Source organism: Papio anubis, chromosome 14, assembly GCF_008728515.1.
Source record: "Papio anubis isolate 15944 chromosome 14, Panubis1.0, whole genome shotgun sequence".
NCBI lineage: Eukaryota > Metazoa > Chordata > Mammalia > Primates > Cercopithecidae > Papio > Papio anubis.
This window is the reverse complement of record NC_044989.1, coordinates 75,216,704-75,505,061: the sequence shown is the minus strand read 5'-3', so window position 1 is coordinate 75,505,061 and position 288,358 is coordinate 75,216,704. Positions and strand designations below refer to the sequence as shown.

Sequence of the window (288,358 nt, the reverse complement as noted above, 5' to 3'; positions counted from 1 at the left end):
TTTTTATTATACTTTAAGTTTTGGGATACGTGTGCAGAACATGCAGATTTGTTATATAGGCATACACATGCCATGGTGGTTTGCTGGACCCATCAACCCATCATCTACATCAGGTATTTCTCCTAATGCTAATTCTCCCCTAGGCCCCCACCCCCTGACAGGCCCCACTGTGTGATGTTCCCCTCCCTGTGTCCATGTGTTCTCATTGTTCAACTCCCACTTATGAGCAAGAACATGCAGTGTTTCGTTTCCTGGTCCTGTGTCAGTTTGCTGAGAATGATGGTTTCCAGCTTAATCCATGTCATTGCAAAGGACATGAACTCACCCTTTTTTTCTGACTGCATAATATTCCATGGTGTACATGTGCCACATTTTCTTTATCCAGTCTATCATTGATGGGCATTTTGGTTGGTTTCAAGTCTTTGCTATTGTGAATAGTGCTGCAATAAACATACATGTGCATGTGTCTGTATAGCAGAATGGTTTATAATCCTTTGGGTGTATACCCAGTAATGAGATTGCTGGGTCAAATGGTATTTCTGTGGTACTTCCTTGAGGAAGCACCACACTGTCTTCCACAATGATTGAACTAATTTACAATCCCACCAACACTGTAAAAGTGTTTCTATTTCTCCACATCTTCTCCAGCATCTGTTGTTTCCTGACGTTTTAACGATCACCATTCTAACTGGCATGAGATGGTATCTCATTGTGCTTTTGATTTGCATTTCTCTAATGACCAGTGATGACGAGCTTTTTTTCATATGTTTGTTGGCCACATAAATGTCTTCTTTTAAGAAGTGTATGTTCATATCCTTTGCCCAAGTTTTGATGGGGTTGTTTGTTTTTTCTTGTAAATATGATTAAGTTCCTTGTAGATTCTGGATAGTAGCCCTTTGTCAGATAGAGAGATTGCAAAAATTTTCTCCCATTCTGTAGGTTGCTTCTTCACTCTGATGATAGTTTGTTTTGCTGTGCAGAAACTCTTTAGTTTAATTAGATCCCATTTGTCAATTTTGGCTTTTGTTGCCATTGCTTTTGGTGTTTTAGTCATGAAGTCTTTGCCCAAGCCTATATTCTGAATGGTATTGCCTAGGTTTTCTTCTATGGTTTTTATGGTTTTAGGTCTTAGGTTTAAGTCTTTAATCCATCTTAAGTTAATTTTTTTATAAGGTGTAAGGAAGAGGTTCAGTTTCAGTTTTCTGCTATAGCTAGCCAGTCTTCCCAATACCATGGCTTGTTTTTGTCAGGTTTATCAAAGATCAGATGGTTGTAGATGTGTGGTGTTATTACTGAGGCCTCTGTTCTGTTTCTTTGGTCTATGGGTCTGTTTTGCTACTAATGTCATGCTGTTTTGGTTACTGTAGCCTTGTAGTATACTTTCAAGTCAGGTAGCGTGATGCCTCCGGCTTTATTCTTTTTGCTTAGGGTCGTCTTAGCTATATGAGCTCTTTTTTGGTTCCATATGAAATTATTTTTTTTTTCTAATTCTGTGAAGAAAATCAATGGTATCTTGGTGGGGATAGCATTGAAACTATAAATTACTTTGGGCAGTATGGTCATTTTCATGATATTAATTCTTCCTATCCATGAGCATGGATTGTTTTTACATTTGTTTGTGTCCTCTTTTATTTCCTTGAGAAGTGGTTGTAGTTCTCCTTGAAGAAGTCCTTCACATCCCTGGTAAGTTTTATTCCTAGGTATTTTATTCTCTTTGTAGCAGTTGTGAATGAGAGTTCACACATGAATTGGCCCTCTGTTTGTCTATTATTGCTGTATAAGAATGCTTGTGACTTTTGTGCATTGATTTTTGTATCCTGAGGTTTTGCTGAAGTTGCTTATCAGCTTAAGGAGACATGGGGCTGAGACGATGGGGTTTTCTGAATATACAATCATGTCATTTGCAAACAGAGACAATTTGGCTTCCTCTCTTCCTATTTGAATACCCTTTATTTCTTTCTCTTGCCTGATTTCCCTGGCCAGAGCTTCCAATACTATGTTGAACAGGAGTGGTGAGAGAGGATATCTTTGTCTTGTGCCAGTTTTCAAAGGGAATGCTTCCAGCTTTGGCCATTCAGCATGATATTGGCTGTGGGTTTTTCATAAGTAGGTCTTATTATTTTGAGGTACATTCCACCAATACCTAGTTTATTGAGAGTTTTTAGCATGAAGGGTGTTGAATTTTATCAAAGGCCTTTTGGGCATCTATTGAGATAATCATGTGGTTTTTGTCATTGGTTCTGTTTATGTGATGGATTACCTTTACTGATTTGCTAATGTTGAACCAGCCTTGCATCCCAGGGATGAAGGCCACTTGATCATGGTCGATAAGCTTTTTGATGTGCTGCTGGATTTGGTTTGCCAGTATTTTATTGAGGACTTTTGCATTGAAATTCATTGAGGATATTGGCCCCAAATTTTCTTTTTTCTTGTGTCTCTGCCAGGTTTTGGTATCAGGATAATGCTGACTTTATAAAATGAGTTAGGGAGGAGTCCCTCTTTTTTTTCTTGTTTGGAATAGTCACCAGCTTCTCTTTGTACCTTTGGTAGAATTTGGCTGTGAATCCAACTGGTCATGGGCTTTTTTGGGTTATTAGGCTATTAATTACTGCCTCAATTTCATAACTTGTTATTGGTCTATTCAGGGATTCATCTGCTTTCTGGTTTAGTCTTGGGAAGGTGTACCTGTCCAGGAATTTATCCATTTCTTCTAGATTTTCTAACTTATTTGCATGGAAGTGTTTATAGTATTCTCTGACGATAATGTATTTCTGTGGGGTCTGTGGTGATATCCTCTTTATTAATTTTTATTGTGTCCATTTGATTCTTCTATCTTTTCTTCTTTATTATTCTGGCTAGTGGTCTATCTGTTTTCTTAATCTTTTCAAAAAATCAGCTCCTGGATTCATTTATTTTTTGAAGAGCTTTTTGTGTCTCTGTCTCCTTCAGTTGTGTTCTGATCTTAGTTATTTCTTGTCTTCTGCTAGCTTTTAAATTCGTTTGCTCTTGCTTCTCTAGCTCTTTTAATTGTGACGTTGGGATGTCGATTTTAGATCTTTCCCCTTTCTCTTGTGGGCATTTAGTGCTGTAAATGTTCCTCTACACACTGCATTAGCTGTGTCCCAGAGATTCTGGTAAGTTGTGTCTTTGTTATCATTGGTTTCAAAGAACTTATTTATTTCTGCCTCAATTTTGTAATTTAGCCAGTTGTCATTCAGGAGCAGGTTGGTCACTTTCCATGTCGTTGTGCGGTTTTGAGTGAGTTTCTTAATCCTGACTTCTAATTTGATTGCACTGTGGTCTGAGAGACTGTTACGATTTTTGTTCTTTTGCATTTTCTGAGGAGTGCTTTACTTCAGTTATGTGGTCAATTTTAGAATAAGTGCAATGTGGTGCTAAGAAGAATGTATATTCTGTTGACTTGGGTTGGAGAGTTCTGTAGATGTCTTTTAGGTCTGCTTGGTCCAGAGCTGGGTTCAAGTCCTGAATATCTTTGTTGATTTTCTGTCTCATTGATCTAATATTGATAGTGGGGTGTTAAAGTTTCCCACTATTACTGTGTGGGAGTCTAAGTCTCTTAGTAGGTCTCTAAGAACTTGCTTTATGAATCTGGGTGCTTCTGTTTTGGGTGCATATATATTTAGGATAGTTAGCTCTTCTTGTTGCATTGTTCCCTTTACCATTATGTAATGCCCTTCTTTGTCTTTTTTGATCTTTGTTGATTTAAAGTCCGTTTTACCAGAGACTAGGACTGAAACCTCTGCTTTGTTTTGCTTTCCATTTGCTTGGTAAACATTCCTCCATCCCTTTATTCTGAGCCTATATATGTCTTTGCATCTGAGATGGGTCCCCCGAATATGGCACACTGATGGGTCTTCACTCTTGATCCAATTTGACAGTCTGTGTCTTTTAATGGGGTATTCAGCACATTTACGTTTAAGGTTAATGTTGTTATTTGTGGATTTAATCCTGTCATTATGATGCTAGCTGGTTATTTTGCCCTTTAGTTGATGCAGTTTCTTCATAGTGTCAATGGTCTTTACAATTTGGTATGTTTTTGCAGTGGCTGGTACTGGTTTTTCCTTTCCATATTTAGTGCTTCCTTCAGGAGCTCTTACAAGGCAGGCCTGGGGGTGACAAAATCCCTCAGCATTTGTGTGTTTGTAAAGGATTTCATTTCTCCTTTGCTTATGAAGTTTAGTTTGGCTGGATATAAAATTCTGGGTTGAAAATTCTTTTTTTTAAGAATGTTGAATATTGCCCCTCACTCTCTTCTGGCTTACAGGGTTTCTGCAGAGAGATCCACTGTTAGTTTGATGGGCTGCCCTTTGTGGGTAACCTGACCTTTCTCTCTGGCTGCCCTTAACATTTTTTCCTTCATTTCAATCTTGGTGAATCTGACGATTATGTGTCTTGGGGTTGCTCTTTTCAAGGAGTATCTTTGTGGTGTTCTCGGTATTTCCTGAATTTGAATGTTGGCCTATCTTGCTGGGTTAGAGAAATTCTCCTGGATAATATTTTGAAGGGTGTTTTCCAACTTGTTTCCATTCTCCCTGTTATTTTCAGGCACACCAATGAAACGTAGATTTGGTCTTTTTACATAGTCCCATATTTCTTGGAGGCTTTGTTCATTCCTTTTCATTCCTTTTTCTCTAATCTTGTCTTCACACTTTATTTCATTAATTTGATCTTCAATCTCTGATATCCTTTCTTCCACTTGATCGATTTGGTTATTGATACTTGTTTATGCTTCACCAAGTTCTCATGCTGTGTTTTTCAGCTCCATCAGGTTATTTATATTCTTCTCTAAACTGGTTATTCTAGTTAGCAATTCCTCTAACCTTTTTTCAAGGTTCTTAGCTTCCTTGCATTGTGTTAGAACATGCTCCTTCAGCTAAGAGGAGTTTGTTATTACTCACCTTCTGAAGCCTACTTCTATGAATTCTTCAAACTCATTCTTCATTCAGTTTTGTTTCCTTGCTGGCGAGGAGTTGTGATCCTTTGAACAAGAAGAGGAGTTTTGGTTTTTGGAATTTTCAGGCTTTGTGCACTGATCTTTCCTCATCTTCGTGCATTTATCTACCTTTGGTCTTTTATGTTGGTGACCTTCAGATGGAGTTTTTGTGTGGATGTCCTTTTTGTTGATGTTGATGTTATTCCTTTCTGTTTGTTAGTTTCCTTCTAACAGTCAAGCCTCTCTGCTGTGGGTCTACTGGAGTTTGCTGGAGGTCTACTCTAGACCCTGTTGGCCTGGGTATCACCAGTGGAGTCTGCAGACTAGCAAAGATTGCTGCCTGTTCCTTCCTCTGGAAGCTTCATCCCAGAGGGGCACCCACCAGATGTCAGCCATAGCTCTCCTGTATGAGGTGTCTGTCAACCCGTGCTGGGAGGTGTCTCCCAGTCAGGAGGCATGGGCATAAGGGACCCACTTGAGGAGGCAGTCTGTCCCTTAGCAGAGCTCAAGTGCTATGCTGGGATATCTGCTGCTCTCTTCAGAGCTGGCAGCCAGGAACATTTAAGTCTGCTGAAGCTGTGCCCACAGCCACTCCTTCCCCCAAGTTCTCCATCACAGGGAGATGGGAGTTTTATCTACAAGTCCCTGATTGTGGCTGCTGCCTTTCTTTCAGAGATGCTCTGCCCAGAGAGGAGAAATCTAGAGAGGCAACCTGGCTACTGCAGCTTTGCCAAGCTGTAGTGGGCTCTGCTCAGTTTGAACTTCCCTGAGGCTTTGTTTATACCGTGAGAGCAAAACCGCCTACTCAAGCCTCAATAATGGCAGACACCCCTCCCCCCACCAAGCTCAAGCATATCAAGTTGACTTCAGACTGCTGTGCTGGCAGTGAGAATATTAAGCCGATGGGTCTTACCATGCTGGCCTCCATGGGGGTGAGATCCACTTAGCTAGACCACTTGGTTCCCTGGCTTCAGCCCCCTTTCCAGGAGAGTGGACAATTCTGTCTCACTGGTGTTCCAGGCACCACCGGGGTATGAAAATAAACTCCTGCAGCTAGATCAGTGTCTGCTGAAGTGGCCACCCAGTTTTGTGCTTGAAACTCAGGGCCCTGGTGGTGAAGGCACCCAAAGAAATCTCCTGGTCTGCAGGTTGTGAAGACCATGGGAAAAGCATAGTGTCTGGGCTGGAATGCACTATTTCTCACAGCACAGTCCCTCACAGGTTCCCTTGGCTAGGGGAGGGAGTTTCCTGACCCCTTGCACTTCCCAGGTGAGATGACACCCCACCCTGCTTTGGCTCACCCTCCATGGGCTGCACCTACTGTTTAACCAGTCACAATGAGATGAGCTGAGTACCTCAGTTGGAAATGCAGAAATCGCCTGCCTTCTGCAATGATCTTGCTGGGAGCTGCAGACTGGAGCTGTTCCTGTTCAGCCATCTTGCCTAAGAACCACTTATTTTCATTAATTTCAATTCTTTTTATTTCTTCCTTAATTTTATTGTTCATCCAGGAATTACTCAGGAGAAAGTTGTTTAAAGTTCATGTATTTGTGTTGTTTTGAGAGATCTTCTTGATACCGATTTCTGTTTTAATTCCACTGTGCTCTGAGAAGATACTTGGTATGGTATTAATATTTTGAATTTACTAATTTACTTGCTTTATGACTGAGCATGCAATCCATCTTAGAGTATGTTCCTTGTGCAGATAAGAAGACTGTATAGTCTGTGGTTGTTTGGTTGTGTATTCTGTAGATACCTTTTAGGCCCAGTTGGTTGAGTGTCAAACTGAAGTCCAGAATTTATTTATTAGTGTTCTGCCTCAATGTCTAATGCTATCAGTCTGGCATTGAAGTAGCACATTATTTTTTTGGCTGTCTAAGTCTCTTTGCAGGTCAATAAGAACTTCTTTTATGAATCTGGGTGCTCCAATGTTGGATGCATATATAGTTATAATAGTTAAGTCTTCTTGTTAAATTGAACCTCTTATCATTATGTAATGCCCTTCTTTATGCTTCTTAATTATTGCTGGCTTAAAGTCTGTTTTATCTGATATAAGAATAGTAACTGCTGCTCTTTTTTGTTTTACATTTGCATGATAGATCTTTCTGTATCCCTTTACTTTGAGCCTGTGGGTATCATTACATTGAGATGGGTATCTTAAAGATAGCAAACTTGCCACTTAAAGATAGCAGCTTGCCACTCTGTCTTTTAAGAGGGCCATTGAGACTATTTTTATTCATTGTTCATATTGATATGTGAGATTTTGATCCTGCCATCTGTTGTTAACTGGTTATTTTGCAAATGTGGTTGTTTCGTTGCTTTAACTGTGTTTTGTGGTAGCAGTTGTCTTTCTTTTGTTTTCATATTTAGCTCTTCCTTAAGTACTTTTTTTTTCAGACAGACTCTCGCTTTGTCACCCAGGCTGGAGTGCAGTGGGGCAATCTCGGTTCACTACAACCTCCACCTCCTGGGTTCAAGGGATCCTCCTGCCTCAGCCTCTCGAGTACCTGGGACTACAAGTGCGTGCCACCACACCCAGCTAATTTTTTGTATTTTCTTTTTTTAGTAGAGATGGGGTTTCATCATGTTAGCCAGGATGGTCTCAATCTCCTAACCTTGTGGTCTGCCTGCCTCACCCTCTCAAAATGCTGGGTTTACTGGCATGAGCCACCATATCTGGCTGTAAGTAAAGCTGGTCTAGTTGTAATGAGTTTCCTCAGTGCTTGCTTGTCTGAGAAGGATTTTATTTTTTGTTTGCTTATGAAGCTTAGTATGGCAGGGTATTGAATTCTTGGTTGGAATTTATTTTTCTTTAAGGGTGCTGAAAATAGGCTCTCAATCTCTCCTGACTTATAAGGTTTTTGCTGATATGTCTGCTGCTGGCCTGATACATAAGCTGACTCTTCTCTCCAGCTGCCTTTTAGATTATTTCATGTTCACCTCAGTGAATCTGACAAATGTGCCTTGATGATGGTGTTTTGAATGATACCTAGCAGGAGATCTCTGTATTTCTTGAATTTAGGAAAATTTTCATGGACTATGTCTTTAAATATATTTTCCAAGTTGCTTACTCTCTCTCCTTCTCTCAGGAATTCCAATGAGTAGTAAGTTTGATCTCTTTACATAATCCCATATTTTTCCGAAGTTTTATTCATTTTTAAATCCTTTTTTTCTTACTTTTGTCTGACTGACTTGATTTAAAGAACTTTTCTTCAAGCTCTGAGACTCCTCAGCTTGATCCCATGCTGTTTCTCAGCTGCATGACACTGGTGTTGTGTCTGCATTTCTTTTTTTAGGTATTCTGCTGGTAATACTTCCAATTGTGTTATGAAATTCTTATAATGAATTTTTTGGCTCCAGAAGTTCAGTTTTGTTCTTTCTTAAAATTGCTATTTTATCTTTCAGCTTTTTGACTATTTTGTTGGATTCCTTGGATTAGGTTTCAACTTTCTCCCAAATCTTGATGAGTTTCCTTGACATCCAGATTCTGAATTCTATGTCTGTCATTTCAGTCATTTTAGTCTCGTTAAGAATCATTGCTTGGGAGCTAGTGGGTTTGTTTGGAGTTAAGGGGACATTCCAGCTTTTTGAATTGTCAGAATCCTTGTGCTGATTCTTTTCATCTGGGAGGGCATATGTTCCTTTAACTTTTGTGTAAATTGAATACAGTCATTTGGCTTCATTTCTGGATGCTTTCAGAGGGCCAAAGATCTGTATAGTTTCTTTATTTGTGACTGGATTCTTGACCTTGGTTTCACAATGACAGAATATTTTTGGAGCTGTAGTTTGGGTTGTGTTTCAGTAGACGGCACTAAAGAATTATGGCCAGAAGATAAGTGCTTATCTGCAGGACTTTATTGTATTTCTTCACGTTTGCAGCTGTCCTCTGTGGTGGAGGAGGGGGAGGTGACTCCCTCACCAGGTCCATTTCTAGGCCTTGGGGGAGACCCCTCTGATCACTGGTGTTCTGTCTGCATTTCCTTTATTAGGTGTTCTCCATGAGACTCCCTCAGGCAGAGGCTATGGCAGGGCGATAGGCAGTTCTTTGCAAACTGGCCCTGTGGAGGGAGGCACACCCTGCTCCCACTCCAACCCATGAACCCATATGTCTCACCCCTTTCAGTGCTCTGAGCATGGGGACTCCTCCCCAGCTCCAGTACCAGCCACAGATCTCAGCTCAACACTCTCGAGCTCTGTGCCACAGCCCCAGGGTGCAGGGACCAGTCAGCAGTTTCATCCCCTGGACCCTTGAGTTAGGTTCCAGCTGTACTGGGGGATCTGATGTGCTCCCAAGCCACTGGGAAACTACTCGGGTGGAGCAAAGGATCCAGGCTAAGCAGCAGAGGCTGTGCCATGTGCATACTCCTGCAGGATGGCCAGGCAGGGGTCCTGGGAAGGGCTGGTAGGCAGGTGGGCCTGCAGAAAAGATGCACCCCAGTCTCATGGGGAAGCACCAGCCCTGTTCTTTTCTGGTCTGGTGGTCAGCTGGGGTTAGAGTTACTTGGAAGAAGATAGGGAGCCCTATGGGTTCCTATGGCTATACTCCACTGCAGCTGCCCCAGGCACAAAAGCCCCTAGGCTCTGCTCCACTTGAAGCCCTATCTCTGCCTACTCTCTGGGAAGATCCCACTGCCAATTCAAACATCCAGGGAGCATGTGGGGTCCACTGTAGGTAAGATCCCAGAGGGCCATGGTGAAAGTAAGCTGTCCCTCCGTTTCTTTACTCACTCCTTCCCCATGATCCATTCAGGGCCATGCACTAGCCCTACCATTCATGTATCCTGCAAAGGGTTCCTAGCTTTCTCCCTCTTCACTCTCAGGGTCTGTATCATCTTTCCAATAACTTTTGGTGTTTTCTCTCTGAAGGTCTGCTCAAAGTATGTGCAATACTTTGGTCTCTCTCAGTGGAAGCAGTGCTTCCTGGATGCATCTAGTGAGCCATCTTGTCCCCTCTGAAGACAACTGCCAATCTCTGCAGCATGAACTGCTTCATGCCTAGGGGCTCAAAGGTGCCACTGACCACAAGGGCTACAGCCATGCAGAGCATGAGCGTGCAGGCCTGGGTGTCGAGGGTGGGGAATAGGGCTCTGGCTTCTTCAAACAGTAGGCACAAGCATGCTGTCCCCACCGTCAGCTCAGGCACTGGCAGGAGGAAGGTGCCACTCAGGAGTCTGTGAGAGAAGGATCAACAATTTTTTTTTTAAACAGGGTCTCGCTCTGTTGCCCAGGCTGGAATACAGTGGCACTATCTCAGCTCACTGCAACCTCCGCCTCCTGGGTTCAAGCAATTCTTCTGTCTCAGCCTCCCAAGTAACTGTGACTACAAGCACCCACCACCACGCCTGGCTCATTTTTGTATTTTTAGTAGACACAAGGTTTCACCATACTGGTCAGGCTGGCCTCGAGTTCCTGACCTTAGGTGATCTCTCTCCTCGGCCTCCCAAAGTGCTGGGATTACAGGTGTTAGTCACCACACCCGGCCAACAATTATATTCTTGAAGGGAGAAGGAGGTAGTATTATAAACATGATAATTTTTCCAAATGAGTATTGTATTTAACATAATTTTAATCAAACCTCCATGGGAGGTGGAATTTGAAAAAATTAGTCTGAAATTTACCTAAAGAGAGAGAATAGTAAAGAATTTTTAACAGTAAGAATAATAAGGGTGGAAGAGCACGCTCTGACACATAATAAAACTGATTTTAAAAACTATAATACTCAAGACAGTATACTTTTGGCAACACTAAAATAAAATAAAATACAGATGTCTGAATTAAACAGAATAGAAACTTCGAAAATGACCATGCAAGCCAATACCATGCAAAACAATTTTAATAATCAATAGGAAAATTATAATCCTTCATAAATGTCTTAAAAATTATCCTGTGGTTAGTTACAAGTGCATAGAAAAATGGAAAAAAATGGAAAAACTAATGTTTATTTAGCACGTCGGAATTTTAGAAACGTTGATAATTAAAGTGCTATATTTATCTGTAAAAAACTCACCAAGAGTCGTTTTAACATTGCTCACCTTCTTCTTATGGTATATCTTATGATAGGAAGCAAGCTTCTTTTCTGTATCTTGGCAATTTGTCATATTCCTACTTAAGTTTGGATTCGTTTACATTATTTTACCCTTTGCACTTTTGATACTATAAAATGTCTCTGAGAATTTTTTTAATGCTGAGTTTATTCCTGGCAGCACTTCCTCAAGGACATCTTCATTCTTTTTGTCAGAACCACTTTCCTTATTTACACTATTAAGTAGACTTTTACTAAGTTCCTTCTGGCTTCTTATCTAGAATCTCTCCAACGACAGCAGTGTCAACATTTTTATGGTCATTTTTGCTGGCAGATTTCCTCTTTTTATTATTCATCTTTTGTAAAACATCACATGTTTATCATTGTGAGACAAGGGGCACTATAACTTCTCACTTTTCTGTGTGTGCATAGACTGATAACAGATGCACAGTGACTAGTGATAGACAGACTTTAAAAGAATGTGGCTGGTCATGGATGATGATGCACATCTTTTTTTTATGCAGTAATTTGTGGGCTTAAACTTATACCTCACACAATCACTCACAATATACCATGATAACTGAAATTTAATTCTGTTGTTAGGAGACTGGTGTCATTTAATCAAACCATAGTAACTAAAATCCATGCATATCAGAACCATGTCAAGTAAGGAGTTCGTGTGTGTGTGTGTGTGTGTGTGTGCAAGAGACTACTATAATTCAGGGTCAAAAGAAAGGGAAGAATAATTCAGGGTCAAAAGAAAGGGAAGAATATTGTATAAGAGATGCTGGGATAGTTGATGTTATTTGAAATATGACAATGTTTATATCTGTCACACTATAGAATAAAGTCAAGGTTTCTCATGTTAAAAATAAAATCATTAAGCAGTAAGAAAATTATGTGAGACTTAAAAACAGTTTGCTGATAATATAAACCGGGGTCTATAAAGCTCAGAACAGTGTGTGGTGGTTGAGCTCCTAAAGTTTAATAAAGTAAACTTTATTGAAAGGTACTTTTAAATATATTATATCATTCTATCCTTTCAACAATCTTGAAAAATACCTAATAATGATAGCTCATGTGTAAGAATGGCTTCGTTCTTATGAGATACAGGTTGAAGTATTTCGATATGAACTGTTTTGATGTCTGCACTCAACTTTCCAACAATTTGGCCAAAAATATGTATATCTCTAGATAGATGACATAGGTAAATAAGTAATGGTGACAAAATATTAACAACCAATACGTGTAAGTTAAAAATATGTAGGCGTTCATTACACTATTCTTTCACAGTTTCTGTAGTTTTAAAAGTTTTTAAAATGCAAAATTTAGAAAAATAAAGCATCTTCAGTGTATTTTTAAAGGATGCTTAAACAAAACTTTCTTCATAAATTCTGGATTTATTATTTTCTTTAATGAGAGTCAGAAGAAAAATTTATTAATTTGAATATTTGTCCATTTTGTGCTTTTAGTATTAAATATTTACTACAGTTCTGCTGTCTTTTAGAGACACAGATAATTTTAAGGATTCATGTTGACAGCTTTTTCTTAGTTAAAAGCTAATCAAAATAGATTTGGTCCTGAGAATGAGGGTATGTAATGAGGCACTTCTGGTAGGGCTGAGTGAAAGATAAAGCATTGTTTCAAGTTTATGCTTTTATAAACCAAAAAGTCTAATTGTGTCCCTATTGTCTCACATAACTTTTTTCAACTAGCTTATAATTGACCATCATTGGCAATTGATCTTCTTGACTATCCAGGACACAAGATATGGATGTGACAGTTGACTCTACAGGCCTCTCCAAAAGTAGGAAGTGCGAGGGCACATGTGGAGCTGCCTAAAGATTGCACAGAGATGTTGCTCCAGAAACGGAAACCACACAGAATTCCGCAGGCATCTAAGCCTGGAGCAGCCTCAGCTGGGTGCCATTCTGAGCCCAGAAACCAGGGATTTACAGATATGGCTGCAGCCACTGCACTGCTCCAAGGAGGGAGAAAGGAGAATGGGTGCACTCATGCACGCTCAGGCAGGGACTTGCTTCCCTGCTACAATCATCTGTTGAGACTGAGACTCAAGTGGACCACACTTCCCACAGCTTCTTGCTCATGCTGCCAGCCTGGGTGGTCCCTGGCTCTCTCTGGTCCCAAGCCCAAGGCTCCATTTTGAGAGTTTAACTCTGGACTGTCCCCCATCTTCAGCCTGAGCTCAGGTTGATGCAGCTGCAACCACTGCCTGGCTAAGGAGGGACAGGGAGACCAGGTCATCCTACTCATATCTAGGACAATACTCACTGCTCTGCAACAGGCTGCTGTGAAACTGACTAAGATGTGAGTGAACCACACTCCCCACAGCTTCTTGCCCACACTGCTTGCTGGAGCATTGCCTCACTCTCCCTGGATGTAAGCCCAAGGCATCCTTTTGAGAGTTTAATTCTGAGCTGCACCTCACCATTGCCGTGAGAAAACTATGCATCGGACCAAGGACTAATATCTGGAATCTATAAAGAATGTAAAGAAATCATGAAGAAACTCCCATTGAAAAGTGGGCAAAGTTCATGAACAGACACTTCTCAAAAGAAGACTTACAATCAGCTAAAAAACATATGAAAAAATGCTCAACATCACTAATCATCAGAAAGATGCCAATCAAAATCACAATGAGATTACTGCTTCACACAAGTCAGAATGGCTACTAAAAAGTCAAAAACTAATAGATGTTGGTGGGGCTTTGGAGAAAGGAAATGCTTATGACTGTTAGTGAAAATGCAGATTAGTTTAGCCCTGTGGGAAAAAGTTTGGTAATTTATCAAAAAAACTAAAAATATAATTACCATTCGACTCAGCAATCCCATTACTTGGTATATATACCCAACAGAAGTGAATAATTCTACCAGAAAAATACATGCACTTGTATGTTTATTGCAGCACCCTTCACAGTAGCAATGACATGGAATCAACCCAGGTGTCCATCGACAGTGGATTGGATGAATAAAATATAGTATATATAACCATGGAATACTACACAGCCATAAAAAAGAACGAAATCATGTCCTTCACAGCAACATGAATGCACCTGGGGGCTGTTATCCTAAGCAAATTAATACAGTAACAATGAACCAAACACTGCTTATTCCCACTTAAAAGTGGGAGGTAAACATTGGGTACACATGAACGCAAAGATAGGAACAATAGACACTGGGAACTTCTAAAAAGGGGAGGGGTGGGTATGAGTTTAAAAACTACCTATTGTGTACTATGTTCACTACTTGGGCGATAGGATCATTAGAAACCCATGGTATATTGCATCATGCAATATACCATGTAACACACTTGCACATGTACACCCTGAATCTAAAAGAAAAAGCGAAATAAAAATAGCATATAAATAAATAACATGAATAAATAAATGGTGCCACCATTGGTCAAGGTTTCCAATTTAAAGTCCTGGAGGTAAGTCATCTTTGACTTCGCTTTCTACCTCTCCCTTTATCTTAGGGGTTCGGTTGATTTCGCAAGGATGACTAATCACTCCCGTTTGCCAGGCACTGAAAGGTTCCCAGGATTTTGGACTTTCAGTGCTAAAGAAAAGGAAGATCTAAGACAAACTGGGACAAACTGCTTACCCTAATTCCACCCTTAAGTATTTCTCAAAACCCTCCACTTCCCACCATCCCCACTGCTTTAACTCAGACAACCACAGTCTCAAGTTAGAAATCCTCCAGTGGCTCTTGCTCTAGTCTCCCCACTCCTAATCTTACCCTTTCCCATACATTCTCCATATTATTGATAAGATGCTCTTTCAGAGACGTAAATCTGATTAGCCTCAAATTAAGTCATCCATTGGCTCCTACTGTCTCAAGGATAACTTCTAACTGTTTAACACAATCCACTGCAAATCCTCCCAAATGTGGCTCTTGCCTGCCAGTTCCATTCCTTAATTCCCTTCCCTTTTTCACAGACATGCATGCTCCAGTCATATGGAATGACTCGTAATTCCTCAAATATGCCATGGGATTAGATGCTTCTGGGTCTTCCCAACAAAATCTACCTATATTGCTCTCCTTAGTTTCTTTACCTGGTAACCACCTACTTTTTACTGAAAATTCAGGTTCAGAGTCACCTCCTCAGGAAACTTGTGTCTGATTCCCCTTCTCTACTCCAGCTTGAATTAAGTGTCACCTTTGCATGCATCAAGGTGCTCCCTGTCCTGGGAGCTATCATGGCACTTATTGTGTTGTGTTAACTGATGTATCAATCTCTCCATTAGACTATGGAATTATTGAAGGGAGGTGATGTGATTTCTTCTTGTTAATTCTACTGCTTTGGATATGCCCAGAATAAGAAAAAGCAAGGAACTGGGAGTTTGAAGGTTTGAGAAACAGTCCTGGCTCTCCCCTTAAAAAGTCACTTATTTTTCCTGGGCTGTAGCTTCCTGTCTTCCCTTTGCTTGGCTGCCACTTCTCATTCTTCAGGTCTTAGCTCATATATCACTGGCTCTGAGAAACCTTCCCTGAACCCCCAAGACAAGGTTTGGTGAAATCCTATAGCACGCTATGTTGCCCCCACCTGTTGTCTATACATCTCATTAGTGGAGGAATTATTTCTATCTTGTTTATCTCTGTCCCCAACATCTAGCATATTACCTGGCACATGGTAGAAAGTCAATAAATAATGGTTGGATTAATAAACTTTAAACTACAGGGCATCAAACAGAAGAAGATGATCTCTAAGATTCCTTTAGACTTTAACCTTCCAAGCAGAGATAAAGCCCTATATTTCCACAGTGATCAAGAAGCATTAAATTATGATCGCCACCTTTGGAAACTGCTCTAAATGCCATTGCGTCATCCATTGTTCAGGCAAACACACATTCAGTCGAGTTTCTGCCAAAAGTAGGGGCATCATGAGATAGAAATTTGAGTAAAAAGAAAGGGTTATCTAAAAGCAATGCTAGAGAAAGAAGGAGCATGAAAGGCAAACTATTGGTTCCTCATGAGTGCAGGAAATGATGCATCCTCACGAGAGGACCTGACGCCAACCCACAGCAGGCCACATAGAACCTTCTAGCATCTCAGTTTGGAAAGGCCATGGATGCTCTGGTACCTTGTCCATTCTACCTACTCCCACCACAAGGGACAGGGAGAACCCTTAGGTCAGCCCTGGGACAGAGAAAGCCTTCAGGCCTTGCTCTTGCTGTTGCTAACCTGAAGAACCATAACTGTCCGACTACACAGGCACACCCAGCCTGAACCAAGCCTCCCTAGCTGTCTAAACTGCAATTTCTTCACCTCCCACTATCCAGAAATCCCTGTAGCTCATGCCTGTCCAGCCTACTTTCCTTCTGACAACATTCTCTGTTTTGGCAAATGGAGGGAACTCAATTAGAATCACTGGCAGTGACGTCTTGTTGTTGCTATTCCTACATAATTATATTCTTCCTCAGAGAGTCACTTTCTATGTCTGCTGATTACCACCATGGCTTCCCGCCCTTTATCTCCACAGTACAGCTCTGTGTTAACTTTAAATCTAAAGAGAACATGGATCATTCATTAAGCCTTTTTCCAGTCAATTTCTTAAATTATCTGCCAAACATTCTCCTCAAGCCAGAACTGAAAACTTTCAAATGGCCAGACAAGATTAACATACTGCTGTTAGGAGGATTACTTGGATCCTAGAGATTTCTCTACTTCTTCCTATTATTGTCATAGTCTTTCAATTTCCTCTCCTCGTGAAGAAACGGCTTAACGTAGAAAAAGCTTTAAAGTAAAATACGAGTCTCATGTCCAAAGGGCTGATTCTAGAACTTATGGGAGTTGGTGAATGATGAGAAAGAATAAGGCTATGAGAAAGAATAGAAATTAACTTCTGTGGCGACTCCTGTGTGAGTCCTGAGGAGAAAGTGGCTGCAGACAGAAATGGAAGGCACTATTTTACTGAAAGACTCAGTCACTGGGATGCAAAGAGGGTCACACAAGAGGAAGATGGATAATGCCCCCAATTTCTTCTTACTCTTATGGTCAGAGAGTCTTGAGGGTGGCAGCTCATTGGTGGGCAGCTGGGACAGCGAACTTCATAGGCCTCATTAAAAAAGACTAGAGAAGGGTAAAGGAAATAGCAAGTGCTATGTGGTGGCTGGAAGGATTTGTTAATAAGCACTGATGAGAGAGTCTCTGGAAATAACTGGGAGTTTTCAGGGTCTAGAGGTCCTTTTAAAAGAGGATGGGGGCCGGGCGCAGTGGCTCAGCCTGTAATCCCAGCACTTTGGGAGGCCGAGGCAGGCGGATCACAGGGTCAGGAGATCAAGACCATGGTGAAACCCCGTCTCTACTAAAAATACAAAAAATTAGCCGGACGCGGTAGCGGGCGCCTGTAGTCCCAGCTACTCAGGAGGCTGAGGCAGGAGAATGGGGAGAACCCGGGAGGCGGAGCTTGCAGTGAGCCGAGATCGCGCCACTGCACTCCAGCCTGGGCGAAAGAGGGATCTCCGTCTCAAAAAAAAAAAAAAAAAGAGGATGGGGCCAGGAACCAGTGTATTCAGATTATTGTAGTTAATATGACCCTAAAATAAAGTGTGGTCTCTGTGAACAGAGGTTATACATTGGATGTTCTAACCCAAGGTTTTTGATGAATTCTGATATAGTGCCCATTTGCATAATAAAACACTATTCATAGAATAAAACCAGGAGGGCATCTGCATCATGGCTGCCCGACCACTGGCAGAGTCATGTCTTGAAATATGTGCCAATGTTCAAAGATTAGGCTGGTCCCACTTCCTTTTATCCCCAAGGTAGGGAAAAAAAATGAAGCTAGTCAACTTCCTGGGGGATAACACTGATTGGACTTGATATGGCAGACACAGAGTTGGACCTTCACAAATTCGTGAATAGCTTTAAGTGGGAAAATTGTTAAATGAAGAGAAGTACTAGAAGCCAGTATCAAAAGAAACCAAATTTATGAAATTATTTTTAATGGGGTCTTTCCCGTAGCTGGAAGAAAAGTCTTATGATAGAAAGTAAGTTTGGATCAGTTCAAACGCCCTTTGAATCCCCTGGGATGAGCTTCTGCAATAGGCAAGAGGGAAAGCAGTCAGGCCTGGAGAAGAAGCAAATGATACACCAGATGTACATGTTTGGAGACTTGGTGACTCCCAGTTCATGCAGAAGAAGATTTTGAAATTGGGTTAGAATGCACTGCTGAGGTGGTGCCTGCCATGGTCTGAATGTTTGTGTACGCCCAGAATTCATATGATGAAACCTAATTACCAATATTAGAAGGTGGGGCCTTTGGGAGGTGATTAGGTCATGAGGGCAGAACTCTCATGAATGGCATTTAGTGCTTTTATAAAAGAGGTCCCAGAAAGCTGCCTTATTTCTTCCACTATGCAAGGACACAGCAAGAGGTTGCCATCTATGAACCAGGAAGCAGGCCCTCGCCAGATATCGAGTCAGCTGTTGCCTTGATTTGGACTTCTCAGCCTCCAGAACTTGGAGAGACAAGCTTCTGTTTGTGGGCTGCCCAGATTATGGTATTCTTCAGTGGCATCCCAAACAGACTAAGACAGTGCCATAATGGCAGGTCCCTGAGGCAAGGAAGAGAACAAAAATCACAAAGTCAGTGTTTCTTCCATTAGAGGTCATTGGAGCCTTGAAGTGACTGACTGCTAAAAAGCAGGTGGAGATTTAACACTGCCTCACAGTCCAGGCAAACTACCCCCAGCTGGACCTATATCAAAAGTAATCATTACAAAAAATAGTGAAGAAGGGTCAGTAGATTTGAAGACTGGCTAATGCAGGCCTATTCAGAACCTGTGACAACAGATGCTATAAACAGTGACATGCTACTGTGGATACTCAAACTGCTTTAAAGTCTCCAGGCCTCTTTAGATTTTCACTGTCACAGTTAATCAGGAAAAGGAAATGAACAGAAGAAAAAGCACAAGACACAGAAACCCTGCTTCAGGCTTTAGTGGTAGAAGTCAAAGCAAATATGGCCCAGCAATTTGAGATCACGTTAAGGTCATTAATGCTTTCAGGGGGTAGACAAGACAAGGTCTTATCTCTATTAGCAGAGAACCACCCCCAACACACACACACACACACACACACACACATTATTCTGCAGGGAAGAGGATGGGAATAATTTATCAGCTCCAATGGTTGGGATAAACCATCCTCTGACTGAAAAAAAATTAGAGGGAATATCAGAAAAGTATATTTCTTTTTTACATTATGAAAAAAAACACCTAAAGTACCTTAAATATAAATGAACAATATATTGGATAAGTATAAGTGAAGACTCACATAACCACTACACAGGACAAGAAATAGAACATTGCAGCACCTAGAAATCTCCTATATGTTCCTTTTCAAAATACTGCCTAGAATTTTTTATTAATTGCTTACTTTTTTCTTTAAATTATTACTACTTAAATATGCATCCTTAAAATTATAATTTACTTTTTCATGTTATTTAATTTATATAGAGAAAATTTATTGTGTATGTTCTTCTATAGCTTGCTTTCTTTCCATTCAGCATTATGTTCATAAGATTCATTCATGTTTTTGTGTGTTACTCTAGTTCATGCATTCTCATTGCTGTATATTATTCATTGTATGGCCATAGTACAATGTGTCTATATATATATTACTGCTGATAGACATTTGTGAAGTTATTGGGACAGCTATGAACAATGTTGCTGTTAACATTTTTGTCTGTGCATCTGATATTCACCTTCTCCACTTTCTCCATGGTACATACCCAAAGGTGGAATTACTAGGTTGTATAGTTAGCATATGTATTAGACCAAGTTATTCAGAAAAATAGAACTGATAGGATGTGTGTCTATATAGTAAGAAAAATATTTGTTTTAAGACACTGGCTTTTGTAATTATGGAGGCTGGCAAGTTCAAAATCTACAGGATGTGCCAGCAAGCTGGATACTCAGGAAAGAGCCAAGCGTACAGTTCAGGTCCAAAGACCATCAGCTGCAATTTCCACCTATTTAAATGTTAATCTCATCCAAAACACCCTCACAGAAATATCCAGAATAATGCTTGACCATGTATTTGAACAGTATGGTCCAGCCAAGCTGAGACACAAAATTAATTATCATAGTATATGTTCAACTTTTGTAAGTGAGACTATTTTCCAAAGTGACTATACTAACATAGAGTCATTATGGATGGGGATCTTCAACTTCTCATTAGGATATGGTTGACATTGATAAGCACCCTATTTTATTCCTATAGAATGAGTAGCCTCCTAAAACTCCCAGAGAAGTGGGGATTTTGAAAGAAGGCCTTGACTCCTGATGCTCAGTGGCTAATGTAATTGTCAAGTCTTTCTGTCATCAACAACAGGCCAGCTTTCTACTATAAAAACTAACAGGATGGGGTGCCTGGGTCTTAGTGCTTTCACTTCTGCCTGTGTTTTCCATCAGTGAATGATGTCACAATCCACCGAATAGTGCAATCAGAAACTCGGGTCTCGTCTCTGACTCTACCACCTGTTTATAGCTAATAACTCATCAGTTTCTGTTGACTCTGCCTCCTATGACTCTGTCAGACTCATCCATGTCACTCTATCCTCTCTAAAACTACTGAAGTTCAGGTTGCAAGAATCTCCCAACTGGATCCCTGCCTCCTGTCTTGCCCACTCCAATCCATTCTGGACTCTAAGAAGCCAGAGCAATTTTTCTAATACATATTTGTGAAGTTACCACTCTCCTGCTTAAAATGCCCACTTTCACATTGAATGAATTCCTTTCTCCCTAAAATGAATTAACAAAACTCAGCACAATGAGCGCCCCTATCTGGCTTTTCTTTACTGTCTTCTCTTAATTCCTTCTCCCAATATCGCCCTCACAGCATTTCAGCCACAGAACACTTCTGTCAATTCCTTCAATGATCCACATTCTTTTTAGTCTCCAGGCTTTCACATACGTAATCCTCTCTGTCTGGAATACTCTTTCTCCCTTTCCATTCCTTTTATCTCATTAACTCCTTACAACTCTTTAGGTTTTTGGCTAAGAGGAGACAATATTTTATGTTTATAAAATGCAGTTTAATATTTCCCTTTCTTGGGCACATGGAAAAGTACACTTCTCAGCCCTTGTGATATTAGGGGAAGCTATTTCACTAGCTTTTACCAATGAAATGTGATCAGAAGTGATGTGTGTCATTTCCAGCCTGCGGCAGTGAAAGCTTCTGCCTGATTCTCATGTCTTGCTTCACCTGCTATTGCAAACTCAGAGGTCTCAAGTTGAGAAGGCAGAGCCTTAAGCCTGAAGCGGCAGCATCTCTTGAGTGACTACAGAAAAAAGAGTCAGAGTCACCCAAGCCGACAGCAGGCTTTGTGTGAGCAAAAAACAAGAGGTTTTGTTCTTCTTGTTGTTGTTAACCCATTAAGCTTTGGAAATGTTCCTGACCATAGCATGGCCTGGTATTTTCCGACTGATACAGAAAATGGTGTCAGGAGTTGGATATTACCACAGCAAAAACTAATATATGTGGCATTGGCATAGCAGATGGGTAGCAAAGGTAAGAAAATAGATATTCAAGGCTGGGAAAACATTAATCCATGTTATAAAGTTGTAAAATATTTAGTAAAATTGTTTTCTGTGAATACTTGGAAACGACTTCCCTAGTGAAGTTGTTCAGCTCTAATGGAAGACACTGGAAAGAAGAAATGTAATAATCTGTGTTATTTGTCATTTGGCTGCATTTGGCGGGGAATTACAAAAAGAGTTGGAATGAGGAAATGAATTAAGCAGAAATGAAGAACAGACAGCTCAGAAATTGATAACTTTGAAGGACCAGAAAAGCCAATTTCTTTTGTTCCTCAAACAGGAAGAGATAACAATGTTAAAAAAAAAAAAAAAAAAGAAAGAAAGAAGAAAGAAAAAAAAAATGAGTGGTGGCAAAAGCCTGCTAAAATTCAGTCTTGGGTCAGAGATGAGGCTAAATGTGAAGCCTTTCAATAAACACTCCAGACCTCCACTAAGACAGCTTGGGGGATGATAAAGCAAAAAAAGAGAACACGTATGAGAAGCGTGTTGTGATGGTTAATATTAAGAGTCAATTTGATTGGATTGAAGGATGCAAAGTATTGTTCCTGGATGTGTCTGTGAGGGTGTTGCCAAAGGAGATTAACATTTGAGTCAGTGAACTGTGAGATGTAGACCTACCCTCAATCTACAAAGCAGGCAGAAGAAGGTGGGAGAGACCTACTTGCTGAGTCTTCCAGCCTTCATCTTTCTCCCATGATGGGTGCTTCCTGCCTTCAAATATCAGACTCCAAGTTCTTCAGTTTTTGGACTCTTGGACTTACACCAGTGGTTTGTCAGTGGCTTTCGGGCCTTCGGTGACAGACTGAAGGCCGCACTGTCAGCTTCCCTACTTTTGAGGTTTTGGGACTCAGACTGGCTTCCTACTCTTCAGCTTGCAAATGCCCTCTTTTAGGACTTCACTTTGTGATTGTGTGAGTCAATACTCCTTAATAAACTCCCCTTCATATATACATCTATCCAACTAGTTCTGTCCCTCTAGGGAACCCTGACTAATACACATGTCTTATAAAGAACTTTGGGGATGAGTACAGACACAAGACACTGAGAAGAATTAAATAGACATGTTTTTGAAACAGTTAAGCTATCAAAGAAACCAAGAATCAGGAAAAAAAAAAACAAAGTTGTGACTATTCAAGACTTTTAAATGACACTTGGGTCCCTCATTTTACAGAGGTAACATCTGTGTTGCACTCAAGGAGAAATATTCCTCAATACTCCATTTAGATGTGACCATGAAGAAAAATGGGGGGGAAAGGACAAGGCTCCAAAAAGTAAGAACTAAGACCCAAAGCCATAGTGGATGAAGACACAAGATCAGGGTCTACTCCAGGAATCCTTCTTATCCCAAGCTCAGGGTTCTCAGCCTTGGCATTATTGAACTTTTGGACTCAGTAATTTTTTTGTTAAGGGATGGGGGCTGTCCTGTGCATTGCAGGATGTTTAGCAGCATCCCTTACTTCTACCCACTAGATGCCAGTAGATTCTTTTCCCCAGCTGTGACAAAAAGAAATGTCTGGAGACATTTGTCAAATTTCCCCTAGGGGACAGAATTGTCCCTGGCTGGGAACAACTGCTTCAGGTGAAAGGTATCCCGTAAAGACTGCCCAGGATGATTTCAGAATTATCATGGACTAGTGACTGCTATGTATTTTCTATCCTTCTCCCTTCTAAATGAGAATGTTTATTGTGATTTCACCCATCTTATTTTACAATCGCATATTTGGTGTAGGGTGGAAGCACAGATACTTGTCTATTTTTAGTTCATATGAGACTCTGTCAATACATTCATACCTAGAAACATTTAAATATGCATGCTGTACCATATTCTTAATCATCTAATTTATCCAGAAATCCTGGACTTCGAATTTGATACTGTAACTGGCTGAGATACTGAATTGACTGTATTCTATGTGTGGAAGAGAGAATAAAATGGGTATCTGGTAGCCAGAAAGATGGATTGTGGCAGAGACAATGCCATTCAAAATTCTGTTTCACAGTCCTCCTTTCTGAGTTCATGACAATCACCCTTCCTGAGCTCCGGGGGAGCTCAGGGGGACCATGTGATTAGTTGTGACCAAGGAACTGTAATTAGAATGTTTCCTACAGAAGCAAGAAATAAACCTCCATTAGTTAAGCCACTGGGATGTGGGGGCTGTTTGTTACCACAGCATGGCATAGGCAGCTCAGATGTCACCCCATTGTGAAGCCTGCCCTGACTCTCCAGCTCAGGGCCAGGTTCCCTTTATGTGCTCCATGTTTCCCCTAATATTACATTTATCATGCTATATTGTACTTGCCTTTTTACATGTTTCTCTTGTTCGGAACAGAAATCATACTTATTTACTGTATGTGTAGCACAGAATTTGGCACTTGAATATTTGTTGAATGAACAGATAATGATTACTATCTTATATTGTTGAGATTGAAATTCACTGAACAGATTATAGAAAGGTAGAGACAGCTGTTGTGACTGTTGATATCCCATGGAAATAGTAGGAGGGAAAAACCCTTGAGTGGGCAACACTACCCCATTAAAGGTTGTGGCTGATAACAAATATTTAATTATGTTCTCCATTAATTGTGCCAGACTTCCAACCAGAACGTGGAGAAAAGTAGAAAACAAAATAACTCACAAACCATATTCGTCCCCAGCACTGTTCTAGAAAATTCCGTAAGCTGAGTTCAGACAGATTTAACTTTGATGACTTTTCAGTTTCTGAGACATGAAGGAGAGACTGAAAGAAAGTGCAGGGGGAGCAACACAGTTTTCTCCATGGAATATGATATGGGGTGTGTCAAAGCAACCTGAGCATCCTGAAGCTAAATGACTCAAGAGCATTCAAGGAAAGATCTATTGACAATTAATGACATGAAGAATTATATTAAAGAACTGACGTTTAACTGGACCATTACCAAGATCCATAGTCCATATGCTTTTCCCATTGTGGTTATGAGAAAAATGTCTGGAAACATTTGAATATGTGTGGTGTATCATACTCTTAATTATCTGATTAATATTGATGATTACACAGCACCCCAAGTAAAAGACATGTTGGATTACTTGATAGGAAGTCGAAGGTTCACTGCTTTACCATTTCAGAGTAGATATACCATATGCCAATGGCTCCTGAAGAGATAAAGAAAAACAGCCTTTATCTGCCTGGAAAGCTTTTATCCATTTTGAAAGGTGCCTCAAAAGGTTTCCAGAGCCCTTCTTAATTTTAATGCTTAAATAGAGAAGGTTGCAGATGAAAAAACTACTTGAAGATGCTCACATACATAAAAAGGCATTAGAGAGGCAAAAGTCCTAAATCACCTGGTTGAATCTTCTTTGAAATTATCCCTGGCCAATGCCAGCCTTATTGAAACTTTACAAAATAAATTAGGTGTATAGTATTGTAGGTGAGAATGAGCAGTGGCTCAGAAAAGATTTCTGCTATTACCTTCTTGATCATGTCACAACATCTATTGAGATTTAAAGAACTATGCAAAGTTCTGTGGAAGAATTAAAGAACTTCGTAGAATTTTAACTCTAAGAAAATTTGTAAAACAACATTTTAACATCATACATTTTTTTAAAATCTGACACCAGAGTATCAAGTCCGAGCTGGGGCAATGGTTAAAAAATAAAGTCAGGGATATTTTCTCTTTGGAGGTTGGTAGGAAGATGAATATGAGAAGGCTTTCAAAGCTTCACTGGTCTGCTTGGTTCAGACTCTAGTGAAGGCATTAGCTGACCCTCACAAGCTTTCTCTTGTTGTTTTGAGGTTTTGTTTTGTTCTGTTTTTTTTTTTAACTATTGCTGGTTAAACTCTATTAGGAAGATGAAAGGAGTAAAAAGCTCATGATTTTGCCAGAAAACACCTGTCAAATAACATGATTGGACACTTTGTCTATAAAGATAGAATTTTGGCTCTGAAATGGGTAATCAATTTCCTTCATAGATATTTGCTGACAAAATATCCTGTACCTGTGTGCTTACTAATGCCAGCTTGTCACCTCAGAGAGCCAGGTAGAAGCCAAGGTGATCAGAATGGGAGAAGATCAAGACCACAAACATTAAGCTTCTCTGGGCTCATCTTCCACTAGAAGTGGACACTGGCATTAAATCAGAGCATTATTCAGCTGGTGCACATTGTAATAGGGGAATCTGGGGGCAGTGGAGGAGGTATGGAGGAACTTCTATATTTTCTGCTCACTTTTTCTATAAACCTAAAACTGCTCTTAAAAAGTAGTCTATTCATTAAAAATATATTGAAACAATTCCATACTTGTCAATAAATAAGTGCAGCCCACATCCCTTAGCTGTGTCTCACCCCGGCCTAATCACTGGCCCCTCTCCCCTTCAGGCTTTGCCTTTTCTTAAGGGCTTAGTAAAAGACTAAGAAACTGAGTAGACATTTCAATAGTCTCATTGGGCTGAAAATACCCAAAAAATGGAGTTTGGTGATCATGAGGAAGAAAGGATCCTGATCAATGTCCAGGTTTGTCACCTGGGGCTCCCAAAGAACATTACCCTAGGAGTAATGGTGAGCTGAAAATAGACCAGGCCTCGTAAGTACTAACTTTTTTCCATACCTTGATTGGATTAAAGTCATCCTAACCATATGCCAGGAGCAAAAATAACTCCTCTCTGAGGAAATAAAACATCATCCTGCGCCTCAAATTATCCTATAATTTTTCAGACACCTTTTCTGTCATAAGATGAAAATAAATTAAGCATGCACAAAGACAATGATGGACAAAAACCAGGAGAAAAATAGATAATAGAAACAAACCCATAAGATACTCAGATATTGGGCTGGGCACAGTGGCTCAGGCCTGTAATCCCAGCACTTTGGGAGGCCAAAGCAGGTAGATCACCTGAGGTCAGGAGTTCAAAACCAGCCTGACCAACATGGTGAAACTCCATCTCTACGAAAAACACAAAAATTAGCCGATTATTGTGGTTGGTGCCTGTAATCCCAGCTACCCAGGAGGCTGAGGCAGGAGAATCGCTTGAAGCTGGGAGGCGAAAGTTGCAGTGAGCTGAGATAGCACCACTGCACTCCAGCCTGGGCAACAAGAGTGAAACTCCATCTTAAAAAAAAAAAACTCAGATACTGGAATTATCAAGCATGGACATTAACGAAAATATAATTAATGTGGTTAAGAAAATAAGTAACAAGATAAAAAAATTTCCGCACAGAACTGGAAACTTTGTAAGAAATAAATGAAGATTCTAGAACTAAAACATAAAATATGCACTGCAAATACTAACCAAAAAAAGGTAGAGTAGCAATAGCAACATCAGAAAAAGTAGTTTTGAAAGCAGGAGATACAACTGGAGATGAAGAGGTACATTTTATAATGATAAAAGGATGAATTCAACTGATATATACATAAAATCTGTATAAACATAACCATGTCCAAATTTACAAAGCAAAACCTAACAGAATTAAAATTAAAATGTCTTTATTCCCTTCAACAATTATATACATGGAAATTCCAGAAGGAACCTAAAACTAAGTCATGAAAATTAAAAAGTGAATTTACCAAAGTCTCAAATATAGGGTCAAACTACAAAGATCAATTATATATCCATATATAACAACACTTAGAAAGTAAAATTTGAAAAATTGCCACTTACAACAAAATTATAAAACATCTAGTAATGTATGTAATGAAAGATGTTCAAGACCTCCATACTGAAAACTACAAAACTTAATTGAGAAACATCAAGAAAACCTAAATACGTAGAGATATGCAAACTATAGATTCAAACCAATCCCAATTTAATTTGCAGCAGAGTTTTGTTGGTTTTGGTTTGGTTTGGTCCTTTTTAAAATAACAATTGATGAGTTAATTGTAAAGTGTGTGTGGAAATGCAGAAGGATAAGAAAAGCCAAGGCAATCTTGAAAAAAAAAATAAGGATTTATATTGCTAGATTATAAAACAGGTTATTATAGAGCTAAAGTGGTATTGAGGCAAGAATATACAAGTAGGTCAATGGAACAGAACAGATAATCCAAAAGTAGAGCTTCTCACACAGAGATACCTGATTTATGCAAGAGGTTGCACTGAAGACACTAGAAAAAGACATTTTTCTAAGTAAATTGTCCTAGGACAATTAAATACCTATGAGGATGAAGATGACTCTTAACTCCCAACTTCATACTATTCATATTTATCAATTTCAAGTAGATTATAGATCTGGAAGTAAAGTTAAAATAATCAAGTTAATGGAAGATAACATGAGAACATCTTTATATCCTTGGGGCAGCAAAGATTTCTCAAACAAAGTACAACCAAAAAAAAAAATTGGGATTTATTAAAATAAGAAATTTCAGACCGTTGAGAGACGTAGGCAAACCAGAGTACAGAAAGATTTGCAATACACATAACTGACAAAGAATCCATTTTATTATATATAACAAACTCTTACAAATCAATAAAAGAGACCAACCAATTTTAAAAATTGGACAAATAACTGGAACTAATATAATATGAAAAGATGCTCAACTGCATGTTCTCATTCATCAGAGAAATGCAAATTAAAGGCACAGTAGGATCTATTATAGTTATCTCAACTACCAGAGCGGCATGAATTTAAAAGACTGACAATACCACTCATTGATAAGGAAGTGAACAGTCATAAAATGCATGTGCTGCTGTGGGAGTGTAATTGGCACAAGCAATTACATGTTGGTAAGTATCTACTAAAACTGAGCATATGCAAATCCTGTGACCTGGCAATTGTTCCCCCAGGCATATATCCAACAAAAACACATAAACTTGTTAAAAAGACAGAGTAACATTATTCTGATTGCCCAAAAAAAAAAAAAAATCAAGTGTCCATCAATAAATGAATAAAGGAGTATTTTCAAAAAATGGAATGCTACATGGCAACAAAAGCAAACACACTCTTGTTACAACAACATAAATGAATCTCACATTTGTACCGTAGGGTGAAAGAGGCCAGAGAGGTATGATTCCATTAATTTAAAGTTCAAACTGAATCTATAGTTTTAGAAGCTAAGACACGGTTAACATTACACCTCAGCAACAATGAACATGTCTAGCACCCTGATTTTGGCTCTTCAGTACAATTTTCTACTAAAAAGAATGATAATTTCCTTCAGAGATAATCTTCAATAATCCACTCACTTAAATTGACTTTCCTTCTTTCCCTGTTTTCCTCTTGCCAGACTCTGCTTTTTGGAATCACTTCCCATCATAAATTATCTGCAAGCAAGGTCCTCTCTCTAGGCTTTGGAGGAAATCTAGGCTAAAACAACCGCATTTTACAACTACCACAGTAAGAGTTGATTCAGGCAAAGATCATCAGTGGATGCTAAATGGTTCAGGTGTAAGATTGTTGGAAAACAAGATATTCACATGTTCTCAAAATGTCAACAACAGATTACTTATTAATTACCAAGAAAATCTTTTCACAATGGAGAGATTCTGAGGACATTGCCTTAACATGATTAACCAAAATTGAAAGCAACTGATATTAAGCACCTGCTGATACAATGCAATGGAATATATGCAGAATCCCCTTCATAATGTTCTGGATAAAACATTTCTTAATGCAATCATGATGTAACAATCAGACACTTCTGGATTGTAAAACATTCTACAAAAGTATTGGTATGGACTTTTCTTTTCTTATTTCTTTTGGTTTTTTTGTTTTGTTTTGTTTGTTTGTTGTGTTTGTTTGTTTGTTTTTGAGACAGAGTCTCACTCTGCTGCCCAGGCTGGTGTGCAGTGATGCTATTTCAGCTCACTGCAACCTCTACCTCCCGGGTTTAAACAATTCTCATGCCTCAGCTGAGATTACAGGCATGCCACCACGCCCAGCTAATTTTCATATTTTTAGTAGAGGCAGGGTTTTGCCATGTTGGCCAGGCTGGTTTCGAACTCCCGGCCTCAAGCAATCCACCCACCTCAGCCTCCCAAAGAGCTGGGATTACGTGAGCTACCACGCCTGGCAACTTTTCAAAAAAAATGTTTGAAAATACAAGTTAGACTTTTCAAAAAATACCAAGTTAGTATTTGTATTTTAATTAGTATTTTCAAAAAATAATAACTTGGTTTTTTGAAAACACCAATCTCAAAAAATACTAACTTGGTATTTTTTGAAAAGTCCATGCCAGTAGTCTTATAGAATGTCTTACAGTCTGGAAGTGTCTGATTGTTACACCCTGATTGCATTAAGAAACATTTTATCAAGTGTGGCTCACACCTATAATCGCACTTTGGGGGACTAAGGCAGGAGAATCCCTTGAGCCCAGGAGTTTGAAACCAGCCTGGGAAACATAGTGAGACCTTGTCTCTACAAAAAAAATTTTAAAAATAGCTGAATGTGGTGAAATGCACCAGTAGTCCCAGCTACTTGGGAGGCTGAGGTGGGAGTATCTCTTAAGCCTGGGAAGTCAAGGCTACAGTGAGCTGTGATTGCCCCACTGCACTCCAGCCTCGGCGACAGAGCAAGACCTGTCTCAAAGAAACAAACAAAAAAATACCAAATTCACTGAAAGATTTTTTTCAAATAATAATACATAGAGAAGTATTCAAGATTAGAGAAAATAAAGTAACATGACAATCAAATGAATACAGCATATGGTCCATGATTTGATCTGCATCAGAAAAAAAAAAGCTAAGAAAGACATTTTAGGATGATTAGAAAATTAAAAATATACCATCAATTAGATAATAGATAATAGATTATTGTATTAGTGTTAAATACATGACAATATGACAATGTTATTTTCATTGTATAAGAGAATGTCTTTGACTTTAGGATGATGGGTCTCAAACATTTTTTGATTTTTAGAGCCAGAGTCTCACTTCATTCCCCCAGACTGGAGTGCAGTGTTGCAATCATAGCTCGCTGCAGCCTCGACCTCCTGGGTACAAGTGATCCTCCCACCTCAGCCTTCTGAGTAGCTGGAGCTACAGGTATTTGCCACCACACCCCAAACTGGATCTTAAACTTAAGAATACGTCACAATCATCTGAAGGGTTTATTAAAACACAAATTGTGTCCCTTCCCTATACTAGCACCTTCTCCTTCAACTCTGTTTCTGATTCAGTAGATCTGGTCTGGGGCTCCAGAATTTGCATGAGCTGGATCAGGTGTCCTCCCATTCGGGTAGAGGAGTGTGTGGAGTGATGCAAAGAGGAATCCCTCAGCCAGCAACTGGCTGGAGGGCCATCCAAAGGCAGCGCTGTTGGCAGGGTGATTATTTTTCCTTTTATTGCCCTTTTCCATATGCAATTTAAAAAATTATTACAAATTACTTTGATAATAAATAAAATGGATACAATTTTCAGATTAAAATTTTTCCAGTTCATGTTATGGAGCAGCATCTGAACCAGGCAGACTTAATTACCATCCTTCCAAGTCAAAAACTGGTGCCCAGCATGAATAGATGTATAGCAGAGCCTCGTTCACAGTTGTTCTGGAGTGGGAACCGCTGCTATCTGACAGGTTTCAATGTCTTCCCAGATCCTAGTATGGTGCCTCCAGTGCTGAGGGATGAATGAGTTTAACAGCAATGCCCTATAAATAGCTGCATTTGCAAAACTTGAGAAGATGGCAAAGCCCCAAAACGTGCAGCCATCCTAAAGAGTCTATAACCAGGATCTGAGACATCACTCCAACTGGATATGGCTCAGAAGATGGCTTCATGAGACAAGGTTAACCACTTCCCCAAGCCACTGGTTGCCTGAAACTCAATTTGCCCAGAGACCTCAAAAGGCATGATGCTCAGGCCTGCCACATGTCACATCCAGGAGCCAAAACAAAGGAACAAGCAAACAATTATCAAGAGCGAAACCAGTTTCGTACAGAGGGATTTTGCAACAGGATAATTTTGCCATTTGCCAGAAGATAGTTTCATGAGTTAAGGGAATCACTTCAGTCACGTTGATTATTATAGTACAGGTCACCAGAATGTACCCCTGATTTTCTTTAATAATTTTAGAGAATGTCACTTTAAAAATTTTACTTTTTTAATATTAAAAATACTAATCATAAAAGATTTGGGAAATACTGAAAAGTAGAGAAAAGAACATTTTAATTGTCTCTATGGTACCCTGCTAATTTTTAGTGGGTCTCTTTTCAGTCTTTTCTCTCATAAGTAATATATGTACTTATTTTTACAGAATATGATCAAATTACAGACACCATTTGGTATCCTGCCACTCTCAAACATCTTTGCCACATCATTAAGTTTGAAAATATGATTTTTAATGGATGGATAACATTTCATTATAAGGATATGCCATGAATTAACGAACCCCAATCTTCTATTATTGAACATTTAATTTATTTTTATTATTTGCTGTTACACATAAAGCTGCAGTCAGCCTTCCTAAACAAAAATCCCTGGTTTTTATTGATAATAAAAACCTAGAAATAAAGTCACTGGATCAAAGGGATAAGTATTGTTTTAAGGCTTGTAATACCTAATGTCATACTGTCCTCCAGAGAGTTTATGTCAATTTATACCTTTGCCAGCCAACGATTTGATGCCAAAGCCCTAGTAATAATGTCCATCCGCCTAGGGTCCCATATATACATCTGGCCTTCAGTAACATGGGATCCAATAGGTGATTGGTTCAGGATTTGAGGATATTGGTTTCCAGCCATTAATTTCTTTGTACCAAGTGTTTAAAATTTATCAGCGTAAGCTGTTGTACTTGGTATTATGCAGTTTTCTCTTATTTTTTAAATCTCTCTTACTGTTTATATACATAGTTTTTTGTTTATTTGAATTTTGCATTTCTTAAATTTTTAATCTGAAGTTTTATTTCAAAAATTTTAATTCTTTATATAATAAATTATATTTTGAAACAGAATCATCCTTAGAGTAAATTTAAATTTTTTATGGTTTTGGAAGAGAAGAATAATTATTGAGTTAATTTTGTTTCTAAAAGAACTCTAATTGAGCCAATTTATTTATTTAACACTGTATTTTAGAAGGGATGACAGCATATGAAAATATTGGTTGATACTGAGTTCTCTCTGTCAAATGTAATATATGTGAAACAGAGACACATTTAAATATGTACGTTCATAGCCCTAATCTAAGGAAAACATCACCGTAGCTATAAATCCTGGGAAATACAAGTGAAAACAAAACTATAATTAATATATTTATTAATGTTTCATCTACCGTGTATTCATTAGCTAGAATCTTAGTCTTTAAGAGGCATGTCTTTGTTTTAAATTTTATTCCTCCTTTCTCTTCCACTTTGCAAAGAAACATTCAGACTCTTATGCTCACTCTGCATCTTCCTCAAATTTTTGTATATACTCTTCTTTGTCAGATAGAGACACTAAAATGCTATTATCCTCCACTCATGCTGATATCAGTTTCCAGCCCAGAAACTCACAGTACCCACAACCCAATACAGATGTCAGTGGACCTAGAGCATCTGCTCACTCTTGTGCTCCACCCCCGCCCCCATCCTAATAACAGCTTCTTTTCTTCCAATTGTCACTTAAATGGCAACTCTCAATCAGTTCAGCTAAAATAAAATAATTTGTTTAAGGCTGTTGGTGGCAACTTTCTTCTCTAAAACTAACGCACACATCCCTAGGTCATTTACTCCCTAAAGGCGTGCTGATGCCACTCTAGCCCTCTAATAAACAAAGCCTTTGTGAAGGAGCTCTTCGGACAGATCATAGCCTCTGTCCCTACTCTGACTGAGCAGACCACACTGCCGTCCACACCACCTCCAGTAGAGAGGGGTCTCACTACTCAGTACATAAACATCTGTGTGGAAAATGGCTGGAGTGAGATCAACGTTGCTTAGTGAGAGGAATAACATTCGCATACAGTTATAATCTCAGTCAGTACTCATGTTATAAGTTAGAAGTGCTGACGAAAGTTCAAACAAGATGCCTGCACATAAAGCAGGCAGAGCAGTTCTGGCATACATAGACACTTTGTAAGTGCCAGCTGCCCTTCTCTTCTTCCCCTGGCTTCTTGTTATTACCATTAATTTTTATTACTGTTTTGTGTTGGGATGATTTACAGTTTGATGATTTCTTTTCTGTTGCTGCCATCCCACCTCATACTACCTTCCTAAAACCAACTATTTTTATGCAAGTCAATCCAGTTTAATACGTACGTATTGCTCATCCACTTGAGTAAAGCACTGTATGGAAAGAGGTGCTAGAAAATGAATAGTAGAATAACATGGTTCCTGTTCTCAGGCAGCTACAATCTAATTTGAAAGAGACATAATGCACACCAGACAGTTTACCTCATGAAAGGATGGCTAAGGAAGGGAGCCAGTGACTAACAGTAACTCATCGACTGCAGACGAAAGAAGGGAATGCCTCCATATCCAGCTTATGAGGACCTGAACATAGTTGCCATCACTCTCCCTGCCAATATTGTCTTTCATCAGCCAAGTGGCTTCAGAACTTCAGGGCAGCTGGACGTAAGTGGGCCTTGAGAGCTCTGTTGGAGGGTTGGGCTGAGAGAATGACAGAACTGGGCAGGGCTTCCTCTGGCAGGCTGGGCATTGATGGGAGATCAGGAAAGAGACCCAGAGGGAGGACCAAGACAGAGGAGCCTGGGTAGGATGTGGCACTCAAAATGTCTCATGTACCCCATACATATATACACCTACTATGTACCCACAAACATTTAAAAAATAACAAATAAATAAAATAACATTGAGGGAAAATTTTAAAAACATCTGAGAATCGGAGTGGCCATCTGCCCCATGTTGGACCAGGGTGATTCCTTACTATCCAAAAGGCCTAGAGGGAGAAGGAAGAATGAGGTAGGTCTCTCTGGCCCTGAGACAACAAAATGAAAGACAAGGAGGCTTTCTGGAGGTATCCCAGCAGAACTCTGATAACCTGCCAGCTTCTTGATTAAGTAAGTGAAAGGAGGAGAAGGAACTAACCCTAACACTAATCCCCCTACTTTTTTAATGACGTGGGGGATCCCTTAATGCCCACTGTTTAGGGTACACCAACCACCAGACGTGAACCCTGGTGACCCAATAAGGAAAATAGCTACCATATCTTAATTATGCATAATGCTGCAATAAACATGGAAATACAGCTATCTCTTCAACATACTGAATTCATTTTTTTGGATAAATATCCAGAGATGGAATTGCTGGATCATATGCTAGCTCTATTTTTAATTTTGTGAGAAACCTTCATACTGTTTTTCATAAACACTGTACTATTTATATTCTCACCAACGGTGAACAAGGATTCCCTCTTATTCACAGTTGTCAAGATATGGAATCAACCTAATTGTCCATCACTGAATGAATGAAGAAAATTATAGATATATAATTTTATATAATTATATAATTATATATAATTTGTATAAAATTATATATAATTTTATATAATATAATATAATCTTATAATTATATAATATAATATAACTATGTACATAATCCCATTCCATTCTGTGTGTACATGTGTATGTATGTATGTGTGTACATACACAAAATGGAATGGAATATTTTTCCGCTTTTAAAAAGAAAGAAATCCTGTCACTTGCAATGACATGGATGTTGGAGGACATTGTGTTAAGTGAAATAAGCCAAGCACAGAAAGAAAACTATCACATTGTATTAGTCCATTTTCATGCTGCTGATAAAGACATACCTGAGACTGGGCAATTTGCAAAACAAAGAGATATAATCGGACTTACAGTTCCACGTGGCTGGGGAAGCCTCACAATCATGACAGAAAGCAATGAGGAGCAAGTTCCATTTTACATGGATGGCAGCAGGCAAAGGAAGAATGAGGAAGACACAAAAGTGGAAACCCCTGTTAAACCATCAAATCTTGTGGGACTTATTCCCTACCATGAGAACAGTATGGGGGAAACTGCTCCCATGATTCAATTATCTCCCACTGGGTCCCTCCCACAACACGTGGGAATTATGGGAATACAATTCAAGATGAGATATGGGTGAGGACACAGAGCCAAACCATATCACACATGATCTCACTTATATGTAGAATCTAAAAAAAAATTGAATTCACAGAAATAGAGAGTAGAATGGTGGTTACCAGGGGCTGGAGGGAAGAGAGCATGGAGAGATGTTGGTCAAAGGCTACAAAGTTTCAGTTAGATAAGAGTCATAAGTTCTGAAGATCTATTGCACAACATGGTAACTATAGTTAATAATAATGTACTATACACTTGAAAATTGCTAAGACAGGAAACCTTAAATGTTCTCACCATGAAAAAAAAATGATAAATATGTGAGGCAATTAATATGTTAATTAGTTCAGTTTAATTACTGCACAATGTATGCATGTATCAAAACATCATCGCATTGTACCCCATAAATATATACAATAAAAAATAAAATAAAATAAAAAGGAAAGAAAATAGCAACCTAAGCAAGGGTACCTCCTAAGAGAGAGCTCCTGAAAGAGCTCAAAGAACACCTGAGTAAAACATAGCAATAATGATGTGTCCTTAAGGAGATTCAAGTGCAGTAAAAGTAAAACATTATTTTCAGAAGCTAAACAATAACTTTTGGCTAAAATATTCAGTAGCTGTATTGAAAGACCCGAAGGAATGACTTAGAAGATCAAATGCGATAAATATCTTTGAGCACAAAGCAGAAACATAAAAAAAGATAGAAACCACGAGAAAATTGTTGACACTTACAGAATTGCTTTCAATATTTTTTATGGCAACCTATGTTTCAAAAAATAGAGTTTACATTGAAACCCTGTACACAGAGGGAAGTAATGAAAATCAAAGATTCACAAAACAGTAATTACCCTTACTATATCTATTATGCATTCTGATATTTTCTAGTCTGTGCTATTTTATTTTTTTAAGTGCTAATCACCACCAAGAGGTCAGGAATAGTTTTTAAAACATTCAGAGAATGAATGCAGGAGACATAGCATGCCAGCAATAAAATTACCAAAAGAGAAAAAAAGGACCGATGAAGAAGAGGTAATAATTTCGAAAAATACTAAAGGAATATTTCTTTGAGATGAAGAAAGGACTCACCTAGTTTCATGCTGGGTTTAAAATAAAAGACTTACATATTTTCAAAACTTGCTTGAAGATAAGACTTATTCAGAGGACTTGTTAAAAACAGATTGCTGAACTCCAGCCCAGACCTACAGAATCAGAATTTTCAAGGGAACATAATAATGTTTACTTAATAATCACCTCAAGAGCTTCATATCATCTGATAATTTGGAAAACACTGAACCTATTTTAAGTTCCTCAAACCTTAATGTGCATATAAATCAATAAAATGCAGATTCTGGTTGAGTAGTCCTGGATCTGTTCAAGAATTTGCAACTAATTCCTGGTAATGCCAGTGCTGTTAATTCAGGGACTAGGACTGAAATTATTTCTGGCTATAGTTAAAGATGAGATTCTTCTAACTTCATTTTTTTTATTAAAAAAACACTAATTCTAAAATCTGATCAAGAAAGAAAACTAAAGAAAAAAATCTATACACCAATCTCACATAGAGAAATATATGCAAAAATTCAAAATAAAGCATTAGCAAGTTGAATCTAGCAATATATCAAAGGAAGGACACAGCCTCTGACCAAGCAGAACTTATGCCAGGAATGCAAAGGCGGGTCAGTATGAGGGTCAGCATTGGGAAGTATATCCACTTAATCCATTATGTCAACAAGTTAGTGAAAAAACTTACACAATCATCAACAGATTCTGAAAAAGGCATTTAAAAATAAAAGAAATAACAAGCCATTTCTATTAACACTTCAAAGTAAAAAATAAAGTAGAAAGAAAGTATATAAACATAAAGATTATTAACAAGAAATTTAACAAGATTTTTTAAATTTAACAAGAAATATTATTCTAAATGGTGAAAAAAAGAAACTAAAGCAACATTAATTTAAATTTGGAACCTCTACAGAAATACCTGATATCTCTTTTTTTTTTTTTTTTTTTTTTTTGAGATGGAGTTTCACTCTTGTTTTATGTTTGTAGAGACAGGGTTTCACCATTTTGGCCAGGCTGGTCTTGAACCCCTTACCTCAGGTGATCTGCCTGCCTCGGCCTCCCAAAGTGCTGAGACTACAGGCATGAGACACCATGCGCAGCCCTTGGTATCATTTGGAATTTAACATTGTCTTGGTAGGTAAAGGAAATTCAGTGAGACAAGAAAATGCTAACTATGTGCTTGAAAACTAAGGAAACTCAAAAAACACTAGAATAAATTTAAAAATAAAATGGATAGGATATACAGCATACATATGCATACATAAACACACACAGAAGTCAATAGGTTTGATCTAACAAAGAAAGGGAAAAATGTATATCATTTACAATAGAAACAACCCACAAAATACGTGGAAATGAAGTTAATCAAAAGACTAGAATTATTTTAGACAACATTATAAAATCATTTTTGAAAGATATAAAATAAGACCTAAAGAAATAGAAAGGCATATCATGTTCCTGGATGAAAAATTTTAATATCAAAAATATAAATATTGTCAAAATTAACAAGTAAATTTCAGACAGTTTCAATTAGAATACTAATACTAATGCAGTTTAGTCTCCTAAAGTCTTCCAGAAATGAAACCAGTCAACTGGCTTGGGGTTTTTAATTGAATAAAAAATATTCAAGTTTAAATGTGGTTCCCAGAAATAGATAAGAAAAGCATGTGATGAGCACTTAGGTGAACTTGTCTTACCAAATATCAGAATCTTTATTCCTGTAATAGTCAGGATGAGTTATTGCATGGCGAGGAACAAATTAATCCAAAGCTCTGGTGCCTTAACACAACAAAAATTTATTTCTTGATCATGCTACATGTCCATAATGATTTGACAGGGGTCTGTGCTACACAGTCACTTGGCAATTCAAGGTAATAGAGACCTTCCACCTTGTAGCTGGATTATCTGGAACAAGGGGACTTGGTAGTGGAAAGAGAATACATGAAGTAGTCTCTCTGTCTTTCTTTCTTTGTCTCTCTCTCTCTCTCTCTCTCACACACACACACACACACACACACACACACTTTTATGCTTCAGACTAGAAGTGACATACGCCATTTCCAGTCACAACATACTGGACTGAATTAGTCACATGGTCTGCCTGATTGCAAGGGATAGAAAAAGTAGGAAATTATGTGGTATATATAGCAATGCCATAGGAATAAACAAATGGATCAGTAAGATGATTGGAGAATATAAATATTAAATCACATGTTTGAAAACTTAATCTTTGACAATAATAATGGTTTAATTCACTAAAAAAACTAATGCAGCTGTCAAAACCAGCTAACCACATGAAAGAAAATAAAAGTAAATGTTTTTACTTCCTTTAATCATATACAATAACAAAACTCCAGGTGAATTAAAGACCTATATGCAAAAATAAAAAAAACAAGAAACCACCAAGAAAATCTAGCACACTATGTTAAAAAAGCCATACTGGAAAAGCTAAATACTATTAAAGCAAATACGACTACACAAAAATTGTGTAAGTTTTTGTGACAAACACATCAATTCAAGAGAGAAATAATAGCATTAGAAATAAATATTTGAAATATTTATGAAAAGAAAAGTGTTTATATCCGTAAATATACAAAGAACACTTAGAAAAAAAAATGTCTAGAAAGCAATTCAACAGAAAAGAGGCAAGAGATGTGAATAAACAATCTATAGATAGGAAAATCCAAATAACCGAAAACAGAACAAAACAAAAAAAAACGTAAAGAAGTCCAAATTCTGTAGTAGTCAGGAAAATGTACACTCTATCATAACAATGTCATAATGTTTTATAGCCAACAGACTGATAAAACTAACAAGGTCAGTAACTGGAGTAGATGTGGGGAAAAGATAATCCAATTGCTAGTAAAATATACAGATTGCTTTTTTGAAAGGTAATCTGGCAACCTTTAAATACAAATAGAGTCCTGCCACACTGCCACTGCCACTGGCATGAGCACACACAGGAACACCACAACCCCACTCCCCCTGGTATCCCACCCCAGCCTATACACATGTACCCTGCTACACTGCTGTGGCTGCAGACACATGCAAGTAAGCGTGGATCCCACTGCGATCTCCCCTGTGAAGCACTTTAGCCAGCACCACTCATCAGAGTGTTGTAGCCAACGGACTGAGAACACCTCTGCCTCTCCAGTGCAGAAGGTTCTTAACCTTAAGTGACCAGAGAACAAAGCCAGAAGACTGCTACCAGCCATGCAGAATTAGAGAATGCAGCCCAGGAGTGCTGAGCTGAGCCTTAGTTTCCTAAAATTGTCCAGAAACTAATCCAGTAGACTGAACCCATGTTACACCAAAATCAAACCTCCAAGGGCATTAGAGAAGAGAAAAGCAAAATAACTCATCCAAAGAACAGCAGCTTCAAAGACTGAAGAAACATCAGCTCACACAGATGAGAAAAAACCAGCACAAGAACTCTGACAAATCAAAAAGTCAGACTGTCTTCTTACTTCCAAACAATGGTGGCACTAGTTTCCCAGAAATTGTTCTTAACCAGACTGAAATGACAGAAATATAATTCAGAATATGGATAGGAACCTAGATCATGGAGATTCAGGAGAAAATTGAAACCCAATCCAATGATTCTAAGGAATACAATAAGACAACGTGAAAGATTAAATGGCCATTTTAACAAAGAACCAAACTGATCTGATAGAACTGAAAAGCTCACTGCAAGAATTTCACAGAACAATCACAAGTATTAACAGCAGAATTGACCATGCCGAGGAAAAAACTTCAGAGCGTGAAGACTGATTCTCCAAAATAACTCAGTCAGACAAAAATAAAGAAAAAAGAATATGAAAGAATTGACAAAACCCCCAAGAAATACGGTATTATGTAAAGAGACCAAATCTACAATTTATTGGCATCCTCAAAAGAGAGAGAGAAAGTAAGCAACTTGGAAAACATATTTGAGGATATTGTTCATAAAAATTTCCTCGACCTTGCCAGAGAGGCCAGCATTCAAATTCAGAGAATGCAGAGAACCCCTGTGAGATACTATACAAGGTTACCGTCACTAAGATACATAGTCATCAGATTCTACAGGGTTGAGGAAACTGGCAGATAGGTGGCAGGACTAACATGCAACTCCCTCTTGGATGGACACAGCAGTGGAGACTCACACAATTAACTTTTGCTCCAAGAACTGCTGCAGAAACACACCAGGAAAGGCAAGAGAATCCACAGACCTCTTTGAAAGAGGCAGTTTACCACTGCAGTCCCCATGAGACAGCTGAAAAACTGTGAGTGTCCGAAGTGTGTAAGGGAAAACATCCATCCCCAAACATACATCCTCACTGGGAAAACTGAAAGTCCAGATCACAGCAGGAGTATTTGACCTTACCTGGGGCTGAAGCAGAATTAGAAAGCTAAGCAAAAAATGCAGGGAGAGGAAGCAGTGGGAAGAGCCCTGTGGGCACTCTCGGTCCCCAGGGAAGCCGTTTCTGACTTTGTCTCCCAGAGGTCTTTAGGAAGGACTGCCAGTATAATTGGGGAAACACCACAGAGAGAAGGAAACTTCTAGGTGAACTTTGTAATAATTTTGACTGAACATGAAGTTTCCTGGACGGAATCTGGAAAACGGGGTAAACGCAGAATGCAGATACAAGCACAGAAGCCGCAGCAGGTGGGGAGGTGCAAAACCTGAAAGCCCTGTTTGCTTTTTCAGTGGGAAAGCTTGTGGCCTGGGGCAACAGCTCAGTCCTGCTTCTGACTGCCCAGAAATAAACTTTGTGCTGTTGCAGGGGCATGATGGGAGTGAGACTGGCCTTGCAGGCTGTGCGGGAATTGTGTGAGACCTGTTACTTGTCTGATTGCCCTGGCCGGAACTTCCAATACTATGTTGAATAGAAACCCATCCCTTGCTCATAGGTGGGTAGAATCAATTGTGAAAATGACCATACTGCCAAAAGCAACCTTCAGATTCAATGCAATTCTCATCAAAATATCACCATAATTCTTCACAGAACTAGAAAAAACAATCCTCAAATTCATATGAAACCAAAAAAGAACCTGCATTGCTAAAGCAAGACGAAATAAAAAGAACAAATCTGGAGGCATCACATTACCAGACTTCAAAGTATACTATTAAGGCCACAGTCATCAAAACAGTATTGTACTTGTAATAAAAATAGGCACATAGACCAATGGAACAGAATAAAGAACCCAGAAGTAAACCCAAATACTTAGAGCCAACTGATATTTGACAAAACAAACAAAAACATACAGTAGGGAAAGGATACCCTGTTCAACAAATGATGCTGGGATCACTGGCAAGTCATATGTAGAAGAATGAAACTGGATTCTAATCTCTCACCTTATACAAAAATCAACTCAAGATTGATCAAAGACTTGGGAGGCCGAGACGGGCGAATCACGAGGTCAGGAGATCGAGACCACCCTGGCTAACATGGTGGAACCCCGTCTCTACTAAAAAATACAAAAAACTAGCCGGGCGTGGTGGCAGGCGCCTGTAATCCCAGCTACTCGGGAGGCTGAGGCAGGAGAATGGCGTGAACCCGGGAGGCGGAGCTTGCAGTGAGCTGAGATCCGGCCACTGCACTCCAGCCTGGGCGGCAGAGCGAGACTCCATCTCAAAAAAAAAAAAAAAAAAAGATTGATCAAAGACTTAAATCTAAGAGTTAAAACCATAAAAATTCTAGAAGATATCATTGGAAAAACTGTTCTAGACATTGGCTTAGGCAAAGACTTCACGACCAAGAACCCAAAAGCAAATGCAACGAAAACAAAGATAAATAGGGGGACTTAATTTGACTAAAAAGTTTCTACACAGGGAAAGAAATAATCAGCAGAGTAAACAGACAACCCATAGAGTGAGAGAAAATCTTCGCAAACTTTGCATCAAACAAAGGACTAATATCCAGAATCTACAAGTAACTCAAACAAATCAGCAAGAAAAAAATAATAATAATCCCATCAAAAAGTGAGTTAAGGACATGAATAGACAGTTCTCAATAGAAGATATACAAATGGCCAACAAACATGAAAAAATGCTCAGCATCACTAAGGGAAATGCAAATCAAAACCACAATGTAATATCACCTTACTCCCGCAAGAATGTCCATAATCAAAAAATAATAGATGGGCCAGGTGCAGTGGCTCACACCTGTAATCCCAACACTTTGGGAGCCCAAGGCAGGCAGATCACCTGAGGTCAGGAGTTCGAGACCAGCCTGGCCACATGGTGAAATCCTCTTTCTTCTAAAAATACAAAAATTACCCAGGTGTGGTGGCATGTATCTGTAGTCCCAGCTACTTGGGAGGCTGAGGCAGGAGAATTGCTTGAACTCAGGAGGCGGAGGTTGCAGTGAGCTAAGATCATGCCACTGCACTCCAGCCTGGGCAACAGAGCAAGACTCTGTCTCCAAAAATAATAATAATAGATGTTGGCATGGATGGGGCAGAAAGGGAACACTTTTACACTGCTGGTGGGAATGTAAATCACTGTGGAAAACGGTGTGGGTATTCCTTAAAGAACTAAAAGTAGATTTACCATGTGATCCAGCAATCCCATTACTGGGTATCTACCCAGAGGAAAAGAAGTCAATATATGAAAAAATTTTGCAATTGAAAAAAATATGAAACCAGAACAAATGCCCATCTGTCAACGAGTGGATAAAGAAACTGTGGTATATATATATGTGAGATGGAATACTACTCAGCCATAAAAAGGAATGAATTAATGGCATTCACAGTAACCTGGATCAGATTGGAGACCATTATTCTAAGTGAAGTAACTCAGGAATGGAAAACCAACATCTACCAGAGGCCCATCTCACATGCAATGACACCCATAGGCTCAAAGTAAAGGGATGGAGAAAAATCTACCACGTAAAGGAAAACAGAAAAAAAGCAAAGATTGCTATCCTAATTTCAGACAAAATTAAAGCAACAACAATCAAAAAAGACAAAGAAAGGCATAAAATAATGGTAAAGGGAGTTCAATTGAACAAGAAGACCTAACTATCCTATATATAGATATAGATACATATCTCACCTTATATGTCATATATAAATAATCTCTTTAAATATAAATATATAGGATAGTTAGATCTTCTTGTTCATATATATATATATAAACACCCAGATTCATAAATCAAGTTCTTAGAAACCTATGAAAGATTTAGACAGTCACATAATAATGGTGGGAGACTTCAACACCCCACTGTCAGTATTAGACAGAACATCAAGGATGAAAACTAACAAAGATATTCGGGACCTGAACTCAAAACTTGATCAATAGGAATGAATAGAACTCTCTGTCCCAAAACAACCTAATTTACATTCTTCTTAACTGTACATGGCACGTACTCTAAAACTGATCACACAATCAGCAATAAAACAACCCTCAGCAAATTAAAAAACAAAAACAAAATTATGCCAACCACATTCTTGGACCACAGCTCAATAAAAATAGAAATCAATACTTTAAAAATTGCTCAAAACCATACAATTACATGGAAATTAAACAACCTGCTTCTGAATGACTTTGGGTACAATGAAAATGACAATGTACAATTGTCATTTGGCACAATGACAATGAAATTAAGGCAGCAATCAAGAAACTCTTTAAGAATAAATACATTCTCAGAAAGAATAAAGATACAACATACCAGAATCTCTGGGCACAGCTAACGCATGTTAAAAGGGCAGTTTATATCACTAAACACTCACATGAAAAAGTTAGAAAGATCTCAAATTACCAACCTAACATCACACCTAGAGAAACTAGCAAAGCAACCTCCAAACTAGCAGAAGACAAGAAATAGCCAAAACCAGAGATGAACTGAAGGAAATTGAGATGTGAAAAAATCATACAAAAGATTGAGTCCAGGAGTTGGTTCTTTGAAAGAATAAGTAACATGGGTAGAATACTATCTAGACAAAGAAAAAGGGAGAGAAGATCCAAAAATTTTTTTAAAACCCACACAATCAGAAATGACAAAGGAGATGTTACCACTAACCCTACAGAAATAAAAATTTTAAAAAACCTTTATAGACTACTATGAACATCTCTATGTATACAAGCTTGAAAACCTAGACAAAATGAATAAATTCCTAGAAACACACAGCCTTCCAAGATTGAACCAGGAAGAAATTGAATCACTAAACAGACCAATGAGTTCTGAAATTGAATCAGCAATAAAAAGCCTATCAATCAGAAAAAGCCTAGGACCAGATGGATTCACAGCCAAATTCTACCACAAGTATAAAGAAGAACTGGTACCGTTCCTTCTGAAACTATTCTCAAAAATTGAGGAAGAGGGACTTCCTAATTCATTCCTTGAGGCCAGCATCATTCAGATACTAAAACTTGGCAGAGACACAACAAAGAAGAAAACTTCAGACTAATATCCTTGATGAACATTGATGCAAAAATCCTCAGCAAAATACCAGCAAACCCAATCCAGCAGCAAAACTAATCCACCATGATCAAGTAGGCTTTATCCTTGGGATGTAAGGTTGGTTCAACTATGCAAATCAATAAATGCAATTCATCACATAAAGAAAACTAAAAACAAAAACCACATGATCATCTCAATAGATGAAGAAAAGGCTTTTGATAAAATTCTACATCGCTTCATGTTAAAACCCCTCAGCAAACTAGGTATTGAAGGAACATACCTCAAAACAGTAAGAGGCATCTATGACAAACCCACAGCCAGTATCATTCTGAATGGGGAAAAACTGGAAGCATCCCCTTAGAGAACTGGAACAAGGCAAAGATGCCCCATGTTACCACTCCTATTCAACAACAGCACTGAATGTCCTAGCCAGAGCTATCAGGCAAGAGAAATAAATAGAAGACATTCAAATAGGAAAAGAGGAAGTCAAACTATCTCTGCTTGCAGATGATACCTACAAAACCCCACGGTCTCTGCCCAAAAGCACATAGATCTGATAAATTCAGCAAAGTATTGGGATACAAAATCAATGTACAAAATCAGTTGCATTTCTGTATAGCAACCACATCAAAGCTGAGAGCCAAATCAAGAATTCAATCTCATCAAGAATGCCAAAAAATGAATAAAATACCTAGGAATACAACCAACAAGTGAAGTGAAAGATCTCTACAACAAGAATCTCTACAACAAAACACTGCTCAAAGAAATCAGAAATGACACAAACAAATGAAATAGCATTCCATGCTCTTAGATACAAAGAATCAGTATTGCTAAAATGGCCAAACTACCCAAAGCAATTTACAGATTCAATGTTATTCCTATCAAACAACCAATGACATTCTTCATAAAATTAGAAAAACAATTTTAAAATTCCTGTGCAACCAAAAAAGAGCCTTAATAGCCAAGGTAATTCTAAACAAAATGAACAAACCTGGAGACATCATATCTGACTTCAAACTATACTACAAGGTTACAGTAATCAAAACAGCATACTACTGGTACAAAAACAGACACATGGACCATTAGAACAGAATAGAGAGTTCAGAAATAGTGTCATACACCTATAATTATCTGATCTTTGACAAAGCCAACAAAAGCAAGCAATGGAGAAAGAACTTCCTATTAAATAAATTATGCTGGGATAACTAGCTAACCATATGCAGAATGCTGAAACTGAACCACTTCCTTATACCATATCCAAAAATTAACTCAAGACATATTAAAGACTTAAATGTAAAACTATAAAAACCCTGGAAGATAACCTAGGATATATCATTCTGCACCTAGGGCCTGGCAAAGATTTCATGATAAGATGCCAAAAGCAATTGCAACACAAACAAAAATTGACAAATGGGACCTAATTAAACTAAAGAGCTTCTGCACAGCAAAAGAAATTATCAACAGAGCAAATGGACAACTTACAGAATGGGAAAAAATACTTGCAAACTATGCATTTAACAAAGGTCTAATACCCAGAATCTGTAAAGAACTTAAATTAACAGGCAAAAAATAAACCTCATTAAAAAGTAAGCAAAGGACATGAACACTTTTCAAAAGAAGACATACCCATGGCCAACAAGCATGTGAAAAATTGCTCACTATCACTAATTATTAGAGAAATGCGTATCAAAACTTCAATGAGATACCATCCCATATCAGTCAGAATGGCTATTATTAAAAAGTCAAAAAGTAACAGATGCTGGTAAGGTTTCAGAGAAAAGGGAACACTTGTATACTGCTGGTGGGAATGTAAATTAGTTCAGCCATGGTAGAAAGCAGTGCAGCAATTTCTCAAAGAACTTAAAACAGAATTACCATTTCACCCAGCAATCTCATTATAGGGTATATACCCAAAGGGATGTAAATTGTTCTACCACAAAGACACATGCCCTGATATGTTTATTGCAGCAACTATTCACAATAGAAAAGACATGGAATCAACCTAAATGCCCATGAATGGTACATTGCATAAAGAAAATGTGGCACGTATTTGTGTATGTACCACATATATAAATGTGGTAATATATACATGTAAATGGAATACTACACGGCCATAAAAAAGAAGAAGATCATGTCCTTTGCAGCAACATGGAGGCCATTATTCTAAGCAAACTGAAGCAGGAACAGAAAACAAAATACTGCATATTCTCACTTAGAAGTGAGAGCTAAACGCTGAGTACATATGGACACATAGAAAGGACAACAGACACTAGGGCCTACTTGTGGATGGAGGGCGGGAGGAGGGTGAGGATCAAAAAACTACCCATCAGGTACTATGCTTATTACCCGGGTGACAGAATAACCTGTCCACCAAACCCCTGTGACCCACAGTTTATCTATATAACAAACCTACACATGTTACTCCTGAACCCAAAATAAAAGTCTTTTAAAAACCATGCTGGTATCTGTGTATGTGCAAATATATGGGCAAATTGCAAATAATTCATGTTTTTGCTTTAAAAAGTAATATATGAAGTCAGTATAGACTCTTAGTTATTTGTACAAAATATAGTAAATAATTCAAAGAAACAAAACTTTAAAACTTTTAAAAAATAAACAAACATAAATAGAAACTCACAACATATATACATATATGCATAGGAATATAAATATAATCTACTTCCCAGCAATTCCACTTTGAATCTACCCCCATAGAAAGAAAACACCAAGATGCAGAGAATGTTTATTGTTACATTGCCTTTAGTGACAAAAACTGGAAACAAAGTTAATTTTCATGAATAGGGAATTGAATATATAAATTATGGTGTATCCATAACATAGAAGTAATATTTAGCCACTGAAAAATGAGTTAAATCTGTACCTGTTGACTCCGAAACAGTTGGGCAAAGTTTAGAGTGGAAAAAACAAAATACAGACAACAATGAAAGCCCTATATTTGCATTTACATGTGTGAATATTATGTATGTTTGTATTTCCATCTAGATAGTATTAAAGAGTCTGGAATAAGGAAGGATTTACACTACACTGTTAAGAGGGTTTACTTTAAGATGGTTTACTTTAAGACGGATGATCCTGTGTTGAGTGTCAAGGAAGATGTTCAGTGAAAAGAGGAACCAAGGGGGGAAAAGGATAAGAAAACAAGAATATCGGCTCTTGGAGGGAAATAGCATGTGTAGAATTTTGTCTATACATTTGTGCAAAGTTGTAGGGGGAAAATTCATTACTTTATAGATGGGTGACGCTAGATAAGGTGTCTCCTCATATCATGGGTATGAACCAAAAACAACTTCTGCTACTGTATAGCTGAGGCTTTTTTTCCTTCAATTGTGAACCCATCATGAATATGCATTTTTTTTTTTTTTTTAGAAGAGAAACTAACTTTAGCAGTCATATGGATTCCTAAGATGGCTACCAGCCATGAAAATCCCAGAGTAGAAAGAAAAGCAACTCCAAGCCAGACTCATCAACACACCAGAGTTGAAGGCCAGGGCAAGGAATGTAGGTGTCCCAGTGCCTGGCACCAGTTCCACCATTCGAGGTGGCCTTGGACAGGCATACGTAGCCTCAAAGTTAGCCAACGGCTAGGCAGGATGGAGGCAGGGAGAGAAGGCGGGCTGACCTGCGTTGCAGTCCCTATGCAAACCTGGAAGGTGAGCAGGGAGAAGAACCCCTGATGCCACCCCGTGCCGGCAGGCTGACAGGCGGGCAGTCATTGTGGGACTTTAAGCAGAGTGACGAGGTTTGATTTATAAAACTTCTGCCTGAAATATTCGCCTTTTTTCCACCCTCAACCTCTTCCCATCCTAACTCATTCTTCACGCTTCTTCATGGATGAAATTTTCTTCCATCTGTACGGATACCCCTCATTGTTTAGGTTAGGTGGCCTCCCTCTTCTCTTCTCACTCAGGGCTTAATACCTTTGGTTATCACAATACCGCCCGTTTTGTATAGTTAATTGCTTCTCCTTTCTCCTTCACCATCCTGTAAGTGCTCGTTCATCCCCAGCCCCAGTGCCCAGCACAGTACCTGCTTCAAAATATCAACTTGCTGTACTAATGGAGGATAAATGGATTAATGTTTACTTTTTAGCTATTTCATATTCATTTTATATTTAGCTCTTATTACATACTACATATTTAGATTTTATTCAATTAGCTTTCTTGTTCTCCCCTAACCACTGAGTAAAGTTCCTTTTGAAAACGTCAGCCTGGCTCTGTTGGACAGGGAGAAAGAAGAAAAGATAATTTTAAACAGTTTAGAAGGAAAATTAAAGATAGAGAAGCTTTCCCCTCCCCCCTGCCAACCTCTCTCTCCCCCCGCATCCCCTTCCCTCTCTCCCTTCTCCTCCCTCTCTCTGTCAGCTCTTTGAGACGGTGGAAGCCTCAAGGAGAGATCCAAGGTGGAGGAGGCATTCCCTTCCACAAAGCCCTCCTGCGCAGCCGCTCTAAATAAAGGGACGCTGCTCTCTTCAAGGCATCTCTGGAGTTTTCTATGCAGTGTTTACGGGTGCGTGGGAGAACCTGGCAAAGCAATGTGCGGTTCCTATATACGCTAAAATCCCAGGCTCCGAAAAAAACAGAGTGAACCAGCAGATTCCCCTCCCCGGCGTGGGATCCAATTTTTGCCCAGCATAAGGGTGCGGTACATTTCCCAGCCTTAAAGCGCTTCCCAAGAGATGGTTTGAGCGCTAGCGGTACGGATGCGTAAACGCCGCTCCTGGGCGGGCGCGGGCCGGAGCCAACTCCAACCTGCGACAAGTGTTTACTGCCGGTCCGCGCTCGCGTCCCACAGCTGCGAGTCCCCGCAGTGAAAGGAGGGGGCAGGGCACAGGGGTAGATGGCGCCCTGAGGACTCCCGGGGTTCAGTTTTCTGCGGAACTCGAAAGGCCTGCAACAGTCTGGCGGGAACACGCTGCGGAGCTCATTCCATCTTGGCTTCTCCAAAAGGGTTCATACGGACTGGCGAGTCTTTCCCCTGCCTCCTCCAAGTGTCTGGCCCCAGTTCTACCGTTTGAAATGGTCTTGGACTGGGATACGAGGCCTCAAAGTCACGAGAGGGCAGGGCAGGATGGAGGTGGGGAGAGAAGGCGGGCTGACCCGTCCTCCAGCCCCTATGCAAACCTGGAAGGGGAACAGGGAGAAGGACCACCGAAGCCACCTCGGGCCCGGCCCTGGCCTGCAGGCTTGGCAGGCGCGGAGGCGGAGGCTGCCAGGTCCCCGGGAGGCAAACGCAGCGCCGCAGTGGGTGCTGGCGGAGAGCCCAGAGCCGCGCGTCTGAGCGACAAGCTGCCTATGAGTGTGGCTTCTGCACTCAACAAGCTTCGCAGGGAGCTCAGCCCTGTCCCCAGTGCTTGAGCAGAGGCTCATCCAGAGGGGTCAGGTGGAGGGCTCCAATGGAGCTTCTCCTGGAACGAGGGGCCCAGTCAACAGGGGGGCTGAGGAAAGTGTCCTCAAAGCTTAGAGTCTGTCACTTCCCAGGTGAATCAGCTCGCCAGGAAATGGAGCTAGATATTTCGTGGGGGTGTTTCCTAAACACAGTCTCAGGAAAGTTGTTTTCGGGACACCTGGACCAGGGAGTCGCCTCGGGTTTCTCGGTAGCTGGAGCGCGGCCCGGCGCGCGGCGCTGGCACATCGCCCCCACACTTGCCCGTTTCCCATTGCCACAGGCAGGCCGCCTCTGCAGAGCTGTCGCAGGGCTCTGGGCTTCCCTCCCTGGAAGCTGATTGTCCTGCACTCCAGCTGTTTCCCAAATCTTTCCTTCCTCCCAGCACCCCTAGTGAAACGACGATTCCAGCTGCGGACCACATCTGTCTCAGTTACTTCCAAGCCACCTACTGCCCCCTCGCGGAGTGCGTGGGGCTCCCGGCTCGCAGACTCCCACGGCAAGTAGCAAGCAGCAAAAGGCGTGGTAGCTGCGGCGGTGGAATGAGACAGTTGTCAACAGCTGGCGCAGCTGCCGCGCTGCGCACCGGGACTGGCGAGTACGCAGCCCAGGTACTGCCCCTTCCCAGTGACGTCTCTGCAGCGGGTTATAAAAGCCTCGTGCGCAGCTAACTGCCGAGCTGAGCAACCCGAACCGAGAGGTGCCCGCGAAACTGCAGGCGGCGGCAGCGGCAGCAAAAGCGAAGGAAAAATCTCCAACTGGACACGGAGCTCCAGAATCCTGACCATAGGCTCAGAACTTTTACAGGTCGCGCTGCAATGGGCCCCCACTTCGCTCCTAAGTCCTCACGTAGCACAGGGCTTTGCCTTTCCCGGCGGAGGAAGGGGAAATAGGAGTTGCAGGGAGCAGCAGGTGCATAAATCATAAAGGCAGGGATCTCTTGCTTCTTAGAACCATGACCGGTGGAATTTCTTTCCCTTTTTCAGTTTAACGCAAGAGAGATGCTGTCTCCAGACTTCTGAACTCAAATGGCTCCTGCAGCTTGAAAGTGGAGGAATTCAGAGCCACCGCGGGCAGGCAGGCAGCGCATCCAGAAGCGTTTATATTCTGAGCGCCAGTTCAGCTTTCAAAAAGAGTGCTGCCCAGAAAGAGCCTCCCACCCTCCTGTCCGACTTCAGCAGGACCCTGAGCCCCAGGTGCCAGCCACAGGACTCTGCTACAGAGGGGGGTTGCGTACAGATAGTAAGGTTTTACCGCCTAGCTTCGAAATGGATAACGTCCTCCCGGTGGACTCAGACCTCTCCCCAAACATCTCCACTAACACCTCGGAACCCAATCAGTTCGTGCAACCAGCCTGGCAAATTGTCCTTTGGGCAGCTGCCTATACGGTCATTGTGGTGACCTCTGTGGTGGGCAACGTGGTAGTGATGTGGATCATCTTAGCCCACAAAAGAATGAGGACAGTGACCAATTATTTTCTGGTGAACCTGGCCTTCGCGGAGGCCTCCATGGCTGCATTCAATACAGTGGTGAACTTCACCTATGCTGTCCACAACGAATGGTACTACGGCCTGTTCTACTGCAAGTTCCACAACTTCTTCCCCATCGCTGCTGTCTTCGCCAGTATCTACTCCATGACGGCTGTGGCCTTTGATAGGTGAGATTAGCCTTTGTGAAAAGGCGAGAAAGTGCTCATAGAGAACCATGGCATTGCTATGAGGTTTGGGGCTGGATGGGGTATGGGTCAAGGGGAAGGTTGGCCACCCATGCTCTGAGGGTTTTTTTGCTGATATCAACTGAGTCAGTTGTTGATGGGAACTTCATCTTATCTATTTTAACATTTTTTCTACTCTTTTTTACCCATCACTAATCTCTCTTCCTTTCAACACACATCCCCCTTTTCTTCATTTAACTCCCCTTTCTTCATCTCTTCTCCACTCATCTTCCTGACACTTTCAACTTCTGCTTTGCTCCTTTTCATATATTCCTTCTCCCCTTTACCCTTGCAGGCTGCAAACAATACCTAGGGCTTGGTCAAAGGACTAGACCCTGGATGGGGCTTTGTAAATTCCTCCCGGCCTATTATTCTATCAGACAGCCTCTTGTTGCCTTCATGTTTTAAGTACACCTAGAGGATTCTAGAACTTTCTGCTCCCACTGCAACTCTCCAGTTTTTTGTTGTTGTTGTTTGGTTGGTTGGTTGGTTTTTTTGTTTTTTGTTTTTTTTTTTAATGTGAAATTGCATTTCATCAGTATTATAAGATACTCAGAATTCTAATTCAGTTTACTCTATAATGCTAGGAATTCTTATTCAGGAATGAGAGACAACTATGTTATCCTTAAGAAACTCCACAGATAGGGATCCAGGGAACTTATCCAAGAGGTGTTCTAAATTTCTCCTACAATGTAAAAGTTACGTATTTAGCCTGTCTCTATCCACAGAGAAACATGCTTGGCAAAGGCATTTGAGAGCTCTTCCGTTCCTGCAACCAACAGGTTAGGGTTCCCGAAGCTGATTGAAAGTGAAAAGGTTGGCATTTCAAACACTGGGGCTGGTATTCTGGAATAAATGGCTCTTCAGGTAACATGATGGAAAATTGATTATTGTAGCACAGCTCTATTGGTATTGTCTCCTTTGTGAGTATCTTAGGTCTCCAATGTGTATGTCTATGTGTGCACAGGTGTTAAATGTTTACCTGGGATGTGAAAGTGTGTTTAAAACACCTACCGCTGTGATTTTAAAATGGATTCTTTTGATGTCCTTCCTGAGATAACTGAATGTGAGAAACTCAAAGAAGGAGCTAAGACAAAACTTCCAAAAAAAAAAAAATTCCAAACTATTAACCCTCTTTGCATAAAGATTGTTTATAACTTGCAATTTATTAGAAGCCTTTTTTAGCTCCTGTAGTCAATGAACACTTTTAAAATCAGGGCAATCTTCATTTCCATCCTTTGCAGTGGTGTCCTAATACTGATTTGCTAGTTCCATGTACATCTCTCTATATGCAGCTCCTATGTGCTTACTATGTTTTATGTAAAACAGATTGTGGAAAATCAGTGTATGTTTTAAATGTAGATGGTAAACCAATTACTCAAAGTGGGAGTGAAATGAATTATTTTGCAAATTTATCTTTTGTACTACACTGATTTTCAGATATTCAGTTTGCTGAAAGTGAGGTACACTTGTAAATCTTTCTGCATTGACATGCTCCTTTAATCTCATGACAACTTCCTTAAACTTAAAAAAGTCAATAGCATGATATATAAGTGAATATCTGGGTAGTGAAACCTGATGCTATTTCAGCCTTTCACACACTCTCTTGATGCCCCCTAAATTAGGGGGGAAGTTTTTTTGGGGAGGGGGTTGTTTGTTTTTTCTGCACTGGGGCTTTGCACAAACTCTAGGAAGACCTGTCAGTCAGTGTGAGCTGGAGCTTTCAGTAGCTGATGGAGCACCAGCAGACAGCTCTCTCCTTTTGGCTTACACAGAAACATGTTCTGCAGCCCTGATCTTTCCTCTGGAACTTAGAAGGTTAGGGGTGGGGATAAGAGTCAGAGTCCGCACAGCGGATCGGGCAGGGAGCCAGATTTCAGCTCCATTGTTGTTTTTCTCCAAGTAAACCATCGCAGAGCCCTGACCCTCTGTGATACCTGCTCAGTGAGATCAAAAGTTCTCAGATGCCAGAGCTTTAGGAAATGACAGCAACAGGGAATGTCACCATGTTTCCAACATACAGATACAGTCCAGGGAGGTTATCAATGGCATGCCTAAGATTAGAGTTCAAGGTAGAATTAGGGATGAGACTTCAGGTCTCTGTCTCCATGTCTGCCAAGTGCTCTTTCTGTTTTTCCTTGCTTAGCCTGGTGAGCACACTATAAACTCATCCCCTCAGGCCTTCCAGTGAATGTATTTCCTACATGTGTGGTCATCCATTCTCTCCTGGAAAGAAAGGAGGATTTAAGTCCTCTCCCTGTAAGTTATCTCTCCTTTCTCCAGCATGGAAATGCAGACTAAGAGGAAATAGTAAATCAGCTGTTTGTATATTCCTTGAATTTTTAACAGACAATCTTTGAATCAAGTCTTTAAAAATAACAGCAATGTGGTTTTCCTGATTGTAAAATTAAACCTGTTCACTGCAGAAGACTCAGGAAATACGAAGAGCACAAAAATCCAATCCCCCTTACCTAACCGACCACAAACAACACCTGCTAATATTTGAATTTCTCTTTTATGACTATTACACTACATAATTGAGGTTAGATTCTATATAATTTTTTAGCCTACATTTTTCCATTGGTATTAATGAAAGACATTAATAACACCTTCCTGTGTTATTCAAAAGTTTTCAGAAACATAATCTTAATGGCTTCATACTATTCTATTATGTGAATATGCTATTATTATTTATGTAGTCATTTCTCTACTATTGTGTATTTAGTTCATTTCTAGATTTTTGTGATTATAATTAATAATCTAAGGAATATTTATATGTGATAACTTTGTTTTGCCTTCTAAATTATTTTCTTAGGATAGATCCCAATAAGTAGAATTACTATATCAAATAAAATGAATTTTTTAAAAAGCTATATCTTCTCATTTTAAAGAATTTTTAAAGGAATCGTTGGGTCAAACTAACTTTGCCAAATTCCCTGTTAGAACCAAGATATATGCAGAGAAAAAACTTCAGCTGCAGATTGCAATACTAATTTAAATGTTTCCTGTAGTCTTTCTACAAATGGTGGGATAGGGGCAGGGAAGGGAATAAAGGGAGGGGGGAAAGGACAGGAAGAGAGGAGAAGGAGAGGAGAGGGAAGAAAAGCGGGAAATGGGAAGGGGATAGGAGAGGAGAGGAGGGAAGAAATATCTCCGTTAGAAAGAATTTTAGTTTTTTGAAGGTAGTGGTTACCTAGAATTTAAAAATGTTTTAGAGACAAGTATAGCTAAATAAGATCAGGTTTACCTCTATGTAAACTCCAACAAATACCAGGGATTTTAGCTACTGAAACTATAATTTCTCTTAGAATTTAAAAATTCCTTACAACTATAAAACTAAAAGGTATGTGTGATGTTTCATGAAATTTGAAAATGGGGGACACAGAGAGGTGATGACTCCCCCCCCCCCCCCCCCCTCCTCCCTCCCCCCCCCCCCCCCTTCAGGAGTTGGTGACAATTACTGGTTCTATTATGATGCTCTGGCAAGTACTGTGGAGCAGAATCTAAGAAGGGAATAGTGGAAGGGAGGCAATCCCTAAGCCCTGCAGGGAACTGGGTAATAGGCAGCAGATAACCTGATTTGAAACCGTGCACATAACAACAGGAGCAACAGGCAGGTTCAGACAAGCACTGACCTGGTATCACTGCTTCTCTACCTGGTAGGGCAAGTATAATTTCAGCAAAATGAAAGGTAACAGTTGCTCACTCAGACTCCAAATAGAGATGGTCTCTCTGAGACCAAAACATATAGTTACCCAGAGAGAGTAATGATTGAAGGCAAAAGAGGCATTGAGTTCTCTGAGAGAGCTGATAATGTAAAAGAGGAACCTAGAACAAAAACATGCATAAATCACAAAAATTTTGTCCACTGAACTCTGGTTCTATACACTGTGTCGCAGCCATACTCAGCTACCGATTTAAATATCCTGCTTTCCAGGTCTCTATTAGACCTGCAGTCTGTCCTTGAACTTTACCTTGTTGGCTGAACTGCAATCTCATTGTTTATCTCAGAGCAGTCTTTCCTCACCCCACCTGGAGGGGGAATTAAATTCCAGGATCCTTTGCACTAATTCAGATATCCCTGGAAACCCATTACCATGCACTGCTGTAATGCTGTGAATGGCCATTCACTAGAAGCTCATTGGCCACAACTGGCCCTGTCTTTTCCAATGTCAGCACTGATGTGGATCAAAATGGAGTTTGTTAATTCTTAGATGGGTCATTTAGATTTCAGGACCTTTCCTCAGGAGGTTCAATGCCCACCTCCTCTCTGAAGCTGCTCCATTACATTCGCCACACTCTCTCCCGACTCCTGGGAGCCTGCAGTGTCCTGAATGGTCAAGGGTGTTACTTTTTAAAGAAACTGGAAGAAATCATTGTTTGAATTCGACGCAAATAAAGAATAATTCTCAACATAAAAGCACGTAGTAAAAGCACAAGACGCTGTTACTATTATTGTTGCTGAATTAGAATGAGGATCATGAGACAGAAACACCATCAAACTTAGACAAAGCTATTCAGAGTTGATGCCATCAAGGTAAGGTGATGTTTCCTAACTCACAGCCTTGTTTCTTCCCTCAAAGGGCTATATATGAGGGCAAATAAGACTGATTTAGAGGTAACTAAAATATAAGGTATTAAGTAAAATGTTTAATATGGGTTGTACAGTTATATTCTATAGGAGACAAGAGGAGGGACATCTTGCCCAGCAGTGACGAAAGATCAAGAAAGACCTCAAGACAGGGCAATTGAGTTGGGCCTTGATGATTAGATAAGATTTTTAGAGAAGATGATAAAAAAAAAAGAGATGACATTTCAGGTAGAAGAAGCTGTATGACAGAAGCATGGAAGTCAAATGTTGCAAAGTGCCTCGGGTCAATGACAGACTGATTCAACTGAAGTGAATTCACAGGTGAATCAGGGAATGAATTGAGGAGCTGCTTGGAAGAAAATGAGAATACTCTATGTTGAATTTAATGCTAAAGTATAATGATTAGTTGGAATACCTGAAAAGAAACTTGAGAAGTGAGGTGGGAGAGAATGAAAAGCTAGGGATCAAAGAGACAGTATCAGCACAGAATGGTAAGAGGAAATAAAATTAGAAGGCAGTGAAGGGAATGGCCTTTCTCCTCACTCATCCATCCATCCATCCATCAAACCACTATTGAGCACTTACTGTGTGCCATATTCTGAGGCAGTAAGACGTGACTTTGCCATTGTGATCTCAGTCTCTGGAGTGTAACAAGGTCATAAACAGCATATAACCCAATGCAATCAATGCCATGCAGAGAGAGCAGAGTTAGAGCAAAGAACTACCCTTGGGAATATAGGAAAGACTTCCTGGTAAAAAGAGAAGCAGAAGGAGAGGGAGGGCAATAGGGGAGAGAGGAGGGAGGGGAGAGAAAAGAGAAGGAGGAGACAGAATGAAAGAGAATGAAGAGAAAGAAGAGGAAGAAAAGGACAAAGAGGAAGAGGGGCAGCAAGGCACAGGGAAATGAATGTGGAGTTTTGTTTTTTAATTAATTTCAAGAACGCCGGATTGGGAATACTCATAATAATTTATTAATATCCATCATTTAGAAACTAGAAAGGAAGTTTTATGTTAATAAAATTGATAATGATACCTTTTACTTATGGTCCCTCCAGTCCATTATCTCATTTAATCCTCATGATGCCAATGAGGATTCTGTTTCAACCTGGAAGAGCGATTAGAAACAATTTCTTTTAGCATTGTCCTCCCACTCTCCAACCCCTCAGAGCTTGGAGACCTATGCAATTTACTTTTGTGTGCCTTAGACATCTGCCTACATGTTCTTGCACTTGGTGGCTTTTGGATGATAACTTATTTAAGTAAAACTGTCATTGGAGGCAGAAAAGCAATGTAAGAGTCCTATCACACAAGAGAAAATATTAGAGGCAATATTTTGAGGAAAATTGACAATATTCCACCTAAATAAAAGTTCAACCCCACAACTTTCCAAACAGGGCCATTATAAAAGTACCAAACTCTGCTTAAATATTCTACTCAGTTTTTTCCATTTGTTAAATTCAATAAATTATTAAATCATCACAAAATTATTCCTTTCCTTAAAATGAAATCTGCCTCTTTGGTTTTAGACTGCTCCTACTTGTCTCAGACCTCTTCCATGTAGCAGGCTTTCCAGTAAGTATAAGTATAAGGATAAGATATTAAGCTTCTATTTATCTTGAAGTATCCCCAACTCTGGTTAACTGTCTCTGGTTCCTCCAACTTTACATCATCATTAGTCTCTACTGGTTATTTCCATTTGTTAATGGTCCTCTTAAAAGGAGATGACCAGAACGGAGCTACCTTACTACCATCACTCTGTCTAGGACCACCTAGACACCTTGGACTGGCATCCTCCCTGGTGACCTTGTGTCCTCTTTGACTTAGCTTAGTGCTTATACTAAGATGCTGCCCTTGACCTGCAAGTCTAGCTGAAGTGTCCTTATATTTCCACAGCATTTATCCCATGGTGTTGCAAATGTCTGTACCTTGTCTATCTCTCCCACACTCCCTGCTCACTAGACTGCAAGATCCATGAAAACAGGGATCCCTTATTTGGTTTCCTGTTCCCAGCACCTATCCAAGTGCCTGGCACGGAGTAGGTACTCATTAAAATGTGTACTTCATGAGCAAACTGGCCATGCTTCTCTTCTGCACACATCAGCCAAAATCTGAAAACCAGACCCCATGCCTCAGGCAGACCGTACAGCACACTTATGATGCTATGCCTTGATGCAAAAGAAAAACTAGGCCAAATTTCTGCTTACCATAAAGGTTTGTTACAAAATAGAACGCTTTTGATTCAGAATCCCCTGTTCTAGAATAACCATGGCTTCTAACTCACACTTACCTCTTCCACACTCCAGTTGACTGAGCCTCACAGGACACCTGACCCACACCTTGCCACCCTCAACAGGTATTGTGCCCCAGGAAAAGACTTCCAATTGGAGGAAGTGCTTATCACTTCCATCCTACCTCCAGTCTACTCAGGCATACCGGAAGCTCAGAGAGATGAAAAGTATAAGCACCTCCTCCATTTTATGGGTTCTTCCCTGGCCTAACTGCTGTCAACCCCCTGGATTTTTCTCTAACACCCCCCACTAGCAGCAGGTGCACTCTCCCCTTTACTTGTCCTTGCTGAGGTGAAACCAGCAGAAACCTACCCTCCACCCAGCCCTCCAACTCCTGCATCCACAGTAGTTGTCTGATTGTTCACACCATATTAAAATACCATAGACACACGAAAATTCCAGCATGCAGTGGTGCATGTGAGGTCCTATGTATGTGAGACAGACAGGGCAACTGGCTTACATTGCCCCAAACTTCCCTCTTGCCACCTTGAGAGACTTCAATTCCACCTCAGTGGAAGGGGAAATATGAGGCTGTCTGGATGAGGAGTACCAAGGATGAAGAGGTGCTTTAATGATGGCCTGGAGGCATACTCATCAGCATGCGTTTTAACGCAGCATATGAACTGCTCAAGGAAACTTGTCTAAGCAGCCCTAGGCCTCATCTCCTGCCCTTCTCTTGTATAGTTCTTAATCTACTTTCCAATTCAGCTTTATCACTATGTTTAATATTTGGGATTCCCTGTTGAGTGCCTTTCATGTCCTTTGTATGAGCATGCCCTTTAATAACCTTACTCCTAGCCTTTGGCAGTAGAATGGTTAAGCAAGAACCCAGGTGATGGGTTCCAGTGCTGGTTCTACCACTTACTAACTGTGTGTACATATGCAAGGTATTTAACCTATCTGGGCCCCCAGTTTCCTCAACTGATAAAATGGATATAATGAAACTTACCTTGTAGAATACTGTTGCAAGGAGAGAGGGAAAGATTTGAAAAGCCTCTAACTTATTGCCTGACGTCCTCTAAAATATCAGTTAATAGTAATTAATATTATGCTCTCTAGTAAACTGTGACAAACAATCATATCCATTATACAAGTCCATTCTTGTCTCAGCCTCCTCCTGGATTCCTTCTACATCAAGTACAATAGCTACAGGGTAAACACTTATGTTCTTCCCCCTAAAGATGGTAGTTTAAAACTGTCCTGACTGGGTCAGCAAATCTCTTGCTAAATGCTTTTCAGCATTCTTTCCATCTTTGGAAATGTACACACAATCTACCAGTTGTATATCATGGTCCAAAAAACCCAAATGTTTTCTTTTATACCATCCCCTAAACATTCATTTCCAATCCTTTATGTCGCAAAGTCACCACGCTTATATGGAGTGAGCATCATTGTTTAATATCTGAATGAAAATGCATTCATTGCAAAAAGCTCTTACAGCTGTGTAAGTTTTAACTGATATTCAATTTGTTGAAGTTAGAGTGTTTTTAGCCTTTGAACATATTTTATAAATCATGGAAGTTTTCTTATAAATCTAGTTTGTGTGTGTTAAAGTATGAAACATTCATTTGCCTTTGTTCTTTGACTAAAGCTCAATAAATTGTTAAACATGAGACAGAATACTTCCAATTAAATATTTGAACACAATTTTCAAACTTAATCAAGTCAACCTCACATATTTTTGTTAGTCACAATTTTTATAAGCTTAACAAATCAAATAATCTTTTAAAATGTAAACAGTATTTATAAACTTGATTAATTAAATTCCTCTAAGCATTTCAAACTATACTCACAAATTTGATACATCTGGCTTTGTTAAAATCTTAAAATCCCTAACAGGAAGACTTACAAACAGAAGAAACAAAATCTTTCGCAGGACTTACTTAGCTCTTGTAAGACTAATAAATCAAAACTTCTAAATTTAGCATGCAAATTATCTTAAAGCATTTCAACCTCCTGAGAATTAAACGGATAAATTCAGGTTCTCCTGAGCATCCAAACATTGACTACAAAATTAATTCGTTAAATCCTCCTAGGTGTTACAATTAAAATTGCAAATCTTGTAAGTCAAATTCTCTAATATATCAGATTCTCATTTCCAACATCTTAAAAGCAAATCACATACAAAGGAACGTGTATCGATCACAGAACTCACTACTACACATGCACTACTTACGTAGAAGTACCATTTCTTTATTGCCTACTTACTTTTTTAAAATGTCTTCTTAGGGTTACGAAGTCATACAAACAAAAGTGGCAGAATCATCTTCTCTGTAAGAGGCAGCCAAGGTTCTGGAATCAGGGGTTTAGTTGGAGACCCAAATCTGGCTATGCCTCACAGGGGTCTTGCCCAGAGCTGCATCCCAATACCTGAGCCCCTACTCATGGTGGAGCTCTGCCTGCCTGGTGCCTACAGAGTCCACTCATGCTTTTCCACTGGAATGGAAGTTTTGTAGTTCCAGTGTAAATCCTTAACTGATTCACACAGATGGAATCATGCACCGCCTCACCCCACCCCTAGTTTGCGTCCTTTATCTACCCTATCAAAGTTAACTACATCCTTCGTTTTACCTTTCTATTGACATGAAAAAAAATGACCAAAAAGAAAAAAGAATCACCACAAGACCTTGTCCTGAAGTTGCCTTTTTGAGATTTTGAGATCATGAAAAATATGTGCCAGATTTTTTCTGGGTGTATCCTATTTACCCACATAAATCATCAAAAATAGGATAGTATGTGTTGGGTTTAACAAAACCAGGCTCTCAGTATGGTTCCAACCTGTACTCTTATAAAAAGAAGGTCTACATAGCAGCTTTCTTGTCTCTTGGCATGAGGTCGTCAGTGGCAGGGACCTTCTTCCTGGAGCCTGAAAACCACCTAGTACCCTTGAATCCTTCAACTGGATGATTAGAGATTCCTTCTTTAGATTAACTGGGTTTCTCCTTCAGGCCAGAGCCTTATGGCTTTTTCATAGCTCTAGGAGTGCTGGGTTTCTTCACTTTCCCTTCCACTTTATTGCCATTATTTCAGATAATAAAAAATAATCTGCAGTGATACTCTGCCTTTACAGCTTATCCCAGTGCCCTAAGCCACAGATGGACTGATGGGCAGCCACCTTCACAAATCACACAGCTGCCTGAGCTCATGAGGGGAGGGTGCTGAGCAGTCATGCTAGCAACACCTCTGTTCTCTCTATCATAGAATATAATTGAGACACTAATTTTTAAAACCCTCATGTGCACATTGAGTGGCATGTGAGGAGATTAGGAGCATCAGCTTAAATACCCACTTTGTATGATTTACTAATTTTATTTTACTGTGGAGAAACATCCACTTGAATAGTTAATATGTTTTCATAAAAGAATTTGTCTGACTCTGAAAATGTTTAAACAAAAGAAAACCCTACAAACAACTGAGAGACTCTTCTAAATAGTCCCAGCGAGCCAAGGGGAACATTCAAATGCCTTTAGAATTCGTGATGGGAACCAAAATGAATGCAGCCCCGAGCTTGAAATACGAGTTAGCTCAACAACTTAGCTGGGCTCTTCAAACATGAACTAGGAAGATAAAAGAAAACTTCACTGAAATTTTCATCATTTAACAAATTCCATTTTTTAAATTTGTTCCTGAAGTTCTTTTCTCTTCCCAGCTAGAATGATGAGGGGTCTGGAAGTCAATGTGTTAAAGATTCAGCTAGATTACCTGCCAAATCAAAGCCATCATAGGTTTTCAATGATCCAGTTAGGACACTGGCATCCTAAGACTTCAGGCAGAATGCAAAGAAGGCACAAATACTATCCCCTTCGTTTTTGATGGTTTCCCTCCAATAATGCTATAACCAGCTAGAGTCTGCATTGAGGTGCTCCCCAATCCTGCCTTACAAATGCAGGATCCCAAATTACTGCTCCATTCCCTTCATAGCCAATTCAATTTAGTAAGCTGAGTTGAACCAAGAGAAGAGCAGCTAATTAAAATCACACTAAGGTACGAACAATATGGACGTCTTTCTACCTGCAAGGTCCCATTTGTATCTTAAAACGGGAATGTGTTCATTCTAGTCACCTACTCCTTGAACAGGAAAGATTGTAGAGAATTAAAACAAACAGTCCTCGGAACTGTGCCAATATGGAATGTAAGAGGTGCTGGAGTTTAGGTAATACAGAAGTATCCACAGTTTGGCTTTCAAAAAATAGTCCCAGGTATCCACCAAGGGATCTGCTGGAGGATACTGGCGGGCGGGCAAGGGAGCGGTCTGTCACCACAAGCTGTCAACCTGCTATTGAAAGACCTTTTCCTGTCACAGGTGGAATTACCTTTGCCCTGAGGTGCTAGTGAATTCTGCATCTGTTTGGGTATTTGCTTCCGTCTTCTTCAGATTTCTTATAAGTCACTAATTGTCTTGATAAATATATAATATCTTTACAACCTGGAAGGATATTAAGAAGGGACTGTAGAATATATTATCAGCCAGTCCAGTGGGTTGGGGTTAAGGGGAGCAGGGCAGTGCTGCTGAGATGGCCAAAGCAGATTCTTCACCTCTCCTGCATCTTCATCATTGAATTTGTGCTGTTTACAAATCCTGGGGTGAGGGCCAGTTTTCCAAGAGCTGGGCTTTCTGCCAGGGTCTGTCTGGACCCACACGTCATCTGGAAGCTTTCATCCTTTTTTCTTTGTCTGCATCTTTCCTTTCTTTTTTTCCGTCTACACCTGGATAAAAATTCCTTGCTTCATTTCCTCCCAATCCTTCCTCAGCATTTTGAAAATAGCACAGCTTCAATAAATGTCAGTGACTGAAAAATGGAGATGAAACAGATGAAAACAAAAACTGCTGTATATAAAACAGTTGATGAGTACAGCAATAGAAAAAATGCAAATTACTAACATTCTGATTAAGCAGATGAGTCCAGAAGGATCCTGAAAGGATTCTTGAGGCTGTTCATTTAGGTAAGAACTTAAGCCACCTTTTTTTCTTTTTTTAAGAAAAATAACTTACTGTTGAATATTACCTGCACAACTCCAATGTTTTTCTGATCACATTTTAGTTTAAATTATAGTTTAATATAGTTAAATTATAAATAAATCGTAAAATATTACATATTAAAGAGAATTAGCAACTTACAAAAAAATACTTTGAAGAAAAATAAATGTAAAATCAACACTCATCTCGCTGCCCAAGCACCACTATTGTCAAATCTTAGGAATTATTTCAAGCCATGACTTTCTTTTTTTTCTTTCTTTTTTTTTTTTTTTTTTTTTTTTTTTTTGAGACAGAGTCTTGCTCTGTTGCCCGGGGTGGAGTGCAATGGCATGATCTCAGCTCGCTGCAATCTCCTCCTCCCAGGTTCAAGCAATTCTCCTGCCTCAGCCTCCTGAGTAGCTGGAATTACAGGTGCGAGCCACCACACCCAGCTAATTTTTGTGTTTTTAGTAGAGACAGAGTTTCACCATGTTAGACAGAATGGTGTTGATCTCTTGACCTCGGGATCCGCCCACCTCAGCCTCCCAAAGTGCTAGAATTACAGGCATGAGCTACTGTGCCCAGCCCAAGACTTTCTTTCTATGCATAGAATCTTCATAATTATAGTCCTACAGCATATACAATTTTATTTTTGTTTTACATAATAGAGTAAGAAATATTTTATGTAATAAACTTTATTCTATAAGATCATGCCAAGTGGTTACAAAGTATCATAATTTAAATAATCCTTCATGCTTAAACCCTGGGGATGTTTTGAGATTTTGCTACAATATATAATTTGTCATCAATATGTTTTAGCAAAACTAGCACACATGGATGATTATTAGGATAAGTTCTTAGAAGAAAAGTTGTTTGTTCAGAGTATTAGCCTTTTTTTGCTTCATTCTGTTAAGTCACTCTTCAGAAAGCTTTAGTAACTTGCAGCATGAATCAGAATATATAGAGCCAACATATTGGAGTGTTCCTTTATCCATATTCCTAACAATTTTACAAAAATCTTTTTCAATTTAAAAGATTAAAATGTTAGTTATGTTTGCATTTCTTACTAGTGAATATATTTTAATATATTTGTTATTCCTTTGTATTTGTGAATTAATAGAGTTTTAAATTTAAATCTTACTTTTTAAATTCCATATTGAATTGCAGAAACTATATGTTGAGGCTGTATTAAAGGCTATAACCTTTTGACTGGTATGTGAGGCAAAAAGTTTTTATATTTCAGGTTAAAATGTTCATTTCTTTTTCAGTGATTATTTTATATTATTTTATGTTGTTATGTCTATCTGCCTTTTCTTTCGTGCTTTCTCCCTTTGTTATTATGCTTAAAAAGACCTTCCTCAGCTCAAAAGTAGACAAATATGCATAAATAATTTCATTTACTATACTTCCATAATTTAGAAGTTCTTATTTAATATTCCACTCCAATGATTTAATATAATTAGATTACCTCTTTTTTAAATGCCATATAAGTTTATCCTATTGTTTAAACACCATTTATTGATTGATCATTTCCCTACAGATTTGAAATATTACTTTGTCCTACGATGAATTTTATTTATGTTTAGGCTTTCTCTGATCTATCTACTTTGTTGACAATTTCTTTAATCATATCAACATGCATATATGCTTCCTGATAAATGCTGGATTCATAATCTAAAATACCCCTATGGATAAGTCATGTTGAAATTTTTACTGGAAATACAATAGATGCATTAAATTTAGAAATTAGCTTTGGAAAGAATTATTAGCATATCAAGTTTTTTTCAGTGTATGAACATGACGCATAGTCCATGTAGTCAAACTTTTAACATGCTTTATAGGTTTTTACATTTTTCTTCTATAGATCCCACACATTTTTAAAAAAGTTTTGTTATATATTGCATAATGCATAATATAGAAGCTAATATATATTACTACATAGGTTGTATATAAATTATAAATATAAATTTAACATTTTTGGTTGCTAATGAAAATACAATATTTCCCCTTGGCTTTTTTTTTTTTCTAATGGATTATTATTAGTGTACTAGAAGGCTATTGATTTTTTAATGGTTATTTTGAAACTAGCTATCTTAATAAGTCCCGCAATTCAATTGAAGTTCTAATGATTTTTCTGTTATTTTTTCTCAGGTTTTCCTCAGATAATGGCATAATCTATAAATCATTGTCATCTTTAATCTTACATCTAGTGTCTGTGTCCTTTACTTTTTTTATTAGATCTTTTAGAACTAGTTAATTAAAACTCATGATCATAAGCACCTTTTTTCTAACCTGTGATGGTAACGTTTCTCTTAATATAATTGCTAAATATGTTGCCCATCGGCTTAAGACAGACCTTTAAAAATTACATCATTTAATTTCTAGTTTACTAAGAGATTTAATGAAATCTAGATATTTAATTTGCCAATTGTGTTTTTGGCATCTATCAATACATTTTTTCCTATTGCCTACTTTCCTAATCTTCAACTGTTCTAGAACTCCTAGAATAAACAATACCTGATCTTGTGCTTTGTCCCTTTAACACACTACTAGATTTACTTGCTAACATTTCACTTACGGTTTTGCATCTTTGCTATAAAATACAACTCACATAAGCTTTAACTTTTAATGCTGTCTTTTCAAGTTTAGATTTAAGGCCATGAATAAGTGAAATAAGTATTTTCTAAAATTCTGTTGACTGAAATAAGTGAACTTCAGTGAGAAGCTTTTCTTCCAACCAATTTCCTAAATAATATCAATTCCTTATTTTTCTCTGTTTACTCATCACACAGTAGCACAGGACTTTTGCTGAGCCTTTCAGGTGAGGCAAAAGAATAAAAGAAATAACACAATACGTTATTGACACAGAAAACTAATGGGAATGGAGTCTTCACAGTAGTTTGAGCATTTTTACCCCCTCAGCGTAAGGGCTTTGCCAGACAATGATATAAACGCAGAGAAAGAACCCCAGCTGTGTACTCCTTTCTGGGGTGATCAAGGCAAACGCCAGCTCCGGGCAGAGCAGGGGAGGGAGGACTGCAGTGGTTCTCAGTGAGCAGAACCTCGGTGCTCCATCTTTTTACTGGCATACTACATGGTTTCCCGAGGAGACACATCCTCATGGGCATAGATTTTGACAACACCCTGGGAAATGTAACAGATAAGCAAAGTATAGCAATGCAGACTTTTTCACTTGGCTGTGCATTTTGTAAGACATTTGACAAGACTGTGATTAATATAGCTGTTGATTTAAGGATCTCAATAATTAACTTTTTTAGAGAAAAAACATAGATAAACGTTGCAATTTTTAAAAATTTAACTTTTCTTTTAAAACATTGGGTTTCATTTTTTCCAAGCCCTCCCTTCCCATAAACTATACAAGTAAGACAAGCAAGTAGATACTATTGAAGAAGAAATAGAAATAAATCTTACTTTGTGCTGCTAATGTGTTCTTATTGCGTGTAAGTTATTGGTTTCTAACACTATTTTTAATACAAGTCAAGTTTGGCACATTTTATTTTTCTCATGACTTTGCTTTATTATTATCTTCTACTGACACTTCTATGAACACCCTTATGCTTGTAAATGTAGATCTAAATATTTATAGAGCTCCTACATCATATATACCTGAGCTTCAGGGATACAATAGCAAGAATCAAACACTATTTCTGCCCTCCAGGAGCTTACAGTCAATTGGGAGAAATTAGTATTAATAAGACATTAATCCAATGATTATTCAAATCATTGTATAACTATAAACTGTCTTAAGAGCTAGTAAAGAACATTAATGCTATAAGAGTACAGAAATACATCGCTTAACAGTGGGGATACATTCTGAGAAATGTGTCACTGGGTGCTTTTGTCATTGTGCAAACATCATGAACAATGTGTAAGAACTTACACAAATCTAGATGGTACAACCTACAATACACTTAGGCTATATATGGAATACCCTGTTACTCCTTGACTACAAACCTATACAGCATGTAATTGTACTAAATACTGTAGGCAATTTGTAACACAATGGCAAGTTTTTGTCTATCTAAACATACCAACCCACAGAAAAGGTAGTGTATTGTGCTACGACATCACTAGGCAATAACAATCTTTCAGCTCCATTATAAACTCATGGAACCACCATCATATACGCAGTCTGTTGTTGACTGAAACATTGTTCTGTGGCACATGGCTGTATATGAAAATTCACAGTCAGTATGGTTCAGGGCTGAGATCTAAAGGAAGAGCAGGAGTTCAGGGTGAGAGTGTCAGGGGTGGGCATTGTGGCAGATGCTATAGATTGACCACATACAAGCCATTTACAGTTGCCTCCCCTTTGCCGTCCCCTACTAGTGATGCTGTCCACATCCAAGCCTTCCTTGCACGGAGCACAGGCCATGAGACAAATTTTGGGGCAGTGGGGATACAGGAGAAGTCCCTATGTTGAGCTTCTCTTCCTGAATAAAAAGGCAACAGCCACAAGGAGAAATACTTTTTCACTCTTAGCTTTCCCCCTTCTTTCTGTCTGAAACACAGGCGAGAGGCCTGGAGAAGAGCACCAGGTTTGATTTATGAGAACAAGCCCTGCCTAATCCTCAGCCCAAGCTAAGGATTAGAAAGTTAGAAAGTACCTGGAATTCCCTTGAGTACATCACTGATCCTCAGACCAGCTCTAAACTGACTAGCTCTGGGCTTCTTGTTAAGAAAAGCAATTAAACCTCTAGTTCTTTGAGCACTTGATAAACAGATGTTCTGTTATTTGTAACCAAATATAGTCTTAACTATTTAAGAGGAGTGAGGTCAGGTTGGGAGGAAAGAGTTGTAAACAAGTTAACTGCATTTATGAAAACCCTGGGCAGGAGGAAGCATGACTCCTTGGAGGATCAAATAGTTTTCATTTATACTTTCCATCTCTTACATTAAAAATTTATCCATGAATAAAATTAAAACAAAAAGGGGAGAAACATAAAATCACAACTTATAAGCACTGTGGTAATTCACTACCACCCAACTATTAATGGAGCCTCAGTAACAGAAACTCACTGCAGGCTGGAGTTCAACCAGATAGTCTGAGTATTATTGGAATTTGACACTATGAATTCACCATTTATTTCATACTCAGAAGAACAAATGAATGAGAGTGACATGACCATAGGGATAACGTTAAATCCACTATTGTTTTTAAAAATAATTCTAATATCTCATTTTATATGGGGAAGGATAAATTAATTTTAACATCAGACAGTTAAGAACCTGTGGTCTGGAGTATGTTTTCTTTGTCATTTTTTATTTTATTTTTTTCCCTTATTGAACTTGCTCAGATTGTATTTCCTTTTTTTTTTCTTTTTAAATTATTTTCTAGATGTTTTTAAAGGAAATTTTGGAAAGAAATTTTTCAAAATGACCCCTCAATTTTTAAATTCATATTCGTTTTTGAGGCTAATAAAATTAAGAGAAGTGGGAGAATGTTGTAGAGTGGGGAAGAAATAATTGGTAGTGATTCCAAATAGGAAGTTATTATGATATTGAGGCAAAATATTATTCAAAACATGGGACTAGGGAAACAAGATTCCAGAGATTTGGGGGTGGAATTGGATGATCTATTTGGCCATTAGATGTTTGCAAGGGAGTAAAGAATTACAAATGAGAATGTGGAAGAAGTCAAAGCTTCTCCCAGCTTACCAACTTGGAAGACTGCTGGACAGATGGTTAAATCAGGAACACGGAGCAGGTTGTAAAAGAGCATCTACATATTCACTGTAAAACGTCTACAATATCCCCTGCAGAAATTCAACAGTTATTTATTGAGCCTCTGCTGTATCAGTTATATATTGCCACAATAATGTTGTGTAACAAACAACCACATGACCTCAGCAGTATACACTGAACAATTATTTAGTTCATTAGTTTGGAGCACTCAGTGAATTTGGGCTGTGCTTGTCTGAATCTTGCCTGGGCTCACTCACATGCCTGGGGCCAACCAGCTGCCAACTGATCTAATCTGGGCCCTGGAGGGTTGACTGGGGCCACTTGGCTCTGCTCCACGTGTCATTCATGCCTCCACAGGCTAGCTAAGGTATGCTCTCGTGGTTATCCCATCACAGCAGGATAATTTTGGATTTGAAAAGTGCAAAAGGCACACAGACACATGCAAGCACCTTCTCAGGTCTATGCTTGTGCCACATCTAATACCTCCCACTGGCCAAAGCAAGTGCTACAGCCAGACCAGATTTAATGTAGGGAAGCTATATTCTACCTCGTCAGTGACAAGAACTGCAAACGCTCATAGAAAAGGGCAAGTATGGCCGGGCGCGGTGGCTCAAGCCTGTAATCCCAGCACTTTGGGAGGCCGAGACGGGCGGATCACGAGGTCAGGAGATCGAGACCATCCTGGCTGACACGGTGAAACCCCGTCTCTACTAAAAAATACAAAAAAAACTAGCCGGGCGAGGTGGTGGGCGCCTGTAGTCCCAGCTACTCGGGAGGCTGAGCCAGGGGAATGGCGTGAACCCGGGAGGCGGAGCTTGCAGTGAGCCGAGATCGCGCCACTGCACTCCAGCCTGGGGATAGAGGGAGACTCCGTCTCAAAAAAAAAAAAAAAAAAAAAAAAAAAAGGGCAGGTATACAGAGAGGGATAAATAGTTAGGGCCATTAATGTAATTAATACACACATCAACTGTAAGCCAGTATTGTTCTAGATTCTAAGGATACAGCAAAGAACAATAAAAGCCCTTATTCTCCATTTAGAGAGATAGACACCAAGCCATAAACTATAAAATACGTAATTTTGAGTACTGACAAGGGTAAGAGGATAGAGAGTCTTGGAAAGTAGAAGGAAGTTATTTAAAATAGGGAGATTGCAGAAGGCTTTTCTGAAGAGGTGATACTTGAACAAAGACCTGGAACTTGCCAAGTGATGATCTTAGTGAAGGACTTTCCAGGTAGAAGGGACGGCTAGAATAAAAGACCTCAAAGCAGGAGTGATATTGGCAATAAAGCCTGAGTGGTTGCATTGGAGTGAGTCAGGGTAGAGGCGGGAAGAAGGCCATATAGACCACAATTATTAGTCATGGCAGGCTATGATATGCTGGAGTAACAGGCAAACCCCCACATCTCAATGGCTTTATCACTCAGCTTATTCATCACTCTCTCTAAGTCTACTCTATTGTAGGCACAATTTCTGTCCTGGGAAACTCCCTGAAAACATTACTTGATTGAAGGTTGTTTCCATCACATGGCTCAGCCATCTCAACCTGAGTTCCTTGGTTGCTACATTAAAGGATGAAAGAACTGAGAATTGCACAGGAGGTTTAACCTGTCCCAGTCCAGAAGCAATACACATCACTTCTCTTCACAATCCATTAGCAAGAGCTAGTCACATGACCAGGCCCAACTTCAAGGGCTCTGGAAAATGTGGGCAAGCCTGTGAATATTTAGTGAGCATTAAAAGTCTCTGCCACCACAGGATAAGCTTAGATTTCATTCTATGCATGATAAGAAGAAATATGAGGATCATTAGCAGGGAAGGGACATTATCTTATCTACAGTTTTAAAAGATCATTTGGCTGATGTGTGGCAAATAGACAGTAGGGGACAAAAGTGGAAGCAGGCAGACCAGTTAGGAGCTCTCCTGTGGTGACCCCAGGAAGAGATTATGGTAGCTAAAACCAGGGTCTGGTGGTAGACATGGTGAAAAGAGATCAGATTTGGGAGACATTTTGAAAGCAAAGTCAAAGGATTTGCTGATGGAGTAGATGTGAAATAGAAGAGAAAAAAGCACAGTCAAGAATGACTCCTAGGTTTGATGCTAAGCAACTGGGAGAATGGTGATTTCATTTACAGAGATGGGAAAGACTGGAGAAGAAATAGGTTCAAGAACAGAAATGAGGAGTTATTTTGGTCCCAGGAAGTTTGAGGTAGGCAGTAGATAGGCAAGTAGAGATACTGCGTGAATAAGCAGTTGATTTTTAAACCTGGAGCTCAAGAGAGCAATAATGTCTGGGATACAGACGTGGGACTTACTGACATATAACTAAAACCATAGGACTGTATACAATCACCCAGGAGAAAGAGGGAGATAGAGACATTTTCCTGCCTGAGCCCTGGCGGACTCTAAATTTAGAAAATCAGGAAGATGAGATGGAACTAGCAAATATGACCAACAAGGAATAACAGCCAGGGAGTTAAGAGAACTAATAGGTAAGGTATTCTGGAAGTTAAATAAGAAAGCATTTCAGGAAGAAGGGGTACCTACTGTGTCATAAACTGCTGAGAAGTTAAGTAAAATGAGGACCAAGACTGGAAGACTAGATTTCACAAAATAAGATCATTACTGACTCGAGAGTGGCTTCGTTCAAGTGGTGGATTAATAGAAGAATGTGAGGGGAGAAGTGGAGTTATAAGGGGGAGAAAAGAGAAAGTATATTAGGTAGAAAAGTCATTGATTTAAGGGATTTTTTGTTTTAATGGGGAAAGGTATTGTAGCATGTTTGAATAGAAATAAGAATGGGGAAATTGTCAGGTGTGGTGACTCAGGCCTATAATCCCAGCACTTTGGGAGGCCAAGGCAGGCAGATAACCTGAGGTCAGGAGTTTGAGACCAGCCTGGCCAACATGGTGAAACCCCGTCTCTGTTAAAAATACAAAAATTAACTGGGCATGGTGGCAGGCGCCTGCAAACCCAACTACTTGGGAGGTTGAGACAGGAGAAACGCTTGAACCCAGGAGGCAGAGATTGCAGTGAGCCGAGATCATGCCGCTGCACTCCAGCCTGGGCAACAAAGAGCAAAACTCTGTTTCAAAAAAAAAAAAAAATTAAAAATGGGGGGTGGGAAATTGAGAGAAATGTATGATGCTAGTGAGGGATGAATGAATGTAGGAGCAAAGGTTTTAAGTGAGCACATGGGTCCAGGTTAGCCTTCAAAATGAAGTAGATCTTCTGAATCTGGAGGGAAGGTGGACATATGGTGGACAAAGGTGAAGATAGACTGGTAGATTTTGTGATAAAACGACAGCTCATTTTTATTGCTTCTGTTTTCCCAATGAAATAAAAATTAAGGTCCTAGATGAAGGTGAGGAAGGAGGTGTCAGAGGTTGAGAGGAGAGGAAAAGTGAAATCGCCATGTTGTAGAGCTAGAGGGTGACGTGACTAGAGAAGTATTTGGGGATTATCAAGCAATGTTGAAGAGTCCCTTGAGATTTGTGAATTAATGGGAGAATTTAGAAATCAGTCAACATAAGGTATGGTTTCCTATCATGTAGGCATAGAGCAGCCAGAGAATTATTAGTATTGGGGTTTTGTGAGAGGAGTAAAGTGGAGTCAAGGGCATATGTGAGGAGTGACTGTAGGGTGGTTCATGGAATCTAAGTGAGGTAAACAGAGAAGCAAGGACATGGGTGGGAGATAGAAGATAAAAGTGGCGCAATGGGCTGGAGATCCTGATGAGTATTAAGAATTGTTGGACTTTAGCTGAAAAGTGCATGAACTGGAAAGATAGGAGCCAATGGTCAGAGAGTAAGAGGCTTGAAATAGACATTTTGAAAATGATGTAGTTATTGTTGATAACAAAGTCCAGATAATGATTTAACATGAAAGTGAAAGGCTAGAGGCAAGTGGAGAAAACTATATTGGAAGTGAGGAAGACAAGAAACTGAGTCAGGGAGTTGAATTAATCATGTATGTGGATACTATGGTCACCAAACGTGAAGACAGGCACAGTGGTAGGGATGAAGACAGTGAGCCAGAGTGAAGAGGTCCAACAAACGAGAGGGAATGAGCAATAAATGAGTCAAGAAATGGCTTCAATATAGTGCAGCAGGCAGATGGTGTAGTCATGTGCTTCAGAGGGGGTGGGGTCTGAAAGAGGAAGAGGAAGTAAAAGTCTGGAAGTGGTGGTGGGGGGCAGCAAGTACTCCTGGTCCCGGCTCTGTGGTGGGTGGACTGTGGAAGAGGAACAGCCACCATCTGAGATGACCGCAGTGTTGGAAGTGGTTTCCTGGAACAGTCAAGTTTGAGGTAGTGAAACCTTTGAAGAAGAGGATGAGGATTTTGCTGAAGACAGTGTTCCTTGGGGGTCAGGGAGGGCAGGAGAGTACATCAGACTAGGAAAATGTATGGAGTAATATTGGACATAAAAGCCTAGTCACTGTTAACTGGAGAAGCCCAAACCTCTGGTGGTGGTCAGGGAAGTAAGGGATGATGAGATTGGTCCTGGGGGTCATTAAGAGGAAGGCCCATAATCTTCCTAATTAGAGTTTCCTACCTGACATTAGATGCTGAGACATCTTGTGATAAGGCAGGTAGTGCAGGGAGGACAAGGTAGAGGCCTTGCCAAGAGCGCATGGGGCTCTATCAGTCCCCAAAGTCCTGCTGTGGAACAGCAGTCTAGATGAAGAGTCTCAGCGGGCTAGCGGCCTCCCCCAGAAATCTGGGAAAGTTCATTTGGGGAGTGAATGCCACCAGAACTATGCTACCAGAACTATGGAATCTATTATGAGGGAATGGCTTGATGAGCTCAGCAAGGATAGGTTCAGAGGAGTTTTAAAGGAGACTGAAGTTTTAAAGGAGATTAAAGGGAGTGAAACACAATACATAGTGTTGGCCTGGAGAAGACGCTCCAACCGAGAAAGGCACCTGGAATCTGAGATGCCCATAGCCAACTTAATGCTGTACTTTAAAAAAAAAAAATTTATAATGTCTCCTTTACTATAATGAAAAAAATTTCTAGATATTACAATCTACCTATATAAACAATTTCAAGCAAAAAAAAAACCAATATAATGTCCTAACTGTATTATAAAAGAAAATGAGAAAAAAGCAGTTTATAATAAAATACTCTGTTGTTCAATATGGAAATTGAACATCAGACACAAACATTGGGATAGAGGATGAATCTGCTAGGCTTACATCTTTATTTAAAATAAAAAGAATGTAATAGCAACGGATGGCAGATATTAGAGTGGGATTTCTTTTTCCTGTTTTCCTTTTTTTTTTTTGGACAGCTCACATACAGTGAGCCATGCTGCTGTCAGTAATGTGATTTCTGAAATGAGGATTAATTCTTGGTAATAAAACAAAATAAAATCTTCCTTGACGTATATGGTAGTTAGCTTCTGAGAAAATCCAGGATATCTGTTTTCAAAGTTCAAAATGTATATTTTCTATGATAGGCAGAATAATGCCTTCCCAAAGATGTCCACATTGTAATCCCTAGAATGTGTGACTATGTCACTTTACATGGCACAGAGGACTTTACAGATGTGATTAAGCTAAGGATATTGAGATAGGGAGATTTCCCTGGGCTTTCTGGGTGGGCTCAGTGTAATCACAAGCAGCTTGCAGTGAAAGTGGGAAGCAGGAGGATCAAAGTCAGCAGGAGGGTCAAAGTCAGAGAGAGATTTGAAGGTGCTATCCTGCTGACTTTGAAACTGGAGGAAAAGGTCATGAGCCACGGATTAAAGGTAGTCTCTAGAATCTGAAAAAACAAGGGTCAAAGTTATTCTCCTAGAGTCTCTGGAAGGACACCTTGATTTTAAGCCAGCAAAACTCATTTTGGATTTCTGAACCCCAGAACTTTAAGAGAAGAAATTTGTGTTGTTTTGAGCCGCGAAAGGAACTATTCACTTTATTTTTATTAAGATCAGAGCTAGGTTCTAGGTTTGAGTAATTATAAGATTTTTCACCTGCATGAATATCTGGAGGGACATTCAAAAATCATTTGGGGCATGGGACAATATTTCCTTGTGCAGGACCAATACCACTCACTGCAGGACATCTTGCGCTCCTGGTTCCCACAACAAAATGCCGGCCGCTCCCCTGAGTCATTGTGACAAAACACACTTCCACAAATATCCAATTTGCAAAAGGAAGTACTCACCACCTAGAAGCAAAGGGATTTGAGGGCATTCATATCTGAGGACTTCTTTGAGCTAGAAACAGTATCAAAGATACTTTCACTGGCCTTTAGTTACTTAGAACTCAGTAGCCTCAAAGGAGACATTATTTCAGGGTAAAAATCAATAAACTATTGGGATTCTGATCAATCTATAAAGACTCCTGAATTGATTTCTTAAAAGCCTATGTTCAGCCCCTCCTCATCCTCTGCTCCTGAAATTGGGCCTGAGAACAGAATCTCTCTTTGGTAATAGAAATCATCAAAATCCATAGCTATCTAGTTTCCTAGGGAGATATCTTTAATGAAATCCCCAACCATTATACAAATTCTCAACTGGGGAGAATGAATACAATCAAAATGGAAATAGAAGTGATTCTCCTTTCATTCTCCATTGCTATGGATTAAGAAGCGAGAAAAAAAAGAACTTCTTTTACATTACACCTCTTCCTCTGTCAGGAACCATTTGTTGTTACAATAGTCCCCCTTTATCCATGGTTTCAATCTCTGCAGTTTCAGTTACCCACAGTCAACCAGGGTTTGAAAATATTAAATGGAAAATTTTACAAATAAACAATTCATAAGTTTTATATTTCACACCATTTTGACTAGCTTGATGAAATTTCACACCGTCCCACTCCAGCCCACCCAGGACGTAAAACATCACTTTATCCCAGTGTATCTACTGTCTATGCAACTACCACTAGTCACTTAATAGCCCTGTTGGTTATCAGATCAAAAAAACATAAGTTAGGTCTATAAATATAGGGTTCAGTACTATCCATGGTTTCAGGCATCTGCTGGGGGTCTTGGAATGTAACCCCTGCAGGTAAGAGGAGACTACTGTATCTGCAAAGGTGTTGCCTATTTAGCAACTTCTCTCAGTAGAGAAATATTAGAAAACAATACAGAAGAGTCCTTGGTGTTGCAGTGGATGTCATAGCAATGATACCACTTGAGGGTTCAGTAGGGTATTTGGGGTATCATATCAAGAGAAAGGACCACAGAATTCAGAGATGGTAATGTGCAGACTGGGAGCCAAGTCAGGAAAGTCCCTGGGTTTGGGAATGAGGCAGGAGAGAGGGTGAGGAGTGAAGCAAAGAGAATGTTTTGTTCCTGAGCGGCAGTGTTGTAATGAGCCCTCACCAGGGAGACTGGTGTTTAGCACATCAGGCTGTCTGTCCTCCGGGAAGGCCGTGTGGCTCAGAAAAAAAGGGGCAGAGGAAGACACCTCATTACAGAACTGTTCTTTGCTTACAAACGGGAAGATCTCATTTCTGCCTTTCTCTCGACTTAAGAATGTAGCTTGATCATTACCAAGTCAAAGGATGTTCTTTTTGGTGAGGGAAAAGTATGATGAATATTCTTTCAAGTTAAAAGAGTAGATAATTGTTGTGTAATTAGACAAAATTTCAACTTAGGATTGGTTGGAGGTTCACCGCTGCAGGGAGGTTAGGGAAGGAGCTGTTTCCTCCTTTTTCCCCAGCTTCATTACAGAGATGGCAGCTGCTAAATTCCTCCAGTCATTTCCATTCTTCCTTCATTTTTTACATTCCTTTTTTAGTTTAACCAGATCTGCTTGTCAAGTAGATCAAAAGCCAACTTCCATGATGGAAATGACCCCTAATTATTATTCATTTTATTTGATAAATAACCCCAAAAGTCATAATACAATTGGCAGTGATGAGGTATGGTATAGCTACAGTAAAGCAGGCTCAAAAAAAATCACTTATTTATAAACAAATATTTCATGACTGGAACTTCCAGATTAATCTGGCAGTCAGGCTTTATTCTTGCAATGTAATACTCAGCAAAGCCTTAAAGTCCATGTCTCACATCCAGGTCATGCTGATGCAAGAGGTGGGCTCCCATGGTCTTGGGCAGCTCCGCTCCTGTGGTTTTGCAGGGTACAGCCCCCCTCCTGGCTGCTTTCATGGGCTGGCATTGTCTGCAGCTTTTCCAGGCACATGGTGTAAGTGGTCAGTGGATCTACTCTGGGATCTGAAGGATGGTGGCCCTCTTCTGACAGCTCCACTAGGCAGTGCCCCAGTGGGAACTCTGTGTGGGGGATCACCCCCACATTTCCTTCTGCACTGCCCTAGTAGAGGTTCTCTATGAAGGCTCACCCCTGCAGCACACCTCAGCCTGGACATCCAGGCATTTTCATACATCCTCTGAAATCTAGGCAGAGGTTCCCAAACATCAGTTCTTGACTTTTGTGCACCCACAGACCCAACACCACGTGTAAGCTGCCAAGACATGGGGCTTGCACCCTCTGAAGCAATGGCCTGAGTTATACATTGGCCCCTTTTAGCCACAGCTGGAATACAGGGCACCAACTCCAGAGACTGCACAAAGCAGCAAGGCTCCTGGCCCAGCCCTTGAAACCATTTTTTCCTCCTTGGTTTCCTGGCTTGTGATGGGAGGGGCTGCAGTGAAGACCTCTGACATGCCCTGGAGACATTTTCCCTATCTTCCTGGAGATTAACATTTGGCTCCTCATTACTTATGCAAATTTCTGCTGCTGGCTTGAATTTCTCCTCATAAAATGGGGTTTTCTTTTCTATGGCAGCATCAGGCTGCAAATTTTCTGAATTTTTATGGTCTGCTTCTCTTTTAAACATAAGTTCCAATTCCAAACCATATCTTTGTGAATACATAAAACTGAATCCTTTGAACAGTACCCAATTCACCTCTTGAACGCTTTGCTGCTTAGAAATGTCTTCCACCAGATGCCCTAAATCATCTCTCTCAAGTTCAAAGTTCCACAAATCTCTAGGGCAGGGGCAAAATGCTGCCAGTCTCTTTGCTAAAACATAACAAGAGTCACTTTTGCTCCAGTTCCCAGCAAGTTCCTCATCTCCATCTGAGACCACCTCAGCCTGGACTTTATTGTCCATATCACCATCAGCATTGTGGAATCAAAGCTATTTGACAAGTCTCTAGGAAGTTCGAAACTTTCCCACATCTTCCTGTCTTCTGAGCCCTCCAAACTGTTCCAATCTCTGGCTGTTACCCAGTTCCAAAGTGGCTTCCACATTTTCAGGTATCTTTACAGCAGCACCCCACTCTACCAGTACCAATTTACTGTATTAGTCTGTTCTCATGCTGCTAATAAAGGCATACTCGGGATTGGGTAATTTATAAAGGAAAGAGGTTTAATTGACTCACAGTTCCACATGGCTGGGGAGGCCTCAAAATCTTGGCTGAAGACAAATGAGTAGCAAAGTCATGTCTTACATGGCAACAAGCAATAGAGCTTATGTAGGGGAATTCCTCATTATAAAACCAGCAGATCTCCTGAGACTTATTCACTATCACGAGAACAGCATGGGAAAGACCCACGCCCATGATTCAATTACCTCCCAACAGGTCCCTCCCATGACATGTGGCAATTATGAAAGCTACAATTCAAAATGGGATTTGGGTGGGGACACAACCAAACCATATCACTGCCTTAGATTCTCTGAATATACAAGAAAATGTTTCCTCATCAATGGAAAAGTCAGATGAGAAGAAAATCAAAAGGGTCTGGCTAAGAGAAAGGAAAAAAACAAAAGAAATCTAAAAATACAACCTCGGAAATAAAATTGCATTGAAGGTAGTAATGGAAACAGAAAACCCAAATTTGTCATGTGGAAGAAAAATTCAAGTTCTAGAACAGAGAAGAAAGGGGAAGAAAAAATGAAAACTAGAGAGAAAAATCATCAGTTATGTAAAAGACAAGCCAGAAATCCAACTCCACATACTAGGTATTCCTGAACAAGAAACCAGCATAAGTTGAATAGCCATCATAAAATTACAATAGAATAAAAACTTTCCTGAGCAGAATCTGCTTTCCAGAATCAATATAAAACGAGCTTACATATTCAAAGTAACATTAATGGAAAACAAAATCTATACCCATTAATATTCCTTTCACTTTATGGTAAAATTTTGAATTCCAAGTTTAAATTGTAAAATGTCTTCATCTATCCCAGCAAGAAAAATAAAAGATAACTAAAAGGAAACAAAAATTATTCTGATCTCAGTCTTCTGATAGATGGCAATAAATGTCAGACAGTAATTGAGCAAAATCCATACAGAATTTTTAGCAGAAAATATTATGACCTTATATACTTAGCCACATTGTTACTCATTGTTATTCCTGCATGAAAGATATTCTCAGATATGCAAGGTTTTGAAAGTAGAACAGTCACATCCTTTTCCTGGATAAAAACTAAACCAATACAAAGACATTTTATAACTAGTGAAGAAATGAATCAAAATTGAGGACTCAAAGGAGGAAGAAATGATACAAAAGAAGTGATTATGAGAATTGTAGTCTGTCAAATATGATTTCCACTCAGTTGTGATATGTAATTAAATTGAAACCAAAAAATGAAATTGAAAAAAAAAGCCTTGAAAGAGATTTATATTTTATTAAAAACAATAATACTTTTCAGAAAGTATTAGATAAAGATTTAGTTAGGGTTAGAAGGTAGAAATAAGTATTTGCCTTAAGAAATAAAGTGATTGTAAATTAGTTTATTCTGATTTAATAATTACAGAAATGTAGATTAAAGTGTATTTTACCTAATATTTCTTTGTATTTTTTTCTGATTACAAAGGGAAGATATGTTTAGTTTGGAAAATAGAAAATCAAGTAAGGCAAAAACTCTCTAGTAATTACAACACCCAGAAATAATCATTGCTGCTATATTCATATTTCATCATTGGAACTAGGCTGCCATCCTTAAACAATTTTGTAGTCTGCTTTTTACATGTAACTAAATAGATTCTTAACCAAAATGATTTTGAATTACTGATAGCAAAACATCCCATTTGTATCAGTTTTCCATTGCTACTGTAACAAATTACCACAAATTTAATGGCTTGAAACAACACAAATGTATTATCTTACAGTTGGGGCAAAGTCTGCCACAGATCTCAGTGAGCTAAAATCAAGGTGTTGGCAGGGCTGTGTTCTTTCCTGACACTGAAGGGGTGAATGTTTCCTTGCTTTTTCTAGCTTCTAGAGGTCAAAGGCCTTCCTTGGCTCACTGCCCCCTTCCTTCATCGTCAAAGCCAGCAACACAGCATCTCCATGACCATTCTGCTGCTGCCATGTCTCTCTGGGGCCACAGCTAAGAAAGATTCTCTGCCTTTTAAGACCCCACCTGATTAGGCCGGGCAGACCTAACTAACCAGGATGATCTTCCCATCTCGAGGCCCTTAACTTAATCACGTCTGCAAAGTCCTTTGTTCCATGTCAGGTAACAGAATCACAGACTCCTAGGATTAGGGTTTAAACTTTTGGGAGTGGAGGGGGCACTATTCTCCCTATCCCATTGTTATATGGTCATAGTTCATTTAACCACCTCTCCTTTGTTTGACATTTGTTTCAAGATTTTAAAACTAATAAACAACAAATATTATTCTACATAGTCTGTGAAAACTGAGTATTTCCACAGGGCAAACTTCTAAAATTGGAATTTCAAGTCAAATACTATTTTTTTGAATACCAAAACTCTTGACATGTTGGTGAATTTACTTCTTGAAAGTTCTGAACTCATCTTTCTCCAGTGGTGTATGAAAATGCCCAATTTTGCTTCTTGGCAACTGGGGACCATGTATCTAAATTTTTTTATATTTGACAATTTGATGAGTAAACAATGGTATCACATTATTGCACTGACTACATTTCTTTGATTACTAATGAGTCTAAACAGTTTTTTTTTATATTTTACTGGCCATTTGTATTATGTTTTAAAATTATTTTTAAAAGGTTTAACTCCTTTACCCATTTTTCTGAGTTTATTGGCTTATTTCTTAAATTGGTTTGTAAGAGTTGTCTTTGTGTTAAGAATATTAACTCTTTTAATATAAAATACAAATATACTTCAAGTTAGTTATTTTTTCTTAATTTTTCTGAGATCTTTTTGACATTGAGACTTTTACATAATATGTCAGGCATTTAATTTGTTCACTACTGATTTTTAGTTTAGAAAGTTCTCTGTTGCCCCAAGATATTTGCCTCTATTTCCTTGTAGTTTTTGTATGAGTGAGATAATGAATTTTTTTTTCAAATAGTTTAGCAATTGTGACAGAAGAATGTCTTGGCAAATGTTTCTCTCTTCCATAAATTTATAATGTCATGTTATATTAAATTCTTGTATGCAGTAGGGTTTGTTTCTAGGCATTTTATTACAGTTATTTGATCCATCTTTCAATCCTCATGTTGATACCACAATGTTTTAATTATTAGGACTTTATTCTGATATCTGACAAGGCAGGCAGGTACCTTCTGCCACCCTTCAATATATGCCATGCTACTCTCTGTTTCTGATCTGTTGGGCCCTTTTGCCAGTTTACTTTCCTAGGTGAACTTTAGAATCACTAAGTCATGGTCCAGGAAGAATTTCATTGTAATTTTATTGGAATTGCATTAAAACATAAAAACATTGGGAGATAATTAATTTCCTTTCAATTATAAGCCTTCCGTTTTCAAGTTTTCCATTTTACCTCTGACAAGCGCTGACTGTGTTTCTCATACAAATGTCCTGCACATTTTAGTTTCATTGTTCCGGTTGTTTATCTTTTTGTTGTTAAGTGTGGAAAAATATTTTTATTCTTATATGTAGTCTTATTTATTGTTATTGTGAGCATATTTTTTGAAAATCCAGGGTTTGCTGTCTGTTTAGTAACTAACTGCCTCTTGGTATTAGCTCAATTCAAACTACCATAAGCAAAAAGCACATTTTATTATAAGAACACTAAGGCATCTATAACCCAAATGTAGCACAGCAGCTGCATCTCAGAATGACCTAGAACTAGACTTTCCTATCTCTGCACTTCTCTGTATGTCTGCTCCATCCTTCTCTCTCTTCCAGCAAATAGTTTTCCTCAGATAACCTGAACCAAATAAAAGAGGATGTAACCTCTAATAGCATCCAAGTTTTACATTTTGCAACCCCAGCCGCCCACAATCTCTAGCCCACTCACTTGCTGTGCTCTCATTCTCTCACTCTTGCTCTCTTTGAAAATATCTTGAGACTGTTGGCCAGATTGATTGCAGTTTCTGTCTCTGGAAGAGTCAGTGAGAGCCCCAAGGCCAAAGACCAATAAAGGTGTGTGGGAGTGGGGTTTGGGAAGTGGTAAGAGAGAAGGAGTGCTGACTGATTGGCCAGTGACTAAGTTTTCATCACTATCCTCTGGAATGTTCAAGTCAGTTGATTATATTATTTTATTGAATTTCTTAAAGCAGCCTTAATATTAAAACATATTAAAATATGTTTATATTTAAAATTTTAAAATACGTTTAATATTTAAATTTTTAAAATATGTTTAATATTTAAATAATGAACATTTCAAATATAATGGGAATGCTTTTATAATTTCATCATTCTATGTTTGTTGATTTGTGATACTTTTCATCCTGTAAAGAAAAGATTTGCCCTAGTTTCTGAGATTTTATCAAGAATGGATGTTGAATTTTACTGAATCAATTTCTAGTCTCTCTCCAGATGGCCACATGTTTTTCTCCCCTAACCTAATCATGTGACATTTTATTATTAATGAATGTTTTAATATTAAATCATTTTTGTTTTAATAGAGCAATGTGCCTATATGATTGCATGTTTGGGATTGTCTTAGAGTCTCATTCCTCTCTAGTCACAGTGAGGGGAAAAGTATCCCTTTAGGAAATGTTCATTTGCATGACTTTTTAATTAAAGACTAAGGGCTTAAAGGATATTTGTGTGCTTCTTTAATAGATGTTAGTTGTTTGAATTGGCCCATTAAAGTATGGGGTTTTTCTTCTTGTTAAAAAGTCATTCCAAAAGAATTGGCAAGAGTTTGCTATACAACGGAGGGACAGAGAAACATGAGCTGGGGAGTAGGCTCTGACAGAAGGTGGGCTGTCTTCCTGACTCCATCGTTGGGCATTTGTCATATCAGAAGCGGAGGACAAAAAGAACAGGGACCTGAACCTAAAGGATTTGCCAAGATGAGTACCAACGTTAGCCTGGGCACACCATATTTTATGAGAACTCACTCTTAGGGGCAGAGAAGTCAAAGGCCCCTCCCAGACTACTCCAGTGGCCCAGTGCTCTGACCCGAAGAACAGAAAATGGGACACCAACCCCAAGTGGGCATCGTCCCTTGAGTATCCTTAATTAAGGAGGTTGTAGTGAGAAGATAGATCCTCCTTCCTCTCCTTCTTTCAGGATCTTTCATTCAAAAAGGAATTAAGGCCAGAAGTGGGAGTTGTGACCAATTACGCTGAGACATTTTATCTTAGTGGTTTTCTTTATAGGGGTCTAATCCAAACCCTCGTCTAGCTTCTGACAAGCCCCTTTGGGAAGGTAGTAAGACTCACATGGATGGTCAGGTGGTTGATCCAATGCTCCTGCTAATGCTGGGTCCCATGCATCCACTCCTCTACACATCCTCTACAATAGGATGAATCATAAAATTCAAGAGAAGGGTTGGGACAAGTTCAGTGTCACACGGTCATGGATCCAACTTCATGCCTTGACTTTGCTCTATCTATGGCTTCCTATAACTAATTATTTTAATAAAGTGTTAATGGAACTTGGGACTGAACATTGTCAGCACCCTCTGCAAAGGCCAAGTTAAGGCTTGAGCTGGACCAATTAGCAGTGGGCACGGTGAGACAGGAGCCCAAATGACAGGGCCTTCTAGGAGCCCTCAGAGCCAGAGTAACTACAGTCATAGAATATTAATTCTGCTTCATGAAATCAATTCAGTGGTTTTACCTATTTTTCTTTGTACAGGAATAGTTTATATATCATATAATTTATTTTTTTAAGTTTACCTTTCAAACTGCCTGAGCCCAAAGTCATTCAACAGATTATTTTTCATTTTCTTCCAAGATTATTGTTCTTTTTAGATTATCAGTTTATGCTTCAGTTGGTTTGGGTCATTTGTATTCTGCCAGAAAATTATCTATTTCACTTACTGCATTCAATTTTCATTATTGTTATACCTTTTTAGATAATGTCTTTAATTTTTACAAGATAATTCATTTAGTCATAATTATTTTTCTATTATTTTTATTTTGTACAATATAAATATTGTCACTCCTGCTTTTGTTGTTTTTTTTTTTCTTTTTTTTTCACATAGAGTCTTGCTCTGTTGCCCCAGGCTGGAGTACAGTGGTGTGATCTTGGCTCACTGCAAGCTCTGCCTCCTGGGTTCATGCCATACTCCTGCCTCGGCCTCCCAAGTAGCTGGGACTACAGGCACCCACCACCACACGGGGCTAATTTTTTGTATTTTTAGTAGAAACGGGGTTTCACCGTGTTAGCCAGGATGGTCTCGATCTCCTGACCTCAGGTGATCCACCCACCTCGGCCTCCCAAAGTGCTGGGATTACAAACGTGAGCCACCATGCCTGGCCCACTCCTGCTTTTTTAGTTTATATTTGCTTGATTGTTTTTGTACCTCCATTTGTTTATTTTTTTAAGAGATTTTTTTTCAAGTCAAGGGTGATAATTTATATCACTTCATGAAATACTCCAAAGAAATAGAAGAATCATTTTGTGCAAAATATAGACTGGTTAACTAACATGAAGAAACTTAAATGATTCATTTTAAATTTCATTGAATCAAATGACTAAATCCATGAAGATAATGCAATATTGGCATACAAATGACTCTCTCTCTCCCTTGCTCTCTTCCCTTACTACTAAGACATCCACAGTTTTATACTGAATTGAATATTTTCTTCAAAATAAGTCATAAAATACTTCTAATGAAAACAAAGTTGAATATAATATTTTTAACACACCTGTGCACCAACTTTGTAAAATAAGTCATTAGGGAAGAAGTTCAGAGTTCACTGTTTCTATTTCAACTTTTTTCTCATTTATCTGATAAAGATTTAATTTAAAAATTATAAGAAATCTGGCAACATTTACCTTTGCCCTGCCAAGCAATCAATTTAGAATTGCATTTAATACAATATATGCCTATGAAACACAAAACTTGTTATTAAGACTTATGTAAATGCCTTTATTTTAGAGCTTGTTCATTTTAGCTGCTGTGAACTGATTCACATTTTCATTCAAGGAAAATAAATATTCTTAGGTCCTGAAGAAGTTGAGCCCAAAAGGAAAGCACAAAAAAACTTATGTAAGGGTAAATAATTAATAGAAGTTGCAATAGACAAACCCTGACTTCTCTAGTTAGCACAACAGTTTGGTGCTTGCTCTCCCAAAGTCTCCTGTGAGTCAATGGGGGCTCTCCACCATCTGCTGTCTCAGGGATCAAATCTCCCTCCATTCTGTGACACTGTCATTTCAACACATGACTTACAAGGTTGCCATGACTGGGTAAGTGGGAAGGGGAAGTCAGTTCTTAACTGCCTTAGCCAGGAAGTGGCATGCATCACTTTCACTCACATTTTGTTGGTTAAACTTATTCATACACCCTTGCGTAGTTGCAAAGGCAATGGGCAGTATAATCTCTTATGGGACTGGGACAGGGAAAATATGAGATAGGCCCAATAATCTCTTCCACAGATGATAAATGCATAGTTCTTCATACTCAAGTATAGCAGATTGTAACTGGAATTCTAGCATGGAATTTTAACAACCTTGAAACATCAACAAAATTTTAGAGTCATCTATCTTTCAGTGAAATGGTAATATACAATTAATGTGCAAAATGATTTTAAGCAGAAAAATGTTGGAATCTTGAGTATCTCTCAGACAAAAAATAGTGCACAAAAAATTGCTAAAAATATAATCATACTGACCTTCAATTACAGGGAACTGTGTTCCTAACCAAGAAAGTCATGAAATATAATTAAGTATGTCTGAGATAAAACAGAGCTCGAATACATCTATTTCCTTTGATATATTTTTCACTTCTAGCTGGAGCTTCTCAATTTTCACGGGCGTGTTTTATCCTAGTCCCAAGGTTCTCTTTCCTAAAATAGAAGAACTAAATACTGTAAACTTTCATATGAAGGCACTGGCACTCTTCCAGTACTATTTGGAAATCTAGAACCATTGGTCCTTGGCTAGAATTAGTTAGGGAACAAAACACTGTGTGCCTCTAACACATTTTTTAAAGATTCTGTCATTTTGCTTAAAGAAATATTTAGGTGGGGTAATGAAAGCAGGCAATACGTTAGGATGCCTTTGACCTTCATAAATCTGATTATGTAAACTTTTAATTGGATGACTGTATTCTACTGAATTTGTAAGTGTCACAAAGCAATAACATTTTATTCTAAAATGCACTTTCAGAACATTCTTTGGCTTACATTCTGCAAACGGATTTTCAATACGCTCCTGAGTGATATTAGTTGGAAGGTTTCCAACATTTCCCCCCAACAGACATTGACTCTTTTTTTTTTTTTTTGAAGAATCAGTACTTGTTAGCATCTCAATTGGTCTTCTCCTTCAATTTGACAAATTCATCTAATATTCACTCTGGATTAGTGATTACCTGATACACTCACTGACCTAGATTCAATATTGCCCATCTGTTTCTCTCTATAGAACTGATGAGAAGATACAGCTCAATCTCCACAAGCCATATTTGTACACAAGTTGTCCATCTTTTAGTTTGTAACTTTTCCTGAGTAATAGTTTTTTTAGGAAGTCCATATGGTTTTTCACATGCGTCTGACCTTTTAGAGTCATTTTTGTTTCATAAAAGTGTTTTAACCATTAATGTTTCATGTAATAGTGACTATGCCTTGTCTACTTCTGCTTCTATTTTAGGTGATTTGTTGTTGTCTCTACTGTTTTCATTTTTACACCTCCTTTACTACATGGACTATTTTCTTTGACTTTGTTTTGTCTCATGACTTGAAAGTTGCGCATTCTGTTGTTATTTTCCTAGTAGTTTTACATTAAAAATAACTTACTTGAAACTATTATTTTCTTCCTATCAATGCCAAAAATAAAACTGTATTTATTGTACCTCTGTGAAAGATTAACATTTTAGTATGCATTTCTAATTTCCTTTTCTTTTCTCTCACTGTCCCAGTTTTTATGCAATGTTAACTCACATTCTTACTATTAAATATTATGCGGTATATTTTCTCCTTAAAGGGCTATTTTTGACATTTGTAATAAGCCTCATAACAATATTACAACTTTTATTAAGCTTTAATTTTCAGTTTAAATATTTGCAAGATTTGCTATAATTCTTTTAGTAAACAGCTTTCCTTTTTTAATATTCTTCTGAACCATTTCTCCCCACGGAATAATGTCTTTGAGTAGTGAGATTTTTGTTTGGTTGTGGGGGGTTGATTTTTGTTTATCTTTTCAGGAATGGTATGTGAGTATACTTCCTGATCTCTTATATTCCTGAGAAGTTCTTTCTGTTACCTTAGCCCGTAAATCACAACTTAGGTAGACAATTATCATTCCGTAAGATTTCTCATGTCATAATTTTGTAAATGTGGCTCTATTATTTTCTGGCATTGTAACAGCAGAGGATTAGAGCCCAGCCTGATATTTTTCCTTTATAGGCAAAATGTTTACCTTCTTGGATGACTGGTAGAATTCTTTCTTTACCGTTGAAATAAGAAAACATATCAGAATGTCTCTGGATATGTATCTCCTCTGTCACATGTATTGATTTTGCTTAGTATGAGTAGATCCAGACTTTTATTCAATTAAGGAGCTTTTTTTTGGGTTATGTCTTAAATCATTACTTCTATCCAAATTGTTTAGTTCTCCTGTCCAGGAATCTGTTTCCTCTTTATTTTTTATCTTATTGTTCTTTTCCTTTTCATTCTGGAGCAACTTCTTTTTATTATTATTATTTTTTTATTATTATTATACTTTAAGTTCTAGGGTACATGTGCACAACGTGCAGGTTTGTTATATATGTATACATGTGGCATGTTGGTGTGCTGCACCCATTTGCATCGTCATTTACATTAGGTATATCTCCTAATGCTATCCTTCGTCCCTCCCTCCACCCCATGACAGGTCCCGGTGTGTGATGTTCCCCTTCCTTTGTCCAAGTGTTCTCATTGTTCAGTTCCCACCTATGAGTGAGAACATGCAGTGATTGGTTTTCTGTCCTTGTGATAGTTTGCTCAGAATTATGGTTTCCAGCTTCATCCATGTCCCTACAAAGGACATGAACTCATCCTTTTTTATGACTGCATAGTATTTCATGGTGTGTATGTGCCACATTTTCTTAATCCAGTCTATCACTGATGGATATTTGGGTTGGTTCCAAGTCTTTGCTATTGTGAATACTGCCGCAATCAACATACGTGTGCATGTGTCTTTATAGCAGCATGATTTATATTCCTTTGGGTATATACCCAGTAATGGGATGACTGGGTCAAATGGTATTTCTAGTTTTAGATCCTTGAGGAATCGCCACACTGTCTTCCACAACGGTTGAATTAGTTTACAGTCCCACCAACAACGTAAAAGTGTTTCTATTTCTCCACATTCTCATTCTGGAGCGACTTCTAAAGCTGGTTCTTTCATTTCTAATTTGCTTTTCTGCAATTTACCTGTCCTAATGCTGAATCCGATTTTGTAACTGCATTTTTAACTCTTTCAGAACTGTTTCTCATCTCAGTCATTCTTTATTCCTTCCTTTTTGTCCCCAGCAAGTTCCTTTTTACTTCAGCTTCTATTCCTTTGATTTCCAATCAGAACTGTTCCACAGTGTCCATGTTATGAATAGCTTTTAAAGTCCAAAACTACCATATTTTCTAATTTATTTTGAAAAACTGTTAAAAATCTTCTTTCTAAACTGTTTTTTCTGCCTTTCGAGCATTATGTTCCCCTCCTTTTATAATATGTACTCATAATTCATTGTCATCAAGTTCTTTTTTTTTTTTTTTTTTTCTATTTACTCATTCTTTAATGTGCAAATGTCTGCTCAGGAGAGATTTTCCTGTAAACTCCCAAAACTCCCAATGTATGTTTTAAATTTTGTTCCCCTGGCTGTCCACATAACTGCTGATATAATTCTTTTCTCAGATCTTATGAGCAAGTGTTGTTTGATATTCTTACTTTCCAGCCCATCTTTTGCTGTCTTAAAGTCTTGTATGTAGTGTGAATGTATTGCCATGGGGAAATATCCAGTCCCACTGCCTTTCTTTTCATGAGTGGTATTGATTCCTGTAGAGTCAGGCCTACTTCCCAATTCCTTATGTGCCTGATCGAGAGAATGGCACCTCTATTGACACGTAGTAAATGCTCAGTAAATAGTTTTTCCAGGATTCAGTATAACTCCCAGAATGCACTAGGACTCTGTCAGACTCAGCTCTTTCTAGCTGCCACCCAGACCCTCTAGGTATAAGCACTCCTAGTTACACAGCATTTTATGGGTAATTGTAGCCTCAGGCCAATGCAAGAAAACAGTAACTAATAATAGGGAAAGTGTGATGAAATGGCTCTATTATTCTAGAAGTCGAATTGGGGCTAGCTTTCCTTTCTCTGCTGGGAAGACTCCATGTTTCTAAGGAAAGTATCTAGAGTGGGCATCGCTTTATTGAATTTAAAAAGATGGTAACCCTTATCCTTTTACCTGCCTGTAACTTCCTCAGAACTTTGGCTAGTGGAAACTCTTCCTGTTTCCTGGCATATCATTGAGGAATTCTAGGAGTTTCCAGTTTTACAGAAACTAGTTTCTCTTTGTTTTTTCTTAGTTATTTCACTGGAAGTTGGGGGGGGATCAGAATTTATTAGATTTTTAAATAAAAAGATAATACAATTAATTCATAATTATTTACATTTCACATGTCTTTCCTATCTAAATTCTTTACTTTGGTTTGTGTTTCAGTTGACTTCAGTGCTTAACACTTTAAATGACATAACTGAGGAGGGCTTGTGTTCGGGATATGCTTTCTGAACCTTTACAGACCTAAAATTAGTTACCAGTCAAGCTGGACTAAAAATCGTGTCCCCTACAAAACTAGCTACTTTGGTCTTTCGTACAAAATTAGTTACATTGCTTATCTCTCTAAAACATGAAAAAAAAAGGTACCAATAAAAAATTATTTTACCAGCTAGTGGTTGTGGTAAGAATTAAATGAGATAATACTTCTGAGTCACTTAACACAACAATCTTCCGAGGTTGGTACAATTACTAGCTCCATTTACAGATGAAGAAGCAGATGCTCAAGGTTGAGATAACTTGCTGGAAGCTGCACAGCTGGTTGGTGGCAGAGCCAGGCCTGGGACATGAGACCCTCTGAGTTCAGAACAGAGCCTCAACTCCTGCTAAATCACCACACTGCAAGCATCTCACCCAACCACCCATTCCTCTCTTTTCAGCTCTGCTTCCTTTGAGACCCTGGGCATATTGATTTGAAGAATACTCAGCTTTCAGGTCCCAGCTGCCAAATTAGATTATGTTGCAAACATTCAGCTGTCTCCCTACGCTATACCACATACTACTCAGCAGGCATTTCAACAAAAATTAATTGATGAAAATATATGGCAATCACCCAGAGCTGATAAAAACAGCTTTTAACCCTGCTGCTAAATACTAACAGATTCTAAGGTTAGAACTTTGCCTGAGGCCTGAGATAGAGCACTCTTCCCTCAGGACCATTTCAATTTTTGCTATATATCAAAATGAATTTTTTTTATATTTTAGAAAATAGATGTCCTATTGCTGCCTTTTATAATAATCCCTCTTATTAAGCCAGACACTGGGAATATATAATATGCATTTTCTGCCTGGGAAAAAGGCAGAGAGCAAAGGAAAGTTAATAAACCATGGAAATCTCTCCATGTCCAGTTGGTCAAATTAAAATTCTACTGATTACATAGTTGCCTAGAGTCCATATGAAGATCTCAGGAGACATTTATCTGAAGTGAATCAGATCCAAAGATAGTAAAAAGTGTTGGAGGACCCAGTTGGGTCATAGTTGGAGTCTTGAGTTCTCTCTGCCCTTAACTCTGTCTATGATTTTAGATGCATTCTTCACACAGCTGGGTTTCCATTTTGTCAGTCTTAAAATGAGGTTTAGACCTAACCTGTGAGGTAATAATGAGAATTGCCCAAACTCATGTGTACATATGCAAGTTCCTTGAGAAACAGGCTCCAAACTAAAGCTCGTTTGATTGGGGACTTGGATTCAGATGCTCTTACTTCCCTGTCTCTAGGTAGAAACACTGCGAATTGCTTTGCTGTTGTAAATTCTCTTTCAACAACCAGAAGATTTTCTTTCAGTCTTCTTCCCACATCTTCCTGATAATGGCCAGTAGCCAGAACTGAAAGAACAGAATGAAATATTTGAATTGCTTAAAACCCACATCTCCCTGCATAAGATTAATACATGTATCGGGTTTTCTTTCTTCTTCTTTTTTATAGAGGAACAGTTCCATCTAGTGTAAGGACAGGACACTCCTGTTCCTGACTTCAACCCTGAGGTGGGGGATGTTCCCAGTGAGCATTTGTCACGGTCCTGGCCCCAGGCTATTTCAGGGCTGCCTGGCCACTTACCTGCCCCTTCTCTGACACATTGTTTGTGAACAGGTAGAGGAACAAGGTGGGTACAATCCCCCTTCTTAACTCTGAACAATGCCACCTCTGATTTTCCTATGTCAAATCCTGTCTTTGTAGGTCGTTATGATGCCTGTGAAGGGCTTCTTCGTCAGGGCCTGAGTCCTCTCTTTTGGGAGAGTAGGAAAGAGAAGTGTGAGTACCTACCCAAGTCACTGGGTAAGCCTTGCTTCCATGGGTGGGTGAGGAGGACCACAGTGGGCAGATGGTAGAAAGGAAAATGAAAGGAAAGGGAATTGGTTTAGACTTGGAGGAGAGGGGTCTAGCTTTCCTCCAAGCCTCCGTTACCAGTTAGCTCCAAGGTAGTGCCTTTCCTCCTTCATCTTCCTCCTATCAATCCCCCAACCTGCCACTGCCACAGACCTGAATACAAGCTGAGGACATAATCCCTTCCAGCCTCTGTTTCTGAAAACCACTGATCCAGGTCTGCAGCTGGAATGCACGGGAGACGTGAGTTCTTTGGAGAAATGGATGGAGCACCCAGCCCCGACTCCCATCTCCGTCATGGGAGGAGAAGAGCTGTCAGCTTCATAATGCTGAGCATTCTTTCTCATTTTCTTAGGCATTTTAATAGAAATGAAGTGCATCCCTACATTTCACTACCTCTTTACTTCATTTAGAAGAAAATTAGACTTTCTATGAAAGACCAGTGTATTCATTTCCTAGGACTGCTATAACAAATTACCACGAACTGGGTGGCTTGAAACAAAAGAAAATTATTGTCTCACAGTTATGTAGACGAGAAGTCCAAAATCAAGGTGTTGGCAGGGCTGTGCTCCCTCCAGACACTCTTGGGTAGAATTCTCACCTGCCATTTCCAGGTTCTGGTGGTTCCAGAGGTTTCTTGGCTTATGGCTGCATAATTCCAGTCTCCACCTGTTGTGACCATGGCCTCATCCTCTGTGTGTGTTTCTTCTCCTCTTCTATCACTTACAACGACACTTGTCATCATATCGAGGACCCAACACAATAATTTGTATGCACCATATGATATTTGTCACCACTACTCAACTCTGTGTTATAGCACAAAAGCAGCCATAGACAATATGTAAACAAACAATGTGACTGTGTTCCAGGATAACTTAACTTATGGGCATTGAAATTTGAATTTCATAGAATTTTTACTTTGTGAAATACTCTTCTTTTTATTTTTTTCAATCTTTTAAAAAGGTAAAAATTGTTCTTCACTCAGAAGCCATATAAAAAATAGGCAGCAGGCCAGCTTTGGCCTACGGGCCATAATTTACCAATCCTGACTTAGAATATATCCTAACCCATCTTGATTCCTTTTTGATGGTGTCCAATAGCCTTCTAATAACTCCAACTATTTATTCTGTCTACAGTATTCTAAGTATTTCTATGTCTCTTGACATACATTTGACCACTCTCCTTTTTAAAATTTTCCCTCCTGTCATGTGGATATGATAAAATGTAAATGTAGCTTCACAAGAAATATAATAATGGAGGGGAATTGGTGATTTTCCAAGGCAGAAGGGTGGTTGTCCTGACCTTGTTTCTCTGTATCTGAGTTATGTGACCCTAAGAACAGGAGACAGTGGCCTCTCTGGAAGGATACAGATTTTACAGGTGAGCTGGACCAGATGAGCTGGTGATACACAGGTGAGGGTTGAATGGGGCAGTTGTGAGGCACTTGTGGACATTAGAGAGGGAGAGACAGAAAGAGGAGAGAAAGGGGGAAGAAGAGCATGTAAGCAAAGGGAGGGGGAGACAGGAAAAAGAGGAGAGGAGAAAAGAGGTAGAAAAATGAGCCAAGGTTGCTCACGGCAAGAGAGGTAATTAAATCCAGATGACGCTAAGTGAGCTTGAGGCTCATTAAGCCATACCAGGAGAGAGGACAGTTAGAATTGTCCTTGAGCTGAAGAGAAGAACTATGTTAGGAGCTTCGATCCCAAGAAAGGAGAGAGGGTCCCAGAAATCTTGAGGATGGGTGAAGATGCTGGGGCTTGGGAACAGTTCCTCAACGTTTTTGGGTTTTTAGGTTTTTTTGTTTGTTCTTTAAATGGAGGTCAAAGTGTAACAGCCTTCCAAACTAAACTAAGTTGTCATTACACAGCCCTTTCCTTTGGTTTGAAAAGGTGAGGTCAGAGATGTGCATGCTTAGTGCGTATTTGGAGACGCAAAGGAGAGAGGCAGAGCACAGACTCATCTGGAGGAGAAGGGCAGCTTCCTGCATCATTGCTCAGGAATGAGGTAAGGAACAGGCCAAATGCAAACTTGGAAGCCAGTGGCAGAGGCTGGGCCAAAAGGAATGATAAGGGAGTACCAGGAGATAAGCAGTGTTGTGGAGAAACTCTTTAGGGGACTCCTCCAACAGCAGCAGGGATGCAGGGTAGATAGGGAGAGACCTGGAGCCAAAACACCCAGAGGAGAAGACAAAATAGTTAGGAGACTCCAGCCACAGTCCAGGCAACATGCACAAGGGCCTAACTTACAGCGGGGATGAAAGGGAACGATAGCTGGGAAACCCTCCTCGGAGGGAATCACCATGGCTCATTGGCTGACAGGTTGTCATTTCTCACTCAGCTGTGCTGGGTTAGTGCTGAATCCCCACTGGGTTTCTTCTGTGTGTGTGTGTGTGTGTGTGTGTGTGTGTGTGTGTGTGTGTGTTTGGCTGATTATCTCCCTGGACCAAATTTCCCATTGTAAATCTCCCAGAGTGAGTGGCTTCAGCAAAGCAGTCCTTTCTTGTGACATGCTCAGTCTGGAGGTTCTGCCTACTCCCCCATGAGCCCCATAGGGGAGCTATTTGTTGTTTAGGATTTTCAGAAACAGGATTTTCCTGCTTGGGCAGCAACAGCATGACCCTGAGTGTTCAGATCCTGAGGGAGCCAGGAGCTGGGAGGAAGGCAGCAGCAGGCTCAGCTTCCTGTGGGCCAAGCATTGCTTTGGGCAGTGAGAGGGGGCATCCAAATGAACTTCAGTTGTGCACAGCAAGCCCCACACCCCCGCCCTTCAATGAATCAGTGAGCCAGCAAGCTTGGCCTTTACTGAACTCCTACAGTGAGGCCAGTTTCCTTACCAAAAGTGAATGGCCTCATGGAGAGACGTCAATCCCACACCCTGAATAAAGCTGAATAGTGCTGCTCACAATCAGTGATTCCAGGAAAAAAAATTTAATGAGTCTGATTAGAATACTTAGAGTACACTGATGACCTGGAATTAGCTTTAATAGGAAGAGAGGATACGTGAGAAATTAAATCCTTGCACACAGAAGTTAGAACCACCTCCTCCCTTTTGCATCCCTGGTTGGCCCACCTGGATCCTCTGTCTTGACAAGTTAAAAGGATTAGCAGCCACATGGAAGGAAATAAGGAATGTGCCAGGCGAATTTCAGAAGTTTTGCCGTTGCTTCTCCCCAAGTTGTACACAATTTCAATAATACTCTAAGAATTAAGAGATGTATTTTAATGTTTTTTTTTCTGATTCTAAAAACAAATCTTAGGTCATTAGATCTGGAAGAGACCTCAGACCTTATGCTCTGCTTCCCTTGTAAAACTGAATGCCTTTAGCAGCACAGATCAGAGTACCGTCAGTCAATATTGACATTCCACAAGAGAGGGCAGTAATTCTCAGCAAGTAGGTAGCTTGTTCTAGCTCAGTCGCCGCACTTAGGTGTCAGGACTATCTTCTGAGAAGCAGTCTTTCATAACATCCCACTGAGGCTTGGATGTCTTCAGAAAAGATTTCTGACAATTCCTGTGCTTTCTTGCTGTAGCATCTTGTTCGACTCAGTCAAGGTGACTGCGATCATGGTATTGTTCCTGCCCTGCCCTCTGCTGACCTTTTGCCTGAAAGAACTCTTATAAGAAGTCTTAAGCCGGGTGTGGCAGCTCATGCCTGTAATCCCAGCACTTTGAGAGGCCAAGGTGAGCAGATCATGAAGTCAGGAGTTCAAGACCAGCCTGACCAATATGGTGAAACCCCATCTCTCCTAAAAAATACAAAAATTAGCCAGGCATGGTGGCACGCACCTGTAGTCCCAACTACTCAGGAGGCTGAGGCAGGAGAATCACCGGAACCCGGGAGGCAGAGGTTGCGGTGAGCCAAGATTGTGCCACTGCACTCCAGCCCGGTGACAGAGCGAGACTCCATCTCAAAAAAAACCAAACAAACAAACAAAAAAGAAGTCTTGGCCCCATCTTTCTTTGGAATTAATAGCCTTCGATCCATCCACTAGAAATGGTAGAGTGAGGTGTACAGTCTATTCTCCTAAGGAACAACTCCTCAGGAGTGAATTTCTGTAATGGGAATGCATTGGGGTGACTAAGAGAGCTGTTATCTATACACCTGTTTAGTGATATTTATCAATCATTTATTAAGCATTAATTGAGCATCTACTATGTACCAACTGCTAAGCTTCCTGTTTTCTGATTTAGAAGGACTCAAACCTCTGACACTTCAACTCTCAGGCTTGGAGCATGTATTAATCCATTTTCACACTGCTGATAAAGACATAACTGAGACTGGGAAGAAAAAGAAGTTTAACTGGACTTACAGTTCCACATGGCTAGGAGGCCTCAGAATCACGGCGGGAGGCGAAAGTCACTTCTTACTTGGCAGCAGCAAAATAAAATGATGAAGAAGCAAAAGCAGAAACCCCTGATAAACCCATCAGATCTCATGAGACTTATCCACTATCATGAGAATAGCATGAGAAACACTGGCCCCCATGATTCAATTACCTTCCCCTGGGTTCCTCCCACATGACGTGGGAATTATGGGAGATACAAATCAAGTTGAGATTTGGGTGGGGAAGCAGCCAAACCATATCATTCAGCCCCTGTGCCCTCCAAATCTCATGTCTCATGTTTCAAAACCAATCATGCATTTCCAGCAGTCCCCCAAAGTCTTAACTCATTTCATCATTAACCCATTAACCCACAGTCCAAAGTCTCATCTGAGACAAGGCAAGTCCCTTCCACCTATGATACTGTAAAATGAAAAGCAAGCTAGTTACTTCCTAGATACAATAGTGGTACAGGTATTGGGTAAATACAGCCATTCCAAATGGGAGAAACTGGCCAAAACAATGGGCTTACAGGGCTCATACAAGTCTGAAATCTAATGGAGCAGTGAAATTTTAAAGCTCCAAAATGATCTCTTTTGACTCCAGGTCTCACATCCAGGTCACACTGATGCAAGAGGTGGGTTCCCATGGTCTTGGGCAGCTCCACCCCTGTGGCTTTGCAGGGTACAGCCTCCCTCCCATCTGCTTTCACAGGCTGGCGTTGAGTGTCTGCAGCTTTTTCCAGGTGCATGGTGCAAGCTGTTGGTGCATCTGCTATTCTGGGGTCTGAAGGACAGTGGCCCTCTTCTCAGAGCTCCACTAGGCAGTGACTCTGTGTGGGGGCTCCAACCCCACATTTCCCTTCCACGCTGCCCTAGCAGAGGTTCTCTATGAGGGCCCCATCCCTGCAGCAAACTTTTGACTGGGCATCCAGGCACTTCCATACAGCTTCATAAATCTAGGCAAAGGTTCCCAAATCTCAAGTCTTGACTTCTGTGTACCTGCAGGCTCAACACCATGTGGAAGCTGCCAAGGCTTGGGGCTTGCACCCTCTGAAGTCACCACCCAAGCTGTACATAGGCCCCTTTCAGCCATGGCTGGTGTGACTAGGACACAGGGCACCAAGTCCCTAGGCTACACACAGCACAGGGACTCTGGGCCGGGTCCACAAAAACAATTTTTCCTTCTGAGTCTCCTGGCCTGTGATGGGAGGGGCTGCCATGAAGGTCTCTGACATGACCCACAGACATTTTCCCCATGGACTTGGGGATTAACATTAGGCTCCTTGCTACTTATGCAAAATTCTGCAGCCGGCTTGAATGTCTCCCCAGAAAATGGGTTTTTCTTTTCTATCACATAGTCAGACTACGAATTTTCCAAACTTTTATGCTCTGCTTCCCTTATAAAACTGAATGCCTTTAACAACACCCAAGTCAGTTCTTGACTGCTTTGCTGCTTAGAAATTTCTTCTGCCAGATACCCTGAATCAGCTCTTTCAAGTTCAAAGTTCCACAAATCTCTAGGGCAGGGGCAAAATGCCACCAGTCTCTTTGCTAAAACATAACAAGAGTCACCTTTGCTCCAGTTCCCAACAAGTTCTTCATCTCCATCTGAGACCACCTTAGCCTGGATTTTGTTGTCCATATTGCTATCAGCATTTTGGGCAAAACCATTCAACAAGTCTTTAGGAAGCTCCAAATTTTCCCACATTTTTCTGTCTTCTTCTGAGCCCTCCAAACTGTTCCGATTTCTGCCTGTTACCCAGTTCCAAAGTCGCTTCCACATTTTCAGGTATCTTTTCAGCAATGCCCCACTCTACTGGTACCAATTTACTGTATTAGTTTGTTTTCACACTGCTGATAAAAAGCATACCCAAGACTGGGAAGAAAAAGTTTAATTGGAATTACAGTTATACATGGCTGGGGAGGCCTCAGAATCACGGCAAGAGGTAAAAGGCACTTCTTATATGGTGGCAGAAAAAGAAAATGAGGAAGAAGCAAAAGCAGAAACCCTGATAAACTCATCAGATCTCGTGAGACTTATTCACTATCACAAGAATAGCATGGGAAAGACAGGCCCCCATGATTCAATTACCTCCCCCTGGGTCCCTCCCACAACACATGGAAATTATGGGAGATACGATTCAAGTTGAGATTTGGGTGGGGACACAGCAAAATCATATTAAAGCATATGTTTATTAAAGTTCTTATCTCACCAAATTGTAATTAAATGACAGCATGTTTCCCTTTTTCACTAAACTCTGAGCTCTTCAAGGGCAATTCAATATCATTCATCTTTTTAAACCTTATTCCTGGAAAAGTGTCTGGTGTTTCATACATGCTTAACAATACTGAATTCACCAGCACATCAAAAAGCTTATCCATCACTATCAAATCAGCTTCATCCCTGGGATGCCAAGACTGGCTCAACATATGCAAATCAATAAACATAATCCATCACATAAACAGAACCAATGACAAAAACTCATGATTATCTCAATAGATGCAAAAAAGGCCTTCGATAAAATTCAACACCGCTTCATGCTTAAAAACTCTCAATAAACTAGGTATTGATGGAACATATCTCAAAATAATAAGAGCTATTTATGACACACCCACAGCTAATATCATACTGAATGGGCAAAAGCTGGAAACATTCCCTTTGAAAACCGGCACAAGACAAAGATGCCCTCTCTCACCACTCCTGTTCAACATAGTATTGCAAGTTCTGGCCAGGGCAATCAGGCAGGAGAAAGAAATAAAGGGTATTCAAATAGGAAAAGAGAAAGTCAAATTATCTCTGTTTGCAGATGACATGATTGTATATTTAGAAAACCCCATCATCTCAGCCCCAAAACTCCTTAAGCTGACAAACAACTTCAGCAAAGTCCCAGGATACAAAATCAATGTGCAAAAGTCACAAGCATTCCTATACAACAACAACAGACAAGCAAAGAGCCAAATCATGAGTGAACTCCCATTCACAATTGCTACAAAGAAAATCAAATACCCAGGAATACAGCTAACAAGGGACATGAAAGATCTCTTCAAGGAGAACTACAAACCACTGCTCCAGGCAATAAGAGAGGACACAAACAAATGGAAAAAACATTTTATCCTCATGGGTAGGAAGAATCAATATTGTGAAAATGGTCATACTGCCCAAAGTAATCTACAGATTCTATGCTATTCCCATAAAACTACCTTTGACTTTCTTCATATAATTAGAAAAAAATACTTTAAATTTCATATGAAACCAAAAAAGAGCCCGTATAGCTAAGACAATCCTAAGCAAAACACAAAGCTGGAGGCATCATGCTACCTGACTTCAAACTATACTACAAGGCTACAGTAACCAAAACAGCATGCTACTGGTAGCAAAACAGACACATAGATGAATGGAACAGAACAGGGACCTCAGAAATAACACCACACATTTACAACCATCTGATCTTTGACAAACCTGACAAAAACAAGCAATGGAGAAAGGATTCCCTATCTAATAAATGGTGCTGGGAAAACTGGCTAGCCATATGTAGAAAACTGAAACTGGACCCCTTCCTTGTACCTTATATAAAAAATAACTCAAGATGGATTAAAGACTTAAATGTAAAACCCAAAACCATAAAACCCCTACAAGAAAACCTAGTTAATATCATTCAGGACATAGGCATGGGCAAAGATTTCGTGACGAAGACACCAAAAGCAATTGCAACCAAAGCTGCAATTGACAAATGGGATCTCATTAAAATAAAGAGATTCTGCACAGCAAAAGAAACTATCATCAGAATGAATAGGCAACCTACAGGATGGGAGAAAATTTTTACAATCTGCCCATCTGACAAAGGTCTAATATCCAGAATTTACAAGGAACTTAAGCAGATTTACAAAAAAAAACAAGCAACTCCATCAAAAAGTGGGCAAAGGATATGAACATACACTTCTCAAAAGAGGACATTTATGCAGCCAGCAAACATATGAAAAACAACTCAACATCATTGATCATTAGAGAAATGCAAATCAAAACCACAATGAGATACCATCTCACACCAGTCAGAATGGTGATGATTAAAAAGTCAAGAAACAACAGATGCTGGAGAGACTGCGGAGAAATAGAAATACTTTTACATTGTTGGTGGGAATGTAAATTGATTCAACCATTGTGGAAGACAGTGTGGTGATTCCTCAAGGATCTAGAACCAGAAACACCATTTGACCCAGCAATCCCATTACTGGGTATATACCTAAAGGAATATAAATCATTCTGCTATAAAAATACGGGCATACATATGCTTATTACAGCACTATTTACAGTAGCAAAGACACGGAACCAACCCAAACGCCCATCAATGATAGACTGGATTAAAAAAAAGGTGGTACATATATACCCAGGAATACTATGCAGCCAAGAAAAGGAATGAGATTGGCCAGGTGTGGTGGCTCACACCTGTAATCACAGCACTTTGGGAGGCTGAGGCAGGTGGATCACGAGGTCAGGCGATCAAGACCTTCCTGGCTAACACGTTAAAACCCTGTCTCTACTAAAAAACTACAAAAAAATTAGCTGGGTGTGGTGGCACGTGCCTGCACTCCCAGCTACTCGTGAGGCTGAGGCAGGAGAATTGCTTGAACCTGGCAAGGCAGAGGTTGCAGTGAGCCAAGATTGCGCCACTGCACTCCAGCCTGGCCAACACAGCGAGACTCCATCTCAAAAAAAAAAAAAAAAAAGGAATGAGATCATGTCCTTTGCAGGGACATGGATGAAGCTGGAAGCCATCCTCAGCAAACTAACACAGGAACAGAAAACCAAACACCGCATTTTCTCACTCATAAGTGGGAGTTAACAATGAAAACACATGGACACAGGGAGGGGAACAACACACGCTGGGGCCTGTGGAGCAGGTGGGGAGCAAGAGCATCAAGACAAATAGCTGATGCATGTGGGGCTGAAAACCTAGGTGGCAGGTTGATAGGTGCAGCAAACCACCACAGCACGCATATACGAACTTGCACATTCTGCACATGTATCCCAGAACTTAAAGTAAAATAAAAATTAAAAAAATATATACTTTGTAGGGATGGATAAAGGATGAAAGGAATGTGGGGATAAACCCATTATGTTATGACCACTTGATGGTTGTCACTGGAATGTTCCCACTGAGGTTCTGGGGAAATGTCAGCCCTATGGCCACACAATAGAAGTAAAGGAAAATTGAAATGTCAGCTGGTTTTGGCCATATGCCAAGCATCTCAGGGTTCTCTTTGGTGGGGGCATTTTCCAGCTAAATTCTGGGAAGGAACATGGTGTTTATTTAAGTGCTGGCATCTACTTAGACAAACAGGAAAATATTCTGCCACCTAACTTGACTGGAACTGGAATCCTACTCACCATCTGATGGTTGAAACAATGCACAGTATTGCAAAACATTTCAAATCAGTTGACTTCCCCCAGCAGCTTAGTTTGCGTCAGTGTAAATGCACACAGCAGATTGTGTTTCTGTGTTAAAAGGGTTACAGAACCCATCCTGGGATGAAACCCTGGGATCACAGAAAAGGTGATGGGGAAGTTGTTCAAGGCCATTATTTCAGTGCCATCATCATTAGCACATTTCATGTTAAAATGTTGCCTGGAAGATCACCAGAACCAAAAATAACGCCGTCTGTTTGTATAGCGGTTTATAGTTTAAAAAGCATTTTACAGTCATTATCACACTTTTTTACTGCAATTGCAACTCTATTTTATAGATGAGGAAATTGAGACTCATTAGGATTTGGTGACTTCACTCAGTAACTAGTAGATTCCACATGTACTGGCTCCTCTATGGTTATTAGCATCACAAGTAACACAATAATCCTCCTCTCCACTTTGGCACCCCTACAGCTACAATGAATTAAAACTATTCTTGCCATTGTGACCAGTAATCTCCTGGAAGCCAAATACAGTGGACTCTTCTTCATCCTTATCTTGCCTGATTCCTCTGTAACAAATGACCACGTGGGCTACTCCCTACCTTTTGAGGCTGTCTTCTTTGGTTTCTAAGATGCTGCTGGCAGGGAGCCGTGGCTCATGCCTGTAATCCCAGCACTTTGGGAGGCCAAGGCCGGCAGATCACCTGAGGTCAGGAGTTTGAGACCAGCCTGGCCAACGTGGTGAAACACTGTGTATACTAAAAATACAAAAATTAGCCAGGCATAGTGGCACATGCCTGTAATCCTAGATACTCAAGAGGCTGAGATGGGAGAATTGCTTGAACCCGGGATGTGGAGGTTGCAGTGAGCCAAGATTGCGCCTCTGCACTCCAGACTGGGTGACAGAGAGAGACGCCATCTCAAAAAATTTAAAAAAAAATTTAAAGGTGCTTCTCTCCCCTGGTTTTATGCCTTCCTTCTATGTCTTATACCGCCCCTCCTTTACTCCCTGCTCTGCCCCAGCATTCCTTGTGAATGTTAATATTCTCTAGGATTTGATCTTTGGCCACTCTCTCTTTGAATTCCCCACAGTGTTCTGGGGGATCTTATCCCCGTTCATGGCTCCAACCACTCACTCTTCAATAGTAACTCCCACATCTCTGTCACCAGATTTGTAACCCAGATCTCCCTACCGAATTCAAAATATATATCCCAGCTACCTTCTGCACCTCTCCACCTGGATCTGCAATAAGAACCTCAAGTTCCACACACCTAAAAGTGACTGTACTAGAGTATCCCAACAGTGCAGTATTAGGTCTGCCCATTCGGCAACATGTAATGCTTCTTTGCTTACTCAAATTTCTAATATTTCTTTTAGTAAAGGAATATTTGACAGTTTTATTCATATAAGTCCCACATATTTCAGTATGTATTTATGTCTAGACATTATATACTCTCATAACCATTGTGATCGTATTTCCATTAGATTTTGTAAATGGCTGTGCTCTTATATAGAAAAGTTATTGACCTTTAACACATTTGTTTTGAAGCCAGCAGCATTCTGAAATCAATTTGTTCTTGTTTTTCAGTAGATTTTCTTTTTTTTTTAGATAAGCTATCATCTACAATAATTATAGTTATCTCCTACTTTACACTATTCATATCTTATTCCTTTTTCTTGTCTTAGTTGCACTGACTCGCGTTCCTAGAACAATATTACTACTAATAATAATGGTCATTACTGTAGTTCCTGACTCACAGACAGACCACTTCTATTTTTCATCATTGCACTTAAGATATTTTCACCATTAAATAAAATATATACACTTCATTTAATTGAAGACATATTATTCTATTTCTATCTTGCATTAGAAATGATGATACATTTTTATTAAATGTCTTTTAGTCATCCAAAGAAACGATTATAATTTTTTTCTCTTTTGGTTTAATCATATGATAAATGATATTAACAGTGAATCATCTTTGTGGTAATGCTTTTTCTAGAAAGGACCCATTTAATTTAAAATCTTATTCAGCTCAGGCTGTGTTAATCCATTCCAAATGTATTGATTATTGCATTTCTTTCTAAAATTCCTACTATACTCTATTTTATCTCCTAAACCTACCCCTCATATCTCTTATATTTTTACATATTATATTCATCTCTATCTTTTGCTTCTTGGTTTTTGGGGAATTTCTCAAAGTGGACTTTCAAATCATCAATGTCATTTTCTGTGCTATCCAATCTGTTATTTATTGCTACCACTTCCAATTAAAAATTTGAAATTTAAAATTTGGATTTATAAATTTATAAGATAAATTCACATTTAATTTTTTAGATGTTTAAGAGTAATATTTCTGATATCAGTTAGTTGTGTATAGAATGAGTGCTTGAATCTCAAGTCTCATTGATAATATAAATCAGTTTTCTTTTTGATTATGTCTCACTTTTTGGAATAAGATTCTTTTAGTGGAAAACATTTGCTCTGATTCTTCAGATGAGTTTCTTCAAACTGCTAAATCATTTCATAGACCCGGTGATTTTTTCTGTTTATCCATCTTTCCTGAGAATTCACTCTATGTCCATGGTTCCAAGTTAGGATCGTTTCTCTCAGAGGCTGTCGGGATGCTTATTCAAATCTTATATCTAAGAAAAAGAAAATGATAAATAAATATGCAGCTTCAGTTTGTGGCGACATAGTTGGCTGTGAGGAGCAGAAAGAGGCCACAGTCAGAGACATCTGCACCAAAGAGAATCTCATGTTGTGCTGAAGGATTCCTTCCAGTCTATCGTGAAGTCCACGTTATTTCAGAAGCCCACAGGCTGTGCCCATGCTTTAATTATCACACCTCTCCAGTCCGGGGAGCTCCATCGATCAGCTCCCACTGTACTTCCGTATACTTATGTAAGACCACACTTTTTGTATCAATTGTGGCCCCATGGAGTCTGGACTTTACTGCTGAAAGTTAGGAACATTTGTGCCAGGTTAAAGTTTCCCATGATCATGGAAACTAGGAAACTAATTACCAAGGAAGACAGTCCTGTGGTAGGGAGCTTCACTGCTAAGCAGGTGAGGAATTGATCCTCTTCTCTTGTTCTATGTACCAGCATTAGAATATTCCCTCTACATGCTTGGAAGTTAGGAAGGTTACACTATGTACCCTGTTCACCCACTGCCTGAATCAACTTTTCCTTCATATGCACAGAATTGGGGGCAGTGGGCTCATCAGTCAATCCAGGCCACTAGCACCACATTTTTCAATATATCAAGCAATGTAATGCTGTGAGTAAGCATCCAGTCTCCAGAGCCAGTCTCCTTGGGTCCAAATACTATTAAGTTGGTGCAAAAGTAATTGCGGTTTTTGCTAATTTGCTTTCATTTTGCACCAACCTAATATCACTAGCCATGAGACCACTGGAGTTAGTAATCTTCCCTGTGCCATAGTTTCTTCATCTGTAACAGGAGGACAATAATAGCTCATCAGTGTGGCTAATGACAGCATCTCTTTCATGGAATACCATGAAAACTCAATTAGCTAATAGATGCTAAACATTTCAGACAATGCCTACACACAGTAATACTCGATCAATGTTAACCGACGCAAACCGATGCAAAACAGTGCCAATACTTCTGGTTTGAAGAAGGCATCCTTCCCTGATGTTTTCTTTTTTCATACATTTCTTTGGACATTTCAATGGGCTCTTAGGAAAACAAGAGTTAAAACTGGAAGAGTCATGTTTCCATCTTGCTCCAGAAGTCCTAAAGTGATGTTTTTGAAATGAATCAAAAATGTCAAAAATGTCTGAAATGAAAATACGTCAAAAAAAGGTAAAATTCAAACTTGTTGGCATATCAGCGAGGCCAATCAGGATCCAGCCTGCTTTCTACCTTTTCTCTAACCTTGTCCTCAATTGCACCTCAGACTGTAGCCCAACCAAACCTCCTGGTTTCATTGTGGCAGCTCACACCACAGGGTCTCCGCTCAGATGAGGCCTTCCAAGTGGAAAGTCTGTCCTCCCTCCCTTGTTAGCACCCCATGCACCTAATTTGCTTGTCTGTAATTCTGAGGGCTCACTTCATATATTGCCCCCTCTACAAAGCCCAGAATCACATCAGCTGACCCGTCCTTGGCATCCAGCCTGCACCCAGAGCAAAGTTCTCTATACTGCGTCTGTGAGGCTTTACTCCACAACTATCACGGTTGTTGAAATCAATGAGGGAGCTTATTAAAAGTACAGATAATGGCTCTGGAAGATTCCAATTCATTAAGCCATGGATAGAGCCCAGGAATCCATATATTTATAAAACAACTGGGATGATTTTGAGAATCAGCTGGATTTGAGTTAATAACACATCCCCTCTGGTTTGCTTGCCCTCTCCTCTGGTAACCTTCCCTCCCAACTGGTTAACTTGACTTCCCCTCTGGTAACCTGCACTCCCCTCTGGTTAGCACATCCTACTCTCTAAGAGGCTGTAAATTCCTTATCTGTCTTATTTGTCTTATGTCTCCAGCACCTTGCACAGTTCCTGGCACTCAAAAATGTGTTCATAAACGCATGAATAACTGAATCACCGCTTCCCTCCAGTGGATTAGGTATTTCTATTGTTGTTATTCATTGCTTTTACCCACCACATTTGATTTTCAGAGACTTAATTGAAGAGCTTGTAAGACAGACAGGAACAATTGTTTCTGGTTTGGCAACATACACCAGACTTGTTTGCCAAACTTACTGTGAACCTTCTGTCTTCTTGAGAAAGGAGGCCCAGGGGATCAGAGGCACTATTGTGTAACAACCTTCTCCTGAGGCTTAAATATTTGGCAACTTTAATCCTGGCGTGAGAATTGGCACAAGGAATGAGAAAAATGGAACACTCAGGAAGTGTGAGCCAACACCTTAAATGGACTTAGTGGCGAGCTAGCCAGAAGGTGGAAGCAGAGGCTGGAGGCTGTAGAATTGAGCCTCATCTCCTCTCCACTCACTACCTCACCTCCAGCTGGTTACTTTAGGCAAGGCATTAACCACGCTGAACTCTGTGTCTTCCTCCACAAAAGAGGTCTAAAAGCAGATTGTCACAGAATTATTTGAAATAGTATACATGAAAGATCAAGTAGAGTGCAATAAATGTTTCCTTACTTCTTTATGTCACATCTCAAGCTGTGTCCTAGAAAATTGTAGAACAGTTGAGAGAAGCCAACCAGAGCCCTGGGGTTGGACTCTCACAGTAGGATGGGCAGATGTGGGGTATGCAGCTTCAGGAAACCAGAGAGAGTCTACTAAAGCCCAGTCCCAGGTATGAAAAACAGAGCAATGAAATTTGACCCTCTCAGAATATCCAAGAATCCTCATGGGATTTCTGTAATACATTTGAGCACATATAAGTTCTTTCTGGGGAAAAGGCCATGCCTCATTCATCTGTGTATTCCTAGTGCCCAATAGAGTGCCTGATAGGACCAGGAAATATTTGTAAATTGAATAGTGGGTTGACAAAGGCGTAATTTGGTACCTTCTCTCCCTAATTTCCTAGTTCTTTCCTAGTTCCATCCTCCAAACAAATCTTTGGGTTTCTTTTTTTTTTCCTTGCCTCCATGCCTGGATGTGGTTAAGCCAACCAGACAGAGCCGTAATTCCCATGCTCCTAAGCTTCAAGGCTTCCAGAGTCTACATAGCTTCCCTCTGCGTGGCAACTTTGAGCTTCCTGTTGTTAAACAAAGTTATAAGTGTTGTAAAGCGCTTTCATTAGGGAGGGTTTTATCTTGGAGAGGCAACAAGTTCTATTCAATGGAATAGGGAAAAGTTAACATTTAAAACTCCAGCTATTTTCTGAGGATGGTAGGTCCTGTTATGAGTTGACTTTGTTCTGCTGAGACCATACAAATGTGGATTTGCAAACTGGAAGAGCTAGAAGATCCTAAATACTAAAGGAAGAATGTCTTCTAGCTCCTGAGGTAATACTAGACGGAGATAAGAGAGGAAGAGAGAGAGCTGAAAAGATTATATGAGTTGCCCAATGAGACCCTCCTGAGGTCTCTAAATTCCCAGTTCTTACTAGACTCACCAGCTTTTATGGAAGTCTATAAAAGAGTGAGTTTTGTAACCATGTTAATGAGAAGGAAAAAAGAGATAGTCTATGGTATTTTGAACTAGTCACAATGGGAGCCATCAAAAGAAAGATGATAAGAATTCTCACATATCATGAATAGGGCTTTGGGCTTCATCAAGATTGTTAAACTGGGAGTTTGAGTCAAATTTATTCAGCTCATTGGAGGGGTCGGAAAGAGACATCTCAAGTAATATCTGAGTCTTCTGAACTTGATATTATTCTAGACACCACAAGGAATGCATAATTAACACACAGCCTGGTCCTTTTCCTCAAGGAGCTTACAATCTCATTGTGCAGACAAGATATAAAGCCACTGGGCAGCACGCCTTCAGGATGCGTTTTAATTTCAACAGAGAATGATGATGGAGAAGATCAGAGAAAGGCCTCAAGGAGGGCTTCTTAAGGGGCCACCCTGAGTTCTTCAGAGCAAGATGACAGTATTTGGTTTGGCAGAATCCCAGGAACAGCCTTTTCAAGAGCTCCCTGACAGGATCTCTTGAAACAGACCAACCAGGAACTACCCAAGACAAAAGCAACTCCATCTACTGCTCATTTTAAGCACTTGCCTCACATGATCTGCTTGTGTAAACTTTGCAGGCAAATTTGATTTCCTTTTTCCTCATACTGACTTTAAAAATCATTTTTCCAAATGTACATTTACTTGCCTTTGCTTTTTTTTTTTAAAGTAAAACAAAACTTTTCTGCCACTTCTAGCATTCCACTCTCATTTTCATTTGCCCCTTGCCTTTCTGAATTAACTTGAGTGGGAAGAAGGTGTGCGCTTACATCCACCCAGCCTCCTACCCCTAAAAATACTGTCTACCTTCAGTGCTAAGGAAAGGAGGCTACTGTGAGAATTTCAAAGTTGTAACTTCCAAAGGCTAATGGATGAATGTGAGTATTTCCATTCTCATTGTGGCCAGGAAAGATAGAGATAACCATATAGTACCCAGAAAATGACTGCTTCATATCATGAGGATTTGATTTCCATTTTAATGGAAACATGTTCATTTAAAAGAAAGAAAAGCAGATTTCTGAACTATGTCTCCTCTCTCCATTAACAACCTGGATATGCATCTAGAATTAATGAGCTACGTTTTTATTTCCATTTTGCTAAAGAGACTGACCAAGGCTGTGGCATTACCTGATGTCTAATCTTTCCAGTGCTCCCCTCACGTCCCCCCTCACTGTTTTCTCCCTTATGAATGAGATGTTAGTATTTTGGCTTTGTCTCAAATAAACTTACAAGTTGAGTTTTTATTTCTCCCCAACGGAGCCTCTCAAATCCCTTATCTTCATCTCAACGGGAAGGAAATGACTTTGTTACCACAATATTGAACACTGATGATTTACTTGTTCATACATAGGGGGAAAAAAAGCTCTGACATATTCTATTTCCTATACAACAGTTCCTAATTCTCTATGGGGAGATCTAGTGGCTTAAGGGCATAGAAAGATGCCACTGTACACTGAGCAGCAAAGAAAGGACAGATAAGCCCGTGTTCCGACGGAGCTGACCATGTGCACAGCTATACATTCGTGGCTACAAGTGGGGAAGCCAGACAGCATAGATTCTCCTTTGCTGCTCTCATTTTAGTCAAGAAATTACAGATGCTAATGTCAGATAGCCTGAACTCAAATCCTGTCTGATCTCTGATCCTAGCCTGAGAGGCCTGTTCAGATTCCTCCTCTGCACGAATTCCTTGCTAGCAGTGTGACCTTAGGCAAATGACTTAATTGCTTTGTGCCTCTGTTTTCTTAGAGGCAAAATATGGATGCTAATACCTGACCAATGGAGCAGTTCATAAGAAATGATAGCTATGAAGAGTCTACATGATACCTGGACAACTCTATTTGTTAAATATCCTATATTGAATGCTTAAACAAATGTTAATTTCATTTCCCTTTCCTTTAGAAGCCTTAATTAATACCTTAACTATTTAGTACAAAGCTCAGTAAACTATGGCCAGCAGATCAAATCCATCCACCCTTTATTTATTTATTTATTTTATAATAAATAAAATAGATCCCTTTGTTGCATGTTCTCATGACCCTTTTTTTCCGTAGGACTTACCACAGTTGTAATTGCACATGTATTTGTAGGTTTAATTGCTATCCATCACTCTCATAAGACTGGAGCTTCCTGAGAGGAGGGGTGGTAGTTATGATCTCTTCCTCTGTGTCCCAGCTCCTGCCATAGTGCCTGGCTCTGATAGGTACTCAGTTAGTATCTGAATGAATCAATGAATGAGTACATGAGTCTCCAGGCTACCACCCAGCCATGGGTCAAGACTACAGAAGTGACCAATGAGGACAGAGCCAGGAGAGACAGATCCCCTAGTCCTTGACAGGACGACAGGCCAGCAGAAATTTGTTTACCATGGTATGTAATAACATACCACAGTCCAAGGCTTCGTCAAAACACAACCGCATCAACTGGGTGACACTCCCACCTGACTGGGATGGACTTGTTCAAACATTTCCTCAGTTTTGAGTCAAGAAAATGGAATTTCTTCATGGGAAAGAACCAGTTCAGCCCTGTAGTGTATTTCTGTAATACTTGAGTAGCCACCACCTTCCTTGGGAAGAAGGCAAGAGCCCAGGCTAGGTAGTTTTAGTCATGGGTAGAAAGCAAAGATTCAATGAGTTTATTCACTCATTAATCTGCCCAAAGGGGAACTATCTTGTGGTACACAGCCCCTGGCACATAGGAGATGGAGAAGACAAATAATCGCCAGCAGTAATGCTAAAGTCTGTGACTGAGCCATTCCCACTGCCCTGTCTTCCTGCTGGGCCTCTGCACTGTGGAACACTCACATGCCCTTTTCCAAGTGGAGAATTTAAATCAGGCAGAACTCATGGGTGGGGTCCCCATCTCTACTCTGTAACTGCTGCATATCCACAAACCCCAGTTTCCTCACCTGCTGTCAAGGGAGAATGTGATGGTAAATGTTTGTCTTTCCCAGTACACCTCACTACTGGCATTCAGAGTCAGTGCCGTTTTATCCATTGAAGCTATTAAGCTGTCTTGGATGTAAAAAGGTCCTAGGTAGCACTGATGAAGCCTACGACTGTATGCTTAATACTCTGGAATGTCTTATGCCAAAGATCCCATCATAAAGAAACACAATAAAGATCTAAGAGTCTAGAGAAAGTAGATGAGTACAGGAACGACAAAGACGCTCTAAGTATCTCAAGTACTGGAAGATCCTAGAGGCCAAAGAGTCTTCCTGGACAGCTGGATTTCTTTGCTTTTTTTTTTTTTTTTTTTTTGACAGAGTCTCCCTCTGTCGCCCAGGCTGGAGTGCAGTGATGTGACCTCGGCTCACTGCAAGCTCCGCCTCCTGAATTCACGCCATTCTCCTGCCTCAGCCTCCCGAGTAGCTGGGACTACAGTTGCCCACCACTACACCCAGCTAATTTTTTTTGTATTTTTAGTAGAGATGGGGTTTCACCGTGTTAGCCATGATGGTCTTGATCTCCTGACCTTGTGATCTGCCCGCCTGGGCCTCCCAAAGTGCTGGGATTACAGGCGTGAGCCACCACACCCTGCCGACAGCTGGATTTCTAAGGAATATTTTCTCTTGGACCTAGAAGATGCAGGGAATTGGAGGGAGTACCATGCGAGACCACTCTACCTATATGTCTAGGATTCCATTTATAAAAACTCTATTTCATAAATACTAATTTTAAATAACTTGTAGAAGTGAAATAAAATAAGCCGTTCTTTCTATTAGAAAATACGGCCTTTTTATTATGCTCTGTAAAGACCTGGAATGTGTTGTTTGAAATCCTAAGGATGTCAGAAACATGCAAATTCTGGGTTTGCCTGAAGTCCAGTGGCCGCAGGGAGATCCAGTGTTCCCTAAAACACCAGGGGTGTTTGGAGGTTGGTATGCAGGCCAAAACTAGAGCTCACCACCTTAGTAGGACAGGACCGTAGTCTTAGCTCCTTCTAAGGGTGCAGGTGTACAACCACCGTTTATATTACTTCTTTTTTGGTACAAGAGCAGTTTTCAGAATTTATCTGATTCAAATTAGGGTCTCATTACCAAGAAAGAGAAAAGAACAAAAGTTGAGGTGGGCCACCAGCTGGCTCTGCTCTAGACAGTGATTAGATCGCCTATCTGAGAATGGTGAATGGACATCTGATATAAAGAGCATCAGAGAATTTCAGGGAGGCACTGCTTTCTGGATGGGGGTGGGTGGATAGTCACTGACCCCACTGGATACTCAGAAGTACGTGAATGTAAGTGGATGAGACTTGACAGAAGATGCATGCTGATGCAGCTGGAAGTCAAACCACTGCTATTCCAGACGTTTCACTAGACTCCTCCATCCCCTTCCTGGGCCCCAGCCCATCTCCCATCTCATATCATTCCCAATCGTTTCTTAAGGATGTACCTTAATGCAGTAACAGTAACAAAGAGGAAAGTCTGAAGGATGGAGAAGTAATTTTCTGCACATTACTGGAAATCAGAAAATTATTTCTACATGTTGACCCCACTCAGTTAAAAAAGGTCATATCAAATCTGTTGAGTCAAACCATCCTGCTTCATGTCAGGCGGGGTACCCGACTCAGTGGCAGGGCCAGGTGACATTTCAGGAGCCACTGGAATATGAACTATCCAGCCCCTTTAAAGACAATAGTTCCTGAAATGGCCCACGGCCATCTCTGTCAGTTGGCCTAGTCACCCAGGGAGCCTGCAACCACTCAGAGTAAAGAGTCATAAAGAAAGAAAGAAAATGTTGGGAGGCCTCAAAGCCTCTGGTAGCGATGAAACAGAAACAAAGCCACTGAAGCTGTTCAAACAAATGTCTTTAATCTGTGACACCTGTCACCAAGGCACAGAAACAGTACTGCAAGGTCAGAGGCCTTCATGACACAGTAGGAGAGGGAGTCCTTTCATGATCCCCTCAGAGGGCATTTTAAAGCTGGGCATAAATCATGACCTGTTCTGTGTGCAGTTATTCTTATAAGTAGAATCTGATTTTAATAAATTCCATCAACCCTCCAAATTGCTTTTTGTGGGAATAGAGTTGGTGCTAATGAGCTTGTTGCTAGAAATCACTTTCCTGAGCTTCTAAGTCTGTGTGTGAGATGGAGGTTCAGGCAGGCGCCTCTCTGTAGTGAAGAAACATTCACGGCCCAGGCAGGCCCCAGCGCTGCTCCTCCCTTCTGCTTCCACGGGAGCCTGGCAGAGGCAAGGTTGGGGCTGCCTAGGCCGGATGGTGGGCTCGTTGCTGTGTGGACCAAGGAGGACTTGCTCTCCTTCCCCTTTTCCTAAAAATGTTCAGATGGTCAAACCTAGTGGGGAAGAGCAGGAGAGTCCCAGGGCCTCAAGCTGCATTGGTACCAAATGAAGCTTTAGATCTCTCCCATCTGCCTCAGCTCTTCCCTCCTATTTTCTGACATGGACAGTTCACACTTCTCCAGTTTTATGTAAAGTGTTAAGCAAAAGCAGCTTCAAGACAACCTTCCCCATTCCCTCAGCTTGATTTCTTCCCCAGCCCTTCCAATATAGAAACTCTGGAGCCACTCCTGACTTCAAGCACAGAATCCATCTTGAGTGTCCATGCCGCCTCTCTGGGCCCCACGGTCCTCAAGTGTCTAGTGAAGGGACTGAACCAAACAGCCTTCAATCCCCCTCCCCATCCTAACAGCCTACATACTAACTGAGGTCCCTTGCACCATGAGTATACAAGGAACACTCATGCTGACCCAAATCCCTGACTCAAGCGACTTCTAGCCTAGTGAGATACCATTGACCTAACCATTTCTCCTTACGTGCCTGGGTTTCTTTCTAAAAGGCCCAAGTTCCACCAACCCCTTCCCACCCCCCTGTGCTTCCTTCTTGCTTGGGGAGGTGCTTTTCTCCACCTGTGCAATCCTGAGATTCACAATCTATGCTGCTTCATCCTCTGACAATGACCCACTAGTTCCTGCTGTCCCTGGTGGGCCTCTAACAACCATTCTCAGAAGTGAGATTTGCAAAAAGATGATGAAACAGAATTCCAGATGGAGAGGGGAGAATATAGGGGAGGTGGGAGAGGGTGAATCAGGCTCTTCCTCCACAGGAAAGCTAAGTCTTAAGGTCCCCCTGCAAGGAAGCAATTCGTTCCAGCAAACTCTGGAGGAGGTTCAATATGCAGCTGCTGGGTGTTAGTGCCGCCTTTACCGGTCTGCAATTTCAGCAATCGTCGTGCTTAAGGGTCTCTGTGGAATTAGCATGTGTGGACTACGGGGATGAATAATTCTACTCCAATTTACTTTCTCCCATGAAATACTATTTAAGTTATAAATTGAGTATTTCCATCCTTGACAGCAGCTATTAAGCTGACGCCACTGCCTCATTGGCCTTTTGCTGTTTTGAGTGTCTTTGGGCGCCTGGCCCTGGTTCCAGCCAGTAGCACGGATAGTTTAAGTGTCTGGTGTCCTGGGTACCCTGGGTTTCAGCTAGGCACTGAATCTCTGGAAAGAGACCACACGGCCTCTGAAAGTTACAAAGATAGGAAGGGGAATGTGATCAAGTGTTGGGTGCCTGCTACGCACCAGACTTTGTCTATTCCCTTCATGCATATTATCTTGTTCGGCATCACTGCCCAGTAAATATTATGAATCCTTCTTTCAGAATGAGAAAACTGGGATTCTAAGAAATCACTTTAAGAAGGATTAAGTAGCTGAAAAAGCAATAAGTAAGAGTAATGGGGAGAGGGAAAGAGATATGTCCTGTGCTGGGGGCCGCATAGGAAGAGGAAAGTCATAATTCAGGCAGCAGGGGTTCCACTGCCAGAGAATCCAAACCAAGGAAGTCTTATATCACCAGTAAGACAGGCCACAGGGTGGTCTGTAAACACAGATCTGGGAAGTGTTTACTTTCTGGAGAGCCTATTTCTCTCTTGCTCTGTGTTTGGCAGCCCTGGTTCCAGCATCTTTCGTGTATTCCTTTGAAAGCTAGCATTCTCTCTGAGCACTTCACCAGCAGAGGCCTGCGAGACCTTGTCCTTCCTCCCTCAATCCTCTATCCTTGTTTCTTTATCAACATCTGAGAGTCAACATCTCTGCCTGCTGCACGCTAAATAGAAAGAAGAAAGGAATCATTAAGTTAATCAGCTGGTAGTTACTAAGGAGCTTTCTTGTGCCTGGTCTGGTGCCATGGGGATTCAATGAAATAGAAGATGCAATACTGACTCCTGATAAGCATCTAATAAAATGTTGAAAGAGATTATAAACAGCCATTTATTTTTGCTTCTCTGGGCCTCTGTATATGCTGTGGCCTTCTCCTAGAAAGTATATTGCACACAGCTCTCTATAGATTGTGCGTGCCAGCTCATTCTTCCAGGTCAAATTCAAATGTCACCTACACTGAGAAACTCCCCCAACCTCCCTGCCCAGGCATAAATGTCCTCCTGTCTGCTCATGCTTCTAATGCACTGCAAGTCCTCTGGAGCACACAGCAAATTGCATTTTCATTATCATGTGTGTCCCTCTCCAGAGACAGCCACTCCTTCAGAACATGAATATACTGAACTCTTCTCTGACATCTAGAAAGGGGGTTAAATAAGGCTTATTGAACGAGTGAGTTAAAAAGCAGGACAGGAAACAGTACGGATATGTTACCAGAAAGCCATGCTGATCCAGGCCCCAAGAGAGGGTTCTTGGATCTCGTGCAAGAAAGAATTCAGGGTGAGTCCATAAAGTGAAAAAAGTTTATTAGGAAAGTAAAGGAATGGCTACTCCATAGGCAGAGCAGCCCCAAGGGCTGCTGGTTGCTTATTTTTATGATTATTTCTTAGTTATATGCTAAACAAGGGGTGGATTATTCATGCCTCCCCTTTTTAGACCACGTAGGGTAACTTCCTGATGTTGCCATGGCATTTGTAAACTGCCATGGCACTGGTGGGAGTGTAACAGTGAGGACAACCAGAAGTCACTCTCTTTGCCATGTTGGTTTTGGTAGGCTTTGGCCGGCTTCTTTACTGCAAACTGTTTTATCAGCAAGGTCTTAATGAACTATATCTTGTATCTTGTGCCTATCTCTTATCTCATCCTGTGATTTAGAATGCCTAGCCATCTGGGAATGCAGCCCAGTAGGTTTCAGCCTCATTTTACACAGCTCCTATTCAAGATGGAGTTACTCTAGTTCAGATGTCCCTGACAAATATATATCTTTATATGTTCAGAGAAAAGAAGGTTGTACTCATTGTTGACAGTGGGTGTGAGGATCCTGGGTAGTGCCTTGATAAAAAGCAAACCAAAGGTGCTGAAGCCAGACTTCCAAGTTTAAACCCAGCTCCAACACTTGGTGGATGAGCTACTTAACTTCTCTGTGCCTCAATTTCCTCGTCTGGAAAATGGAGGTCATAACATTAGCCTGCCTCAAAGAGTTAGTTAAAGATGAAATGAATTAATGCAAAGAAAGCACATAGAATGGAGTGGGGCACTTACCAAGTGCTTGGTATGCTAACTATGTGTTACTCCTAAGGACTGAAGTCAAAGAGAAGCATTCCCTTTACACCTTCCTGCATTCTTTAAATTTTTACTTGGAACAGTTAGACAACAAAAAGAAAAATGAAAAATAAGACAGCAGCAAAGTGACAGACTAGATATCCTGATTGCTGCTCTTGAAATTAAACCAAAAATGCTGAATAATATACCACACACACAAAAATTTCTTCGTTAAATCATTCATTGTCTTGCAAGAAAGTAAAAAAATGCTCAAGTTAAAATTTAACTAATGGCAGGAATTCTACATATTGACAGCAGTGAAGCTGGCTTTTGTCTTAAGGGCATTTGACCTTGACCTTGACTCACAGAGTATGGGGACAAGAAACAAAGCCTAGGACCTGCCCAAGGTGGGTTGTCTAATAGGCCACCTTCTCTTGAAGTTGGAAACCAAAAAGCTATATCCTCAGTGTAAAAGAGAACTAGAAATGAATGCCTCGCCTGCCAACAGCTGCAGGAAACCTGCCCATCTCCAACCTTGGTGCTGTCAACAGAAAACAAACAAACAAACAAAATCTCTTCTGAGAGTTTGTAGCAGAAAAAGTATCCTCACATGGGGATGCAGACCAAATTCATATCAGTTGGTTGGTCTAAAACAAACCTCACTCTGAAATCCAGTTTACAATGGTCCCAGTCTGGAAGTATTCCCAGGTTTCTGTCAAAAACAATTGTATATCATCTCTGAAGGAACCCACCTTCAACATAGGCATCAACAAATTCTCAAAGATAAAGTTCCAAAGAAAAGAAGCAGGATGCAGTCGGCATAAAACAGATAATGGAAGAAGTCACCATGAGTGAGAACCTGCAGAAGCAAACCCAGAAACTTAAGCTGTTAGAGTTAACAGAGACACTAAATATAAATTATGTTTATTATGTATAATGAAATAAAAAAGAAGCCTGACAATATGAGGAGCGAGTAAAAATTATAAAGAATGATTAGATTTTTTTAAAGTATGCAATCAAAATTCTAAAAATGAATAATAATAACAGTTGAAATGTAAAACTCAGTGAACGAATCTAATAGCAGATTAGACTTGCTGAGGAGAGTCAATGAACTGGAAGATAGCCAGAACGCAGCGCAGAGGTACAGAAGGTTAGATTTAAGAGATAAAACTAAGAAGACAAAACTAAGTTGTCTTAGTTGACAGGTTGTTTCATTTTAGTGTTTTGCCAAATTTAATCACTGTATACTTGTGAGAAATGCAATTTTCTCAATTTTATACTTTATTTTGATAGAGAATGTTAATAATTTACTAAAAAAACAAGAAATCCATCAAAAGATTCTTTCCTCTAATCAAAATATTCCTAAGAGCAACTCAAGAATCTCAAAATCAAATTGTGCACCCCATAGGAGCTTTCAGTTTTTATTTTATGCAGTTTGTCTCTGGCTTTTATAGAAATGAATTTCAATGTCTTTTTGTTTGCCGGATTTGTATTGAGAAATTGCAACTTGCCAAAAGCTTCAGAAGTTAAAAATTTAGGAGTACTCCCTTGAAAATATTTTGATTTACAATTTTCAACTAATTTTAAACAAAATATAACCAAAACTTTGAGGACTCATTTACAAAAAGTTTGGTACTATTACTTAGGTTAATTCATAAAACAGTCAAAGGCTCAAACACTTTTAAAATCCTGTGTAGTATACTTTTGTATTCATCATACAAAACCACACCCAAAATAAATTAGTTCAGTTACTGTATACCTACGAAACGTTTTATAAATTTCAGCTACAGCTTCTATTTCAATTAGTAAGATATCACAGTTTATTTGTACATAGTTGCAAATTATGTGTATCACAACCTATTACAAGGACATTTCTGTTCCATGCCTTCCTTAATTTAGTAAGCACATTATTTTTACCACAGTGTATTCATATTAGTACCAAAACAAATTAATCTTCACTGCTGAACTTTGAAATGGACTCATGACAACATTCACAACAATGTCCATGCTTTCACCTTCCAAAAACTTTGAATCTATGAATTGAATTTTTTTTAAAATTGGCTCATTATTGGCCGAGTGCGGAGGCTCACGCCTGTAATCCCAGCACTTTGGGAGGCCAAGGCAGGCAGATCACAAGGTCAGGAGATCGACACCATCATGGCTAACACGGTGAAACCCCATTTTTACTAAAAATACAAAAAATTAGCCAGGCATGATGGCAGGTGCCTGTAGTCCCAGCTAGTCGGGAGGCTGAGGCAGGAGAATGACGTGAACCCAGGAGGCGGAGCTTGCAGTGAGCCGAGATCGTGCCACTGCACTCCAGCCTGAGTAACAGAGAGATACTCCTTCTCAAAAAAATAAATAAATAAATAAAAATAAAAATAAAATTTCTCATTATTGAAATTAACTGATTTTCTATTTGAAAAATCTGATGACACTGACATAAAATTAGAATCATTTAGCTATTTGCCAAATTTCTCTGATAACTGAGCTAACATATTAATAGCTATTACTCGACCTTTTGTACATGCACAAGAAACATTGGAATTGAAAAAGAGTGAAGTTAATTTAGAAGAACGGTCGTTTAATCTAAGTGAGAAGTCATGCTTCACAGAATGATGAGCAAATGCACCATTTTCCCTGCATAGGTTAGATAATTGTCTTTGAGCATGGTTGTCTTAAAATAACTACTAACATTTGGTGTATATGCTGCTGCTGCTTCAGCAGATGTGTGTCTTTTGGTTTTCACAGGTTCAGTGATTAACGCTTTGGCCTGATAGAAGGTTAATGTCTAAAATCATTTTGTGCAAGTTACACATTCATCATGAACTTTTACGAAAAGCAGAAATCCAGTACTAAACTGTTCATTTGACGTGTGCTCCTTTGAAATTATAACTTATTGCTGTCAAAGATTTTTTTTTTTTTTTTTTGAGACGGAGTCTTACTCTGTCGCCCAGGCTGGAGTGCAGTGGCCGGATCTCAGCTCACTGCAAGCTCCGCCTCCCGGGTTTACGCCATTCTCCTGCCTCAGCCTCCCGAGTAGCTGGGACTACAGGCGCCCACCACCTCGCCCGGCTAGTTTTTTGTATTTTTTAGTAGAGACGGGGTTTCACTGTGTTAGCCAGGATGGTCTCGATCTCCTGACCTCGTGATCCGCCCGTCTCGGCCTCCCAAAGTGCTGGGATTACAGGCTTGAGCCACCGCGCCCGGCGCTGTCAAAGATTTTTTTAACTAAGAAAGCACTATCAAAACTAAATAAACGGTTGTGGATTTATACTCTACAAGAGAAAGCAAAATCACTGTAGCAAGGGTGCCCAAATGATATTCATACTCTCCAGAGAAGGATTACTCAGCATCTTTCCTGTTCATGTTAAACTGTTAGGGGCTTCCTGCTGAGCCTGCCACCCCATCTGGTGGTTGCAGGCACAGGACGCAGCACAACAGACTGGTACATCAGCTGCCTGACGGAGGCAGTGGCACTGAATAATGCTGAGCACCTGAGTCTGAGTACACTTCATTTGATTAGTGATTGTCTTGCCTGCTGTACTTCAGTAGGAGACATTTTCAAGGCTGGGATTAGGGTGAGGCAAATGTAGCCTTTGCCTGGGGTGCAAAATTTAAGGGAACCCCAAAAGTTCAGCAATCAAGACAAATAATATTTTAATGCAATACATTAAGATATCAAATTTAATGCACAACAATCTATGATTAACAAAATATCAAAATTTTAAATAAAGACAGGATTTAATTCCTCACTTGCACTGTGAGTGCCTCACTCACCTCACTCCAATCCCATCCCACAGATTCTGCTTTTGTGGGTCGAATAAAAGAGATCTGTGGGAGAAGAGAGGCTACCCTGAGTGAGGAGGCAAAGAAATTTCATTCTCCCTCCTAGCCCTTCCTTTGGCCCCAAGTGCCTCTGCTTTAAGTTTTCTGCTGCCAAAATTAAAAGTCAAGCCTATGGTCACCCCGAAAACATGCCTACCACTGGGGGAAATAGGATGCCAGAGAATCAGGGAAACTCTAAATATATTTGTGAGTGACTGCAGCAGTTTTTACATAGCCTGCCAGGCCCAATGCAATGGATGGTTCAGCCCTCCAAAAAATGCATCATTTTCTTCAGATTTCAAAAAATTGTTTATTTGTTTTAATTGACACGTAATAATTGTACATATTTTGAGGTGCAGTGTGATATTTTGATACATGTATACAATGTGTAATGGTCATATCAGGGTAATTAGCATACCCATCACCTCAAACATTTACTGTTTTGGGGGGTTGGGAACATTCAAACTCCATTCAGCAACAATTTATTGTGCATTTTCAAATAGCTAAAAGAAATGCATCTTTGATGTTGTTCACAAAAACTTCAAAATTGGTCAGAAGAGAGCATTAATTATTTAATAACTTAATATCAAGGCCACACTGCAAAAGATGAAAATACAATTCAAAGATACAGCCAACTACATTTTCCTAACTAGCTTACCACAGAGGACTACTCAATACTGCAGTGACAGCAGAGGCCAAAAAGCACAGTGCCAACAATTTTAAAGATGCCCTAAATTTGAACTTCTTTCCATTATTGAGTTCCCACTAAAATCATGAATTTCAATCAGTGCAATTCCCCCTTTCCCTTACAGTAATTAAAATCTCAGAGACATCACAATCCAAACTATTCTCTTCTCTTTTTTTTCCTTACTCTGCTGCTGGAGCTAATGTGGTCCTACTGTCACCTCCCCAGTCAAATTTCTGTAAACCTGAGTCTCCCTTGTGTCCCCACACACCTCCTACTTAGCTCTAAATCGCAAACAGGTCAGTGTCACAAAGGATCTAGTTTGTCCCAGTAGCATTAACCTTTTGCCCAGGGGATAGCTATTGCTGTGTGTATCTGTCTTACACATGTCAGCACAGCCTCAGGAATGGAGTCCCAAATGCAAGCATGAGATGCCACAGAGGAAGAAAGCAGTAGTTACAAATGTTGTGAGCTATCAAGTAGCTTCTGCCAACCCTTGACAGGAGCCCTCAAGCTGGAAATGAAATGGTGTATTACTTTACTCACCTTCCATTGCATTACAAACTTGCTACCATTTCTCTTTTCAGGGAGAACAAAAAACGCATGCTCTGTCTTCCTGCTTCACCCTAGCCACTCCCATCCTTAGTGCCAACCCTGAGGGGCAGCATTTTATTGTGAAGGGCAGGATCCCAGCGATTAGCTGACTGGTACTCCTAGTGTTGCTCATTCCCAATGCTTACTGCCTGGCCCACCTACTGGCAGAAACACTCAGAATATTATACTTAACTTGGACCTTCACTGTCTTTTCCCCTTAGTTCACATCAGATCTTAGTCATATGTATTTTTATGGTAGCCCTAGCTCTGCAAAAATCAAAGGGCTTAACCTGGGCTGCTTAGGGGACATCTTCTATCTATTCCCAACTAGGGCGCTTTATCAATCCTGGCTTAGTGCCTAACATTCCAAAATAGCTTTAAGGAGTTCACTGTTGAAGGAGTACTCCAGAATTGTATCTATCCCTTTGTAATCTTGTCTTTTAAGACTAGTCTGAATGCCCTAAGTGGAGCCGCCAGCTTGCAACTGCTGAATGAAGATGGAGTTCTTTGGTCAAACATCAACTGGCACATCCAGGCAAACTTTTACCAGTTGTGTAAGGCTCTTTGGTAAGTTTACCAAAAGATAAAAATATATGTGAACACAACCCCTGCCCTCAGGAAGCTTACCGTCCAGTGATGGGATAGAACAAGAGCACAGATTGTCCTGCTATAAAATAAAATGAGATGGTTGCATAAGGGAGGACAGCTAACAGGAGCATGGGATGTGGTTATGATTATCTCCATGAGATTTTTGAACAGTCGAAAAAGTTTTCCTGAAGGAGATGGATTCCGATCCACATTTAAAGGATGAATAAAATTTCTACAGATGGTAGTGAGATAGGAAGTAGAATCTAGACAAGGCTGGTAGGCTCCCATGGTCTGGTATCACCTCCTCTCATGAGCTCCTATATCAGGTACTTTGTTTCCTAATAGCCCAAGGACTCTATTTCTGAATCTTCTTTGAACAATATGGGTCATTCTTTGATCACACATGAGACAGGACAGCTCAAACAACAGTCAACTGCATCCCCTCCTTCACTTCACCCTAAACTGTCACAGGCCTTCAAATCCATCTGTCGTTACATCCATTTTTTATGGTCTTGTCGATGGTGCCCTTGCTGTCTGCTGGCACCTTTTGAAGTGGGTCCATTGATGATGCTGTGAATCTGCACTGCACATGGAGATCAAAACCTCATGCTTTTTAGAATTGTGCACAACATAGCAGTGAGGACGCAAGGGACTCTGCTGCTAATATTAATAAACAATAATTAATTAATAATAGAAATGATTTAATGGTGTGTGAACTTTGTGTCATCTCTGCAGGCTGCTAAAGGCCTCTTTGGTTATATAGCTCTGTGAGCTTGAGCTTAGCGAAATAGATAAGGATGCTAGTCAAGTGATATGCTTAAATAACATCCCTGAATTTTGATGGTAAAAAAATATCCTGGAAGAAAATCTCAACTGATGAAGTGTTAGTGACCTCAGGTAAAAAGACTGTGTGCTCCCTGAAATGGATGGAGGATGGAAGGAGAATGGATGGAGCAATTTGTTCAGAAGAAGAGCCAGAGGGTGATGCCATATAGAAAGACAGAATCCAAATTTACTTCCGTCAACAGTATATAAGTGTTCCCCTTTCTCCACAACCTCGCCAGCATCTGTTATTTTTCGACTTTTCAAAATAGCCATTCTGACTGGTATGAGATGGTATCTCATTGAGGTTTTGATTTGCATTTCTCTAAGGATCAGTGATATTGAGATTTTTTTCATTTGCTTGTGGCCACAAGTATGTCTTCTTTGAAAAGTGTCTGTTCATGTCCTTTGTCCACTTTTTAATGGGGTTGTTTGTTTTTCTCTTGTAAATTAGTTTAAGTCTCTTACAGAGGTTGGATATTACGCCGTTGTCAGATGCATAGTTTATAAATATTTCCTCCCATTCTGTAGGCTGTCAGTACGCTCCATTGATAGTTTATTTTGCTGTGCAGAAGCTCTTAAGTTTAATTAGATCCCATTTGTCAATTTTTGCTTTTGTTGCAATTGGTTTTGGTGTCCTTGTTATGAAATCTTTGCCCCTTCCTTTGTCCTGGAGGGTATTGCCTAGGTTGTCTTCCAGGGCTTTTATAGCTTTGGGTTTCACATTCAAGTCTTCATTCCTTAAAGAGCTAAAACCAGAACTACCATTTCACCCGGCAATCTCATTACTGGGTATATACCCAGAGGAATATAAATCATTTTATCATGAGGCTACACGCATGCATATGTTCATTGCAGTACTATTCACAATAGCAAAGACGCAGAGTCAACCTAATGCCCATCAATGACAGATTGGACTTTTAAATGTGGTACACACACACCATGGAATACTATATATAAAATAAAATTCTTTCATAAAAAAGAATGAAATCATGTCTTTTGCGGGAACATGAATGGAGTTGGAGGCTATTATCCTAAGCAAACTAGCACAGGAACAGAAAACCAAATACCACATTGTAAGTGGGAACTAAATGATGAGAACTCATGAACACAAAGAAGGAAACAACAGACACTGGGGCCTACTTTAGGGTGGAGAGTGGGAGGAGGGAGAGAAGCAGAAAAAATAACTATTGTGTGCTAGGCTTAATATGGGCGATGAAATAATCTGTGCAACAAACCCCTGTAACATGAGTTTATCTATAGAACAAACCTGGCACATGTACCCCTGAACCTAAAATAAAAGCTGAAAAACTAAATCCTGCACAGTTCCCAACATATAGTCAACACAAAAGTTAGTCAACAAGTAGTTATTGAGGCTTTATTTAAGGGCTTAATGTCAAGAGATAAAAAATTCTGGAGAGCCAGGTCCAGTGAGGTCACTCCTGCAGGATGATCCTGGGGGATGTCTATATGACAGAAAACACTTTGAGCAATAATTATTCTCACCTAACAGTCTTACATGTGTTGAGACTGGGAGGAATAAAGGTATACCATATACGCTTTTCTCCTGCTACATTTATTTTCACTCAACAAGGCTTTATGAAACCATTGCTATGTGCCAAGGTATCATTTACGCAACCAAACTTTCATTGAGTATTTACTACATTCTAGGCACCTGGGCAGGCCAAGGACCTGTGGAGGGTGATAAGAGAAAAGAAGGATATGAAAATAGAAAAATAGAGGCCCAGCACAGTGGCTCATGCCTGTAATCCCAGCACTTTGGGAGGCCAAGGAGAGCGAATCACTTAAGTTAGGAGTTCAAGACCAGCCTGGCAATCATGGTGAAACCCCTTCTCTACTAAAAATGCAAAAAAATTAGCTGGGCATGGTGGCGGGTGCCTGTAATCCCAACTACTTGGGAAACTGAGGCATGAGAATCACTGGAACCCGGGAGGCAGAGGCTGCAGTGAGCCGAGATCACACCACTGCACTCCAGTCTGAGTGAAAGAGCGAGACTGTCTCAAAAGAAAAAAAGAAAAGAAAATAGAAAATAAAGTGAAACGTGGTCAGCACAAGGTTTAGAGATCTTCACAGCAGTAAAGGTAGGGCACCAAACCCAGCCACAAGGACATGATGACTGGGCCAAGTTGTGAAAATAAACAGGAGCAACCAGGAAGGGACTGAGGAGGAAAAACATCCCAGATTGACCACTGTGCTCATGTAAGAACCAGGGCCATATGTGATTCTGGGTCATGACTGGCCATAGACCACCTTACTGATTGCTTGTGGGACACAGGAGTTATCTACCCAATGAGTTCCCATCTGCCAAAGGTAAAGAGTGTTTCTGAATATTACACCATCTTCTCCTATGGTTCTAATTCCTCCTGCTCTTCACTTCCCGTAAACCAGACCTGGGGACAGCAAGCTATGGGCCAGGGGCCAAATGCAGCCTACCTCTTATTTTTGTAAATAAAATGTTATTATCATACAGTCATGCCTAATAGTTTCCTTGCTGTCTGTGGCTGTTTTCACACTACAAAGATAGAGTTTGATAATTACAACTGAAACTATATAGACCACAAAACTCAAAATATTTAATATCTGTCTTTCCCAGAAAAAAATTGCCAATCCTTGAGCTAGACTACAGCAGCCATACTCTCAGCTCTTACCACCCTGGTTATCTGAACTCAGGAAGATATGGTCCCTTAAAGGAAACTTGTAACACCCCAGGAGTGAGTGGGAGAAGCGAGGGCAGGAACTGGAATTGGATGAGAAAGACTGTGGAAGAAGGGCCCCACCGGACAAATCTCATAGTAGAGGAAAGACATTCTCTCTGCCGAGTGTTTTGGGACCGGTATAAGAGGAAGTTATGAAGATACTGTGGCTTGTCAGAGGATTGAAATTCTTTTTCACAGTAAGATTGTTTCACACTGCCTACAAGAAAAAAAAATGTGCAGCAGAGAGTTCTTTTCATAAAGCATCATCACGCAAGAGGAAGGCTACCTCTCAGGTTTTTCAGCTGGGAGGACACATACAATTCAAATCAGAGCTGATGGCCCTCGGTGGGACTGGAACCACCTGAAGTAGAGAACGTAATCCACATCCCACACACCTCCAGACCCCTGTCTCTGGCAGCCTGATGATTAATGCTTACACCAGAAAGACGTTTCATTGACTGCCTTAGAGTCCCGTGAGCATGATGCAGTCAATAAATATTTATTAAATGTATTTTCCTTGGGCTTGCAGCACTTGCTCATAACCAAATAAGCAAGAATTGCTCAGGATGGTTCCAGAAAAATATATAAATGTATGTTAATGGATCCAAGCTTGAAATGGGGAGTAGGAAAGAAAATGTTCATCCATCTGTGTACAGGTTATCCAAATGGTGCTAGCTTTTGGGTAAATAAGAAAAAAACATGTTAAACAAGTCCCAGAAATGAGGATTGCAAGAGAGAGATAGAAGAAAGGAGGAAGGAGAGGAAAGGAGGGAAGGAAGGAGGGAGGGAGATTTACAAATACCTCTGCTTTGAACAAATGAACATATATACATTTTTTAAAGCCAATCTTTTTTTTTTCTCTCTGGCTTTATGTGGGTAATACTTTCATCTGTCACTAAAATGGCTCCTACACTCAAGGAACGGCAGAGAGTTAACTGAAATGGGTTCCCAAATTGCAACTTTTGCAATAAGGATAAAATATGGCTTTCTGCCACCCATTTGGAGTTACAGTGCCAATATGCTGATGCAATCCCCCATAAGCCCAGTCACATTAGATTCTGAATGGTGTATCGCCAATCTGAGCATGGGGAGTGGTGTTAGGATTTGTTTATTTAAGACTGAGCATTTATCCTGAATGAGAAACAAATTAAAATCTTGCATTTGAGGTAATATTAAAAGAGGGCAATGCAATTACCACATTCTCCCCTGAGCGTCCTCCTTAAGGTACTGTGAAGCCTGAGAATGCGCAGCTGCCAGCGGGGGTAGGAACTGTGCAGTGCTGGAGGTGAGATAAGGCATCTTCACGGCTGCATTTCCAGCTTTGTAGGGGGAAAACAATTTGCCTTTGGGAAATAACCCAACAAGCAATCCTATGGTTTTAATACAAACACTCAAAGAGGTTTTGGCCATGACCATCTGGGTCCAGCCCTTCACTGAATTGGAAAGACAGCAACGATAATGGTTGAACAGGCCTACCATGTGTTGGCTCTGAGTTTCCCCCCCCCCCCCCCCCCCCTGCCTGAAGAGGATACAGGGCTCCACCACTGTCAGGCATCAAGGAAGACACAGGTCTAGGGGAGAAATCAACACTTCTCAGGGTCCTTTTCAGGGGTCTACTGCAGAGATGGAAGGTCATCTAGTCTATGGTGTCCTGGACCTGCCTTGGCAGTAGTCATGGCCCTTTGCAGGTAATCTAAAGGAAACAGACAATGCTTGATTTGCAACATCGTGAGAGTTGTTTTAGCCCTTTTGATGACCTTCAGACAGCATTTGAGTGATAGGCTTTACAGCATCAACAGAACCAGGGAAACTTGCCCAGAGATGTATAGATTACTACACACCCCCAACATCATATCTTTTCCAAGTCCCTTCCTATAATTCCACTCTCTCCTGACTTTAAGACCACCTACCCACTTTCTAAAAGAGGCAGAAGGAAGAGTTTCTAGGAGTTTCCTTCCTGGGAGTCGTCATGACTTCTGATATAAAGTTTGACATGAAGTGTCCTCCTAGTAGTCAGACACTATACACTGAACACTTTCAGTGGCCCTTACAGACCAGAGAAGGAAAGCCCAGGTCCCTAGCACCAAAATGCAGAGAAAAGTTTCTAAAGTTTACAGTGATAAGAGGATGCTAAAGGAAGCCTTCATGCAAACAAAGCCTAATCCTAACATGGAGAAAGAAGAAAGCTGCAAACGCTTCCTGCCGTTGGGGCAGGATGCTCAGCAGGCTCACTCAAATCCAGCACACCTCTTGAAGCCCCTCCAGTAGACCACCTGCCATTCCAGGGCTTGCGTGTCTCCGCAGCTCCCCTAAGACTCTAAGGTATTGATCCAATTACCACTTGAGGTCACTTATCCTACTGCTGTGTTTTGAGCTGCTTATTGATGCACCTTTTCTCCCTGGAGAAATTACAAGCTCATAGCCCAGAAGGAAACACTGTGCTCTACCGTGGCAGGTGCCCAGTGGGAATTTATTGAGCGCATACTGAATAAAATTGCTTTACTTGTAACCCTGGCCCTAATTCTGGTCTAGAGATCCTAGGAGTCCAAAGAATACAGCAAAATAATTATGTGGAATGATGTGGAGCCAGCTGACAGCTGTGCTGCTCTTTGTCTGCAGATTTTTTAAGTCTCCGTTGACCATTCTGTCCCATGGATGTTGGAAACACCTGACTGTCAGAGAATCAATGTGTAATTCTGAGGTTTTGTCAGATAACATTTAAAAGCCAAAGGCCCTATAAGATATCATTCCTTCTCTTTAAAAAATGCTTATTTTAAGGTATAGAGCTATAAACTTTACAAGAAAAATATGCATAGAGAGATGCCTTTGAAAATGAAAGAGGCAGAATTGATGTGCTTATCACTGATATGAAAGGCTGATAGGAAGTACCTATCCTTCAAATCTCTGCAACATCTCAGGGGCTGTGCACAAATTCAAACATGTGGGCACATTCATTCAGATGACACTGTTTAGTGCCAGAGCCCAGGAGTGAGGAGATGGAGGAATGGCTTCAGACATGAAGTCATCATTTGCTGTGCTCCACTCTTCCTGCAATGAAATGTCATCCACACTGGTCCTTTGTGCATTCTAGTCTGTCTGCCTCAGCAGGTAGAGACCGTCTTTCTCCTCATGAAGTATGTATAGTCAGCCACACACTGACTCCTAGATGCTCAAAGAATTGATCACAATTTCTCCAGGAGCTGTTGTTTTTTGCTGACTTTAGGCCAATGCTTTGTCACAGAGACATGTTTACTTCCCCTCAAATTGTATGGACCGAGGTAGGACTGCTAACCTTTTATAATATCACATAAGGATTGAAAAAAACTACTATTCTGATCACCATTATCCCTTAATCCAGAAAGAATGAAAGTCAGTCTTTATATTAAATAAATTTACAACATTGTTCTTATTTTTCTGATTTCACTTACCTATACTTGGCTGTCCTGTCCCCAGCACAAGCATTTCAATAATGAAAATGTCTCTCCTTGAATGTTGCTAGATGGGTTCGGAAATACTGAAAAATCTAGCTGGCTTTTCTTAGGCATGATGGCATTGTATGGCATATCATAAAGCTTAAGGATAGAATATGGAAAAGGAATTGGAAAATAATTGTATAAATCATCAGGAATCAAAGGGTTTCCATGAATTTTCTTATTGGCAGGAAAAATATGGAATCTCTGATGCAGATTTTGGTGACCAAATCAGAACTTTATTCTTTCTTCTCTGTTCCAGGTACATGGCCATCATCCATCCCCTCCAGCCCCGGCTGTCCGCCACGGCCACCAAAGTGGTCATCTGTGTCATCTGGGTCCTGGCTCTCCTGCTGGCCTTCCCCCAGGGCTACTACTCAACCACAGAGACCATGCCCAGCAGAGTCGTATGCATGATCGAATGGCCAGAGCATCCCAACAAGATTTATGAGAAAGTGTGAGTAGAGATGACTCCTCATGCCAAAGCAATGATGGTGCAGGGTGCCTTCCTGGCCCCTTCTTGATCTTTCTTTCTTTCCATATTCTTTTGATGGTACCGATTTAATGTGTATCCATAAGCATTTCTCACATATACTCTCATATCACGTTACTATGTCCACAGTTATCAGGGGACTGTAGTATCCCAAATACTATTTTAAGCATTGAAAGATAATTTTTGAAATATAAGATCTAGATCCTGTTATAGCAGAGCCATATCCCTCGGGCCTTTTACCAGAGACATTACCCTGCCGGGATCTGCCTTTCTTTGCCTAGGAACTTTTTCCTAAGCTACGGAATGCGGAATGCCGCTCTTCTCTCCTGCACAGGATGCGGGAAGGTGGGGAATTACCTCCCACTCCCAGCAGCTCTCAACAATGACTGAAGGGCTGCTCTGTCTGTGAGTAGCCATTCTTTTATACCTTTACTTTCTTAATAAACTTGCTTTCACTTTGCACTGCAAAAAATAAGAAGAAGAACAAAGCCTGAGGGGAGCTGGCATCTGAACACCCGTCTCTCACCCCTCAGGGGAGTGTGTCTCTGTGGTGTGTGTTTTACATCATGTCCAAGCTTTTCTTGTGGGATTAATCTCCAGGGGTAGCTGCCTGGATAATATACCCTTTATTGGCCACTGTGTCTTCCCTATACTACAGCCCCCTTTTCCTACTGGTGTTTCTTCTCCCTGATAAGGTACTTGCACTTGAAAATCTTGAGATAGAGATTCCCCTTTGCAGAAGACCAAAACAATACAATTACACCCAGGATGTTACAGCTGGAGAAATAGAACATATGCAGGTGAAACACAGGTGAAGGCCAGGCCAGGCATTGAGACCTTATGAGCTACGGGTCCCTTACAGGGCAGACAGACTTACCTTCTAGGGGCCTGCCTGATCACATTTAGGGTTTTTCAAAGTATCCCAGCAATTTTCTCCAAGACTTCTTATCCTCGAGGCAACATTGAAATGGCATATTCTTTGTTTTGCTCTGCTCGAGTGAGCCACAATGTGACATTTATATTACAGTTAGTTTTCGGGACTCAGAGCACATAGATAACGTGGATCTTTTTGAAAGCCCTCTATAATTCTCCAATCTCAGGTTTTTTATGTGAATCATAAAAGAACACTGGTGTTAGAATCAAAAGATCTGAATTTTAATTACAAGATTGCCAGTTACTGGCCATGTGACCCTGGGCAAGGGTCACAGCCTCTCCTCGTTATTCAAATAAGAGATAATAGAGCTCTGTTTCCTATAAACAATTCTTGTGAAGATCAAACTAGATAATATATTCTCACCTTGTAAGCTATTAAATGCCATACAAAAGGTATGAACCAAATTGATCAGCTGGCTCAGATAGCAGTATAATTATGAGACCTTGAAACTTGAGTTAAAATGAGACGCCACACCTGTCATTCCCCCCAAGATTTGAGGGCTGAAAGCCTGTTGCACACAGTTACCCAGCTGCTTCTGTTCCATGAGCATGGAAATGCAGCTTGCCAGAAAGCAATACATAAAGCTCAGACGTCGCCTTCCAGACACAAACAGTGGGATTTAATCGATCAAGCAATGGAGGGATTAATGCTCAGCCTAGGAAATATTGAAAATTATTCTTTCAAATGAAACTACAAGCCTGAGCAAGGTCTCAGAGGGAGAAAGAACACAGCTTGTTACAAGCCATACAGGACCTGTGAACGTATTCAAGCCAGAGGGTTTCCTCAAAAGGGAAAAAAAGTCTCTGAATTAAAGCTCATTATATAAACTGCTTCAGAAATGTCGCCCGTCGTTTCCATGGGCTGTAGCTCAGCTCTTAGTTTTTCATGGTCTTTTCAAAATCTGATCACTTTCTACAACTTTTGTTTCAAATACTCATAGTTCTTTAATCTTATAACAAATTCAAAGTTTAACTTGGAAATAAAGATTAATTTTCCCACAGATCTCTGGGGTCTTTTCCAAAAAAGAATACTGTTTTGGGGGGAGTCTTATTTTTGAACATTTTGGTGTTTTTTGGTGTTTTATGCTTATGAATGAATAGAAAATCCCTTTGAGACTCAACATGATGTGTTGGATTGTCTTGTTTCCTTGCTTTGAGAATTTAGGGTAGCTGCTACTGGATATACAGTTACGATTGCAATTGTTGTTTATTTCATCATTTTAACCTAAAAAATAAACTTGGCTTAACAGCATCTATTGTTATCTATTCATGAATTGTAACATGTTTATTGATACAATAGTAAGTCAAAATAGTGTATTTGTCACTCACTGAATGACAGTGATGGAAACATAAGTGCATAGCATAGCTTTATTCAAACCTATTTTGTTTTTGTCAGTATCATTCAAAAAACATTATAATATATTTCTAGACAATTTCAATTTTACCATGTCTAAGCAAACTACTTAATTATATTCTCTTCTTTTAGAAGAAATGATTGCCACTTTCAGAGTACACAACAATCCCAAATTTGAAACCAGATGGAAACTTTGTTTTGAGGCAGTATAATAATTAGAAGAGTGTGTGCTCTGGAGTTAGATGAGCGATCAGCTCCCAGTCCCATCACTGTCTAGCTGACTCATAATGGTCAAGTAATTTAAGGCTCTGAGCCTAATAGTACAGACAGTCCCCCATTTGCGAAGGTTCAAATTGCAATTTTTCAGCTTTACAATGGTGGGAAAGTGATATGCATTCAGTAGAAACTGTAATTTGAGTATTCATACAACCTTTCTGTTTTTCATTTTCAGTATAATTTTCAATAAATTACATGAGATAGTCAACACTTTATTACAAAATAGGCTCTGTGTTAGATGAGTTTGCCCAACTGTAGGCTAATGTAAGTGTTCTGAGCACATGTAAGGTAGGCTGGGCTAAACTATGATGTTTGGTAGGTTAGGTGTGGTAAGTACATTTTCAACTTAAAATATTTTCAATTTATGATGGGTTTATCTGGATCTAACCCTATTGTAAGTTGAGGAGCAGCTGTACATTCCACAAAGAAGCATAGAGAGATGTAAGTAAAAATAACCTACATGAAATCCTCAGCCTAGTGCCCTGCATAGAGGTAAGGGTCTAGTGAATGTTAACTACCAATGTTAGCATCATTCATTAATCTGGGTTCACTGGAAGATGACTGGCAGCAGACAGTGTGATGGGCAGATGCTTAGACCCAATTTAATTGATGAATAATTTGTGTAAGCTAATTACATGAAACTTTTCGTGAAAAATCTCAGGCTGCTGCACCTGCCTTCTGGCTGTATGGTGGGCCTGCAACCATGATCATTCATTCAAACTCTTTACTAACTTTTACAAATACAGTTAGATTAACATTTACTAAAACATCGATTAAATTAAGCCCTATTAAAGACAGGAAATCCGATAAAAGAACGGACAAAGGTTTTGAACATGGGCTTCACAGACACACACACACACACACACACACCATCCACACAGCCAATAAATATATGAGGAGGCACACAAATTCATTTGTTACCAGTGAAATGCAAATTAAAGCGATAATGAGATCTTACTACACAGCCATCAAACTAGAAAATATTAAGAAATCTGACAAAACTAAGTGTTTCAAACTGAGCAATAAGAACCTTTGTCAACTGCTAGAAGAAGTATAAATTAATAATTACATTGGAAAAAAAATTTTTTTTTTTAAAGATGGAGTTTCACTCTTGTTGCCCAGGCTGGAGTGCAATGGCGCTATCTTGGCTCACTGCAACCTCCACCTCCCGGGTTCAAGCAATTCTCCTGCTTCAGCCTCCAGAGTAGCTGGGATTACAGGTGTCCACCACCACGCCCAGCTAATTTTTTGTATTTTTAGTAGAGACAGGGTTTCACCACATTGGCCAGGCTGGTCTTGAACTCCTGCCCTCAGGTGATCCACTGGCCTCGGCCTCCCAAAGTGCTGGGATTACAGGCATAAGTCACCATGCCCAGCCCAGAAAATACTTTCATAGTGTCTAGAAAAGAAGAAGCTATGCATACCCTATAACTCAGAAATTTCACTTGCAGGTAATTACCCTAAGAAAAACCCATGCACGTATGCTCTCGATTACATCAAACAAAATGTTCCTATCAGCATTGCTCTTAATACCCCCCAAACTGGAGATGTTTCAAATATCCATCATCAGTAGAATGGATTAAAAAATTAAAAAATGTGGTGGCCCAGTGCGGTGGTTCTTACCTGTTATCCAAGCACTTTGGGAGGCCCAAGCAGATGGATTGCTTAAGCTTAGGAGTTCAAGACCAGCCTGGGCAACATAGTGAAACCCCATCTCTACAAATAAATTAGCTCTGCGTGGTGGCAAGTGCACCCGTGGTCCCAGATACTCGGGAGGCTGAGGTGGGAGGATCGTTTGAGCCTGGGAGGCAGAGGTTGCAGGGAGCTGAGGTCACTCCACTGCACTCCAGCCTGGGTGACAGAGTGAAACCCTGTCTCAAAAAAAAAGAAAAAAAAATGTGGTGTCTTATAAAAATTTGAAGTGCCTTATATAAGTAGAAGTCAACACAAATATAGATTGTTTCTCTCTTTATAAGACAAAACATAGCCTATTATGCACACTGTTATGCACCTTGTTTTTTTAAACTCAGTATGTCTTAGAGATATTTCCATATTGTTCATAAAGAGCTTCTTTTTTTTTTTTTTTTTTGAGACAGAGTCTCTCTATGTCACCCAGGCTGGAGTGCAGTCCCATGATCTCAGCCCTCTGCAAGCTCTGCCTCCCGGGTTCACGCCGTTCTCCTGCCTCAGCCTCCTGAGTAGCTAGGATTACAGGTGCCCACCACCATGCCCGCCTAATTTTTTTGTATTTTTAGTAGAGACAGGGTTTCACCATGTTAGGCAGGATGGTCTCGATCTCCTGACCTCGTGACTGTCCCTCCTTGGCCTCCCAAAGTGCTGGGATTACAGGTGTGAGCCACCGCGCCCGGCCCCTTCTCTATTATTTTCTTAGTATTCCACTTTTTGAATGTATGCTATTATTTAACCCATCATTTATTAGTGGAGTTTAGATTGCCTTCAATGGTTTGCTATTACAGAATGCCACCATGCATAACATTTATAAATATCATGCAAGAATACCTATGGCATAAAATCTCAAAAATAGACTATATCATCTTAATTTTGATATTTGCCCTCCATGCAGGATTGTACTAATTTACATTCTCACCTGCAATGTGTGAGAGTTCCTGTCTCTCCAAGGCCTCACCAGCAAAGTATATCATGAAGCTTTTAGATTTGTATCCATATGATGGGGAAAAAAAAAAATGAGAATGGGATCTCATAGTTAAAATGCTCATTTCTCTTTTAGGAGTGGGGATGAACATCTTTTTATAATTTAATGGTCATTCGTATATATATATTTTATAATCTGCTTATTTCATTTACCATATCATAAACGATTTCCTATGTTATTAAAATTGTTTCTACGACATGATGTGAAGACACACACACGCACGTGCACATACACACATATGTTGTTAACAAATCCCCTTTCGAAAATGTATTACTTCCGTGGTTTCTCTTAACTGACTAGTAAGATAAGCCACTAGCTTCAAAGTGAGCTGCTTCTAGCTATATTCCTAGATCCCTGAAGGAACTGGTTCAGTTTTGTCTGCCATTCCCTGTCTATGTTTACAATCCACAGTTATAGATGATTTCGCTAACATTATAACATTCATGAAAATGGGGACTTAGGCTCATCATTAATACAATATTATCATAATTTTTAATTAAGTCCTGCAATAATTAGCAACCCAGCAGCTTAGCATGGCTGCTCTGGCAAAACTATGACACTACACAGGAAGTTCTAGGAAGGTGGAGATGACTGACAGGTAATAAAGAAAGATTTTACATGTGATCAAAGGTGACTTTTCCCATTGGAGAAGAAAGCACAGAAAAAGAAAGGTGAATGCATGAAGAAAAATTTGGCTTTGCAAAATGTATTGACCGTTTCCTTTTTTCTATAAAAACTGTGAGGAGTATGCAGTAGTTTTCAAAGATAATCAGAGCTACACCCACTCTTGTAGTTGTTATGTGGGCTGTAAGATGGCGATGGTCCCAGAAGGTACTAGGGCAATGCCCCTGAGGACAAGGAAGATGAACGAGCCACCATTTCTTCATCAGAGGACCCTCCACCAAAGCCAAGAAAAAATCTGTAATGAGGATGAAAAATGAAAAAGACATCCAAAAAAATGAGATTTAGACAAGCTGGGAATTTCTGCTTCCCTGAGTCATTTATTAATATTGGCCATATGTCATTTTCTGATAATTAAGTTTCTATGTACATAACATTATGGTAGAGTTTTAGCAAGAAGTAAGACATTCCTATTCTGAATTCTAAATATTACCAATAATAATGGGAGAGGAGACTATGTTAGAAAACAGAATCGTTCATTGATATTTTGTGGAAATGTGAGTGAATATGAATATGTTAGCTCTAATATAATTCTCTACAGGTACCAACTGTAACAGAAGCTACAAAAATATGCCATTGTCATTATTTACAGCACTTTATCTTTTGTATATTATGATTCATTATCAAAAATCAGCTGAAATGTTTATATTTATATGTATTATTTACTTTCGTTCACAATAATAAAAATTGAAAATCAGCTCATTAACAGGGAGTAAGACAGGAATATTTAAAAATATACCTACAGCACTACTTCTCAAATTTTCCACCTTCTTGATTATTTTACAAATTAAAAACAAAAAATGTGGATCCTTTGCCAAGCTGCTCTAGGCCTTGGCCAAAGGGGTGTCAACATATTTGTGTTTCCGGGATTGACTGTTTATGCTAGCTGTTGTGATTAATCTCTTCCCCTGACACCCTCTACACTTATAAAGATAGCCCAGAGCCCCTAGTATTATCGCTTTGGCTGATGAAAAGCAATTAAACTGAGAAGGAAGAGTGCATTGACACTGCAGGGGAAGATGCTAGCATAAAAACATGCCCTTAACCTTGACCCCCAGACAGAAATCAGAGTGAACAAAGTCAAAAAAAAAAAAAAAAAAAGGGAGGAAAGTCCACGTTACTGCAGAAACTAGGAAGGTTGCCACACAAATGTCAGAAATTTTACTACATTTCTGGTAGACATTGTACAGATAGGGCCAAACAGGAAGCAGCCACCAAGGGCTGTTATGGCCTCTATATACCAGTAGCGCCTAATTAGGAGGTGAAAGTGTGAGCCTTGAAGCCTTGAGAAAGATGGGCCCACCCAATTTAGGACTCCTTTGGGGTGCTGCCATCAACTTCCGGAGGCAGCTGCCCTCAGATGGAGAAAGAGAAAGCACAGAGGCCAGAGAGCATAATTCACAATAAGATTAAATGGATGATTTTCTACAAAACCATAAATTATCAAACTGATACAGCTTGGAGGTAAAGGGGAATGAAACTACTGTTCAAAAATTACATTTACAAAAGGCACTGGTATCAAAATCTGTGCAGGGAAAATCTTTCAAATACCCTTATAAGTTATTCAAGAGTACAGAACAATGTGGAAATCTTGCTCATTTATTATAGAGATTTGGTAAAACCTAAATACAGAAAGCTAACAAAGACAACTCCAAAAACAAACCTTCAGACCAACTCCATTTACAAATATAGGTACAAACATCCCAATTAAAACATTCACCAAAAAAATACAAATTATATTGAAACAGCAATGTTATGTTTTTGAGCATGACTTTTTCTAGCAAATAATACTAGTAAATAAATTATCAGGAAATCTGTTATTATATTTCTTCAAATTAATTTGTTAAAGGAGAGCATCATATATTTGCCTCAAGAAATGCCAAAATTAAATTTGTTAAAATGTAATACGTGTTGAAGAAAAAAGTAGCTCATTTCAGCAATAATTATTCAGCAATAATCCTTGACAAAATAAAATGAATAATGGATCTCCTTTTCAACAAAAACAAAGTAAGAATCCTGAGAATAATTAAGAAACAGCCAGAATTTATGTGAAGAAAATGAAAAATATCATGCTAATTTAGACTTTACTGGATGGTATAAGAAAATATTTGAGAACTACATTCCACGTGATTCAAAATGCAGAAAGTGTTTAAGTGTATGTAGAAAACAGTTTCCCTTCTATCTTTATATAATTCTTAAGGATATCAGTTCTTCTCAAACTATTCCTAAGAGTATGTTTAGGCAGTTTGATAAAGTGAATCATCTGAAAGAGTTAATGGATAAAAACTGTTCAAGAAAATAATAAACAAGAAGAATTAATTTTGATATCAGCAAAATAACTTTTAAGAGAATAATAATAAATGACTTGCCATTCAAGATATCAAAATACACAGTACTAGAAGCAGAATCGTTCAATAAAAGCAAACTAGAAATTACACACGCACGCACAAAAACTCAAACGTATAAAAGTTTGTGTTTAGTATATGCTAAAGATAGCATGTCAAATTTGTAGGGATTATTCCATAAATATTTTTGGAAACCTGAATAACCTAAAATTGTAGGATTCTGTACTTGAATGAGTTTGTAGATTACTCTCTATTCTACTGCTGCCCACAACTTGGAGAGTCACAATATATAATAGCATATTGGAGCCTTTGAGATGGTTTCCTTTTCAATTTTTTAAAATTTTATACATAATATATTTGTGTGGTTTAAAAATCAGGGAGTGTAAAAAAGTAATTAGGAAAAGATTTCTCTCTCTTTCTCTCATACTTGCCCTCTTTCTACCCCTACCACTTTATGGATAACCACTATTCTTGGTTTCTAATAAACCTTCTAACATTTCTTAATGTCATCTAAGAAAGTGTAAACATATATTGTTACTGTCTCCTTTCTTAATGTACAATACAATATATAATATATTCTGACTTTTTCTGTTAGCAATCTTGGATATCCTTTCCCATCAGTATTGCAAGCATTCTCACTTCTTTTCTTTACAGCTGCATAGTATTCCTTATATGGAGAAACCATAATTTACTTATCTAGTATGATATTGACATATCTTTGCATTGTGTCTAATGTTTTGCCACTTCAAATTCTATTGCAAAGACTAGTCTCCATTCTGGTAAGTGTTGATTGCAGTAAAGAAATTCAGTGGTTTTTCCTAAACCTTGTGCTTCTCAAACTTATTTGATTGTGAAATCCTTCTTTTAATTAATCCTGTAAACATCACACAGAAGTATTATCCATAAAACATATTCTGGGGAAACTCTGGACTAATCATAATACTGGATTCCTTTCTCACAACTTAAAACCAATATAAATTCCAAATAAATTGAGATGGAGTAGAGGCTTTCAAAGCATAACCCTCAAGGCAGAAGCCGTAATGAAAGATTGCTGGTTTGCATATGTAAGTAAATAGATACACAGATACAGATGTAGTTATAGATGTGTTTGTTAAATTCTATATATCCAGAAACTCCAAGAAGAACTTCTGCATGTGACGAACTGAGAAAAAAATTATAATATATGAGGAAAACTAACATAGAGGACTCTAACTTATCAATAAGAGTAAGGCAACCCTCAAAAAACTACAGCCCATAAAAGATTATGAAAAAATTATATTCCAAATAATGGATGCAATTTTTCCTTTATTTGAGTGGCCCATGTTAAAACTTAATGAAAATGTTAAGTATCAATGAGGTTATAGGGAAGGTGGGAGCTGTTTTCAGGAGCAGAGTTTGACAATATCTGTCAAGGTTTTCAAAAGTATAGTTGGTTTGAATCAGCAATTGCATTCTTAGAAAGTCTTAACTGCAATTATACTATGTAAGATTTGATGTCCGCATGGTTTATAGAGCTGTAAAATTAGAAACAAATACCAAATCATAAAAGATTGATTAAAGAAATAATGGATCATTCATACAAAAAACTATACAGCTGTTAAAATGGCATTATACAAGCACATTAATTAATGCAAAAATATTAATAATATTGATCATATATTATGATCATATTATTTATCATAATATTACAATTAGTAAATAAAGCAGGCTTCAAAGTAATATGTGCAGTTAGTGCCCCTTGTATGTTTTATAAAGTGTATCCATGTACTTATGGGTTGTAGGTGAAAAGTCTGGAAAATTATGCAGCAAAATTTAATACGCAATGTTTTTACTTTGATGTGGAATAGTAGGTCATCTAAACCTTTTACTTTAGCTTTTCTGCAGTTTAAAATAATTTATCTCTACTGAAAATAAATTCTTGCCTTGACTGCATTTTTTAATTAAGTAACATGAACTTTTTAAGACATCTACTTTTAGAATAAAAATATTATCACTTGAAAAAAATCACCAGGAAATAAAAAGATGAAATAAAATGAGTATTTTAGCACCTGAAAAATAGACCACAATCATTTTCTCACTAAATTCTTAAGACACTGTTCCATGGTCTTCCAACATTTACTTAAGTGAAGAAATCTGATACCATCTGATTTTTTCCCGTTTTACATAATTTGTGATTTCTGCCTGCATACATTTAAGATTTCTCTTTATCTTCTTGTAATTCTTCATTTCGTACTGTATTTTCAAAAGCCGCACCAGAAGACATGTATATGTAGAGGATTCTGTCATTTTCTGTCATTGCTAAGAGCTTTTAATCTAAAGTCAGATCTCTAGTTCAGGGAAATTCTCCTTTAAAAACACATTTTTTAATGGCCTGCCCTCTTTTCTGCTCTCCTTTCAGAGTTACTGCTACACATAAATTGTGTGCTTTCCATGCCCCTTACTATTTTACTAACTTGATTATTTCTTTCATCTTTTTATGGTTTCTGGGTGAATTCTTAGGCATTTCTGATGAAACTGTAAGATGAAGAGATTATCTGCTCTTCACGGCTTCCTCTGCATTTTTAATGTTGTAATCATGTTTTCATTTGAAAGCAGTATTTTCTGCCCTTTTCAAAAGTGCAACAGTATTTTCAGTTCTGTAATTATGTTTTCATTTGAAAGAAGTATTTTCTGCCCTTCTCATAAGTGCAACAGCCTCTCAAATCTCATTTAAAAACAAATATGGGATTACTTTGAATTTCCACCTGTTTCTTGAAGTAAGATATCTCACAGACACTTACTTTTCTTCCCACATTAGCTTCAGCAAACATCCAACCGTTTTCTCTTTTTGCTCATTCTAATAACTGTAGCCCGGAGAGTTAAAATGGATTCCAAGTTACAGAGATCCCTACTCAAGTCTTTCAATTCCAGATTTAAAAGGGGTACGTGTGGCTTTGCTGTGGTTCTGCCCTTCCCAACTGCGTCAACACTGTACAGGAGCAGCCTGGGGATATTCAGAGCCCTGCCCCTACCTCATTAGTCATTACAGTTCATGTCTCCAGATGATCAAGCCAATGGGAAGTGCACATTGGCCCGCGAGCTGTCAGTTTCTTACCCTAATGCCAATTGCACATCCCAAAGATAACAGTAGGTTCAAGGTTTGGCCTCACCCCTTCTCTCAAGCCCTTGGTCAGCTCCACCCTGCAGCCTTCAGCGCTGCAGCAAGTTCCTTACAATTGTTTTCCCAAAAAGGTTGTTCTTCCTGCAGCAGCCCAGATTCTCCTTCAGTTTGGTCTCAGCTGCTCAGTAACTGAAGAAATTTGTTCTGGCCAATGGGTGACCTCCTGCACTTGTTTCCAGAGCTGAGATGAATTTTTACATTCCTTTGATAATTTCAGGAACCGTTTCAGAGGGAAAAGGAATTAACTATATTGAGCTTAAATTGGAGTATTATGTACAAATTTTGAAATGATTTCTTTCATATTTTCTAGCTGGTGATATATCAAAGTAAGTTAGTTTTGTGAACTTATCTTTTATCTAGCCAATTTTTTGATTCTAATAGTGATTAAGCTGTTTTTTTCCAGGAATACAATCATATCATCTATAAATAATTATTTTGTCTCCATCTTTCTAGCAGTTATGCCTCTTATTTCTGCTTCATGTTGTACTGGAATGACCCTAACTTTCACAGTATTAAATAATAATAATTTTGTTAACTTTCTTGCTTTTCTGGAAACACCTACAATACTTTACCATTAAGTAGGTTTTTGGTTATTGGTTTCACAATTAAGTTGAGTGTTCAATGAACTGCTGAGAAGACTGTTTATCAATAGTCACACATTTTATTATTTTAAGAAGCATTATACTATTCCCAGTATGACAGAGTTTTGCAAAAATATATCAGCATCTGTTGAGAAAAGTATTTTTAATATGCTCCATGTATGCAAATCATTTTAATTCTATTCCCTGTATCTCTTCAGTAAATCTTAGTTGGTCACGTTAAGTTATGCTTTTAATATACTGACTAGTTATGTTACATAGGATTTTTATATCAACATCAAAAAGTAATATTTGCTTGGTTTTCTGTGTGCTGTCTTTGTCAGATTTTGGTATCAAGGTTAGGGATGCTTTTAAAAACTGTCTTTGTTTTCCAAAATAGCATTGAAATTGGCAAAAGAACTTACCCATAAAACCAGCTGGCCCTTGAGCCCTTTATGAAAGAAACTCTATAGCACATTTTATTTCATCACTGCCACTTTTAGTTTATCTGCTTTTTCAATTTGTTAATTTATATTTTTAAGAAAAAAATCTATTTCATAGTGACTTAAATTTAATAACATACAATTTTACATCAATTATACATCATCTTTTCACATTTTTAATTTCTACTTCCTCTGTTTTTATTCCAAAATACTTGCCAAAATAGTTTATTTACCAGTTCTATTGCCTTTCATTCTTTAATGTAGCTTTTATTTTTATTTTTCTCCCCCTACCTAAGTTCGTTTAAATGCGCATTTTCTGGATTTTTTATTTTATTGCTCAGTTCATTTATTTTCGATTGTCAAATAGTGAAAACATCTACCAATAAAATTCATTTTGTCTCCATTCCATAAACACTGATATATAGTGCTCTCGTATTCTTTACTTTTTAAACAATCTACCACTATATAAATTTTTTTATTGACTCAATAGGCATTTAGGAAAATTTTAAGTCCACGGTAGTTCAACTTTTCTTTCTTTCTTTTCTCCTTTCTTTTTTCCTTCCTTTCTTCTTTCCTTGCTTCCTCTCTTCCCCCTTCCTTCTTTCATCCTTGCCTCCATTCCCTCTTTCCTTCCTTTTTTATGCGAAACAGACTATGGCATATACCAAAGGTTACCTTTTGGGACTTATTAGAATGCTTTTTATGGCCTGAAATATGGAGACAGATGAGGATTCAAAGTTGGTTAGTGAATCATCTTACTATTTTGTTCAAATTGTTGCTATTATGGATTTTTGATAACCTATCCAATCACAGAGCGAGAGTGATACCTTAAAATCTTTCATTGTAATTGTATTTCTGCTAAATTCTCTTTATATTTTTAAAAGCTTTGCCCTACATGTGCTGAAGATATGTTTGTTTTCACTAGGGATTATACTTTTAGTAATAGAAAATATATTTATAACTCTAGTGCTTTTTTGCCATTAACACTACTTCCTGTAGTATTAATAGTGACACCTCTGTTTTGTTTACTTATACTTTTTCATCATTTTGTTTTAGTTTTTTCCATATATTTAGTTTTTCTCTATCATTTTGTTGTGAGACTTCCTCTTACATACAGTATATTTTGATATTGGTTCATAACTTAAGAGTCTTTTTTCTTTTAATAGGCTAGTTGAACATTTCCACACTCATTGTCTTTATCTATATATATTGTTATAGATGGTCTTCTTTCATCATTTGGTTTAATACTTTCTGGTTTTTCTTTATTCTTTGTTCTATTTTTCCTTTATAGATGGTTTTGTTGACTATTATCTTTGGTAATTTCAAAGATACATATGTTTTATTTCATTATATAAATAGTTATCTTAAAGTTTTTTTAAAAAGTTCCCTACTTTCATAGCTATTAACATTTATAATATTTATAATGTCACTTGGCATTATATTGACAATTATTGACATAATTTTGACAACAGAATTCATTTTTTACTTCCATTTATAGGAAAAGGATATTTGTCACTTTCTATTCTCATATTCCCTTGCCAGTTTTTCTGTTAATAACCTGGGGTTTATAACCTGTGTGTTCTATAATATATGTCAGCATTCTCAAAGTATAATAACAAAACTCCTGCGATACATTTAAGAGGTATATGAGGTTAAAATTACTTATATAAAGACAGGAAGACATTATTTACCTTTTTCATACTCATTCTTTCATGAGCCTACAGTAGAGTTTTTCAGAGGTTCCATGACTTCTGATATCACAACACACTGAATATAGAAGCAGATATGAGAATCCAGATGTCTATCAACCTAGATATTAAAGGGATTTGCAAAAATCCAAAACAATGCTCCTCTCTTTAATAATCTTTTGCAATAAATAGAATAGTTTTTCTTTCATGTATTATTTATGTTAACTTTCAATGAGTTTATCATTGCCATTTTTAATAAAGTTATATTTTAGAGCAGTTTTAGATTTACAGAAAAGTTGCAAAGATAGTACAAAAAGTTTCCAGATACTCCACACCCGGTTTTTCTTAGTATTAATGTCTGATTAGTATAGTACATTTATCACAATTAATAAACTCAATATTTATAAATAATTCATAACTAAAATCTGTACTTCATTCAGATTTTCCCAGTTTTCCTTTTCCTGTCCCAGGATCCCATCCAGGACGCCACATTACATTCTTGTCTCTTTAGGCTCCTCTTGGTTGTGACAGCTTCTCAGACTTTCCTTGTTTGTGAAGTCTTTGATAGTTTCAAGACATAGTGATCAGGTTCTTTGTGGCAGATCCCTCAGTTAGAATTTTTTTGACATTTTTTTCATGAGTACACAGGGGTAATATGTTTTAGGAAAAAAAAAACATAGAGGTAGAGTTCCATTCTTGTCACCTCATTAGAAGGTATACACTATCAATATGACATTACTATTGATGTTAATCTTTTTTTCAGCTTTATTGAAGTATATTTGACTAATAAAAAGTATGTGCATTTATGGTGTACAATATGATGCTTTTATACATTGGGAAATGATTAAACCAAGCTGATTAAAATATTTATCACTTCAATACTTATCATTTCTTTCATGGTGAGAACATTTGAGATCTACTCGCTTAGCAATTTTCAAGTATACGATGCATTATTATGAACTATAGTCATTATGTTGTACAATAGATAGTTGCAACTTATTCATCCTGACACTTTGTGCCCTTTGACCAACATCTCCATTCCCCTCCACCTCCAGCCCCTAGAATCTACCCTTCTGCTCCGTGATTTTATGAGTTCAACTGTTTTAGATTCCACATGTCAATGAGATGATGCAGTATTTGTCTTTCTGTGCCTAGCTTATTTTACTTAGCACAGTGTCCTCCGGGTTCATCCATGTTGTCACACATGACAGTATCCTCTTCTGTTTTAAAGCTGAATCATATTCCATTGTGTATATTTATCACATTTTCTTTATCTATTCAATTATACATCATCTTTTCACATTTAATTTCTACTTCCTCTATTTTTATTCCAAAATACTTGCCAAAATAGTTTATTTACCAATTCTATTGCCTTTCATTCTTTAATGTAGCTTTTATTTTTATTTTTCTCCTCCTATCTAAGTTCGTTTAAATGCACATTTTCTGGATTCTTTATTTTAATGCTCAGTTCATTTATTTTCAATTGTCAAATAGTGAAAACATCTACCAATAAAATTCATTTTGTCTCCATTGCATAAACACTGATATATAGTGCTCTCGTATTCTTTACTTTTTAAACAATCTACCACTATATAAATTTTGTTATTGACTCAATAGGTATTTAGAAAAATTTTAAGTCCAGGTTGATTCCATATCTTGGTTATTGTGAATAATGCTGCAATAAACATGGAAGTGCAAATCTCTTATCAACATACTGATTTAATTTCTTTCAGATATGTACACAGAAGTAAATCTGCTGAGCCGTATATTTCTATTTTTAATTTTTTTAGGAACTTCCATATGGTTTTCCACAGTGGCTGTAATAATTTACATTCCCATCAACCATGCACAAGTATTCCCTTTTCTCTACACCCTCTCCAACACTTGTTATCTCTTGTCTTTTTAGTAGTAGCCATTGTAACAGGTCTGAAGTGATAGCTTATTGTGGTTTTAACTTGATGATTAGTGCTGCTGAGCATTTTTCTCATATACCTGAAAGCCATTTTTATGTCGTATTTTGAGAATTTTTCCTCTTGTTATTGATTTCCAGTTTCATATCATTGTGGTCAAAAAAGATACTTGATATGATTTTGGTCTTCTTAAATTTGATAAGACTTGTTTTACATCCTAACATGTTATCTGTTTTGGAGAGTATTCTGTGTGTGCTTGAAAAGAATGTGTATTCTGCTGCTATTGGATGGAATGTGACATATATGTCTGTCACATACATTTGGTCTAAAGTACGTTGTAAGTCCTATGTTTCCTTACTAATGTTCTGTCTAGATGATTTATCCATTGTTGAAGTGGCTTATTGAAGTCCCCTACTATTATTATGTTGCTGTCTATCTCTCCCTTAAGATCTGTTAAATTAATATGTGTTTTATATAGTCGGGTGCATATATATTTACAATTGTTGTATCCTTTTGATGAATTGACCCCTTTATCATTATATAATTATATTATTTGCCTCTTTTTACAGTTTTGACTTAAAGTCACAAGTCTTTAAGTCTGATACAAGTATAACTACACCTGCTCATTTTTCATTTGGATGGCGTATCTTTTTCTACGCCTTCACATTCAGTCTTTGTGTGTCCTTAAAGCCAAAATGAGTTTCTTACAGGCAGAATATACTTTGGTCTTAATTTTTCAATCCGTTAAGCACTCTATGTCCTTTGATTGGAGAATTTAATTCACTTATTTTCTGTTTTCAAGGTAATTATGGATAGGTACATACTTACTACTGTCATTTGGCCAATTGTTTTCTGGTTGTTTTATAGATTCTTTGTTCCTTTCTTCCTCTCTTGCTCTCCTCCTTTGTGATTTGACTATTTTCTGTAATGGTATGTTTTGATTCCTTTCTATTTATCTTTTATGTATCTACTATATATTTCTGCTTTGTGGTTACCATGAGGCTTATGTAAAATGTCTGACAGTTATAACAGTCTATTTCAAACCAACAACAACTTAGGCTTGTATCCCCTACTCCACCATCTTTGTCAGATTTCTCCACAAATACTAAAATTATTATTTTTCCCCTCTTTCCCATACTGTAGTCTTTGGAAGGAAGTCACTGTGTGAAGGCTATCCTTAAGGAGTGGAGAATAACATTCCTACTCCTTTACTGCAGAGTAGCTACATAAATTCTTTGAAATTTTTATGCACTGAAGATTTGTCTCTTCTCCACCATTTACATGTTTATTTATTTACTCAATCATTTATTTATATTAGTATGGATTCATGGGTATTTATTTTGGTCTTAGGGTATAATTTCTTTGAGTTACTCAATTTATTTTATTGCTCAAATTGTTCCAGTTTGGGCCATTGGGGCCACTTTCAGGTTTCTTCTGTATCTCTTTGACATACCCCATTATGAAATATTCCATACTTATAGGGATTTGAGGGTTTTGTTTTGTTTTTAGTTTCTAGTTTTGTGCTTTTTGTGTTGTGTCATGTGTTTTGAGGACTTTCTTACTTTGTGATACTACAGGATGCCCCAGGCTCATCTTGTATATTTCCTGCCCCAGTTCTACAATCAACCACTTCTCTAAGAAGCCCTGGTTTCTTTTATTAGGGAATGATATTAGAAACTAACACCTAGGGTCTCAGTGTATTATTGTTATTTTTAAACGACTTAACACACACTGCCAAATGGTTCTCTGCTTTTGTTTCTAGTGTAGTAAGTATTGATAGATATGACCCACAGGAACAAAAGTTCTTTGGGAGTCCTCAATTATTTTTATTAGTGTAAAGAAATACCAAGACCAGATAAGTTGGGAACAAGTGATAGAGATCTGCTCTCTTAAAAATGTTTTCTATTCCATTTCATAATTATGGTTCACAAACAATGATTTACTGTCCTCTCTATATATTTTTATTTTACTAATAATCACCAGTTTGTTAGTTCTATGGCCTCATTATTTTGAATTTTAAGTTTTGATCCGTCATCCATCATTCTGAATCATGTCTTTTGGTAGTTTCTCTGCAGAAAATAGTACTTTCTTGCATATTTGATAATACCTTTCTTTGGCATATAAATACAAATGGCTGCTTGACTGGGTATAAATTGTGGGAATATCACGATTTATAAATATGTAAATAATTTTTTTTTTCTTTTAAGCTCAGCAGAGAGTGTTCCTTTGTTGTTTGAAGCCAAAGTGATATCTTCTTTTGTGGATAACCTAAAATGTACCCTCAAGATACTTGTATGACTATATGTTAATCTAGAAAATCCAAACGGGATTTAAATAGCAAGTCTTCCCATAATCTAACACTTACTGTCGATGTTCAGACCAAGATATATATTAGATCTGAAAAATAAATTTTAGTCTATTACAGTTAGAACCTTTGGCTTCAAATAATAGAAGTAAAACTTAAGATAGTGTATCAGTTAGTTCCTGCTGAGTAACAAACCATTCCAAAACTTACTGGTTTAAAGTAACAACTGTCCATTTAGGTCATGATTTTGTGGATTGCTGGCTGCTCTGGTTTGTGCCAGCTCAACTGAATTCTGTGGGAGTGTCTCATATGTCTGCAGTCACCTATGGGTCATATGGCTGCTGGATAACCTAGGAAGCCTTATTCACTTATCTCGTACTTGGAAGATTGTCAACCAGGATGACAGAGGTAACAGAACCATGTGTTTCTCATTATCCAACAGGCAAGTTTCAGCTTCTTTATGGTGGCCTGAGTTCAAAAGCAGGAAGAGAGGACAAACCCCATTGCCCTAATGCTTTTTGAGCCTCTGCTTATCTCATATATGCCAGCATGCCACTAGTCAAGCAACCCATATGGTATGTCTTTATTTTATTTTTATTTTTATTTATTTATTTATTTTTTTGGAGAGAGAGAGTCTCACTCCATCACCCAGCCTGGAGTGCAGTGGCATGATCTCAGTTCACTGCAATCTCTACCTCCAGGGTTCAAGCAATGTGACTCAGCCTCCTGAGTAGTTGGGACTACAGGCACGTGCTACCATGCCCAGCTAATTTTTGTATTTTCAGTAGAGATAGAGTTTCACCACATTGGCCAGGCTGGTCTTGAACTCCTGACTTCAAATGATCCACCCACCTTGGCTTCCCAAAATGCTGGTATTACAGGTGTGAGCCACCATGCCTGGCCTTTATTTTCAATTGCCAAAGAGAGCCTAGCATTTATTTCTTAGGTGCAGTTCCAGAATCATGATGATGATTTGCCCAGTGTGAGTCAAGGGCTCACTCCCAAAGTAATCTACAATGGGGCTACCACTCATGAGCTATGTGACTTTGGCAAGTTACTTTTTACTCCTCTGAGCGTCAGTTTCCTCAATCTGAAAATTAGGATAATAATAGTACCTACATCATGAGTTATTGTGAGAATTAGATAAAATATTGTATATAAAACCCTTAGCACAGTGTCTGGTACGCAGTGATCATTCATCCACCTTTAAGATGCTTTACTTTAATGAGAGGACTTATTAAAAAGATGCTGACATTATTTTTACTTTTTGCTTCATCTCGATTATTCTTAATCTCTTTCAGAAAATCTTCTTATTAGAAGCTAGGATTGCTGAGAATCTCACTTCCATTTCTATTATATTCTTATCTGTATTTTCACCTTGTTTTCCTTTTTCTAAAATATTCTTAGTGAATAATCAACTTGTCCTCTGCCTGACCAATTCAATTTTCTGTTGTGTCCAACGTGCTATTCACCATTCTTTTTTTTTTTTTTTTTTTTAATTCAGCAACCACATTTTTTATCATGGTTGGCTGGGTGTAGACATTGGAACTCATTTCATGGAAGTCTCCTTGGGTTTCTTGAAGACAGATGTTATTAAGTACATAAATTAGCTATTTCAATAGTATTTTTTTCTTATAGTAATCTATTTCAGGGGACACATTTATGTTACCAACAATATTCAGTGAATTGAAGGTTGCATTCTTCTGAACCACAAGATTTCCTTATAGTTACCAAGAACATTATTTTCTTATTTATTCTCACAATGAGAGAGCTATGGCTCTGCAATGTGATTTATCATTTTATTCATTCACTTAGCAAATATTTATTAACCATTACTTTATAGTATGTACTATGCTAGAGATAAAACAATGACCTAACGCACTCCTCACTTCAAAGCTCTTAGAGTCTACTGGGCATGCAGACAGGTAAGCAGGCATGTGAATACAGTAGTTAGTGCTGCAATAAATCCACAGTGCCATTCATTACCACAGAATCATGAAATGCTCAACAGACAAAGATAGTAACCATCTGAGTCCTGGAGGTTATATATGAGTCAGTCATATGGCATTTGGGGGATGAGGGGAAGCAAAGCAGTAGGCAGGATTTGTTGGAAAAAAGAATTCCAAGTCGAGGCAACCGCATGCACAAAGATTTGAAAGAGAGGTTATAAATTATGCCAAAGAAACTAAATTTAAAAATAATAACTGCTAACATTCATTAAGCACCTATTATGCTCCAGGCACTCTGCCGAGAACTTTGCATGCATCATCTCATTTCATACCCTCAGCAGCTCAATGTGGTAGGCAAATTGCCCAAGATGCTCCAGCTAGTATGTGGCAAAACCAGAATCTGAACTAAGGGAGTCTGTCTTTGGAGCTAACTCATCAGCTACTACATCATCCTGCCTCTCTGAAAAAAAACTCAGCATGGTTATGTGGAGTGTGTGATGTGTGTAGGGGTGTGGGTGGCATGGTAGGTGAGGAAGAATGGGAATAAGGGAAGAGATCCCAGGCTGGAAATCATAAAGAGTATTGTAGGTCCATTGAGTTTATGCTTTACTCTAACAAAAATGGGGAATGAATGCTGTAAGAAGAGGGTGGTCATGAAATGCCTGTGAAATGCATCCCAGTGGACATATGTGTTCAGTGGGATCTGAGGTAGAGATAGAATAATGTGAGTCATAAGCTCATAGATGGATTTACAACCTTGGGGACAGATTAATCACCTGGGGAGAGCTGGCTGAAGGTCTAGACAAAGCCCTGAGGAAGTCAGTAGAATAGAAGGACTTGATAAAGGGGGTTGTGAGCCAGTGGCCAGAAGGGTAGGAGGGAAACTAGAGGTGTGGTGTCTGAGAATGCAAGGAAAGGGGCCCAAGAATCTACAGTCACATCTGTCAACCTGGCTGCACAAACCTCTCCCCGGGTTCAGCCTCTGGGGCTGCTGTGGGTAAGAATATGGGTGGCTGGATTCATCCCAGCCTGAGATTTTTATCAGATGAGTATCATAGAAGGAGGAAAGAGTAAGGGAATTGGAGGTGACTTGTATAGGAGTGATTAGATTGATGGACAAGGAAGGAAAGAAAACATGAAGAGGCTGAGGAATAGGGAGAAAGTATCAGGTTCGGTGAATGTGAGTTTCCACAGAGAGAATTGTAATAGCAGAGGTACTTAGGCAAGTGACCTGAGAGGATGGACATGGTATTTATGGACGAGATGTTTTAAAAATTCATGAATATCCTAGGTGTGGCCAGGATGCAGATAACTGAGGCAAAAGAGAGAGGGAGCTCACTGGAGATGAGGAGTCTCAGCACTGAGATGCCAGAGTGCTGGGTGGTCCTCCTCAGGGAGGATGAGGTCACTGGGGTGAGACGGAGGGTGGGATGGAGAGGGAGGCTCCGAGCCAGAGCTGAGGTCTTCAGTGATCAGGGAAGAGTGACCAGGAGGCTGGAGAGTGACAGCAGTAAGTGAAAAAGAAGATGTGGCAAGATATGTGCTCCTCAGAGGGGTGGCGTCTGACAAGACACAAGGGGAAGTAGTCTGGAAATGGCACGGAGGAGCAGGAGAACCCTCACTCCACCTGCTGGTTCTGAGGGGAATAAATGTGAGAGCAAGAAAAGAAAAAAAAAAAAAAGCCTTAATTTGCAGGAACAACAGAGAACACATATTCTCAGGAAGCAGCCAGAGTTCTATTAAGGCTAGAATTAAAAAGAACATTCCTAAAACTTCAAGTATTGACAGGGGTTTGCCTGCCATTGGCGGTGGAGAGCCCAAAGGCAGAGCAGGAGAGTTTGAGAGGAAAGTGGGAGACTGGGTTAGCTAATGGACCAACCCAGCCGGATGAGAACTAATCTTGAAACTAACCTGCGACATGAGGGCAATAATCTGCGCCGTCCGAATTTCATTAAAGGCTGTAACCTGTCTTCATGCATGCTTCAGGTAATGGACCAGAGATGCCATCGTATACTGCTCCCGCCGTTCCATTAGTGAACCACCAGCGGTATGTGAGTTCCTGGACAAACCCTCAAGAAAGAAGGGTGATATTGATTCAAATCTCTCGAAAGCAATGATTGACCAGCAGGGAGGGAGTGGGTGCTCGAGAGGGTTGTTGTACCGAGGCTCTGCCACCGGCATGAATGCATCGCCTGGCGAAAATTGCTGGATGTAATTCATTCAGGTCAAAGGAGGAAAAAGCGGCCTTGAATGCCAGTAAAGAAGCTTCAGCCCCCTGCATTATCAGGCTTCTGGGCCGAGATAGGCACTCGCCTGATATCCAGGAAGCCTCCTCGCGACCGGTGCCCCTCATTGCTGCTTTTACCTGGCAAATTTCTGGGACGCATGGTGCCACACTGCCAAGTCCTCTTAGGATGCCTCATCCATCCCCGCGTCCCTTCTGTGTGCCCTTCTAGGTGCTCCTAGTGGTGGTGAGCAAGGCTGGTAGGGATGTGGGTTTCAGGGACTGAAGGCTGGAAGTCTCTTACCAGATGAGAGTCACTCACTTCAAGTCTTTGTGGTCCTCAAGGATTGGCCAATATTGAGGCAGCTATTCCCAGAGGTCTCTCTTCATCTTTCTCATCAGACAACTATCTGCTCCCTTAGGCATCTCCAAAAATATTTCTGGGATATTTGAGGATGAATTTTAAGGTAAACAAGATCATTTTCTATGAAAAATTAGAGACAAACCCAACATGCCATGATATGGTCTGGTTTGATGATGCATTACGATATTCTATATTATAAAATGAAAATGTTTAGGACAAATTTGTGATAACATGAGAAAATGCTCATGTTATGTTTGGGTAAAATAAGAAAACAGAACTGCAGTATGGTAATGACGATGTAAAAACTAGGCACTAAAAGCAATCTATGCATAGAATTGCCTTTCTTTCTTGAGAATGGAATATATCAAATTATTAAGTCTTTTTGGAGAATGAATCTGTCTCCCAGTACTTTTTTTCTCTCTGCATCTGCCCTGCATTTCTATGATCTTCAGATTTTCTATGGTATGTGTATTATTTTTAACAGAATGTGTGGCATATTCAGCAGTGTGCCAGAGCCAGCTGGCAAAAGCCAACTGTGCACATCTCTTCCCAACTCCATATTCAGTGACATCACATTGTGTTTTGAAATTGTAATTAGCTGTAGCAGAAGTATTGACACCACAGAATGCTACAAACTGGAGCATTTTTCTTTTCAGAGAGCCAAGTGTTACCAGCATACCACTGGCCATGTACTAGCACCAGGAACAGGCAAGGATTGGAGAGACCAAATGCTCCATTTGTCCTTACCTTAATGAGGATTCCTAGGGAGAAGAGAAATCACTTGTTCACATTTCAGCTGAGCAAGAGAAAAAAACAAAATATCTCTTGAATTTAAAGAGTAAATAATAGCTGCCTCAAGTTTGAGTGACCCTGGGCATGGACAGTGGTCAGATGCTCACCCCAAGACTGGGAATAGGAAGGGTGCCTAAGACTGGCTTAGCCTCCCACAGTCCTGACTCATCTTTGATGATCTGTCACTGTCATTGCTTTTAACGTGTTGAGTTCCGTGATTTTGCCATTTATTTAAAAAGATCCAGGTTTGCTCTAATCCGGAATGTGCCATTTAATAGGTAAGAGGATGTTTAGGTCAAGTCTCCAAATACTTATGTACTTCACAGAACAGAAATAGTTTCACCACCTACAGTAGGAAGAAAAAAAGTAATGAAGCAATGGTGTTGTTGAAAACCCGGAGTGGGAAAGGATAAAAGAAATGTTAGTGAGTTATTTCACCTAGTTCCTTCATTGTAGAATATTTTTTAAGTACTGTGTACCTACTCAGAACAAAAGACTGAAAAAAAAAAAACTTCCCTATCTTTATTTGTCCACATTTATCACTCCCATGAAAAATTAATTGACTGTTTAATTGTGGTCAGAAGGCACCTACTTCTATTCTTCCCACCAAATGCACATGGAAGTGGGGAACCTGAACTATTCTTTCAGAAGTGTATGTGGTAAAGAGAAGGAGAGAAAAATAACACTTAACTTTATGAGGCAACATGCTAAAGTAATGTCATTTTCCAGAATACAAGAGACTTCCACACATTATCTGACTGAGATGATGGAAGTACTGGCAGATACAAGAGAGATAGGGGTTGATTGGTGGAGCAAAGTCCTGAAGGAGGTGTAATAGAATGGGATGTGAGCCCACATGGAGGATTTGGCCTTAGGTCTGAGGAGGATCTCATCTTCCACTGAAGCAAGAGAGAAGAATGAGTGGATGTGAAGAGGTAAAGAGAGAAGTTGAGATACCTATGTTGGAAGCTCTCGATATTCTCAGTGAAGTGGGAGGCAAGGTCACTAACAGAAAGAAGTGAGAAGGTTCTGGAATGTACATCATAGACAACGTGAGAAGGTGTTGTGAGCCCCCGACTGAACCAGTTTTGCAGCTATGCACTCATGATAACAAACAAAACCCAGATACGTACCAAAACATCATTTATATATTTTATCTCCATTTGCACAATAGCCCTGTACAGTGTAAAGTGCCATTATCATATCCAATCTTATATTAAGAATATAACCCAAAGTGATCAAGAAATTTACCCCAATTCACACAATTAAATTTATCCATCATACAACTGGTGATGCCAGGATTTAAATCCAGATCTTCCAGATCCAAATCTGGCACCCTTTCCTACTACCTGGGCATTTTCAAACTGGACTCTGAGTTGCATGAGGAATATTGAGCAGCCGCCACTGGGACTGGTTGATGGTTACAGAGAGCAGAGAGGCCCTGCTTCAGCTAGAGTACAGCCCTTCTTTTCAAACATGTCAACCCAACCACTCCACAGTGTTCAAAGAGCAGCGCAGGACAAAGACTGGTGCCCAGAGGAAAGGAGAGGGATTTCATGAGTTTTACAATCAACCTCTCTCCCCAGTGCCCAGAAGAGCACTGCACAATCTGATTGCTTCACAGATGAAGAGGACTTGGCTTTGTACATGTCCTCTCTTGTACAAAGTTGTCCCCTCACTGCCTCCACTATTTCTCACCTTGACACTAAGCCTTAGAGGCTGTCAAGATAGTTGCTCTAACAAAATAATCCAAAACCCCAGATCCTTATTACAGCACAATTTTGCTTCACTACAGTTTAAATCCACCAGCTACAGCAGAATCTTCTCCTCACAGTCAGAAATTTAGTATGGAGGTGTCTACCATCTGCAGCTGTAGCCTCACCAAGCAATGTAGGAAGGGCGCTCACAGAAGGGAGATGGGCTGATGAGCATCCTAAGAGGACTTGGGCTTGAAGCATGTCACTTCTGCTCATACCCCATTTGCTGCAGAGTCACTAACTAACTACAATGAGTTATCTCACGAGGGCTTCCGGGAGGCTCAGGGCAGCACAACTCCTGACCCGTGTGCCCCCTGTCCTGAGGGAAGCTCCAGCTTCTTACTTCCAAACATTCAAGGCATTTCCCTGCTTGACCAGAATGAGTCCATCCAACAGTAGTCCATCCAAACAAAAGTAGTCCATCCAACATCCAAGCAATCCGTAAAACCCCAGTCCATTCATGCCAGTGCTTAAGCCTCAGCCCTGCTTTCTTCCCTCTCAAACACCCACTCTCCCTGCTGATCCAATCCTATTCTTCTCAGGATTTGGTCAACCTCTTTCTGTGAGGTTGTCAGACTCCTTACCCTTCAGTAGGTTCCCTCCTCCATGGGCTGTGGGAAAGAAAGCGGTATGCAATGCTGGCATCTCTGGTCAGTACAGAAGCCTTACTATGAACTTAGGTTACAGCCATGAGAGTGGTCATGTACCCAGATTATTGCCCACTACCCGAGTGTGCACCTCCCAGGAGTGAAGGGACAAGAAAAGGGTGAAATCCAGCCACATATCCAGTTCCTCAGCCAGGGTTACTCAAAACAGTTAAACAGACACCAGACATTTTCAGAAAGCTTACCATGTACTAGACACAGGAAGAGATCTTATGGAAGAGCCAAGGGACACAATTCCCCACCTTTGCCCTCATGGAGAGGATCGCTTATTACACAGAGCATGACTCTCACTCCATCCTCACTCCCAGTCAGTGGTCAAGTTCTGTTGATCCTCAGAGGACTCTCATACCTACTCTAACTTCTCTATCCTAAAGGCTACTGCTGTGAGTGAATTCCTTATCATTGCTCATTTGAATGATTCCAATCACATTCTAGCTGTTCTCTTTGCCATCTTGGGGGAAAAAAAAAAAAAAAAAAGTGTGTTCAGAATTCCTGTGCTAGCATCCAAGTTTTCACCAGGTGGCCCCAATGCACCTATCTGAAATTATCTTTCACATTCTTATGACATGCCAGTCACCCCGCATTCCAGCCAGTCTAAGAAACTTACCCTACCTAAGCTGCTTCCTCAGCTTGGAATTTCCATTCCCACAAACTCTGCATATTGAAATTCTTGCCCATCCTTGAATGCTGAATGCAGATGGCACATCCTTCATCACTACCACTGCCTCCACCTTCACTGCTACCACCACCATCACTACCACCATTTCCACCACTTCCTCACCTCCACCACCTCCACCTCCGTCACCACCATCATCATCACCACCACCATCATGTCCACCTCCACCACTACCACCATCACTACCACCAATGCAACCACTGCCATTATCACCACAAGGACTACAACTCACTATCTTGGAGAACCCTCACTACAGAAGGGTTTGGGAATCACAGACTATGTAGACTTGACATTCTGTAAATATTGTTAGCTTTAAGAGGCCAGCTACCATGCAAGGAGACTTCAAAGACCATGAGGTCCCTGGACTGCAGTGAACACCCCTCCTAGTGATGGACAATTTCATGGCTTGTGGAAAAATCAAGGAAATGAAGCTTTGGTTCTGTTTTCTTAATATTTTACTTGACTAAATTCCATAGCCTACTTCTCTTTATTTTAATTCAAAGAGTGTATATGGAACACTTAATCTGAACCTGGAACAATGCCTTAACTCTCTTGTTTATTCAACTTTATCCCTTGCATTTAGAAAACTGTAGAAGTTTTTTCCCCACGTCATCCTATAATTAAATCAGCACCAACAGCATTGTCATCATCCACTCACAAATATGTTTTAAGGAGCTATTTGCATGTGGTGCCATCTGCACATGGGACAGAATATCTTAAATAAAACCATGAAAACATGAGGTGGGAGCATGAAAACATCAGGTGGAAGCACTAAACTGTTCAGAGTTTGGAGACTCGGTCTCTAGTCCTAGTTTTGCCTCTAACAGGCTGAGTGACCTGAGTACATCTCTGCTTCTCTGTGGGCCTGTTTCCTCATCTGTAGAAAGAGAGAGCCTCTTGAATGAGATCACGTCTAATGCCCCAGGATTCTAAGGCAAAAGCACTTAGCTTTGTCTCATTATCCCACAGGTAAATCCAATTATCAAAGGGGATAGCCATGAAACTTTTCCAATTAAAATGCCTAACAGCATTTATTCTAATGTTTAATAAGAATAATACATATTATTCTTATTTATAAATCACTCTCTGCCAAACAGCCTATATGGTTGGTTGCTGGGGTGTTACAAATCAAACAGAATGTGCTAGTCATAACCCCACAAAGACTTAGAACAGCACCCAACCAAATACGAAGCAGGGAGCTCCTGCAGTCTACACAGATGGGCGGGCTCAGGGGCTGCAGACTCCTGTCTACTTCACAGATGTTAAAGCCTTTGTCCTCAATGCCCACCCATAGCACTTTATTAATGTCTATAACCAGTGCAGCCTGAAGTTTGTTGAGAATTCCACAGGGGGTACTAACAGAAGATCAGACTCATTCTGCTCCAAGTTCACTGATGGAGAAAATCTAGCTAAGAGAGCAAGGCTTACAGCTGTCACTGACAAGCCTTCTGCTTCCTTTCATTGCCCAGCCTCTAATTCCTGAGATCTGTGAAACTTTTGCTGCATAGATGCTATGCAAAGATGGAAAATTTAAATCTTTAGCGTTCAGGTATAGTCTTTTTCTGCTCTGTGGAAAGTCATATAGGAGAATTGATTTGTGAAAAAGAAAATGAGGATTAAACATGTCTAGACTGTCGCAAATTGTAATAATGAAACTGCAACATATTGTCACCTTCTGTCCTGTCCCCTTCTCCTTTGCACTCTTAAGGGGTCTCACTCGCAGATACACAGCCTGTTTCTCCTGTTGCCTGCCTCCCATTGGTGGATGATTAATAACTCACTAAGACATTGTAAATGAACTTAGTTTACCACACATAAAATAACTTTTCCTGTAGATAAGTAGTTGAAAACTCTTGATCAGAAGTTTACTTATTTTGATAACTTTAATTCCATTTCTCCATAACTTTGCAACTCCCACTGAATGGTGATCAGTGAGATTGGTCTCATGAACCAGATTATAGAGGATCCCATGTATCTGCCCAGAAAGTAGGGGTCTGATGTTCTGGGTGAGGCAATTCCAAGTGGTCTTTGGAGGCTGCCTTACCCCTCCCCCAGGAGCTTTCACAGATGGATTAGCTGTGAGAATTCAGTGGGGCTCTGGGTCTCCACTCTACACTCAACCAGTGTAGAGTGACAGTTGAGCTTTGGTGGCTGTATATAGTTGGTTCAATTATTCTGACCATAGGAGGCTCATTCCAGAGCTACTTTATCCAGTGCTGGATTTTCTTGATCCATCTATAAATCTTTTGAAAATTGTACTACAATGCCCCCATTTCCCATTTTCTAGCATCTTTCTGAATCATTCTTCTAAGTTACCAAGTAAAGTTTTTGTTGACGAAACTGATGATGATAATATATAAGGAAAAAAAATCTTTATTTTTTGTAACCCCAATGACTGACCAAAGAAAGTAAGTCCTACTGGCAGGGACTTGGTTTTCTGAGCACCACAATACATGAGGTCAATACATAAGGGTCACGAGTTTGGAAATTAAAGCTGGTGGTGGGACCTTCAAGCCCAGGTTCCCCTTCACTGCTCCCAGTGGTATTGCATTCTGCATAATTAAGCCGGGAGATTTCTAAAATTGGGGGAGGGATGGGAGGTAGGCTTAGCTCCATGTGAGGAAAGGCAACCCAGAATGTGAATATTAAGTTGTTTGCTACGGTGTATGTGATATAAACCTTCTCTTCTGTCACCCTACAAGATCATCACCCTCTGCTGCTCACTAGTGTGTGTGTGTGTGTGTGTGTGTGCTTTTGAGAGAATTGAAAAGTATGCTGAGTTCTGCATTCAGACTAGTTTGAAACAAAAACAAACACCCCCACAGATGTTATGTTCGTTTCCTCATATAAAATTCCCCTCACAATCTTTGGAGATAGATGTCATTGTCCTTATTTAATAGATGAAGATAGTTTGTAAACTGAGGCTTACAGAACTTACATAACATGTTCACAGCCATACATTAGTGAGTGGAAGAACTGCTTCCTCCCCATGTGGGCTGCCTTCTGCCCAACTTCCAGCATCAAGGAGCCCTAAGAGTGCATGGCGCAGCCCACGCAGCAGATAAGTCACAGAGCCAAGCAAGAGAATGTGAGTGAATCCCTCTTCTTAAGTTTTGGAACCCACTTCTAGAGTTCACGTCAGATTATTTGTTGTGCCTGGGCCTGTCAGTCATGGCTAAGAGTGATATGAAAAAGTAGAAGACACAGGACAGATCAGAAAGCAGAAAGGAACACAGGCTGTGACTCAGGGTAGAATCCCAGCCCTATTGCACTAACAGACTCACTTGAGCACGCTGGGTTTTTTAACAGTTATGAACGTTAGTTTTTCTCATCTTTAAAATGGGTATTACAGTACCTCCCTTATAGGATTATGGAAAAGATTGGAACTGACACAGTTGAAGGGTCTACCAGGCCCTTGTGAATGAGAACTGTCATGTTATTATTGGTCGTGAACCATGCTGTTAAACTGCCTATAATCTCCTAGAATGTGAAATCTGAGGAGGGCTTGAGCATCATCCAGTTCAACTCCTTATCTATAAAATGGAGAGAATGAGATCCAGAGTGGTTGAGTAACTTCCCAAGTTCACCATGAGTTATGGTAGATTTAGGAGTGGAAATTCAGGGGAGATTTTTTTTTTTTTTTTTTTTTTACCTCTGAGCACATAAGAAATTGAGGACTACAGGAAGAAGTTCTGTCAAGCACTAAAATGTATGAGATAAAAAATTTACTCCATGAGCAATCAGGAGGAAGCAGAATTGATGCAAACCAGAGCCAAGAATGAAGGTTATATATTGATTGGAACTTGAAGGAAGAGTAGAATGCTAATGGACAGAGAGTGGCTGCCTTTTCAGATAAGGTGAGAAGTGCTGGAAGCTAGCTAGGTGGCCCCATTTCCACAATGTGACTACAAGAACAGACCAGTCTGAGAGATAACAGAAGCAGGGAGACCTGTATAGTCCAAGTTCAGAAGTGTCCTGAGTTATAAGCACAAGTTACTCGGGAACACTTCTGAACCTGGACCACACATTCTACTCTTCAGAGAGGATGACTTTGGGATCATGAAGGATACATTCTTGGTGACAGCGTGGGTCTGATGGGGAATGATCACCACTCTTCCTTGGGAAATTTTTGTCCTAATTCTCAAAAGGTTTAAGATAGCATAGAGATTAAGAGAGTGGTGATTTGGGATGGGATAACAACTACTAGCTGACATTTGTTGCTTATTATGTGAGAAACTTGAACTTAATTTCTTACCTACAGTTTCCAGGCTGTAGGTAAATTTGAACATTTTTTGGATGACAATTGGTTGAGTTTGTCTAAAGACTTTGGATCAATAGAGAGGATTGTTTGGTGCAATAAGAGGTTGTGGAGACCAAAGTTTTGTCATGCAGGTGAAGCTTTTAGCTAGCAGGCTTCAGAGAGAAGAGGCTGTGAAATGTTTAAAGTCCGTGTTAATGTTATTGCCCCATAGAGGTACGATGAGGCCTATTCGACTCCACTTCCCTTCATGGCCTGAACCAGTCTTTCAGATTAAATTTTAAGAGCCCTGGCCGAGGAAGAAGTCTGTTTAGATGGTTGGGGGCCCTTAGAATTTTATTTTTGGTTTACAAAGTAAATTATGTCATATGTTAGAAAGTGAAAAGTGCTATGGATAGAAAAGAAAAAGCAGAGCAGGTTAGGAGAATGGACATTCAGGGGAGGGCACAGCACAGAACTGCACACCCTAGCAGGATGATCATGTCATTGAGAAGTGACCTTTGAGCAGACTTGAAGGAAGTGGGGAGTATACTTGTTTTAGAAAATGTATGTGATAAGTCCTAACATTCTCCTTATTGACAAAACAATGAAATACAGGCAATTAGTTGAATGGTGATGATGATGATTTTGATGAAGATTTTAATGAAGATTAAGATGGTAATGAGCTGCTGGTCCAGGTGGTGCTTTCCAGAAGTTTGTTTCTTTGAGATTTGTAAAACCTTTGTAATGTACTATGGTTTGGCTGGGGTGAGAGGACATGGGGTGGTAGTGGTGACAAAGCCAAGACCTTCAAGCCCAGGTTCCCCTTCACTGCTCCCAGTGTCTACATTAAGAATGTAAACTCTCTCGGCCTCACTTTCCTCACCTCTCACCTAAGGTACTGACAGCCTCTGCCACCAGCGCACCATGTGACTCAGCAATGTGTCCACATGGCCAAACATCTCATTTCTCTAAAATATGCAGAAGTAAAATCTACATATGATTTCATTTAATGAAAGGGCTCCACTTATTCTTTTAAGTTTGAAACCATTGCCTTTGTCTCTAAGGTCTTTTTTAAGTCATCAGATACTTTCAAGCAAGAGTGATGAGTCCCTAAAGGGCGCTCTTAACCTGCTCATGTTTAACTGTAATCTCAAAGGTTTGTCTTTCTGTTTTCAGAATAAAACCAAGGAGGAGTCCAATGAAAAGTTAGGAGAAAGACATTAGGTCCACACATTTTCCAGATGAAGTCTGAGCAGAGTCCTGGAAGAGGTGAGGGCAGGGGCTGCCAGTGGAGGTGGTAAGAAGTGCTATTCCTCTTGGTATATCTTCGAAGGGATAGCTAGAAGATTTTACCAATGAAAGAAAGCTCTCATTTATGCAAAAGGCAAGTCATTCTGTACCTACTATATAAGGTCATGACAGCTGTGATCTCCAGGAGACGAAGAACTCTCCACCAGTGGACTCATTTAGAGCTCTGTGCCTGGCTTGCAGCCCTGTGTTCTAGGCCAAAGGGTAGCACATGTGATGAAGTTAATTGAACCTGTGTGATTCAATTAGGGTGTGTTAAAACTAGAAACCACTATAATCAGATGGAAAAGTGCCTACATGCATCCCAAGAGAGCTTGATGCTCTCTGTGGGAAACTGCCAAACTCGCAGGAGGGTGGGGGCAGCATGTGGAAAGGGAAGGAAGAGAACCACACGCAGCTAAAGCAGATGAGCTATGGGGAAGAGCGAGAAGATGTGAAATTAGAGAGAAGGAAATTGCAGGGAGTGAGGAGAATCAACCCAAGCCAGGGGAATAAAGAAAGGAAGAATGATTCGAGATTCAGGGGCGAAGGGGATGCCATAACTCATATCTTTACCATATGCCCATGCTGGCCTTCCTTGTCACCGACCTACCTAAACCCCCATCACCCCACACATGGTGATTATGGTCTAAAGCACAGGGGTCTCCTCCACCTGCTAGAAGGAGGAGAAGACAGGGGAGTTCCCCCTGCCATGCAGACAGCACCTGCAGGAGGCCTCCAGCAGTCTGCAGGAGAAACATAACAAACACATTTATACACTCATTCAGTGAATATTTATTGAGTCTCTAACCCTGGGATACAACAATGAACAAAACAAATATTATCCCTCTAGCTAGCTAGTCAAAACCAAGTAGTAAGCACAGACTTTATATAATTATATAACCATGTTGACTATATATCATTAGCTGTGATAAACACTTTGATAGAAAAGTCCAGACCCTCATGACAGCAAATAAAAAGGCTGGAGATTTCAGGAGCTAAGCTTTGAGGAGTTAGCTGCGTGGAGTGGGAAGGAAAGAGGGTGTATTCCAGGCAAAGAGCACTGCAGGACCAGGACATAAGGGTGGACAGCAGGACCTGATCAAGGACAAGAGCCAGGGCTAGCCAAAGTGGCTGGAGCCAGGTGCAGAGGAAAATGGACTGAGTGTGGCCACAGAAGGAGTAGGAGCAGGTCAGGCAAAACATCACTGGCTACATGGATGGTTTGATTCTTTAACCCAAAAGAAGTAGGTTGGAGCTTTCAGCTAACAAGATCCAACTGCAAGGTAGATGTCAGCTAGAGAAATGAGGACCCAGACATGGGGGTACTACAGATGAGGGAAGTTCATTCCACCACAAAGGAGAGCTTTCCTTAGAAGGATTCCAAAAACAATCCCTGCATGCCTGCCACTGGAGGCTGAGTTCGTCATCAGTGAGTAGTTCTTTATGTAATGCTATGTAGCACTTTGCCAAATACCACTAACAGCAAAGAGGCAATGAGACTCCTGAACCTGCTACAGCTGTGACAGATGTTTAAGTCTCAGTATCAAAAACATTTCCATTTTTCCAAGGGGATGGACTAGTTATGTCTAAAGGACTGGGCTTTAGCAGGGGAAAAGTGATTAAGAATGGCAAGGAAGTGAACAGAAATCCAATTATTTACTGTTTCAAATGGCAAGAGGTGAGGGGAGTCACTGACAATGTGGAGATACAGCTGGGGAAACGTAAACTAGCACAGAAGGGAGTTTAATCACAGATTCCTGCTTAAAGTTGCTTGGGATTGGTGGGGCTTCCTTAGGCAAGGGTTTTAGTTAGTTTCAAATTTACACTTCTATAGCCTTTCTTAACAGTAAGTTCTGTCAAATGTGCATGGTGAATGATGATTGTTCTTTGCAATCATCTATTAATGGTGTCTTCCGAACACTCCAGAGAGAAAAGCACGTTTTGCAAAGGGAGGTTTGCAGAAGTTTGTCACTGGTGGTCTTTGGGGAAGAATTACTGCGATATCTTTTCCTGGATCTGTTACCAGGTCATCTTACTTCATCATTCTAGACCAGCACAGTCAACGTAAATAACATGCAAACTACAAATGCAAGAAGCAAATGGAATTTTAAATTTTCTAGTAGCCACATTTCTTAACATACAAACAAATAAGTGAAATAAATTTTAATAGTATATATTGTTGAACCTATATATCCATAGTAGTATTTCAATATGTAACCAATATAAAAAGTATGAATGACATATTTTCTATTATTTGGGTAGAGGTGTGAGTGTGGGTGTGTACTGTCTTCAAAATTCAGCATGTATTTTAAGCTTACAGCACAAGTCAATTGGACTAGCCACATTTCAAGGCTCATTGGCCACATGTGGCGACCATATTGGACAAGATGGGTCTAAACAGTGATGATTTCTCTTACCAGATTGAAATGTGAAAGTCATTGTCACGTTGACAATGACTCTCAAAGTCTCCTCTGCTAGGAAAGATGACCTAAGAGTACCTGAATCTGCCACTATCATCACAAACTCAGAGGCCGAAGTTGAATTAAACGTTCTTGCTCTTTTGAAACTTCCCCATTTCTGATTATCATCATTTTTGGATTCCATTTGCAATAATTTAGTCCCTTTTATTATTCCTTTGAAGTATCTCTCATATCCATCCTTCCCCTACACTGCCAAAACCTTGACCAGGCCCTTTTCCTCACATATGGACCATTGAAATAGCATCATAATCCCCCATTACACAAAATCAGGCTTGCTTCCTCCTGGAAATACAGTACAATGGACTGAGTGTATGAGACTCCCCAACCTGGTTCATTCATTCAGTCAGTCAGTCAGTAAATATCTATTGAGTGTCCACTGTGTGCCAAGTGCTGCACTTGGACCTGAGAATAATTTGCACTTTATAAAACTGGCATGATAAATCTTACAAGAGAGTTGATTTTTCTCAGTGATAAGTAATTTAAAATTCTATTTTAAGAGAAGAAAAAAAATCATGGACTAGAAATCTGCATGAGGTTTTCAGATAAAACAGGAGATTCTATATAAATGTCTAGACTTGACATGCATAGCCTAGGGCTATGCTCTCAGTCTCCCCAGAGGATACACATTCCCAGTTCCTCTGCTGTGAGAAGCAACTTTCCTGGAAAAGTTTGAGAAGACCAATAATTGATCCTCTTCTTCCACTTTCTCTCTCCTCAACCCAAACAACACAGAACTGTTAAGATGATCTTATCACAGCCCAGTTTCATAGTCACTTGGGGTTTAACTGAAGAGTTCTTGATCTCTGGGAACTTCTAAGAACATGAAACTAATATTCCATAAGCTATTACTTTCATAATTAAATTCTATACTGGGTAGTGCCAACTAATCTATGGTGTCACATACAATAGCTTCTCTAAAAATGCTGGTGAATACTGGTGGTGTAGATAAAAAATTCCAGAGGTGATCAGAGAAAGAGGATGAGTTTATGGAATTATTTGAAAAAGTTCCACCGAGTAAGTAGAGCTTCAATAAGATGTAAAAAAAAAAGCAAGGGAATTTAACCCCAGGGAAGAGTAGGGAGAGTGGTTGGGACTGGAAGGAATCAAAAGTGACTGACTCCAGCCAGGTCACCATCATCACCCTCATTATCTCCTGGACATTGCTCAGATTCCCAAGCCTTGGAATTCCTTCCCAACTTAATAGCCAGTTCAAGGTAAAAGTCAGATCCCACCTCCTCAAATCCTCTATGATATTTGCAGTTAATTTCAGTAAGAATTAACTTTCTCCCAATCTTAATATTCTGAAGTATAAGTAATAAACATGAAACAACCTTTTGCAAGATTGGAGAGTAATTACTTCCTCCAGTGTGATTGCTATAGGACCAATGGGTTTATATTACCATTGTTCAGTAACAGACCAATTCCACTGAGACAGAAGCGTTTGTAGCAGAGAAAGAGTAATGATTGCAGGACACCATGTGAGGAGATGGGAGAAGACCCTCAAATTTATCTCCCCAAGGAGTTCTGGGCTGGGTTTTTTAGGAGATCATGGAAGGTAAGGGGTTGGAAAATTGGGGGTGTTGATTCGTTGGAGTAAGGGGAATAAAATCAGCTTCTGACAGACGACTTTCTTTGCACCTTGTGATGCGGCAACCTGTCCAAGGTGATGCATAGGCTTAAGAAATGTTGGTTTCTCCCTTCTCCAAGCTACTGTAGCACTCAGACCTATAACTAACATTTGCAAGGCAGAAACAAGAGCACAGTCTGCATATCATCTCTAAATATTTAAGTTATAGGTCATGCTAATAAATGATGAATTAAAATCTCTGTCTCTTACCTTGAAAAATATGCATTAATGTGGACCTGGAGACCAGATTTGAACCCCTGGACTCCTTGGAATTATTTGTGGAAACTTGCCCTTGAAGGACAATGCAGCCCATAGCTCTCAACCTGGCCCACTTTCTTTTCCACCCCTCCCTGACTCTGCCCCCAAGAAGGGTCTTATACATGTGACACCCCAACCTCTATATCCAGGTTATTTTCACCCTTTGGCCACCCCTAAGGCAACAAGAGCAGCATGGTCCCCCCCTGGAGAGACTAATCCAATGGAAGAGGCTCACACAGGCCCTAGAAGAGGCTCCAGGGAATTTCAGCATCCCCTGTCCAACAGCATAATGAGGGTAGAGGGGTCACCTGCATGCATGTCTTCTTGGCCCTGTAGATTTCTCATTGTATGGGGGTGGGTTGGTCATGGAAGAGCCTTCATGGGACCCCTATATCACAGGACCAAGGACAGGAACCCCTCTTGCCTTAATATAAAGGTAGGCCTGGCAGCACTAATACACTTTCCCTTTATATAATTTTTTGTTAATTATTATACAATCTTGTTTTGTTTGCTAATTTACATCGTGTTTCTCTAGTCAATGTGATTTCCCCCAGGGCAGGCCTGGCTCTTCTTTTGTATTCCTCCTAGCACCTCTGGTGTGATGAATTGAGAGGTTGATGCATTGATTGGCATGCCCATTTTTCTCTCGAGCAATCTGCCATATGGCCTGGAATTATAGCAATTTCCCAATTGATTTTATAAAGATAATCCTTCCCTCACTCTTCCTGACTCATTCATCCATTCTCGTTCTGTCTTTTTATTTCCTTATCTGGTTTCTACCCATGGCTTCCTTCCTTCCAATTATCCCCATCCCAGGTGGAGATGGTTTAAGAAGTATTTCTTTTGTGTGTGCTAATCTATCAGCTAATAGGGTAACAATTGAGTAATAATTACATTAACAACAATAATATTTGGGTGCACTTTTTAACTTTCTGAAGTATTTTCACACCAGTTATTCCTATATACCCTCATAACAAGCCTGGGAAGTAGGGAATGGATCTGCTAACCCTGTCTGGAAGTAGGAAAGGATAAAAGACTTATTCAACCTCATGAGATTGGTGAATAGAAGAGCTTGAATGAAGGCTCTGATCTTCTGTCCTCTGTAGTCAGGTGATTTCCCCCTAAACCAAGTGATGGCTCTAGACATCAGGTTCCTAAGCCAGATAATAATGCTCTTATATAGTGGGCAATTCAATATGTTTCCAAAGTTCTGAGCTAGGAAGACTATAAAATCTGACTATAACTGACCCAATGGGACAGTGATTGTGGGAATAAAAAATCCATATAAATAGCTATTTTTGAGGATACCAATGGAGATAGATGCTCAAGTGAAGAGATGATGGTTGTGTGTGCATGCTGTGTGTGTGTGTGTGTGTGTGTGTTGTCATGCATGTGCTCTGTGTGAGTTCAGCCTCTTGAAGATTCAACCTTTTTCCAGGATGGAGTGACTGAGCACTACATTTCTCTTCCTCAGCACATTTCAAAGGGACATTTAGCATTCAGCCCTTCGAAAAAAATGTGCATTATATTCTTTTAAATATTTATACCAGCTTAATCAGAAAGTTCTAATTGCATTTAGATTTCTAATTTCAGTAACAATTAACCTTATCTCAATCTTACTATCTTGAAGTATAAGTAATAGATATATAATAACCTTTTGCAAGATTGGAGGGTAACTGCTTCTAGTGCTATGATCTGTGGACAGAACAACTTAATTATTTCAAAATTAGTTTCTGCCAACCTTCTCTGTACCTTGTGATGCAGCAACCTGCCCAAGGTGACACAGCTCCTGATGAAATATGGTGGTTTCTCCATCTGCAGTCCTTTATTTCTCCCCTAGATAGCCCCCAAAGACCAACATGGGATCAATACTCCAGAACATTGTTATAACTAGGTTAACCCCCTGCAGAGCAATCTCCCAGAGGATGAATAGACATGACTCATTCCAGAGTGAGACCAAAAAAAAAAAAAAAAAGCATTAGGTTTCGATGCACAGTTTGGACTTTCCCTGAGATGTAAATGAATCTCATTTGAATACAGAGGGTGAAGTGGGGGGTCCTTCCAGAGAGAGAATAAATATGGAACAAGTGAAATCAATAAGGCAGAAAATCACAAGGTATTTTTGGCAACAAATTGTCCATGGTGCCTGGAGATAGCACTGGGTACCACTGGTGTAGGCGTACAGTAGGAGAGGAATCAAGAAAGACAGACTGGGCATGGTGGGATTACCAGTGGACAGCAGGGAGGACACCACAGGCAGCAGCACTGGCCCAAGTGCCAAGTTTAACACTTTAACCAGTAGAAAGTAACTGGGTTTGGGAAATAAAAATCTGGCACAAATAGGGAAGATGGATTGGAAGGGAGAAAGACTACACACAGAGAGACATGCTCAGGAAACTTACTCCAGTAGCCTATTCAAAATGATAGCAACCCTACAGCAGCAGCCATGTGTTGGGACAGGAAGGGATGTATATGAAAGACAGAATGAAAAGCTGTCACATGGAAGAGGCATGGGACTTACTTTGGGTTGCTCCAGAGAGCAAAATTAGGACAAATGAATGGAAGGGATGTGAGGCGTGTCATGTGGTTTCTATGTAAAGGCAACTTCAGGAATAATTACTCCTGGACATTAATGGTATAGGCTGCCTGGTGAGGTGGTGAGCTCGCCAGCACTGGTAGGACCTCAAGCACAGACAGCATTTTGATGTTTCGATGTGTTTGCCAGAGTGTATGTTTACTTTACCGGAACTTAAGAATATTTTGTCACATTTTTCCCTTAAAATGCTGGGACTCTTCAGGATTTGTGACTAGATGGAGAGTGAGTAGGAAAAGGTGGTCTAAAGGAATGAAAGCTCTTTTCACCCAGAACCTACAAAAGACGGATCATGGTGCTTAGCATTTTGCATACGAAGTGATTTTCAGAAAAGGAATAAATAAACCTGGAATATCCATCGTTTGAAAACCACTTAGAATTACTATTTGCTCTTCTGATGCCCAAAGAAAATCCTTAGTTTCCCTGAATACACTCCTACAAGGGCACAGTTTCATCTTTGTGCTACCCCTATGATGTTGGAAATGACACAAATGATGTGACTGGAGCAGGTTGAGGTGGAACATGGGAAAGCAAACAAAGATGCCATTGGATATATTGGCTACAAGAAGAGTATCTTAATACAAAGAAAAAATAATAAAATAGAGACAAGGCAGAGACTAATAGAAATTAAACTGTTATTATTTTAAATAATTTTAAGTTTTTGTCTAGCTCCTACCATGAGCCAGGTACTATGCTAGGCACTTTAAATGAATCATCTCATTGAATCCTCACAACCTCCTATGAGGAGGGCTATAATCTCTTTTCTACAGATACATAAATTGAGATTCAGGGCGTTTAGAAATCACTCAAGGTCATGCAACTTAAAAAATAAATCATGCAAACCTCCAAGTTCAAAAGAGACAAGAGCCCAAATAGAATCTGAACGGGGGCACTGAACTGGGCTCATAATTCAGCTAACAAGTATTGTAGTCAAAATCATCACACTTCACAGCTCCTTCAGTTAAGCTCTGTGCCACTCTTCTTCCCTCTATGATGGTAGTAGAGACCTACTTCGGTGATCTGGGGGACACCCCCTCATTCTTGATTTGAAACGTTGTCCTGCTCCAGTAATAGCAGTTACACCAGTAGAGAAGTGGTTAATTCAATCTCAGGAGTCCTAGGTTAAAATGCAGATTCTCCAGAAGAAGTAATGCAATAGATATGAATGAGCTTTCCAACTTGAGCTCACTGATTCAAGTTTGATTATGGGAAGAAAGTGAGATGAACACAGAGCTGGGACTGACTAAAATGGGGAAATTGGAGAAGAAACGGAAGAGGAAAAGATCATTAGTGGGTTATGTTCCTGGGGGCCTTCCCTCATACCTCTTATCTGGGGAGGGGTCCAGCTCCATGCTCCCAAGGATGCCCCTAAATTCTCAGTAGCTTTGAAGTACAAGAGAGGAGGGACTGGTCTGTGTTGTTCATCACTGTTACCCCAGCATCTCAGGCCTGATCCACAGTAAACACCAAAAAAATTCAATAAATGGACACAGGAATTAATGAATGCAGACACTGACCTGTTGCCTGCAGGGTTCTGCCTCAGGATAGCCTGCTAAGCATCACTTACCAGGATGTTTGTGTATTTGTGTTGTTCCCACATCCAGTATCAGATACTTGTGGATTTTACCAACAACCTCTTCTCCCAGCTTCTTCTGGAAGAGTCTACCTTACAGGAATGAAAATTCACAATAGGTCCATCTAACTTCTTACTGGAGATGTCCTACCCACTGGAGAAGGTTGGTTGTAGTGCAAACAGTGCAGTCTCTAGTTTCAAAGACCTAAGTTCGAATCTTGTCAACACTGCTATCCAGAGTATTCTCTCTCTGAACCTCAGTTGTCATTAGTAAAATTAAAATAATAGGCCGAGTGCAATGGCTCACGCCTGTAAGCCAAGCACATTGGGAGGCCAAGGTGAGTGGATCACCTGAGGTCAGGAGTTTGAGACCAGCCTGACCAACATGGAGAAACCCCATCTCTACTAAAAATACAAAATTAGCTGGGCATGGTGGCACATACCTGTAATCCCAGCTACTCAGGAGGCCGAGGTAGGAGATTCGCTTGAACCCAGAAGGCAGAAGTTACAGTGAGCCAAGATCACACCATTGCACTCCAGCCTGGGCAACAAGAGTGAAACTCCATCTCAAATGATAATAAAAATAATAATAATAATAATAATAATAATAATAGATGTGTGGTGAAAATTACATGAAATTACCTGCGTAAAGCATCTGGAATCTAGTAGGCACTTGGTAAATTTTAGCTCACTTCCCCCTTCCTACTGAATAAAAAGTCAATTAACAGAAGAGATATCCTACCAAAACTTAGAGTTCTCAGGCCCCACCAGAGATGTGAAGGCCTCAGAACCCAATCCCATCACTTCAGAAATGAGGAAGAGATGTAGAGACAAGCAGCAGATTGGCTAATGTTGCCCCAGTGATTGTCAAGTCCAGAAAACCTGCCCCAGGCTCCTGACTCCTGGTCTTGGGCTCCTGTTACCAAACTAGCATTTCCCAGTTCACCTTTTTATGCTGCATTTGAAATTACCATTTAGGGAAGCTGTACTCCAAGCTTTCACAGATGGCCCCTTCCATGTTTCCAAGCATGCATGTCTTGTTAGTGTCAGCCTGCCAGTGGAATCAGTCCATACTGACTTCCTCTCTCACCTCCTAATTGACTTTGAGAGACAAACCAGACATGTAGCTCCAAGAAGCTGGATCTATGAGTTTTCAATCTGTTGGCCCTTGAGCTGACAAAGAGATTTATAAGCTTCTGGGTGTGCAAAGCTGCCTGCGATAGGTAGCGGGGGATTTGAGAGTGGCATTTTCAGGAAAGACACAGGTAATGGATTATCCCGGGACATGCTGAGTAAAGAGCGCCAGCTGCCACTGGTCTCAGAAGCATCCATCATGTGACAAGGCTTTTTCCAGGCACTCACTGGCATGGGAGTATGGTTATTTCATGGAGTCCTCACCCATCTGGTCCAATTCCCTCTTTTCAGGTATGAGAAACTGAGGTCTAACAAAAAGAAGAGACTTGCTTAAAGTCACATAGAAAATAAGGAAGGACAGAACAGGCAGAAAAGGCAGATCAAAGCACAAACCTGCTATTCATATGCTGTGTTTACATCTCCCACCACAGTTGTGAATTTGTCCAATTCTTCTATTAATTCTGTTGGGATTTGCTTTATATACACTGAAGACATGTTATGTAGATTCAAACAAGTTATATCTTTTTGGTGATTTTGTAAAGACTATCAATTCCTAATGCTGGATATTAAGATATTATATATTCTTATTTTTGCTTCAACGTCTATTTGTCTGATGTTAACATATTTACTTCTAGATTAAAGTGTCTTCTTCTGTCCTTTTACTTTTAATCTGAGTCTTTGCATTTCACATATGTCTCTAATAAACAGCAATTAGCTGAATTTGTTCTTGTTGCTGATGTTTCTGTTTAAACATATTCTTACCATCCCTGTCCTTTAACCAATGAATTTAGAGTTTTTACATTTGTTGTGAACACTGACATATTTTGATTTATTTCTGCCTTCTGATTTTCCTAAAACAGTTATTATATATTTTTAGTTTTACAAATGAATGTATATAGCATATATGTAAGTAATGGGACATAATAATAATTTGAAACATGTAATCCTAACACCCATCTTGTGAACTAAAGCATTATTAGGTCATAGAAACCCTCTCTTCATATGATTCCTGAGGCCCAAGTGCAGGAGCTTCTCTCTGTCATATATTTTAAAGTAAAATTCATTTGGGTTTGCACATGTTCAACTTTATAAGATAATTGCTTTCCAAAGTAGGTGCACCAATTTACACACCCACCAGCAGTAAATAAGAGTTCCTGTTGTAACATGTCCTTACCAACACCTGGTGTTGTCAGACTTTTTATTTTTTCCCTAGCTAGTAAATGTAAAATGCTATCCTATTGTGGTCTTAATTTGTATATTTCCGAGGAAAGAGACCGTCAAGTAGGAGGGAGTAATCAGCTGTGTAGAATGCTGCTTCTCAGCTTTAATGGTTTAATGGGTCAGCCTTCTTAAAGCTGCCTGCATTTGAATATGGGACAATTCCTGGACTCAAAAGAATAGATCTTAAATAGTAGATGATAAGCCCTGTCACATGCCAGTGAGGGAGAACGAGAGCAGGTTCTCAGTGCTTCCACATCTAAAGTGATGAACCATCCTAGTTTGCCTGGAACTGAGGGGTTTCCCTAGCCATAGGCCTTTTAGTTTTGAAACTGGAAAAACCCCAGGTAAATCAAGACCCGTTGGTTACCAACCCACGCTACACACATAGATGTTCCAACCCTGTTATTACTAAAATGCTTTATTCCATGTACAGAGCCTAATCCTCAGGCACACACACGACCCAAACACAGCTGTCTTCTCCATAGCAGAAGGCAGCCTATAGACTGTGATCTGAAGCCACCTTCTTACCTGGAAAAAAAAAAACCTGCCTTCAGGAGCCGTTCCTTAATGACTGAGGTGAGTGAAAGAATTTTCTCACTTTAAAAGAAAAATCTGGGTCATATTACTTTTTATTATAGTGTATTCCTCGCTAGCTGCTCTTCTTAAAGTTTCTATTTCCCCAGGCTGGGAAAATGTGACATCTTAACAAGACATTTCAAAACTGACACAACAAGCTCTAGGGCCAATCTTCCTGGGAGAATGAGCCACATGCTGTAGGGCCACGTTACACAGACAAGAAATCTGATCTCTGCCTTCCCTACAAGACCCAGGGGCTCCGAATAGATGCCTATGTCTAAGAGCAGGTTTAACAGAGCTCTTGCTAGAGGCTGAAGTTTCAGGGAATTAAAGTGACAAGAACCCCTGTTGTCAATTTCTCTCCTTTGCAACAAGTCACAACTGCACAGCCAACACTTGCCACTTGCATCAGTTTCTCATCCTGCCAATGAGCTTGGTGCTCCTGGTGAGTAAAGCTGGCGTCCAGCAGGAGCACAGGTTACAGCTGCCCCACTTGTGAAAATATTTTGAATTTTCCTCTCCATTTGGTAAATAGTATTACATGACAAGTATTTTTTTAAAATGAGTAGAAACATAAATTCTGGTATGTATGCTTTATCTCAGGCACTGACCATACCATATAATATCAAGACACATTTTTGATTTGGGCAAGGCACAGAATGAGAGGGGTGAGGACCACCAGAGATCCATTTCAGGGGTTGAGGAGTTGCCTTCAGGTTCACAGCCCTTGAGTAGGAAAGGGCCTCTCAGCTGTGCCAAGGAGAACATATCCTATAAATGTCTAAAAGTAATGCCTCACCCTATCCAGCAGAAGTAGCCCTTCTGGTGAGAAGTGGCCATTCCTCTGTGAGGCTGTAAGAAGGAGAAACTGCCCAGGGCCTCATCACAGGCCGGAAGAGTGAGTGAGTTTCCTGGCAAATGGCAGGAGAATTTTCTTCTCTGTGCCTGGTCTCCAGACAGAGGAGCCTTTTGTCAGCTCCCACCTCCCCCCAGACCCAGACACACTGCCCCCTCCTGCCAGACCAGCCTCAGTGGGTGCCCACCTGACACCCAGGCTTCCCAACCAGGGAAAGCCTGACCTTCACCTGTGAGCACACACCATCTTCTCTTCCTTTATTCCCCCTTGTTTTCTTTCCCTCTTTGGCCTTGGTACCACTTGGTTACAGGGCTCAAACCAGTTGCTGCCTTGTCTTACCTTACCAGCCAATGCCATCCTCGTGTATGGTCCCCTTGCCACACACACTTACTCCCTTGAAGGGGGATGTCAGTCCAAAGAAGTTGGCTCTAAGCCCTGGTCACCAGGTAGTCACCACCTACTACTCCTCTCTTCTCCTCTTGGAAATAAAGTGACTGTGTGAGAATTCCACTGAGAGTGTCCACACACAAAGGATGTAGGAGCCATCTTTAAACTGTAGCTTTTCTGTAAAAATTAGACTGCTGGGTTTAGGAACACCTAAAGCTCCAATCAGGGTGATTGTGAGTAGGTGGAAATGAAGTCAGCTGTGCTGTAGCTCTTCTGGAAGGTGACTGTAGATTCTCAGGGGTTTCCAAACACCTGGTCTCTATTCCTGTGAGTAGTGAGTTTTTCCTCTTAATATAGTGAGGTTTCTATATTTAAAAATCTGCCTTTTTTGCTGAGATTATGCTCTTGTTTTCTGGTGTTGAGATAGCATTTAATGAATGTGGTGATGATGACAATAGTTGTTTTGTTTAGTTTAGCTTAGCTTAGTTTGTTAATGTGTTTATTCGGCAGACTAAGAGACTGAAAAAAAAATCTACATCAATCCTCAAATTTTGTTTAAACATTTTCCATAAAATGCAGAAAACTTGGAACCATAGACCTTGATGATTTGAGGAAAAAAAGTCCTGAAGTTGGTCTCATCCTCCTAAGCCACCTCCAGGACACCAGCTGTGTGCCAGGCACTGTGCAAGGGCAGCAGAGCTGGGTGCCCTCAGGGCAAGCATATCCATCCTCCTGACACTCAGGTCGTCACTGTGGAGTGGAGTGCACACGCCCTTCAGGCTATCAGAGTCTGATGCCAGGAAGCCCTGGAATCAGGGCTTAGGGTTAGGTTTAGAGTTGGGCTTTTCATGCTCTCATGGACGATCCCCAACCTCAACTTTTCTGCGCTGTATTTTCCCTATATTTTCTTCCCTCTCACACCTGGGTCTCCAAGGAATGCCAGCAAAAGATGGGAAACCAGGCTAATTGTGGCCATATTGATTCATGATACTTGGCGATCTTTCAGCACTTCTCTTACTGAGGCTGTCGGCTGCCTTCCTGTGGCTGGTCTCAGATTGCTAATCCTGTCCTGCATCCTTGACCTGACAGATGACTCACGTCAGACTCACTGAATAGACAGAAACTGGATCCTTTCTTTCTTTCCTTCTCTTCTCTTCTTCTGTGCCCTGGATCCCTCTTCCTGCTCCTCCTGAGCTGACCCTAACTAACTCCCACTTCACGGTGCCATTGACTCCTTGTCTTTCACCCACAAATCCACTCTGTGCTCCCCGTAGACTAAACACTGGCCTCCTGGCTGCCACTCCTCCAGTCCCTCCTTAGCACAAACAAACATCTATGCTAAGCTTGCTGCAGTTACTTTTTTCATGACGTACGTACTCCTTCAGTTCCTGCTATCTGGCTTTTGTCTCCATCCTGACACTGAAATTGCTCATGAGTGACCTGATAATTGTCAAACCCAGTGGTTTGTTCTCAGTTCTCTCTTCTAGTTTGGCAAGGGCATGAGAGAAAGCAAAGAGAGGGAGAGCAGGAGGGAGCATTGATGGAGCAGGCACTCTATGCCAAGCATTAATCTGGACACTAAGTAGTGAGAATTAAGGTTGGGAATTACATTATGGAGAGTTTAACTGTTGTGCTAAGGAGTCTGTGCTTAATTTCATAGGCAATTGGAAGCCTGGACAGGAAGGTCATTTGTATCAATGATCAGAGCAGGGTTTTAGAAAACTTAATCTGTGGTTGATAACATAGGGAGTGAAGAAGAAAGATATGTGAGGTCTCTGGTTTATAGGAGCCTGCAGAGCACTTGGAAGATAAAGCTAATGTGCATGAAATGAAGAACTGCACAAGGCATCAGCTAATCAAAAAGTAAGTCGATGCTGAATGCTCTGGGAGATGAGAGTGGGGAGGGATTAGGAAGACCGTACTGGTCCAGAGAAGCTCCCAGCAGCACAAGATGGACCTTGAAGAAGGATAAGATTTGGACTGGTGCCAGATAAGGGAGGGCATCTCCATAGCAGAAATAAGGCCAGTGAAGGTACAGCATTGGCAAGAGTTGGGCCCAGCCTAGGCTGCTTTCCTCTATAATAGTTGTAACTCAGCGCCTTCCCTTTACAGTTTTAAGCTGATGACTTTAGATTTTTCCCTTAGAGCAGGGATCAACAAATTTTTCTAAGAGACCAAGTAGTAAATATTTGATGCTTGGCAGGTCCTACAGTCTCTTCCACAGCTACTCCACTCAGCCACCAGAGCACGAAAACAGACACAGACAATACTTATGTGAATGCGCATGACTGTGTTCCAAGGACATTTTATTTACAGATATTGACATTTGAATTTTGTAATTTTTACATGCCATAAAACAATATTATTCTCTGGGTTTTTTTTTTTCCTGGTCATTTAAAAATATAAAAACCATTCTTAATTTGCAAGCCATATAAAAACAGATGGTGACTTGCTTTGAACTGGGGCCATAGTTTGCGGCCCCTGCCATAGAGGACTAGAGCCCATGGCATTGGAGGGTCTGAGTCCATGTCTGACCTCTGCCACTCACCAGATGCATGGCTATGCATAGCCTGCTTACCTGTCTGTACCTCAGCTTCCTCACCTACAAAGTAGAGATAAGGATATAGCAGTACATGTTTTCTCTGGTTGTTATGAGAATTAAATGAGTAAAAAGTCTTGAATCCATGAAATTTACCCAGAGACACGTAGGAGAAACAATGCAGAAAATAAAAGTGTGGCTAGAAGAAACTTAAGGCTTGTTGCCATGAGGTTCGGGGTCTAGTTCGAGGTCTGCTGTGTGACCTTTGGAGGCCATTTCCTTAGTTTCTTCTAAGGAAGAAATAGGATAATTTTACTCACTCTGAAAGATACATGTGGGAAGAAATGGCATAATTAACATGATTTCATTTGGAAAAGTTAACAAGGCTCTGTACCACCCAGCATCTAGATGGTGGTTTTTAATACCATTCTCCAATAAAAGGAACCAGGGCTCCTTAGAGAAATGGTTGATTGTATGACAGCAGCAGTGCACTGACATGAGCCTGAAGCACCTGGTATTTCCAGAAAAGAAGTGCTCAAAACACACACACACACACACACACACACACACACACACAAAGTTGTGGGTAGGTCAATTGAATGGGCTCCGAACGTCCAACGTTGAAGCAATTAGAGCAAAATAAATGAGATAATATTGAATTATAATGCCAAATATATAATAAATTTCATGAGTCCATACTGATATAAAGGATTGAATAAATAAATAATAAATGAGAGAGAATAGACAAATCTCCCACACAGGATAATTCCAAAAAGTTCATATCGATATCTGTTTTCAAAGAGGGAGCATACCTCCTCATCTTGTGAATGCAGGCAGCACATGGTGTCTTGCTTCCAAATACTAGAGTATGGAAAGAAAGAAAAAAGAGTTTCTTCACAGTGGAGAAACCTGACAACGCTGTCTCAGCCTGGAGATCAAGTAACAGTGATAAATAATAATGGCATATACCCTTGATACGATGTGATAAGAATGGCACTTCCTCCCAAAAAGCCATAACCCCATTCTAATCATGAGAAAAACATCAGACAAATTCCAGATAAGGGACTCTCTACAAAATATCTGACCAATACTCCTCAAAACAATCAATATTATCAAAAACAAGGAAAGTCTGAGAAACTGTCACAGCCCAAAGGGGTTAAAGGAGACATGGCAAGTAAATGGAATGTGAGATCTTGGAGCAGAAAAAAAATCAGAGAAAAACTAAGGATATCTGAGTAAAGTGTGGACTTTTAGTTAATAATATGCCAATATTAATTCATAAATTGTGACAAATGTACTACACTAATAACATGTTAGTAAAAGGGGGCATTGGCTGTGGAATAGCCACTGTGAAACTCTGTTTATCTGTGCAACTTTTCTGTAAATCTAAACTATTCTAAAGTAAAACTGTTATTTTTTAAAACTCACTATATTAATAAATATATATATATTTATATATATACTGTATTAGTCTGTTCTCACGCTGCTAATAAAGACATACCTGAGACTGGGTAATTTATAGAGGAAAGATGTTTAATGGACTTAAAGTTCCATGTGGCTGGGGAGTCCTCACAATCATGGCAGAAGGCAAAGGAGGAGCAAAGTCACATCTTACATGGCGGCAGACAAGAGAGTTGGTGCAGGGGAACTCCCCTTTATAAAACTATCACATCTTGTGAGACTTACTCACTTTCATGAGAACAGCACAGGAAAGGCTCACCTCCATGATTTAATTACCTCCCACCAGGTACCTCCCATGACAAGTGGGAATTATGGGAGCTACAATTCAAAATGAGATTTGGGTGCGGACACAGCCAAACCGTATTATGTATATATAATTTTTAAAAAGTATGTATACCATACTGATGGCATTCCTTCCCATATAGTTTTATAATTCTTTCCACCCTTAACAATGCTAATCTCTACAATGGAGAATTATTGGGCCAGTTACTTGAACTGTCTCTCAGGGTCAACTGGATTGCACAACTCAAGGGGGTGCTATTTACCCAATAGTCTCTGTGAATGGTGTCCTGAGTTATGCTAAGTGCAGTCCGTAAGCACTTTGCAATTTTCGTACCTGAGTTTTACTATCTGTAAAACAGAGATTGCTGTTGGGAGAACTGAATGAGGTTATATATGTAAAACATTTAAAAGAGAGCCTGCCATATAGGAAACACTGTATCAGCGTCAGCTATTAACATGTTTATGGTGGTGGTAGTGGTAGTTATTATTACTGTTACTGGAATGCTTCCAAATCATGCCCTGAATTTTCCCAGCTCTTTCCATCCAGCTGTGCCCTTATGATGGTTAATTTTACACGTCACCTTGGCAAGGCTACTTGTTAAACACTAGTCTATATGTTGCTGTGAAGGTATTTGTAGATGCGATTAATATTTATGATGAGTTGGCTTTTAATAAGGCAGCTTACCCTCCATGATGTGAGGGATCCTCATGCAATCAGTTGAAGGCTTTAAGGGCAAATGCTGAGATTTTCCAGAAAGAAAGGAATTCTGCCTCAGGACCATGTCAACTTTTACCTGAGTTCCCAGCCTGCCAGCCTGCCTTGCAAATGTTAAACTTGCCAACCCCCACAATTGTGTAAGCCAATTTCTTAAAATAAATAAATCTCAATAGATAGGTAAATAGCTACTTAGAGGCATAGACATAGATATCTCCTATTGGCTCTGTTTCTGCAGAGAACCCTGACTGATACAGCCTTCCAGTCCCAGTCTCCATCACATCTTGCCCAGATGAAAGTGCAGCCTCTCACCAGGGCCCAGGCTTGCATATCAAATCAAAGCCAGATCATATCCCACCCTGCCTAACTCCTTCAGTGACTTAACTTGGCAATTTGCAGGCCCAGCTCCTGACAGCATGGCCTATAGGATCCTAGAGGCTGTGGCCCCCGCCACATCTCAGGGCCCTCACCTCTCAACCCCTCCACTCAAGCCACAGAGGCATTCTGTTGGCTTCTCAAATGTGCCCAGCTCATTTGGACTTTAGGGCCTCTGTGCCTACTCTTGTCTCTGTATCGGGCACCCACCACTGCATGATTCACATCACTGCTTTGACCTTCAGGTCTCTGTTAAACATTACCTTATCAGAGTCCTTTGTGTGGATACCCCTGGTACTCTCTACCACTCCCCTTGTTTGGTTCCTGTATTCACTTAGCACATTTATGATTTTATGTTTATTTGCGGATACATCTGTTTATTATCTGTCTTCCCCACTATACATTAAGCATCTCAAAGGCAGGGACCATGTCATTTCTTTTCACCATTAAACCCTTAGCACCTAGTACAAAATAGAGGGTTCATGAACAATTGGGTGGCTGAACCCATAAGGCCTAGTGGCAGCTACGCAGCCTCGTCTTCCCATGTTCCTCGCCCATAACTGAAGATGCTACCTCAACACAGGGCTGGCCTCAAACCTGAACAGGTGACTTTGCTAACAATATATATGAAACCTTTATAAAGCCTAAATCTGCATGATTCAGCATCTAAGAACTGTCAAGTTGAGGAAGCCTGGCTTAATTAGCAAAAGTGATAAAATAGAAATTCCATTAAAAAGTGCCCCCAAACAATTGTCCACCACAATACCTATTTAAAAAAAAAAAAAAAATCCCTGTCTTAGCTAACCTCCTGCTCTCATAATCCCCTACTGCTCCCCTCGGACCCTCTCCAATCAAAACCTCCTCTCCCTCATCCAATCTGCATAGACTTTCTGTCTCAATTGCAAAATTAGCTTAGCTTTTCTTCCAGCAATAAAGACTTTTTTTTTGTAAAAGGAGGAGGTTGCATAAAAGATAGTCCAGAAATTATTAGATTCTCCTTGGCTGCCTTGGGGAGGTAGAAAAATCTGTCAACACTCCCACATTAAAATGTTTGTCCTCTCAAATACAATTCACAACAGACTTCAAATTGATTAATGTAGTATCTTTGATGATTTCTTGTGAGATGCATAAATTGCATTGCCGAATTTGTTAATGGAAACTGAAGACTGGCAGCCTATGTGCCTCATGGCCATGACATAATGGTCTATTGTCTATGCTAAGAAACTTTTGGCTAAGAAACAAAAAGTAGGGTGTTTGTCTTTCCCACATATTTCAGTCAACCGAGAGTCTCTGTGGGCTCAGGGTTCAAGACAGGAACAGGCTGTGGAAATACAAGAATGAATCCGACATAAAATGGAATCCAAGACTTGGCCGCATTCCAAGTCACCCATCTAGATGAATTTCAATCCTGGGCCTGCTTTTTTAAGCTACACAATTTTTCAATAAACTATCTGCCATTATAAAATGCTGCAGATAATTTTTGTGCTTGATGTATTTGTTCATTCTTGAAAAACTGTGGTTTCCCTGCTCTGAGCGACATTTATCCATTCTTCTTCTTAGCTCATCTGAGCAGAAAGAGAAAGAAATGCACAAGGTTGAAATTAGACAAGGACTGATCTGTTTTCCATTCCCATTTCAACCCTGAGTGACTTGAACAAGACAATTACCTTCCCTACAGCTTAATTTTTCCTTTTAAAATGGGGTTAGCAATATCTGTCTTTTACCCGAAGTCCCAGAGGTAATGAGATGAAGTGGAATCCACTCTCCAGAAACACCTTTACAATGAAACTACTGTAGGTAGAAAATATGAAATTTCTACATCTTTTGCAAGCCAATAGCTATTTACATTGTATTGCACTTGATAATAAATTTCCTCAGAAGAAAGGTTCCTGGCCAATTGTTAGTAGTGGCTGTATTAATATTTGTCTTGTGAAGAGTACATATTTTCAGGGCACAGCAAAGAGAATGGGCACTTAGCATGAGGGCTATGAGTCTGGATGCTTAGTCCAGACTTAGAGACATGGATGGCTATTAGTCACAGGCTATTGGGACTAAAGTGTTTTGATTATTTTAAGTGCTTTTTCAAACTCCAGAGAGATGAGAGGAAGTGTAAAATACCAACCAACACCCACATTTGTGGTGTAACTTACCTATATCAAGAAATGTTTACTCATATCCGTTGGCACCAATTGAAGCAGTTTCTAAACAATGTCCCACCAAAAATAAGCTTATTTGGAGTGCTTGGCAGAATGATAAAATACAAGTTTCACTTCTGCTGTGTGTATCCAATCCGTCTCCCACAACCTCCACCCCCAGCTCAGTGTTCATTCCAGCTGCTGCAGCGAGAGAAGTTCATCCCAGATCTGTCCCTGCCTACCCACCCAGCAAAAAGCCCTCCACTGCAGCGATGCGATAGTCAGCTAACTCAGCCTCAAGCAGAGCACAACACGATAGAGTTAAGAGGGTTTGAAAGCGGGTGGATTATATCAGCAAAACATGTATCAGTACCCACTGATACTCAGAGCAAATGTCATATATCAAATGCAGTCTTGTCCTTAATAGGGTTGCAATATTCCAAGGGAATTTGCAAAACTCATGCTACAGAGGTTTAAAACAAAATACCCCACATACCGGAAAACTGTACCATGACATGGTAAGAAATGTAGGGGTTGGGAGGTGGGCACTGTGTGGCGTGTAATGAATTCTACCTCATAAAATGCATGCTGCTTTCTTGCTAGGTTACTGAAATGCCGGTCACCTAAATGAATCCTGATTGGTCCAGGTGCCGGCTGCAGATTGGCGCCACCTGGTGGCAGTTACCTGTCTCACATTTCTGTATCTGGGGCTGGGGGACTTGAAGAACATCCTCAAGAGATTCCAGGAATCTTCAGATGACTGACATCTTGCCAGGCTGGGAAGGCTGACCAGGGAGCATCATACAGATTCAGGAGGTCCCTTTCTGCCTCCCTGCTGCCTGAGGCAGGGTCTCCCTCTCCACCACATCCCGTTCCCCACCCTAAGAACCTTAACTTACCACTAGGCGCTTTGTGGTTGCCACCAGCTCTGGCCTGCCCACTTGGCTCCACTCTGGGAAACAGTCACTCTCCTTTATTTTCTCAAAGCCACACTACCATGGAATTTTTGGATGAGGCATATTTTACTAAAGATTTGAGGAGTGGAATCAGGGAATTACAGCCTAGGACAAAATTGTGTTTTCTTGAGTCCGCACTCAGATACCACTGTTCTTACAATGCACTGAGCAGCCATCCCTGCAGGAAATGTCTTGCTGGCTGTGTCCTTTTGCAAGTCCCTCTTCCAACCATGGGGCTCAGGTGTACCCATGCTCTTTCTCGCCCCTCTTTCTGTCATGCTTAATATGGAATCTTTCTCCCTTTTTCTTGTTACCTGTACTCTTGATATTTTTTTCCCACAGAGATCAATTTAGCATTTTCACTCCCCCCTAAATTAGGCTTCTGGCCTATTTTTTCTTATCCCAAAATACAGTAAGGTCCCCAGCCAACCCAAAGACCATCTAACTTGTTCTCTCACAGCAATTCAAAGCCTGCAGAAGCTTTAGAATTCAAGTTTTGTTTGTTTTCTTAACATATCCACCCAGCTGAAATTTCAGGCAAGACTATCAGCCACTTGCCTCCTCAAATACCATTACTGCCCTCCCTCCTCTCCCTAAGCAGACTGGAGTGAGGAGGAGTGTGGGTGAGGGAGCTCAGCTTCTTCCTGCGTGAGTCTGTGTTTCAATACCTCTCGTGAGAGCATTCCCAGACTCTTGAGCCATTCCTGGCAACATACCCTTTCCAGAAATTTTTTTTTTTTTTTTTTTTTTTTTTTGCCTAAGACTGCTGCCCAGGAAAGAATCTGTAATGGGGACATGAGATCCAAGGCAGACCAACAGCATTCACCACTACACTTCATCATGCATGTCATGCTGGGAGGGGCCAGTGGATTTACAACCTGATCTCTTCCGAGAAGCTGACAACCCGGCTGTGAATAACTGAGACCATTCTTTAACCTTCTTCATAAGAAACGTGCAGGTCTGAAGCTATTTTATTTTAAAAACTAAGTAAAATTCAGGACATTCTAATGGTGCAGCCACTATTAAGGGTTCATTTGTTCAACGATTCAAGTCCTGTGTGATCTGAGTTCAGACCACAGTAATCCAGGTCAGTTTCTATCCCAGAAATAAGAGGAGATTTGTACTGCCATAGATAAAGGATGTATTACAAAGTCATAAAAATTGAGATGGTGCAGAGCTGACACCAGTAAGGAGGGATAGATGAAGGAAACAGAACAAAAACTCAGAAACAGGGCCAAGAATATAGCGAATGGTATGTGGTCCAAGTGCAAATTCAAATCATCAGGAAAAGGATAGAGTATCCAATAAGTGGTCCTGGGAAAAATGTAAACGACGTTGGAGAAAAAAATATTTGGAGTTTCTTCTCATAATACTCACCACAAAATAAATCCTTCATGGGCTGAATAGTTATAATGAAAATAAATAAGTAAATAATATCAGTAAATGTTTTTGTGATTTTGGAATGGAGAAGGCCCTTCTAAGTATAATATGATAGACGCCATAAAGAGTTCTTTGCAAATTAGGAAAGACAATGTGAACACCCCAATATACAATTGGGTAAATTATACAAGCAGGCAGTTCACAAAAAAGGAAATGAAAATGATGAAAAAGCGTAATTATTGACATAGTTTGGCTGTGTCCCCACCCAAATCTCATCTTGAATTCCCATGTGTTGTGAAAAGGACCCAGTGGGAGGTAATTGAATCATGGGAGCAGGTCTTTCCCATGCTGTTCTTGTGATGGTGAATAAGTCTCACAAGATCTGATTGTTTTAAAAAGAGGAGTTTCCCTGCACAAGTTTTTCTCTTGTCTGCCACCGTGTGAGATGTGCCTTTCACCTGCTGCCGTGATTTTGAGGCCTCCCCAGCCACATGGAACTGTAAGTCTAATAAAACTCTTCCTTTCGGAAATTACCCAGTCTCAGGTATGTCTTTATCTGCAGCATGAAAATGGGCTAATACAATTATAAAATTTTAATTTACAATGAGTTAAGAATTAGAGGACCATGTGTGACCTATCATGTTGGCAAACACTGTGATACTTGACAATGCCCAGTGCAGCTGTGCAAATGAAAGGGTAATCTCATAAACTGGTACAGATTGGCACACATTTTCTGGAAATTGACCATATATATCAAACCTTTTAAAAACCCTTTAACTTAGGTCTGGTGACTTTAATCTTGGGAAATAAAAATGGAAGCAACAACACATATTTGAATATGTTAATTAAAGTATCACTTAAATATTAGAATATTGTAAATAACTCAAATGTACCAAATAGAAGAAATAGAAGACTAGCTAAATAACTACGGTACCTCCATGCAATAGAACATTATCGCAGCTATTAAAAATTTTGTTATAGAAATATTTATTGACATAAAAAGATGATTGTGACATAGCATTGTTTTTAAAGTAATCTAATAGTATGCTTATGTGTGTACAAATATGAGTGTGTGTAGGAAGATATAGGAAGGTATCAATCCATTTTCTCAGAATTTATTTCTAGGTGACATGATTAGAAAAACCTTGAAGTTTTTTTCAATGCCTGTCTGTATTTTCAAATCGACAATGAGTATATAGTACTTGTAGTGAGAAACCTATCTATTACAGAATAAATAGGTAAGAAAAGCTCAGGCACTCTCATTCAAGCAGATGCTGGGCCAATTTCTACGGAGAATGCTGTCAAGAGGGCTTCTTGCTGGATGAGGGGGACAAGTATGGTGAGAATTCTAATGTTTTTTGAAACCCGAGATGATATTTTTCTATGAAGTATTTCCTTGGTGCCGATTTGGTGATGAAAATAGAGGAGCACCACATGGGCTCTGCCTATAAGGAACATTTAATCTAATCAAGCAGATGAAATAGTCGTATATAAAAAGTAACCTGGAGAACAACACAACGAAATTCTGACTTGTGCAATTTGAGCAGAGACTGCAGTAAGAATTTGCTTCGTTCCCTGTCTTGTTCATTGGTAGGTGTCAGTGTGGCCTTCCCACTGAGGAGCTGCCCCAGGGGAATTGACTCCACCAGGAGGCAGCGGTGTTTGAGCATGGGGATCCTGTGACACCAGTTCTTCCATGAATTAAATATGTGCGCTTGAGCATCTACCTTGATGGCTCACCCCATCGCGAGACAGGGTGACTCTGGGACATTCCTGCCCAGGACTTGTGTCTGGATGCAGTTGATGGAGGCCTTGTCCTGGCCTGTCTCTGAAGAGCAGAAAGATGGGACATGTACTCGGGTCTCTATAACCCAGGGTAGACATATCCCCTATCCTTTCAACCAGACACACAGACAGCTTCCTTTGGCCCTTGGCCCCAATTAACGACTGCTCTCTCCCCTCCTTCCCATGGCCAAGTGTATTAAGAATGGAGTCTACACCCACTGCCTCTAGTTCCTCACTTCCCACTTGACTCACCTGGTCCATCATCACTTTCTCTGATGATGCCACTAAAATTGAATCTGACCTGGGTCTCTGATGTCCAAAAACAGAGATCAAGTTCCCACCCTCACAAAGGCAGACTCTACCTGCCCCTGGAGTCTCTCTCCCCCGCTCCTCCCTCTCCCCTCCAGCCTTTCCCCTGGTGTTGCCCCCACCCCCTAGATGTGAACCTCCTCTCTTCGTGTAGCCGTCTTGCATCCCCTTGTCTTCTTATGGTTTTTGGACACATGAGGACTCCCAAATCTAATACCAGCCCAAATCCAGATCCAGACATGTAACTACTGGCCCTCAAGGTCAACATGTCCAAAAGACAATCTACCAACTCCCCCCGACAAGCCTGTTCCTCTTTCCTGGGTCCCCACACTAGTGACAGTCACCTTCACTCCCCAATTCACCCAGGCCAGAAATTCAGGTAAATTCTGCCATCCACAGCCAAGTCCACTAGCTCTTCCTGCAAGCCACAGTGCTTCCTGAATCTCTCCCCTCCTATCATCCATCCGTCCTGCCACAGCCCTCACTTAGGCCAGCGCCACATCCTGCCGGGTCCGCAGAGCACCCCAAAGGCTCACTGCCTCTGGGCTTTCCCACCTCCGTCCACTTGCTCCACTACTGCCAGAGCACAAGCATCTGACCGTGTTTCATTCTCTGTTTAAAACCACTTCATGGTTTTCCACCAACTTCAGAATAAATCACAACGCTCCAGGCTATCATAAAAGGCCCTTTGTGATTTGCTTCTGTCTTCCTTTCTAGCCAAGTCTTCTGGCACTTCCTCACACAGCCATGTCCTGTTCAGTTCAAATGGCATCTTAGTGCCCGCCTCATGCCAGGCTCCTTCGCCATGCCTTTGCACTTGCTCCCTCCCCTCCCGATAGTGCCCACCTCCCCTGCCTACCTCCTACTTGTGTATCAGGGCTTAGCCATGCAATTCTCCTCCAGGAAGCTTCCCTGACCAGCTTGGTTGAATATCTCACCAACGCATTATACACTTACACACATGCACAAAACACTGGACCATTGTATTTAGGCTTATTTTTCATTTTTACATTGTATCTATATTTGAAAAAGGCTCACTCACGCCCCTACTCAATGTCTCCACTCCCCTTGAAGAGGTAACCACTGTCAGCCACTTCCCATGGCACACTCTTCAGCACTACTCCCCTGCAGACTGTGAGCTCCAGAAGAAGAAAACAATTGGAACTCTCCTCAGTGTCCGCAGCCCCTAGCACAGGACCAGATATAGAATAGGTGCTGAATAAATCTTTGTTGAATTTATCGATTAACCAGTTGCAATTTTTGCCTGCCTCCAAGAGAACTTTCAAAGATCTTTGGAATTTGGCTGTAACATCCAGATGTGAGTCAACCAAGAAATACATGAGTATTGCTTTCTTTTACTGTCAAGAAGCCACATTGACCTGCTATTTTTTTTCCAGGAAGTAAAAAGTCAAGAATCTAGCACCATGTTGTGAGAAGGAGAGAGAACATGAGGGACATTTGAGAAAGAGCAGGAGGAACGAGGCTGCTCAGCTAGTATCAAATGAGAGATGGCCTCAAAAGCCCTCAATGCAAAGGGGGCTCTGGGGAACCACAAGTTCATGGTCACCTTGCGTTTGCAGGACCATCCCAGAAGGTTTGCAGATTCAGGTTTGCTTGTGATGTAGGATTAAGTGTGAAAGCTACATGACCACAGGTTATTCACTGGGTTTAAGGAGGAACTGCATCAGTCGCAGCTACCAGCATCAGAAGTCTCAATGCCAGTGATTCTCAGCCCCAGCTGCACAGGAGTATCACCTGGGGAGCTTCTAGATCTCTGGAGCCCAAAGCTTCACTGCAGGCCAATTAAATCAGAAGCTCTAGAGTGGGATCTACACATTGGAATTTTTCAAGGCTCCCCAGGCAATTCCAATGTGTAACCAAGACCAAGAGCTGTGTGCTTCCAATTGAACATACACAGGAATTACTGGGTAGTCTTGTTAAAATGCATATTCTGATTTTGTCCCTCGGGGTGGAGCCTGAGAGTCTGAATCTCTAATAAGCTTCCAAGGGTCACTGATGTAGCTCAGCTTTAGAAGTAGTGAGCAGCATGTCACAAGGGGTATTCAAGAAGATTCTGGATGATTATGTGGTATGGATATTGCAAAGAATGGTAATGCATTGGATCAGGGTTGGGATTCTATCAATGCTCTTTGACCTCTTTGTAACAGCTGAAATTTTCTACCCACCCACCCCTGAACAATATCATCCACAGAAAGTCAATATATAAACCCAGCAAAGCAGAGCTATCTCATTAGAATAAAGATGGAGAACCCAGAGCTGTGCCCTCTTGGCCGCCTTCTTCCCCTACCTTAAGGCACCCAGAGTCTCCACCAAGTACACTATGACAACACCTAGTTATTATTTAATAAACCTATCAACCTTGATTTCAAATCCTGAGGATTATTTCAGAAACTGAAACTATTTTTGCTTTCGACAATGATCCCAGCTATGGGACATAAGGAAACCTAGATTAGTGAGCACCAAGATATTACGGCATTAAGGACAAGGGAATCTGCAGGATTTGAGGCTACATGGTCTGCATTCAGCAAGCTTATCCTGTAAAATGTGTCAAGCCTCATTCACTGCTTACAGGGATGAACAAAGGCATGAAGTTGTTGCTTGAGCCTTCCTTCTGAAAGTTCCGTTGAGTCCATCAGCAGGATTTAATGATCAAAATCATTGTGCTGGGTTCTCTCATGTCTATGACAATCCAGCACATATCTCACCAGCTGGAGGCCAGCCAGTCTCTTCTGTTGCTGCCTCTTGCTGTTGCTGTTATGCTCACTTATAGTGTATCTTTAACCCCAGATCTCTTCTCCCAAGGCAGATATTTATTCTGAGAGCTGATAAAATCCTAACTGGCAGAAATCTAGGAAATAGCAGAATGAAAGCCAAAATAAACATGGAGCCAAACAAAATAAGATTGTGCTGGCTCATTGACCAGCTCTCTAAAATATTATTTTGACAAATATACACATATAAATAGACGTATCTCCAGTTAATTACAAGATATGGTAAAAAATATATATATATATATACTTTTCTAAAAAGACATCAAGGTAAAAAAAAAAGTATTGAATTTTATATTTTCTAATAATGGAATTTCATTGATTTGACCTACATTCGTTTATAATTTTTGATAAGTTGAACACTGTTTGGATTGACCATTTGTAATTTCTATGTAAATGGGGTTTATCTGAGCAATATTTAGAAGGATGTGTTTAACCTTTTATCTCATCCAAGAATCAAATCTGCCTTTTATTTTTCAGTGGGGATGTGGCACGGGGAGGGTGTAGTTGTCAAGTGCCTCGGGGGAGCAAAAGACTGTGAATCTGGAAACCTAGAATGCCAGCTTAGCTCAATTTTTCTTACATAATTTGTTACTAAATTTATTGTGATAAAATATGTATAACAAAATTTGCCATTTTATAGTGTACAATTCAGTGACATTAAGTAAATTCACGAGGTTGTACAACCATCACTACTATCCATTTCCAGAGCTACTTCTTTATTTCAACCTTTCTGTAACAGCTGAAATGTTCTACCCACCCACCCCTAAACAAAATCATCCCCATCTTTGTCTCAAACAGATTCTGTACCCATTAGACAATGGCTCCCACCTGCTCCCTCCAACTCCTGGTAAACCTCTCATCTACTTTCTGTCTCCATGAGTTTCCCTATGCTATATAGATCATATAAATGGAACCTGGCAATGCTTTTCCTTTTGTGTCTGGCTTATTCAGTTAGCAGAATGTTTGCAGGCTTCATCCATGTTGTCACACATGTCATCACGTCCTTCTTTTTTAAGGTTGAATGATATTCTATTGCATATAGAAGCCACGTTTTGTTTGTCCATTCATCTATTGGTAGGCATTTGGGTTGCTTCTACCTTTTAGCTGTAGTGAATGATGTTGTGTGCAGATTCAAATAATGTCTGTGTGAGTCCTGGCTTTCAATTTTTGGTGTCTATACCTAAAAATAGAATTGCTGGATCCTATTTCTATGCTGTATTTAATTATCCCTATAGGAACATGGAAAAACCAATGTTCCTGACTGTAACACCTTTTAGCTGAAATTAAGCCCATATTTTTTGTTGTTTTCAAATAAATAACAATTACTGTTGCTTCTTTAAAAAGGGAAGGATTTTTAAAAGACTGATATTTATCTTTGCATGTTCATAATGATCTCATCTGTGATTTCACAAAGGGAAAGAGCAGATTGTATTTTGTATTCAGGTATGGTGCGGCCAACAGATCAGGACGTGGTTGCCACTGAAAGACACTTTATTACTCACAGTTCCCAAGCTAAAGGGCCATGGCCCCACACCAAGCCAGGCCACACAGGAAAGCCTTTATTGGGGTTTTCTCAGGGAGGAGCAGGCAAGGCCAGGTAAACAGGTTTAAGATTGGCTGGTTTGAATGACTTCAGCAGCCTCCAGGGTGTAGGAGCTGCCCCTAGTTGTCTGATGCCTGCCTTTGGGTGATTAGGGCAGGAAAATAGTGTCCTACCTTGTAAGAGCCCAAGAAAGCAAGCAAGTGGAAGTATGGGCTGTGTTTCGGTTAGTTTGCATATGAAAGGCATCCAAGTGGAAAGTTGTTTGTTTTCTCAAAGAATTAGCTCTGAAAGAGTCAGTCCCTCCCTGAGCTGCAGGGACCCAGATGCCAAAGCCTCAGATACAGAACCAGAAAACACAGTTAATACACACTTTAATAAAGTCATTGAATCACAGACAACAATGGAGTCCCAATAGGCTTGCATACCTAGGGTCTGAAAGAGTTCTCAGTGCTAGCTGTCTATTAGAATAACTTGGGGACAGTTTCTAAAATGTAATTTCCTGCTCCCACCCGCAAGCCAATTGAATAAATACCTTTGGGCACTGATCATTTTAAAAGTTTTCCTGGTGATTTCTTGTGCATTTGGGGTTGAGAACCCTTGGCCTAAGACAATGTTTCTCAAAGTCTGAATCACAAACAGCAACATCAGCATCTTTTGAGAACTTGTTAGAAATGCACATTCTCAGGCCCACCCCAGCCCTGCTGAGTCAGAAACTGTGGATGGGACCCAGCCCTGTGGGATTGTAGAAGCCCTCCAGGTGATTCTGAAGCCCACTCGAGTTTGAGGGCCACTGGTCCAGGGTAAGGAGCATCAGCGAGTTGACCAGAGTGTCCTCCCATCACACTCCGACCCAATCTCGCTCAGTGCCCTGCAGCAATGTCTCGGCAAAGCTCAGCTGACATGTTTTGGTCACAAACGATTAGTCTGCATGAGGCAGGGCTATTCTTTCAGGTAGGAGAAGTCAGTGCAATTTGGAGGTTTTCAGGTTCTCCCTACCCCTGTAGTCTCCAAACATTTTGCTTCCAAGCAATGCCATTACAGCAACCAGGAGGGACTGAGATCAGCTAGGAAACACAATATGTAATCCCTGCCATGGTGGCTGGAGAGCCCTGAGGCTCCCACAGGAGATAACAATTCAGAGGGCTTTGAAAGCCAGGTGAGACTGGAGCAGCCTGTCTGCACAGAACACATGCACTCACACCCTGCTTGGTGCAATCTGTGATTTGTCACTTAAGCACTCTTCGAGTATCTTCAAATGCAAATTTGATATGCAGAGGGACTGAATAAGTAGCAAAAACTATGGGGCTTTACAAAAAAGCAAACAGAGTATCTACAAAGGAGAAATTGAGTGAATAAGTGGGTGTTCCTCATTGGAAGAAAATCATTGCATAAAATAAGCATGAATGGTGAACAGAGAGGAAGAAAAAAATCATTGGGTGACTTTTCTCCATTGACAAGAAGCTGGTTTTCTGACATCACAGACCTGAATTCTAATCTCAACTCCTCCCTTTACCAGCTGTGAATTTGAGAAAATTAATTAAATTCTAAATTTGGTTTCCTCGTCTACAAAATGGGATTGATAGTACCTACCCAATCATTTGCTTAAGGATTAAATAAGATAATGCTAGTAAAATGCTTGGCTTTGTGCTTTTTATCAACACTCAAATTTAACTACCATTTCTGCTATTAATACTGTCATTAGCATTGTTATTTGCACAGTGACCTAGAGGAAAGTGCCCCCAAATATTAGCTGTTCTTCCTAGTATTATTATTATTATTATTAGGAATTCTGAGTATCTCCATTGTACTCATATCTAAGAAAAGGGCTGTAACTAACCAGACAACCCAAGGACCCCCAACCCCCAAGAAAAAATACATTTTCCCAAAATTCAAAAACCTAATTTAAGTCTTCTACTTAAAAGAAGCCTTCCCTTTAACAGAAAAGGATAAATTGTGCTGCCGTAACAAACCTCAACATCTCAGAGGCTTAACACCACAAAGGTTTATTTCTTGCTCATGTCCCAGTCAAATGTGAGTCAGTTGGCATCTGTCCTCCGAGGGGTAATTCAGGGACCCAGGCAGCTTCTATGTGAAGATATATTCTTAAAGCCTAGGCTTAGAAATGGCTTATGCTATGTGGCTTTCACCCACCCACTAATCCTAGTTCTAGGATTAGTCTTATCTCTCTCATTCAAGCTAATTATTCTGATACGGATAAATCCACTTATCACATAGCATGAACTGGGCCTTATCAGCCATCACGGTAGTTCTCAACTGAATGTACTAGTTGGTGTACAACGCTGTACTAAATTGAGCATAAGTGTAGTCTGGCAGGCATGAATTGAGTGATATAATTACCTCCTTCATTTAGAGACCGTAGTTCTATTAATGTAGCCTGAGTTTGCATTTTTTGCGGGGGGGGCAAATGATATTGAACTGATCAACTGAAATTGCCATGGGTATACAACAGATTCAGTGCCCTGTCATCAATGTTTTCTTTTTTTTTTTTTTCAATCTGAGCAGGAGTATTCATTATGGAAGAAGTCCACAAGAAAAACATAAATTGAAAAGATTTGTTTTCTGTAGTGTATTCATTAGTATCACCTCTCCACCCTATGCAGGTGACAAGTCTCCCTGGAGTGTGCTTTATAGCCCAAGCTCATTAATGGCAAATGCTGAGAAAGGTAGCTGCCAAGCCTTGACTGCCCCTGCAATAACAATAACAAACAAAAAAAAAACTAAAACAATAAGTATCTTATACTGACCTTTCTTGTTTACCTTGCTGTAGGTACCACATCTGCGTAACTGTGCTGATCTACTTCCTCCCCCTGCTGGTGATTGGCTATGCATACACCGTAGTGGGAATCACACTATGGGCCAGTGAGATCCCCGGGGACTCCTCTGACCGCTACCATGAGCAAGTCTCTGCCAAGCGCAAGGTGAGCAGGGGGCAGGCAGAACCAACCCACCCTGGCACAGACAACAGGCTGTCGAGAAGGGACGGTACACTTGTGAGCCCCAGAGGCAGCAAGCACAAGATATCCCTAGGTCTGGGGAACAACAGAGAGGAGAGGAATCTTTCTTCAGTGTCTTTGGAACCCAGATCTGGCTGGACAGGCATGAGCCACCTCGCTTGCTCTTTAAGAGTAATTGCAACCTGTTGATCCATTAAAACACACACATTTAAATAAAAAATCAGTGAAGAGTGATTTGGTCCTCTTTTTATTATTTATTTAAAGTTTGACAAGATAATACATTCATGTAGTTCAAACATCAAAAAGCATTCAAAGGAACAAAATTATAGTGACGAAGAATGGATCGGGGTTGCCAGGAGTCAGTGTTTGGGGGTGCTTGGGAGGAGTGGCCTTCAAAGCAAGAGCATGAGTTTCTTTGCAGCGATGGAGCAGCTCTGTATCCTGACTGTGCTTGTGTTTTTATCTATACCTGTGATGGAATTTCATAAATCTATACACCAAAAAAAGAGTGCATGTAAAAATTGGCAAAACCCAAATATAGTCAGTAGTTTGATGAATGGTCAGTGTCCTGGTTTTGATAATGCGGGATGGTTATGTGAGATGATATCATTGCAGGAAGCTAGTTGAAGAGTACCTGGAATTGCTTTGCACTACTTTTGCAACTTCTTGAGGGCCTTCAATTAGTTCAAAATGAAATATTTTTAAAAATTTAATTCTTATCATGGGAAGCCTCTCTCCCTTCTAGATCTGCCATCTACCCAGGTCCCAAGCTTGCACACACACACGCACACATGGGCACACACAGAAATGCATACAATGCTAACCATTGTTATTTGCTTCTTAACCTTTCTAGATATTGGCATTTATAAGCAAGTAAATATACATATTTTCTCTTCTTTTTTACACAAATAGTAAATACATGCTGTTCTCACTTGTTTCACTTAAAATTGACAAGATCTTTGAAAATCAGTATATAAAGAGCTTTCTCATTCCTTTTTTTATTCTTTGGTAATTCTTTGCATAGTATTCTCTGTTGGTACTTCTCTGCATAGCATTATATGAATGCTGTAGAGTTCTTTGCTAAAGATGTCTTGGGAAGGGGTTACATCGCCTGGTGTCTTAGTCCATTTGGGCTGCTATAACAAAATGCCTTTGACTGGGAGCTTAAAAACAACAGAAATTGATTTCTCACAGCTCTAGTGGCTGGAAGGCCCAAGATCAAAGCACAGATAGATTTGGTATTTCAGGAGGACCCGTTTCCTGGTTCATGGATGGCACTTTCTATGTCCTCAGATGGTGGAAGGGGGGAGGGGTCTCTCTCAGTCCTATTTTATAAGGGCACTAATTTAATTGGTGAGGGCTCTGACTTGAAGACCTAATTGGTTCCCAAAGGCCACCTGCTAATGCCATTACCTTAGAGGTTAGGATTTCAACATATAAATTTGAAGCGACACAAACATTCAGATCATAGTATCCAGTATTCACAAAACCTTCTTTTAAATCGCTTTTAAACATCTGGTGCTCCCTGAATGCAGCTAGTCAAATCTTTTCCCTTCTCCTTCCCTCCTCCTCAGTCTCCAAACCAAGCAGCTTGCCCTAGCTCACTATGTCTCCCCTTGTCCCACCCCTTCTGTTGTGCCCGCCCACCCAGCCTGCTGCCCCAGGCCTTTCCCTCCTGAACAACCTTTCACGTTTGCTCATTAATTTGTCTCCCTGGGTTCCTCCAGTCATGAAGAATAATGTAACACAGTAGTCCCCAAATGTGAGCATGCATCAGAAGCATCTGAAAGGTTTGTCACACTCAGAATTTGGGTTCCTATCCCCAGAGTTTCTGATTCAGTAAGTCTGAAATAGGGTCCAAGTATTTGCATTTCTAACAAGTTCCCAGGGGATGGTGATGATACCGGTTCTGGGACCACATTTTGAGAACAGCTGACTTAACCAAAGTCTTGTAGCACCTTCTTTTAAATACTTCCCGCTTTATCCCATACTGTGCACAGTGAGGGCATGGGAGGAAAAAGGAAGCAGTCATGAGAGAGGGGGATGTGCTGGTGGTCTCACCTATCTCACCCTCTTGCCAGGTGGTCAAAATGATGATCGTCGTGGTGTGCACCTTCGCCATCTGCTGGCTGCCCTTCCACATCTTCTTCCTCCTGCCCTACATCAACCCAGATCTCTACCTGAAGAAGTTTATCCAGCAGGTCTACCTGGCCATCATGTGGTTGGCCATGAGCTCCACTATGTACAACCCCATCATCTACTGCTGCCTCAATGACAGGTGAGGATCCCAACCCCATGAGCTCTCCAGGGGCCACAAGACCATCTACCTCATCCTAAATGGGTAAACCCAGCTGTGAGACAAGAGGGACAAGCGGGGACTGCAGCTAACTTGTCATCACACAACTCAGCCTGGCTGATTATCACCATCCAGGAATGGGAGCCCAGAGTGGATTGATTTTCTTTTTTTCTTTTCCAAGGGGAACCAGAAATCCATATTATTGTCCAAACTCTTCTGATTTATAGATACTGGCAACTAGTGGGGGAATTAAAAACTTCTGTGGTTAATGCATTGTAAGGCAGGTCTGCAAGCTGGATCTAGGCTCCAGGCCGTGGCGTGTGAGTTTATTCACTCTGCTCTGTGGATCCAGTACACAGTGGGCTATGCATGCAGAAAGAATTCCATCCCCGCACAGAGCACATTTGCCTTCTCTGATCTCTCACTGTCCTCTTCCCATTTCATCTTATGATGTGAGCAGCTTTACCCACTTTCTTCCAGCAGTTCCAGCAGGACAAGGTAAGGCAAAAAGGAGTTGTGACCCCAGAGGCCCCTCACTTTGTCAAATGGGTTGGGGAGAGCCATCCTGCAGCAGAAACCAATGTCAGAGAAGTAACAGAAGGCAGAGCCCTTCAGGAATGGTGGTCAGCGGTAGGGAATTCACCATGGGGTGCAGAGGGCTCCCAAAAGCAGTCTGGGACACACAATGGCTGCAGCACAGTCTGTCGTCCAGAGCACCACCAGCCTCCGGGTGGGGAAGGAGGCGGGAGAGGAAGGAGAAGAATAAGATGCTTGTTACCATCTTTATATCCATCAGTCCTCAGCCTGTAAGGTGCCTTCTGTGAATCAGACACTCGGGTACTAGGAATTTGGGGAAAGACCTTCTCTTCAACTTGTCCAAAGGGTCTCTGTTAGTCTAACTCACAGATTCACCCTTATTTCTAAAAGTTTCATGACCCGCCTGCACTTTTTTTTAGGTTAAATCTAGCAGCATACCTTTAAGTAAAGGTTAATTCTTCCTATTTAACAACCGGAGAAACTGAGGCACACTGAAGGAACATGATGGCGGAGAGTCCTCCTTCAGTCAATGGGCTACTCGAGGGGAAGGACTGAATCTTGATATGTGTTTTTACCACCCAGTAACTAGCACAGCGCTGTGCACATAGTAAACACTTAGTGAATGTGTTTTGTTGATGTAGAATTGACCCAAAGTCTGCTGACCCCATGTGGGGGGAGACAGCATAGTTCAGGGCCACCCCTAGTAAAGACATATTTCACATAAAGATTGTTCCAGTGACGGATTTTTTTCTAGTCTTGGATTTGACCTTGTTGACTGACCCTTAAGCCTTTTTGGCCTCAGCATCTCCAGCTGTGAGTTAATTTTAAAAACAATAACAGAATCATGCTTGGGTATGTCCATGTGTTAACAAGCTGATGCAATGGTAGGCAGCCCTCTGAGCAGGCCATCCCAAAGGGTCACCTCTTCATCTGCTCACTCTCCAGGTTCCGTCTGGGCTTCAAGCATGCCTTCCGGTGCTGCCCCTTCATCAGCGCCGGCGACTATGAGGGGCTGGAAATGAAATCCACCCGCTATCTCCAGACCCAGGGCAGTGTTTACAAAGTCAGCCGCCTAGAGACCACCATCTCCACAGTGGTGGGGGCCCATGAGGAGGAGCCAGAGGACGGCCCCAAGGCCACACCTTCATCCCTGGACCTGACCTCCAACTGCTCTTCACGAAGTGACTCCAAAACCATGACAGAGAGCTTCAGCTTCTCCTCCAATGTGGTCTCCTAGGTCACAGGGCCTTTGGCAGGTGCAGCCCCCACTGCCTTTGTCCTGCCTCCCTTCATGCATGGAAATGCCCTTCATCTGGAACCATTAGAAACACCCTCACATTGGGGCTTGCAAAAAGGGTCAGTATGGCTTAGGGAAAACGTTTCATCCTCAAGTCAAAAAAAATCTCAATTCTTCCCTATCTTTGCCACCTTCATGCTGTGTGACTCAAACCAAGTCATTGAACTCTGCTGAGCCTGTAAAATAAAAGGTTGGACCAGCTTTTCCCAAAAGCCCATTCATTCTATGATTCTGGAAGTGACTTTGGCTGCATGCGAGTGCTCATTTCAGGATGAATTCTGCAGCACAGCTGCAGACCCGGAAGACTCATTTTCCTGGAGCCCCGTGTTACTTCAATAAAGTTATTTCACATTAGCCTCCTGCAGCTGGAGGCTCCCATCACCCCAGCCTACACTTGACAGGATGAACAAAAGAAAGCGCCACATAACATCTAAATGAAAAATTTAGCCCTTTCTTCAAAGCATCTGTGAAAAGAAACATATGTATTCCCCTTTTTGGCATCTCAGTATTTCAGTGCATTTACACATCATGAGATTAAGAACCTCGAGCTTCCACATTATGTCCCCAGTGACTGTCCTGAGCAGCCGACGCAAGCAGAATATATCCACTGATACCTGCTAATGTCTCTTACAGACCAGGAGTTGGTAGACTTGCACTACATTTAATGTGTAGCTGACCCTCTTTTCCTACTTATAAACAAGAAGGCTGAGTTAGATAATCTAAGTGTTCCTTTGAATCTTAACATCATATGGTTCAACGTTGTATGGGGGGTTTTTTGTTTGTTTTATTAAAAAAATAATAATAATAAAAGAATAGGAGCAGTGAGTTTCATAAATAATACCCAGTTCCTGGAGATGTAGCAACTGCTAAGGCCATCTGTAACTATCCATCTCAGACATTCTCCGATTTGTCTTAAAATCCTGAGTACATTCCTTCTCCGGGAAAGTTTTGGCTTTTGACAGAGCAGAGGACTTCGTGCCAAAGCCTACATCCATCCAGTTTTAGCAGGTTGAATTTCACCGCTGCAGAACACTGTCAGAGAAGACAAACATGGGCTTCCTGCTTTGACCTTTTGGGTATTTTAGGGTGGGGGCCCTAACCTTGATTCTTAATTTTACACTCGCATCGTGCTCATATGTGCGACAAGCAAGAAGGCTGCACTTTGCAGCTGCACTTCTGGGAAGAGAGCATCTTGCATCTTCCCTTCAGACTCTCTGAATGTCTCCTCCCTGCCCCATGGCTTTGCCAGCTTCCTGTCTCTACAAGATAGAATGACTCATCAACCCTAAAGGACAGTCAGTCTTCCAAGAGCCATGAACTGAATGCTTTGAATCCTAATTCGGATTTAGAGTTTCCAGAAGATGAGCACGCAGTTTTCTTTTTCTGTCTCCCAGATCTGTGTTTTGTCCAGATTTGGCTGGAAGCAGAAGCTTCGTGTAACATCCATGAATGTCCTCCTGGTAGTTTACATAATGGGTGCACATGTGCCACATCCATACCATTAAGGGGAGAACAATGCACTGTTTACAGCCTTTGCCAGTCCTGTTGGCTCTAATTCTACCAGGGCATCCGCAGGCCTGGGGGAAGACGCAATAGTATAAGCCAGAAAACCTCGAGAACCACATTCTCCAAAGCAGCATAGGAAGTATTAAATAAACTAAGTGAAGCCAGATCATTGCAGATATATAAATGGAAGACAAAATTTAGCAGCAACAAAAGTTAGTGCCCTAAGCATTAGTCATACTTCCAAGAGACCCTTGCTGTGTATGGATTACTCACTTTGGAAGGATGTAAACAGCTAACATGATTATGAGAAGTACCTAAGAAGACGGTGTCAAGAAGTTGGGGACATCCCATCTATGGAAGAGAAGGTTGGAGTTGAGCTCAACGAGGATTAACTGAGCGCCTGCTCTGGACTTTGCCCTGAGCTGGGGACACACAGCCCCTGCAGCTCTTGAGGAGCCCACCTTATTGGCCATCACTAACTAACTCACCAGTCCTAGTGAGTCCAAGGTGCCCAGCAGTCATGGAGGCATCTGAGAGGACAGATTCTCCACAGTGTTCTAAAAACCCACGCTCAACATGGGCAGTCAAGCCAAAGACTGGGATCTTTGGAGAGCCTCTGGAATGAGAGTTCTCTGGGGTACTTACAAAGGGAGCTGTCAGTCATTCCAGGGGACCTAAAGGAATAAGGTTGAACAGCATCATCTCTGTGCATAGTAAAAGGGAATGTTGCATGGTCCTGGGCAGTTTCCAATATGGCAAAGCATCTGCTTGGAGAGTGCCAGCAAGCCTTCCTCTGACCCAGTCTCCAATGTCCACTAACACAAAAATGTCATCATCTCCCACATGTGAGAAGCACCGTGATTTGTACTGTGCATGGGTCACATTCTTATTCTAGAAATGCGTCACCCTGTGTTTATCTAAGTGTGTTTCCTTGGTGTAATGTCCAGTAGTAATAGAATATGAAATATCAAGGAACCATCTTTGTTATGTGACTTTCAAAATGTGAGATCTCGTTGCTGACACTGTGATATTTGTATTGTGCCGATCTCTTCCTCCTCCTCCTCCTCATGCTTTCTCAGGGAGGAGCCCTGATGTATGTCCTGAACTCACAGTTCCTAGACCACACTAATTGAGGAGGGGAGTGGGGAGCCTTTATGAGAGGAGCTAGAGAACAAGAGTCCTTCCCCTCCTTATGCCCCAGGAGAATACTAAGAGATAAGGACAGAGTGGAATCCTGGGGAAAGGGGACTCAGGAGCTGACCTCACTGGCCTAATTTGTGGGGAGAAGAGTATAAGTGGAGAGGGGCCATTCCTGAGGTTTCCACATTTTCAAGCCTGGGGTCCTGGAAAGAATATCTACACAGAAATAAAGTATGTGTTTCACTCTCTCACGCCTCTGTCTCTTCTCTAGCGGTCCTAAACATCCTATAGGACACTAAATGGGATGGTACTAGGAACCCTAATAACTTGCGTAGCTAGAAGGATGGAATCAATGTTCAGCAAACTCTTACCTCTGTGATGAAATGGGTTGGGAAGACGTGGGAACTGTTCTCAGGTTGAGATCTGGGAAGGGAGGTGGGATTATGTGAAATGACAGTGATGTTGCCTATGAAGAGAGCTGTGTCAGGATGCAGACACGACAATCGAGTTATAAGCACAAGAGTTTTCATAGGACAGGAGGTTGGGGGAAATAACATCTGAGAAAGACAACGGGGAAAGAAAGCAGAAGTACTCAGAGACAGCCTTCAGACCACCATGCCAATCTGACACCTGGGAAAAAAGGGGTGGTTAGGAAGAGCCTTAGACTGTAGTGCAGCTCCCAGCCCAACATGTGCAAAGATTGCCCAGAGAGACACTGCATGTTAGCAGAAATGGCTAAGCCTGATGCCCTGCCGTGCTCAGCCACTGGCTGGGGCTCTCTGGGGAAAGTGCTCTGTGTTTGAACACCATGGTGGATGCCGAAGCCCTGCAGCTGGAGGCTGTCAGCCAACTGCCCTGCCATTCTTCCTCAAAGAGGGATCTGAGCCATGTACCTCCACAACTACCACCCAAGCTTTGATCCAGCCCCCTGTGTTTGAAAACACATGTCAGGAAACCTGTGGCAGGCTTTGAAACATCAGTGATAATCCCTGTGAGCCCTGGCAATCTGCCTCGTACACCTTGGGTTGCCTGTCCCCTGTGCCACCTCACCCCCAGCAGCTCCATCAAAAGAACAATAAGCAGCTGGTAACAGACTTGTAGTGGCAACAACTGCAAAGGCACTGAAAGAGGGAGTTTTGAGAACATAGACTATCCAACACAGTTAGTATCAGAAACAAGTAATACAGATGTTTTATTTAAATCGAGGCATCTTCAATGGGAGTACGTGGATAAGCTTTAAGGAATCTGCAAGTCCCCTCCAAGTTCCCCACAAATCATATGTAAAACATTGTGTGTGTTTAATAAGAGGTGCAATTAAAGCTGAATCTTCTCAAAAGAAATCATTCACCCTCTGTTCCCCAGGAGGAGGAGACAATTTAAATTGTTTATAAAAGAGTGGCAAGAACTGGAGACTTTCAGAGCGGCGAGAGGCAGATGAGCCCTGGGAGAACCAGAATGGTTGCTGGGAAGCTAGAAACAGCTTTGGAATAAAATCATAGCTCACCTCAGATACTCAGATGAGTTAAAGCTGTAGAATGTCATTTAAAATATTTTCGGCAGTAAAGACTCCAAATTCATAACGAAGGGGTATGCTCACTCTTCCCTTGTTAGCTAAGGGAAGACTGCGAATTGAAGAAATTACAAATCAAGAAATAACTCAGGATGCGGAGTGCAGACATTCCCGTGCAGAGTCAAAGTCGTTTTCACTTATTCCTAGGCATGTGTGGCCTGCCTGCACAATGAAAGTGCTCAGCCTTGGGCACCACACCTGGCTTTAGTAATACTCTCTGATGGAGCTCCTAAGCTCAGAATCCAAGAGCAGTCTTTCAGTCACGGCTCCTAGCACAGTGCATATGGTGGGGACACACCAGGAATGTTCTCCTTCATCTTCAAAGGTGAAAGGAGCAGCTGATTGTAGAAGTTGTTTCCCTGAACCCCACAGGCAATGCTCAGAGACACTGTTCTTTATTTCTACCCAGTTCAGGAAAACAGAGGAAGAGGACAGAGGCCATGGAGCCTCATATCTCACAAGCACCAAATTCAGCATCAAGGAGTTGCATACTTTGGTCCTGGCTTCTCTCTCAAGCAGGGCAGCTTGCAAAGGGAAAAGACTGATAATTAGAAACAAATGACTAAACAACATCAGCAATGACATGAACCCTAAGGGCCAGCTGCCCTGTCACAGTCACTATCTGATGGCATGTTGGCTGTACATATTCCAGTAGCTGCAGAGATTATCACACGGATTCAAAACTAGGCTTCCTACATTTTGTGTATCTCTCTCTCTCTCTCTCTCGCTCTCTCGCTCTCTCTTCCACCTTCCTTCCTTTCTTCTTTTTACTTCCAGTTTCTGTTCGTTTTCTACTCTTTCATCCAACACTGCTCCCATCCCTGGAAGCCCTCTCCTCCCAACGCTCTCTCTGCTGAAATCTCTAGGTTTTATCTCACTACTCTAGATGCTTTACTGGTGCACTAATTAATAGAAGACTTGGTATGGGTTATATTATAGACTGCAGCTTTGTGTCCCCCCACCCCACAAATTCAAATGCTGAAACCATCACCCAATGCGACGAGTCGAGGACTTTGGGAGGTAATTAGGTCATGAGGGAGGTGCCCTTGTGATGGGATTAGCCCTTTATAAGAGACACAAGAGAGCTTGTATCTCTCTCTGCTCTCTGCCATAGGAAGGACAAGGTAAGAACATGGCCATCAGCAAACTAGGAAGAGTGCCCTGACCGGAAACTGACCATATTGACACAGTGACCTTGGACTTCTAGCTTCCAGAACTGTAGGAAATAAATCTCTATTGTTTATGTCACTCAGTCTATGGCATTCTACTATAGCAGCCCCAACTACCTAAGACAATGAGAACCTACCGATCCCTACTCACAAATTCCCCTTATCCATCTCTCCGAAGCCCCTCACCCATCATATGTAGTCACCCGCCCACACTTTCCCTTTATTCCCTAACCCTCTCACCCACTTTCCCAAACTGAGATGGCTTTCACCGCAGGATGCCCAAGTCGGTCCCAACACTAAAAAGAAGCAGCTGAAAAGAAGGCACTACAACTGTTCTACATCAGCATGCAGGACCTCAGAGCTCATCCCCAGCGATCGCCACGGGCAGGCAGCCCTTGCCTTTCCTGTGTGCTCCCCTCATGCTGCAGAGCTCTTTGGCCTGGGTGTTCATCTGTATACTAAATGGGGTGGGAAAAGGCATACAGCACAAGATACCCCCAAGGTCCTTGCTTGATAGAAGAAAAGGGCACATGAATGAAAATAGAAATGTGTGCTCCCAAAAAGTTGGAAGCTCTGAAAAGTGGAAGAACACAACTGCTTCCTTCTCTCTCCCCATTTCAAATGTTATAGTAATTACTATAAAAATAACAGGCATTACTCTGTAGATCTTGTGCCAAGCACTGTATGTGCATTATCACATTTAATCCTCATACTCCATGAAATCAGTATCATTGACCTTAATTTAATTTGAGAACAATGGGGCATAGTTGAAGTAATTTCTCTGAAATTTCATTGCCAGAAGTGAATCTCAGTGACGACCAATTCCAAAAGCCCAAGGTCTTAAGAAAGATCCTCGGCCGGGCGCGGTGGCTCAAGCCTGTAATCCCAGCACTTTGGGAGGCCAAGATGGGCGGATCACGAGGTCAGGAGATCGAGACCATCCTGGCTAACACAGTGAAACCCCGTCTCTAGTAAAAAATACAAAAAACTAGCCAGACGAGGTGGCGGGCGCCTGTAGTCCCAACTACTCGGGAGGCTGAGGCAGGATGATGGCGTGAACCCGGGAGGTGGAGCTTGCAGTGAGCTTAGATCCAGCCACTGCACTCCAGCCTGGGTGACAAAGCGAGACTCCATCTCAAAGAAAAAAAAAAAAGAAAGAAAGATCCTCTTCTGTCTCTTTTGCTTATCATATTCCTGGACCTCTATCCTTTTCTTAAAGATGCCCAACCCAGGCTGGCATGACCTCCCTACACACATTGCCAAGAAGCTAGTTGATGTGGTAGTATTTCAAGGAGCAGCAAGCTTCCGTAACCCCATTAGATCATTGGACAAATATTTCAAAGGGTAAATTGTCTTCACAGTCACTATAGTCATCCCTACAATTAGGTAAGATGTACAGCTGGACTCTAACTACGATTTGAAGAGTGCTTACCAAGATTTCCCGCTGAAATTCATCTTGGTACATTTAGTCTTGAGTGCACAAAATTCCCTAGATATGTATTTCCTTGGAGAATAAAGTCTTCTTTTAGAAAGACAAATGTCACTGGGCAGGATAATATCTCATGTTTACAACTAACAAGTTAGATATCCATGTTCTGCCCATAAGGCCAAACTCACCTAGATATTGGAATCAGGAGTGTGGAGTGGGACTGCTTGATTGCCTGAGAAAATGGTGCACAAGGGGAGGGTGTCCTGAGGCTAAGATGAGCCAGAAAATTACCTAAAAGGTTGCCCATAGGATTGCTGATTCAGGAAAGAAAGGTAAGCTCAGTACCCAAGAAAAGGAACCAGGAATTTGAAAACTAGAGGGACCAAGTGAATGGTTTTCAAACCCTAATGTGCATAATTTACTTAGTAAGTTTACTAAAATCTGGATTCCTGGCCTCATTCCCAGAGATCCTGAGCTCTGGCTAGGCCAGGGAATCTGCAATTTAACAAGCATGTCAGTGGTTATAGTGCAGATGGCCCATGGCACCACCAGAGTAGGCAAAGCAGAAACAGAAAATGGGTTGGAAAGTCGATGAGAAGGGGCTTTGACAGGAAAGAATGAGCAGGTGAACGGAGGGGGTTCTTCACACGCAGGCTTGCCTCACATGGTCAAGGTAGCCTCTCAAAGGACTGAGCATGAGAAGCTGACTGGGTGCACGGCCACAGGGTCGGCACCACCAGAGAGAAGAGAGACAGTGGGAGGAGTTGTAGGGAGGTGGAGTTGCCACCCAGTCCACTTCTCAACTTTGCCCTATCTGGACATTCCCAGTGTTATTTTTTCCAACATTTTAATTCTACTCCTCTGAAGAAAGGAAGCTCACTATCCCCCACCTACTACTCCCTGTTTTAGTCTTCCTTCAAGGAAATTTGCCAAATCAAAACTAATATCTAACACTTTCACTTTCTAGATTTTCAGACATGTGCCATAGAGGCTGACTTCTGGGAGGCCCTAATCTTGAATGGTGTCCACCTCAGAGTGGAATGGTTTTTCCTAAATTCTAAAACAATTCCCAGAGCACTTTATAGGAAAATATTTTTATACAATCCTAACATTCAACCCAATTTTATGACTTTGTTGATTACTTACAGCTTCCCTTTTATGCTCAACTCAGAATCCTATCCAAGCAAGGAAAGAAGTCTATATAACAGAGCAATATTGTTTATGTGGGCAGTGGAAAAGAGCGAGAAGGAGATCAAAAAGCAAGTAAGACAAAAACAGCAGAAGTCAGATAGATTTTTCTCTTTTAACGAGTAAAAGATAATAATAATAAAATAAAGACTATAAGCCATAACTCTTCCCAGTTTTATCCACCTTTAGATAACAGTACTGGGTTCCATGATATATCATGATGACAGGAACAGCCTCCAGCATGTGGTTAGGAGCTGGGTACACATATCTGCATGTTCCTTTTTGGCTACATAATAAGAGAAAGGTTAATTGTGAGATTCCCCAAAACCCATTCTTTCAACAAATATTTACCAAAGCCCTAGAAATATTTCTTCATAGAAGATAACTCATTCCCATGGACGGAGGGCAATGTTGGTGCTTTGATACACCAGAAATAATCTTTGATGACCCCTATGACAAGAAATATAAAGCATCCTTCAAGCCAGGACACCTAACTCTTCATCCATTCACTCTTTGATCTCCTGCAACACATCAGGCCCAGTGCTGGCATCAGGATGCAACAGGAGTAAAAACAAACATGGTTCCCACTAGAAAACAGCTTTCAGGCTTATGGAAATGTATGCTAATCAAATAACCCACTAATGAGAGTATAATTAACAGCTGAGATAAGGATGATTAACGGAAGAAAGGCTCTTTTATGAGAGCCTGTAACAACAACAACAACAAAAAATGGATCCACAACTTGAGGTCAGGAAAATCTTCCCTGAAGAAGAGCAAGAGTTCATTAGACAGAGAAGGGAAAGACTTTTCCAAGAATTGGTGTGGAGAAAGTCCTGTGACTAAAGAGAATATACCATTTTGAGGTACTGAAAAAACAAGACCAATGTGGCTGCTTGGAAGAGGGAGGAGAGTGTGGTAGGTGAGGCTGAAAAAGAGGGAGGCAGAGAGTATTGGAGAACCTTGTAGGCCATGATAAGAATTTTCGTCTTTAGTTTTAAAGCAAAGTCACCAAAAGATTTAGGAAGTGATAGAATCAATCTGCTTTTGGAAAAGATCACTCCAGCTGAAGGGAAATTAAATTAAAAGATAATTGCTATCATTCAAGGAGGAAGAGGTGGGGTCTTGGACTAAACTGGTGGGTGTGGATGGGTAGGAAATAGATGAATTTTAGAAGTGTTTAGAAACTATATGAGAAACTTTTGTGTGGTGATGGCACTGGTTGTAAGGAGAAGGGAGGTTTCAAGGGTGAATTTGGCTTTTCTTATGTAACTAATTGAGTGATGCCACCATTTATTGAAACAAAGAACACTGGGATACCAAGCTTGAGAGAGGAGAGAGGCAGAAATATTGTGAGTTTGATTTAAACATGCTATATGCGTTAACTTTTAGACATCAAAGAAGGCATCAACTAAGCAGTTGGGCTGAGAACATAAATTTGCAATTCAATTACAGATGGCAGTCGATGCTATGGGCATGAATAAACTTGCCAAGTGTGATAGCACTGGGTAATCAATTGCAACTTTTAATAGCTGCATAGAAGAGGAGTCAGATTGTGCCCAGAGAGAAGGAAAAAAAAAAAAACCAGGGAACGTGGTGTCTTGCAGGCCAATGAAAGAGAATATTCCAAGAAAATATTTCTATGACATTGAATACTGAAAATTAATAGAGAAAGAGGGGAAATAGAAAATGCCTGGTAAGTTTAATGATAAAAAGATCAGTGGTGGCCTTACCAAGAGTTGTTTGAAAGGAGTCATGAGTTAAAAGCAGATCACAGTGAGCTGAAGAATGAACACATGATGAAGAAAGAAATAGAAATACAAACCTACAGAACTCCTTCTAAAAGGCTAGTTTAGAAGTAGACGGCAGAGAAGATGATAGCTAGAGGTAGTATGGGACCAAGGGGCTATTTTAAACTTGTATTTGTTGTTCAATAAAATAGACAATTTCCTGCCTCAAGGGATAATCCTTTTGAGAAGGCATAGCTTAATATACAGGAGAGAAAACAGAGAATTGTTAGTGAACAATTTCTGAGAAAGCAGGACAGTGGAAAGGAGAGCACAGCAGGAAGATGGCAGACAAAGGGGGAAGGCAGTCTAGGAGACTTGATGGTTGGATATCAGAGAAATTCTTCTGGTTTCAATTTTCTCGGAGAAGCAGAAAGCAGAGAAGGAGGCAGGAAGTTGTGGAACAGGGCTATAAGTATACAGAAGATTTCAAATAATCATTGCAGATTCCTTAGAAACTATGATTCAGTGGTTCAGGGGCAGTGCCTCCAAATCAACATTTTAAATCACACAGCTGATTCTGATACAGGGACCAGGCTTTAAGAAACACTGGCCAAGAGTTTCAAGACATGTTCCTTTTTATGTCCTCATGTGAAACCCACCATCAAGAGCAGAAGAAATAGATGTTTCCAAAAAGATCATACTGGAGCACACAATTCCAGGGAGTTGCTTGACAAAGCAGCTCTGGACCCATTCTTGACCTTATGGGAAATTTAATAGATCTTAATTCAGTTCCAAGGCACTCAATATTAATTCAAACTAGTCTTTTATTCTGACTTTAGGTCCTTGTTCTAATAACAAGGTGCAATGAACTGAAGCTTTGTGCCCTCACCTCCAAAATTCATGGGCTGAAACCTAATCACCAATGTAATGGTACTTGGAAGAGGGGCCTTTGGGAAATTAGATCATGAGGATGAAGCTGTCATGAATAAGCCTAGATCCTTACAGAGAGGTCTTTGTTCCCGTTTGTCATAGGAGGACACAGCAAGAAGACAACTGTCTATGAACAGGGAAGAGAGTCCTCACCGAACACTAAATCTGCTGTTGCCTCGATCTTGGACTTCCCACCCTCCTGAACTGAGAGAAAAAAAATACCTGTTATTCAAGTGTACGATATTTTTTTTACTAGCTGGATCAGACTTAGACACCAGGATTATGTTTTGCCCATGTTCCACTCAACCCTTCCATCCGCAGAATTACCACGAGTTACAACACTAATCCTTATCTAATTTATCTATGAGAATTTCAAGGTAACAATACATGCATGAGTATGCACAAAAAGACAGATCAAAATCATCTTCGCCCAGCTTAATTTTGAAAGAATAACTGTACAAGTTTTACAAAAGCATTGTAACTATGCCAAGATTATGCATTTTGACACAAAAATAGTTTCTGTCCATGAATTTGAAGCCTGAGCATAGATTGATCAACTCTACAAAGGGTCTTACTTGGTTTTGGTCATATTCTTCATGAACTTCCCCTCACCTTTGCTTAGTTAACTGCCATTTATCCTTCAAATCCTAGATCAAGTGTTACTTTCTTGGAAATGTTTCCCATCACCCTCAGTCCCATTCCGAATAGATCCCCACATTTATTCTCTCTTATATCATCCTGTTCTCTTCCTTCATGGCACTATAACAATTTCTCATATATATTATTTGTATGAATTTTTTAAAGTATGTAATCTCTATTAGACTCTAAATCCTATGACAAGGAATTTAGTTTTGCTTTACAATGTACACCCATTTCTTAGCATGATATCAGGCATGAAGTGCTGATTTTAGATTAGATTAGCTTAATAAATATCTTTTGAGTAAATACAGTAAATGAGTGAATAAATAATTGAGATAGAATGAAGTTTAATAGGGGCTGTTAATACTGTAGCTGTCTTTGAAACCTATTTTTTCTTCATACTGAATATTCAATTAAGAGATCCAGATCTGGCGGGGCGTGGTGGCTCACGCCTGTAATCCCAGCACTTTGGGAGGCTGAGGTGGGTGGATCATGAGGTCAGGAGATCGAGACCATCTTGGCTAACACGGTGAAAACCCATCTCTACTAAAAATACAAAAAATTAGCTGGGCGTGGTGGCAGGCGCCTGTAGTCCCAGCTACTTGGGAGGCTGAGGCAGGAGAATGGCGTGAACCCGGGAGGTGGAGCTTGCAGTGAGCCGAGATTGTGCCACTGCACTCCAGCCTGGGCGACAGAGCAAGACTCCATCTCAAAAAAAAAAAAAAGAGATCCAGATCTGAAATATGTCTCTAGAGTGAAGCTAGCAGAAGCTTTAAACATTACTGGTAAAGAAATAACTCTAGGATTAGGAAAAAATAATTAGTTATCCTTTTTTGAAGATGGGTAAAACCCATTTTGAGTTTTCAAGGTATACAAGGAGACTATATTGCTTAATATTAGATGGTCCACAGATAGTGTTATGCTGGTAAATATTTAATAACTGGCTCTCTGGAAAAACATTTTTGTGACAGTTGCTGATTTTCCCAGTGTAAACAATACCACTGTGGCCAATTTCAAACTACCAATGATTTAATAACCATCTCACTAAATTTCTGAAAAAATGGACAATTGACTCTCATAAGGTGGTACAGACCAGTTGTAGTACACTATCACAGACATGGTACTGAAGTGCTGAAAATTTTGTAAGGCACCATCTTCTCTGCCATGTTTGATAATAAAAACCCCTTGGTAACTGAATCAAGGACTTCATTCAAGAGTTAGAGTAGATCAGACCAGGCATGGTGGCTGGCACCTGTAATCCTAACATTTTGGGAGGCCGAGGTTGGTGGATCACTTGTGATCAGGAGTTTGAGACCAGCCTGACCAACATGGGGAAACCTTGTCTCTACTAAAAATACAAAAATTAACCAGGCATTATGGCACATACCTGTAATTCCAGCTACTCAGGAGGCTAAGGGAGGAGGATCGCTTGAACCCAGGAGGCAGAAGTTGCAGTGAGTTGAGATCAGACCACTGAACTCCAACCTGGATGACAGAGTGAGACTCCATCTTTAAAAAAAAAAAAAAGAGAGAGAGAGAGAGTTAGAGTAGATCAATAGATCAAACTTCTTGAGAAAGAAAACAAAACAAATCTGGCATTGATTGAAGTTATCACCATGGCTCACTTCTGTATAGAGGCAGGCTGACTTCCTCACTTCCATCTGGGAATGATACTGGAGAGAGGCTTTCAACTTTAATAAAATTGTATCAACTACCTCCGGTCATTTGGAACAATACAGGGTCCAAATACACATTAGGAAGTCAACCCTACACTATCCTTGCTGGTTTCCAGAGCAACATGTAGTGATGGCCCTCCAAGCGCTAGTCAGTCTAGCTGAGAGATGTGATGCCCAGAAAAGAAAATCTAAGGCAGTGGCTCTCAATTTTTTTTGACTGGTCACTTAGTCAGAGAAAGCTATTCCAACAGACAAAATTCCATGAGGACAACACCCTGGAACAAATACGTTTTGAGAAGATCATACAAACAGTAACTTCAGCAATACTGTTAATGCAAATTGTGGGGCTAGCCAAACAAACTTCAGAAAAATAAATTAATACGTTAAAAATCAAGGACAGTTTCCATGGAAAAGTCCAATAAACTCAGGATACTGCTAACGATGAACTGATAAGAAGCCCTCCCACTCTCTGAACTTTGCAGTGTCATCAAGCACTGTGGAGTAGCCAGACTTCTTGGTAGGATGCAGAATTAGGATCCTCAGCAAATTTTAGTATAATGTTAATGGGAGTTTTTTGAACACCAAATTTTAGTAACCCGTAATATTTCACTTAGCAGTTACTGGTAAGCAACTTACTGAAAGTCTCTAGAATTGCACATTTTTGCCTTTAATAATTTGTATTTTTTAAATTAGTTCCCTGCTCAACTGATGGACCCTCATGGATTACTGCATGGCCAAGAATCATATTTGCGATGGGTTGTCTAGGAGTTGTGCAATCCGGCCATTCCTCTAGGTCCCCTCTGCTCTGTTACTTGATCCTATGAGGCAGCCCCATGCTTGGACCACATTAGCTATGGCTCCAGCTGGACACCTTCACTATGCTCTTGGATAAAAACAACTAAATAAAATCTGCTTCTGCATTTGCTATAAAACTGTTATTGTGAATATTATTAGTGTTTATTAATGCATCAATGTATTTATTAATTACTTTAATAATTATTAAATTATTTTTAAATAATGTAATTATTAATTTAACAATGTAATATATATGTAATTTTAGATCATGCTGACGATGATAGTTAATGTTTATTAGAGTTTACTATGTGTCAATCACAAGTCTAAGGGTTTAGCATGTTTTGCTTTGTTTAATCTTCATATATCCCTAAGGAATAAGGTGTTATTATAAGTCCATTTATCCACAGTGTCACACCATACTCCTTAAATAATCTCTGCATGAGAATTTTTCTTGAAGTTTACTGCCAGGAAAATTTTGACTCTACTGGGAAACTGCTGTACTTTCTCCTTCCTGATCTCGAGTTGTGTAATATTCATTGCCTGTCTTTTATCCCTGGATTCCAGAAACCTCACAATAGAATTTTGAGTCTTACACACAGGCTGGTGCTATCTTATCATTAGTATACTTATTTCCATGTATTTCTCTTTGTCTGACTCCATTTTCATTTTATTTCCTTTGTTGCATATATTCTTGCTAATAATTGCCTCAGAACTTTTTGGAAAGAGGAAAGGCAGGAATAAATTTAATTAAACACACAAAAATTACACACTTTGACTTTATCCTAAGAACATTACGCCTGAGGAATCAGTAAATGGAGATTGAGAACAACAGCCCCGTCACTTGGGACAAGCTTGAAACAATTTGGGAAGCAAAATATCTTTTCCTCGAGCTTCCGGGATATGATGGCTATTCGTATGTTTTAATGAGATAGAGTTATTGACTCTCATCTGGGGAGAGCCCTGAGATCTACAGTAAAGCTCTTGGCCAGAATATCAGAGGTCTTTAAAGGAGGTGGAATTTCTCCTATTATAAAAATCATCCCAGAAGCAGCTATCTTAGTACATACGCACCTATTCGGTGCCCTTTGCTGTAATATGAATACATTATTTAAGGGAAATATTTTATTTATAAAGTATTTTAACCTTCAACATGCATGCGTTGCTAGGGGTCAGAGGAACAAAGAATTATGCAACTATCACACTCTGTTTCCTCTGGCAAATGAGTACAGCTGCTCATAAGAGTCAACGTATAAGAAAATAATAATAATAATAACGTATTCAGAATTAACAAGGTTTATTACAACTCTTTTCTTTTATCTAATGGGAAATGGTATTGTCAGTGTGCTTCAAGCAATGGGTCTAGAAATGCCAAATATTTTATTTTATTTATTTTTTGAGACAAAATCTCGCTCTGTCGCCCAGGTTAGAGTGCAGTGGTGTGATCTCGGCTCACTACAGCCTCCACCTTCCAGGCTCAAGCGATTCTCCTGCCTCAGCCTCCCAAGTAGCTAGGATTATAGGTGTGCACCACAACACCCAGCTGATTTTTTGTATTTTTAGTAGAGATGGGGTTTCACCACGTTGGCCAGGCTGGTCTTGAACTCCCGATCTCAGGTGATCCACCCACATCTGCCTCCCAAAGTGCTGGGATTACAGGCGTGAGCCACTGTACCTGGCCAAGTGTTGCATTTTAGCAGCTATGGTGACCACAGAAATGTGGTCATATGACACCTAAAATTTCTTGGGACGTGTGGTTTAAAGGTTAATAACAAGTGGCATTTACTATTTGAATTTCATCAAAAAAGAAATTTTAAATACAAAGTAATTGCACTTCTTTCTGTGCCTCTCATTAGACTTTTCTTAGCCAATTCCTGCTGTAGTTCCGTGCAGACCTAGAACTCAGAATGACGTTTATCAACCCCTTTACCACTCTAATGCCTCCAGCCATCCTCAGCAATGGTGCTTCCAATCTAAATGTTGATTGCTCAGAATCTCGAACTTTATTAGAGTTCCAAAGGGGTTTTGATTACTTCCTTAAAAGTTTGTGCTTCAAGTGATCAGGCTGATTTATTATGAACTTGTAATTTAAGAAAAAAAACTCTCAGTTTGTTAAATTTACTTCCTCTTAAACCTCTGTGCTCAGAATGCTTGATTAGGATCCAGGAATTTGTATCTGGTTTAAAGAATTTTTTAATCTAACAAAATACTCCAGATTTTCATTCTTTTCTTTTCAATTCCTCTCCTTAAAGCAAAAGGCACACCTGTAGCCTTTGGTTTAGGAGATGTAAGAAGTATCTGCATCCGGAAAGAATGAGTAAGGCTCTGTTCATCCCACCCCTTCTCTATAGACCAGCATTTCTCAACTTCAATATGTGTATGAATAACCCGAGCATCTGGTTAAACTGCAGCATCTGATTCAGTAGATTCAGGATAGGACCTGAGATCTGATTTTCTAACAGCTCTCAGGTGATGTTGCTGGGGCTGCCTCACAGACCACACTTAGAAAAGTGAAGAGCTGTAGGATCCGGAGCACGCAGAACACATGCAACTGTAAATGTACAAGTAGCCACATTAAAAAGTTAAGAAGAAGCAGGCAGAAATAATTTAACAATATGTTTATTTAACCTAACATATCAAAATATTATTTCAACATGTAATCAATATAAAAATTATTAATGAGGTATTTACATTCTTTTTTTTCCATTCTAAATCTTCAAAATCCAGTGTGGATTTGTCTTAGTCCATTTTATGTTTCTGTAACAGAATACCACAGACTAGATAATTTATAATAAACAGAAATGTATTTGGCTCACAGTTTTGGAGTCTGGGAAATCCAAAAGGATGGCACCAGCATCTGGCGAGGGCCTTCGTGCTGTGTCATCCCATGATAAAAGGAGTAAGGATGAGAGAGGGTGAGAGACAGCAGAGGGCCAAACTTTCATAACAAACTCACTCATGTTATAATGACAGTGATCCATTCATGAGGGCAGAGTTGTCATGACAATCATTTCTTAATAGCCCCATCTCCCAACACCGTTGCACTGGGGATTAAGTTGCTGCCACACGAACTTTGGGAACATGTTCAAATCATAATGGTATTTTACATTTACAGCACATCTTAAACTACACTAACCACATTTCAAGTGCCCAGTGCTCACATGTGGCTAGTGGCTGCTGCATTCAACAGTGTAGGTCTAGAGGGTCTCACTGTTTCCTTGAAGAAATTCTGTCCAGTAACTTTTGAGTGTTACAGAAATCTGTGAATGTCAGGATGTGAGATCACCCAAGATGACTATCTTTAGAGTAAGGGCTGCACCTAAGCTGAAAATGGCAGTTCTAATTTGAAAGATGAGTTTACTCAAAAGCAATACAGCCTCCCTGGGTGGCAAAAGCCTCTTGTGCATTGGCCACAGACTTAGCACTGTCTCCTTTGCCTTGGCACTTCCTGGTTGCAAGTTAAACAAGGTCCATGGGTAAGAGAAGGCACAGAAGTTTTGAGGCCTGAAAACAGTTTAAGGGGCTAGGTCAAAATGTATGAGATGGGAAGTAATAAGCCAGGATACAAGCAGAGACCAGGTAGTACAAGTCCTAGAAATCCTCACTTAGAGGTTTGAATCTTATTTAAGAGCAATGAAGAACCATTCAAAGGTTTTAAACAGAGAAATATGATCAGGCTTTCATTTGACTGACTTATTTATTTGAGATAGGGCCCCAGTCTTTTGCCCAGGCTGGAGTGCAGTAAAATGATCATAACTCACCACAACCTCAAACTCCTGGGCTCAGGTGATCCTCCTGCCTCAGCCTCCCAAAGCACTGGGATTACAGACCTAAGCCACCATGCCCAGCCCAGGTTTTCATTTTAGAAAGATCTATTAGAAACAATGGAAACAATTTCTGAACGAAGACAAGATTGAAGGCAAGGAGACTAGTTAGAAAACTTTTTCAGAAATCACAGTAAAAGATGATAATGACCTGAGTTAGGACACTAGTTCTGAAGTTGGAATAAAAAGACAAACAAATTTTATTTATACTTTAGTGATAGATTAGTGAAAGAAAAATGATAAGAGAAGAATCAGGGATGATGCTCACATATATCAGACAGGGCCTGAAACAGAAACTCAAATTAGAACATCAAGAGGATTAATAAAGGCATTGTTGACAGAAGTGTGGACAGGGTGTAGGGGAGCCACAGAGATCAAGCAGTTCCCCAGAGGTGGAGCTGATACCACCCATAGGCCTGAAGGCACAAGAGAAAGGAGCAGTTACTTGACTCAGAAAGAGAGTGTTGTGTAACAAGGGCCGCCATGAGAGAAACAGTGACCTCTGGTTGAAAAACACAGCCAAAGAGAGGCAATCCAGCAGCATGAGCCTGTGGGAAAAATATGCAGTTCTCACTCTCCTCCTTTCTTGTTTCTTTATAGGACTCCCCATTCATTGGCTGACCCCTCCCAGAAGCCAGAGAGCAAGGGAGTCCTTTGGTGTGGTCCATACTGCACCCACCTGGACACAGAAGAGGACAAAGAGAGAGTAGCTCTGGAAAGGTAACAGAAAATATCTGGCAAGCTGGTTTTCTAGCCAAGGTGGCTGTGTGGAGCCATTTGTTGAGATAGAGGACAATAGGATGCTGGTGTGGAAGGAAGAGGGTCTTCATGTGTCTCAGATTCACACTCATCCCTGGAATCTCTTTCTACTTGATGTGATCTTGCAGCCCCCCATCCTCAACTCTTTCTGTTAAGACCCCCAAAAAAGAAGGGAGAATCACCATGAACTTGCAACAGCTCCTCATGGTCTTCCTGATTGCTTTCCAGCTCTACAATCCATTCTCAACACACCTCTGCTAATATCAATCAGGTCATATTTTGATTGCCTTGCTTAAAGGCCTTCAGTGGTTTCCCATTGCTCTCAGAATAAAATCCAGACTCTCAGCCACAACCCACAAGGTGTTGTAGATCCGGGCTCTGCCCTGCCTTTGACCAATCGTTTTCACCCACTCACCCCACACTCTCTTCTCTCCAACCCCCACTCACTATGGGGTGTACTTCTCCCAGATCCCCACATGTGGGCAGTGAGTTCCCTCTCAGCTCCCCATTAGCTCTCTGGGGAGTACTCCCAGAGCCTACCAAAGTAGGAGCTCCCCCGTCCCAGCTTCCCTAGCACTTCTTATGAAATGAAATTGTTTTACTTTTTACTCTCTTCTTCCAGTAGGAAAAAAAGCTCCAGTATATACCTAGGTATCTTGCCAGTCTTATAATTGCTGTTACCCTCCAGCTAGAAAAGGGCCTGGCCCATAGCTGGTACTCAAAACATACATGATACATTGACCACAAGTACGAATGAGTACAAAATGCCAGTCCCACGAATGGACCACTTCAGAGGAAACCAGTGGGTTTCCTACCCTGACTCTGAAAGCTGTACAGCTAGTACCTGAGCTGAGTGCAGGGCGTAGGCCTCAGTGAAGACCCAGGGCTATGTATACATGATCTGGTGCATGATCTGCATATGAGGTTTTCATATGCATGAACATATACCTGTGGAAATTTAAAGAAAGGAGAATATGTTAAATTAAATACTACCCTTCATGCACATTACCAATACTCCCACCTCAGAGATAACACTAGTAACAGGTCCCTGTGCAGTCCTCCCCACTCTACACTTAAATACATATATAACATATATATGCATACACATGGTATATATTATACATACATATATAAGCTATGTATATATAAAGTATTTAAATATATATACTTACCTACTTCTGCTTTTAAAATATAGATATATACTGTATATGCATACACACACACCTGTGGATACCTGTAGTATTTAAATACAAATATGTATATACTTCTGTACTTCGACATTTAAATATATAAATAGTTTGGGGTTTTTTGCATAAATAGAAACATCCTATATGAATTTTATCATGTGGCCCTTTCACTAAACAATATGTCTAAAATATATTTTTATATCAGTACAAACAGAATTATCACTTTTTAATTGCCATGTAACATCAAGACTTCACAAATTATTTAATCACCCCCCTCCGGATAAATATATAGGTTATTTGCTCCTTGCGCACAAGTAAGGTTATTTCTTCAGGAGAGATGCCTAAAAGTTGAATTGCTGAACTGAAAATTATGCATACTTTAAATTTCTGTAGAAACTGCCAAATTGCTGTTTCATTTGTTCCCAAAAGTCTGTTTACTCTGCCACCAACAAGATGGAAGAGTATCTATTTCTCTCATGTCTTATGAACAACGGATATGATCAATCTTTCAAAAAACATTTGCACATTGTTAATTTTATGTGTTAACTTGGCTAGGTTACAGTATCCAGATATTTGGTCAAACACTAGTCTGGATGTCACTGCAAAGGTATTTGTTTATATGAGATTCACATTCAAATCAGTAAAACTGATGAGACTTAGACTGATCAGACTTTGAGTAAAACAGATTACCCTCCATGGTGTGGGTGGGCCTCATCCAATCAGTAAGACCTCAAAAAAAAAAAAAAAAAAAAAACCGAAGACCCCAAAGAAGAGGAAATTTTGCCCGCAGACTGCCTTTGGACTTGAGCTGCAACTTTAATTCTTCTCCATGCTGGATCCACGCTGGATCTCCAACATGCGAGCCTGCCCTGAAGATGTCAGACTCACCAGTCTCCACAGAATTGTGTGAACAAATTCCTTTAAATAAGTATACACACATTCAAACACACACACACCATGCACTATTGGATCTGTTTCTCTGGAAAATCCTGACTGATGAACTTATTTAATGAGAAATTACTCCTCAGCTTAGTTTCAGTTTGCAATTTTCTGACCACTAGTGAAGTTTAAAGTTGTTTATAGGGCTACTTTTTACCATTTTTTTCTTTTTCTGTTAATAACCTTTCCCCATTTTCCACTGGACATTTTGGGTTGGTCTACCAGAAGTTGTTTCCAAGTTTGTATTTGATTGTTTCTTTCACAAATTGCACATATTTCGCACAATCTCCCCTCTGTCATGAAACATGGTGATCTTGCCGCCTCTGACTTTAGACATGCTGCACGGTCTGTGAGGAAGAATGGCTCTTCCCTCTCAACCACCCTCACGACCCTCTTTGGAGTTACCATTTTCTGCATGCTGATTTCTCCACCATTCAATCCCATCTACTTTCTATCTTTTGAGAACTCTCAAAATTTCTACTTTACCATTTTGTGGTTTTTTTGTGGCTGCATCCTTTTTTTTTTTTTTTTTTTTTTTGAGACAGAGTCTCACTCTGTCACCCAGGCTGGAGTGCAGTGGCCTGATCTTGGCTCACTGCAACCTCTGTCTCCCAGGTTCAAGCAAGTCTCCTGCCTCAGTTCCCAAGTAGCTGGGATTACAGGCGCCTGCCACCACGCCCAGTTAATTTTTTGTATTTTTAGTAGAGATGGAGTTTCACCATGTTGGCCAGGCTGGTCTTGAACTCCTGACCTCAGGTGATCTGCCCGCCTCGGCCTCCCAATGTGCTGGGATTACAGGTGGGAGCCACCGCGCCCAGCCGCATCCTTTTTCTTATACCTTTTCTGCCATTTCAAAAGGATTTAGGAAGGGCAGGAAGGTAAGTGTGGGAGCTCAGCTGACGACATCCAATGAAAATCTAAGGCAATCACTTAACAATGGAAGCAGGGCAAGAGTCTTCAAAGTCTCTGGGACTCTGTTGGTCATATTTTTAAAAACCTATTCAAATGTAATAGTAGCACCATACAATTATCCCTAACTTTCCATGAAGAACAAACGGAACAGTAACAGGCTCTTTAAAAAGTGTTATTAAGTGCCTAATAAGTGGGATACGTACAAAGAAGACTACAAGAATATGCTTTTTGGAAATCAAAAAGTTTACCACAGAGAAGTGGTGATACAACCACTGAAGGAGTTAAAATAATATACAATTAAACAAATTTTTGCTTCTTTTTTATATAAAGTTCTGTTTGGTTTCCATGAAACAGAGTTTCATTTGATTGAGAAAATACTACTTTTTACACTATGTGTGACTTACAAACAAGAATTAGACATCTATGAAGCCAAAGACACTCCCTCTCTGAACAACATCTTAACACAGAACAATTGGGGACAACGTTCACAGATACTTAGGGGCACACAGCAGGTTTCTAAACACTGACTGGCATGGTGTAAACAGCATTTGTGGGTGAGAATGGAAACAGGCATGAGATTCGCCTCCTGAGTCAGAAATGGATAGCCAATTCCACTTTCCCCATCTCCCAACAAACCCGATGCTTAACAGAATTCTGGGACGGCTGCTATATTTGCCATTTCCCCACCCCAATCCAGCTAGCTCTTCTCTGTTTTCCTTTGGGGAGATCTTGGGGGGAAGGGAGAGGTACATGAGCCAAGCTGGCCCCAGGACACAGTTTGCAGTGGAAAAAAAAAAAAATAAGGACACTTGTTCAACAATTTTTGAGAGTTTCAAGATGGCAACAGCACAGCATTAAACTAAGCAGGGGCCTTTTGAAGACAGGTACACACCCTTGAAGCCAGCCCTGGTTAGCCTGTTGGATTCTTGAGAGGAGAGCCACAGTGGGGAAAAATAGGGAAGCTGAGTCACCTCCTGCATACAGCTCTGCAGAGACGTCCACTCATTCCTGCAATCAGATCCCCAGGACCACCTGGCCTCTGCCCTTTCCTTTCCAAGGCTTGGTTGTCCTGTTCTCCGGCTTTGCCTATAATTCTGTGAGCTCTCACCTCATTCCAAAACTTTCTTTCAATTTTTCTTTTGTTTTTCTTTGCAAGTTCCTGTGACTTGCACTAATTTTACATGGGAAGTCAACAAGTGATTCCCATTTATTGGGCATATTTTTCTACTAGAACTAGGGGATGAAGCAGTGAACACTCAGTAAGATCCCTGCTTTCATAGGGCCTCCTTAATGTAACACAAAAACAGTTAAGTCAATGAATAAATAAATCATTTTAAACAGTAAAAGATACTAGGAAGAAAATAAACAGGATGATATGACAGAGGGTATCTCAGGAGAGGAGCACTCCTGGCTCAGGGCCTTGGTACCAGCTATTCCCTCTCTGGGAACACCATTCCCAGACATTCCCTTTGCTCACTCTCCCATCTTACCCAGCTCCCTACTCAACTGTCATCTTATCAAGGTAGCTTCCTCTAATAACCCTATTAAAGTGGCCCTGGCTCTAATTCCTGCCTCTATTTCGTCTCCCCTGATTCTGCTTTTATTTTATTCATAGTATTTGTCACTACCTGATGCATCACATACTTATTTTTTTACTTATGAATTATCTGACCCCGCCCGACCTGATGGGAACAGTCTATAGAGAAGACGGGTTTCATCTTTGTTCATGGCTGCACCATTGCACTGAGAACAGCACATGGCACTGAGTAGATGCTCAACAAATATTTGTTGAGTAAATAAATGCAAAAATGAATGACTAAGAGTGGTCAGAGAAGGCCTCTCTGAGAAAGTAACTTTAAGGCTGAAACCTAATGAGGAGAAGGAGATGGCCATGTGTAGAATGATCCATGCATGCAGAGGAAGCAGCAAGTGTGAAAACACAGCGATGGAAACGTGGTTCTTGTGTTTGCAGGACAGAAAGAAAGACAATGTCGGCATCCATTTCACCCTAACTTGAGGTGAAAAGAGGCTTAAGGACAGCTATGGTAGAACAGGCCACTGGGGCTCAGACCACATGTAGAGGTCTACCCACTGCTGTCCTCTGGGTCCACAGGCGGCCATCTACCACTGTCTCTGGTGGCATTGCCAGAGCCCCCTGGCTGCCTGAGGCTGTGACGGCAGCTGGGTGTGAGGTCAGGGGCCTGACTGTGGGCAGCAGGTATGGCAGCTGGAGGCTGGCTGGATGCAGAGACGATGAGATGGTAAATGCCTGCCATTCAGGGTGGTGCTGCCAGAACCTTACAGTTCTTAGAGGATGGAAGGTGCTACTTGAGGATGAGTGAGGCAGATGGGGTTTAGAACATGAGGGATCACCAAAGAAACCATAGGCAGAGAGGTACAAAGGAGTGTCTATAGCACATGGTGACGCTTCTGAAACCTCAGGTCCATCCTGTGTTGGTACAAAATAGGGTGTTTTATAGGCAAGAAAGTAGCTGGTATGTGATAATACCATCAACAGGACTGGCTAGTACTAGGCACAGCGCAGACAGTTCCCTCTCCTTCCACCATGACAGATGCCTCTTGTCAGTCATAGCACTCTGCTGTAGCTGAGCCCAGAAACTGACCCCAAACCCCTCACAATGCAGTGTTCCAGGCAGCCACCACTAACTGATTGGAGCTGGCATGCAACATGCATTTGCTAATCCTAACCTACAGGCTGATGCCCAGAAGTCACCAGGGCAGAGTTGCAAGTGCCTCATTGGGAATTTACAAAAAGAGGAGTCTTTCTACCTATAGATCTGCAAACCCAATTTTGCAGCTTTAAGCTTCTTTCTTGAACTATGACAAACCTACAGGAAGGTATACAGATTGTAAGGCCACAGCTTGTGAATTACCACAGAGTGGCCACTCAAATCAAGAAATACATTACCAACACCTAGGACCTCCCCTTACCCCCTGCCAATCATTTCACCATCTCTCCTCCCAAGGGGAACTACTATCCTGACTTCAAACACCATAAATAAGTTCTGCGTAATTTCAACTTTGTATAAATAAAAGCAGACAGTATGCATTTGTTTGTGTTTGGCTTTTTTCATTCATTATATTTGTAAGAGTCATCCATGTTGCTGAGGGGAGGTACTACTGTTAGAATATATAAGGTCTTGGGCCAGGTGCAATGGCTCACGCCTGTAATCCCAGCACTCTGGGAGGCCAAGGCAGGCAAATCAAGTGAGGTCAGGAGTTTGAGACCAGCCTGGTCAACATGGTAAAACCCCAACTCTACTAATACACAAAAATTCGCTGGGCTTGGTGTCGGGCATCTGTAATCCCAGCTACTTGGGAGGCTGGGATGACAGACTTGAAAGAGGCATGAGAATCACTTGAACCCAGGAGGCGGAGATCGCAGTGAGCTGAGTGTGCGCCACTGCACTCCAGCCTGGGTAACAGAGTGAAACTGTGTCTCAAAATATATATGTATGTATGGCCTTGGAGGCCAACCTAAGGACCTGAGTCTTTACTTCAAGCAAGATGGAAAGCCAGGGTGTTGTTTGAGCAGTGGCATGATGCCCTACAATTTATACTTCTAAATGATGGTTCTGACTGAAGTGTGAGAAGAGCTGGTAGACCCACAATGGCAGAAGCAGGGAGACCAGTCAGAAGTCTCCTGAAATAATCCAGTGAGAGTGATGGGGCTTGGACCAGGGGAATGTACAGAGGTGGAGAGAAGTGATCTGTTTCCAGTTGTATTTTGGAGGCAGAACCAAGAGGATTTGCTGGTGGACTGCAGGTTGGTGTGAGAGAGAGGGAGGAGTCAATAATGACTGCAGGATTTGGGGACTGAGTAACTGGGGAATGGAGCTACCATCCTCTGAGATAGAGACGGCTGCAGAAGGGGCATATTGGGGTCAGGGGATCAAAAATTCTGTTTGAGGCCTTTCAAGTTAGAGATGCCTATAGTCATCCTAGTGGAAGCATCACGTAGGCAGTTAGTTGTAGGAACCTGGGATCCAAGACAGAGAGGTCAGCACGAAGATGACTTAGCATCAGTCTATAGATGGTATTTAAAGCCACAGAACTTGTGAGATCACAAGGCAGGTAAGAATAGAAAGAAAGGACAACTGCAAGGCTGGCATCTGAGCTGAGCCTAAAGGATGAGCAGGATCCCATAAGTGAAAAAGAAGGAAAAGACAAATGAATGATAATAGCAGTAGTTGGCATTTATTGAACACCTACTCTGCATCAGGCTCTACACTAAGCACTCACGCTATCATCCCATTATCACATTTAGCCCCCACAGCAACTGTACAGAGCAAGAACTATTTACCATCCCCATATTACAGATGAGAACACTGAGACTTGAAAGAGTCAAATTTGTTCAAGTTCTGTAAGTGATAAAGCTGGGCTTGGAATCCAGACAGTCTGGTTCTGAAGTCCTCATGCCTAAATACTATTCTCTACTACCTGTCCATGGACACTCCAGGCAGAGCTAACAAGATATGCAAGTGTCTGGAAGTGCAAGTGTAACCCAGATATCCCCACGAAATATCAAAATAAAATGATCAGCCCTCTATCTCACATAAAGACAGGATCTTGCTCACCTTCCTCAACATCCTTAGTGGTTAGCTTTTTCCTAGAACTATGTCTTTGGGAGAAGTAGAGGTTGAGCTCACGTCCACTGCTGGGGCAGCCCAAGCTAGATGTGGCTCTGCTGTTCCCTGACTCTGAACTTAGACCTCCAATTCTGGATTTCTGATCAGCACACCTTGCTCCTGATCAAAGCTCAGAACCCAAGACTCACCACCCCCCATCTTATGTATATCCCCCATGCACATACCCACCCCCAAAACACTAACACACCACTGCAGCATTCTCCAACTTTTACTAAAAGGAACAATGGTGGGGATAACCTCACAGCACAGAACTAGCAGCCAATTAAAGCTGATTAGGCATCATTATCCCAAAGCACAGATCAAGAGCAAGACTTGACTAACTGGGCCATAAAGTAAAGATCTGCATAGGAAGAAGGAGGGAGGCACCTGCCTCTCACGGAGCCCTAGGCATTGTGGGGAAGGGAAGAAAGAGAAAGAGTAAAAATTAAGAGATGTATTCTCATTTTAGCTCCCCAAGGTTTAGCCCACAGGAGAGAGGAATGCCCCATTTAACACTCACAAACCAGGTAAAACTTATTGCTAATTTTGTATCCACTGCTTGAGTGGTGAGAGGCTCATGAAGACTCAGTCAAATACAGACAAAATGAAGGACCAGGACTGCCATTTTCTCTTCCCATTGGATGCAACACTTCTTATATATAAATTTCAGAAACACACTATAGTTTTGTATCTTTCTTTTTCAATTAAAATTTACATTTTTCTGTTGTCATTGAAAATTCTGTATAATAATTTTTATATTTTCAAAATATATCTAGAGGTGTCTACTGTAATTTGCTTAACTATCACCCTATTTAGGCTTACTTTTTCCATTTCACTGTTTAAATCATGAAGTGATAATCTCTTTGCATTCCTGGTTATTTCCTAGAAGTGAAAAAGTTAAAATTAGTGAATACCATTTTTGGTAAGTTCTGCCACATCATCTTGCAGAAACAAAATACTAAAATTAACAATTACAGCAGCAGTGGATGAATGAACGGATTTCACCAAAACCTTATGATCATTTATTCAACAAATGTTTATCAAGGGTCTATTATGAGCTAGTCATTATTCTACATGTGGGAGATACGGTAATAAATGAGACAGAAAACATCTCTTTTCTCAGGGAGCTTCAATATAGAACATGTCGCGTAGCAGTAAGTTCTGTGAAAGAAAATAAAACGAGGTAAAGGGATACAGCAGAGGCCTGGCAGCCACCTGGAACAAATCTTACCAGCTGCCTATTTCTGTAAATAAAGCTTTATTGAAGCACTGCCACAGCCATTCATTTAAGTATTGTCTGAGACTGCTTTCCACTACAATGGTGAAGTTGAGTGGTTGCCATAGAGACCATATGGCCCACAAAGCTCCATGTGTTGGCAGCACCCAGCTTGTTAGAGTAAGACAGGGCCAAAGCATCCTGGGATGCAGTCTTGGTATGTTAGACTAACTGCTGTAACAAATAGACTCCAAAGCGAATGGTGGCTCATACACAACAGGAATTTATTCTTGTTCTCATTATAGTAGTGGATATGGGAATAACAAGCAGGATCCAATCTATCTGGGTCTTTCAGGGACCCAGAATTGACAAGGCTTTACTTTCTTCAACACTTGGCTTCAAGGTTATCCTGGGGTTGCCCTCTATTCTGGCCAGCCAGAAGGAACAAAAAACATGGTATATTTCTATGCAGGAGGCTTTTAGGGGCCCAGTCCAGAAAAGGCTTACATCAGTTCCACCAACTCTCCATTGGCTAGAACGCTGGCACAGGGTGGCACCTGACTGTATGGGTTACAGGGAAATGAGATCCCTTGCCGCTCAGCACTTCCCAGCATGATGTTTGGAGCAAGCAGGCCATCTCTGTCTCAGAGAGCATACAGCTTCCAATTTTCAACCAGAGTTGGCAATCCACTATGCTTTATTGTGCATTTCTTTGATTAACACTAAAGTTGATATATAAAATGTGTTTTGTCTTGTTTTTCTTTTCTTTTCTTTTCTTTTGTTTTTGAGTCTGAGTTTCATTCTTGGCGCCCAGGCTGGAGTGCAATGGCGTGATCTCGGCTCACTGCAACCTTCACCTCCTGGGTTCAAGCAATTCTCCTGCCTCAGCCTCCTGAGTAGCTGGGATTACAGGTACCTACCACCACACCCAGCTAATTTTTGTATTTTTAGTAGAGATGGTGTTTCACCATGCTGGCCAGGCTAGTCTCAAACTCCTGACCTCAGGTGATCCACCCACGTTGGCCTCCCAAAGTGCTGGGATTACAGGCAATATATAAAATGTTTTAGGGCCAGCCCCAGTCATTCACACCTGTAATCCCAGCCCTTTGGGAGGCAGAGGCAGGAGGATCACTTGCGGCCAAGAGTTCGAAACCATCCTGGGCAACATAGCAAACCCTTACTCCCCCTACTCCCCACTGTCTCTAATAAAAAATGAATAAAGCTTTATAATATATGTATTAGTCATTTATAATTTCTCCTTTCTGAATTTCCCATCTTCGTGTCCTTTGTTCATTGAGATCTCAGAATTTTTTAATCATTTTTATGAGTGCTTAAATGATTAAAAATTATAGTCCTCATTTGTTGTTTTCCTTTTCATTTTTACATAGTTTTTGAGGGGTGGAAAATTTAAAACTTTATGTAATCAATTCTATGTGTTTTTTCTTTGTAATTCCTTCCGTTGTTTTCTACTGGGGGATTTTTTTTACCTATTTAGAGATTGAATACGTAATCTCTTCCTTGCTGTTTTTTTTCTTTCAAGTTTTTTTAAAGCTTTGCATACACTTTTAAGTGAGGTTCTAAGTTAACTGCTTTTGAAAATAGCCAATTTTCTCAACACCAGTTATTAAACAATTCATGTCTTTGTAATAGATCTGTGATGACTCATTTGCTACATTTTAAGCTATTTAATCTTCCAGAGTGTGCCTCTATTCTTGTCTTAATTCAGTACCGTGAAACCTTCACTGTTACATTTTTATAGTCTTTTCATATTTTCACATCTGGTAAGGTAAGCCCTTCCTATATTACTTCTTGTTTAAATATTTTAAGAGTATTTCTCATGTTTTAATAATTTTTATCTCATTGCAAAAATAATAAATACGAATTTTTATTTCAAAAATACAACATGAAAATAGAAAGTTCTTAGTTAACTTCAGATAATTGTTTAAATTCCTTTTAAATTTCTATTACTATTCTAATTGTGTCCATATAATATCCACAGATTAATTTGGGAAACCGACAACTTCAAAACATAGAAAAAGCCCCTCATTGTTGTTTTATGTTTTTCAGGAACACTTTTTGACTTTCTTCATACAGATCCAGTGTATTTCTCATCAATTTTATTCCTAAGTATGTTATAGTGTAATGGTATTTAAATGTAATATTTTTTCTATTTTATTTGTACCTGGTGTTTGTTGGCATGTTGAAAAGCTATTAATTTGTACATAGTTATGTTGTAACTGGTCATATAGGTTTTCAATTAATTTTCTTATGCTTCCTAGAGAAATGATCATATTCTCTAGCAAACAAAAATAATGATCTATTTTTGTAAATAAATCTATAGTTCTTTTTGTACTGCTTTTCAGTTCCTGCTTCACCGCAGCCCCTAGCACAGTGTTGTGTAATCCACAGTCCACAGGGCCCTAGCATCCCATGAATTTGAAAAATGCTGGATCCTTCATCTCCCTCTTGTAGGTTCTCTACTTATATTTGAGTGTTGAGAGCTTTGAAAAGTCATGTGATAAAGAATCCTAGCTAAACTTATTTAACCTTGCGTCACTACTATACATCCACTAATATGCAAAACATCCACCAATATGCCTCAGGACAATGGCAGTCCTGTCTCCAACACCCCCATGCCACAGCCTGTGTCCTCTTATCCTTTCCTACCCAGACCTTCCACAGCCACCACTGCTTGGAAAACCTGTGTTACTGGATTGAAGTTAGGATAATTCTGCACAATTTCCTAAACAATGCTGAAAAATAGCTGTGATGAAAAAAAAATAGCTGTGATAAATCCTTTGATTCATTGATGTGACGTTCAGTACATAGGTAAATCTGTTTGTGTTCTCTTTTTTCTTCTGAATAGACTTGCCAGAAGTTTATATAACTTATTGCTTTTTTGAAGAGGCTGCTCTTTGATTTATCAATGCTATAATTTTTGTGGGTTTTAATTCAATAATCACTGTTTTTATATTTATCGTGTTTTCCTCCTACTTTCCTTAAATGTATTTTGCCATCATCTCTTCTAACTTGGGGAGCCAGGTACTTAGTTCATCTATTTTTGTATTTACAACCACATATCAAACTGTATGGAACTTAGCCAAATGCCAACATGCTCCCATTATTAGAGAAAAGAAAGGGAGAAAAAAGATTAACTCATTAAATTTCAGGCTCATTGCTTTTCTCACAGAATCTAATACATTAATTAAACTTTATCTCAAAAAGAGCTAACATAGATAAAAATAGAGAAGTACTGGTTTTTTGAAACAACTTTGAAAAACTAATGAAGTGTGGAGAACTGGAACACCCAGAGTCCCTTCAGCTCCAGGCAAATCAAAGTCATGCATAGAAAGAGCTCAGTCAAACTTCATACCCCATCTTCCCGGGCTCTTTTAAAAGTAAAGGTTGGCTTATATTCAGTTCAAATTTGTCCTACAATTTTAGAGTCTGCTTATTTGGATTCCCTCCAGAGGCCAATCTTGAGGCAAGAATCCCCAAGCAAAGTATTTTATTGGGGAGGCAATCCCAGATAGCACCACTAGGCGAGTAGGGAAGTGAGATGAGGAAGGAAGGAAATGAGTGAAAGGATTATTATCAAGCAAGCTAATACATAAGCAACTGGAGCTTGATTCTGCTGTGCAACTCCAAGACCAGTGTAGAGCGTGGGCCTCAGGGTTGTCCCACCCCCAGGGTGAGCGGCTGGGGTATTCACATACACAGACTCCTGTCAATCAGTGGAGGGCTGCTGAGGGTAGCGGGGAGGCTGGCCTGCAGCTCCCACGGGAAAAGCCCACAGTTTCGGAAATGCAGGCGCTGACAGTAAGACAGCAGCAGAGAGCGATGGGATGGGGAGTGCCCTGGCAGCCGTTACAGGGGCATTGGATGTTCTTGTCTTCAACCAGCCATAAATATCTCACCCAGGCTTGAGAACAGTGCCTGGAGTTACTTATGGGCTGATTTTCTTTCTGAGAGATATAAAAGGGATTTTTTTCTAGGGTTAACCCATAACCTACTGTACTCTCATCATCAGAGACGCATCTTTTGGATGTGCAACAAAGAAGGAGCACAGGTTGTGTCTGACCGTGGTCGCTGTGCAGAGATAGTCAAGCCGCGTGGGAGCCAGGGCTGAGGATGGTAAAGTGAGGAGACGTCAGAGGTCCCTGGGGGTGTTGCTAAAGGGATTCAGACTTTGGGCAGCTGAGATGGACTGGGGAACAGAAAGCACAGAGGAGACAAATTGCACCTTCATGACAATTTTATTGTCTTAATAATTGCTTTCCTCTTCTAGGGAGTCCCCTTGTTAAAAGATCCTAAACCATTGTTAAGAAAAATGTCGTGTCTCCTATGTGTAGTTCTATCTGAATGACCTTGAGTCACTTTCTTCACTGCTGAATAGGAAGGGAAATAAAAACTGCTTCACCAGGAGAGTAGTTGTAACAACTGATTAGATGAAGGGAAAGCCGTGTGATTAATAAGTGCTTGCTAATAAAAGTAAGTCCTCCTCACAAGAATTTGTTCAGCTTAATTAATGGGACAATCTTTTCTCCAAAGCACAACATAAATGCAATATAAATAAAAGGGATTTGACCCTATTTGTCATTGCCAATTTCCCAATAGTGGAGAATAATAAAATCTATGTTCCAGTCAGCTCTTTATGCAGATAAATTCACTCTCTAAAATGACATTTTGAAAATTAAAATGCTTTCTTATCAATATCATGATCTTTTAATAAATGTAGCTTTCTCCCATTCATTAGCTGAGTTTTATAAACTACTTACTACAGCCACAGTACAACAGTCACCAATAGTACTGGCCTTTATTTTGCTGTATGGAACTCTGAGTAGATACTATGAAAATGCTTTTCCTCTGCAGAAAATATATTACCTAGGTCATCGTCACCTGTATGCCTTTGACAAATGGCTTCCTCAACTAAAACGCTTACATGCTGCCAGGTACAGTGGCTCACGTCTGTAATCCCAGCACTTTGGGAGGCCAAGGCAGGCAGATCTCCTGAGGTCAGGAGTTTGAGACCAGCCTGGCCAACATGGTGAAACCAGTCTCTACTAAAAATACCAAAATTAGCCTGGCTTGGTGGCAGGTGCCTGTAATCCCAGCTACTAGGGAGACTGAGGCAGGAGAATCGCTTGAACCCAGGAGGCAGAGGTTGCAGTGAGCTGATATCACGCCATTGTACTTCAGTCTGGGGGACAAGAGCAAGATTTTGTCTCAAAATAAATAAATAAATAAAACCCTTGCATGCCAATTTGCAATTCTATGTTTTCCTCCCTATTTCTGGTGACAAACAATGGTGTCCGCATAAAACTCCTTCCCTGATTTCAGCTTAAATGCAGAGCCCAGCGAATGATCATACTAGGCTCAGTGTCTATGCCATTCAGGTGTATGCACATGCCTTGCTTTCTGGCCCTAGAAGTAGCTTATGATCGTGGAGCCAGGTCACTGCTGCTGCCACCAAAGCCACAGGTCGAGAAGCCCCATGCACAGAGCAGACTAAGAAAGATTGCTGCACCTGCAAACCTGCCAACTTCTGGTGACGTAGCCAGGGGTACACCCCCTAGAGTGACTTTGATCACTGGGAGACCAAGTGGGATTGGAGCTAGGAGAGAACTTCTTTTCCCTTTCTTCCCCAGGTGGACTATTTGGAAGGTGTACTATAAAACCACACAATTAGCTGCACTTACAACTCTGACAACAGCTCAGTAACATACCTCCTTGCATTTCTTTTCTTTTTTTCTCTTTTCTGTATGTTATGTGGTAAAATGCACATAATACTTCCTTGTATTTCTTTTCTTTTTTTGTCTTTTCTGTATATTACGTGGTAAAATGCATATAATACTGTATAAATATATATAAAATACATACAGTTAAGTGGCATAAAATTTTCCATCTTAACCATTTCTAAATGTTCACAATATATTAGTGCCATCTACGCACACATCATTGTGCAACAGATCGCTAGGACTTCTTCATCTTGCAGGACTGAAACTCTGTACCCACTGAACAGCAACTCCTCTATCCCCCACCCTACAGTTTCTGGCAACCACCATTCTGCTTTCTGTTTCCACTTCTGTTTGACTACTTTAGATACCTCAAATAAGTGGAATCATGCTGTATGTATTTGTCCCTGTGATTGGCTTATTTCACTTAGCCAGCGTCCTTAATATTCTCAAGGGTTCATCTGTGGTTTTGCCTATCACATAATTTTCTTCTTTTTTAAGGCTGAGTAGTATTCCATCATATATATACACCACATTTTCTTTATTCATTCTTCCATCAATGGACATATAGGCTGCTTCCATCTCTTGGCTGTTGTGAATAATGCTGCAATGAACATGGGTATGCAAATATCTCTTTGCGATCCTGTTTTCAATTCCTTTGGATGTGAACCCACACCTCCTTATATTTGCACTGTTTCTTTCCCTACCTCACTTGCTTTTTCACTACCTCACTTCCTTTTTCCCTCACTCCTGTTGCCTGGGGCCTCTGCCAGTGATGTGCTGGTGAAGTTTAATATCTGGCTCTCAAGTATAGTTCCAATGTAAATGTTAGCTGATATTTTCATTTAAATTAATAAGTAAGATGAAAGGGAAAGTACAAAGACATATGTCTGAACTTTGCTCGTCATGGCATGAGCAATTTCTTTGTTGCATTGGACAACAGTTTTCACATTCTGGAAGAATATTTCAATTTTATGTAGTATTCCCAATATAATGGCTCCAAACATGACATGCTTTTAAGTTTAATTTGTATTATTAACATTTTCTTCTTCACTTTCTTAACTCCATACAATCGACAAGACAAATGGAGCCCAGATCTGTAGCTTTTGCCTCTATCTGTGATGTACAGTACTCCCAAAATGTCTGATTTCAACCTAAAACATAATGTTATTGGAAGTGGAGTTGCTCTGATAACACATTTTTTTGGTATTTCCATAATAAATGTAAATAACCTCAAAAGCATAGATAATAGGAAACTATAGTCAAATAATTAGGAAGTGATGAGTTTTGGGTATTTATTGCTTTTGTTTTTAATATAATGTCTTCTAATTTTATATTTGTGTAATTTAATTTTTAATAATGGCTGTGTTCAACAACAATCTCTAAAAATTAAATGATCAGCTTTTGTGAGACAGTTCAAGCTGGCTCCAGCACACCACTGGTTTGCATTCCTAAACAAAATATTAAGCCATAAGCTTTTCTTCTCCAGTTTTATTGAGGTAAAATTAACAAATAAAAATTACATGTAGGCTAGGTGCAGGGGTTCATGCCTGTAATCCCAATACATTGGGAGGCCAAGGTGGGAGGATCACTTGAGGCCCGGAATTTGAGACCAGACTGTGCAATATAGTGAGACTTCATCTCTACAAAAAATTTAAAAATGAGCCAGTTGGTGGTGGGTGCCTGTAGTCCCAGCTACTCAGAAGGCTGAGGCGGGAGGATCACTGAGCCCAGGAGGTCAAGGCTGCAGTGAGTCATGATCATACCACTGCTCTCCAGCATAGCTGGCAATAGAGCAAGACCCTGCCTCAAAAAATAAATAAATAAAACTGTATATATTTAAGGTATACAATGTGATGCTTTGATATGTATATACATTGTGGAATGATTACCACCACTATCATGCTAATTAACATATACATTACCTTAGTTATTATTGTGTGTGACAACATTTACGATTACTCTTTCAGCAAACTTCAAGTACACAATACAGCATTAGTTACTAGAGTCACTGTACTGTGCATTAGACCTCCAGAACTATTCATTCTGCCTAACCAAAACTTTGTACACTTGACCAACATCTCTGCATTTCTCCCGACTCCCAGCCCCTGGAAACCACCATGCTACTCTTTGGTTCTATAAGTTTGACTTTTTTAGATTCTACCTATCCATGAGATCATGCAGCATTTGTTTTTCTGTGCCTGGCTTATTTAACTTAGCTTAATGTCCTCCAGGTTCATTCATATTGTCACAAATGGCAGAATTGTCTTCCTTTTTAAGGCTGAATAATATTCCACTGTAGGTATACATGTAGAATTTCTTTATCCATTCATCCATTGATGGACACTTAGGCTGATTTCACTTCTTGGTTATTGTGAGGAATGCTGCAATAAATATGGAAGCACAGATATCTCATTGAGATAATAATTTCATTTCCTTTGAAATACCATAGAAGTGGGATTGCTGGATCATATGGTATTATACGTTTAAATTTTGAGGCACTTCCATACTGTTTTTCATAATAGCTGTACTAATTTGCTTTGCCACCAACTGTGTACAAGGGTTCCCTTTTCTCTACATTCTCATCAAGACTTGTTGTCTTTTGTCTTTTTGATAACAGCCATTCTAACAAGTTTGAGGTGATATCCTATTGTCATTTCAATTTGCGTTTCTCTGATGCTTAGTGATATTGAGCACCTTTTCATATAACTGTTGGCCACTTTTATGTTTTCTTTGGAAAAATGTTTATTCAGGTCCTTTGCCCATTATTAATCAGGCTGTTTCTTTGCTATTGAATTGTGTACGTTCCTTAAGTATTTTTGATATTAACCACTTATCAGATGCATGGCTTACAAATATCTTCTCCCATTCATAGGTTGTCTCTTCACCTAGTTGATTGTTTTATTTCCTGTACAGAAGAAGCTTTTTAGTTTGAAGTAATCCCATTTGGATGTAATCACATCCAAAAAATCATTTCTAAGACCAATGTCAAGAAGTCCTATGTTTTTTTCTACTAGTTTTACAGTTTCGGGTCATATATTTGTCTTAATCCATTTTGAGTTGAATTTTGTAAATGGTATGAGATAAGGGTCCAATTTCATTCTTCTACATGGGGATATCCAGTTTTCCCAAAACTATTTATTGAAGAAACTATCCTTTCCCCATGTGTGTTCCTGACACCTTTGTCAAACATCAATTAATCATAATCATGTGAGTTTTATTTCTGGGTTTGGCTTTCTGTTCTGTTCCATTGACTTACGCATCTGTTTTTGTGCTGGTACCATGCTTTCTTGATTACCATAGCTTTGTTGTATATTTTGAAATCAAGTAGTGTGATGTCTCCAGTTTTGTTCTTTATGTTCAAGATTGCTTTGGCTATTCTCGATTTTTTGTGGCTCCATATAGACTTTAGTATTGTTTTTCTATTTCTGTGAAAAATGTCATTAGAATTTTGATAGGGATTGCATTAAATCTGTAGATTTATTGCTTTGGGTAATATAGACACTTTAACAATATAAATTCTTCCAATTCATGAACATAGGATATTTTTCCATTTTTTTGTGACTTCTTGGATTTCTTCCATCAGTTCTTTATAGTTTTCAGTGTATAGAGCTTTCACCTGCTTGGTTAAATTTATCCTAATTATTTTTATGCTCTTATAAATGGAATCATTTTCTTAATTTCTTTTAAGGGCTAGTTCCTTGTTAGAGTATAGAAACTAATGAATAGTTCACATATAACTATTAATTTTGTATATGTTAATTTTGTGTTCTGCCACTTTACTTAATTTGTTTATTAGTTCTAGCAGCTTGGGGGTAGAGCTTTTTTTGGGTTTTCTATTTATAAGATCATGTCATCTGCAAGCAGAGAAAATTTTAGTTTTTCTTTTCCAATTTGGGTGCCTTTTATTTCTTTTTCTTGCCTAATTGCTCTGGTTAAGACTTCAATGCTATGTTAAAGAAGATGTGACTAAAGTGGGCATCATTGTCTTTTTCCTGATCTTAGAGGAAAGGCTTTCAGCTTTTCACTGTTGTGTATGGTATTAGCTGTGGGATTGTCATATGTGGCCTTTATTAAGTTGAGACACATTTCTTCTATGTCTCCTTTATTGAAAGTTTTTTTATCACAAAAGGATCCTGAATTTTGTCAAATGTTTTTGCTGTCTCTATTTAGATGATTATATGATTTTTATCCTTCATTTTGTTAATATGGTGTATCACATTTATTGATTTGCATATGTTAAACCATTCTTACATGCTTGGAATAAATCCCACTTGTTCATGGTATGAGATCCTTTTAAGGTGTTGCTGAATTCAGTTTATTAGTTACACCATAAACTTTTGCCTTGGGTTCTGCTTTCTAGGCAAATAGACTATGAGAAATACCCTCAAAACAATTGTGAAACACTTTATTATTTCTTATTAGTTTAGCCTTTTCTTCCCCCATTTATCTACCTACTATAAAGGAAAAGAGAGAGAAAAAGAAAAAAAAAAACCACAGCACTCAACAGTAGCCAAAAACCTCATAGTCCTCCTCAAATGTTTTATTCTTCATAAAGCCCCTGGAACCTTTATACCATTCTGAGGCAAAGAAGGGCTGAGGGAGAAAGCCCTACAGTACAATTCCCCTCTCATCCAACAGGATGGGGACTCAGAGTTGGTTTTATTTTATTTACATTTACAAGGTTGGGCCTTTGTTCACAGAGCACAGCCCCCTCCTGGTCTGTCCCTGCTTCCATCACTTAACCCCATAATAAATAGGGAGGGTGTCAGGGGACTACCAGAGGACCATAAAGAAGGAATGCCAAAATTAGGAGTCTGTGCCCCTCCCATTTGGAAATGTTGGCCCTTGGGCTTTCCTCTCATGATCAAATCATCTCCATTGGAAATCTTGTTGACCCCTTGAAGGTGCAACCCGTTCGTGAGCAGTGCAAGATTCCACACTCTCACATTTTTATCACAAAATATCTCTAGGATGTCCACATGAATTCCCCAATCCCAGCCCTCAGAAGATAATGAGATGAGGAGCAAATTATGTAAATTTCAGAGAATGCCACATTCTCCAGAGCCCTTCTGCCTGTCACTGCCCAGACTGCCACTGCATGCCCTTGCCACCCGTTGCTAATTGCCTGCTTCTGTACTTGCATTTCAGAAGGTGACCTGTTGCTCACTCAGCAACTCCAGACCAGCTTCAGACTGGGAAAGCCAGGACACATTTCTCCTATCAGGTGGACTAAATCACACTTTCTTCAATCACATCTGAAACCTTTCCAATTTAATTTTTTCTTGGGTACTCTCTGTCAGCCCTACGGTACTATATAGTTTCCTTATATTTTATAGTGATTCTTTTGTTTTTTCACTGTGTTGCCCAGGCTGGAGTGCAGTGGCACGATCTCAGCTCACTGCCTCCCATGTTCAAGCGATTCTCCCCTCTCAGCCTCCCCAGTAGCTGGGACAACAGGTGTGTACCTCCCAGCTAATTTTTGTATTTTTAGTAGAGACAGCATTTCACCATGTTGGCCAGGCTAGTCTCAAACTCCTGACCTCAAGTGATCCACCCACCTCGGCCTGCCAAATTGCTGGGATTACAGGTGCAAGTCACCATGCCCAGCCTCTTTTTATCATATTTAATAATTCTCATATTAAACTACTGTTTAAGCTAGTGTGTTTTACATCACTTGATTTGATCTAGACTGCTACAACTAAGAACAACTTCACTAACATTTCTTCCTAAGAACTGGGGAGGGCTGGAGACTCAGGCCACCCCTGAGAGGTGGGTCAGGAGGAAATTCCAGTTCTGCAGGCAGCAGCAGATCCTGAAGGCACCCTCTCTAGCCAGCACCTATTTTTAACACGGAGCTGCTGCCACATCACAACCTTTTCAGGTGCATTCAGCTTGCTAGGTGGTATGAACATAGCTGCAGAGCCCAGTGCCCCATTCTTAATTCCACACTATTTCTCTTCCATTCCCATACAAAAATCCTGTATCCCTTAAAGCTCACACCACAGGTTTTCATGTCCCTCTGGATGTGAGGCAACAAGATCATCTTCTGACATCTCTCACCCACTGAGCATCCAGAGTTGCCCAGCTGATCTGACCGATTACTTTGGCAAACCTTTCTTCTTTCACCTCTCTGAGTACATCCTTTCTTGGCCCTTGATTTGCAACATTTCCCACATCCCAATACAGAAAAGTGGTTAAGGGTGTGGGCTCTCCAACCTATGTGTGTGGTTCGAGCCCCACGTCTGACTAGTTCTGTGACTTTGGATGTGCTACTTCACTTCTCTCTGCCTCAGTGCCTTCACACATGTAGTGGGTATGAAATAGTAGCACCTATATCATGGGATTGGTAGAGGAGTTAATGCATTTAAAGTACTTTGATTTCCTGGCCCATAAGTGCCCAGTAAGTTTATCTAACATTGTGATTCATTTTATAATCATCTTCATGGGTGGCTTTGTTTTGTTTCGTTTTGTTTTGTTTTGTTTTGTTTTGTCTTGTCTTGTTTTGTTTTGTTTGAGATGGAGTCTGGCTCTGTCACCCAGGCTCGAGTGCAGTGGCATGATATTAGCTCACTGCAACCTCTGCCTCCTAGGTTCAAGCAATTCTCCTGCCTCAGCATCCAGAGTAGCTGGGATTACAGGCATGCACCACCACGCCCGGCTAATTTTTTTTTATTTTTAGTGCAGACAGGGTTTCACCATGCTGGCCAGGTTGGTCTTGAACTCCTGACCTCAGGAGATCCACCCTCCTCAGCCTCCCAAAGTGCTAGGATTACAGGCGTGAGCCACCATACCCAGCCTTCATGGGCGGTTTTATCATTCATATAGGTGAACCATTCCACACATCAGCCTTACAGTTTGACTATCTTAGCCCTATAGATTCCCCCACTCCACTCTGATTAGACTGCCATAACAAAATACCACAGATTGAGTGACTTAGACAACAGACACTTATTTGCCCACAGCTCTGGAGGCTAGAAGTCCATGATCAAGATGCCAACCAATTTGGTTTCTGGTGAAGGCTCTTCCTGGCTTATAGCTGGCCATCTTCTCTCTTTGTCTTTGTATGGCCTTTCCTTTGTGCATGTGGGGGGAGAGAGAGAGCTCTTGAGTGTCTCTTTCTCTATAAGAACTTTATGTTTCCAGGCCAGGCACGGTGGCTCATGCCTGTAATCCCAGCACTTTGGGAGGCCGAGGCGGGTGGATCACGAGGTCAGGAGATCAAGACCATCCTGGCTAACAGGGTGAAACCCATCTCTACTAGAAATACAAAAAAATTAGCCAAGCATGGTGGCGGGCGCCTGTAGTCCCAGCTACTCGGGAGGCTGAGGCAGGAGAATCGCTTGAACCCAGGAAGCGGAGCTTGCAGTGAGCCGAGATTGCACCACTGCACTCCAGCCTGGGCGACAGAGTTAGACTCTGTCTCAAAAAAAAAAAAAAAAAAACTTGATGTTGCATTTCTCTCTGTCATCACCTCCTCAGTTCCTTACTCTGCTCACTGTTTTCCCCTCTTACATTGGACCCCATAATCGACACTCCATGAACCCCTGGTTAGGCATTTTAGGATACCTATTGCATCACCTCTTCTGGGCATCCCCAAGAAATGTGTGTTTGAGAATCTTCAGATGGGCTTCACAACCACATCCTGTTCCCCAACTGCTGAAATTATGCCCAACAGGGTGTCACCCATTTGGGAAGGAGGACCTCTAGAATACGCAGAGATGGGCAGCAATCCTGGATCCATTGGATACTGCGATAGTTCATCCCTCAATCCCCTGCCAGGAGAGCAGCACAAGAAAAACAGCTGAGGAGAGAACTTGCCCTCACCATCTCATGTTGCCAACGAGTAGAATGGGCTGTCTAATCCCTGCTACTTCTTAATTGTCCTGCTTCTGGACAAATTCCTAATCATGCTAAGTGTTTATCTGCTTTCTTTCCACCTCCTATTCACCCTCAATCAACTTCTCTCAACCTCAGTTTCCCCATATGTAAAAATTCAAAAAGAGACATCGCTCAGGAGAAAAATAAAAATTGTATTAGATAATACGTATATAAATAATCCCTGAAACATAATAGCCCCTTAATGCTAGTTCTTGCCCCATTTATTAACCGTTTGCATTTTATGTATTTATTTTATGTATTATAAGGGACATATAATAACTTTACATTGGTGGATATAAAAAGAAAAAATTACCAATAATTCTACCACCTTAACACATCTATTTCCCGTTTTATGTATCTTTGATTACATGAGCAGACATTTTAGGTCACTACAGTTAAGTGTGCATAAAATTTTACATCATTACATTCCCATGTTGCTATCATCTCTGTAATTAAAATTTTCCTGACTTCATAATATTTGATCAAGAGAATGCAATATGAGTTAATCATCCTTCTATCATTGAGTGGTTAGTTGGTTCCAATGTTTTCCTGTGATCGAATGGGCTTGCAGTTAACAATTTTATGTTTATTACTTTTTTCCCCTTATTTGGGATTGTTTCCTTCTGACTTACTCCTGGAAGTAAAATCTCTGTGTCACATACTATAAATATTTTTTGAGCTCCTGGTGCATTTGGCCTAGTTGCCTCCCAAAGCATTTCCAACAGTGTCCACTGCCAGCAGTAGTGACCGAGAAGAAGTAGTGGCATTTTTTTTTTTTTTTTTTTTTTTTTTTTTTGAGATAGAGTCTTGCTGTGTCACCCAGGAGGGAGTACAGTGGTGCGATCTCAGCTCACTGCAACCTCTGCCTCCCAGGTTCAAGTGATTCTCCTGCCTCAGCCTCCCAAGTAGCTGGGACTACAGGCACCCACCACCATGCTCGGCTAATTTTTTTTTTTTTTTTTTAGTAGAGACGAGGTTTCACCCTGTTAGCCGGGATGGTCTCTATCTCCTGGCCTCGTGATTCGCCCGCATCGGCCTCTCAAAGTGCTGGGATTACAGGCGTGAGCCACCACGCTCGGCCAGTAGTGGCATTTTAAAAAGGACATTTGTTATTCTCCAGGTGTATGTGCCTAGTTATCTAAAGAATTTAAAACCAAGAATGGGGCCGGCCGCAGTGGCTCAAGCCTGTAATCCCAGCACTTTGGGAGGCCGAGACGGGTGGATCACGAGGTCAGGAGATCGAGACCATCCTGACTAACATGGTGAAACCTCGTCTCTACTAGAAATACAAAAAATTAGCCGGGCGCGGTGACAGGCGCCTGTAGTCCCAGCTTCTAGGGAGACTGAGGCAGGAGAATGGCGTGAACCCAGGAGGCGGAGCTTGCAGTGAGCTGAGATTCGGCCACTGCACTCCAGCCTGGGCGACAGAGCCAGACTCCGTCTTAAAAAAATAAAAATAAAAAAAAAAAAACAAGAATGGTCAACTCCCTCAGCCTACTTGACCTGAAGAGGAAGGCAGTGAGCGTATAGCTTTATTTTCATGTACTATTTTTTCTAAAATAATTGCTCTCCAGAGATAGACCATCCCTTGCCTCTCTTTGTTGTTACAGCTTCCTTTTCCATGCCAATCCTGAATTCTCATCATATCCAGCCAGGCACAGGCTCTCTCATTAATCATGTAAACAGGACAGCTGTGGACAGTATTTCAATCTCATGGATGCTTCTGCTGCTCATAACACAGTTTTATTTTTGCTGGACTAAATTCCAGAGGAAGAGAGACATGAACAAGGGAGCAGGTGAACAAGGCCTCCTCACTCAATAACACCTTAGTGGGATCCCCAGGATCCAGGAACAGACCCTTACCGTTGCAAGTCCCAAAAGTCAATTTTGCCTGATCTCCAGCACTAGGGGAAAGCCACAAAGAAAAAAAAAAAAAAAAAGGATTTGCCCAAACCAAATCCAGGGAAAGTGGTGATTTTTTTTTGTTAATTATTAGAGCATTGGGATAATGTATAAATTTGAGACATTGTGTTCCAAAAAGAACCTGAGCAAGGGAAACAGTTCATAACTGGGTCAATCAATCTGAAGAGATGGAGAGAAACAGGAGTTCTTGATTTGGTAACCTGGTAAGATGGAGAGCCAGGAGCTAAAGATTGAGGAGTAGAAACGTGAGTAGATGGAAAAAGGAGGAGCTTGCATAATGGGGAGTAGAGTGCCATGGTCTCGATCTCCTGACCTCGTGATCCGCCCGCCTCGGCCTCCCAAAGTGCTGGGATTACAGGTGTGAGCCACCGTGCCTGGCCAGTAGTGGCATTTTAAAAAGGACATTTGTTATTCTCCAGGTGTATGTGCCTAGTTATCTAAAGAATTTAGATAGTCGTGTTGACCCCAGTGCTAAGGGTGCAAGGACACGATGGGGTTAGAAGGTTCAGTGAGAGGAACATTCAGGGTGAAGATGGAGAGGGGATTTGTACAGCAGCAGCTTCCCTCTAGTGCCCAGGCAGTGTGCTACCTCTGGCTTAGACTGCAGGTCATCAGAGGTGGATGCAGATGTGCAGGGTTTGAGCTGAGGTCTCACTGGGATTCAGACCAGGAGCCCCAGCCTGAAACCAGAGTCCCTGGGAAAACATGGAAGCCAAAGAGCTCCAGCTGCAGCTGGTGAGGATGGGGTGGAACAGGAGCAGGTGTGCAACTGGGTAGTGTGGCCCCTTCCAAAGCCACCACACCCCCAACACAGGGTGTGGCTGCATGCCTGTGTGCCTATGTGAAGATGAGGGAGCATGATCATGACGTTTTGGTAAGCTATTGTTCCAGGGGAGTTCTGGAATATTCATGGATATACCATCCCTTGGTTGCCTGAGCCTGGCCTGAACTCGGGGGCAGAGGTCAAAGCAGGCAGTGTCTTAAGTGTCAGAGGAAGAGCACCACACTCAGTGACCCGAGGGGCCACACTTTGGTTGGGACCCAGGTAACGCATATAGGTGTGAGCCTTGCACACCAATACACAGAGCCACCCACTCTGGCCTCAGACAGGCACCCACTAAAGTCCCCCGGGGAGGCCTGGAACCTCCTTGATTGGTTCTGGGGTGCTTACGTGTCCCCGTTCTATAGTTGTAGGCAGGAGGTTTGTGAGGAATTTCCCAGAAACAAGTTGCCTTGCTCTCTCTTTCTAGGATGGAGCATCTGCCTGTTGGTTTGGCCTGCCTGAAACTCAGCAGATGGCACACAGTTCCCAGCTGGTGAGCACTCCAGTGGGAATTGGACAGAGGAAGCTAATCAGCCGGGAAGAAGTGGATGGCGTTAAATAGGATAATTTGCTTTGAAGCACCCAAGTCACCCATAATGCAATCATTCCCCTCCTCATGGTGAAAGTCAAAACAGCAGAGATTTTCTTAGCTATTCCCAGTCCTCAAGGGCTTCTTCATATGCAGGAGCTTAGCTTGTAAGGTGGATTTCTTTTCTTTTAGGAAATTTTCAGGTTGTGGAGAAGGCATATCTGTCAACTGAAGTATTTACTCATTAGACATCTCTGCCATACCCCAGACACTGAGACAGTTTATCAGTTTAAGTGCATTTGGTTACGAGTAACAAACTCTCTGGCTAACACGGCTTAAATGATGAAGACGTTTAATTATCTCACAGAACCCAAAGTCTAGACATAGTGACAGAATTGTTACAGCAGCTCAACCATGGCAGCAGGAGCCCAAGATCTTCCCATCTCTCCCGTCTGCTCCTCTCAGTAAGTAAGCCATGTATCCCAATGGCTTTCACAGCCCCAAGCATCACAACCTTATACAACCTCCAAAGGAGGGAGAAAAGGATCAGACACAAGAGTTTCCACTCACATGGACTTCTCTTTTCACCAAGGAATTAGATCTTTCCAGAAGCCCTCAAAAGACTAGGGTTGGATCACATGGCCATCTATACATCAATCACTGGCAAAGGAGGATAGGATTACTTCATTGGCTTAGACCACTGTGGTTCATTCCTTGAAGATGGCACAATACCCTAAGAACAGGACTGAGATTCAGTCATTAAAGAGGAGGTAGAGGCCTGGTGTAGTGACTCATGCCTGTAATCCCAGCACTTTGGGAGGCTGAGGAGGGAGGATCACCTGAAGTCAGGAGTTTGAGACCATTCTGGCCAATATAGTGAAACATCCTCTCCACTAAATACAAAAATTAGCTGGGCACTGTGGTGCATTCCTGTAATCCTAGCTACTTGGGTGGCTGAGGCAGGAGAATTGCTTGAACCCAGAAGGCAGAAGTTGCAGTGAGCTGAGATGGCGCCATTGTACTCCAGCCTGGGCAACAGAGTGAGACTCCATCTCAAAAAACAAAAAAGAAGAGGAGGTAGAAATAGCTGGTGGGAGGCTACCCCTAGTGTTTGCCACAGCCAGGCATGAGAGAGATAGTGATGAATAAGATAGACATTGTCTCTGCCCTCATGGAGCTTACAGTTCAGTGAATAAGACAGACAGGAAATAACCCTCAAATATGTGATCTAAAATTGCTCTTATCACTATGAATGAAAAGCTGGGGTTTATGAAACAAAATCTCATTGAGATTAGAAGGTAAGGTAGCCTCCTTCACTCATTACATTCATCTTTCATTGTAGCCGCAGGGTGGTTTCCTAAGCCACCTGTTTCAGACCAGGTCCTCCAGTTTGAATCTGGGGTGGCAGGCAGAATAATGCCCCCTGCCCAAGACGTGCATTCCCTAGTTCCTAGAACCTGTGAAACGTTACCTTAAATTGCAAAAGGGACTTTGCATATGTAATGAAGTTAAGGATCTTGAGATGGGGAGGTGATCCTGGATTATCTGGGTGGGCCCAATGTAATCACACAGTCCTTATGAGAGAGGTAGGAGGGTCAAAGGGAGAAATGTTATGGTAGAAGCAGAGGTCAGAGTGATGCAGCCTCAAGCCAAGGACTGTGGGCAGCATCTAGAAGCTGCAAAAGGCCAAGGAACAGATTCTCTCCTGTAAGCTCCACAAGGAACACATTTCTGCTGACACCTTAATTTTAGCCCCATAAGATACATTTTAGACATCTGAGGCCCAAAACTGTAAGATAATAAATCGGTATGGTGTCAAGCCGTTAAGTTTGTAGTAATTTGTTACAGCAGCAACTAAAAACAGGGTTACATCCAGTGAGTCCCAGTTCAAACTCATAACATCTGTGTGCACCTATGCATACCTGCAGATGAAAACCACAGGGAACTTGTGGGAGGAGCAATGTCAATCATTCTGAACAACTTTAATCTAACGATAGGTGACATAAAATGAGTTGCTGCAATATTTTTATGAATCCTTCCTGTTCCTCCCTCTTAAGGGACATATTGGGGAGCTTAGTGTTTTCTGAGTACTCTCTAAAATATAATCTGAGTTCATTATATTGGGGTTCTCTCTAAGCTGAACTTCCCAAGTGCCCATCATCTGCTATACATAATAGAGAGCATGCCTTAAGATTGTAGGCTTCCTCTCAGAGAAACATAGAAACAGCTAACAATATTTTTCAGCAATTCTTGAGAGCTGGTGCTGGTGCTGGAATAATCTGTACCTGGAGGAGGATTCCGCTGTACGTCTTACCTGTGACCCACTAATGCAAGTCAATCTTGAGCCTTCCCTTGAGAGCAGACATGAAGATCAAGAGGTGCTGAGAAAGTCTTTTGGAGGACTCAGAAAGAAAACTCAATGAGACAAAGGCATCCAACCATCATCATGTGGACAGAGAAATTATTATTACAGCACATGCCTAAAAGAAAGTAAAATAAGACCAAAGGGAATGTTCCAATAAAAACCAAAAATATGATAATAGGGCCAAGCTCTACAGTGGCTCACACCTGTAATCTCAGCACTTTGGAGGCCGAGGCGGGTGGATCACCTGAAGTCAGGAGTTCGAGACCAGCCTGGCCAACATGGCGAAACCCTGTGTGTACTAAAAATACAAAAAAATCAGCTGGGCGTACTGGGAGGCACCTGTAATCCCAGCTACTCAGGAGGCTGAGGCACGAGAATCACTTGAACCCGGGAGGAAGAGGTTGCAGTGAGCCAAGATCGCACCACTACACTGCAGCCTGGACGACAAAGCAAGACTCTGTCTCAAAATAGAATAAAATAAAATAATAAGAAATATGGTAATATGAAGAAATATAAAATCCCAATGAGCAAAGATTCCTATAAAGGACCAAAAAGGTCATTTTATGAAATTGAAATGGCCATCAAAATCCTCTCCATCCCTTCCTGCCCAGCCCCAGTGCCACTGCCTTGGCATAAGCTCTTAACATGTCTTGCTGGTTTCAGCTTTCTCACAAGTCTTTCCTCTGCAGCACTTTCCAGTCCATTCTCCACACTCCTGCCAGAGTGGACTTTAAAAACATGAATCTCGGGAGGCCGACGCGGGTGGATCACGAGGTCAGGAGATCGAGACCATCCTGGCTAACACGGTGAAACCCCGTCTCTACTAAAAATGCAAAAAATTAGCCGGGCGTGGCAGTGGGCACCTGTAGTCCCAGCTACTTGGGAGGCTGAGGCAGGAGAATGGTGTGAACCCGGGAGGCGGAGCTTGCAGTGAGCCAAGATCGCGCCACTGCACTTCAGCCTGGGCGATTGAGCGAGACTCCGTCTCAAAAAAAAAAAAAAAAAAGAATCTCATCAAATCACTTCTCTGCTAAAAATAATTTGCTGACTCCCAGGAACAGGCACCTGATAGAAAAAGTATTTTTTACACATGGCACGTGTATATTTTTTACACATGTATGAGCTAGTCCACCTCCCACTGCACACTACCTCTTATCCTCAGCCTATATACAAGTCAACCACATTGAGCTGACTGGCCATGCCAGGCTGTTTTAGGACTCCATATATTCACACACGCCCTTCTATGTGTCAGCAATGCCCATTCAGCCACCACATCCTAAATCCACCTAGCAAATTTCAACTCATTTGCTAAGACTAAATGCAAACATCCCTTTCTCAGTGGTCTTCTCAACCCATTCAGTGACCATCAGTGCTCATCTTTCCAGTAGCCGTCATCACACTGTATTACTCTTGTTTTTATATATGTGCCCTCTTACCTAGGCTGTGGGCTTCCTGAAAAAAAAAAAAAAGAGCCTGGCTTAGTCATCATCATATCCCTGGCAGCTAATAAAGTCATGCACTCAATAAATGTGTATTGAAAGCATATGAATTAGAGGTTGTATTTGCCTGCCTGTAACGGTGGCACAAACGTAAACTTATGGGAATTATTTTTCCTCACATACTAAGACTGGAGGTTAGAGGTCCAAGGCTGCTGCATCAGTGCTATGGTGACATCAATGCCCCAGGTACTGTCTATGTTTCTGCTTCTTTGAGCTTGGTCATCTCAAGTTGCCTGAAGTCTGCTCTCCATTCCAGGAAGCAGGAAAAAGAGGAATGTATCAAGGATTAAAGAAGCGCTGTCTATATCACGAAGGCAAAACTTTCTAAAATATCCTTGCTAACTTCTACTTATATCTCATCGCCCAGAACTGTGTCACACTGCCACCCTTAGCTGCAAGGACAACTGGGAAATGTAGTTTACTAGCTGGGCATATTGCCATTCTGAACAAAATCAGCATTTTCTTAGAAAGAATTAGATAATAAACATTGCATATGCACTGAGCACAGAATGTGGAAATGGGAGCATGCATGAGAAATCAAGACTTAACAAGGTGCAACTGAGACAGTAACACCTTGGTGAAAGCTGTACTCAGAGGTAAAGCTTCTGAGGACCAAGGTCCAGCACAGAGAACACTTTCTATAGTGGTTCTTCCAGTTGTGGAGCTTTTTTTAAAATTTCAGATGCCCTGGCCCACCTTCGTAACACAGAATCAAAATCTCAGAGGTTGGGAATCTAAAATGTAGGTCCACAACCACTGTGTATAACCTATGCAACCATAGGGCATGGTCTGGCAGACACGTGTGGCTTTTGAAAACTCTACAGATTTTTTTACTGCATGACTGGGGTTCACCCCCTGCCTTGGATGCTTGCCCTTTGGTTTAAGCCTCAAAGTCAAACCTCAGATAAGAAGACGGGCATATCATGCAGTGGCTAAGTGCATGGGCCCTAGAATCAGACTGTTTCAGCTCCTCCCCTTACTAGCATTGTGTGTAATCTTAAGGTAGTTGATGTCTCTGTGAATCATTTTATTATCTTCAAAATGAGAATAATAGTCTATATCTCATAGGGTTATTAAGATAATCAAATGAGTTAACTGAGTTAACTCCAAATCAAATTTGGAGTTAACTGAGAACTTTTATCACAAATCAGTGTTGAATTTTGTCAAATGCTTTTTCTGCATCTACTGAGATGACAATTTGATTTTTCTCTCTTAATCTGTTAATGTGATTGTTACATTGATTTTTTAAATGTTAAACCAAACTCACATATCTGGAATTAAACCCCATTTTGGTCATGTTGTTTTATATCTTTTTTTATGTTGTTGGATTTGATTTGTTAATTGTCAAGAATTTTCGTGGCTATGTTCAGAAGGATGTTGATCTGTATCTTTTTTTCGTGTAATGTCAGTCCAGTTTTGATATCAGAGTAATGCTGGCCTTATAAAATAAATTTGAAAATATTCTCTCATCTAATTTCTGAGAGAGTTTATATATACAATTGATATTCTTTCTTCCTTAAATGTTTGCTAGAAATCACCAGTGAAAAAATTTGGGCACGGAGTTTTCTTTGTGGGGATATTTATAACTATACATTGAATTTATTCACAAATGCATGGCTAGTGATTTTATTCTATTGGAAAACATGATCTCTGCATCTATGAAGATATGTCACAGTACCTCCTTTACTGTTCTTTGCATGAAACACAATTACATACAACTTGTTGGCCAATGTTTACCCCGTGGAAGCACAATGCAGGTTGCAACACCCACTGGGACCCAGGAACTCAGCTTAGATTCCAGGGGAGCTAAAGAGAGACCACTGTCAGGTTGGGCCTGAATATAGCTTTCCTAGCAGTTCACTTTATGTGGGGGAACGATGAGGCAGGAGGATGAAATTAGGTCTACTTGGGCCCCAACTGAAACCACAAGCATGCTTCAGCATGCTGTATATTACACAATTCTGGGCCCCTCTTTGCATTCAAGATACCACAGTTTGCATATTTGTTACAAGTTTTCCAGCAGATGTCAGGGAAGTCTCTTGAGGAAGATGTGCTGACCTCAACTGACTGGTGAGCCTACGGCATCCTCGAAGAGGATCCTGTGGCTAAGACAGCAGGCAAAGCCAACGAATTCATTTATTCACTGGTCCAACAAATATTTATTGTGTGTCACCTATGTGTCAGATATCAGTCTAGTAGCTGGTGTTTTCCTGGTGTGTGTTGTTGGAAAAATTATTTTATCTCAAAGTAAGCACAGATATATTACTGAGCCAAAAGCACAAGTGATGTAAACTATTAATATTAAAATAAAACAAAAAGCATTCAAAAATGGTTATGTTCCTGTAATTCCAATCTTGGGCCTCCAGGCCTCTCAAGGGTGCACAATCTTTTTCTGTTTGGAGAGGTCCTTTACCTTAAAGGAATAATTATCCCTTAATTAACAACAACATCAAAAGTTTATGGAAGCCAGTCATCAGCTATAGTATAAGCTTTTTTTTTTTTCAAGTACATGTGAAACATTTGTGAAAAATTAAAAATATACTAGGCCACAAAATAAGTCCCAATGAATTTCAAATGTTTGAAACATGCAGGATATTATTATTATTATATAATACAGTGGAATTATGTTTTTAAAAAGATAATTAGAAAAATCTCAAAATTAAGCAATATACTTCTGGGGAAAGAAACTCTTGGGTCAAAGAAGAAATCATAATTATTCTGAACTTAATTAGAATATGACATATCAAAATGTTTGGGATGCAGCTAATGTAGTATTTAGAGGAAAATGTAGAGCTTTAAGAACTTGCATTAGAAAAAAGGCTGAAAATAAATTATCTTAGTATATATTTCAAAAATTATTTAAAAATCAACAAATTAAAATATATTCAAAGCACTTACTGCCTGGTACATTATAAGTACCACATAAGCATTAGCTGTCATTCTTGTTACCTAACTTAGGTGGAAAAAAAAAAGTACTACATGTAGTACATGGTACTACAACTTACCAAATTTCTTGCATTGGAATTTGGGCTTAAAGCCAACACATTAAAAAAAATAACAATTCTCATTTTATTTTATTGATTTATTTTTGACAAATATATGACTGTTTCAGTTCTCCTCTGCTGTGTGACAAACTATTCCAACATTCAGTTGCTTAAAACAATGCCATTTTATTGCACAGAATTTTGTGGGTTGGGAGTTTGGGCAGGGCTTAGCAAGCCTCTTCTCCATGTGGCTTTAGCAAGGCTCATGAGGCTGGAGTCAGCTGCTGATGAGGCTGGGCTGAAGGTTCAAGATGGACTTGTCACATGACTAGGCCTTGTGCCGGCTGTCAGCTGGCACACATTGATTCTTCTCCACGTGGTCCCTCTCTCCATAAGGTCCGGTTGCTCGTTCTCCAGGATCCCTATTACCATGTGGCTCATCTCCAACAGGATAGCCTAGACTTTTCATGGAGAGCGAGAGGACTAAGAGAGTGAAAACAGAATCTGCAGGGCCTCTTAGGCCTAGCTTTGGAAGTTGCACCATGTCACTTTCCTTGTGTTCTACTGGTCAAAGAAAGTCATAGACCAGTACAGTTCAAAGAGGATAGAAATAGACTGCACTTTTTGATGGAGAAAAGTGACAAAGTCACATTGAAAAAGGAGGAGGGATTGCTGCCCGCATCTTTGGAAGCAATACACCACAGGGACCTTAAACAATTTACGCATACTCTCTGCTCCTCAGTTCCATCATCTGCATGGAGAATAATAATAGTTCCTAAATTAAGAGTGGTTGTGAAAATTAAATGAGAAAAAATTATGAAACACTCAGATGTCTCTAGTACAGTGATCCACAAACTCGATGTGTATCAGAATCACCTGTAGGGCTTACTAAAAAGAGATTCCTTGACCCCACCCTCTAAAAAGCTTTTAATTGAGCGGATGTGGGGCAAAGCCCCAAAATTTGCATTTTTAACAAGCTCTCAGGTGACACTGCTCTTCTACCATTCTAATAGGTCAGGTGGAGCACACAATAAGCACACATCATTGTTAGCTTTTTTTATTTTAAAAGAAAGGAGGAAAAAAGATTATGGACAGCTTTGTTGTTTAGATCCTGAAGGCACAAGGAAGTAAAAGTTATTGTTTTTCCCCCCGAAGGACATAGTTTATGTGTATAAAGAAAAATTTTAAAAAACTGTTGTACAGCAGGAAGCAGTGGAAGAGCTTTGAATGCTGTGGTTTGCTGAGTACCAGTGAATGAGGAATCATCCCTGAGAAAGCAGGTTTGGAGCTATTCAGTGACAGATGAATAGAAAGTAGACAGAAATGGAGAGGAGTGCCTTCCAGGTAGGGGAAATGCATGAAAAGATGTGCATCAGCTACAGTCACTGTGCATGCTGTTTAATTGAATCAATTTTTTAAAAATCAGGCAGTGTGGCAGAAGTGTACAGGAATAGAAGAATATTCATTTCTACCCAATCCCCAGTCCTCAACAGCCCTGTTTCTCTCTTGTAGAATCGGGATGCCCAGCTTTGTCAGCTCCAGGGTACCAGCCAGGCCTCTCCACGTTGTCATGGTAACCGAATCCCCTCATCCCTCTTGTTTTTTTCTCACCAACTATTCAAGAGAATGAAATGCCATGACACTAGAATCTCTCCCATCTTTCTATTGAATTTCTTTGGGAACTGCATGTTCTCGGGTGCGATCTGGAAGTTTTCAAGATTGAGGTCTCTTTGGTGGGTAACCCTTGTCAGAAATCCATCTCTTTGTGTTCTGAAGCAACATATAACCTTGCAGTTTAGTTATGGGAGAACTTGACTTTTGCATTCTAGGTCCCCTGTTTTCTGTGTCTATGAATATATTTGTGTTTTCTCAAAGAGAAAGAAGTACATGCAGTTTAAATACCAAATTTATTCCAGCCCTATGGCACATCGTCCTGCTCGATAAGTGTCCTCAGACAAGGAAAGGAAAGCATGATTTAACCTAGGTGCTGATATTAAAAGGATTACCTGGGTTGTCGGAGGCTTTTTTTTTGAGACGGAGTCTCACGCTGTCGCCCAGGCTGGAGTGCAGTGGCTGATCTCGCTCACTGTAAGCTCCTCGGGCCCTGGGTTCACGCCATTCTCCTGCCTCAGCCTCCTGGAGTAGCTGGGACTACAGGGCGCCGGGCCAATCACAGCCTGCTAATTTTTTGTATTTTAGTAGAGACGGGTTTCACTGTGGTCTCGATTCTGACCTTAGATCCGCCTCACCGGGCCTCCCAAAGTGCTGGGATTACAGGCGTGAGCGTCGGAGGCTTTTTTAGAGTCAGTTCTCATGTTTTCATATCATCTATTTAATTTAAGAGAATCCTCAAAACTGTGTTACTCAGATCATCTACACCAGAGGTTCACATCTACACCAGAGGTTCACGTCTACACCAGAGGTTCACACACTTAAGTCTGCATCAGAATCCCCTGAAGGGCTTGTTCAAACACAGCCTGCTGGACCCTGCCCCACCACTTTTGATTCAGCAGGTGCAGACTGGGGTCTGAGCACTTACATTTCTAACAAGTTCCCAGGTGATGCTGAGGCTGCTGGTCTGGGGACCACACTTGGAGAACTATTGATGGTCACTGAGGCTAGTTAGTAATGATAGATGCAGGAGGCAGATAAGGCAGGGTCCCTGGAAAATCTCCAACCCACCCCACAATGTTTGTGCCAGATGTTTTTGTGCAGGCAAGGGAACCTGCACAAGGTCTTGCCTGGGCATGACTGCAGCAGGCCCACATGCACTGGGGAAATGGGATGGAACCACCAGGAATTCATGCCAGAATTCACGCCTTACATGGGAGGAGGAGCCGGGCCTCTTCAGCTCGTGTGTGGTAGCCTAGTATTCAATCTGTGAAGTGGGAGTTTGTTGAGAAGACCCCCTCTTTCTTTGCTGAGAGCTTTCTTTTTGCCTAATGAATCCATCCTCCTCACCTTTCAATGTGTCCACGTGCCTAATTTTTCCTAGTTGTGAGACCCGGATTTTAGCTGAACTAAGGAGCAAAAATTCCTGTATCATTAAGCTATGAATGATGAAACTTTGCAAACTCCTGAAATGCACCTCTGGTTGGCCTGTTAAAAGCGAGGACTGAGAAAGGACTCTCGCAGTACTTGGAGACAGAGAGAAGATATTAGCTCCACATCTACATCCCTCCCTCACCCAAATAACTGGGTCCCTTAGGGGGAGTCACTAACGCTCTCTAAATTTCAATCTTACCTGAAAAAAAAAAATTACCCTCTTACCTAACCTTGCAAAAGTATTATTCTAATTAAACAAAACAAAGCGCGGGAGGCTACTAAGTCAGTGGGAGTGCCATACAAACATAAGTTATAAGTGTTGTAGCAGGCCAGGAACAGTGGCTCACACCTGTAATCCCAGCACTTTGGGAGGCCAAGGTGGGTGGATCACCTGAGGTCAGGAGTTTGAAACCAGCCTGGCCAACATGGTGAAACCCTGTCTCTACTAAAAGTACAAAAAATTAGCTGGGCGTGGTGGCAGGCACCTGTAATCTCAGCTACTCAGGAGGCTGAGGCAGGAGAATCACTTGAACCTGGGAGGTGGACGTTGCAGTGAGCCAAGACCATGCCATTACACTCCAGCCTGGGCAACAAGAGTGAAACTCCATCTCAAAAACAACAACAACAACAAAAAAAAAAAAAAAACTGTTGCAGCCAAGACTAATTATTTTATAACCGTTGAAGCGAAATTCTATTTATCCCCCAAGGGTACTTCAAAGATTATCTTCTCAGGGTCTGGTCCATAATCCTCATAGACAGAATTGATTCTTTTCTCATCAGGGCTTCCACATTACTTGTTGTATACTTCTCTTTTAACACTTAATTTCTGTCAGATGTAAAATGTAATAAATTACATGCCTGTCTCCCCCAAAGATTCTGAGCTTCTTGAAGACAGGGCACACAACTTTTTTTTTTAACCTTTCTTCACTCTTGGCATAGTGTTATGTACTTTTAGGCTTTGGATAACCATTGAAGGTCACTGAGGCTAGTCAGTAAGTTGTGAATTAATGAATTAATTGATTAAGCAAATTCAGATTACATATCCTTGACTTCCAGGTAAGATGATAGCATATACACAGTGTCTACTGTATTCTCCCATACAAGCTCACCATCCACAAAATATATATATAATACATACGCTATTATGTTAAACCTAATATATATTTGTAGATGTATACACACATATACACATATTTATATAAATACACACACACACATATATACACACACACACACATAGACACACATAACACACACTTAACAAAAAGTGAACTCAAGAAACTAAACATTTCGTTCTACATGACTGGCCTGAGCTGAGCTTCTGGAGCCAGCATGGCTTTCCCAGTTGCCATGGTTCAGGCAACCTCAAGACAGACTCTTTGAAAGCTGGAAGCAAGCTTGGTAGTGAGCAACTCCCATTCCCAAACTAGATGGTTGGCCTCTACCAGAACCAGCTCCCAAGACAGTACAGAATTTGCCAGAGCTGAGATCATCTTATAATATGCCTCCCAAGGCATTGGCCTTGACCTTGTAAGCCTAAGTGGAGTCAGGGACACCAGGATTAGTTTTTAGTTGCCTTCACCACTAAAATTCTGTCACTGCAAAACCCAACCCTAATCCCACCCTTCCTCCCCTCCTGTTTCTTTCTTAAAGATGCTGGTTAAAGAGAAGAGAGGGTGGAATGTGAAGAGAAGCAAACACTAGTAATTTTCATGAAGCCCGTCTGGGAATCACTGAAATACCTTTGACCAACCAGGAAGCTCCCACACCTTGCCATATCTTGGCTAAAATATCTGCCAGGAGTAAGTGTAGGTGACTTACCAAGGGTCTTGGCTTCAAGCTCAAAAGGGAGCACCCACTCAACTGGAACTCAAGCCTAGTACCAGATCAATTGTAAAGTCCTAACAATATGGGGGGCACTTCTGCATATACATGTATCTGAAAACATCTTCCCCTAGGCAGTATGTTAATCTGCAATTTTTGGCATGGGGTACAGAGCGTAGATTCTGATGGGGAACTTAGGCAATGCTGGCTACAGAAGTTTAAGATGAAGTAGGAGAGGCAGGTACTTCAGATGGCTCAGTGACAGACCCCCAACCAGAGGAAGCTGCAGATGGTCCAAGGAGGGGTGCACCAAAGGCCACAGCAATGGGAAACAGACTGCATCTGCTGTTCATTCTTCTCACCCACAGCCCCACACAGGGGTGATCTCCGTGGTGCCTCACCTGCAGGGTATGGAGTATCCATATGCATAAGTCTCCTATGAATGTGGTTTTTATGAGACTGTCTCTGAATTTCTGGCACACAAAGCAAAGACCCAACCATGGAACTGGAACTGATGCATCTCTGGGGCTCTACCCTGAGCACCTACATTCCTTCCTCCCTCTCTCCTCAACTTCTGTCCTCTTGAACGTCAATACAGAACAGAAAATATTTAAACAACACTTTCCAATCCAATTCACGTTTTTAAAAATATTTTAATCAACCCAGGTTTTTGTCACCGGAAGTTGGGCACAGCTTTATTATTGTTATGCAAATATTCCCAGAAACACATTTCCTCCTTAAACTACCACAGGAAATAAAACACCTAGGAGGCCTTTCATCTGTAACTGTCACTCAACCTTTCTAAGTCCAGCAGGATAAATGGGTTATGGAGAATTTTCTTTGTTTATGTTCTGCACCCTTAGTGTGTGCTCATCTAAAAGAATTTTTGCTCTATGCTTGTAAAACATGAAGAAGGATAAATTTCTGGTTATCTTTTAAAGGGAACTTCTGGTGATGTTCAATATGAAAATCCCTAGAAGAGTAACCCCCCAAATTTTTGACTGGAGCCCTGAGTGACATTTAAAATCACCCTCCATCACCCCTGGTCCTTTATCACTTATCCAACTTTAGTAGAGGCAGGCGCTGTGGCCATTCTTGTCCTCGGATTCATAACTCTCTCATCTATTATTTAAGGGAATGGCCAACAGGATGCACAAAGCTTCATGTGTTATGTGTTTACATAGTCTGGATTTTTCTATTCTATCAAGTAATTTTGAAGTGGTTTCTTGTTTTTTTGTTTTTTGTTTTTTGTTTTTGTTTTTTTTTTTTTGAGACAGTCTTGCTCTGTCAACCAGGCTGGAGTGCAGTGGTGCAATCTCAGCTCACTTCAACCTCCACCTCCCAGGTTCAAGCACCACCATGCCCAGTGAATTTTTGTAATTTAATAGAGACAGGGTTTCACCATGTTGACCAGGCTGGTCTCAAACTCCTGACCTCAAGTGATCCACCAACCTCAGACCCCCAAAGTGCTGGGATTACAAGTGTGAGCCACCATGCCTGGCCGAAGTGGTTTCTTCAAACCAGCTAGAAAGCCGATTCTTTGTGACGGTGACTCAGACAAAAGCCAACGACAACAGGGAAGCCATGAGAAGGAAGCTCATTCAATCCAAGGCAGGCTTTAATCAGCAGCACTTTACCTGGCCCAGAAGAAAGCAGAAAGAGGCCCTGACTTTGCATCTAAAGAACTCTTAGGAGAAAAGAGAGAGAAGAAAACTCCAAAGAAACCTCTCGGCCTCTACACTCATACTCTCATTGGCCAGAGGGAAGCTTTCTAATGCAACCCTCACTTAAAATCTCTTAGCACAGCCTACAAAGGTGGTTGAACTCATAGAAGTATAAGGCCTTTATTTTGTGTCCAGTCTATTAGGCCTCACCCAAAAGGGAGAAAGAATATCATTTCAACAAGAAAGAATATCTTGTTACATACACATATACCCATGTATAAGTCACAAAAGAAAAAGCTCTGGAAAAATTATACAAGAAATAACCCACAGTGATAAACTCTAGGGGCGAACTGAGGACCAGGATGAGACGAAATTTTACTTTTCATTTGTTAATTTTGTTTATAATATCATGTATTACTTTTAAAACTAAGCCAATATCTAGTGAATACATTTTAAGATATGAGGGAGATTTATATACAACAAGATCAAAAGACCTCATTGATAGGATGGTAAGTGAAACACCAAACAGTTACAAAGTATATGGGAAGAAATGATCTCACTTACAACAACCACCAAAGAGATAAAATTCAAAACACAGGCAAAATCTACAAGAAGTAAATTTTAAAATTCTACTGAGGGACATAAAAGATAATTGAATAAATGAAAAACTATACCCTGTCTTTGAAAGACTCAGTAATTTAAAGATGTCAATTCTCCCCTAAATTAAACTATAAATTTAATATGATCTCAATAAAAATGCCAATAGATTGAAGGGGGGAACCTATGCAAGCTGATTATAAAGTTTCTATGAAAAAATAAAAATAAAAGATGGGCCAGAAAAACTCTTTTAGCTCCAGCAGAGAGCAGAACATTTTGTACTGTTCTGGTAATTAAAACCATTTGGGGCACTCCTGGGCAAACACAACCATTGAAACTTCATTAAAAGCACAGTGAAATAATAAAAGGGAAAACCAAATATCCAAAGAGAAGGGGAGGGGCAGAGGAAGCTCTAAATGAGCTGCCTTTCTAGCCTTTATTCCTAATTAAGGAAGGCAGTAAGGATGGTGCACCTCACCATCCCTATTGCCTTCCTTAATTCTGCCCACGCCTCCGAAAATTGACTCTTTACTAAAGTCTCCTGAATGGCCTGAGTGCCTGTGTTTCCTGCCAGAACCCTTGTTGATACAAATAACAATTGTGTGACTTTTTAAAACCTTGTACAAACCCACGTTACAGTCTTTAAAAATATTAATGGCCTGTTTTCTTTTAAAAATGTCAAAATCATGGGAAACAAAGAATGTCTGAAGATCTGATCTAAATTAAAGAAGACAAAAAAGACATAAACCCTAAATAAATGGTGTGATCCTGGATTGCAATTGAACCAGAAAAAAAAAAAAAAAAAAAAAAAAAAAGATTACTATGAAATTACTGTAAAGGACTTTATTCAGAGTAGAAGATGATATAACAATGAGGACAAGATCACATTGCCCCTTCAGACCCCCAGAAAGTATCAGGACAATGTTCCGAGGGAGGCAGGAATGAGGCGAGGAGCTGAAAACAGAGAGACAGGTGGGAAGTCTATTTACAGGGTACTGAGAAACCCTTTGTCCCTTCTCCAACTCTGTGAAGTAAATAATGCCCCCAACTCTCCCACTTGATACCATTGATTTATTCTCTGGAGAAACAAAAATGGAAAACTATAATGATTAGCCACCTAGCATCTAGCTTATACCCAGCCAAACTACCAAGCCAACATGAGGCTAGAAGAAAGGAATTTTCAGACATGTAAGGTTCCCAGAATACTGTTCTGGCTAGAAGCTACTGAAGAAGTGCCTCCCAAACTTCCATGAGCACAGGAGTCACCTGAGGATCTTATAAACTGTGCATTCTGATTCCGAAAGTCTGAAATTCCACATTTCTATAGATCTGGGATGATACCGTTGCTGCTAGTCCCTCAGCCACACTTTGAACAGCAAGATACTACAGCAGCAGTTTTCAAAGTGTGGTCCAGAGACTTCTGGAGGCTCAGAGATCCTTTCAGGAGTCAGCGAGGTCTTCACTTTTCCAACTACATATCTGTGTGAGAACAGATTTTCTTCACATACCTTGATTAACACAATACATCAGGCCGGGTGCGGTGGCTCATGCCTGTAATCCCAGCACTTAGGGAGGCTGAGGCGGGTGGATCACGAGGTCAGGAGATTAAGACCATCCTGGCTAACACGATGAAACTCCGTCTCTACTAAAAATACAAAAAATTAGCTGGCGTGGTGGCGGGCGCCTGTAGTCCCAGCTTCTAGGGAGGCTGAGGCAGGAGAATGGCGTGAACCCAGGAGACGGAGCTTGCAGTGAGCCGAGATCACACCACTGCACTCCAGCAAGGGTGACAGAGCGAGATTCTGTCTCAAAAAAAAAACAACAACAACAACAATACATCAAACCAGATCTGAGCATCCAGATGTCTTCTTTTTCTTTTCTTTTTTTTTTAGAATGTGATGTATGCTGAACCCCTACAGCCGTCTTCTAATAAGCCAGACATTAAAGAGATTTGCAAACATGCAAAGCAATGCCTCTCTTCTCAGTAATCTTTTTGTCTTTAAAAATATAGTTGTTTTTCATAAAGAATGTTACTTATGTTAATATGTAATGTGTTTTATTATTATTTTGAAATGAATAAATATTTTAATGATCTCTCAGTTTTAATTTCTAGGATGGCAAATAAATGTCAATAAAGATAACCTCATCAACAAAAGTTATTTGGGGTCCCAAATAATTTTTAAGAATGTAAAAGGATCCTGAGACCACAATGATTGAGAACAGCCGTACTAGAGAATATGCTCCAGGAGGAAGATACAGGACCTAGAAAATAGGGACTCCAGTACAGAAAACGGAAGAGAGAAGCCATGACAACAGCTGTACTAGCTTTCTCTGGCTGACGTAACAAATTACCACGTAATGGCTTAAAACAACTCAAGTTTATTACCTCACAGTTTCTGCAGCCAAAAACCCAGGCACAGAGTGGCTTAGCTGATTCCCTGCTTCTAGCCTCATACTCTATCAAGATATTGATAGGGCACATTCCTTTCCAGAGGCTTTGGGGGTAAGTCTGCTTCCAAGCTCATTCAGGTTGTTGGTAGAATTCAGTTCCATATAGTTGCGGTAAGGTAGGAGATAAGCAAGACTCGTCTTCCGAGTACTGGTCACAAGACCCCACTGAACAAAACAGGAGCTGATTTAAACCAGCCAAGACCAGCTAGGACTAGCAATTATAACACATTTGCATAAGACACTCCCACCAGCACCATGGCAGTTTACAAATGCCATAGCAATGACCCGGAAATTACTTTATATGGTTCTAGGAACTCCCTGCCTCTTTTCCAAAAAGGTTGTGAATAATCTGCCCCTTATGTCGCATGCAAGTAAGAGTGGGTATAAATGTAGCTACCAAGCAATCTGCAAGTGCCCCTCTGTGCCACCCTATGAGACAGCCCTGTGCCCCTATGGAGCAGCCATTTTGCTGTACACTATTGCTCTAATAAATTTGTTTTCTTTCACTGTCGGCTCCCTCTTGAATTCTTTTCTGAGTGAAGCCAAGAATCTTCTTTGGCTGAACCCCAGTTTTGGGGTTGGCCTGTGTCAGCAGGATGCAGGTCCCTGTTTCCTTGGGGTCAGTCTCAGCAGCTTCTAGAAGCCACCCCAGTCCTTGGCTCATGATTCCCTTCCTCCATCATCAAAGCCAGCAACAGCAGGTCAGGCTTTCTCATGCTTCAAATCTCTCTCACCTCTCCCTCCGCCTCATCTTTCCAACTACATCTCCCTGGCTGACTTTTTTGCCTTCCTCTTCTGCTCCTAAGGGCTCATGTGATTACACTTGGCCCACCAGGATAATCTTCCTATGTTAAGGTCAGCTGATTAGTAACCTTTCTAACATCTAGAGAGTGTCCCACAGTAGAAACTAGACCAGTATCTGACTGAAGAACCAGTATATGGAATCTTAAAGAACATCTTTAGAATTCTGCCTACCACAACAGCAAACTTCCAGATAACAGCAGATAGCAGGTGTAGGGCCCGACCAATCCTGATTGGAGCAGGCTGACAATCCTGATTGGAGCAGGAATATAAAATAAAAGGAACAGATATGTTAGAGCATATGAAAAATATTTCTAGAGAATTTAGATGAGCTTAGCAAGAAGTTTGTAAAAAGCTAGACATATTAAAAAACAATGTGCTTATTACTCCAGAAAAAAATGAGAAATTTAAAAAGAAAGGAAGTTCAACCATCATGAAGCCCTTGGCTTAAACAATATTTGCAGTCACAACAATGTAAACACTGACTATTGATTTAACAACAACAAAATATGTAACTGTGATGGGAGTAGAGGAAAGGAAAATAGGAGGAGGAAGTTAATTGATAAATTGAAAAATAGCAGTATATTGTTTAGAAATATGCAAGGGCTCAGTAGAACACGATGGAAATGAACTAGAACAGTTGGAGGTGGTTGTCTCTGAGCTACAGGACAGGACTGGGTAGGGGTGGACAGTGTGTTCCTCATTTGATGCTGTTAGCATGGTGCCCAGTGTTGTGGCTTTGCCCTGCACTCCCACTGTCTGTTTCCCCATCCACTCTGCCCTCTCTGCCCTGCCCTGGGCCCCAGGAAGCTGACCTTGCTACTCCGTTGCCCCTGGGGCCTGGTTGAATTCACCCCATAGGAGGCACGGCAGAGATAAAGGGGTAGAAGGAGGGAGAGGGGCTCCTGCGACATCCTGCACTGGGTGGAGCTCCCAGGCAGGGGCTTCATTTCTTCTCCAAACTCCGGATCTCTCCTGACTGTTGTCATGTGTCCACTCCCCTTACCGCTTCAGGCCTAGAAATGGGATTGGCTTCTGCTGTTGCCCTCCCCTGAGCACCTCACCGTCCCTATTGCATTCCTTAATTCTGCCCACATCTCCTAAAATTGTCTCTTTACTAAAGTCTCTTGAATGGCCTGAGTGCCTGTGTTTTCTCCCAGGACCCTGGCGGATAACAATAACATTGTGTGACTTTTTAAAATATTGTTCAAACCCAAGTTATAGTCTAAAAAAATATTAATGGCCTGTTTTCTTTTTTAAAAAGTCAAAATCATGGGAAACAAAGTCTGAAGATCTGATCTACATTAAAGAAGACAAAAAGAAAAAGAATTAAAAACTAAATAAATGGAGTGATCCTGGATTGCAATTGAACCAGAAAAAAAAATGACTATGAAAATTACTGTAAAGGACATTATTCAGACAACTGAGAGAATTTGAATAAATTCCTTAGATTAGATAATAGCACTATAACAATGATAAATCTCCCGATTTTGATCATGGTACTGTGGTGATGTAAGTGAACGTCCTTGTTCTGAGGAAATAGTTACTACAGTAGGCATAAAAGGATACCATGTCAGCAACTTCCTCTTAAATGGTTCAGAATAAAAATTTCAGTAATAATATAGTATAGGTAATAAAGAGAGTGAGAAATTAAGCAAATGTGAATCTAGATAATAGAAATTCTTTGTACTAATCTTGCAACTCAAGTTTCAAATTATTTCAAAGTACAAAGTTTCAAAAAACATATATTGATTATTTTGACATTAACAGTAAACAGTTTGGTACTAGTCCATGAATAGACAGATCAATGGAAGAGAACAGAGAATCCATGAATACATATATTCAAGCACACAGAGATTTAATACAGTAAAAGAGTGGCATTGCAAAACATCGTGTACCAATGGCAGGGTGGGAATGGATTACTTTTTTTTTTTTTTTAATTATACTTTAAATTCTAGGGTACATGTGCACAACGTGCAAGTTTGATACATAGTATATATATGTGTCATGTTGGTGTGCTGCACCCATCAACTGGTCATTTACATTAGGTATTTCTCTTAATGCTATCCACCCTACCAGCCCCCCACCCCCTGACAGGCCCCTGTGTGTGATGTTCCCCGCCCTGTGTCCAAGTGTTCTTATTGTTCAATTCCCACCTATGAGTGAGAACATGCGGTGTTTGATTTTCTGTCCTTGTGATAGTTTGCTGAGAATGATGGTTTACAGATTCATCCATGTCCCTGCAAAGGACATGAACTCATCCTTTTTTATGGCTGCATAGTATTACATGGTGTATATGTGGCACATTTTCTTAATCCAGTCTATCATTGATGAACATTTGGGTTGGTTCCAAGTCTTTGCTATTGCGAATAGTGCTGCAATAAACATACGTGTGCATGTGTTTTTATAGCAGAATGATTTATAATCCTTTGGGTATATACCCAGTAAGGGGATCGCTGGGTCAAATGGAAGACAGTGTGGCAATTCCTCAAGGATCTAGAACTAGAAACTTGAGAAATCGCCACATTGTCTTCCACAGTGCTTGAACTAATTTACACTCCCAACAACAGTGTAAAAGCCTTCATATTTCTCCACATCCTCTCCAGCATCTGTTGTTTCCTGACTTTTTAATGATCACCATTCTAACTGGCATGGGATGGTATCTCACTGTGATTTTGATTTGCATTTCTCTGATGGCCAGTGGTGATGAGCACTTTTTCATGTGTCTGTTGGCTGCATAAATGTCTTCTTTTGAGAAGTGTCTGTTCATATCCTTTGTCCACTTTTTGATGCAGTTGTTTGTATTTTTATTGTAAATTTGTTTGAGTTATTTGTAGATTCTGGATATCAGCCCTTTGTCAGATGGGTAGATTGCAAAAATTTTCTCCCATTCTGTAGGTTGCCTGTTCACTCTAGGATGGTAGTTTCTTTTGCTGTGCAGAAGCTCTTTAGTTTAATTAGATCCCATTTGTCTATTTTGGCTTTTGTTGCCATTGCTTTGGGTGTTTTAGTCATGAAGTCCTTGCCCATGCCTGTGTCCTGAATGGTATTGCCTGGGTTTTCTTCTAGGGTTTTTTATGGTTTTAGGTCTAACATTTAAGTCTTTAATCCATCTTGAATTAATTTTTGTATAAGGTGTAAGGAAGGGATCCAGTTTCAGCTTTCTACTTATAGCTAGCCAGTTTTCCCAGCACCATATATTAAATAGGGAACCCTTTTCCAATCTCTTGTTTTTGTCAGGTTTGTCAAAGATCAGATGGTTGTAGGTGTGGTGTTATTTCTGAGGCCTCTGTTCTGTTCTATTGGTCTATCTCTCTGTTTTGGTACCAGTACCAAAGCTGTTTTGGTTACTGTAGCTTTGTAGCATAGTTTGAAGTTAGGTAGCATGATGCCTCCAGCTTTGTTCTTTTGGCTTAGGATTGTCTTGGCAATGCTGGCTCCTTTTTGGTTCCATATGAACTTTAAAGTAGTTTTTTCCAATTCTGTGAAGAAAGTCATTGGTAGATTAATGGGGATGGCATTGAATCTATAAATTACCTTGGGCAGTACAGCCATTTTCATGATATTAATTTTTCCTATCCATGAGCATGGTATGTTCTTCCATTTGTTTGTGTCCTCTTTTATTTCATTGAGCAGTGGTTTGTAGTTCTCCTTGAAGAGGTCCTTCACGTCCCTTGTAAGTTGGATTCCTAGGTATTTTATTCTCTTTGTAGCAATTGTGAATGGGAGTTCATTCATGATTTGGCTTTCTGTTTGTCTGTTATTGGTGTATAGGAATGCTTGTGATTTTTGCACATTGATTTTGTATACTGTGACTTTGCTGAAGTTGCTTATCAGCTTAAGGAGATTTTGGGCTGAGATGATGGGGTTTTCTAAATATACAATCATGTCATCTGCAAACAGGGACAATTTGACTTCCTCTTTTCCTAATTGGATACCCTTTATTTCCTTCTCTTACCCGATTGCCCTGGCCAGAACTTCCAACACTATTTTGAATAGGTGTGGAAAGAGAGGGCATCCTTGTCTTGTGCCAGTTTTCAAAGGGAATGCTTCCAGTTTTTGCCCATTCAGTATGATAATGGCTGTGGGTTTGTCATAAATACTCTTATTATTTTGAGATACGTTCCATCAATATCTAGTTTATTGAGAGTTTTTAGCATGAAGGGCTGTTGAATTTTGTGGAAGGCCTTTTCTGCATCTATTGAGATAATCATGTGGTTTTTGTCACTGGTTCTGTTTATGTGATGGATTATGTTTATTGATTCGCGTATGTTGAACCAGCCTTGCATCCCAGGGATGAAGTCGACTTGATTGTGGTGGATAAGTTTTTTAATGTGCTGCTGGATTCAGTTTGCCAGTATTTTATTGAGGATTTTCGCATCGATGCTCATCAGGAATATTGGTCTAAAATTCTCTCTTTTTGTTGTGTCTCCGCCAGGCTTTGGTATCAGGTTGATGCCGGCCTCATAAAATGAGTTACGGAGGATTCCCTCTTTTTCTATTGATAGGAACAGTTTCAGAAGGAATGGTACCAGCTCCTCTTTGTATTTTTGGTAGAATTCGGCTGTGAATCCATCTGGTTCTGGACTTTTTTTGGTTGGTAGGCTATTAATTATTGCCTCAATTTCAGAGCCTGTGATTGGTCTATTAGAGATTCAACTTCTTCCTGGTTTAGTCTTGGGAGGGTGTATGTGTCAAGGAATTTAGGGAATGGGTTACTTTTAAAATGGTATATTGAAGCCAGGCCCGGTGGCTCACACTTATAATCCAAGCATTTTGTGAGGCCGAGGCAGGCAGATCACTTGAGGTGAGGAATTCGAGATCAGCCTGATCGTCTCTGCTAAAAAAATACAAAAATTAGCTGGGTGCAGCAGCAGGCACCTGTAATCACAGCTACTCTGGAGGTTGAGACAGGAGAATCACTTGAACCCAGCAAGTAGAGGTCACAGTGAGCTGAGATCACACCACTGCACTCCAGCCTGCACAACAGAGTAAGACTCTCAAAACAAAACAAAAAAAGAATAAAAAATAAAATGGCATATGGAAAACTGAATACTCAGAAAATCAGTAAAGTTGGATCCCTATGTCACTCTATGGGCCAAAATTAATCCCAGATGGATCCAAAATTTACACATTAAAAGAAAACAAAAGAATATTAGAAAAAGAAAAGCTTGGGAGGAAGGAGAATTAGTAGGAGGGAGAGGCTGCCTGTCTCCAGGCACCTGTGCGTTCAGTCCCTCTGCAACCGGCTGCAGTCTCCTGCCTAGCCCTGATCAGTCCCCTGACTGGTCCTTCGAGTCAAAAATTAACAGTGCAAAGACCACTGGGTGTCGGGGTGGACTGGACTTCATCATAACACTAGCGGTAGCATCAATCAGCATTTGCTGGTCAGCAGTAAGCTACCCTGCTGGAGACAGTCAGGTGCCCCCTGAGGAGCTCAGGGCTTGCAAGACAGCGGCAGGGTCCTCATGGGACCTGCTCTGTGGGGAAGTGTAGCTGTGCTGCTGGCTGTCCAGCTTCCTGTTCTTCCTGCCCATTTTTCAAATCTGCTTATTTAGCCTTCCTGCTTATTTTATGAGCTAATTTACATTAAATTATTTTTCTGTTTAAAATCTACATGGTTCATTTGTTGCTTACAACTTAGAATGTTAACTACACACACATATTTTTGACATAAATTGGGCGTGTCAACATGTGTATGTGTTTCACTTATGTACCGTTATATGGCTTGCTTTTTGCCTTAAAATTATATATCTATGATTATGAAATTTGCATACAAAAAGGTTGGAAGGTTAACACAGCAAACTCGTAACAGTTGTTACCTATGGGGATGGTGAAATTGACTGTGGAGCGATAATAAAAAGAACTTACATTTTTTAATCTATCTTCTGTGATTTTAATTTTCCATAGTAATCATAGATTTACATACTACTCTTTTAAACCAAAAACATCTTAATGAGATTTTTAAGATCAATCTTCTATTTGTCTTACAGCAGACCCTGAGTGGGGGCACTGAGGCTGCAATGACAAAGCGGACAGACTCCATCACTCCCTAATGGAGTTGGTGATCCAATGGGAAGCTCAGACTGGGAAACACGCAGTTACTCAACAGTGTGGTGAGCCCTGTGACGGGAAGAGACAGGGATATGGGATCCCAGAGTAAGGACATCTACCTGCCTCTAGAGGGTGGACAGGAAAACCTTCCTGGCCTCAGACTTAAACAGTGAGTAGGAGTTAGGTAGGCAAACAGGGGAGAGGAGAAAAGGCAGAAAGTACACCAGGCAGGGAGAACAGCATCTGTGAAGCTTCAGACCAGGGCTTCCTCGGTAGCTCCAAAGTGGCTGAAGCACAGGGAGGGGAGAGGGGAAAATCATCATAGAAAGGTGGGCAAAGTCCCATCACAAAAACCTTTAGAAGTCTTACTAAGCAGTCTGGACCTTATCCGAGGGCCCGAGGGCAGTCACAGGAGGACTGCATTCCCTTTAGAATGATCCCTTAACTGTCTTTTCTCCACCAGATTTCATCAGCTGTGAAGCAAGCATGCTTGTTCTCAGTGTCTCACAACTGCAAAATTCTCTTTTAAAATACTGGGTAGTGTTTTCCTAGCTTCAACTGAAGGGGGATCCTCCATCCATCTGTCCCTAGCTTTTGAATCCTGGCTCTCAGGGCTAACTGAAATAGATACTTTCCTTCAGGACAGACTATACCATCATTCCTAAACCACCAACTACATAGAATTGTGAGAATCAGACCCTGGGAGAAATCTCGCCCTTTATAGAAGTTGAGTGCAGTGGAATTCCCTTGTGAAATCCTCCACAGGTCTGTTCAGAGGTAGATCACAAGCTGTCTTGGAAATCTTCTCTCTCCAGTTCAGTTATGTCTGACATTTTTCTCTACTAGGATACTTGTTCTGAATTACAGACCTTCTCACTTTTACAAACTATGTCATGAAATCATTGTAATTCATGTCACTCATGATTATGAGGGATATTAAGAGAAAATGAAAACCCAATTTAGCTTTTGTTTTTAACATGTGCCATGTAGTAACAATGAAAAGAGGAGGAATCTAGAAATTATCCCTAAGATTTTCATCCAGCATTCACCAGATTAGTATTTTATTATTTCTAAACACAGAAGGCACAAAGTTGCTTTTTAGCCGGTAAGACAAATGAGAAATCCTGTCACACAACGTTTTGAAATATAGTTTCACAGATGCTTATTCTGAAATGACACATTTATTTAAAATGCATTGAAAGTCTCTAGTGAATTCATTATCTTTACTCATGTAAATTTAAAAGCTAAATGTTGAGCTCTGTTTTGTGACACTGGTGTGACATTCCTGAGATGAGAGCAGATAATTTCTACAGCTGTCGCTGCCCTGCAGCATCCTGGTCAGTCTCTGTTTATCTTTTCTAATAAGGTAGAGATGTGCTCATTATCGGCTCATCAAGAAACACCACCAGCTGACTAGCACAGACATCTTTTTAAAAGCATGTCTTTCTCCTTTTGCTATCCTGCACTCTATTAGGGAGTGGGGAGTGCAAGGGACAAGTTGTCTGTCTTTGGCTGTCCAGCTCTCCAGCTGTCTCCAAAGAGCCCTTTCATGGTAACATTAATAATCTCAGTGAATATTTCTCAGGCCAAGAAACCTAGGATTGTCAGCACATCAAATGAACCTTTTTCTCAGAAACAAATTCTTATTAGCCTAGCTCAGTGTCTGATGTACATGTCTGGTGTTTCCCTTATGTGTCTTTGAAATAGCCCTCATTACTTATTTAGAGCTTTTGTTACCATAGGCAACCCACACTCCGAACAGGAAAGTCTGGAAGGCTCAGTATGCATTACTGAAGGCCAAGCTTATAGGTAAGAAAAGCTACGATAGCAATGTCTAATGGTGACTGAACACGGTGTGCCAAGCACTATGCTGAGAGTTTTAGTAGTATTATCTCATGGTGACCCTCACAATAACCTCATGAAATTGTAATGGTTATTATAAAGCAGGCTTAGAAATGCTCATGTGAGCATTCTACACAGTCACACAGTTAAGGGTTGCAAAGATGAGATACTGTGGCTGAGGCTTCTGGATGTCCACTAAAATCTGTCACTTGACCATAATAACAGAGTTGTACCTGGGCACATGGCCTCCTGGCCAGAGATTGTATTCCTTCGCTGTTTTTGAAGTAGGGATTGGCCAGTTAACTAAGTGTGGTCAATGAGATTTGAATTAAAACAATGCATGCAACTTCTGGGTCATTGCCAACTTAAAAACATGCACCTTGCCCTACTAACACTCTCCTTCCTCTTCCTGTGAACTAGAACTAGACTTGGAGACCTCCCACCTTTGATCTAGAGTTGCTCTTTTAAATACAGTAACCACTAGCCACTGCAGCTATTTACATTTAAATTAATTAAAATCAAGTAATATTAAAATTTTAGTTCAATTTTTATTTTGAACTAATCACATTGGTTCAATCACACTAGCCACATTTCAACTGCTCAATAGCCAGATGTAGCTGCTGACTGCCATATTATACATCATGGAGGAAGAACATTTCCATCATCACAGAAAATTTTATCGGACAGTGCTATAGTAAGGAAAGACAAAGCAATAAGATGAAAAGATCCTGGGTCCCAGTAATACGCCATGGAACAGAGCTGCCCTGCTAGTCTAGATCAGTTGAAGTGTTACATGGAAGAGAAATAAACTTCTACTTTATTTAAGCTAGTATGTTCTAGGCATATTTGTTACAACAAATTAATCTTTACACTAATACAGAAAACCATGCCTGTCATTGCCAGGTAATTCAGCACAACAGCCAGTGAGCGGCAGCGCTGTCTGTCTTGTGTTGAGACTGGATATTTGTGTTTCAATTATTTTGGACCTGGTCCACGATGCCCCACACCTTCAATGTGGTCAGATTATCTCCTCCTGATTCTACAGCTTTTCCTTTCTCTTTCTTCCTCCACCAACTCATCTGAAACATTGAAACATTTATAGAATTTTCTGAATATGGGCATAATGCAGTCTGCAGTCTCCCAAGTATGAGTGACCAAAATGCCTCAATTCCTTCCTATATCACTTCCTGTGAGAAATTTTCTTTTAATGTATTTGTTTTCTGGTAGTATAGAATTTTCTAAGAACATATTCCTTGCCCGTATCCCTTGCTTGTCTGTGGCTTGGCGAATCAGCGATCTACAAGTGGAATCACTCACAAGGACTGAAATATTCCAAGTACATATGGCCACCACATCCTCTCATCTCCCTACAGTGAAGCAACAAGGATCGATAAATCATAGCCAGAAATGGCCCCATTCATTCACAAAGAGAAATCAATGTCACAGTGAATGCAAATAGTCCAACTTCCTGTAACAATCACCTTCTCTCCCTATAGAGAGAGCTACGTGGCAAGCCAAGTCAGCATCAAACTGTTGCTTGGGAAAGGTGGGTTCAGAACAAAGGAAGTTGGATATATGATTGCGATGTTTAAAGGTACCTGAATGGGACAGGCTGACATGTCTGTCTTGCCAATGGGACCATAGCACTATACACAGAGGCACTGGCTAAGGCTCTAGTGACCCCATGTAGTACAGAACAAGCCCTACCAACATTTGTCTCTGGGACTCCTTCCTCACTTTCATCACTGACCAGTGTCCCCTACTACTGATGCCTTCTTTTAGATATATTTGATCAGGTCAAGATGAGTCGGAGGCTGAATCGCTTTACTTTAAGGTTCTACTCTCAAGGGATAATCTTCCTACCTCTTGTTCCAAATTCTTGGGGAAAGCCCACCACAGCTTACATACTAGAGCGTATTATTAGGAGCAGAAGGCTCTTGATTATGGTATTCTGAGCAGATGCTCACGCATTTCCTTTCCACTGCAGGAAATTTCTCAAGCAGGGACAATACATTTCTGAGGTTCATATAACTTGTAGTGAACGATACATGAGAACTCTGTGTATTAAACTCTGTACGTGGCTTGAAGAAAGTCTGGGAGGCTTCTGGGCCAGAATCCGTTGAAAAGTGTAATTGTCGGCCGGGCGCGGTGGCTCAAGCCTGTAATCCCAGCACTTTGGGAGGCCGAGACGGGCGGATCACGAGGTCAGAAGATCGAGACCATCCTGGCTAACACGGCGAAACCCCGTCTCTACTAAAAAATACCAAAAACAACTAGCCGGGCGAGGTGGCGGGCACCTGTAGCCCCAGCTACTCGGGAGGCTGAGGCAGGAGAATGGCGTAAACCCAGAAGGCAGAGCTTGCAGTGAGCTGAGATTGCGCCACTGCACTCCAGCCTGGGTGACAGATGGAGACTCCGTCTCAAAAAATAAAAAAAAATATAAAAAATTTAAAAAAGTGTAATTGTCATTTCTCAGAAAACTCAGGGGAAATTTCTAAAATCATCACAGCCTAACACTGATTTTGAAATCGCCTTTGCAAAGATTATAACAGTGAGATAAATATGGCATGGTTGACTCCATCTTGCCTCTAGCCTCACAGGCTCTCTCCCAAGCAGCTTTAATTACAGGTGAGTGCCACCATGCCTGGCTAATTTTTGTATTTTTAGTATAAATGGGGTTTCACCATGTTGCCCAGGCTGGTCTCGAACTCCTGGCCTCAAGTGATCCACTCGCCTTGGCCTCCCAAAGTGCTGGGATTATAGGTTTGTGCCACTGTGCCCAGTCCATGTGTAATTCTTTTAGGGGATATATGTTTTCATGTCCCTTGAGTAAGTGCCTAAGGCAAATGCTGGTTTACAGGATAGGTGATGTTTAGTTTTATTGCAGCAACATTTCAAATGTTGTCTTTAACACATGAAAACATGTACATCACATCCTTGGACAAGGTTAGGTGAGGATGGACAAGACACACAAAGGTATTTACACTTACATGCACACGCTCTTTAAAGAGAATATGTCATTAGCATGATTAATCATTGGTCACTATCCAGTTCTGTGTTTGTGACTCTTCATGGAGAAATGGAGATCTGGGATAATGGGCGGATTTTGTTTTTAGGAAGTCTGACTTCGGAGGGAATGAAATTGAAGGCCTCAAGTGATTTGCTAACTGGGGAGAGAAACCAAGGAGTGAGTATGGCCAGCAGGCTGCTAGCTGCTTCCTCCACTGCCACCAATGAAGGATTGAAGAGGTGGTCCAATATTGGCTTGTGGTAAGCCCTCACAGCACCACCCACACAGTCAGCCCTACTCATGTCTGGAAACGTCATTTTGAGAGTTTTCAGGGATCTTGGAGACCATCACAGTGTAGCTTGCTGAAAATATAAGCCCTGGAATCACATCGACTGGATTCAAATCCCAGCTCGAACCCTAATTGCTATGCAACCTTAGGTCTAAGCCTCAGTTTTCTCATTCGTAAAACGGAGATAATAGCACCTTCTGCACAGAGCTGTCAGGAAACTTAAATGAGATCTTGCACCTCAAGTGCTTAACACAGGGCCCAAAACAATGGATGCTCCAAGCACACCCTCTATCGTTATCATGTCTACATCCTCATTTTAGAGAAACAGTGGCCCAGGAAAGCAGAGTGTCCCACCAGTGCTAAACAGCAAGGAAAGAGCAGAGCGAGAGTTAACTTAGGTCTTCTGACTCCAATTCCATGCCCCTTCTGCCTCAGCATGCTGCCTTCTTCAATATACCAGACACGAGCCTAGGGGCTCAAAAAGGAAACTTTCCCCAACCTATCTGGGCACAATGCAGTCTGTGCAGACAACCTAGAAGAGATTTGTGGCTGAATGCAGGTCATTCCTAGAGAGTGAGGGGCACGGACTCATAGAATTACAGTTCAGGCTAGGCTCTACCACTTAACACTTGTGAGCATTCAAGCTCACTCTTTTAATATCTCTGAGCCTACTTCCTCTTCCGTGACATGGAAATAATAATGCATCATGAGAATGCCTGGCACATTGTAGCACTCTACAAGTGAGATCCTTTTTGCCTTTGGGGTTCTAACTCCTGTATCGGAACAGGGATCATTGTCCAAGAGGAGCTATGACCTCTCAGGTCCCAGAGAACACAGAGGAAAAAAAGTGTAACCTGGCTTCCAGAAAATTGGGAGATTTTATCGCTCTTGAGAAACCAGTAGGCAACACTGGGACAAGCAATCTCAGGGCCAGCTCAGAGATTCACTGTTTAGTCCCAGCCCAGTGTCACAAAGCTTTTCCAGTCTCCTCCTAGTTCTTCTGGTCCCTCCTCACAACACAACAATGTGCATCATATACTAAATAATGCAGAAAAAAATACAGACGAAGGGTTTAAAAAATTGCATCACCTAGAAATAACCATCATTAAGTAAAAATCACTTTATACATTATTCCATGAGAGAAAGATGGGTAGAATGAGCAGACAGGTAAACAGAAATACTTACATAAAATAATACAATATCTGCTATTTTAATTACAAAATACTAAAGTTGCCTTTACGAAAATTTAACAGAAGGAAAAATCTCTAAGTGAAAATGAACTTTATGCTGGACTTCGAATGTTTCTTTGGCATAAGAAAAATTATCTCTAAACACACTCCTTGAAGGTTAAGAGACTATAAAAAATTTAAGAAATTCAAGTTATTTTTAAGGCCAAGTGTGGTGGCTCATGCCTGTAATCCCAGCACTTTGGAAGGCCGAGGCAGGTGGATCACAAGTTCAAGAGATCGAGACCATTCTGGCCCACATGGTGAAATGCCGTCTCTAATAAAAATACAAAAATTAGCCAGGCGTAGTGGTGTGTGCCTGTAATCCCAGCTACTCGGGAGGCTGAGGCAGGAGAATTGCTTAAACCCAGCAGGCAGAGGTGGCAGCGAGCCGAAATCACACCACTGTACTACAGCCTGATGACAGAGCGAGACTCTATCTCAAAAAAAAAAAGAAAAAGAAAAAGAAATTCAAGCTATTTTTTAAAATCATGTTTCCATTTTAGAGAGTATAAATGGACTTTGGCAATGAAAAGTGATGTCTGCAACCTCCCCTTCATTTCTTTATGTATTAGTTAGCTTTTGGGCTCGTTTCATTGAGTTTATGATGTTACTATTCTGTAATTCAAACACTCAGGAGGAATTTTCTTCTGTACCTTGGACTATGCTTTTTTCTAGACTGGGCTCCTTGCCTTTTGGACACTTTTTGGTTTTGCTGTTGCTTATTATATAGTTCTGCTATTTCTTTTCACTCTGCTCATGTTTGGGCAGTCTTTCCATTTTGCTGTGATATAATAATAACAATATTACCTGACACAACTATATATGGCCTTACTATGTGCCAGTTGCTGTTCTAAGAGCTTTCCATATATTAACTCATTTAATCCTCACAAGAATCCTGAGGTTTTATCACTATTCCCATTTTACAGATGAGAAAGTTTCAGCACAAAGAAATTAAGTAACTTGTTCAAGTAACTTAATCTTTTTTCTTTTTTTTTTTTTTTTTTTTTGACACGGAGTCTCGCTCTGTCGCCCAGGCTGGAGTGCAGTGGCGCGATCTCGGCTCACTGCAAGCTCTGCCTCCCGGGTTCACGCCATTCTCCTGCCTCAGCCTCCTGAGTAGGGACGACTACAGGCGCCCGCCACCACACCCGGCTAACTTTTCATATTTTTAGTAGAGATGGGGTTTCACTATATTGGCCCAGGCTGGTCTCAATATCCAGACCTCGTGATCCACCTGCCTCGGCCTCCCAAAGTGCTGGGATTACAGGTGTGAGCCGCTGCGCCCTGCCTAACTTAATCTCTTAATGGTGAAGTGGATATATCTCACAGAGTCTTCTTTCTCTAATGCCTCCTAAGTAGCAGATAAGAAACTAGGGATTCTGGCTCCAGCATCCATTTTCTTGGCCACTTTACTTTCCACTATACCTAAGGTCAACTTGTGCTCTCAACTGAGCTACAGTTTGAGGGCGCTTCTACGTATTTCTATATACCTGGCCTGAAGGTTTGGTGAGTGGAGAGGGAGGATTCAGCTTAGAAGGTGTGCCAACTTGGAGGTTTAACACACAGTACTAGGATTTACTCTACCTACTTGGAGCTACATTCCATCCCCTTAGCTCTAAATGCATCCTCTAGCTTAGCCTATAGCCCTCACATCCACTGAAGAGTTCATCTCCACCTGCTTCACCCATTTCTCCCCAGGAGCCCTTTCCACTTCTCCACAGTCAGAAAAGGGAAAAGCTACCAACCCTTTGATTTAATTTCCTCCTGACTGAGCGTATAAAAACTCTCAAGATTTGGGTGACTCACAGTTATGACTTCTGGCAGATGGGTTTAGAAACCTTTCTGTGTCATGCACTTCCTCTCAATTCTAGAATTTTCCATGTCATTCCTTATTCGCTTGTTGAAGTTTGTGGCACTGCAATGTGTCTCATTCCTTGTTTGATTGCTGGAGTTGAATATTTTGCTAATTTGTATGAACTCGGTGTGGGGGGAGAGGGATTGCTCATTTATTAAATTAGCCATTAGAGAGACTGTAAGACATATCTACTTCACCATCCTGATCCAGATACACATACAGCATACCATCCATTGTTCTTGAAGGTTCCAAGTTAGCTAGATATTGTAGATTTGATGAGGGAAACTAGATTCCTACAGGAATCTAGTTATACTTTAAACAGTATAAAAACTACAAGATGGTACTGAGAACATTCTGAGCTAATTAGTTAGGTGAAAAAAAGAAAAATGCTTTAAGTGTTAACATGTCCAGAGATATGAAGCCTTGAATGAGGAATGTCAGATCCCTGATTCAGATACAACGAAGAAATCAGGAACATATTTTAAATTTCCTATGTCGAGACAATGGCTCATGTCTGTAATCCCAACACTTTGGGATGCCAAGGCAGGTGGATAACTTGAGGTCAGGAGTTTGAGACCAGCCTGGCCAACATGGTGAAACCCTGTCTCTACCAAAAATATAAAAAATTAGCCGAGTGTGGTGGCACCCGCCTGTAATCCCAGGTACTCGGGAAACTGCTGTAGGAGAATCGCTTGAACCCAGGAGGCGGAGGTTGCAGTGAACTGAGATCGTGCCACTACACTCCAGCCTGGGCGACAGAGCAAGACTCCATCTCAAAATAAATAAATAAATAAATAAATAGCACAATTTTCTACTTTTTAGCATAATTTTCTCTGATTCTTTTTGAATATTAGTCCTTAATACTGTTAATATCGGATTTCAATAGCTTGCTTTTCCCCATCTCCAAGCATGATCTATACCATCAGGAAATTCCACTTTAGTGCTCCCAGCCAGATATACTGGGACTGGTCTCTTTCTGATCCATTAGCCCATGACTGACAGATACTAAGGGAGGAGGAGGGCACAGGAGTTGGTGACCACAAAGGAAGCCCTGCTTCTCCACAGGGGCTTATCCCAAAAGGTAGAAAAGTAAGGAGTCCCCTGTGCCTCATTTGAGTCATCTCACCAACAGAGCTAAGTGCAGCTAAGAACCATTTATAGGATTTTTTTCAAAATTTAATGTCTTGTGGAATTGGGAGAAAATATTTACATAATACATATCTGCTAAATACAAATTAAAACCACAATGAAATACCACTACACACCTATTATAATGGCTAAAATTTTTAATACCAACTGCTGACATGGATGCAAAACAACTGAAATTCTTAATCACTGCTGGTATAAGTGCAAAATGGTACAGCCACTTTGGAAAACAGTTGGCATTTTCTTTAATAATTAAACATACACTCACAAGAAGATCCAGCAATCCCACTCCGGTATACCCAAGAGACAACAAAAAGTGATGTTCACACAAAAACCTATATGCAAATGTTACAGTAGCATTATTCATAATCACTAAAAACCGGAAGTAACTCAAATGCCCTTCAACTGGCAGATAAACAGATTGTGGTACTTACATCCCATACAACAAAACACTATTCAACAATAAAAAGGAACACACTACTGATAACATGCAACATGGATGAACCTTAAATACCTTATGCCAAATTGAAGCCAGACTCAAAAAGCTACATACTGTGTGATTTGATTTATATGACATTCTGGAGGTGGCAAAATCACAGGGACAATAGATTACTGGTTTCCAGGGACATTGTTGGTGGGATGGGTTGACTACAAAGGCGTGGCATGAGGGAATTTTGTGGTGATGTAACCGTTCTATACCTTGTGATGGTGATTTTAGGTATTTATTAAAGTTCAGAGGTGTACACTAAAGCAGGTAAATTTTGCAAAAAAAAAAAATAAATAAAGTTCACAAAAGAAAAATATGTCCTGTGGAAAAAATTTTTAAATAACCCACTTAATTGGTAAGAGAAAGCTCAGGAAGGGTGATTAACATATCATGGGAGGTAATGAGTAGCAGGATGAGAACCAGTATCTCCCGGCCCCCGTCCAGGATCCTTTCCACTACAGCAGAATTTCCGATTTTTTTTTTACCTTGATTTTCAATAAGAAGTATATTAGTTTTCTATTGCTGCCATAATAACTTACCACAAATTCAGCAGCTTAGACACCTACTTACCTCAGAGTTCTGCAGGCCAGAGGTCCAGTGTGGCATAACTAGATTCTCTGCTCGGGGTTTCACAAGGCCAAAGCAAATATGTCAGAATGTGTCAGCTGGCCCGGCTGTTATGAGGAGGCTTGAGGGGAAAATCCACATTCAACTGCAGAGACTATTGGCAGAATTCCGTTCCATGCGGTTGTGGGACTGAGGCTGTTTCCCAGCTGTTGATCATCACTCTCAGCGTCTAAAGCCTGCCCACATTTCCTGCCTTATGCTCCCTCCATCTTCAAAGCCAGCAACAGGCCTTGTCCTTTTCATGCCTTAAATCTTTCTGACAGCCCCTTCTGCCCTCAGCTGGGGGAAAGCTGTTTTTAAGAGCTCATGTAATTACTCTGGGCCTGCACAAACAATCTAGGATCATCTACTTGAAGGTCAACAGATTAGTAACATGACTTATATCTGCAAAATCGCTTCAGATATGTAATGTAACATATTCATGGGCATAAAACCAGCGGGTGAAGGTGATGGGGGCCTTCCTTCTGTCTGCCTACCACATACATTTTACACAATGACCTAATATACACACATGTAAATGAAACAACAATTAGAACACTTACTGTTACTAAATTCAACACTGTTATTTCAAAATGCTAGTGGCAACACACTTTGATTTCACATCCCACTAATAAGCTGCAAACTGTAATCTGAGTTTATCTTGAAAATGGACCATGATATCCTTTTAAATTCCCATGGGCAATAATAGGAGGCCTAGAGAAGGGCCTCTGGGGTCTGTTTCATGCTCAAAATCATATGCAATGTTATAGAATTACAAGAAACACAAGACAATCCCCGATTAGAGAGATCCTAGCGAATACCCAGCTAGCACTACTCCAGTTGTCAAGGTCATGAAAAATAAGGAAAGACTAAGAAACTGCCATAGACCAGTGGAGACTGGGGCAACATGACAAGTAAATATGATATAGTAACATGGACTGGATCTGAGAAAAGGGGTATTAATGAAAAAATGGTGAAATCCAAATAGACTGTAGTTAAACAGTAACCTATAAATGTCCGTTTCTCAGTTGTGACCAATGTACTTGGTAATGTTAACAATGGCGAAACGAGGTAAGGGGCATATGAGACTTCTCTCTACTACCTTTGCAACTCTTCTGCAAATCTAGTATTATTCCAAAATAAAGCTTATTTTTTAAATGTTACAGTACTGAACATCTGTGCATCATTCTAGGGAGCAAATCCTATGGACTATTTTTAAAATGATCCATGACCCAATTAACAGCCACTGTCCAAGGCTTCCTGCTGCTTTTCTTAACTGCTGCTTTCTAGGTACTCTGCCTCCTTCGTTATGTCACCCACAACTTTCCTCCAAACCAAAGCTTAGCCAGGGACTGCAGGATGTAGGGAATGAGGAGTGATTATGTAATGAGTATGAAGTTTCAGCTTGGGAAGATTTTTAAAGTTCTGGAGATGGATGATGGTGTTAGTTGCACAACAATGTGAATGTACTTAATGCCACGGAACTACATGCTTAAAAATTATTACAAAAGTAAATTTTACTTTATGTACAAGTTACCACAATTTTTTAAAATGAGGTACTAGTACATGCTATATAGCATAGATAATCCTTAAAAACATTATCAAAGTGAAAAAAGCCAGACACGATAGACCACATTATTACATGATTCCATTCATATGAAAATGTTCTAAAATCAACTGAGGTGACTGGTGTACATATTGTGAATATACTAAATACCACTGAATTGCATACTTTAAATTGGTGAAATATAGAGTATGTGGATTATATGTCAATAAATAAAACTTAAAAAAATTTAACTGGCTTTCAATCTAGGACCGTCCTATTTATTTGAACTCCTGAGGTCAAGTGGTGTTCCATAAATTCTGGAACCACTTTCTGGTGATGTGCTGGAAAAATGAAAGAACAAAATTAATGAAAGGACTGCAGGTTAGAATGGCTGGCAGGGAAGATCAGGAAGGTCTGTGATCAGGTATGGTGGCTCTCCCGTCACACGGTAAGAACAAAGGTGAGATTATAAAACACACTAGACTGAGGTTGATCAAAAACCTTTATTCTGGTCCTCATCATTCAGGAAGCCACTTATGCAGAACACTTTCTTCATCCCTGCTCTAAGCAGCAGCAGCTGCATCCAGGCTTGATATGGAAGACAGACAGAAGCAGTGGAAGACCTTGCAGAGAAGAGCTCATTGATGAGATCTCTGCTTATCCCGGCATAGGTGAAGGCAGAACAGGAAGAGTGTGTGTAAGTGCAAAGACTCCGTTCTTCAAAGCTGAGGCCTGTGGAGAGGGGTGAACTGAAGGCTGCAGATGAAGGCTCACAAAACTGCCCCGCTCAGCAATCAATCCAAAGTACCTAAACATACAAAGAGCAATGAGTATACCAGGGGACCTCAGCAGGTGGATTAGTGTAACAAGCTGGGCTAAGTTAATGCAGAAGAGGCTCCAGTATTGGCAGCAGTTCTCTAAGACCAAAATACTAATTTTGAGGATGATCCATCCAAAATATCCCAGGGAAAAACATGTCATTACAGATGGTGGGCAGTTAGGAATTAAGCATACTAGTCTGAAGAGTTAGAATTAGAAGTGGGAAAAGAGCTAAGAAGTCGTTGTGTAAGTTAATGAACATTGATGAAGACCATATAAGGAAGGAATAATATAAAATAAATGAGGTAAACTCTCTAATTAAAGAGAAACTTTTGGAAAGTTTCAGTTCCAGATGGGGGACTGGGCCCACAAGTACATATGCCCTCCCATCCAAGATTCCATTCAAAAGGTTAAAAAGTTTAAAAAGTATAAATCTACAACAAATAGGGGCCCACTGGCAGTTAATGGATTTCAACAAAAAAACTGAATAACAGAAACCTGATCAAAGTAGGCTTATAAATAGAGCAGAGGGAAAAGGAGCCTAGAATGAACACAGAGGGGCTGCAGCAGAAAAGGAGGCCCATATGCCTAAAAGAACCATGAGGAAGCTCCAGGCTCAAGTCATCAGGAATGGCGATGTGAGATGAAAATTTGGTTAGTGACCAGAGGGTCTGTATGAGAAACAGTTGCCCGTCTCCCCACAACCCTCCCCACAGACAGCACAACCAGAAGACAGGCATTTAAACCTAACTTGGAAGAAAAGAAAAAAAAAGATCACAGGGCTCTCTTCTAAAGAACTATGTTTAAAAAAAAAAAAAAAAAAAAAGGCTGGGCGCAGTGGCTCATGCCTGTAATCCCAGCACTTTGGGAGGGGGAGGCGGGCAGATCACTTGAGGTCAGGAGTTCGAGTCCAGCCTGGCCAACACAGTGAAACCCCATCTCTACCAAAAAATGCCAAAATTAGCCAGGCGTGGTGGTGCATGCCTATAGTCCTAGCTACTTGAGAATCTCTTGAACTTGGGAGCGGGGGTTGCAGTGAGCAGAGAACACGCCACTGCCTTCCAGCCTGGATGACAAAGCAAGACTCCATCTCAAAAACAAATAATAAATAAAAATGAAATAAAATATACCAAGCATTGTTATAAATCGATTTTAAAAAGGACAAAAATGCATAACAGAAAAATAGGAGACACCCCTCAAAAAAAAACAGGCATGCATATGAAAAGATGTTCAATATCACCCACAATCAGGGCAACACGAATTAACACCACAATGCAACTATCACTTACATTCAATAACAGCATGTCAAAAATCAAAAACTCTGGTAATACCAAGTGTGGGTAAGAATGAGAAGCAATGAGAATTATCATGCACCGCTGGTAGGAATGTGAATTGGAATACATGAAATTCAGCAGTACCTGCCAAAGATGGAGATATGAATACCCTATATATCCTAGGTTCCAGCAGTATTATATATTTTATACACACATACACATCTACCCTAGAGAAACATGTACAAGACTGTTCATAGCAAGTTGTTCATAATAGGAAAAATAAGGTTTCCCAAATATCAACATTAAAATAGCTCAATTGTGGTACTGTCATATAGCAAGGAATATGAACAAACGAGTTATGTGCAATCACAAGACGAATCTCATAAATGCATTAACTTAAAGAAAACAGTTGTGTGACAGATGTTGACCAATAAATGCATATGGTTTGGTTCCATTTGCAGAGAGTTCGAAAAAACAAAACTAAACTTTAGTGCTCAGGGATGCATGCTAATATAGTAAACTATAAAGAAAAGGAAGCAATTACCCAAAAAGTTAGGATACAGTAATGTCGGGAAACGGGATGAGAAGAGATATGATGAAGAATGAATATATGTGGGACTTTTGGGGGCTGACAATACCCTATCTCTTGGACAAGATGGTGGTTACGAGGGTATTCATTTTATCATTTATTGACTTTACATTTACAGCACACACACTTCACATATGTTGTATTTCATAAGACTTAGAAAAAGAATATACATATACACATATAAACATATTTGCATAAAATATCCAAGTTATACAAGAAAACTAGTAACAGTTGTTTGCAGGGAGGGGACCTGAATGAGGAATTAAGGGACAGAGAAAGGGTAGAGAAAGACTGTTTACAGCCCTAGTTTTCAACTTCTACAATCAATGAGGGATAAAGCATGGAAGATTTAATTGTGATAAGATTTAAATGTTATTAGCTTTGACAATGTCAAATTACTAGATAACACAAATTGATAGCTAGATGTGAACTAAAAAGGGAAAAGGGATACGTGCACTAATAGTCATACTTTACAAACTGGGGAGTCAAGAAATGCATTAAAAGTTGGACACAACAACAACCGAAGACATTCCAGTATGTTATATAAACTGTAGAGGTAAAGAAACTAAAATTAGTGATACAACTACCAAAAATAAGAAAGACAAGAGGGGATTTATGGGGTTCTACAGGTTAGCCAAATCTTCATTTATCACAGCAGGAAGTCAATACACACTGTCTACAGCTGACACATCAATGGGTAAGCATATTAATTAGAAATAAACGTAACCACCAGAAAAGCTCAAAACACTAACAAAACAGTGGGCAGACAGCAGCTATACTTCATTATAAGCCATTAGGTAACTATTTGATTTTCAACCATGGATATGTATTGCTCATAAAAAGGAAAAAAAATGTATTTACTAAGACCATACACATCTAAGGACATAAGAACATTTATTTTACCAAGTAAAAAATAATATAATGCAGACTGAATCCACAGGGGCTATGGTGGCTAACATTCAGATCTACCAAAGTAGGTTAGAGCAGAAGGATTCAATTACAGAGATAAATGAGGATGAAAGCAGAGGATGAAAATAAACACAGCAATCATTCAATAAATGGCCATTTATTAAAAATCCAAGCTAAGCACTATGCTGTGATAGAGACTAGAGTGGAAAACTACACAAAACCTCCCCACTTCTACTCCTAGTACCCTCCAGTTTATTTTCCCCAGGACAGCAATGTTGTGTACTTAAAATACAAATCTGATCATATCACTCATGTCTTTGAAAAGCTGGTAATTAAAAATGAAGAGGTAAAGTAGGCTCCAAACATTTTTGACTGCAGAACTTACAGAAAGTTTGTCACAAGGAGTGCCTGCCTTAGGTAGGACTAAAAAAAAGTTAATTTTAAGAAAAATGAGTAGGTGGAAAGAGAGGCTGAAGAAAAATCTGCAAATTAAAAGAATGCTCAATAGTCTAGGCATGAAGCTAGCCATGGTAATGTATCTAATAAGACATTTAAAAAGTATCTATCAAAAGGACCAGGGGCCTAGGTTGACATGGAGATGCAGAACAAAGGAGTAAAAAGAGTGGAATAAATCAAGAGATTTCTAAAGGTAATAAGGCTTAGAGGAGGTAATGAGAACACCCTGGGAGAATGAAATGAGGATACATGGCTTTTGCCAAGCTATTCAATCAAAATACAGTCATGTGTCGCTCAACAACAAGGATACATCCTGAGAAATGCATTACATCTTCAGGCGATTTCACCACTGTGTGAACACCATAGTGTACTTACACAAAGTTAGATGGTATAGCCTACTATACACTTAGTCTACAGGGTATACCTATTGCTCTCAGGCTACAGACTTGAACGTATGTTACTGTACTGAATACTGTAGGCAAATGTAACATGGTGATAAGCGTATTTAAACATATCTAAACATAGAAAAGGTAATGTATTTCATTAGGATGTTATGACCACTACCTCACTGGGCAACAGGAATTTTTCAGCTCCATTATAATCTGATGGGACCACCCTCATGTGAGCAGTCCATGGCTGACCAAAATGTTATTATGCAGCACATGACTATATATGTGTAGTGAAGAGTAAGCTGATCAGATTTAAGAATTAAGTAGCGGCCTGGTGCGGTGGCTCACGCCTGTAATCCTAACACTTTGGGAGGCCGAGGCTGGCGGATCACGAGGTCAGGAGATCGAGACCATCCTGGCTAACGCAGTGAAACCCCGTCTCTACTAAAAATGCAAAAAAAAAAATTAGCCGGGCATAGCGGCAGGCGCCTATAGTCCCAGCTACTTGGGGAGGCTGAGGCAGGAGAATGGCGTGAACCCGGGAGGCAGAGCTTGCAGTGAGCCGAAATCGCGCCACCACACTACAGCCTGGGCGACAGAGCAAGACCCCGTCTCAAAAAAAAAAAAAAAAAATTAAGTAGCAGAAATAGCTCTGAGGCAAGGTAGCTAAAATTAGGTATTTCAAATATTTGCTTTTTTAATGAAAAAATTTAGTTAGTACACAAGTTAATCCATGACTCCTAAAAATAAATACAGACAAGTACAAGTCTTATTGCAGCAAAATAATCACTTCACACAGATTGTTGAAGAAAAAAGAACAAGCAGTCACCCTTTAAATGTTGACAACTGTTTCTGATCTCTAACATGATAAGGGGGGCAGGGCTGATATCTAGGTATGGCGAACAAGATAGGAATCAAACTTCTGAATTCATCTAACTACACTGGGATCTTTATATTCCCTCCTATTTCTTTATGGCTAGCAATTTTCAGGTAGAAGTTTTAATTCCCCAAGGGAGAAAACTGAACCTCATTTAGCAAGTTACTTTTTTCTAACAGCAAGTACGGAGAAAGAATTATCCCTACACAAACAAGAAGCAGGCATCCGTTTTATGAGGTTTTGAATTTCACATCAACATGCAAAAGACAGGCGGAAATGACTGCCCACTGAGAGAGAACTCACCTTCCAGAAAAGCAAATTCATCCACAGCTTCTATTGCATTATCTGAAACACAAGGCAAAGAGACACCTGACTAACTCCAGCCATGCTGACGTCAGTCAGAAAACAGCACAATCTACAGTGAAGGGCATGAGGCTTTGGGCAAATGAGGGCAATTATAAGATGCGTCCCTTGCTGCCTTGAGATCCGTATCTACTCTACCAGCAACTCTCATATATATTAGTTGTCTCCCTAGAAGAGTAAGAAAAGTGTAGGCAAATACCATTCAATGCGGGGGGGAGGGGGCTCCTAAAATACATCTAAATTATTTATTCGCTTTGCTCTTAAAGTTATCAGAGAAGAATGTGGCAATAGACGCAGGGCGCATGAGAACACGGTATATGAAAGCTTACACAGGTGAGGGTTACCAACCAGACAAGAGTCAGAAATCAAATCCCCAGTTGCTAGGTGAAAAAGAATTATCTTTTTCTGGTGCAATCTGGCAGAAGGTATGAAGGGATCCAGTCCGCTTTGGCAACCCCAGACACCACACACTGCTCCACCACCCCAAGCAGAGAGCCTCTACAGGTAGGACTTCCTGGCACTGTGGCCAACAGAAACCATCCTGGGGAGAGATGCTGTGGCACCTCTCAGATCAGAGTGACGTCTTCTCAACCTGCGCAAGGTAAAACCAGCCCAGCCCTCCCTTCTCTGTCCCCAGACACTGGCAGTGCCACTCTACCCAAGTCTCTCCTCTGAAGAGTTTTCCTTTTTCCCTGCTGAGCACAACAGTAGGCATCTTTTGCAATGGTCTCCACAAACAGTTCCTGTGAAGTAAAAAAGCAAAGTTTTAGTAATGGGTTCTAGCACACTGAGGAGGTGAGGGCTCTGGTTTGTGGGTGGGGGCAGAAAGGGAGAAGAAAGGCTCAGGGGCAAGAAAATGTTCTGGAAGCTAAGATTGTCCTGGACTTCATGAACATCCATTCCGCCACCCTCTTCCCAGTATTCTCCTTCATTCACTAAAGTCTCCTACAAGTTCTGTATGAGGCCCTGGAGATACAAATTAAAGTCACTCACTAACCAGGTCCTCAACAAGAGGGAGGAGTGTTAACAAAACACACAACTCGCATAGGTCCCCGGCCCCTTTCCTCCGCCTTCCGGGTCCACACCCACATCTCAAAACCCGGCCCACGACACCCTAAGCCCCGCCCGCGGAAGGCCCCGAGGCTCCGCCCCGCGCTCCACCTCCCCCACCCCCGCGTGCCCTCGCGCTGCTGCCGCACCGCGGCTCGTGCCAGAATGAAGATGGCTTCCTGTCCCGCTAGCGTCACGTCGGGGTCCGCCTTCACCAAGGCCTTCACTCGCGCCAGAGGCAACCTCGAGAGACGAGCCCCAGGCACACTCGTTGGGGCTTGGGGCTGCAAGGCCGCTGCCTCCCCAGCAGGTCCCTCCTCCTCTCGGGGTGTCCCGCTTCCTGCCGCCGCCGCCGCTGCCATCCCGGCCCTGAGCGTGCTGCGCGCGGCCGCCGACTGTGCGCGCGCATGCGGCGCAGGCCCTTTCCCGCGCGGGCTGGAGGCCACACCCTGTGTAGGCGCGCGACTCCGCCCCTACGCGGCAGGGCGGTGCCGGAAACCGGGTGGGCTGGGACTGGGCTCCGGCTCTTCCCTCGCGCCTGGCCACCCTTGGGCTGTCGTGCCCTTGGTTGACGCTACCGGCGACCCTCTGGCCCGTTGGGCCTGTGGAGCTCAGGCACCTCCCCTTGGTGCCTGTGCCAGGCTGGTAAGGGGAGAAATCTAGACCGGGCTCGCAAGAGAGCCTCCGTCAAAACAATGTTAATACCCCAAGGCTAAGGAGGGCACGTGTCCGAGGGAGGCCCGGCCCTGGAGGTCCCAGCATCGTGGAAGAGGATGCCAAGGAGGCAGCGAAGTCTGGACCAAATTCAGTTATGGATGCTCTTGAAGGAGGAGTAGGGCTTTTGCAGGCAGATAAGAAGAAATTCAGCCCAGCCAGAGGAAACAAGAAAAAGTCATGGAGGCTGGAAAGGATGAAATGGTGGTTGTAAGGCATCCACATTTGTTCAAAAACAGGTTGCATCACAGCTTTGGTTCTCAAATTTGACCTCAAGATACCTTTACGGTCTTAAAGATTATTAAAGAGCCCAAGTAGCTTTTGTTTCTGTCAGTTATATCAGTACTTACTGTATTAGAATTAAAACAAAGTTTTAAAATACTGATTTAAAATTACTAATGCATTACAAGCTAACAAACAACATTTTTATGACAAGAAATTTTTTTTAAAAATGAATCTAGTAAGAAAAGTCTCTAATGTCTGATTTCATGTGAGAACTGTATTCTCTAGCTGCTTCTGTTAATAACGTTAGCACTTCTCAGGTAACTCTGAAAAACTACTGCATCTCCTTGAGAGAATGTGAATGAAAAATACAAATAACCTCTTAGTAGTATTAAGAAAATAATTTTGACCTCATGGACTCCTGAAAAGGGTCTCCAGAAAATTCCCACCCCCATGAATCCCCACACCACACTTTGAGGTCTGATAGCATAGAGGAACAGTTAATATTTACAATAGCTTTAATCTAAGTCAATCATAATAATAGTGAACCCTTTTGAGCATTTAGTATGTGCATGATTCAAAGTGTTTTACATTTATGTAAATCATAACTTCTGTCATTTTCACAATACCCTATATATTTTAACCTTATTTTACAAAATAAGCTTAACCTTATTATTGAAACCTTACTTGAAAACATTGAGGCGCAGAGTGGTTACTGAGTCACACACACACACACGACAGAATGTGGTGAAGCCAAGATGAAGCTGAATTAATTGACATCTGAAATCACTCAGTTCCAAAATTATGTAGTAAACTCTGGTGTACGGGTGGAAAGGTGTGAAAACTTTCTTTACCCATTTTAAGGGTCACAGCTGACACTCCTATAACACACACAAAAAAGCATAACAAATCTATTCAATCAAAGTTTTACATGACGTGAGAGTCCAAAAATGCAAACCACAAGACGTAGAGGAAACTGTCTATTTTTATGCTTAGGTTATATGAAGAGGCGATAGCTGTGTAGAAATGTGATTAGAGGCCTGGTACAATGAGTGACACCTGTAAGCCCAGCACTTTGGGAGGCCAAGGCAGGAGGACCGCCTGAGTCCAGGAGTGTAGACCAGCCTGGGCAACAGTTGGAGACCCCATTTCTACACACACACACACACACACACAGGCACATACACATATTAATTAGCTGGGTACTGTGATCCTATAGTCCTAGCTACTTGGGAGGCTGAGGTGGGAGGGTTGCTTGAGCCCAGGAGTTCAAGGTTACAGTAAGCAATGATTTCACCACTGCACTCCAGCCTGGGCGACAGAGACCCTGTGTCTTAAAAAGAAAAAGAAATGTGATTGGACAAAAACAGAATGATAATGAGCTAATGTAATAGACTGAATGGGGAAACCCAGCAAGGCCTGTCTGTTCATATTCTTCTTGGCCTCTCTGTGTAGCATTCCTTCTGGTATTAGGGCAGGACCCTTCTGAAATGAGGGTCTTCAAGGGAGAAGGCAGAAAATAACCTTTCTAGGTTTTACGACTTGCTTGGAGGAAGGGAAGTTCTAGTTTTCTATGACCTGCCTTGGGAAACAGGAATTCTGGTTTCCATGACTCACTGCGAAGAGTGGTGGTGTTACAGTGGGTAGCTGGTCAGACACAAACAGGGCAGGATAGGTCCCCCACACTCCACCAGGAATGTCAGACGATCATCAGGTGATGATCAGACAGTGGTCACACCGCCTCTCTGAAATAGTAATTGCTCACAGCCAGCGCCAGGGAAAGGCAGTTTCCCTGTAGATAGAAAAACCCTGAAACTTATGATCAGTAGCTTCCTGATGAGATCTCAGGAGTTGGGCGAGTGGCCTCACACATGCACACTAAGAGGCAAAATGGTGGAATTTAGCTGGTATATGACCTTCTGGGGGCATTCCACCAAAAAAGGGAAGAACGCCTCAGGTGAGCATGCTTACAACTTCAATAAATACACTGCACACGCTCCCCTCCCCAGCACTAGCAGGCTATTGTGCATTTGGACAACCCACCCCAAGGGAAGAATCAGGGTAGAAGGGTTGCAAGACCCCAGAAGTATGCTGATATATAAAAACCCAAGTCAAAAGGTCAAACCTTGCACTAGTTCTTCAAGTCATCCGCTTGGGCCTCTTCCCAGTGTACTTTCCTTCCTTTCGTTCTTGCTCTAAAGCATTTTAATAAATTTTCACTCCTGCTTTAAAACTTGCCTCAGTCTCTTCTTCTGCCTTATGTCCTTCAGTCGACGTCTTCTGAGGAGACAACAATTGAAGTTGCTGCAATTCGCTGCCAGTAGCTGTAGTAACTTCCACTGCTTACAGTGGAAAACAGGACAGGAGAAGTTCAGAAAGACCTTACTTCTGAGGCCTTTCCAATTTTCTTCAGTTCAAAGTACTCAGCATTCCAAAGTACCATACTTTGGGGTATCATGTAATGAGCCCCAACCCTGAATTAGCACAGAGACACTCTACTATAGCAGAATAAGAGTCTTGGCCCAGAATTAAAATCTGCAGAAGAGGATATGAGTTGCTGAAAATTGAACCAGAGCCACCGTTAGGGCCTCAGTCCTGAGTTCTCTTCAAATTACATTTGTGGACACTCTCGCTCATGGAAAGCTCCACACAAAATTCATAAAAGCGTGGCCAGATTCTTGTGTCACAGTGCACAAGAACACTTCACAAGAGCTGTATTCCAGCAATTGCAAAGTAGTTAAGTACTAAATTGACCTAAATTCTGAATTAACGTAAGACAGTTGACAATGGTGGGGGTGTTACCAGACCCCACCACTTACTCAAAGTTAGCCTTTGGGTCAGGAGTTTCCTTGCTAGAGTCCCTTTCGTGGTCACCAGAAAAATGTTACAGGAAAGGGGTCCTGATCCAGACCCCAA

The 288,358-nt window shown here is 40.6% G+C and overlaps 2 protein-coding genes across 3 annotated transcripts; one reads left to right on the top strand and one right to left on the bottom strand.

The window, feature by feature from the left end:
• Positions 1-50,797: 50,797 nt before the first annotated feature.
• Positions 50,798-201,240, top strand: TACR1 (tachykinin receptor 1). 2 transcript variants are annotated; one of them, XM_017947668.3, is made up of 6 exons: positions 50,996-51,128; positions 51,308-51,978; positions 129,727-129,921; positions 194,027-194,177; positions 196,295-196,491; positions 197,992-201,240. In XM_017947668.3, exons 2-6 carry the CDS (start codon positions 51,590-51,592, stop codon positions 198,281-198,283), a joined length of 1,224 nt encoding a protein of 407 aa, XP_017803157.1. In that variant the 5' UTR covers positions 50,996-51,128; positions 51,308-51,589; the 3' UTR covers positions 198,284-201,240. The 2 variants fall into 2 exon arrangements, with proteins under 2 accessions (XP_017803156.1, XP_017803157.1); XM_017947667.3 differs by having other exon boundaries at positions 50,798-51,978.
• Positions 201,241-278,264: 77,024 nt separating this feature from the next.
• POLE4 (DNA polymerase epsilon 4, accessory subunit) lies at positions 278,265-284,928 on the bottom strand. Its single transcript, XM_003908856.5, has 4 exons — positions 284,656-284,928; positions 284,115-284,199; positions 283,397-283,438; positions 278,265-278,588 (listed from the first exon to the last, which is right to left on the bottom strand). Exons 1-4 carry the CDS (start codon positions 284,866-284,868, stop codon positions 278,575-278,577), a joined length of 354 nt encoding a protein of 117 aa, XP_003908905.1. The 5' UTR covers positions 284,869-284,928; the 3' UTR covers positions 278,265-278,574.
• Positions 284,929-288,358: the final 3,430 nt, after the last annotated feature.

Coding starts and splice junctions, on each gene's coding strand:
- TACR1 (XM_017947667.3), top strand. CDS start 51,590: ATGGATAACGTCCTCCCGGTGGACTCAGACCTCTCCCCAAACATCTCC. Junction 129,922..194,026: donor AACAAGATTTATGAGAAAGT/GTGAGTAGAGAT, acceptor ACCTTGCTGTAG/GTACCACATCTGCGTAACTG. Junction 196,492..197,991: donor TACTGCTGCCTCAATGACAG/GTGAGGATCCCA, acceptor CTCACTCTCCAG/GTTCCGTCTGGGCTTCAAGC.
- POLE4 (XM_003908856.5), bottom strand. CDS start 284,868: ATGGCAGCGGCGGCGGCGGCAGGAAGCGGGACACCCCGAGAGGAGGAG. Junction 284,200..284,655: donor TCATTCTGGCACGAGCCGCG/GTGCGGCAGCAG, acceptor TTTACTTCACAG/GAACTGTTTGTGGAGACCAT. Junction 283,439..284,114: donor TCTTCAGAGGAGAGACTTGG/GTAGAGTGGCAC, acceptor CTTGTGTTTCAG/ATAATGCAATAGAAGCTGTG.